At 38.6% G+C, this 288,358-nt stretch overlaps 10 protein-coding genes across 25 annotated transcripts in view; 4 read left to right on the top strand and 6 right to left on the bottom strand.

The window, feature by feature from the left end:
* Positions 1-79,431: 79,431 nt before the first annotated feature.
* Positions 79,432-115,127, bottom strand: lrch3 (leucine-rich repeats and calponin homology (CH) domain containing 3). 5 transcript variants are annotated; one of them, XM_077193943.1, is made up of 22 exons: positions 114,800-115,126; positions 101,314-101,458; positions 100,145-100,271; positions 99,948-100,053; positions 99,721-99,857; positions 98,501-98,610; positions 97,569-97,662; positions 97,321-97,441; positions 97,048-97,193; positions 96,887-96,963; positions 96,481-96,526; positions 96,265-96,402; positions 92,500-92,547; positions 92,304-92,357; positions 91,658-91,738; positions 90,978-91,049; positions 90,489-90,522; positions 90,259-90,372; positions 88,682-88,782; positions 88,330-88,467; positions 88,142-88,219; positions 80,946-82,235 (listed from the first exon to the last, which is right to left on the bottom strand). In XM_077193943.1, the coding sequence occupies exons 1-22, from the start codon at positions 115,053-115,055 to the stop codon at positions 82,077-82,079; spliced, it is 2,382 nt and encodes a 793-aa protein (XP_077050058.1). In that variant the 5' UTR covers positions 115,056-115,126; the 3' UTR covers positions 80,946-82,076. The 5 variants fall into 5 exon arrangements, 4 of the variants coding, with proteins under 4 accessions (XP_077050060.1, XP_077050058.1, XP_077050059.1 ...); XM_077193944.1 differs by lacking the exon at positions 90,978-91,049; XR_013186105.1 differs by lacking the exon at positions 80,946-82,235 and having other exon boundaries at positions 88,682-88,779; positions 90,255-90,372; positions 114,800-115,127.
* A 1,074-nt stretch (positions 115,128-116,201) lies between these two features.
* Positions 116,202-117,952, bottom strand: serp1 (stress-associated endoplasmic reticulum protein 1). Its single transcript, XM_077193942.1, has 3 exons — positions 117,713-117,952; positions 117,396-117,471; positions 116,202-116,742 (listed from the first exon to the last, which is right to left on the bottom strand). Exons 1-3 carry the CDS (start codon positions 117,794-117,796, stop codon positions 116,702-116,704), a joined length of 201 nt encoding a protein of 66 aa, XP_077050057.1. The 5' UTR covers positions 117,797-117,952; the 3' UTR covers positions 116,202-116,701.
* A 956-nt stretch (positions 117,953-118,908) lies between these two features.
* eif2a (eukaryotic translation initiation factor 2A) lies at positions 118,909-128,986 on the top strand. Its single transcript, XM_077193941.1, has 14 exons — positions 118,909-118,993; positions 119,755-119,824; positions 119,909-119,980; positions 120,588-120,706; positions 120,833-120,932; positions 121,027-121,109; positions 121,800-121,873; positions 121,965-122,109; positions 122,212-122,328; positions 125,805-126,379; positions 127,640-127,753; positions 127,829-127,942; positions 128,387-128,452; positions 128,669-128,986. The coding sequence occupies exons 1-14, from the start codon at positions 118,966-118,968 to the stop codon at positions 128,732-128,734; spliced, it is 1,743 nt and encodes a 580-aa protein (XP_077050056.1). The 5' UTR covers positions 118,909-118,965; the 3' UTR covers positions 128,735-128,986.
* A 32-nt stretch (positions 128,987-129,018) lies between these two features.
* Positions 129,019-134,347, top strand: dcun1d5 (DCN1, defective in cullin neddylation 1, domain containing 5 (S. cerevisiae)). 4 transcript variants are annotated; one of them, XM_077193936.1, is made up of 11 exons: positions 129,019-129,139; positions 129,855-129,914; positions 130,045-130,079; positions 130,191-130,293; positions 130,371-130,453; positions 131,074-131,144; positions 131,268-131,359; positions 131,460-131,568; positions 132,479-132,583; positions 132,773-132,875; positions 133,508-134,347. In XM_077193936.1, the coding sequence occupies exons 3-11, from the start codon at positions 130,061-130,063 to the stop codon at positions 133,564-133,566; spliced, it is 744 nt and encodes a 247-aa protein (XP_077050051.1). In that variant the 5' UTR covers positions 129,019-129,139; positions 129,855-129,914; positions 130,045-130,060; the 3' UTR covers positions 133,567-134,347. The 4 variants fall into 4 exon arrangements, with proteins under 4 accessions (XP_077050051.1, XP_077050050.1, XP_077050054.1 ...); XM_077193935.1 differs by having other exon boundaries at positions 130,362-130,453; XM_077193939.1 differs by having other exon boundaries at positions 130,045-130,087.
* On the bottom strand, positions 134,151-252,923 carry LOC143696984 (uncharacterized). Of its 2 annotated transcripts, none has more exons than XM_077193933.1 (3): positions 136,589-137,333; positions 136,075-136,299; positions 134,151-135,496 (listed from the first exon to the last, which is right to left on the bottom strand). In XM_077193933.1, exons 2-3 carry the CDS (start codon positions 136,295-136,297, stop codon positions 134,586-134,588), a joined length of 1,134 nt encoding a protein of 377 aa, XP_077050048.1. In that variant the 5' UTR covers positions 136,298-136,299; positions 136,589-137,333; the 3' UTR covers positions 134,151-134,585. The 2 variants fall into 2 exon arrangements, with proteins under 2 accessions (XP_077050048.1, XP_077050049.1); XM_077193934.1 differs by lacking the exon at positions 136,589-137,333 and adding an exon at positions 252,914-252,923 and having other exon boundaries at positions 134,377-135,496.
* On the top strand, positions 137,897-167,178 carry capn5a (calpain 5a). The gene is made up of 13 exons (XM_077193926.1): positions 137,897-138,114; positions 140,716-140,888; positions 148,804-148,935; positions 155,681-155,889; positions 156,054-156,246; positions 156,725-156,918; positions 159,136-159,213; positions 160,485-160,680; positions 160,757-160,879; positions 162,312-162,508; positions 162,590-162,711; positions 163,796-163,932; positions 166,675-167,178. Exons 2-13 carry the CDS (start codon positions 140,724-140,726, stop codon positions 166,855-166,857), a joined length of 1,929 nt encoding a protein of 642 aa, XP_077050041.1. The 5' UTR covers positions 137,897-138,114; positions 140,716-140,723; the 3' UTR covers positions 166,858-167,178.
* On the bottom strand, positions 153,903-154,670 carry ompa (olfactory marker protein a). Its single transcript, XM_077193940.1, has one exon. It carries the CDS (start codon positions 154,530-154,532, stop codon positions 154,050-154,052), a length of 483 nt encoding a protein of 160 aa, XP_077050055.1. The 5' UTR covers positions 154,533-154,670; the 3' UTR covers positions 153,903-154,049.
* myo7aa (myosin VIIAa) lies at positions 180,496-236,003 on the top strand. 2 transcript variants are annotated; one of them, XM_077193924.1, is made up of 48 exons: positions 180,926-181,030; positions 181,747-181,860; positions 182,019-182,171; positions 184,471-184,655; positions 185,630-185,751; positions 185,858-186,000; positions 186,687-186,800; positions 186,916-187,069; positions 187,186-187,262; positions 187,572-187,691; positions 187,773-187,915; positions 188,698-188,908; positions 188,991-189,126; positions 189,318-189,424; positions 190,118-190,174; positions 191,140-191,277; positions 192,035-192,193; positions 192,714-192,806; positions 193,368-193,462; positions 194,049-194,133; positions 194,220-194,438; positions 194,526-194,843; positions 196,255-196,458; positions 208,871-209,047; positions 209,165-209,254; positions 210,240-210,367; positions 210,810-210,936; positions 214,274-214,393; positions 214,556-214,729; positions 215,677-215,904; positions 216,123-216,293; positions 221,995-222,112; positions 222,207-222,333; positions 222,411-222,580; positions 223,540-223,730; positions 223,888-224,012; positions 224,304-224,461; positions 225,336-225,489; positions 226,057-226,212; positions 228,243-228,348; positions 229,367-229,480; positions 229,670-229,757; positions 230,391-230,497; positions 230,604-230,789; positions 231,422-231,538; positions 231,694-231,777; positions 234,233-234,352; positions 234,479-236,003. In XM_077193924.1, exons 1-48 carry the CDS (start codon positions 180,926-180,928, stop codon positions 234,569-234,571), a joined length of 6,681 nt encoding a protein of 2,226 aa, XP_077050039.1. In that variant the 3' UTR covers positions 234,572-236,003. The 2 variants fall into 2 exon arrangements, with proteins under 2 accessions (XP_077050040.1, XP_077050039.1); XM_077193925.1 differs by lacking the exon at positions 190,118-190,174 and having other exon boundaries at positions 180,496-181,030; positions 216,126-216,293.
* Positions 236,111-270,184, bottom strand: gdpd4a (glycerophosphodiester phosphodiesterase domain containing 4a). 5 transcript variants are annotated; one of them, XM_077193932.1, is made up of 17 exons: positions 269,990-270,184; positions 256,729-256,805; positions 255,438-255,682; positions 253,567-253,670; positions 252,526-252,619; positions 252,375-252,434; positions 251,972-252,070; positions 251,764-251,857; positions 248,701-248,846; positions 248,246-248,328; positions 244,983-245,133; positions 242,271-242,495; positions 241,916-242,073; positions 239,161-239,308; positions 238,988-239,070; positions 237,951-238,030; positions 236,111-237,130 (listed from the first exon to the last, which is right to left on the bottom strand). In XM_077193932.1, exons 3-17 carry the CDS (start codon positions 255,618-255,620, stop codon positions 237,024-237,026), a joined length of 1,815 nt encoding a protein of 604 aa, XP_077050047.1. In that variant the 5' UTR covers positions 255,621-255,682; positions 256,729-256,805; positions 269,990-270,184; the 3' UTR covers positions 236,111-237,023. The 5 variants fall into 5 exon arrangements, with proteins under 5 accessions (XP_077050047.1, XP_077050044.1, XP_077050046.1 ...); XM_077193929.1 differs by having other exon boundaries at positions 236,111-237,301; positions 269,990-270,132; XM_077193931.1 differs by lacking the exon at positions 256,729-256,805 and having other exon boundaries at positions 269,990-270,152.
* A 5,467-nt stretch (positions 270,185-275,651) lies between these two features.
* The window catches only part of pak1 (p21 protein (Cdc42/Rac)-activated kinase 1), a 52,351-nt gene continuing 39,644 nt past the window's right edge, over positions 275,652-288,358 (bottom strand). For all 3 annotated transcript variants that reach the window (XM_077193922.1, XM_077193921.1, XM_077193923.1), the window contains exons 8-15: positions 284,073-284,136; positions 283,937-283,985; positions 283,149-283,261; positions 282,446-282,563; positions 281,303-281,402; positions 280,737-280,933; positions 278,222-278,359; positions 275,652-276,716 (exon numbers count right to left, since the gene is read on the bottom strand). In XM_077193922.1, coding sequence (XP_077050037.1) covers positions 276,630-276,716; positions 278,222-278,359; positions 280,737-280,933; positions 281,303-281,402; positions 282,446-282,563; positions 283,149-283,261; positions 283,937-283,985; positions 284,073-284,136 — 866 coding nt within the window. In that variant the 3' untranslated portion in view covers positions 275,652-276,629. The remainder of the gene's footprint in view (positions 276,717-278,221; positions 278,360-280,736; positions 280,934-281,302; positions 281,403-282,445; positions 282,564-283,148; positions 283,262-283,936; positions 283,986-284,072; positions 284,137-288,358) is intronic.

Here is a 288,358-nt window from a genome sequence, read left to right as displayed (position 1 = left end):
TGCCTGAAGGGGGCAGAACACACCAAATAGACTCTGAGAGCCTTCACAGGGCATAGAAGATTTGAGTCTCTTTCGTCTTCCGACAAAGGAAGAGCTGACAGCGAAATGACCTGCGCTCTGAACGGAATAGTGAGCACTTTAGGAGCATACCCATGCCTTGGCTTAAGGATGACTCTGGAGTCGTTGGGCCCGAATTTAAGGCAGGAAGCACTCACTGAGAGTGCTTGCAAATCACCCACTCGCGTGACTGATGCCAGTGCTAGCAAGAGAGCAGTTTTGAGTGAAAGAGGCTTCAGGTCAGCAGACTGAAGCGGCTCGAAAGGGGCCCCTTTCATGGCCTCCAGGACCGTGGAAAGGTCCCAAAAAGGTACAGAGGAGGTTCGAGGCAGCGCATGACTAGGTTGTTTCTTTCCAGCTGCTATGGCCGCCACATATACTTTGGTTCCGTGCTGTGCACCAGCTGGAGAACACTGACCGTTTTAGAGTATAAAGACGCCTGGTTGAAGGCGCTCTTGCTTCAGTAATAGTATTTAGCACCCTACCCTACCCGTTGATGGGCCATACATGGAGGGCCCACAAGTCGGGACCGGGATGCCAGATCGTCCCTTTCGCCTGTGTGAGGAGGTCTCTCCCCCAGCGGTATCAGCCATGGGGCTGATTCCAGCAGCTGTGTCAACTCGGAGAACCATGGCTGGTTCCTCCAGAGAGGGGCTATCAAGAGCACTGCACACTTGCTCTCCCTGATCCGTTCGATGACCTAGCCTCGTGACCAGCGGGAATGCATACAGTGGGTGGCGTTGCCAGTTCTGTCTGCCCTGTCTTTGGAGAAAAAGGCTTGGCAACGAGCGTTGTCTTCTGAGGCAAAGATGTCGACCTCTGCCTCGCCAAAGATGCTCCATATCAGCTGAACCGTTTGCGGATGAAGAGGCCATTCCCTCGGAGGAATATTGTCTCTAGATAGCATATCTGCACCCTGGTTTCAGAATGCCTGGCACGTGCGCTGCTCTCAGTGAGCGCAGGTTGAGCTGAGCCCATAGCAAGTGGTGTTTGGCCAGGTGTGAAGGTTGCTCGACCTGAGCCTGCCTTGGCGATTAATATAGGAAACCACTGACATGCTGTCCAACCGGACCAAGACATGGTGACCTTTTATGAATGGGAGGAAAGCTTTTAGTGATAGAGCGACCGCTCTCATTTTTAGACAGTTTATGTGCTCTCCGGGCTCGACCAAAGGCCGGAGATGGGCCTGCCCTTGTATAGGCCCCCCATACTCTGTTGGAAGCATCCCTTCGAGATCACTTTCCTCACGAATCACGCCCATACTCTCGCCGGACTGATACCAGTCGGCTGCTTTCCAAGGAGCCAGGGCTCTGACACAGCTTTGGTTCACTTTGATGCATAAGTGGCCAGATCGCCACGTGTGAATCTGAACACAGGGTTTCAACCAGCGCTGGAGGTGACGCATATACAGTAGACCCAGCTGGAGTACTGATGATGCTGAGGCCATGAGACCTAACATCCTCTGAAATCTCTTGAGAGGCGCGCAAGTGCCCACTCTGAACGATGCCGCTAGATGCTGGATGGTGAGCGCACGCTCTGACGTCAGCTGCGCTCTCATCTGTATAGAATTTATGACTGTTCCCAGAAAAGATGCTCTCTGGCTGGGAGATAGTACGCTTTTTGGAGCATTGATCCTGAGACCTAGGCATTCTAGATGGCTGAGGAGCCAGGATCTGTGATTTAATAAGCCGGATGGAAAACTGACACTGTAGGAACAGTGCTTATGTGCAGGGGTGCATAATTCATATTGGACACACAACCTACATTTATTACACTTCCAGTACGCGCCAGAGGGAAAGCTGATACTGTGGGGACAGTGCTTATGTGCAGGGGTGCGTACTTTATAGTGGGCACACAACCTACATTTATTAGGTTGCTCTTTTCGTGCTTTATTTTGGTCGCCGCAAAAACAGCATTTGTTTGCAGGTGTGCATGTTTCAAAACAGACTCATTAACTGCAATATTGACATTCCCAGCTGCCTGAACTAAATAGGGGACTGGGAGACGTGTAAAAGGCTTTTTGGAGGTTGGTCTGAACTCAAACACTCTCTTTTCCTTCCTGTCACCGTGGCTAGGAAGGTTTCCGAGCCTCTGGGTCCAACACAATCTTGTCGCAGAGCCAGGTCTGTGGTGCTGCGCAGGTCTCTGAAAGCTTCTGGTTCAGGTCCAGACTCATCCATCGAGCAGAGAAGTTTGGCCTGAAAAACCTGGAGGACAGCAATGGTGTGAAGGGTGCGAAGCAGCTTGGCCAGCGGAGGTGTAGGCTCTGCCAGCGAGAGCTGAAGTGCGCGGCAAGGTTTAGACGGGTGAGTCGCTTTAGCTTTCCAACCCACACACCTTTTCGCTGCACACGTTTGGCCGCCCACCGCTTCTTCGAGGGGAGGAATTACTTCTTTCTTCACAGAGCCGTCGATGGTCGAGAGCGTTGAGGAGTTGGATGTGATGAGCTGAATGTGGCACTTTCCACGAATTTGTTAGCTCGTCGTGTACTTCTTGAAAGAAGGGAGCTGGTCTCTGCTGAGGGGCCTGCCGGCGCCCCTGCAGGAACCAATAGTCTAGCCTGCTGCGCGTGGGGTCCTCGGGCTAAGACCACTCGAGCCCGAGGTCTTCAGCGGCCTTAGTCAACACACGGAGAAGCTCTGCGTCAAGACTGGTTCTCACGTCGTTCGCGCTGGTTTGTGTTGAGGGTGTGGGATCGGAGCCCGCCCACTCCTCACATTCGGATGCAGCGAGAGAAACGCTGTCATCCTTCTCGTCTGATCCCCCAAAAGAGACGAGACCGGCTGCTCGCTGAGAGGGGGACCGGAGAGGGGGTGGAGGCACGTGGGGACTGGGCCGGCGTGTGCTCACTCGTATTCATCCACTCTGGCATCCTCTCTGCGCAACGCTTTTTCTTGCGCGGCTCGAGCAAAGGAAAAGGGGGAGCGGGTGGCGCGGGGTAGTCGTCGGCGAAGGTGGCCAATTGAGCAAGCACTAGCTTTAAAAGGATATAGCATGCCGGATGGCACAGCAGAACTGCGGGCTGAAGGCAGTGTCTAGGTGAAAACCAGGAATCCGGCGTCCTCAGAGCTGCTTAGCAGGTGGCTTGTTCCGCTGAAGGCTTTTCGACGGCGGCGAAGAAGGCTTCTCAATCCAGAGGTTTAAGTCTGAGATTCTATGGCGAAAATGGGGCCTTATATAGCTATAAGCCACGCCTAAATTGGCGGGCTTGGACCTCTCTGGTGTGAAGTGACCTGATTGGTTCGCGCATCCTGTCCGACTCGCCAGGTTCGTGCAGTTGCCGCAGCACAGCCAATGAGCGCGCAAGACGCTCAGCTATGTCTGCTGTGCAGCTGCACTGCGTTTTAAAAATTTGGCTTCAATATTCTCGAGAAAAGGAGTTTTTCTCATAGCGTAAGCTAATTTAAGTAATATGAGAGAACTCTCGAAAGGGAACACTCATAAGCCACGTGTTCACACAAAACAGGACAACATGAAAGCACACAGCTAGTGGAAAACACAAGCTGTGTGCTACACAGCACAAGACAAAACATGACATGAAAGCATGCGGCCAATGTAAACATTAACCACAAGCTACACAAAACACAACACACGTGGAGCGTACGGCCCGAGCAAACTTGAAACCGCATGCTCACACGACACGACGCGCGAGAACAAGCGTATGCTCCTCCTGTGTGCTCACAACAGAGGACAAACACGCGGAGCATGAATGTCCGAATCCCGACACAGAACCGAAACCAAACTAGATAGATGTGCCGGGATCCAAACACCACGCCCCCCACATGTAACAAGGCATACATAGACAAGAGAGTACGCGGGTCGAGAACGCTCAAAGCCGCGCGCCCACTCAAAGACATGACAAAACAGGAGTGTCAGAGCTCTGTCACAAAACCAAGAAATAAACTAGACAGAAGTGACAGAACTCTGACACTGATCAAATTGGTAATGTGTCACATTAGAAACAATAGTGTTCATGCACATGCAGTGAATATCAACTTCAACGCCAAACTTTGATTTATCTTAGACTTAGGAATAAGGCACATAAGTCAATTTCTTTTTTCACCAAACCTTTTTGTTGTTTTTTGGAGCTCGACTGCACATGGTTACTGTATCACTCTCAGAAAAAAAGGTTCAGTGGAGTTCTATATAAATCCATGGGTTCTTTACTCAATTTTAAAGAACCTTAATGCCAAAAAGGTTCTATATTTAAGGATAAATGTCTTAACGATTACATAATACTGTAATAATGTATAATGGGTTATTTAAATTTTTCTAATTAAAAAGTAAATTTATGTGTATGGATGACCAAACCTGCAGAAATTTAAAATAAATACATCTATAAATAAATTATTAAAAAAATTATCCCAGGTTGGGAACCCCTAAAAGATTCTTTATACGAAGCGCCTGAAAGGAACCCTTTAAGGTTCTATGTAGAAGAGTGTAAGAGTGTAGTGTAAAAAGTCTGCTAATTGTCCATTTTATGTTTCATAGAAGAAAAAGAACAGCATAAGGGAGTGTAAATTATGACCATTTTCATTTCTTGGTGAACAAATCAGTAACTCTCTTTGGCTCAGCTACAAACCTCGGACAGGTAAGTCCACTAATGATATATTTGTGTTGCTTTACTATTTACGGTTACCTAGCTTGGTACACGTAGCCACAAGCGAAGCGTGGCAGTTGCTGGTGTTTGGATGTACAAATGAACACAAAGCTCTGCTTGAAGTGGGAAAAGAAAGGTGCCGGTACTCTCGTGCATTGGCAAATTATGACATTTGAGATTTCTACAGTGAAAAACAACACTTATAACAAAACTTGTTGTTATTTATTAACAACATAAATGTAGCCTATTAAAACAAGTCGTGCGTGTGTGAATGTGCGTGCGAAAACGGAACTCCTCCAAGTCTGCAAGTCCAAAAATTCATTTAGATTATTACATTTTATTTAATTAAATGCATTTATGGTGAGATTATTATATTTCATGTCAATCTGTGTTTTGACCACGAACCATGAGCTGTCACTTTAATTCACCGCGTGCAGCACACCAAAAATACACTCGGAACGATCTCTGAACTGCTGTATCCGCACAGCACCAGGAGTGCATTGACGGACCGCATGCGCGTGCTGTGTGAAAGCTCGAACCTGTTAACATGGGTGCGGAAAAAATACGCACTGCATACGCACTGCAAATGAAGTATATCAACGGGCGTGACACTGGCGCTTTTTCTGTCAGTGGTCGAGTACCGGCTACATGCGAGAAGTAGCGGTATGCAAGAAAAAGTGCAGGTACGCTTAAGAGTAAAATGTAGAAGTGCCGGTACTGCGTACCGGTGAGTACCGCCCCACTTCGAGCACTGACACAAAGGTATTTTTTTAGTTCTTTCATTCGAGCCTCAAAGAACCAATGGGTTATGTGAATTTCTGATGTGTAATTGTTCAAGTTCAGACAGATAATCGTTCTCTCAAAATCGTTTATGAATCAGTAAATCAAGCCAGTGACTAAAAATATCAACTTCACATCTTTTCTCTTAGTAGGATGAAAATAATCATATTTAAACTGTGATTAAAATATATACAGAAAGCAATCAAAAGTAAACCCTTTCCAATCGCCCAAGCTGTCAATCGTACAGTGTGAGTTTATCTGGATACTTGACAAAACTCGTTATGAAATCAGTGACGCTGTTACACTGCACAATGAAGCTCTTACTGTATTTACATCATGTTTGCATTGGTGAAAGCATTAGTGAGAGTGCAGAAACTGCGTTGTAATGATAAGATCTTCATTCACACGATCAACAGTGTGTTATCTGCTCAATCATCACTGCAACATTTTATGTGATGGGAATAGGTCTAAATACTTTAAAAACTTCTCATGATTCGTTAATCCCGATAGCTGTAATAGTAAAAACGTATAATAGCTGTAATAGTAAAAGTTTGCGAGAGAGTTCCACATGTAATGCTATTAATTTCATATGCACGCATGTCAGCCAATCACAGCAGTGGGCGTTTACACTGAAGTCTCACAGCAGACACGCCCCTTCAAACAGAGCATTCAAGTCAGAGGCTAAAATCAGGCTAGGAAAAATGCCTTTAATTTCTAAATTATGACAATTTTTAATCTAAAAAACATACTAACATCACAAGGGCAAACCAGGAAACATTATAAAATAATAAAATAATCCATGTCATGGGACCTTTAAAACAGACTCACATTTACACTCCTTCACAGTTTTGCCTTAGAGCAGGGAGTTTACCAATGTTCCCATGACAATAAAGTTTGAATACAGCATTTAATGCAAAACCCAGGGGAGTTAACCTTTGATTGAGCAGCTGTAAACCATATCAACTATTCACAACCTGTTTTATCGGTTCCCCAAAATGATCAAGTTGGGAGAATTAATTTTTCAACCCAAAGACAGATGGCTAGAAACCCAAAGCCCCAGAACATGTCTAAATAAGTGCATGCCATATCCTCAGCTCGAGTGAGTCTTAAAGATAAAAGCTTCAGATGGCTCAGGCTGAACGAACACGCTGAAACCGAGGCCTTTAATGGACCCTTCAGACCAGAGCGTGTTCCACTGGGGTTTTTATGCTGTGGTTTTATTGGAACTATGAATATGATTTTGTTATGGTCCAAAAACAAATCACAACGTTGATTGCTTTAGATTCTGGGGCCTTCTTTAGGTTTTGCTGGACAGCTAGAGGCCCGAGGATGGCGTTTATTATCTGCTTTAAATGGCTGGAAGACTTTATTGTCTAGAAACACAGCATGCAGATCCAAACTGCCCCAAAGGATCCTCGGTTTGCGCACATACACACACATAAACATTTAATAGCCATATAAAGCTCACTGCATGCAGAGATTTTAATTTAGGTTTTTGTACAATTAGTAAAACAAATTACCACTCACTGTGTTTGATAACAGTGGGTCATCTGGACTTCACTTCAAACCATTTGCTCATTGTTTATCATCATCTTGCATCTAATGAGAAAATTACAGAACACAACTTTGATAATTATTTACTAGCTTTAAAAGCATGTGCACCTGCATATATATCAATCACAGGTACCGTATTACGACTCAAACAGCATCATTTTTACAATACAAACAAACTCATGCACTCAATTACACTCATAAGACTCAAACTCAATACTTATCCATAGTCAAGTCATCCTCATATATATAGTGCTTTTAACAATGTAGATTGTTTCAAAGCAGCTTTACAGAGATAAACATCTAATTTAAGGTAACAGAGATTGGTTTGGTTTTATAGTGGTTCTTGAAAAATGTTTTTTCCAGCTAAAGTTAGTTTTGATTGATTCACTTCCGTCTAAATGATCATTTGTTATTAAATTAGGGGCCGCTAAGACGACACCGTTCTCTCTAAACAGACTTTAAACGTGAACTTGTAAAAGACGCTGATGGCGTTCACATGCGCATTAAGAATTGATTCTATAGTTATGTGAGTTTGAATATATGTGCGCAGGTTTGTAATTCCTTACAAACCATGCCTAAACAAACTATTTGTCTTGTCTATAAATTTTGATGCAGAATTTTATTTAATCTTATCACTTTGGGTAGGTACGCGAACCGAAAAATTCCACAACGCTTTATCTGTAGAGTTGTGTAGGGATCCTCCATAGGGAGAGGCTAGTTGGCACTTCAGCACTCCATTGTCATCAGGTCCAGGCGAAAGTCCTTCGTCAGATCTGGAAACGGCCTGGATCCGGCAGGGAGCGGGAAAACCTCGGGATAAACAAAGACACTAAAATTAGTGTAGATGCCATTCTTTTTATGATGTAACGAGTACATCAGGATTTAAGGGAAGTGTTCCCAGTTCCGGCTGACCTAATCTAAGCAGCCTAATATTGAATTATAGAAGTCTATAGAGTGTTATGTGAATGCTAGGTCAAAGAGATGTGTTTTTAGTCTAGCTTTGAACTGACAGACTGTGTCTGCTTCCCGGACAATGTTAGGAAGATTGTTCCAAAGTTTTGGTGCTAAAAAGGAAAAGGATCTACTGCCAGCAGTCGATTTAGATATTCTAGGTTTTATCAACTGGCCAGAACTTTGAGATCGCAATAGACGTGAAGGACTATAATGCGTTAAGAGCTCGCTCAAGTACTGGGGAGCTAAACCATTTAGTGCTTTGTAAGTAATCAGCAATATTTTAAAATGTATACGATGTTTAATAGGGAGCCAATGCAGTGTTGACAGAACCGGGCTAATATGGTCGTACTTCCTGGTTCTGGTAAGAACTCTAGCGGCTGCGTTTTGAACTAGCTGTAGTTTGTTTATTAAGCGTGCAGGGCAACCACCCAGTAGAGCATTACAATAATCTAGCCTTGATGTCATGAACGCATGAACTAGTTGTTCCGCATTTGTCAATGAAAGAATATGACGTAATTTAGATATATTTTTAAGATGGAAAAATCCGGTTTTACAGACACTAGACACGTGACTTTCAAATGAAAGATTGGTATCAAAGAGCACACCCAGGTTCCTAACTGATGACCAAGACTTAACAGAGCAGCCATCAAGTGTTTTACGGTATTCTAGGTTATTACGTGTGGAAGTTTTTTGTCCAATAATTAGAATCTCTGTTTTTTCAGAATTTAGTAGTAGGAAATTACTAGTCATCCAATTTTTGATATCAACTATGCATTCCGATAATTTTGTGAATTAGTGAGTTTCGTTAGGTTTGGAAGAAATATAGAGCTGAGTATCATCAGCATAACAGTGAAAGCTAATTCCATGTTTCCTAATGATATCTCCTAAAGGTAGCATGTACAGAGTGAACAGCAGCGGTCCTAGTACTGAGCCTTGTGGTACGCCATACTGAACGTGTGTTCGATAAGACATCTCTTCATTTACTGCTACAAACTGATAGCGGTCAGATAAATATGATTTAAACCATGCTAATGCAATTCCACTAATGCCAACATAGTTTTCTAGTCTATTTAAGAGAATGTTGTGGTCAATGGTGTCAAATGCAGCACTAAGATCAAGTAACACTAATAGAGAGATACAACCACGATCGGATGATAAGAGCAAATCATTTGTGACTCTTATGAGAGCTGTCTCAGTGCTATGGTGCGGTCTAAATCCTGACTGGAAATCCTCGCAGATACCATTTCTTTCAAGAAAGGAACACAGTTGTGAGGATACTGCCTTTTCTAGTATCTTTGACAGAAAAGGTAGATTTGAGATCGGCCTGTAATTGACTAATTCTGTAGGATCAAGTTGCGTTTTTTTAACAAGCGGTTTAATCATAGCCAGCTTAAAGGTTTTTGGTACGTATCCTAGAGACAAAGACAAATTAATGATGTTAAGAAGAGGATCTATGACTTCTGGAAGCATCTCTTTCAGTAGTTTAGTCGGTATAGGGTCTAACATACATATTGTCGATTTAGATGAATTAACGAGTTTGCAAAATTCTTCCTCTCCTATGGCAACAAAATAATCAAATTTTACCTCAGGGAGACTATAATGCACTCCCTGATGCAATGCTGTAGTAGACGGTTGCATAGTTATAATTTTGTCCCTAATATTGTCAATCTTATAAGTGAAGAAGTTCATAAAGTCATTACTGCTGTGTTTCTTGGAAACTTCTGGGCTTGAAGCTTTCTTTTTCGTTAGTGTAGCCACTTTTTCAAATAAATACCTTGGATTATGTTTATTTTCTTTAAATAGGGTTGAAAAATAAGCAGATCTAGCAGCTTTTAAAGCCTCTCTGTAAGCAATCGAGCTCTCCTTCCATGAAATCCGAAATACCTCTAGTTTTGTTTTCTTCCAGTTGCACTCCATTTTTCTGGCTGCTCTCTTAAGGGCCCGGGTGTGCTCGTTGTACCACGGCGTTGGACTATTTTCTTTAATCTTCTTTAAGCGCAACGGAGCAACTGTGTCTAAAGTGCTGGAAAGGAGAGAGTTAAAAGTTTCTGTTGCAATATAAAGTTCTTCTAAGCTATCTGGGATGCTGAGACGATGAAACTGATTAGGAAGATTATTGATAAAGCAATCTTTAGTGGCAGAAGTGATAGGTCTAACATACTTGTAACACGGAGTTGGCTTTACAGCCTTGGCTAAATGTAATTTACATGATACTAGATAATGATCTGAGATGTCGTCGCTCTGCTGCAGAATTTCGACAGCATCAACATTGATTCCATGTGATAATATTAGATCTAGAGTATGATTACGACAATGAGTAGGTCCTGACACGTGTTGTCTAATTCCAATAGAGTTAAGAATGTCTTTAAATGCCAATCCCATTGCATCTTTTCCATTATCTACATGTATATTAAAATCACCAACAATTAGGACTTTATCTGCAGTCAATACTAATTCTGATAGAAAGTCAGCAAATTCTTTGATAAAATCTTTATGGTGCCCTGGTGGCCTGTATACAGTTGCCAGCAGAATTCTCAAACTTGATTTATCGTTTACATTATATATTTTTACATTAAGCACCAACACTTCAAAAGAGGTATATTTAAAACTAGATTTTTTAGTGGTTTTGAATATATTACTATAAATTACAGCAACACCTCCCCCTTTTCCTTTTAGGTGAGGTTCATGTTTATAACAGTAATCATGGGGGGTTGACTCATTTAAAGTAATGTAATCGTCTGGTTTTAGCCAGGTTTCTGTCATACACAGCACATCTAGGTTATAATCTGAAATCATATCCATACAATATGCATATGCATTTGTGAGGCCTGCTGATTGATATTGTTATCGGATTACGACTCAAACAGCATAATTATTACATTACATTGCAAGCGCAAGAATTCACATGCACTGTTCTAGTAAACCTACAGCGACCAACAGAAAGGAAACATCTCGGTTACTGGTGTAACTCTTGTTCCCTGATGGAGGTTTGCGCATTTTTGAAAGAAAAATATCCATATTTATAACTTTATAAACTATAATCGCTGGTTTCCGGTAACGGTCGTACGTGAGTCGAGTTCTGGCTGAAGTATGAGTATCAGAAGTATAAGTAGATTAAGTGATGGCTTATGTTACTGAAAATCTGCATCAGGTTATTAAAGGACTAGATTCCAGTTTTGAGTGGAGCATAGGCCACACCATCTGCAATTTTAGAGCTCCTGCCAACACTTGGCACTAGTTCAAGTGTACTTAGACTGTAAAGGCTAAAAAGGGAATATCCATTTAGGAAAACAAAATGTTGATCGACCAACCTAAATAGGGTGAGTGTCACGGTTATGTTCATCTGTCCTGTTGTTTTTTCTGTTTTTCATTAGTCATGTGTCTTCCTTGTTCAGTTTTCCCGCTCCTCGTTAGTCTTCAGTTGTAGCACCTGCGTCTAATCTTCGTCATTTCATTCACCTGTGTCCTGTTAATGTTCCTTTGTTTGCCCTTGTATTTATCCCTCATTCTTGGTCCGTTCTTGTAGATGTATAGAGTGTTTTTGTGGTTCCTGAGTTTTTTAATTAAATCCTGTTTCCTGATCCTCCTCGTCTTCTCGTCCTTTATACCACGTAACATAACAGAAGAACGGACCCAAAACATACGATGGATCCTGTAGTTCAGCTCATCCTTTTGGCATGACGAGTCTCTTCTCGTCATGCCTGGCCAGCCTGATCTTCATGTCATGCCTGATCTTCACATCACACCTGATCAGCCCGATCTTCACGTCAAACCTGATCTTCACATCATGCCTAATCTCACGTCATGCCTGTTCAGCCTGATCTTCACGTCATGCCTGGCCAGTCTGATCTTCACGTCATGCCTGATCAGCCTGTGCTCCACGTCAGCCCTGCCGAACCAGAGCTTCTTAACATCGGTCCTGCCGAGCCTGAGCTTCTTGACACCAGTCCTGCCGAGCCTGCACTTCACATCAGTCCCACCGAACCTGCTCATCACGTCATGCCCGCCGAGCCAGAGACTGTTCTCGTCATGCACGCCGAGCCAGAGACTGTTCACATCAGTCCTGCCGAGCTTGCGCTTCACGTCAGTCCTGCCGAGCCTGCGTGTCACGTCATGCCCGCCGAGCTAGAGACTGTTCATGTCATGTCTGCCTCACCCGAACCCTCATCTCCAGCCAGGGGGGCCCCCTGAGCCAGTCCGTGAACCTGTCCCTGTCCCTAAGCCCATAGTTCTGCCCTGGGTATTACGTCTTCACCGTGGCCGCCTGAAGGGCCGCCTCCGCCACGGCCGTCCGAAGGGTCGTCTTCGCCACTACTGCCCGAAGGATCATGACCGTCTGAAGGGTCGTCTCCGAACTTGCCGCCTGCACAGTATACATGCTTAATGTGGTGGTCACAAATCATAGAATTCAAAGAGGTAATTGAATTTCCTTCAAATGTCTGTGACATTAAACCAGATGTCACCAAATTCCACCAAATTCAGGTAGCTAGATATATAAAAGAGAAAAATAGAAAGCAAAGATTGATGATTAACATGGTGTCAAAATAAATATTTGCCACTTATACGTACAGATTAAAACAAGCCTGGCACGTATCGAAATGCATTTATAGGTAAAAAGTAAGCTTGCATAGCTAGAAGCATCTACATTCATATATTAGCAAAGAGGATGTTTGAGGCCTAACATAGCACTCGAATGCTGTGAATCCACACACACACACACACACACACACACACACACACAAGGCATGGTCATACTGCCAGAGCTCTTGAGACTCAGTTCACTCTATAATGAGGCGTCAAGCTCCAGCATTACTAATGCAAAGCCCCCAGGTAATAACTGTACACTGTTCCACATCTCTTCTCTTCTTTTGCACCTCGAGAGCCAAGCAGAGATGAAACGCTGTTCTATATAATGAATGTGTGTGTATGAGCAGCAACTGGGCAATTATGTGTGTTACCTCGGTTTCTCGTGGCTTGTGTTGCGGTGAGTTTCCTGCCGTGGCGTCACACCAGCCCGTGTAATTAATCAACACTGGATCACACACACACGGTGCATGAAGACAGTAGAGATGGACCATCTGCCCTGGAGTATGTGTGTGTGTGTGTATGCGTGTTCAAATACACTTAGTGTAATGTTAGTGTGTGTTACTTTGTTACAAAACCTGTGCTGTCGACATGCAGGTGTCTACTAAGGCAGCATACTAATAGGGATAGGTATTGTGAGAAGAAAGGTAATGATTCAGGATCTGATTGCACTTAAATGATTTAGTTTTCTCAACAATTCCATTACTCAGTCTTTCATTACTAGAAGACTAATTGGTCCTACCTATGTATCATATGTATGTATGTATGTGTGTGTGTGTGTGTATATATATATATATATATATATATACATATACATATATATATATATATATATATATATATATATATATATATATATATATATATATATATATATATAAATTTGTCAGGCTGGCGGCTGATGTCAATATATATACAGGTCCTTCTCAAAAAATTAGCATATTGTGATAAAGTTCATTATTTTCCATAATGTAATGATAAAAATTAAACGTTCATATATTTTAGATTCATTGTACACCAACTGAAATATTTCAGGTCTTTTATTGTTTTAATACTGATGATTTTGGCATACAGCTCATGAAAACTGTATCCTGCATTCCTATCTCAAAAAATTTGCATATCATGAAAAGGGTCTCTAAACGAGCTATTAACCTAATCATCTGAATCAACTAATTAACTCTAAACAGCTGCAAAAGATTCCTGAGGCTTTTAAAAACTCCCAGCCTGTTTCATTACTCAAAACCGCAATCATGGGTAAGACTGCCGACCTGACTACTGTCCAGAAGGCCATCATTGACACCCTCAAGCAAGAGGGTAAGACACAAAGAAATTTCTGAACAAATAGGCTGTTCCCAGAGTGTTGTATCAAGGCACCTCAGTGGGAAGTCTGTGGAAAGGAAAAAGTGTGGCAAAAAAACGCTGCACAACGAGAAGAGGTGACCGGACCCTGAGGAAGATTGTGGAGAAGGACCGATTCCAGACCTTGGGGGACCTGCGGAAGCAGTGGACTGAGTCAGGAGTAGAAACATCCAGAGCCACCGTGCACAGGCGTGTGCAGAAAATAGGCTACAGGTGCCGCATCTCCCAGGTCAAGCCACTTTTGAACCAGAAACAGCGGCAGAAGCGCCTGATCTGGGCTACAGAGAAGCAGCACATGTCGAGGAACATGTCGAGGAACAGGAACAGTTCTTGGAACAGGAACAGGTCGAGGAATAGGAACAGGTTTGGGCCAGAGACGAGGGCTCAGGCGTGGCGGTGGCCATCTTGGCCAGAGACGAGAACTCAGACATGGCGGTAGCCGTCTTGGCCAGAGACGAGGGCTCAGGCGTGGTGGCGGCCATCTTGGCCGGAGATGAGGGCTCAGGCATGGTGGCGGCCATCTTGGCCGAAGACAAGGGCTCAGGCGTGGCGTGAAGCTCAGGCTGGACAGGCATGACGTGAAGAAGCTCAGGCTGGACAGGCATGACGTGAAGAAGCTCAGGCTTGACAGGCTTGACAGGCATGACGTGAAGAAGCTCAGGCTTGATAGGCTTGACGTGAAGAAGCTCAGGCTTGATAGACATGACGTGAAGAAGCTCTGGAAGGATGGTCTCGACGGGACGAGGGTCTGGAAGGGTGGTGGCCATGACGGAACAAGGTTCTGGATGGTCTCGATGGGAACGAAGCTCTCTAGATATCTGAAGATGGCCTCTCTCCAGTCCAGTCCTGAGATATCTGGGAGCTCTCTGGGATTTACAAAGTTCGCCCCAGTCGGGACACCGCTTTGATGATTTTATCATTCAAGGGGCAGGTGACTGCGAGATGACAGAACCCTTCTGTGTATTCAAAACAGATTGCGGCTATTTTGAGCCACCACCGCGATCTGTCCTGCAAGGTCAAAACTCATTGTTTCTTGTTATCCGATCTTCTGTCACGGGTGGTTGCAGGAAGACAGAACAAGATGAGGGTATCTTTTCAACATGAAGTTTTTTTGATGATCAAAAATAAGACAAAGAAGTGCAGTTCAGCAGACTGATGGGAGTATGTAAGAAGTAAGTATATTTTACAAAAACAAACATAATGGAAACAGAACGATGGAAAGTCTCTCAAGAGAAACGAGGACAGATAGAGAAATAGTTTTAAACTGCCTTGTGTTTGTGTAAAAGTAATTCAGGTTCCAGCTCTACACATAATAAGGGAAATAGACAGACAGACAGACTCCTGGATGAGGAAGGTGCATCAATAGCAGGAAAAATCAGGCTGGGTTTCCGATAGCTCCTCTCTGAGCCTGTGGGGAAAGAGATCAGAGTTTTTTAACGCTTTTAATCAATGTTTATACTTAGATACAGATCAATCAGTCGACCTTCAGTGTGTTTGTCAGAGGTACTATCCTTCCCTGAGCGCAGGTGGAAATAACACACTCAACTCTTTACAATCCAGGTGACATCTTATTAAGTGAAATTAACGCTGCATCACTCTGTGGTGATGTCTTTATCCCTGAGCACAAAAATGGGTTTCAAATGGTTTCCAAGCAATAAAAACCCAGCAACAAGTTTATAAAATATATTAGAATTTTAAGATTTAAAAAAAAGTTTTTTTTAAGAAAGTTAAGATTGAATTAGCCGCATTCAAAATCTGATTTATTCAATTATTATGCACTGGGACACTTCACTGTTCACTGCATTGATTCTGATTTGACTTTGTTTGGAACTATTACCAGAGCAAAAATAGATGACATAACTGCCAGCATTGCCTAAAATGTAAGATACTCTATGTTATCGTGTTTAATATCAAAGCAATATAACACTCACGACTCACGTCTGTTACAGGGATGTGCGACAGAATTTAATTGAAAATGCCTTTTAAATTAAAAAATTTGATTCCTGAATTGAAAGGCAAACAGGATACAGGATTGCAAGATGGATGGATGGATGGATGGATGGATAGATAGATACTACAATGTAGCATGGTACTGTTTAAAACATTTATCTTAATGCCTGTATTCCATTCTTAACATATAGACCATGCACAGTTTACATAGTGCATACTACAAACCGAGCATCTGCCCTAAAAAAATAGTAAACCACCAGTTAAAGGAATGCAAAGAGAGCACACTAATCTTTTTTTTTTACATGACCCAGTTTATGAAAACAGGGAGAGCGGTAGAGACAGAACTGGGTATGGATGGACACTAATTATTCAATTTCAATTCTGAGGATGGAAAAATAAGAGAATGATTCAGATCATTCCCGTTATTACAGTCCATTTCAATTTGCCTCACACAAAAGGAGCATTAGTGACACTAAAAACCAACATGAATTATGCAAATAGCAAGCAGAATATTCCAAAACACTGGCTTTCTGTTGGGCAGAGGTGGGCAAATATTAATTTGGCTCATGAAAAGTGACTCTTATGCTGCTGTGAGAGCTCTTTAAACAGTTGGTCATTAGAATGGAGTAAATATTGGCAAGAATAAATATAATTTTCCTAGCAAATCTCAAGATAAGCATTAAAACTTGGGAGTGTCATTCATAAAACAGTGTGGACTTTCTTTCATTTATATATTTACATACACACAGTTTGCAGTTATGATAGAGACCATGGTTTTTAAATTGATTGATTTTAATATGTTCTACAACTAGTCCTTGCCCTCCAAACCTGTCTGCATTTTTACATTTCCATTATTTTTATGTTTATTAAGAAGTTTCCTCATGAGGACCGTTGGCTGCTCAACACAGTGTAGCTCATTTCAGGTATTACTATCCTTGACGGAATATTTTGTCACATACCGTGTAAAATACATGCAAATTTGAATCACACACAGGTTTATTTTTTTCTAATATCTAATGAAGATATTCATATAACTTAATAAAAAATAAATTTAATACAGATTAACATGTACCCTACAACTGCATTCTTAAAATTTTAAAAAACAAATACCTCATATTGAAAATGTCCCCAGATGTGATATTTAGCTCACTTTTGGGGACAAAAAGTGCATGCACACACTCTCTCACACACACACACACACACACACACACACACACACACACACACACACACACACACACACACACACACCAAAGAGCATGTCTCTGATGAATGGACTCAGGCATCATGACTGGTGTTATGCAACATTCACAACACTGTTTTCCGAGAGAGAGGTCACACCCGTGTTGATGCTTGCGACTGCCTGCAGTGGACCTGCACATCTTCTCGAATCAATCACATGGAGCCGCAGCGCCGGGGGACAGGCTTTCCTCACCCCCGCACATGGAACCTCAACGTCCACACATCAGCGCTCATTCCCAGTTCTCTCGCTGCTCACGGACAGAGCGACACGCTACACTACACACTATCTAACTGTCGCATCATGAAAACGCTGACTTACAACATCTCAGACAAGTGTGAATTCATCATGTTGTCAGTGATTCAGTAAATCAAGGGATCTGGAAACAATAAGTTGATACTGACATTTTGGTGAACCTGATTTCACCAGGCACAGCATGTTCCTGGAACAACATTCCAATCAACCAATCAGCCTTGGGAGACAAGTTTATACAGTTTATGTCAGTTTTAGGCTTATAACAGGGTTAGGTGTTTCTCCAACTCCACGAAGGTGCTTCGTTATTTCCGTCTGATTTTGTCTAGACAAGAATGTTGTTCCAGTATCAACAAAAAATGTTGACCCAGGGACATGTCTTACTTGGCAAAATTATAGGTTACCTGACATATAGACACACAGGCTCTCATTTACAAAACAAAAGCACGACAGAAATTGGGCGTATGGTCGTTTCCACGCAAAACTTGGAATTAATCATTATGGATGTGAGCAGGGGCTATGATGGCGTCCCCTTCCCGATGTGCCCTTCAAGGGAGCAAAAATGCAGTTTGAAATTTGCCCTTCCTCTTCTTGGTCGGGTTACATTTCTCCGTGTCGTAAACTTGTGGGGCAAAGCTTCTAAACCATGAATTTTTAGGAGCGTGATTTTCAATGACGATTTTCTTGAGCCACCACATTTATCAACGTACGCTCATTCATAGGATGGAATTGGCAGCATACGAATGTTTCATGAATCACAAGTGAACTCTGTCGTAAGATGATTTTGGATCTCGTATTTTTTTATTTTATTTGGGGGTTTTTTCAATTGATTTTTTCAATTTATTTTATTTATTGGGAATTGATTGGATGGTTGTGGTTTGCTATTGGTGGATCTCCTGTGAGCGACAGGTTGTCCCGCCCTCGCACCAGTAAACACATCATCAGAGAATGTGTGTGTGCGTGTGTGTCTGTGTGTGTGTGTGTGTGTGTGTGTGTGTGTGTGTGTGTGTGTGTGTGTGTGTGTGTGTGTGTGTGTGTGTGTGTGTGTGTGTGTGTGTGTGTGTGTGTGTCACATCTGATCAGGCACAGCAGAGGAGGGTAAAGAGAGAAAATTAAAGAAGGGAATATAGGAATAAAAGAGCTATGGACAAATAAACAAATGCTGCCTTCATTCCCACAGCCCCACATACAGTAGATCACAGAATAATGTAGATCAAAATCTTTAAATGGTACCCACGGGTACATTCAACTGCATGGAACCAGTGAAAAATCGAGAAATTGTACTTCTAATCTGATTTGCTTGCCTCTTTATATAGTTGGTTTGCAATGGTTAGCTGTACGGCTCTGTGAAGTCATGTTAATTTGATTAGACACTTAGATTTAAGAAATCAACAACGCTGAGATATAAAAAATTCATAATGCTTGTGAGAATTCATTAACATTCATTAAGGACAAAGAAATTTAATTATTCTTCCTTGAACAATGACAGTGATTAAAGGTTTAAAAAAAAGCACCAGTGTGTTATTGTCAGAAGCTCAACTCAAACAGCTAGATATTATTCAAGTATATCAAAACAAACATCCCACCAGATTATGTTGGTCCTTCATCATAGAGTTGGAGATCTATGTTATAGATCTATTCCAAGGCTTTTCAGCATGTTCTTTCCATTAAGGAGACACGAACGAGTTTATGTAATCAGAAGAAAAAGACATCACATCTTTTCTGTATTAAAAAAGGACAGAAGTTAAACAGTCATTTTAGGAAATTTCACATTATATTTTAGTATTTATGAAAACAATTAAGCCATAAAATGATTATTAAGCCTTGTTTTATATGTAGCAATACATTTGAAATTGGAATGTGACAGTGGACACGTAGATTCAACAGTGCAGATTAATGCAGCGTCGGATGTGCTCCAATTTAACATGCTTATCTAAACATTACTCTCCCCCGAGTCTTTAGAAATGAGTCCTGAAGGCTGGATGAAATCTCTTTCGAACATCTGTACAGAGGCACAAAGGCTAATGCCTCAACCAGATGGCTTTTCTAACACTGCAAAAGCTTCGAAAGACAGATGTACACGTCGTAAAATGTTAATCGGGTGACTCTAAACTAGAGATATTTATACTCAATAAACATGAGGACCCATCAGATGTGTTTTACATTTTACAGATGTTTTGAAATACGGTTGGCGTTCTGAAACGCTGCTAACGTTCATTCATACATTTAGCCGATCTTCCAGCTCAAAGGTCAACTGACTTCCATTTTTTCATGCAACTTGATCAATGTCATTTTTAAAGGTGATATATCATACACAGATGACAGACGACATAGAATACTAGTGTACTATAGTATATAGGCCTACTGCTAAATAAATATTATTCATCTTTTATTTATGTATTTGCTCTGAAATAAGGTGATGTTCTCTTACGAGAGGTTCTCTCGTATTGCGTAAGTTGCTTACGCTACGGGTAAAGTCATCTTTTCTCGAGATATGAAGCCAAAAATTATCCTTAATTTTGTATTTATTGTCAACGCAGTGCAGCAGCCAGCAGACCTAGAGCAGGCTGTCTAGCGTGCTCATTTGGCTGCCCTGCGGCAACTGCAGCAGCCTACCACTGAGCCTCGCGTCACTTCGCACCCTCTAAGCGTCATAGCCCGCCAGAATGAGTGTGGCTTAGCGTATAAAAAGAGGCTCGGAGGCTGCTTCCCTGATTTTCATCTCTTCAGCGAAGCTCTCCGCATCGCTGGATCCTGAGAGAAGCCACGGCCGTTGAAACCAGCGACCAGCAAGAAGAGGAAAGCGCCTGAGGAAGCCGGTCGTCTTCGCCGCCTTCAGCCTTCCGTGCCTGCTAAGCTATCCGGCGACGAGAATCCTTTGCTCTTTTGCTTTGCTGTGCGTGTTCGCCGCCGCGAAACTCAATTTCTAAAAGAGCGTGAGGCGTTTTTGTCAAAATGCCTCGCACTTCCTGTGGCTCGTGCCGAGCCCCGCTCAGCGCCGGAGACCGCCATGTGATCTGCGCTCTCTGCCTCGGCCCCAGACCACACAGCCCTCGCTCTTTCGTCGGGAGGCTGCGTCCACTGCGAAGAGCTTCCGATGTCGACCCTGCGGGCTCGACTCGAAGTCTTCAACATCGAGGCTGTCACTCCGCCCTCTTCTGGACCGCGCAAGGAGAAGCGCCGTTCTCAAACGCTACCGGAGCCTGAGGCCACAGTGAAACGCTCGCCGGAGCCCCTCCCTAGAGCTTCGCTCTCCCCTTCTCCGCCTCTCCCGGACGCGCAGCTGCCGGCTTCGGCCCTCACTGCCGTCGTTTCAGGTGACGAGGCGGAAGGAGACGTCGCAGGTGACAGCTGTTCCATCCTGGCCTCGGACAGTGAGGAGTGGTCGGGTTCTCATCACTCCGCCTCCTCCTCGATCCAGGAATCCGTCTGGACTCGGGCTGGCGTGGACGCGGAGCTTTTGCGCCTCCTGCCTAAGGCGTCGACCAGCTTGGCCTTGAGTGGTCACCGCCTAAGGAGCCCGTGCTTAACAGACTCGACGGCTGTTTTCTACATCGCCGCCGCCAAGCGCCTGCTTACAGGTCTGCAGCCTTTCCTGCAGGAGCTCCATACAGAGCTTTCTAAATCGTGGAATGCACCATTCTCTTCAACTCTCTCCAACGTGGACGGCGCCGCCGAGAAGGGATACAATTCTATTCCCCCAGTGGAGGAGGCGGTAGCAGCGCACAGCCCTCTGCGAGATGGCGCTCAAAGTCTGCCCTCCCGTCTAAAGCCTGCAGGACCACTTCAGCCCTTGTCGGCCGTTTCAGCCGCCGGACAGGCCGCGTCCACCCTGCACTCTATGGCTGTTCTCCAGATCCTTCAGGCCGATCTCCTCCGCGAGTGGGAGGAGAAGGGCTCAGATCCAGCTGGCATCACAGATTTGAGGAGTACGACGGACCTTTCCCTTCGTGCACAAAATCCGCAGCTCAGGCTATCGGGAGATGCATGGCCTCGCTCACCGTCACAGAGAGGCACCTCTGGCTGACGCTCACCGACATGAGAGAGTCCGAGCGCGCCGCGTTTCTCAACGCGCCGCTCTCCCCCACTGGTCTCTTCAGCCCAGCGGTGAACGGGATCATTGACCGCTTCTCCGAAGTGCAAAAGACCTCGCAGGCCATGAATCTCTTTCTGCCTCGATGCTCCAGCTCAACTGCAGGCCGCTCACGTGACCAGCCTCCTGCGCAAAGCTCTGCAGAGCGTCCAGCTCAGCCTCAACCTTCGCACCGACGACAGGGCGGCCGCCCTAGATCGCGCTCATCCAGCCATCACAGGTCCTCCTATCAACAGCAAGGAGAAAAAGACAGCTGGGTCCCACCGAGGCCGGACCACCGTCAAAGCTTTTTGCCCTAGAAAAGGCTACTGCAGCGATGTATTTGGCAGCCAACGAGCCGGTGATACAACCCATTCGCCTGCACACAACCGCCGTTTTTACGGTGACCCAGAGAAATCTCAAAAAGGGTATAATGTCTGGTTATCCAGCTCAGGCCGATGGTGTCATAAGTGTAGAAAATGTGCCCACATCTCAGCGTTCACCCCTACACACAAGCACTATACACCCCGTGTCTCTCGCTCTCACAGAGCCCACTCTCATAAAGCTGGCGAATGCCGCTCGAGTGTTAGATGTAGGAAACGTGCCCGCAACTACGTGCCCATGCCTACTCTCTGCCCGCTCTGTTGCACGGCCAAAGCAGCCTCATATCGGTCAGGTTATGAATGTAAGTTATGTGCCCGCTCACGAGCGCTCACGCTTACTAACAACTACCTCGCCCCAGGCGCTGCTCGCGTATCACAAAGTTATCGCAAAACGTTCCCCATTCAAAGCAATCGGAACATCACATATGAATGTAAGCTACGTGCCCGCTCACGAGCGCTCACGCTTACTAACAAACATTTCGCCCCGGGCGCCTCTCGCGTATCACAAAGCTATCACAAAACGTTACCCATTCAAAGCAATTGGGACGTCACATATGAAACAGGCAGCTACCGCTGTCAGCCAGCCGCCGTATTTGAGCACCGAGGGCGCGCCAGCCACGCCCATACCTCAGGTTCAGTTTCCCGAGCCCACGAAGTGCGGCGATCGGAACCCGGAGGCCATTCTGCCCCTAGCTGTACATGTAAAAACATGGGAAGCGATTCCAAGGATATCAGAGTGAGAATAAGACAAGGCTATTCACTACAGTTTGCTCGTCGTCCCACTCGCTTTCGAGCACGGACCGAGACGAAAGTGAAAGTGGAAGTAGCACATCTACTCCGCGCAGAAATAGCCAAACTGTTGAGCAAAGGGGCCATAGAACCGGTACCTCCTTCTCTGAGCGAGTCAGGCTTTTACAGCCATTATTTTCTCGTACCCAAGAAGGACGGAGCTCTCAGACATATCTTAGATCTGAGATATTTGAACAAAGCTCACATGAGAAGACCGTTCAAAATGCTCATGACCAGACAAATTCTCACGCAAATTCGCCCGAGGGACTGGTTTATCTCTCTCGATCTGAAAGACGCCTACTTTCAGATTCAGATAATACTCCGTCACAGGCCATTCTTGAGATTCGCCTTCGACGGTCAGGTACATCAATACACCGTCCTCCCGTTCGGCCTGTCTTTAGCACCCCGTACATTTACGAAGTGCATGGACGCGGCACTCGCCCCCTTGAGAAATCAGGGCATGCAGATTCTGAACTATTTGGACGATTGGCTGATTCTGGCACAGTCAGAGATAGAACTCTTATCTCACAGAACTGTGCTCCTCAGTCATCTGGAAAGCCTGGGTCTCACGGTCAACTGGACCAAGAGCTCATTACTGCCCAGTCAGTCACTTTCCTTTCTGAGGATAGAACTGGACTATGTGGCTATGACGGCTCGCTTATCGACACAGCTCGCACGCCGTGTTCGACACTTGGCCGCATCTTTCCAGAAGGGCAGAAAAACATTTCAGAGGATGCTGGGCTGTATGGCATCAGCTGCAGCAGTGCTTCAGCTGGGCCTACTGCACATGCACCTACTACAATGCTGGTTGAACGCTCGGGTGCCTCACCGGGTTTGGGCGTCCGGCTTCAGACAAATCAGAGTGACTCAGAGCTGCGTTTCAGCTCTGCAAGCCCTGGTTAGCGGCTGACTGGTACCAGTGGGGGGTGACGAAGGGGGCTGTCTCATACTGGAAGGTCATTTCGACGGACGCCTCCAACTTAGGTTGGGGCGCTCTCTTCGAGGGCAGACCGGTCTTTGGCCTGTGGTCAGACCTAGAGAAATGCCTTCATACTGTCTGGAGATGATAGCGGTCGAGAACGCGCTGAAGCGCTTCCTCTCATTCATACGAGACCACCACGTTCTAGTCCGGTCGGACAACATATCTGTGGTGTCCTACGTGAACCGTGAGGGCGGTGTCAGATCCAGGAATCTCTGTGATCTGACAGAACGCCTCCTCGTATGGTCTCAGCACTTACTGTGCTCTCTGAGAGCGGCGCATGTGCCAGGCCACCTGAACGACGGCCCAGACAGACTGTCCAGGGACAACGTTCCCCCAGGGGAATGGTCCCTGCACCCCCAGACAGTACAGTTGCTATGGCGCCTTTTCGGCAAAGCGGAAGTCGACCTTTTTGCGTCAACAGACAACGCTCACTGCCCGATGTTCCTTTCAAAGAAGGAGGACGCGCTGGCCCAAATCTGGCCCAGCTGCCCGCTTTATGCCTTCCCTCCAGTCTCACTGTTGCCACAGGTAATCAAGAGAATCATGGAAACGCGCCACTCGGTACTCCTTATAGCCCTGCGATGGGAGAACCAAATCTGGTTCCCAGAGCTGACGCGGCTGACACGCACAGCCCCTTGGCCGATTCCGGTCAAGGCACTCAATCTGGCATCCCCATCCAGAGCGCTGGTCTCTGCACATATGGTTAATCAACGGATACCCGTTGTCCTGCCAGAAGGGGTTATAAACACGATCACGCAGTCTAGAGCTCCCTCTACGAGACGGCTCTACGCGTCTAAACGGTCTGTGTTCTCCAAATGGTGTGCCGACTGAAATCTGGACCCACGAACGTGTGGGATCTGGTGGTTGCTTGGCTTCCTTCAAGTCGCTGAGTCGCTGAGTCGTGACCTGAAATGTCAACGTCCTGGGCAACTTTCCTCACGCAGCAGCCTTCCTATTAATATCTCTATAACCCTCATCAGAGAGATCATACAGAACTGACAAAATCAACCTTTCTAATCTCTCCGCCATTTTTTTTCTACCCGCTTCCGACGCTTTTCCCTGTCTAGTACGACGTCCGTTGGGTGCGTATTGCGTATTACGGAGCTGATTTCAACTGCCAGTGTGAAGGCGGCGTAAGCCACACCCATTCTGGCTATGATGCGTAGAGGGCGCGAAGCACCCTCACTGGCCGTGACGTCACGTGAGGCTCAGTGGTAGGCTGCTGCAGTTGCCGCAGGGCAGCCAATGAGCACGCTAGACAGCCTGCTCTAGATCTTCTGGCTGCTGCACTGTGTTGACAATAAATACAAAATTAAGGATAATTTTTGGCTTCATATCTCGAGAAAAGATGACTTTACCCGTAGCGTAAGCAACTTACGCAATACTCGTTCCCTCTACTAGAGAGAACCGAGGCACCATTAGGTAACCGAGTAAGTTTTTCATGTTCAACAGTCATTGTTGCAAAGTAGATTAAATACATCTAATGCAAAAGGTACATTAAATAAAGTAGCCTACATTTAAATACAGTAAAAAATATAGTTTAAAAAAATTATATATATAATGAATATATTTTAAAATATTGGACTATTAATTCCTGTGATGCAAAGCTGAATTTTCAGCATTATCACTCCAGTTTTCAGTGTCACATGATCCTTCAAAAATCCTTCTAATATGCTGATTTGCTGCTCAAGAAATATTTCTTCTTATCATCAATGTTGATAACAGTTTTTCTGCTTCATATTTTTGTGTAAACAGTGAAATGTTTTTATCAGGATTCTTTAATGAATAGAGTTCAAAATAACCGCTTTTTGTAGAGAGATCTTTTGTAACTGTGTATTTTAATCTTTTTTTTATCAACTTTAAGCATCCTTGCTGAACAAAATTGTACATTTTTGGAACGGTTGTAGATATATGGTATATGTGTTGCTTAATTTTATATCTTTATATATATATTTAATAAGGTTCATTGCAAATATATAGTGAATATACAACATGTCCAGCCTTACTGAATACTGCTTACTTTTTCATGCAACTTGATCAATGTGCATTTTTAAAGGTGATATATATCATACACAACTGACAGACGACAGTAAAAGCCCACTCGGACTTCATGAGTGTAACTCGACAACAATGAAACACACTGATGTTTGAAATGTTTATTGTTGTATAAACATTTCAAACATCAGTATGTTACATTGACTACGTTTACATGCAGCCAATAACCCGTTCAAAACCGGGATATTAGCAATAACCCGGTCACGCACGGCCATGTAAACACCCGGATTTTAAAAACAGGGATATGATACCTGGGGTACCCCTTTTCTAACCCGAATTTTTGGTCATGTAAACGCGTATCGGCATATCCCCATAATGATTTGTGTTCTGCGCATATTCTATTCGCAAGGAATCTTGGTCTTTTGAGTAGAGGCACTTGAGTTGAGTTGTATGCACTTCTTGGTGCATACAAAAACCCGCATGCAGTATACCGGAAGTAAACATGGCGAGACGCAGCACAGCATACATTTGGAGCGAGGTCAGTACCAGCACCAAAGCGCAAGGCGATCGCTATCTGCCCCGAACTATTCATTATCCGCGTGCTGCTGCTGTTGTTGTTGTCTTTGGATACAGGAAGAAGAATCGGAAAGGACGCATATTGCGTTTTAAGGTTGTCCGTATGTCCAGACGCTAACCGTGCGTCGCTGTTTACATCGGGATATTGCAATTCCATGTATACAGGAGTAAGTCCAGAGACTATTTATATAGAGACATGCCACTTCCTCAATCCTCAATACAACTATATAGGGAAAACCTGTAACGCCAAAGATGGCGGTTTGACTGTTTGAAAAGGCGGCAGATTTGATATGCAGTGTATGTGTGAATTGTGTAAATATCCCTAAGTCCTCCCGGAAGTTTATGGAGTTTTCCCACATATTGATAGCGGCTCCCTGATTCCCGCAAATTAGTTCAAATCTCCCGGGAATCTAGAGCGAGCGAGCAAGAGCTTGCATACTGTGCTTCAAACAGTGTAGTGCGCGCACGACAGAGAGGGAGAGAACCCTTGCGCATGCGTAGTGAAAGTATAACCTGTGGGGAAAAGGGCATTTTAAACCTTATTTTGGGGCAAAGTCATCAAACTTTTTCAGCGATTTTTATCACATTTTACTGCTGTTTCTATACATGCAGTTTTTATGTCCCGGTGAGCAATGAAAGTGCAGTTCTGACTCTCTGCCCATTCATTTAGATAGGAGCCTGGTCTTGTTAGTCCGAACTAGCTGCCCGGAGGCGTTGCCAGGATGGCGGCCGAGTGGCATGACTTGCCTAAAAGGACTTTGGTAACTCTCTCTGCTCACAAATGTAAACGGGTTATTCCTAATGTTTCAGAAACCCGAATAGTGACCTTAACCCGACTATAACCCGAAAATTGGCTGCATGTAAACGTAGTCATTGTTGTCGAGTTGCACTCGTGAAGTACAAGTGGGCTCCCGTTAGTTATTATCTTAGAATAAATACGGTTGCTTTACATTTTTAATTACATTTTTGTGTCTAATTAAATAAGTCAACAAAAAGATCTTAAAATTACGCATTATTTCTGGTTCATTTGTTATTGTGGGGCACAGTAATCCTCGCTGTGTGCTCTAGGCTACCACACATTTTATTTAAATAGTAAATAGTACATAGTTGTTACGAGTGGCAGCACAACAGAAGTGTACGAAGACAAAGATTCAGAACTCACGGTACAGGCAGGCAAAAACGCTGGAAAACACAAGAGAAACAACCATAAAGCATTTACGAGACAGGACAAAGAACTGAAAAGAACAGGGTGTATAAATAGACATGAGATAAATAATGAGACAACACTGGAAAACTGCACTGAACTAACTCAATGAAACATAACATAACCCTGACAATAGTACAAATACTGTGCACAGTATCTATATTTTTGCTTGGATGACCTACTGCCATCCATGCATACAAAAATGGACATCCACGTTTGTAGTACACTTAAAATATGCTGCAGAAATAGCATTATGGTTGTGTGCTATTATGATACTCAGTCATATCTTAATGGCTCCACCCACTGTCATTATGACATGAGAGTCAAAACATATCAAAACAATGTAATTCTGCTGTGAATACCTTGAAGGAGCCGACGAGATGGGCCAAAGCTTTAAAGCACAGCAGGTGCTGCATGAATAAAGGAATGCATATTCATGAATATTAGCATTCATTTGCATACATTGATAGAGCTTTCGTCAAATTAAGGTCAGTTTAAAGCAGTCTGGAGGTGAAACACCTAGAGCAGTAATAATAAGAGTTTACAATTTCCACCAGTTATGCTTAAAGGTATATTTTAACATATTATTCACAGTGTTGGGGGAAACACTTGGGGGAAACTGTATCTTTCCAAACTAGCTATGCATCATTTAAAGTAGCTAAAGCAATGTAATGGTTTTTGGTGTTAAATTACTTCATCCTGTCCCAGTTTGATATGCAGACAATTATAAGTAGTTGTAGGTCAATTCACGTGAAAAGTTTAACACTGTATCGAGGATGTGGTTTGTTTGACCAATCAGCCAACAAAAAATCTGTTCTTAGAATTTTTTGCTAACATTCCCATTAAGGTATGAAAATGTTTGGTTTTTTTAAATGTTCAAAAAGGACAGTTTTTAAAAGAAAAACAGTTTTTTAAGAACGTTTTTTCTTGGTTTATGTGAACAAGAGGAACATTCCATTCTATAATTTAGAAAAATGTTATGAAAACGTTATTTCTGAATGTTTTCTGAACGTTCAAAACGTCCAGTTTTTAAATATTTTAAGAACGTTTTTTCTTGATTATGCAAGAATCCTCCAAACGTTTCCCGGGAACATTGCTTCTATTCATCCATCCATCCATCCATTCTCCACACCACTTATCCTCTCTAGGCTCGTGCAGGTTGCTAGAACCTATCCAAACATGTCTGCATGCTGCATGTCTTTAAATTGTGGGGGAAACTGGAGCACTTGAAGAAACCACTGACACAGGGAGAACATGCAAACTCCACACAGAAAGGAGTCCTGGCTCAGCTGGGACTCGAACAGAGGACCTTCTTGCTGTGAGGTTACAGTCCTACAAAATGTAGTAGTACACTAAACTGTGTAAGAGTCTCTGGGAAGTACACAGTCCAAAACATGCAATCATAAAGAGCAAAGCCAAATGAAATCTGAGAGATTTCTGTCCCTCCATTGACTACACAACTGACACTTTGATGTTTCAAAAAGTTCATAAAAAAATCGTAAAACTAATCCATTTGAATTGAGCGGTTTAGTACAAACTTTCTGAAGAGACGGGATTGCTTTATATGATGAACAGATTTAATTTAGGATTTTGTCCAAATATGAACTTTCCTCAACACACACATCAGTTTAGTAAAAGGAAGCTCAATCATGGTTGACGTGCGAGAACCAATGAGGTTCAATCTGGTGTGTTACTGCACGTTTGAGCTTCCGCAAGAACCAATGAGGTTTGTTCTCGTGTGTCAAGCAAGTACAGTTGAGCTTATTTTTATGTTTGCTGATCAATGTTTATATTTGAGGAAAAGCTTAAATTCAAATTGTTCATTATAGGCTAAAGTGATCAAGTCTCTTCAGGTCATTTCTTTATGAATTTTCTGAAATCTCTTTATAACTTTTCATTCATTGTTTAATTTAAAATGTCTTCATTTGTGTTTCGAAGATAATTGATGACGATTGTTTTGAATTAACCCTTTAATACTATTGCTAAAAAAAAGTTTTTTAGAAGCCTGCCTGTGGTTTAATGGAGCAGTGTGTATTTTCTGCACCACTAATGTCGCTAAACAAACAGCAAAAATAATTATTGTTTTCAAACAGGTTTCATGAACAGTCACGCAACAAACTCCATATCATTTGTGAGGCAGTGTTCCTGTGTCAAGATGCCCAGCTAACAGGGAATGTACCTATAAATTTAATTAAATTCCTTTAAAAGATTTTGTAAATGTTATTACAAAACGTTCTTAAAATACCGTTTATGAAGCATTCTTATATTAATTGTTAAAGCTGCAGTCCTTAACGTTTGGTGCTCTAGTGGTTTATATACAGAACTGCATGTGTCTTGAGGAAGAACATAGTAGCCGGAGCTACTTCTCTCTGTTTATGTCTATGACGAGTCACACAGCTACTGGGCTACTCCGCAGTGGTACGACCCGAACCAGTCTAAAATAGTCCCAATATAAAGACTTATTATAGGTGTACCGTAGTGATTCAGAATAATACAAAAACGCGGTTTGGAAAATGGATTCATGATGTAGTCGCTGATAATATAATTTCCGTAAATTTTGAACACAAAAAAAGTTACACACTGCAGCTTCTACAGAAACTAATTACATTTAGCTTACTCAAACACTTTACACCACTGGTTTTTGAAAGAAGCCCCTTATGCTCATCAGGACTGTGTTTATTTGATCAAATGTACAGTTAAAACAGTAATAATGTGAATTATTTGTACAATTTAATATAACCTATGTTTTAAAATGTAACTTATTTCTGTGTTGTCAAAGTGGTATTTTCAGCATCATCACTCCAGTCTTCAGTATCACATGATCCTTCAGAAATTATTCTAATATGCTGATTTGCTGCTGAAGAAATATGTATTATCAATGTTGAAAACAGTTGTGCTGCTTCATATTTTTGTAGAAACCGTGATACATTTTCTTCCAAGATTTTTTGATATAAAGAACAAAAAAACAGCGAAATAGAAATAATGTTTTTGATCACTTTTGATTTATTTAATGCATCATTGATGAATAAAAGTATTTAAAATAATTTCACTGACCCTAAAATTCTGAACAGTAGTGTATATTTTATAAGTTTACAATTACATTTACATTTATCCATTTAGCAGACACTTTTATCCAAAGCGACTTACAAATGAGAACAATAGAAGCAGTTAAACTAACAGTAGGACAACAATATGCAAGTGCTATGACCCCTCTCAGTTTAATCTTTTTAATTTGATTTAAAAAAAATATATAAATAAAAAATAGAATAGAAGAGAAAGTGTTAGTATTACTGGATCAAGTGCTGCTGAATAAGATACGTCTTCAGCAGTTTCTTGAAAGTGGCTATGGACTCAGCAGCTCTGGTTGAGTTAGGCAGATCATTCCACCAACAGGGAACAGTCATGGTAAAGGTCAGAGAAAGAGATGTTGTGCCTCTTTGAGATGGTACAACAAGACGACATTCACTTGCAGAGCTCAAGTTTCTGGATGGCACATAAGTCTGAAGTAATGAGTTGAGGTAAAAGGGAGGAGAGCCAGTGGTTGTTCTGTAGTAGAGCTTAGATTGGGCCCAAAAATTCTAGCCCGACCCGAGCCCGTGCACGTTGTGTCCGAGCCCAGCCCGGCCCGACACATTAACTGTAATTATCAGCCAGAGCCCGATTTAAACCCGAACATTTTTAATATGTGGGCCGTTATAACCAGGGGCGACGCCAGATCATGCAGGTGCTGAATGGGTACTAGACCAGGGGGGGAGCTGAGCAATGTTATATATATATATTATATAAATACTATTAATAAATGTGCAAAAATTGCCCACTTAATATTTAATATTCAATTATTTCAATTATCACAATGAAAATTTTAATTTTATTAAATTGAACAAGCACAACATTCAACATTCAATGAAATATTCTTAAAGTTTCATTATTATTAATAATGTTATTTCGACATATGTGACCAGTCACGGAAACTAGGGACACAAGTCGGTTCTGGGGCATTTTGAGTTATTCATAGATTCTGAGAGTGTAATATCCAAGCTTTCCAACGATGTGTAACATGTGGAAATCTGATAATATTTGGAGAAGTTGTGGCCATTTTAAAGTAGGCACTTAAAAAAGCTCAAAGAGGAGAAAACGAGCTAAAGATTGTGCAGTTCTCACCTGTCTCTGCTGCTGGGGGTGACAATAGGGCTCATTTACATCTCATTTAGATAAGCCATACCCCCTGTAAAGCTCCTCCATGTGCTTTACAGCTTTTTTTACACTTCGAATGAGTGCACTTCTGCCGCACTAGGCGAAAAACAATTGTGCTGCCCCTCTATTTGCAACGTACCAGCAACAACACACAAAGACCAATAATGCCATATAGCCTGCATATAACGCGAAACCAGCAACAACACATAAAGACCAATATGCCATATACATATAACGCAAAACCAGCAACAACACACAAAGACCAATATGCCATATAGCCTGCATATAACGCAAAACCAGCAACGACACACAAAGGCCAATATGCCATATACATACAGTATAACGCAAAACCAGCAACAACACACAAAGACCAATATGCCATATACATATAACGCAAAACCAACAACAACAAACAAAGACCAATAAGCCATAGGCCTACATATCTATAGCGCAAATAGTACGCAACGCTCGTGTGCCCAAAATGTCAACAATATTAAAGTTTATGTAGGAGGCAAATGCCTGCTGGCATTTTTCTTTAAGCAGTCATTTCTGCAATTTTCCAAATAATCACATTTCACCTCCTCAAATTACTGTTGCAAATCTCTTTACACCACTTTCTTATGTGCGTATACACACACAAATGAAATGTCCGCAAGCACATTATATCATCAGCAGGTTCAGCATCTTAAATAACGACTAAAGAGCAAATGAAGCTTAACTTACATTTCAGAAACACGCACGGCAGGCCTTCATCGCAGCAGCAAAGGTCTTAACTGCATCCTCTATTTCGATTCTCCGTCACATATGAAACAGCCAGCCACCGCTGTCAGCGAGCCGAGCCGCCGTATTGAAGCACTGAGGGCGAGCGCGCTGCGCCCATACCTCCGGTTCAGTTTCCCGAGCCCACGAAGTGCGGCGAAAACATTTTCGGTGTAACTGCCAGACGGTTCATCTCGTCTGCGACAATCTTTGCGGCATCCATCTTCATTGAATTTTGATATCAGAGAGAGCTGGCCAGAGCACAGCATAATAAGTAGCCATGTGGTTGACTTGGAGGGCGGGGGCAAAAGCGCCGGGTTATTCAGTATGGAAATACACACAGACAATGACACGCCACGCCCCTACTGCATGCTAGAATCTCCGAAAACAAGCCGATTTCAACCTCAAAATGTAAGCTTTTAAATATACCAATACTGCTATCTCAAACATGGAGAGGCTTCTTCGTGATTTCAGTTAACAGATTCTCCAAAAAATTGAAAATCACCAATTTTGAAAAAAAACTCTTCTTTCTCATTTTGCTCGAAAGTTGTGCTGCCGACTTGTGTCCCTGGTTTCTGTGACGGGTCACATATGTGTGCGTGTGCAACAAGCAAGATGTGCATTTGTAAATTCGGTGACAAGCGTGCCAAAAATTGATTTAATTTATGATGAGATGGCTCCAGTTCACGTGCTATGGTAACCGCGGCTCGCCGGCGCCTCCATGTCATGATTATATTGTCTGCTATATTTGATTCTTATTTATTAAATCCAGGCAATTGGTTGATGAAAAATGTATTAAAATTAAGATACAATTTATAGAAAACGAAATTCACTTTAAAGAAAGGCTTTCTACAAAACAGAACATAATGAAGTGGTCATGCCTGAACCATTCAATGTCTCCCGATTATATTGCGCTTCATCCTATCTATCTCTGTTCCCTTTCAGTCGATAACGTCGGACGTAGTCGACGCGACTGAAATGGGATCACGCTAGGGAGCCTATCATCTTCGAGTACTATTGAACGAGCCAATGTAATTGGCGTGCGTGATTCGCATCACACACTCCGCCCCCGCGGCGCGGGTATAAATACGGAAGTGGATGCACGCACTAGTTGCCTTTCGCTTCGGAGCCGATCGTTTGATGTCTCTGAGAGTGCTGTTGTCTACAACGAGCGAGTGTGTCGGTGTTCTTCAGGAAGACTCTCCCAGTGCTGGTGTTCTACAGCGCGAGTGCAGCGGTGATCGCGAGCTTTGAGCTCTCAACTGCTGTTTTAACAGCAACAAATTTCTAAATGTTTGTGTGTGTTGATGACTGGTTAGAGGGCGGAAAAGTGAGTGCTTCACTGTTTCAGTTCTCTGTTCAGTGTTGCCGCGGTCATTTCCCTGTGTGCTCCGGCACTGGTGACGGTCCTATTTTCTGAAAGAGCAACACGGGTGCGTTTGCGTCTTTTTCAAGATGTCATTCCGCCCGTGCGTTTCTGGGTGCGGTCGTTCCCTGTCTCTCTCTGATGGTCACAACTGTTGTGTCACGTGTTTGGCTTACAGCACGCTGAGACAGCTTTTGTGGACAGCTCATGTTTTCACTGAATGGGAACATGACTGTCGCAGTGTTGAGGGCGAGACTCGCCTTCGTTCGCGGAGAGCGAGTCCCCATTACCATGCCCCACCCTCGGGTGCTGTGTGGGATGGGTGACCGGAGGATAGTGTTGGATGTCCCGCCCGGTAACCATTCCCTGTGGGCTCCTCACTCCTCCCTTCCACTGCAACCACTGGAGCCTCCGGTGTTTTCTGCTGGTCCATCTGTAATGGGTGGGCCAGCGGTTTCACTCGGGGCTCCCCTGGAGGACAGGACGCCGATTGCAGCATCAGAGGGTGAGCTGACTTCTGGAGATGATGACTCGGCTGCATTGTCTCCCTCCGGGAGTTCAATGTTGCCCGAGCCGGATCCAGAATTATCAGCTATGCTGAAACGGGCCGCCGAGGCTGCCGGGCTCGAGTGGAACCTCCACCGTGTCCCGTTCAGTCTCGGTTGGAATCTGGAGTTTGGTATCTTGGGGCGGGCCGCGCTGGTTCTCAGCTCGCCGCCCCAGTGCCTTTCTTTCCCGAAATGCATGGAGAGCTTATCAGGTGGTGAACAGCATCTTTCTCTGCCAGAAACTGCCTGAATAGCTTTTCCCCCTCATTACCCTTGATGGAGGAACGGTGAAGGGTTGCGAGGTGTCCCTCCATTGGAGCGGTCTGTCGACACAGGTGCACCTGTGTCCGGCGGCCGCTGCCTTTTGGGGGGATCCTCGTCTCCCCCCTAAGGCCTGTGAGTTTCGTCCGTTCCGACGGGCAGAGCTTACAAAGCCTGTGGGCAAGCCCCTTCCTCTTGCGTGCCATGGCGTTGCTGCAGGCTAGGGCACCCATGGCATGCACGAGGGTAATCCAGACCGTGCGCTCATAGGTGAGCACCGCACTGCATCCGACCTCACCCTCCGGGGTACGGGTGTCGTAGCGTGCGTGATCGGTCTGGCGATGTCCACCTTGGTGGTCCAGTAGCGCCTTCGTTGGCTCAGCCTGGTTGGTATGGCGGATGCGGACAAGGTTCGGTTCCTGGTCTCCCCAATTTCCCAGGTTGGGCTGGTCGGCGACGCGGTGGAGAACTGCATCAAACAGTTCTCTGCCGCTCAAGCGCAGACGGAGGTCATCCGGCACATCCTGCCCCGGTGGCCAGCTGCTGCCTCCACCCGCCGCCGGTGGCAGCTCCTCCGCCTGCTCGTCGCCGTGGGCGTTCTCCGGCCGCCGCTCCTGCTGGCCCTCCGCAGCAGCCTCCACCCAGGCCTCAGCAGGGAGCCGGCCGCAGTAGAGACGCCCAGCCCGCTCCAGGCGCTGCCAAGCCAGGTGGCAAGCGACAGCGAAAGCATTCCGGAGCGGGCCGCCCAGGAATGGATGAGATGCTCTTGGAGTGGCACGATCACTCCCTCCCCCCGGGTGAGGGCCGGGTGGAGCCTTTGTTTGTGTGTGTGTCTGTTCCGCCGCTGGCTCCCTAAAAAAAAAAAAAAAAAGCGGAGCAAGCGGTACCCACACTTCAAAGAGAGAGCAATTTCATCTGTTCCTGGGTCCCAAGAGGGCCAGTCTGGCGGGTGTGACCCTGTATAGCCTTACACCCCTCAGCTCCCCCTTGGTCGCCAGCAGGCAGCTTGGTGCGTTCGAGGACCCGGTCATCCGCCTTCTCACGCGCCCCCTGCCGCTTGTGGAGACAGGTAAGTGTTGCACAGCACACTAACACCACTCTCTCTACTTTGCTGCCCCACCTCAGGCTCGGCTACCCCGCTCAAGTCAGTGATAGTCATCACATTAGGTGTTGAGCAGACGTGCTCCTGAAAATTCAGTGATATTCATCACACCGAGTGTTGAGCAGTGCTCCTGACTTGTGCGTGCTTATCTTATCCTGCTGGCGAAGGATTTGATATAGCCGCTCCTCCAGCCGGTACGAAGGCCAGTTGTAAACTCGTTCTTCGTGCTACTAGGTGGTGGGTCGTGACCATCTTGGCCCAAGATTGGTCTGCAGCTTTGACCTGAAAGACATGTGCTTCAGATCTCTACCTCCCGCACCGCAGGCCATCCTGTGTGTTGCGTCTAAGGGTGGAGTATCAGTACAGTGTCCTTCCCCTCGAGTGCTCCAGAGCCCGTTGGGTCTTCAGGTCAACTGGAAGAGAGTAATCTCGCCCACGGGCTGAGTATCTCTTTTCTAGTTTTGGAGAGGTACTCGGTCCAACATGTCTCTCCAATGAGAATGTGTTCAGCTGGTGTTGAAGTGAGAAAGGGTCCCACTGAAAGAACTTTCAGAGGCTCCTGGGGTATATGGTAGTCGCAGCCTTTGGCTCCCTCCATATGTGACCGCTTCAGCGCTAGCTTCACGATCGAGTCCCGAGGTGACCGTGGCAGAGCAGCTCACCCTGTGTGACTATAGTTCATCCCGGTCTGCTGCCAAACCCTCTTCAACAGAGCGGCCATGTACAAAGGGCGTGTTTTAACGGGGGCCTGGGCGACCCCCGACTACACGGGCATTCGTGCCTCGAGTTGTTAGACATTGCGACCGTTGCGCAAGCTTCCCTTGCATGTCACAAACTCACCCGTCACCTCCTCCTTGGAGTCAGACGCTTCTGAGGGCGCCTTATTCCACTCCTCCTGCTTACTCAATCGTGCCGCCATCGAGCCTCACGACAGTTATAGCCAGGGCAAGTGGAGACTCCATCCCCTGGGTCCGGCTGGGTCATGACCATTCCGGGGCCGCTCAGTTGCCCCCCCGGTTTTATTTTTCCGCCAGTGTTTGGGTAAACCGAGCGGACTACCCTTGGACAAACACTGGGACTCAGCGGCCCCAGGGGCCCGCAGAAATGCGTTTAACCCCAGTGAGCCTTCTAAAAGTGACTGCGACTCATGGTCGCCTTGCGCCTGCAAGTCAGTGAAATCATCACTCTTCATGTTGAGCAGATTTGCTCCTGAAACTCAGTGAAGTTCATCGCACTCTGGTGTTGAGCAGCAATGCTCCTGTAGCTCAGTGAGTCCATCACAGGTAGCTCAGTGAATTCATCACACGCAGTGCTGAGCAGAAATGCTCCTGGTGCTCAGTGAAGTTCCTCGCACTCAAGTGTTGAGCAGAAATGCTCCTGAAGCTCAGTGAGTTTATCACACTCAGGTGTTGAGCAGTAATGCTCCTGAAGCTCAGTGAACTTGTCACACTCAAGTGCTGAGCAGAAATGCTCCTGTCGCTCAGTGAGGTTCTTCGTACTCAAGTGTTGAGCAGAAATGCTCCTGAAGCTCGGTGAGTTTATCACACTCAGGTGTTGAGCAGGAATGCTCCTGAAGCTCAGTGAACTTGTCACACCCAAGTGCTGAGCAGAAAATGCTCCTGAAGCCCAGTGATCTTCACATGTTGTGTTGAGCAATGCTCCTGTCTTTTGCGCCCGTCACTTGCACCTACGTGCCATGTCAGGAGAGGAACAGGTCTTCATAGTTGCCCCTCATTGGCCCAACTAGACCTGGTTCCCTTCAACAGCCTTCCTGACTTCCCCTGGATTCGGGGACGGGGCACGATGGCACACGCGTTCTTCCCCCGGAGATTCCGGGCGGTCTTACATCCGAACGCGGAGGTTCAGGTGGCTATCACAAGAACATGTGTTAGTTACCATCACTTCTGCGAGCACCCCCTAGAATTGGGTAGCGTGCTTACGCCTTTAGAAGTGGAACCTAGTCGTTGAGTGCGTCTTCTCCCCTGAGGAGATCCTGAAAGCTTTCGATCACTTCGGTGCTCTCTTTCCTGCAAAATGGGTTGCAGTAGGCTGTTTTCCTAAATCACCCTCAAAATGATGTTGCCTCGGTGTTTAAACGACGCTCATCGTGTTGCAGAAGTATGCAGAAGCACGTTCTGATCGTCAGGTTCCTGAGGAGCAAGGTCTTGTAAATCCTTGTGTCCCTCTTTATCCTCTTGGGCCTTGTCCCTGGTGCGACTGCACTGCAGAGACCGCCCCTGAGCCACTGCAGGTAGTGAGTTAAAAATTCTGTTATATCAGTTCTCCTGCTCGCGTGGTCTCTACTAGAGGGTAGGGACTTGCTCGCTTTCGGTCAACGTATTGTGCCTGGAGTCTGGGCCGGCTAACTCTCACAAGCTGAGATCCCGGCTCGGATTGTGCCCAAGGTTCCTACCTCTCCCGTAATAGGAGCAGGTGGTGAGCCTGCAAGCGCTGCCCTGGAGGAGGCAGATCCAGCCCTGGCTTCTCTGTCCGATTCGCTTGGACGTGTACAGAATGCAAGTCATAGACCTCAGACCAGCTCTTCAAATATCTGTGGAATTCAGCAGAGAGGGAAGGCTGTTTCCATGCAAAGTTGCACTTAGTGCTTGCCTTCATTTCGGCAAAGATCCGAGATGCAACATGTCCACTTAGGTGTTGAGCTCCTCTATGATGAGTGTAAAGTGCTCCGCCTGGGCGTTGACGATATACTTTGCTAAACAGATTCTAGAGTTGGGGGCTGGACGACACCTAGTTGAACCGCTGCTTCCCGTGGGCTCCCTTCTCATGAAGCCAGTTTCACCGTGAGCCCGGTTCAAGTGTCGGCTTGCTGCGCCATTCCCCTCCTATGGACTGGATACGTGCGCCTTTCTACTCCAGTTGAGTTCCCTTAAAATTGAACCCTGTTGAGTTCCTCCACACCCCTCTGACGTCGGACGTGCGGAACGTCTGGTGTTAGGCCTACCACTCGTAAGCAGTGTGGAACCTGTGTTAGGCTGGGTCCATATGTTGCGGTCCCTTCGGTGACCCCATATGTGTATTCTTCCACGATACGGCTCCCTGCGGTGAGCCCGTGTCTTCCCTCGGCAGAGTCTCTCTGCCGTCACTGTCCGGTGTGTCTCCCCCCGTCTTAGGCTGGAGCCACCCCAGTGACATTCCATATGTTAGACTGCCCGGTTTCCGCCCAGTTCATATGTGTATTCTCCACATTTCCTCCCTCGGGTTGGATGTGGCTTCCGCAGCGTCCCTTCCTTCCACGTACGGGGAACGCTTTCCCAGTGGTCCTGTAGGAACAGCAGTGACTTCCCTGGCCTAAGCCCTGTCCTTCCCCGCCTTAAGTTTGCGGGGGCATCAGGAGGCTTTGGTTTAGGCACTGGAAGGTGGCAGCGTTAGTGGCGTGTTCAATGGTTGATCCCATTTCAGTCGCGTCGACTACGTCCGACGTTATCGACTGAAAGGGAACGTCCTGGTTGCGTATGCAACCCACCGTTCCCTGAAGGAGGGAACGGAGGACGTAGTCCCCTTGCCACTACCGCTGGACCACCGCTGACCCCGGGTTACTCTCGGCTCCTCAGCGAAAAGCAACTAGTGCGTGCATCCACTTCCGTATTTATACCCGCGCCGCGGGGGCGGAGTGTGTGATGCGAATCACGCACGCCAATTACATTGGCTCGTTCAATAGTACTCGAAGATGATAGGCTCCCTAGCGTGATCCCATTTCAGTCGCGTCGACTACGTCCTCCGTTCCCTCCTTCAGGGAACGGTGGGTTGCATACGCAACCAGGACGTTCACTTTCATAATCAACATAGATGGAAAAAAATAATATTATAATATTTTAATAAATATGACAATAAATGCGCTTATTTAATGGCTACAACACATACTACAGACTCTCTATAAATTGCTGCACATTCATTTAATTATGAATTTTGCACAGATAACTTGAAAGGCATGTATTGCCTTTATTGCGTGCATTTATTAATTATTATCTTTATGAATAAAGTAACAAGGACAAAGCATGTAAACTGCGTTTTTTATTTATTCAGAATGGAATGGAATGCAAATGGATCCGAATGAAGAAACGTAAAAAAAAAAAAAAAACTGAACAATGACGAACACAGAAAATGAAAAATAATTAACTTTGGAGGGCCTAGCTAGGAGTAGGCTACTTTAATATAATTTAACAATGTTTTAGAACATAGAATCTTTTTTAAACAAAATCAATATTTGTAAAGCCTGTGAAACGCAGGCCTATAGTGCAAAAACTCTGCTCCAATCTGGTAGCCTCCTGCCTTTGTATGAGCCTGTAGACGAAGTGTGAGGAATTGATTAGGCCAAGGCTATATATGCTGCATGTAACCATTATATAATAGCATATTAATCATAAAGTTATAGCCTACTTACATTGTTCTACATGTTGTCATGCAAGAACAAGATTGCGTCCACAGTTGCTGGTTTCAGAGCGGTCCTCCTCTGCTCTATCGTTCGGCCAGCTGCGCTGAACACGCGCTCGCTGCTGCTGCTGCTTGCTGGAATGCAGAGGATGGATCTTGCCAGCCTGGCTAGTTTTGGGTACACCAATCCATTGACTTTCCTCCATTTCAGTAGATCCCTGTCATCATCCATGGTATGCCTCTGTGAATTGTACATGGCCACTTCATCCTCATCTGGTTCGTTATCATCGTCTTGGTTCTCCCATTCGGCAAAGTCTGAGTCTCTCCTGGGCCTGGCTGCTGGTGGTGTGAAGCCAGTACTGCTCATTGCACTGACAGTCGCTGCAGCATCTTCCTCCACAGACAAGAGTAGGGTTCGAACGTGGGCATGTACTTCAGCTATATCTACAGGAGACATCATCCTCAATTTGTTGAATTTGGGCCAGAGGAAAAGAGCAAATTTGTGCAGAATGTTCACCTTGATTTTTTGCACTATGAAATCGGAATGTCTCTGGCGCACAAAGGCTTGCTGCGGAGAGTCGGAGGGAGAGGGCTGGCAATGTCTCTTCAGTCTCTCAAGCCAGAGGCAGACCAGGTTTATGGTTGGATATTTGTCACCCTCCAACTCTCTCTGGGCATTATAGAATGGCTCCAAAAAGGTGACCAAAAAGCTCAATAAGTCAGGTGCAATATTTTCGATGCGCTCAAGCTCACCGCGGGTCTCCAGCTTCTCCCGTAGCTCTGGGTATATGTCCTGCACCGACTTGATTGTGAGGTAAACTGTGCTAAATCGTGTCTCCCCCATCTGTAGCACTGTCTTTGATAATTGCGCAACCAGGCCAGATTGTTTCAGATATCTCACGAGCCCTTTAGCAGCAGATATGGTCTCTCCTATATCCGACGCGTTTTGCGCCAGTGTGTCGGCATGCAGACCCTGACGAAGGACAGTATTAATTAGGTTATCGAGACAAGAAAGCCTCCTATTTGGTTCCAGTGCTTTGATTATGTTGCTGCCTTCATCTGTTACCCACACTATTCGGCTAAGGGAGCTAGGGTCGAGGACAAATTTGTTGACCAGCAGACAAACTATCTCGAGTCGGATATTTTTAGCATCCTCCACGGGAAACATTGCTGTGGTGAGATTTTTACCAACTAATGTATAGTCGTCGGTGATAAAATGACACGTTATTGCGATGTAACTTAGCTTTTTGTAGTCATCAGTCCACATATCCGTGCTCATCCCTACGTCTCCATTCTTCTGAGCATCTTTGAGCGTCTGTGCCAAAACTTCCCTCCTCTCATCGGCCTTTTTTAGGCAAGCATTGGAAACGGTGCTATGGTGAGGCAGGATGGACTGGGCCGATACACGACCATCTGTAGCACCAACATCGATCAATTCTTGAGCTAGCACCTGGAAGCCCTGGCCACTTACAACGTAAAATGGCCTTATGTCCCTGCAGCAAAACTCAACGCATTTCTCTGTCAGAGCTTGCCTCGCCCTCAGCGGTATGCTTGGAGAAGTAACAAAAGAGGACATTGAAGGCTGACTATCATCCTTTCTGTCATGGCAAGCCTGCTTCATGTGTCTGTTCATTGTCGAAGTCCCCGTTTTTTTGCTGTCATAGGCGAGCAGCGTGCCGCACTTGCACTCGACAAAGCCAACACATATGTTGTCACTGCCTACGGCTAGTTTGAAATGTTTCCATACCTCTGACTTTCCTTCATACTTCTGCAAAGTTAATTCTCCTGTTGTAATTTTTTTCTTGACTTCTTCAAGCTCCATATTGCACTTAAGCTAGGCCTACAGTACACAACACAATATAGCACAGCGCGCGAGTGGAGGAGACGCTGCGCGTGACACGTGAGGTGCTTGATCAAGGGCCCGGCCCGACCCGACCCGACCCGAGCATAGTGGCGTGAAATATCGGGCTAGGGCTCGGGCAGAGAATCTAAGCTCTATTCTGTAGGCAAATGTCAGACACTTGAATTTAACGCGAGCGGCAACTGGCAACCAGTGCAATTTTGTGAGGAGAGGAGTGCCTTGTGCTCTCTTCGGCTCGTTAAAGACCACTCTGGCTGCAGCATTCTGGATCAGTTGCAGAGGTTTGACAGAGCAAGCTGGAAGACCAGCCAGGAGAGCATTTCAATAGTCCAGTCTGGATAGAACAAGCACTTGGACAAGGAGTTGTGTAGCATGCACTGTTAGGAAGGCCCTGATCCTCCTTATGTTGTACAAGGCAAATTGTGGCGAACTGGACGGCCGAGGGACGTGAGAGAACGGCGCGAGGCCGGTAGTGCGATTGCTAATGAGCAACACCTGTGAAGCACACCGGTCTCGCATCTCTCACGGAGGAGCGGAAGCATAAGGGAGGAGCGACAACGTTGATGATAGAGAGAGGAACAGGCCTGTATTTTAGTTGAGTTTTGTTTTTTGTATTTGTGTTTTATTTTAGCCAGCAGTCGTCCGCGAGGGGCTGCTGGCGGTATTTTAGTTTGGTTTGTTTTATTTTAATAAAGTTTATTTGATTGTTCGCCGGTTCCCGCTTCCTTCTTCCCTGAACATTGCTACACTGGTGCCGAAACCCGGGAAGAGGGAGGAACGCGGTGCCATCGAGCATGGTGCACGAGTCGCCGCCGCTCGCCGTGGGCCGGAGCCTGCTGCCATCCGCCGAACGAGGGGAGGAGCAGGGAGCGGGGGGACTCGCGGCCATGGACGCTCGAGGCAGTGCGCTGGAGTGAGTTGCCGGTGGGACGGGTCGAGCTCGCTGCCGGCCGCCTGGGTATTGGAGGGGCGGCTGCCATCCTGGAGGGAGAGGAGGAGTCGCCGCCGCTCGCCGTGGGCCGGAGCCTGCTGCCGTCCACCAGCAAAGGGGAGGAGCAGGGAGCGGGGGACTCCTACCGTCTGCCCTAGAGCCCAAGGAGCCGTCGCCGTCCACCGGGCGGCGGAGGAGCGTCGAGCCGTCCACCGAGGGCTACCCAGCGTCACCACCAGGCACCGCCGAGGAGATCGCCCAGCTGGTGGGGGACCAGATGGCAGCGCATTGTGCGAACCGGACCAATTTTATTTTTTCCTCTCTCCCCTCTCTCGATCTGTCGCTCCTCATTCTTCCGTCTCTGTTTCCCTCGGCTTGTCGGTCCATACCCCCCAGGGATCGCCGGTCTGTGAGGGGCGATGGGGGTATGTGGCGAACAGGACGGCCGAGGGACGTGACGGAACGGCGCGAGGCCTCCATAAAGGAGGAGCAACGACGTTGATAATAGAGAGAGGAACAGGCCTGTATTTTAGTTGAGTTTTGTTTTTTGTATTTGTGTTTTATTTTAGCCAGCAGTCGTCCGCGAGGGGCTGCTGGCCGTTATGTTTATTTTAGGTAAGCCAGCAGTCGACCACGAGGGGCTGCTGGCGGTATTTTAGTTTGGTTTGTTTTGTTTTAATAAAGTTTATTTGATTGTTCGCCGGTTCCCGCCTCCTTCTTCCCTGAACATTGCTACACAAATGTACACAACCGGGCAGTTCTAGCAATGTGGTCTGTGAAGTTCAATTGATCATCAATTACAAACCCAAGGTTCCTGGCTGACCTTGATGGAGTTATGGATGATGAGCCTAGTTGAGTGGAGAAGTTGTGGTGTAGTGTTGGGTTGGCCGGGACCACAAGTAGCTCTGTCTTCGCAAGGTTTAGTAGAAGGTGGTGGTCCTTCATCCAGCCAGAAATGTCTGTCAGGCAGGCTGAGATACGAGCAGCTACCGTCAGATCTTCAGGTTGGAACGAGAGGTAGAGTTGTGTGTCATCAGCGTAGCAGTGATAGGAAAAGCAATGTTTCTGAATCACAGATCCTAGTGATGTCATGTAGATGGAGAAGAGGAGTGGTCCAAGCACTGAGCCCTGAGGCACCCCAGTAGCTAGATGTTGGGTCTTAGATGCCACACCCCTCCACGACACCCTAAAGGACCTACCTGAGGTAAGACTTGAACCATTGGAGTGCGGTTCCTGAGATGCCCTTCATCTTTAGGATTGACAGGAAGATCTGGTGGTTAACTGTGTCAAAAGCAGCATACAGATCCAACAGGATGAGGATTTGGAAGCTGCTCTTGCCAGTCTCAGAGATTCAATTACTGAGAGCAGGGCAGTCTCAGTTGAGTGTCCGCTTTTGAAACCAGACTGATTGTCGTCCAAGAGGTTGTTTTGTGTAAGGAAGAGATCTGATTGAAAACAACTCGTTCAAGTGTTTTTGCAACGAATTTTCCAGATTTGCTGGATTTAGAGTGGGTTTATTAAGCAGTGGGGTTACCTGAGCCTGCTTAAAAGCTGTGGGAAAGGTACCAGTGTGAGGATAGGTGTTTATGATGTGCTTGAGTGTGGGTACAACTGAGGAAGAAATGGTTTGAAGTAGATCAGTGGGAATAGGATCAAACGGACAGGTGGTAGGGCGATTGGAAAGGAGGAGTTTGGAGACTTCTGCCTCTGAAAGTAGAGAGAAATAGGGTAGAATGTGTGCGTTTGCTGGTAAAAAGTGTGTGTCAGTTTGTGGATTGGTAAATTGGCCGCTGATGGTGGTTGCTTTATCTATGAAGAATGTGGCAAAATCGTCAGCTGTTAGGGTTGATTGAGGAGGAGGAGGGTTGAGAAGAGAGGATAAGGTTTTGAAAAGCATGCAAGAGTCAGAAGAATTGTTATTTTTGTTGTGATAGTAAGTCATTTTAGCAGTAGAGATATTAGCAGAGAAGGAAAAGAGGAGGGATTGACAAAGACCAAGGTCTGTAGGATCTTTAGATTTGCGCCACTTCCTCTCTGCTCCCCTGAGTTTAGAACGATATGCGCGGAGAACATCAGATAACCAGGGGGCAGAGGGTGTGTCGCGCGGGCTGGCCTGGAGGACAGGGGGCAGAAGTTGTCCAAGCAGGATGTTAAAGTGGAGAAAAGAGTATCAATTGCACTGTTAGTATCTAGTGTTGAGAGCTGATCAGGTAGAGGAAGTGTGGATGAGACCAAAGAGGATAGGCGAGAAGGTGAAAGTGAGCGTAGGTTCCACCGAAAGGTGACCTGTAGAGGAGTGTGTGTTGTGTTCTGAGGCAGGTTGAGGTTGAGAGTGAGGAGGAAGTGATCTGAGGTGTGCAGTGGAGTGACCAGTGTATTGTCAGTGGAGCAGTAGCGCGTGTAAATAAGGTCCAATTGGTTACCTGTTTTGTGAGTAGCCACAGTAGATACTCGTTTGAGGTCAAATGAGGCAAGCAGAGTGTGGAAATCAGCAGCCTGAGGTTTTTCTAGGTGGATGTTGAAGTCTCCAAGAATTATGAGAGGAGTACCATCTTCAGGCAAGGATGAGAGTAGCACATCAAGTTCCTCCAAGAAACTGCCAAGTTGACCTGGGGGACGATATACAACTACAAAATGGATTTTAATAAGACTAGTGATGGTATTTGAATGTGATTCAAATGAGCTGTTGTCACACAGAGGTGGTAAAGGATCAAATTTCAAGTCATTTGAGATGAGCACACCAGTACCTCCACCCCTTCCGGTCAGGCGAGGGGTGTGTGAGAAATAAGTGTGTTATATAGAAGTTTATTTTGTGATAATGATCTTCTGTACATTACCCTGCAAAGCCACTTAAATGAATAAATACACCATCACGAAATGTTAATGTCTAGCCATCTATCAATGGTTTTATACTCACCATATACATTAAAATGATCACTGAAGTCCTCCAAGGCCTTTTTTTACGTTTGAGCCACAATTGAGCCTCACCAGTAACTTTTACCAGAGAGGAACTATTGAACATCAGGCAATACTCTATAGGAACTTTTTCTCCGGTTTTCGCTAACCCAGAGTACTTTGCTGAAATACTGATCAGAGGTGTAGCGGCTCTACATGGAATCTGCCGGAGACGCAGGCGGGGGAAACGACCAGGAGCGCTAGTGAAATTAAGAAAGCGGGGACTACGTACCTCGCTTCCAGCCATTCACCTGGCAAACGTCCGGTCTTTGACCAACAAAATGGATGAGCTTCTCCTCAACCAAACCAACCGGGATATCTACAGCTCCGCCGCCCTGTGTTTTACTGAAACATGGTTGTGTGAACGCATTCCAGATAGCGCGCTTCAGCTGCCTGGTTTCCGACTCATCCGGGCGGACCGCAACACTATGCTTTCGGGGAAAATAAAAGGCGGAGGAATCGGCTTCTATCTAAACAAAGGTTGGTGCACTGATTTTACTGTGTTGAAAAAGATGTGCAACCCCTACCTAGAAACTCTCATCATAAACTGCAAGCCTTTCTATTCTCCGCGTGAGTTCTCTTCGTTTGTTTTGGTCGGTGTTTATATACCACCACAAGCCTGCGTAGCAGACGCAATACAACAGCTTGCCGATCAGATAACAGACGCAGAGAAACAGCACCCAGACTCTCTCGTGATTATTGTCGGTGATTTTAACAGTGCTAAACTCAATAAAGAACTCCCTAAATATAGGCAACATATCAAGATTCCAACCAGGGACAAAAGCACTCTGGACCACTGTTATACAGTCTTAAAGGATGCCTATCACGCAGTCTCCCGGGCAACTCTGGGACAATCCGATCATTGTCTGCTTCATCTCATCCCAACTTACAGGCAAAAACTTAAAACCTCTAAACCTGTGGCAAGCTCTGTTAAAAAATGGACAAGAGAATCAAAGCTGGAGCTACAGGCTTGCTTTGACTGCACCAACTGGAGTGTCTTTGAAGCTGCAGCTACAGACCTCAACGACCTCACTGATATTGTAACATCTTATATCAGCTTTTGTGAGGACATCTGTGTAAAAACCAAGACATTTTGCACATATAACAACAGCAAACCTTGGTTTAACCCTAATCTTAGGAAGTTGTGCCAGGCTAAAGAGGAAGCCTACAGTAGTGGGGACCAGGATCTACAGTATATAGGCAGGCCAGGAACAATCTAACGAAGGAGATTATTGTAGCCAAGACTACCTACAGTGAGAGACTAAAAAATAGCCTCTCAGTCAACGATCCTGCATCAGTTTGGAAGGGACTGAAACAGATCACAGATTACAAGAGCCCATCTCCTCATCCTGCAGGAAATCTCAGACTGGCTAATGATCTGAACGACTTCTACTGTAGGTTTGAAAGGCACCCATTATCATACCCCTCACGCACAAAAGATTATTCCCCAACACTCTACCCCCTCCCCTCACCTGTGTTGATAATCTGTGAGAATGAGGTGCGCCGACTGTTCCAGAAGCAAAAGCTCAAAAAGGCCCCCGGCCCTGATGGCGTTTCCCCATCCTGCCTGCGTGCCTGTGCGGACCAGCTGGCACCGATTTTCACGCGGATTTTCAACCGTTCTATGGAGTTGGGTTTGGTGCCCTCCTGTTTTAAGCGGTCCACCATCATTCCTATCCCCAAAAAACCCTTTATCACAGGACTAAATGACTACAGGCCTGTCGCCTTGACCTCTGTGGTCATGAAATCTTTTGAGAGACTGGTGTTGTGTCATCTGAAGGACATTACAGACCCCCAGCTAGACCCCCTGCAGTTTGCCTATAGGACAAACAGGTCTGCAGATGATGCTGTTAACATCGGACTGCAATACATACTGCACCACCTCGACTCCCCACGGACGTATGCTAGGATCCTGTTTGTTGACTTCTCCTCAGCGTTCAACACCATCATACCTGAACTCTTACATCAGAAGCTCACCCAGTTCTCAGTGCCTGCCTCCACCTGCCAGCTGATCACCAGTTTCTTGAGTGAAAGGCAGCAGCATGTCAGATTGGGGAGCATTTCATCCAAAACCCGGTCCATCAGCACCGGTGCTCCTCAGGGGTGTGTCCTCTCCCCACTGCTCTTTTCCCTCTATACCAATGACTGCATTTCAAAGCACCCGTCTGTGAAACTCTTGAAGTTTGCTGATGACACAACTATCATTGGTTTGATCCGGGAAGGAGATGAGTCTGCTTACAGACAGGAGGTGTAGCAGCTTGTCCAATGGTGCAGTCAAAATCACTTGGAGTTAAATCCAAAGAAGACTGTGGAGATGACAGTGGATTTTAGGAGAGGGTCCCCCCCACTACATCCACTCATCATCCAGAATGACACAGTGTCCTCTGTGGACTCCTTTAGGTTCCTGGGCTCTACCATCTCACGGGACCTAAAGTGGTCCACCCACATTGATTGTGTCCTTAAAAAAGGCGCAGCAAAGGTTGTACTTCCTAAGACAGCTAAGGAAGTTTAACCTGTCAAAGGACCTACTGATCACATTCTATTCAGCCATCATTCAGTCTGTCATCTGCACCTCCATCACTGTCTGGTTTGGGTCAGCCACCAACGGGACAGGGCCAGACTGCAACGGACAATAAGGGCTGCGGAGAGGATCATTGGAGCTGACCTTCCCTCCATCTAGGACCTTCACCTGTCCAGGTTCAGGAAAAGGGTAGCAAAAATCTCTGCAGACCCCTCTCATCCTGGTCATCCTGGTCTTTTTGCCCTCCTCCCCTCTGGTAGACGATACAAGGCACTGTATGCTAAAACCAGCCGACACAAAGTCAGCTTCTATCTCCAAGCAGTTACTCTGTTAAATACTCAGAAACTGCCCCTACCTTTATACTGGACATAGTCAACCAATATTATTCTGTTTATTCTAGTTATCTACCTCATGCCTTTATTTTCTCCTGCACTTGTAATTGCCACGGTATTGCCAGACTAAGTATTGTTATACTAAATATATAACAATATTCTGTTTTAACATACATTTCTTTACTCTGTGTTTGTATGTCATGTGAGTGTTGTAGCCTGTTGCAGTTAATGAGTGATGTAATTTGAGAGCCTTGTTGTTACCAAGTCAAATTCCTAGTTTGTTTCTGCAAACATGGCAAATAAAGCTGATAACTGATACCTATCTGTATATACCAGTTAGTTAATTGCTTTATTTAATTTTTTAACATTTATGAAAAGATATACAGATGAAAAAGAAAGTCTATTGGTCATTATACCACTCAATGCTGGTACTAACCAATCAGAATCCAGAGAGCAGTGTAATAAATGTAACTAATGTAGACTGTGATTGGCCTCTATGAGTGTATGATTTGCAGAATGAGCTGTGGTGTGGACTGTATTCTTCAGATACAGACAGAGTGATGTCTTCAGCATATCTGTGGCCCTGAGGGAAGCTTTGATCTGTTCTTCACTTCTTTCATCCCCTCCGGTTGAGCTGCCGAAAGGGAAAGAGGGGGAGGTGCAGAGATCAACGGGCTAAGAGAGGGAGTGGAAGACATGCGGAGGAGGAAAACAAGAGGAGGTCACAGAAAAAAGGATTAGTGTTGTACCTTCTGATGCATTCAGAGAGACAGAAAGTCCATTGAGAATCGAGTACCTGTATTTAAAGCATGCTCATCTCAACTGGTGGGACTCGAGCTAAAAGTGAACCTCTGTTCTGATAACAGATATAAACATGCTAATAATGCAAACAATAAAATGCAAATAACTATAATCTAGCAGAGTTAGAGAAATAAATATACTTACCTTTTTTAAACTGTCTTGTTTTTTTGTTTTGTTTTTCTGATGATGTCCAAGGATGGATGTCAAGTCAAACAAATTTTGGGACAAATTCAGCTGTCATCACTTGCTTAAAGTCAACATAGATTTCAGCATGGAACAATGTAACGACTAATGCAGTAAGTAAAGTACAATAAAAAATGTAGTTTGAAAAAATCAAGGCGTGCTTTACATATTATTTTTTATAACTAAAAGAACATTTGTTTATAATCTTTAAATATACATTAAAAAGTTTTGTGAAAAAAAACTTTTTAAGGATGCATTAAACTGATCAAAAGTGATTTATAATGTTACAAAATATTTCTATTTCATATCTACTTTCTATTCATCAAACAATCCTGAAAAAAAACAATCAAACTTATTAATTCTCGTGTGCATTATTAGAGCGTTACATTTTTAGCACAAATTCATCCGTCACTTGGTTGGTTGGATGCTAACATGAACAGGTTGTGTGACAAATCCTCAAAAACCATTAACAAAACCAATTAATTTGATGATGTTGGTTATTTTTATAATTATTTTTTTTACAATTTATTTAAATTAATTAAATTATAATTAGCCTACTTGTCTATAAATGACAACAACTCTAATCTAATCAAACGCTGACTTATTGACCCATTTACCGTTTAATAAATATATTTGGGCCAAATGTATCAAATATCGATAAAGGTTTATCAAATGTGCTAGGTCAAAATACAGTAGCCTAACTGTGTAAGTTCATATGTAAAATCTAAGTTCTGGAGCGAAACATTTGCACATATGCTTTTCTTTATATTAAGTCTGTGAAAAAAAAGGTTATTTGTGGACGACATTAAGCTGTAAAAGTTTCTGTCTGTTTACGAGTGCACAGTTAATTTGTGAGCTCTGTAAATGAAAGTGTAGAAACACTTGACATGTGCCACTGCGCACTGCAGTTTTCCTCAGACGGGCGATTTATTATTGCAGTGTGGCCGCAGAGGGCAGTCGGGCTAGTTAATGCTCTTCACAAATGTCAGTGCATAAATCTTCTGTACTCTAATGATATTCACGGAGTTTGCTATGTTGTCATTGCCACTTTGATGCTGAGACGCCACATATGTGTTACCGAACTTGCTGTTGCTAAGTTACCAGCACATCAGCAATAACACATAGTGTGAATGCGCTAACACTGGTTTCCTTATGCAGCGCTCTATATAGCAAACACAAACAAAACATATGGATCTGTGTGGTGATACTGATGATGCTGAACAAGGGAGCCGGAAACCCAACGGTCTGAGGTTCAAACTTTTATTGCTTCATTGATTATATACATGAAGTGTGCCACCAGGTGTACATATACTGTAAAAAAAAAAAAAAAAAAAATATATATATATATATATATATATATTATATTATATATATAATCATATATATTTTTACAGTGTACATGCTGTCTTTTTTCAAATAAAATGAAACTTTTAAATCATTAATTCAATATTTAATTCACTGGACTATTTCTATATATTTTTAAATAACTATGAAAGATTTTCTAATTAAATTTCCAGCAAAAATAACTATATAATAATATATGCATTGCACTCAAAAAAAAATATTTAGGCCTCAATTTAAGAATGTAAAATATATCTGAATTGCCTTCCATCTACTTGGATTATACTGATTTAACAAACACACTTAATTGACTTAATGTGATGCATATGAATGAAGCAGGTAAGATTTCTGCACTCAAAAAAATTATTAACTCTGATTTTATTTAAATAATTTTGAATACATTTTAAAATGCATTTTTTCAAATTGCTTAGAATTAGCATAAAATATGGGTAAAAAATGGCTAGCCGTGGCACAAGTAATATATTTAAATGGCATGAAATATAAGAGATTATACATTATATGTTTATTAAAAATATAAAAATAAAAGATTTATTGATGATAAATATATAAAGTTGGTTATTGTGTGTTTAAAACACATTCAGTTCATTAGAACTATTACATAAATCCTACCCGTTTGACAAATATGCATCATAATAAGTTTACTAGTTTTTTGTTAAAACTGTAATATTTTTTGAGTGAACTTTGATTTAAAATTCATCATATCGTAATATAAAATGTTGGTCATAATGCAAATGATAAGTGGCCAACGCACCTTATTAATGTAAAATATATATTTCTGTTTATATTTATAAGTTGAGCCGTCCTGCTTTACGCCTTCTGTCTACAGTCTCAACAGCCAAAACATATGTGATGGCTGTATAAAAAATAAAAAAAAACATTTATTTGTTCTTTTCTAGCTTTTTTTCTTCAAGTCTGATGAAAGAGCGAGAAACAAAGAGAGTCAAATATGTGCAGACATCTTTGCAAAAAAACTCTTTCAGTAAGTGACAGGACTATGACAAACACATAAACACATCTCCAGCTTCACTTCATCACTGAGAGTGTTTTCAGACTGGAGACATTATGGCTTTGTTCCAAAACCTATATTGGGCTCCCTACAGACAGCATTTTAAGACATCTTGAGCATAAATACTCATAAACATGCTGTCTTCTAAGATTACTTCTTCTAAGCAAGATAATTGTTGATTAAAAAATTAATTACAATGCATTCAAATCTAAAAATGATAAATAATAATAATTAATGATTTTGTGGTTAATCAATAGTGATTTGAATGTCTGAAGGATCATGTGACATTGACGACTGCTGAAAATTCAGCTTTGCATAACATGAATAAATTACATTTTAAAATATATCACACTAGAAAACAGTTTTTTTAAATTGTAATAATATTTCACAATATTACTGGTTTATTTGATCAAATAAATGCAACCTTGGTGATATCTTTAAAAAAATAATCTTAAGCTTTTGAACAGGGGTGTATATAAAACAAAACAGTAAAAAAGAACAATATTACTTGCATATATTTTTAATAAAACATTGTCATTTTTTTTACAGATAATTATAGCTAATTAATGATACTGATTTGTTAACATAGCAGCATGCTAATGCCGGTTACTGTATCTCTATTAATGTGACAAATAGAGTTGCCGTCTATGTAGTAGGGGTTGAACGACTTTTTTAAGTCAACATTTATGTGAATAAAGTTGAGTCGATGTCGACTAGTCGCTGATGACGTCCGTACTACACGCTGTTTAAAACGTGCATCCTCCCGATCAATTTCGACCGTCCAGATAGTATAATCAAACGTGTCTTACGGAGTGCTCTCGGAGTATGCATTTATTCGTCATTTTAACTGTTTGGAAACAGTGCTTAAAACTGGACTTCAAAGATTTCTTATCCTTTTGTGCCCTCTATAGGCCATGACCAGCGACTAGTCGACATCAAGCTTATTGCAGACAGATAATATTGCACGACAGAGCATTAAAGTCGACTAGTCTGTGCAACCCCTATGTAGGCTGCTCCAAATCACTTATGAGGGTCCATTAGAGTTAGGATGCTGCCCTAGAAGGTCCCTGCCTATGTAGACCAAGGTGGGTTTGGAAAAAAGCTTGCAAAATCTAAATCTGTAAGAATCCTGAACAAAAAGGTTTTATTTCCCATTACATAGTGATTAAAGCATTCTAAAGCCTTATAACTACAAAAATGTAACTTATATGTATGTATATCAATAAACAGTTCATAAACAGAACAAAACATATAGTAGCATACCTAGCTTAAAGAATGTAGCCTATAGCCTACGTAGAATATTTGCTCAAACCATTGTAGTCCATGTTAAAAATAAATAAATAAAATGTTTTTGCCTTAACAATCTGCTACAAGCACCAGGAGATTTTTAACGATTGCTTAGTTTATATTCCTGCCGCATTGTTCCAACAACTCTGAGCTGAAATCCAGCTCCACATAAATGCACCATATAGGCCTTACGTTCTGACTGGTTGTTTGTCCCTGTTTTCATGTTGCATTCGCAGTCTTTCCCCTCGCACATACAACCTCGTCCCTAGTTGACCATTAGCTAGTGGTGCATGCAATGACGAGGCTTACATATCTCCTGCAACTGAACCCGCAGGATCTTCAGCTCAAATTCACACGCTTACCATGTGAAGCCCAATGCTGATTTGCTTTTTGACTATTTGCAAACCAAAAGCTTCAATATCAGGCACAATAAGACATGCTTTTGAATGCAAATGTAAACTCAGTCAGGACTAATTAAGTGAAAAGTATTATATAGTATTTCCTAATCAAAACATAATTTGGCTTGCATAAAATGTCTGTTCATTTTGTTTGGTTTCTGTGGTACAAGGCGTAAACTAAAGACTACTGGCTATTTAATAAAAAACAAGCTCTTCGATATGTCCTGGACCAAGTTTAAATAACGTCAACACAGGAAAGTCAGACTGCACTTGTCAAGCCGTTTTATTGGGACTGTTTGGTCTCTGGATCTTGTGGGACATCTGCTCCTGTGAGACTTTCACCGTCTCTCTGTGTTTCACACAGCTGTTCTGTCTAAATAATGCTGTAAGGAAACTATCGGACCTCACACACACACACACACACACACACACACACACACACACACACACACACACACACACACACACACACACACACACACACACACACACACACACACCATCTTAATTTGGCATATGATCAGCATAGCTCAAGAAACTAATTCCAGACAGTTTTTGTAATTGTAGTTGTACAATAAATGGAAGGATTTGGGTTATGTTTGATGAGGCTCAGAGTGTCATTGACTGAGTCCCTCGGACTGTAGCAGCCGTCACGCTATTGTACTTCCAAGCATTCTTGAACAACACCAGTCGTTGGATGTACCAGCAGAAGAGTATATAAATAAAATATATAAAATGATAATCGAGAGGAGAATTTCTTCCGCAGAAATCACCTAAAGACAACAAATCATCCCCAATCCCTCTGAAAACACATTCAGATTCACCAGCCATATTTGCGTCGCACGCCTCGAACCCGTCTTCAAACTCCCGCTAATGACGTATGGTCTCTCTAACTGTCCAATGACAGTGCGTGTTACATTTACAAGTGGGAGACAGGCGAATGGTGATTGGTTGCTCCCACATGTGTACTGTCCAATGGCATTTTTTAACTCGATTGACAAATGGATAAAGAAAAGCATTTGGCAAACCGACAAAGAAAAGCATTTGGCAAATAGATAGAGAAATAGTTTGCCAAATGCTTTAAAAAAAGCGATTTAACATGTGCCTTTAAAATAATTTATTAAAGTACTTTTTATTGTTTTATTAATCTACGTTTAAAAACATGAATTAAATAAACAATCTTAAATGTGTCTATTTATTTATACATTTTAAATGTTTTTATTTATGTATTGTTTTATGGTTTTATTGCAATAAATTTAAAAACACGAATTAAATAAAGAACTTTAAAAATGTCTATTAATTTGTCCATTTAAAAGTGATTTATTTATATACATTTTTATGTTTGAATTATTAAATTGATATATTGAATCTTCATTTTATTTTTAAGTGGCACTCCTGGTCCTCCATAGTCCCGTTCTCCTGTGATGTAATTCACTAAAGCCTTAGAGAGTCTAATTTTCAAAACATTTGTCATTGAGCCTGCCTTCATTTGCATACTTCATAATTAGTGATAAAGCTCTGCATTGCATTTGGGAAAATAAGAGGCTGGTAGCATGTTGCATCTGGTCTTAAGGGGATGGTTCATTTGATAAGCAAAAACAGAGATGAATGAAGTACAGCCCCCCAAATAGTTTATCAATCAACAAATCTGAAAAAGGCCCTTCAGGTGCAGATAGAGAACACGCCCATCCGAAGGGCTCTTATGAAGCGCAATCGCGACCTCTACTGGAAACGCGGTATATTACACAAACAACACGTGTTTGGATCCTACAATATTTCACTGTGATTTTAGAGGTTCAATGTGCGTTTTGACGGTAAAATTCTGATTTGAATGAGAATAGGCTATCATATAGATTGAATAATCAGTAAATTAGTGAAAGCATTGTTAAGTGGACAGTCGTTTAATTAAATTTGCGTTCGCTAACTGCTCACTAAGGTAGGCGAGTTGTATAGGCATAATAATAATAATGTGTCACAAGTTTGGGCCCAAATGTCACAAATGCAAATCATTTAGTCAGCCTCATGTTGTTCCAAACCTGTGATTTTCTGTCGTTTTTGGGACACAAAAGGAGGCTATTTTAGGTTATTTTATCCTGAATGTGAACGAGGACAGTTTTGTGTAGCTCATCTCATCTGCTGTATTCGGAAGGCAAACAGTCTACATTAACTTTGTGTAATCCTAATAATAAAAAATACTATCCCTATATAAATAAAAAGTAAAATAAATAGCTGCTTCTGCAGCTCTCATGCATTCAAATGACGCATTTAGACGTAACTAAAAGTTGTAGGCCTATGACACATTAGGCCTTTATCATTTTTGGGTGAAATATTACTTTATGAAAATGCTTATTATTAAAAAGAATGTTTTATGCATATGGCTTGAGTTACATTACAGACAGGTGCGTCCCAATTCGCGTAGCCTACTTGTCGTTTTAAAAATGATATTCAACATAATACAATGCTCACTATTTTACAGAAACACAAAATTAGATCAATTATCCTCAAACCGGCTGACCAAATCTCACAAAATTTACCATTCATCAAAAGTGGTGAGATGAGATTTTGTGCCATCTATAAAGAAAAAAATAAAGGTGAGGGGGTCATCTTGCCCCAGGGGGCATTACCACATTACCCTACACTTGACTACAATGTTAAGTACATATTGCGTGTGTGTGTGTGTGTGTGTGTGTGTGTGTGTGTGTGTGTGTGTGTGTGTGTGTGTGTGTGTGTAACCCTACATCATAGGATCAAAATATCCCCATAAAGATGGCAATCCTTGTCAGGAATTTTTTTTTTTCTTTTTTTTTTTTGTGGAAAACGGCTTATAAATCAGACTAAGTGATGTTTTTTGAAAATGCAGAAAGTTATCTGTGATAGGGTTAGTGTAGGGGGGTAGAATACACAGTTTGTACAGTATAAAAATCATTATGTCTATGGAAAGTCCCCATAAAACATGAAAAAAAAAAACATTGCTTGGTCTGTTGAAATGAGAGGCCTGTTTGATCAAGTTGAAACCTTGTCATCCCAGTCTCATCAGCCGGACTGAAAGAAGTTTCAGTGCACTTAGGACGCTGAAAACATGTCTCAGAGCAATGGTCACAAGTGATACTTGACAGTATTGCTGTGTGTCCTGTCCAATAGGACAAACTTGTCAGTATTGATGCAAAACATATGCCAACAGTTCATTTCTGTTAAAGGGATAGTTCACTTATTTAAAAATACAAATTCTGTCATCATTTGCTCACTATCAAGTTGTTTCAAACCAGATTCTTTCTTCTGCTGAACACAAAAGAAGATATTTTGAAGAATGTCGATAACCAAACAGTTGATGATAGCCATTGACTTCCATAGTATTTTTTTTTCCTACAATGGAAGTCAATGGCTACAATCAACTGTTTGGTTATCGACATTCTTCAAAATATCTTCTTTTGTGTTCAGCAGAGAAAAAAACTGGTTTGAAACAACTTGAGAGTGAGTAGCCTAAATGATTTTCGTTTTTGGATGAACTAATGAAAGATGCAGACGTGTTTGGCTTCTTCAAAAAGCAAGGAACAAGACAGTATTGCACTATTGCATTGCACTATGAACGGAGTAAAGTCTCTGTTAAACTGCCTCCTTTTCTATATTAGTTACCTGTAACATTACAGAATAAACAAGTTAACGTATTTGTTAAGGTCAATATAGACTAAAAACCTTAATACATTATCCTATTAATTTCCTGATTCCTCCGCTTCTATGGATGTCCCCAGTCCCCACCAATCTCAAAATCAAACCTACGCCCTTAAAGAGAAGTATAAACATATACCATTTCGATGATAACATGCCTCTGAAGTTTGACTTTTTGCACCATTACAATACTTATAGGCAACTAGTCATCATATCTTCCTCTCCATGAAACATGTTAATGCTCAGTAGTACACACAAATGGTTCTTTAATGTATTTGCATTTTACTAAAATGGAAATTGGAGTGAAATTCATTTTCTATGGGCATATATGTGGCTGAAACAGGTAGTGCATCCCAAATTTTTCAACATTAACATTTTAATATAACGTTATAGTCCTATGGCCTTTAGAAAAATGTTTTTTGAGGAGCTGGGGTAGTGCGCTATAGGCCCCCGGGGCGCGGCCTAAGCTTTTGTCCTTAATGGCATTTTTTCCCTTGCATTACTTTTACTTTTATACTTTAAGTAGTTTTAAAACCAGTACTTTTACACTTTTGAGTTGATCCTTCAACTTCTACAGAAGTCTTTTTAAACCCTAGTATCTATACTTCTACTTGAGTAACGAATGTGAATACTTTTGACACCTCTGGCATATATAGTGTATAGGCTGGGTGCATTGGGTTCAGGGTGTCATTTTGGACACTACTTAAGATTGGCAGTGATTGCTCTTGTTCTCTGTGGATGCAGCTGTTCTTATATGACAGTTAACTGGTTGCTGCAGTGCTGTACATGTTTTTATGATGCTTTCTGCTCACCAGCTGCTGAGAAACTCCACTAGAAACAGCACAGCGCTGAGACCATTTAATGATGCATGTTACGTTCCTGTATTGCGTGTGTGTGTTCTCTTGTGTTTCTCTTCCCGCTCTCTCTCGGTTACTTTCGCTTTTGCAGGTACCCGTGATTGGCTAAGTCCCCTGTCAATCATTGTTAGCGATGACGTCACCTTTTCTCGCTGTCGCCAATGGGAACAGGCCACCTGGGGAATAAGCGTGCACGCCAGACGTTTCCACAGAAGCTCTGGGCTCGCTGAGACTCAGACCACGCAGCTTTCTGTCATGACTTTGTATACCCTGTTAACCCTTTCACACGTACGATCACACCGGTGTGATCAGTCTTGGCTGGTCCCTGGAGCGTACGATCACGCCGGTGTGATTAGAACGGTCAGTGCATCACGTGACCAACTGCTAAATTCAAACGTGCTTTCGCGCGTTTGCTGGCGCTGAGCAAGAGAAGGACGCACTCAGTGCTGTCATACATCACAACTATTGAGTTTTTTCAACCACATAATGTTTATTTTAGGCTTCAGATATTTAAATACACACAAGTACTAGCAAAACATTGATTTTGAGTTGTAAAATACACACTGATGTCTATGGAAGCGGCAAAAATAATCCTTTACATTACAATAAGACGACACGTTTTATTCACATCAGATACATTGTGTAAGTAGCTTTACATTTGACCCTATTCTTCTCCCAGTTCACCGGCCACTTACTATCATGTATTTCATGAGAAGTGGAGGAATTGACGTGTTGTAAATCCAACAGATCCGATTCTCTGAACTGTGAAACAAACTAACATGGCGCCGCCCATTGCGCATACAGCTCAACTAACGCGATCGTTATAAAGGTGTTTAAACAACAAAACACATCCACTTGCACATATTTGACAATCGGAATATCAGTGTTTCATGCTATAGCAAATACATTTGGGAATATTTTTTTTTTTTTAAAAGGGAAAATGACATAAAAGCAGATCATCATTCATTCAGCGCTGTGTTGTGGTTGCGCTGTGTCACGTGACAAGCAATGACGCGTCACCGTGGAAACATTAAAGTGACAAGTTCTAAATAACGGTCGCTTTGAAAAACTCACGCTGGGGGGTCAGTTAGAATATTTTAAACTTACGTGTGAAAGGGTTAAGGCTGTGGTTCTCGTCCACTCTGTGTGATGCTGAGTTTATGTATGAGTGAACTCTTCCTGTGTTCGTTCCTCTGGTTTTATGTAACTTGCTCTACAGCAGACCGCTGAAAGTTACTAGTGCGGAGAGAGAGATAGACAGGTAGCATGTCACGTGACATACACTGCAACACGCAGGGGTTTCGCTTTTGTCTAAACACTTTAGGTTAGGGGCGAGCAGGGGCGTGTCTAGAAGGGGGGCACGGGGTGGCACTGGCCCCCCCTGAAATATGATTGGCCCCCCCCTGGTGCCCCCCCAACATCATTGGGCTAGATTTACTGTCAACCTGACAATACCCAACGCCATTGGATCAGAGCGCTGTCAATCACTGCTTGATTTGCGATTTGCAAAGCGGAATCACAGGTCCGCGTTTTTCAAACAGTAGGAGAGAGAGAGAAACACCTCGACACGTCACTGTTTATGGTATATACACACTCAATTACAGTATATATTTTGAAATATCGCACCATATGTTGGTCTGATTACTTTCATGTGTGACTGATCAAGCCAGTAACGTTAGATTAGCTAACGTAATTTCGGCAGATGACTTGTCAGTGTTATTCCGCGGTAGCGCGTCTATATAAATATAAAATAGATACATGGGTCATTCCTGGTATGCGGTGACTTTCCTGTCCCAATGATTTATTTACTCATATTTTCTCTAAAATGAGTCACATATTTATAATAAATGGCTTAAATTGTAGATTTAAGTATTCTTTACCATTTAATCAGAGATAATAGACATTAAAAATACTATTTTGTATTTTACACAATTTTAATTGATGTATGCATTCAATTATATCATGTCCTCAGTGCACAGGAATCAACTTCTGCAAGAAATATAAACCATGAAATGGCAAAAACCTCAATTTTTTTTTAAATTATGTTATAGACTAGGCTAAATTGCCTCTAATCATACATATAAATCATGTGGAAATATAGGTCTTTTTCTTAAAATTTTCATCAATTACTGCGTACCTGAAGTCATCTTCCACCCTGTTATGTACTTTTTTGCCTTTCAAATCCAACTGCAATTTCCTTGAGACCATTTTCAAGAAGTGAAATTTCTTTTCTTTTACCTGCTGGAATTCAACTGTACAAACTGGGGTAAGCTTCAGCTCTCACTCCTAACTTTTTTTTAGTTTTTGAAATGTTATCCTGCTTGTCCCACCCTTAAAGTTCCACCCTGTTAGGCTATGTTTTGGAGAATGTTTGTCCTATCAAAAAAATGTAAAAACAAATCTGACATAGTTATAAAAGTTCTGTTCATCTGTAGAAGGTTAGCTAGCTAAAAATGTTGATCACTCAAGAGCTATGGCTAACTTAGCTCAAAATTTCCCACCCTGTTAGATCTATAAACCTAACAGTGTGGAATGTTAAACATATTCGATTCATCAAAAATAGTTTTGCTTGTTTCAAGAAGAAGAAAAAATCTAAGATGGCATAAGCGACATATACTATCCAAGAAAAGCTCATTATTGTTTTACATTTACATTATTAACATATTGTGATATACGTATATGTCCCTAAAAGGGTGGAATATTTTTATGGACAGTGTCTGAACAATCTACCAATAATTATTATTATAGAGTCCCTGAGCTTGACCTATATGTCAAACCTATATGTTAAACATGTCACTATTTTGATAGAATGCTAAAAACATGAAAATCATGCCCTTTTTTCTCCAACATTTATGAAGCCAAAATGTCACCACATACCAGGAATGACCCACATATTACTTTATCTTTTGTTTTAAAGACTAAAGGCACTATAATATTTTTACAAAAAAGCAGAGCCGTGGTAAACATTAAAATGTGAGAACTTTACATGCAACTCTGTGTAATTTATACTGAATGGGTTTTTGTTTATTTTTACACCGCAACAGGACATCCAAGGTTTCTTTAAGAAGAAACCATGTCAGAGACAGATTTCATGCAGAGAACGTTCGCCAACACACACACACACACACACACACACACACACACACACACACACACACACACACACACACACACACACACACACACACACACACACACACACCTACATTCAGTGTTTGTGTTGAGAATAAACCATGTTAAATTACTAAATAATGCCTAGGTGATGTTTTTTATTTATTAGAACAAAACTGTGTGGTCCAATCCATGTATAATACAAAATGATTTTCAGGCTCTTGTTCAGTGCCACATTTAATACCATCTATATTAGGTCACTGAGCATTGCAAATATTTTTTTTAAATCGTGCTTAATATTTTCTAAACAAGTATTTATTTCCATTTGAATTTTCTGATTTCCCATGGGCCCCCCCTGACTGGATCTTGGTCCCCCCTGTGCCCCCCCATTTATAAAATCCTGGAATCGCCCCTGGGGGCGAGTGCCACTCCCTGTATTTCTGTTTTCTGTTAGTTAGGTAGGGCGTCTTGGACGCTGAAGATTATTGTTTTCTTCTTTATTTTCTTAGTTAGGAGTAGAGGTTATTTAACAGCTAGACTTCGTTTGGTTTTGTTAATTTCTTTTCTTTGGCGCCGTCCACGTCTATCTTTTTCTCTTTTCATTAACTTAATCCATCTTACAAAAATTCTGTATCTCATGTCCATTTTTATATATATTAATCTATAATCGTATAGATTAATTCACTTTATTTTCGCCATTTACCTTGTTTGCTGAATAAAGGTTTTGGCTTTTTGCACAGTAAGCTTGATTGTTGGGTCTTTTGTACAAACCATGGCTTATATACGTCCCTCTTTAATGTCGCATTTAAATGTTGGACTCCCGAACCCCTAGGCTAATTCGGGGGTCGTAACAATGCATCACACACGAGAGAGAGAGAGAGAGAGAGAGAGAAAGAGAGAGAGAGAGAGAGAGAGAGAGAGAGAGAGAGACGTTTGAATCTCTTTATTTATACAAAAAAAAATTAATATATATATATACTTTTTTTAAGAATATTTTTTCTTTTTCTTTTCTTTTTTTACACAATCAAACAGAAAACATCTCACATTATCACATCAAATTACAAGACACTAAAAAATAATAAAACAAATACAATTAAATTACATACATATATTGCTACACCACATATTAAAAACTACCTTCCACTATTTTATTAAAAATTCAGGATTGGATTTTCCTCATGATCTATAGTACGCAAAGACTTCACTTAAACCCCATGTTTCCTTAAAGCTAACCAGATTTTTTGTCAATTTAAAATAAACAAACTCTGCTCTGATCCTTGACGTCACAAAAACTCTTAACATCATCTCTGGATCTACCAAAGCTTCTTCTTTTATCATTTTTTTTCTTGTTACCCATATTGCCATTTTAGTTTCTGCTATTAACAAATTAATTATACCAATTCTTCTCTTTTCAGAAGCCTTATACTTCGGTCCATAAATAAAGCCATAGTCATTAAAATCTTCACCTAGTTTTACAATCCAGTTTTCTAATGTCTGGAACAAACCTCTCAGTCTAGAGCAATATAAAAACAGATGATCAATTGATGATTCTGAATCACAAAAAGGACATTTCTTTTCTACAGCGGGATCAATGTGAGCCACGTGTCTGTTTGTAGCTGCCCAATGTATAATTCTCCATTGTAGGTCTGCAGTTCGTTTTTCAATGGGAGATTTAAGTCCTTTATCCTTGTGCATCCAGCTCTTGCCATTGTTCTCTGAAGACTATTTGAAAACAGCACTCTTGCTTGAAGTAGTGGATTATTAAAAAGAGGTTCCTCTTTTATCCAGAATTCAGAATCCGACCAGCTCCTTTTCACTCGAAAATTTGAAGTCCACGTTTTCAGCATTGTTTTATAAAAACCAGAAGTGTCTTTTAAGTCCATTTCTGTTAGATTACTTAAAAACAAGTGTAGATCATAATTAAAAACATCGACTTTGTGTAACAGGGCTTTAGCGGTATCAGTCCAGCATCTGTTTGAATACAGCAACTTCTGCGCTGCTTGCAGCCTGAAGGTTTGAATTCTGCTCTTAATGTCTATTAGTCCTTGTCCACCTTCATTCACTGGTAGGAAAAGGATAGCGGCTTTAGTCCAATGTTGTCCAGTCCAAAAAAAATCCACTAATCTTTTTTGCAATTCCTGAATGATGTCATCTGGCGGGTCCAAGACATTCATTTTGTGCCACAGTGCCGAAGCAGCTAGATTATTGATCACCAAAACTCTTCCCCTATATGATAGCTGTGGTAGCACCCATGACCACTTAGACAACCGGCTAAACATCTTCTCCACCATCCCTTCCCAATTCCTCATCTTGAAAGTTTCTGTCCCAAAATAAACCCCTAAACATTTAAACCCTTCTTTACTCCACTTAACACCACCTGGGAGTACTGGTGGATTTTTATTTGGTCCACAATAAAACCCTTCACACTTTTCCCAGTTGACTCTAGCTGATGATGCATTTTCATAAATTGTCAGTGTTTCTATTAAATTAGACACATCTTTCTCATTCTTAATAAAAATTGTGACATCAGCATAAGCAACCAACTTAATAGGCCTTTCAACTGAAATCCCTTGTAGTGTTTTCCTTAACTTGCAAAGTAGGGGTTCAATGGCCAATGAATACAACATCCCTGATAGCGGGCATCCTTGTCTAATTCCTCTCGACACTGGAACAGGACGACTCAGCCCACCGCCCACTTTCAACATAACAGACGCATCATTGTACAACATTTTGATCCATGAAGTGAAACTCCGACCAACCCCAAAAGCTTCAAGCGTTTTAAATAAATAAAGATGGCTAACTCTGTCGAATGCTTTTTCTTGGTCGATTGCGAGAATGCCAACATTTTCACCGTTCAAATGTGCAACGTCTATTATGTCTCGAACCAGAAACAGATTGTCCATTATTGTTCTATTAGGGATACAATATGTTTGATATTCATTAACCATGTATTCTAAAAAAGGTTTCAATCTATTTGAAAGACACTTTGCCAAAATGTTATAATCTGTACATAAAACCGCCACAGGTCTCCAATTTTTCAGCAAACCAAGATCACCTTTTTTAGGTAATAGGGATAAAACCGCTCTTTTGCAACTAGTAGGCAACTCAAGTTGTTGATAACAATAATTAAACACTTTGTAGTGAACTTTTTCCTTGTAGAAAAGTTAGAAGCTCAGACCAGGAGACGGAGGAAGTTTTCCAAGCAGAAGTTCTTTTATTGCTTGTCGGTAGCTGCAGTCATTCCAACATCGTCTAACTTCTTGAGTCAAACATTTAATATATATACATTATAAGAGGGAAGGGTTACATTGTGATGGTGGAAACTCGTATACCAGTTTAGTAACCTGTATTAAAAGAGAGAGGGAAAAACTTATTCAAACCCTGAGACTCCAGAACAGGAGTGACAGGACTCTCTCTTGCTAAGACAAAAGCTTAGCGAGAGTCTCCAAGAGTTTCATTAACATGTTTCATTTAACTTACAATAGAAAGCAAACCCGTCTGACAGCTGTATATAGAGACACAGAATAAGACAGGAGTTTCGTGCTCCACAGCTGAATGCTAAATTCAAGTTACAGAACTTTCTCAGTTTATATATGAAACGAAATTAAACATTTGACAAAGTTGTATTCCTTCAATTCCCCCTTTGGGAGTTCTAAATAACTCCCACACTATATACAAATTTAAACAATTAAAAATTCATTCTTGCAACTTGTGATAGTTACAGGCACATAAGGCATGTTCTGTGTTTGTTTTTCTGTAATTGCATGTTGACACAGAAACAAAACATGCAATTAGCGTCCGTGAGTCTTTTCTGGTTGGAACTGATGTGTAGTAGTAGGACAATCTTGATCATGTCGATGGATGACTGAAGGTTTCGTAGTCTCTGCGTTGTGTATTTTTTTCTTTTTCTTTTCTTTATCCTTTTGTTATAGTTGTCTCGGAAGTGGGTCAAGTTGTTTCTTGAGGTTTTCTTGTGGCTTCATACGCAGGTGAGGAGGTTGGTGCATATGGGTCCCAGACAGTCATCAATGGTATCTGCACAGAGCAAGAAAGAAAAACAAAAGACAGTAGAGCAGTATTTGTTCAAACACTAGGTTTGTGAACTTTTTCTGAGTCTGCTAGACAGTGGAGCAGTATTTGTTCAAACACTAGGGTTGTAAACTTTTCTGAGTCTGCTATTGTTGTTCCCTCTTTCCCTATTTCTTAAACCTTTTGACACCTAAGGAACAGTGAGGTAAGGATGGACTAGGATAGGGCCTATGAGGGAAGTCTTCACCCCAGGGTTAACCTCCGAAGCCTGTTGCGTTCGGTTCTTCCCGGGGCTCCTCACTGGTTCCGTGTCCTAACCTATCCCTGTTGGTGGGGGAACAACCTTACAGTGTGTACAATGAGTCCAGGTTTTCCTTCCCTGACACAATACTGCAGCGGCTGTAATCAACATCACTTGATGTGGCCCATGCCACTTTGGTTCTAATGGCTTATTTCTGAATGACTTTATCATGACCCATTGACCTGGGATGATTGTGTGTCCACCTTCTGGTAGAGTCTGCCAAAATGACTCAACTCTCCCTCTGGCACTCTGTACCGCCTTTGTTAGGTTTTCACAGTAAGCAATCAGGGCATCTGATGCAATGTGTACATCAGCATTTCTAAGATCAATCACACCTGGCATCTGCATGGGGCGTCCAGTAATAATCTCATGAGGGCTCAGTCCTACTGTTCTGTTAGGTGATGCTCTCATACTACACAGTACTGCTGGCAGTTCTTCGACCCATGGTACCCCTTCCTGATGCATTTTGCTTAGTCTGGTTTTGATTGTTCTGTTCGATCGTTCAACCTGTCCTGATGCTTGTGGCCTGTATGGGCATTGAAGGTTCCACTTAATCTGCGACATTCTAGACACTTCCTTGACTATCTGTCCTGTGAAGTGGGTACCTTGATCTGAGTCAATGCAATCTGGTAATCCCCATCTGGGAATGAAATCAGTGACAAGACATTTAGCAGTATGTGCAGCTGTAGCACGCCCTGTTGGATAAGCTTCTACCCATCTTGAGAACTTATCTATTACTACCAAAACATCAGTTTTTCCCTTACAACGAGGCAATGATATGTAATCAACTTGCAGGTGACGAAATGGTCCTGGTGGGGCTGGGGTATGTGCTGCTGGAGTAGTGGCTGCTGGTATATCATTATTCTTCTGACATGTAACACACCTCTTGGCTGTTTCTGTGGCTACATTTCTGAATTTTGGATTCCACCACTGATTTGAGAACCTGTGATTCATCGTTGCTGGACCACTGTGAGCTAAACTGTGTATTTGTTGAGCCAAATATGGCAGCAGTGATTCGGGAGCGACATACTTTCCCCCTTTGGTCCAGCAACCAGATGAATCCACTGTGGCTCCTTTGTCTAACCATGTCCATGCTTCATACAGAGGAACGTCTTTGTACAGATCAATTATTGATTCAGGAGGCATAATTGTCTTCTGTGCTGCACTACCTGAACACACTTGTACAGTTGCATAGAAACAAGCCTGTTTAGCTGCCATATCAGCAAGAGCATTACCTTTAGCTTTCGTAGTATTAGTTGTGAGATGTGCTTTCACTTTGATCACTGCTAATTTCTTTGGAAGTTTCATGGAAAACATTAGATCTTTCACTAATTCAGCATGCTTAATGGGGGATCCAGCAGAAGTTAGAAACTGTCTGGTTTGCCAAATGACACCAAAATCATGAATTACCCCAAAAGCATATCTGGAATCTGTGTAGATATTAGCAACTGATCCTGAAGCTAGCGTGCATGCTCTTGTTAGGGCTACTAGTTCTGCAGCTTGAGCTGAAAAATGATCTGGAAGACGTCCTGAAGCTAACACTTTTGTAGTGGACGTTACTGCATAACCTGCTCGTCTGTTACCTTCAATTACTTGAGCAGAACCGTCAACAAACAACTCAAATTCTGAATTCTCTATGGCAGTTTCTTTTACTACACTCGTAGGTGTATATGTAAGTGTAACACAATCGTGAGTCATTTCTCCTTCATCCTCTAACAAAACTTCAGTCATAGCAGACATCATACATGAGGATGGGTTCGTGACAGGTGCACGCTGTAAGACAATATTCGGGGCTGTGAGAGTTGCTAACCAATTTCCCCAGTGAGAGGAAGTGACAGAAGAGACTTTTACTTGATTCATTAATGCGGACACTGCGTGCGGACATCTTACGTTTACAGACTGTCCTAACACAATTCCTGATGAAACCTGAAGCGCTAGATGCACTGCCTGTACTGCTCTGAGGCATGGGCCCATACCTTGAGCTACTATGTCAAGTTTACCAGAATAGTAATGAATTGGGCGTAAACTGCCCCCATGATCTTGCATTAGACATGCAGTCATGAAGCTTAAATGTTCATGGACATAAAGCACAAATGGTCTATCAGTTTGGCCAATTCCTAATGCTGGTGCTTGACATAGTGCTCTCTTCAAATCATTGAACGCTTTGAGGTGACATTCTTCCATACAAACAGTATCAGAATCTTTACCATGGCCTTTCAACAAGTCATAGAGCGGCTGTGCAATTGAGGCATAGTCTTCAATCCAAGGTCTACAGTAACCTGCTGTTCCTAAAAATGATCGGAGTGTTTTAATGGTAGTAGGCGGGGGTATGGCTTTGACTGAAGCCGCTCGATCCTGTGTAATGGATCTATTTCCTGCACCAATTGTTTGACCCAGAAATGTGACTTGCTTTTTAGCAATTTGAGCTTTGTGAAAGCTGCATTTGTGTCCTTTCTTATGCAAATAGTCCAACAATGATGCCAATTCAGTTTGATGTACCTCGTGATCTGTTGAGGCAATCAAAATATCATCGACATATTGGATCATAGTGGACTGTTTTACCGGACATTCTGGGTCACACAAATAACGTCTGACAGCCTGATGGTATATGGTTGGGGAGTTTTGAAATCCCTGTGGCAAACGTGTCCACTGGTATTGCTCATAGTCAACTGTGAAAGCTAACCATGGCTGGCTGTCAGAGTGCAACGGTACAGAAAAGAATCCATTAGACTTATCAATTACTGAAAAGATCTTACTCTCTAATGGTATGCCATTACAAATTGTGGAAGGATCTGCCACTAGAGGGGTGATTTTATTAATATTTTTATTGGCTACTCTGTAGTCTATTGTAAGTCTACATGTCCCATTGGATTTCTTGATGGGCCATATGGGCGAGTTACAGGGACTATTGGTTTTAACTAGCACTCCCTGCATCAGCAACTTTTCTACAATAGGTTTGATCCCCTGTATAGCTTCCTTATTGATCGGATATTGTTTGGTGACCGGAGGTGGAGTCCCCGTCAATTTTATTGGTTCTACACCTGTCAACAAACCACAATCATCCTTCTCTTTAGCCCAAATTGGATGATTCTGTAAGAAAGCATACTCTGGAGGGATTACATTATTGGTAGAAACTTGTGCTGAGGAAATTTGAATGCTAGCAGATTCTGAGGACATGTCTAAAGTTAGATGTACCTGTCTCAGGAGATCCATGCCTAAAATTGCACCTGTGTTTAATGGAGCACATAGCAGTTTTGTAGTCAGAGTTTTAGGGCCAAATTGTACCTCTATGGGCGGGGTTTCATACAAAACAGAATCTTCACCTACTACACCAGTTAAAGAAAGTTTGGTTTTCTTGTACGGTATGTCTAAACCTTTAGCCAATTTTGTAGGAATTATTGTAATCTCTGCACCTGTATCAAGCAAAAAATCAATTTCTTTCTCTTGTATGCTACCTTTCACAAAAAATCTTTTGTCATTATGATGGATTACAGGTGAAAGGTAGCTACTCACAGCCCCAACAATTCGTTTTTTTCCTGGTCTTTTTGTGCTCTTAGAAGAGCCTGAACTAGCTGTCCTAAAATTTCAGTGGACACTTGCGGAACTATTTCAGGGTTGTATGCAGGCTGAGAAGGAGCAGAGTTATGCATAGCATTTCTTTTTGTATCTTGCAACTTCTTCCTACACTCTTTCTCCCAATGTCCTAATTTTCCACAGTAGTGGCATTTGCCTTCTTTTTTAGACCACCAGTTTTCTGGTGGCGTTATGCTAAATGTAGCTGCTGCTGCTACTCTCACTTTGGCTTTAACATCAGCATCTCTTTCCCATGCTGCCAAACTGTCTAAGTTACTTCTGAGAGTTCTGTTAGACCAAGCTATATCTAGGAATGGCAAAGCTCTTCTGTATTCAGCAACAAGACCATCTGACCAGATACGAATCAGTGGTCCTTTGTCATCAAGCACACTTTCAGAGTCATCCACTATTCCACTGTACGTTACAGCTGACTGACAAAACCTCTCAGTATTTTCGCACACATTTTCATCTTTCTTTTGTACACAGCTAGTAATTCTAGACCAATCTATTTTGGGCCCTAAGATATTCTTTAGGATTTTCAAAACACCTTCTCTCATATCACTTCTACTGGCATGTTGTAGTTCAGAAGTCACGGCAGATTCAAAACTGTCGAATTCAGTTTCAGTTAAAATTTGTGACATTAACTGTGTGACCTCTGTTAACGACATGTCATATAGACGCATTTTGCTGATTAATGTTCTTCTAAATTCAGAAAACTGTTTACGTGCTGAAGGTAGGCTCTGGGACAGTCGCTCTATGTCTTTAGGTCCAAGTGCTTTTGCAACAGTTTGGATTTGGACAATAGAAGAGTTGGGAGGAACACTTTCAGTTCCCCTCAATTCCCTGCGATCTCTTTCTAGCACCACACACATTTACTGAATTTACAGGCACATCAGTTACTGGGCAGAGAGCCGGATCTGTTTCAAAGAACGCTCGTAAGTCAGGGTAAATGTTATCCGGCTGACTAACTTCTTCTACATCATTTTTTTCTATAGGTTTGTTGCGGTTCAATTTCTTAGTCAAAGAAGAAATTCTAGCACGTAGCTCTTAGTTCTCTTTTTCTAGTTCTGAGTTATGCTGAGACTGTTGTGTAGCTACTGCTAAACCAAATTCTCTGTGACAACAGATAATTGCTTCCACATTGTTCTTGCGAACACTTGCTCCTAGAACCTTTTTACACTCTTCTACAGACCAAATCTTATCTGGATGAATCTCATATTTCTGTGTTAGTTCTTGTCTAACTTTTTCAGTGACTATTAGATCCATCTGTTCTCCTAACAGTGTTTTAAATTTGCTATCTGACCACAAAGGAGTAGCAAGACCACCTTTTTCCGTTGTTGGAACCAGCCGAGCATTTTTTCTAACCATTTTGTGATGTTTCTTTATCACACAATCAAAAACACTAAAACTTCTCTGATCAACAGAGGGTACACTTGTTAACACAAATCAACTATTGTTAAACTTCCTTGTTACCAACACATCACAAGCTATTAGCATGTTACGCTAATCTTCCCTAAAAGAAAAATGCAAAGGATCTTTCACCTTCTTAACTTTTAGAGGATAAAACAAACAAAAACACTAAATCTTCTCTGCTCAAAAGAGGCTACACTCGATAACACAGTTAACCTTCCTTGCCCAGAGAAAAGGGTAACACACAAAATATTAACACGCTACGCTAATCTTCTCTAAAAGGAAATGTAAAGGATCTTTCACCTTCCTAACTTTTAGAGGATAAACACATCCCTGTTTGAACAGAGGTTCACCAATATTAACACGTAATGTTAACCTTCCCTAACTTTAGAGGATACCTTCTCTAGCAACGTAGAGGCTATACTTTCATCTTTAAAATAAACTTTTAAAGGGTAACTTTGTTAGCCAGACACTGCAGCTGTCTGATAACTGTTCTCTGACGGCGCAGAGGATTGTACTGGTCTTCAGTGGTTCTTTGAATAGAGTGAAACTCACCAAATCGTTGTTTATACGGAAAGGATTCCGTCTGGAACTCAGTCAAAAAAAGTTTGTTCTTTGTTGAGTTTTGAAGTTTCAGGATTCAGTTCTGGAACTCAGTCTTTGTTGAGTGGATATTTCAGTTCTGGAACTCAGTCTTTGTTGAGTGGAGATTTCAGTTCTGGAACTCAGTCTTTGTTGAGTGGAGATTTCAGTTCTGGATTCAGGTAAGATTCTCTCTGGAATGCAGCCAGATCTTTGAGCTTGAATTCCAATCTGGATTCAGGTGAAGTTAATTCTATCCGGGTCACGGCACCATCCGTTGTGAACTTTTTCCTTGTAGAAAAGTTAGAAGCTCAGACCAGGAGACGGAGGAAGTTTTCCAAGCAGAAGTTCTTTTATTTCTTGTTGGTAGCTGCAGTCATTCCAACATCGTCTAACTTCTTGAGTCAAACATTGTAATATATATACATTATAAGAGGGAGGGGTTACATTGTGATGGTGGAAACTCGTATACCAGTTTAGTAACCTGTATTAAAAGAGAGAGGGAAAAACTTATTCAAACCCTGAGACTCCAGAACAGGAGTGACAGGACTCTCTCTTGCTAAGACAAAAGCTTAGCGAGAGTCTCCAAGAGTTTCATTAACATGTTTCATTTAACTTACAATAGAAAGCAAACCCGTCTGACAGCTGTATATAGAGACACAGAATAAGACAGGAGTTTCGTGCTCCACAGCTGAATGCTAAATTCAAGTTACAGAACTTTCTCAGTTTATATATGAAACTAATTAAACATTTGACAAAGTTGTATTCCTTCAACTTCATAAAAATCGTCTTTCAGTAGGTTCCAGAAGTGTTTATAAAACTCAGCCGGAAGTCCATCTAGACCAGGTGTTTTTCCAGTCGAGAGTTTTTTAACAGCTTCAGACAGTTCTTTTAACTGAAGGCCAGAGTCCAGTTGTTTACTTTGTTCATCAGAAAGCTTCAATAAGTCTTTATGCAACTCTTCAATGCATCCGATGTCACATTGTCCTTCTCCGAATAAGTCCGTATAAAAACCCAACGCAATTTTTCTCATTTCATTTGGATCTGAAATCACATTTCCATGCACATCTTTCAAATGCAGCATCATTTTTTTCCCTCTTTCTTTCTTCTCTAGATTAAAAAAGAAGGAACTTGGTGCATCCATTTCTTTCAAGAATGCAAAGCGACCTCTAATTAAAGCCCCTTTAGCTTTCTCATGGAATAATGTGGCTAAAGCTTTTTTTTTCTTCCAGCTTTTCAACGATCACAACATCTCCAACAATTAACTCGCTTTCAATCTGTTTTATCTCTTTTTCTAGTTCAAAAACAGTTTTTTTGATCATAGCATTTGTGTTATATATATAATTTTGACAAAACATTCTAATTTGTGCTTTTCCTATATCCCACCACTGAACAATATCATCATAATTACTTTTTAGTTTTTTCCACTCCATCCAAAAAACATTAAACTTTTCACAAAAAAGTACATCTTGTAACAATTTCACATTAAAATGCCAATAATAGCTATGACTTTGTGACTTCCTTATATTTATTTCAATTATACATAAATGATGATCTGAGAACCCATTCGGACAAATTGTTGATTTTAAAATTCTATTACTTTTACTTTTATTAACATAAAATCGGTCTAATCTGGCAGAACTAATAAGATCATGAGAAACCTTTACCCACGTATACTGCTTAACTGTAGGGTGTTGCTGTCTCCATACATCAACTAAATTACAATTACTAATAACATCATATAAAAATTTTGCAGAAGAGGGATGAGGTTCTTCTCCATTTCTATCTAAAGTAAAGTTTTCTGTACAGTTCCAATCACCCCCTAAGACCAACCATACATTTTCATCACAATTTTGCTTTAAAAACTCATTTAACTTTTTTAATATTTGTATCCTCTCTGCTCCAGTATTTGGTGCAAAGACATTAATAAATACAAAGACAAAACCGTTTATACTTGCTTGAACAGCCAAAATTCTTCCTCTTTCTATTTCATTAACCAACACATTGGTTATATTAATCGTCTTTGAAAATAAAATAGGAACTCCTCCACTAACATTTGTGCTGTGACTCATATACAAATCACTTATCCACTCCATTTCCCATTCCACTTCATTTTTCACATCACTATGCGTCTCTTGTACAAATGTAACATCAATATTCTTATTTTGTATGTATTCATTTAAACATGCTCTTTTCCTGCTATCTCTACCCCCATTGATATTAATGGATCCTATTCTAAGGCTCTCCATGAAAAAAGAGGACAGAAAAAGGAAAAAAAGAGATAAGACAAAAAATGACAGATAGTTCACCACTTCTGCTTCCTTCATAAGTAAACTATAAAGAGTTTTCAAGAACTTTTTCTTTTCTCAGATTCGTTACCATTTTTTTCAATCTGAATCTTTTTTTTCTACTTAACTCTTAATAACCGACAGTCTTTTGTATGTTTATCACTGAAGCCAAAAACTTCTTCACATCAGGAAAAAATTCCTTTACTTCTGCTTTTTTCCCAAAGGTTTCATCAAGGAAATCATTAATCTCTTTTACCGTATATAACTGATCCTCATCATAATTGGAGGGAATATCTGACATTTCAGAGAGACAATCATCATCAGCCATCTCTTCAGTCACATCAGTGCTTTCAGAGAGCTGAGACAGAGGTATATTATCGAAACGATTCTCAACAGTGTCTACATCTATATCATACGAACTTTCAAGATGAAATTTTTTGGCATCACTTGTCCCTGCCTCTTCAAAATTCCTCTTTTTTTTTCCTCCATCACAATTTTTATTTTCCCTGATTCCTTTTCACCCACTTCTTTTTGGCCTATATCTTCAGTTGATTCATTTTGTTCATGAGTACCTGATTCACTCTGTTCTTTGTCGATTTCATTATCTGTGTCTGTTTTTTTACTTTTATCCGCAATTTCTGCTTCACCATCGACCGCCTGTTCAATTACATCTGTTTTGTTGATATCGTCTTCAGCTTGTGTTTTATGCGGGCATCAGTGGCGCCTCCAGAAATTTTTCATAGGGGTGGCCAGATGGGGCCACTTAAAATCTTGGGGTGGCACACCAAAACTATAAACCATAATTTCAGAATTTTATTCTACTGTTGTAGCAAACCGGCCTGTAGAAAACTATCAGAAAAACTTAAGGAAACTCCTACTGATATACTTTGGTTTATTGTGTTATATTTAATGTTACTAATGATATTGGTAGGGCCCTACTAATATATATTATATTATATATAATGATATATATTATACAGATATGATATATATATATAAGGGCCCTCGCCCCGCGGCATATTTCAAGATACTTACATAACTGTGATGAATTTAATCCTTTTTAAGTTATTATTTTGCAGTGTAAGATTACAGTTAACACCTTTAAATATTACATAAATGTATTATGAATTTTTAATCAACTTAATGAGTGTATAAATCAGCAGCAAAAAGTAATTCTTGAAAAAATGTGCACAGTAATTTTATAAAATCTAAATATGTTAATAGAAACAAATTACTATTAGTTCTCTTATAAAATTCAATCAGGCAATCATACATTTCACAATTTTATATTTATATATTAATGTCAAGAATTCAGAAGTGCATATATACCCTACACTACAAAGAAATAATATACAATTAAATTATGCTTATTTTAAATGTATTGAGCAGGCTAGGTATAACAAAATATATTGGCTTTTAATAATATTTCAGTGCGCAAACCCATGATAACATGAAAAACAGCACGCACACAGCGTGTATGCGCATCGCGGGATTCGCGGGTGCAAAATGATGTGCTCAAAGCAACATGGAGTCACCGTGTGCAGCGCTGCGCTGTATCAATAAATATTGATACAGCTTAAGGGTTTTAAACGACTCACTACCAGTGTTGGGAAAGTTCAATTTCTACATGAACTAGTTAAAGTTCAGTTCACAAATTTTAAAACGAACTAGTTCAGTTCAGTTCATACTTTAAAATTTTTAACTAGTTCATTCATAGTTCTTTTTTTCCATATGTTGCTGCGAGCTATTATTTTTCAAAATGATTGCCACAACCCATGAATTAGAGATAGCAATTATTTTATCGGTGGGCAAAGTTTGAACAGAAATGTAAGATTTTTCCCATCCTCACCGACCTTGTCATAAAACCCGTTTAAATGATCAAACGATCCTCCTGCTGCATTTTGTGTCGATGACGCATGCGGCCTTGCGACGCTGGCGGCTGGTGTTGCCAGATTGGGTGTTTTTTCCGCTACATATTAAGGCCTGTTTACGGTGTGTTTTATCCGGGGTTTCGCCTGGAAGGCTCTATAGAAATCTGGCACCCTAATGAATGAAGTTAAACTGTGCGCGCGCTGTTCATAGACGCCAGAATGAACGAGTTCACAGTAACGTTCATCAGGCAGTAATACAGTATGTGCAGTTCACGTTCACCCAAAATATGAACGAGTTCATGAACTATCGTTCAATGAACGCGTTCAGGCACAACACTGCTCACTACCGTGTGCCGTTTAAAAACAGCAACAAACTCCAACAAAATAAAGTAATTGTATGCAAATCTACAGCCTTTTATCTACAGATCATGCATTATAATGTGAATATATCATATTGGAGAGAGTTTTACCGTGCATCCAAGAGGCGCGCGCGCTGTTTGAATATGAATGGAGAATGATTGACAGCCGCAAAGGAGGGAAAACGAGTTTCCGTATACTTTAATGATGTAAATAGACTGCTGTCCCTCACATTAAGCTATGGAATGACTTCAGATGACTTTGTCAACCAAACTGACGTGAAAAAAGCGGGAGGCGCCGAAAAGCGCGCTGTTTGCATCCCTGCTTGTCAAAACGTGGCAAAGACACATCAAAAAGCTGCTGTAGCAGTATACTGTAACCATTTGGCACTTAAAGAGCACGTCACGACACATAATACCCCGTCTTCTTTTACTAAAGAATATTTTTGACTTATTTATGAAATGCATAACCGATGCTACTAAAATTTATACTGGCCATTGGGGTGGCCAGTGGGGTGGCCAGGAGTCGGCCAGGTGGCGCCATTGGCGGGCATTCCATTTTTTTTTTCCCGACATTACCACACTTGAAGTATTTCAAATGATTGGTATTTGCATAGATCATATATGATTTATCTTCATGTTTGACCCTAAACGAGATTTCAAGCGCCGGCGATTCTAAAACCACAAACAGCTGCCGCCTAAAAGACAGCACGTGCTTTAAGGCTTCCTTTTTACACCCGAGTGGAATTAGTGTAATTCCACTTACTATTTTCCCGAACCTCTGCAGTTCGTTTTCAATGCATGAATTCGGTATATAAGGTGGACAATTAGAAATGTTTACTCTTGTCGACTGCGATACTAAGGGTGAAACAACAACCCTATACGCCGCTCACGATGAGTTTACTCTTTATAATACTAAATATAAATACTAATAATGTGTACAAAAGGAAAACGAGAATAGTAAAGAAACACAAACTACCCCCAGAAACGCTCCTCTCACCCGTGAGACGCTCACATTTCCCAAACTCCCAGCATGCACGAGAGAGAGAGAGAGAGAGAGAGAGAGAGAGAGAGAGAGAGAGAGAGAGAGAGAGAGAGAGAGAGAGAGAGAGATATTGGCTTTTTACTTTGTCAAAGGGCTTCTACACCATTTACTCACATAGACATTCCACCTAACATATTCTGTAGTGTTCACAGGAGGAGGAAAGTTATACATAGTTATATATATATATATATATATATATATATATACACATAGTTATATATATATATATATATATATATATATATATATATATATATATATAAACAAACTATTATATATATACTAAACTATTTTAGGCAACAGTCAACTGTTATCATATCAAATTTCAACTTGGGGCACGTTTTTTGTGTTTTTGTTATTTAATGCAACTTTCATTTCTGTTGACCAAAGCAATTGTTTTATGTTTGTAAAAAAAATCTATATCATAATTTTTTACATTTTAAATTAATATTTCAAACTACTTTATTATTCTAATAAATTAGTGTAACCCCCCAGCAGCACAGTGTTTGTATGGCAGGCAGAGTCCTGCTATGTCTTTTTAAGTGTCTTTGAAGCAGGCTGAGCATTTCAGGGGACTGTTCTCCACTAACTCTCAGTTTCTCCGCTTCTACAGACTTACTGAAGTTTTCAGAACTGACGAATATCATGCTGGTTTTGGTGACTGGATTAAAACAGACTGCAGATGCGTTAAAGGCCAAACCACACCTGCTCACTAAAAACATCTCATGCATTTCAGGATGGACTTATTCAAATGTAAAGCAAACTTGAACAGTCAAGTTTAATTAATTTACATTTCATGTCTTACATATATGTCCTCTTCGTTCAGATAAAACCAGAACAGGCCTGTTATTTTATTCTGAGGTGTGAAGTTAAAAAAGACTATATAAATATAATCCCTGTAAACAAGTTTATACAGTTATGTACACAAATGTAAATCAACCTTTAACTGATATAATGTGTGCTGGTGTGGATCTTAGATATTGTGTTGTAATTTCTTAACTTTTGGATGTAAAGGATAAGCATTGAAGTCCGTTAACAATGAATTGATAAATGATTGTTTTGTTTTAAGTTCTTAGTAAAAATACCAGGAAAAAGCTTAGTAAAGTGCAAAACTAATTTAAAAAATAATTTCAGGAAAATGTAATTATTGTGGTAAGAATTATTGCCACCACTGGTAATTATGATCAACGATGGCTGTAAAAATAAATCTGCATTGTTTATCCTTTTGATCTTTAATAAAAATTTAAAAAAGCAGCACACTAACCTTCCATTAAATAAAATAATTGTGTTCACAATTATTATTATTTTCACAATTATTATTTATTTGTGTTCACAAATAAATGTTTTCGTCCAAAACACGTGCCACAATTATTGGCACCCCTAGAATTATTTTCGAGTAAAATTTTTCAAAAATATATTTCCATTAATATTTACCTTTTTTAACACCAGGGTGATAGGAACATGAAATTGTCTAGCTATGACTTCTGGTTTCACAGGAGTTTAAATATGAGGAAACACAAAGGTCAGATTCCCTTACTCATCCATCACAATGAGTTCTACAGTAAAGAATATAGTTCTGGAGAGATTCTGTTTGGAGGAATGGTCTCTGGTCTCTCGTCAGTTGTTTTTCAAACTCAGAGCTGTTATCTTGGAAAAAGGAGGTTGCCCAAAGTATTTAATAAAAGGGTGCCAATAATTATGGCCAACGTATTTTGTAGAAAAGCATGTATTTCATAATGTGATTTAACCCCCACTTTCAATTCTTTTACTTCAATGAAAGGTTAGATTTTTGTGATTTGAATGAAAGATCAAAATGATAAACAATGCAGATTTATTTTTACACCCATCTTCGAACATATTTACCAGTTGTGCCAAAAATTCTGACCATGACTGTATATATATAATATTACATGGAGAAAAAAAGCTATTATAATCCATAAAATACTATTCAGGACAAAAATATTCCCCATTAAAAATCCTGACTATGCATTCGCATACCAACAAAGGTTGACTGAAAGTCAAAAGGGTGAAACGTGACCTCAATTCTCTGTAAAGAAATGGATCTCAGTATTAAATAACATTTCACTTTTGCTCTTAAATGCTTAGAAAAGTAGGATGAACCATTATCTCTGGAATATTGAGTCATCCAGCTCCCGAGGATTAAAACATTGAATGTCAAAATCACAAACCAGTATTACAAAAACAAAATTACCATTACTTTCTAAAATCTCAATATGGATTGATGATAACAAAAAGACTTGTAAAATAATAACGCTGATATGACCAAAAAAAACAAACAAAAAAAAACAGATAAAAACTCAGAATAAAGAGTCCAAATTCCTAACAGAAGTACAGAAGCTTGTCAAGAACAATACATCATTTTTATATCCCTGCTGAAACCAGTCTAAGCCTAGGCTGGTTTTAGCTGTTTGTTTTTTGTCAGCAGGGATGTTTAAATTTCTTTTTGCCATGATCAATTCTAGGATTTTTCAAATAAAACTAGTTGGGACATGAAATATTGATTTGTGTTTATTGCATAAGAAGACATCTTGGAGTGATACGGGAGACATAAAACTAGCAAACATTTGCCTGAAATCCTTTGCCTGCATGGGACAGCGCTCAAGTGTACAGAGTAATGTGTCATTACACAAATATACCTGACCGCAGAATATCATAATCAATGACAAAAACCTGTAAAATGAGACACTATGGCATCCAAACCCGATCCCCATCGCAAGATAAACAAAACCACTGCAGAAATGGGACAATTTTTATTTATGCATTTCACGAATCCAAATGTTCAGACCAGAATTTAATTGCATCTTTTTTTCCAACATAAAAACATTACAGCAAATGTTTTGCAGGGAAATGTGTTCAAAAACATAACCGCTGTGAAAATAAAAAGCTAAAAAGGGCAAATGTTTCGGTTGTCTGAAAGCGCACAGTAGGTCCTCGTGTTTCGGGTGGACAGTGGTACATACTTGTAAACGTATGGAATGTATTTATTTACTGTACAGACACGCAGGGACAAACCCTGCAGAAGAAACAACATGATTTGTGCTGGAGAAACACCCTAGTCAAAAGAATTTATTTTATAGAGAAAATAAAACATACTAAAAATATCTACACAAATCTTTTTTTGTAATATATTTTTCCCCCACCTTTAACTTCCCTTTTAAAAACTCAACGTCTCTAAAAAAAGCAAGTTAAAACAGTAACTTACATGATTCTTCTACACTCCTCCTCTCAGTATTTTCTTGTTTCATTTTGTTTTTATCAGTCGCATTAAAGATTACGAGGAAGCTTTGAAAATGCTGCATTATTACATTCAAAATCAATGTTAATAGCACAGCATGTTCATGACCATATGGGTGAATCTCATGAAAACCTGTCCGGTCACATTTCACCGTAAAATCAAAAAAAATAAAAAATAATAATGTGCATAACGAAAAGGTAGCCTATTTTAAGATGTTTTTGTATTGTGACATACTTTTCATAATAAATAAGCATATTTTTGCCCCAAAATGTCATTACTAAAAACAAAAAAATATATGTAGTATATATATATATATATATATACACCCACACACATTTTAAAGAAATTTAATTAATAATTTCCTTTTCAATGAAAATTCGCAGTGAAGATGTGCATAAATATTAACTTTTTTTCTTTCGATTTTGGGGTGAAACGACCTGGCCATGTTCTTGACTGTGTTCGTGAGGTTCACCCTCGTACACCTGGCCCAGTTTGAAGCGTGGAAAAAAAGCACTGCTGGGAGCTCAGGACTCACTCCAGTAACTCTGGCACGATGCAGCAGATCCGTGTGGGAAGTAACAGCGTGTGGAACTGCCTCTTAAAAGACAACAGCCTAAACGAGTGAACAACATCTCTGCTTTTCAGACTCAAGGAGCACATGCATCCAGCTCTGGGCCACGGATGAAATGTGTGTTGTGTTGGCAGACAATCATAAGCAAAGCCATGCGATGGCAATGTAACAATCTGAATAAAAATTAATTGAAAAATTGAAGGAAAAAAAAAAACAGCTTATATACGGCCGTTCTATTTCAGTCTAACTCCCAACACCCAGAATCCCACGCATGCAAGACCTGTTTACATAAAGAAACACAACAGCAATATAAATCAGCCCTCGTCAGTCTATCAGCTCGGTGCGACCAAGGCTATAAAAATAGAATAAGTGTTTCAATCATTTACTGTTTCAAACGTCTTTACATATATTTGTTTTGTAAAAAAAATTGTGCCCATCATGCTAAACATTGCTGTAGCACTTTAATATACCTCTCAGTTTTACAAGGTCAAATACAGTCTGTGAGCTCTTAAAGTTTTAATCGTTTTTTTTCTCCTGTGTTTGTAGTATTAAAAGTAGCATGAAAAGTGTCATTACAACAAAACCCTGTGGCTACACACTAAAACTCCTGACAGAAACATTCAGCAGATCACATCTCAGTTTCCCTTATGTGTTAATCTAAGACAATTGCTAATTAGTGTTTTTCAGTCATATACATGCTGGTTTGGATCGTTTTCAAAGGCTCATGGTTGAATCTCACACAAACATGCCACACTTCACCCAAAATATATATTTTCTTTTGCCTAAATGAAGTTTATTTCTTTCTTCTTAACATTTTATTTATTTGCATTGTGACATTATTTTCAGAATAATTAAGCTAACTTCCTACCTACATTCTCATTACATTGATGCGCTTGGAATTTTTTTTTTTAAATGTTAATGATCATAATTCAATATTCTCATTACTGTAATACAGTAAAACTATGACTATACAATGATTTATATTTAAATTCATATAAGTTAAATGTATAAATACTTTACAGTTTAAATAATATTTAATCATCATGTTTTTTGTGCTGCCGTAACTTGCTTCATTTGTCATGAAAATAATGTCACAAAAAAAAAGTATAGTATCTTGTTTATATAATTTCAGGGTGAAATGTGACCCAGACAAGTTAGGTGAGATTTAACCATCAGCCACTGCAACGTGAGCTTGGGTAGTTTTGGCCAACTCTCATTCCCATATCACTTGAGAGTCAATAATAATAATAATAGTAATACAAATACAACACCACCCATAATAGTTAAAGATATTAAAGTGTAAAACTAACTGTTAAAACGAAAGAAATATTGCTTCAAAGAAGTCTCTGGACATGCTTCTCTGTCCCGTCAGTCGTCTCTTCTCCCCCTCTGCTGTCTCAAGACTGGTTTGGGGTTTGAAAAGCGGTGTGTTCACAAAGAAGGTAGTGTGTGTGAGTGTGTTACCATTACAGAACCGTTCAAGGGTCTCTCTAGAGCAGAAAGGAGTCTTAAAGATCTCTGGGGCTGATGGGAGGAGATTCCTTGCAATTGGCCCGTTCACAACTCGGTCCTACAGAGCGAGAGGAGACGCAGTGCTGGGACTGGTTGGGGTCGTGCTGGGGGAGGGCGTGTGCTTTGGAGGAGCCAGATCGAGGAGGGCACGAACCGTCCCGGCCACTTGAGCCAAACCTCTCTCTTCCAGGATGTGCAGGGGGAGACACAGCTGGCTCTGCGGCGTAAACACACACACACACAGCAGGGGCGAACAAAAAAGGGACAAAAATGGTGCGTCAATGGAGAAACAAAATTATAAAAATCAACATAACTTAAAATAAATGATTACAATGGATAAACTCAAATAAAGCAGACAACGTACAACTAAGGAAGGACTTAAATCAAAATGACCTTTGGAAACTGTAAAGAAAGATGAAGAGAGATGGAAAAATCATTCAAAACCTGCTAGACAGAAACCGGTCTGTCACAAACCAGGAACTAACCGGCGAGAGTATTAGTACTAGTATTGGTTGTTATTGCACAAGCTTTGGGTTAGTGAACTGAACCAACTCCTAAACCTAAAAATCAAATCATGACACTGTATGCGCTAAAAACATCAACCATATATCAAATTGAGGTTCCATCTACACTACAGGCCAAAAGTTTGGAAAAATTCAGATCAGTCTCTTATGCTCACCAAGACTACTGATCAAAAATACAGCAAAACCGTAATATTGTGAAATATTATTACAATTTAAAATAACCGTTTTCTATGTGAATATATTTTAGATGCAAAGCTGAATTTTCCTCATTACGCCAGTCCTCAGTGTCACATGCTCCTTCATAAATCATTCTAATATGCTGACTTGATGCTCAATAATTATTAATTGTTGTTGGTACTCAGCGTTGAATGATGGTTCTTTAGCGGCTTAATATTGTTGTGGAAAACGTGATACTTTTCCAAGTCCAAGTTTCAAATAAATTCTGTTCTTTTGAATTTGAAATCTTTTGTAACATTATAAATCTCTTTACTGTCACTTGACCAATTTAGCGCATCCTTGTTGACTATTAATATTATTTATTTTTGTGTTAATTATTATTTATTTATTTTTATCTTACTGACCCCAAAACTTGAGCGGTAGTGTATCACCGTGTCCAGAATAATATTAAGCAGCATTGTTTGAATTGATAATAAGAACTGTGACTGAAGACTGGAGTAATGATGCTGAAAATTCAGCTTTGCATCACAGGAATAAATCACAATTGAAAATCTATTCAAATAGAAAACAGCCATTTTAAACTGTAATGATATTTCACTGTTTTTACTGTCTTTTAAATCAAATAAATGCAGCCTTGGTGAGCATAAAAGTCTTTAAAATCCAGTGTATCAGCAATCAGACTTATTTTCACCAACTAGACAATCCAGAACATGCCAGCCAAGCATTTACCACTGCAGCACCACACTTCCCAACATAAAGCTGCGACTGACACAAACACACAACTAAACTACTGATAAAACACACATCTACACTGGATATTTGAGTTTAGACTTTATTGTAGAAAAACAGAGGACAAGTCAGACTGTAGGAAAATCAGGCAATATGGCACACAAATCTGACAGACGCAAATGCTTACACACTCTATGTGACCGGTGTTGTATTTCCTATGCGTGTTAGGATTACATTACACTATATTAATTAACAACAACAGGTATACCGGTTGACAAGGACTGTTATTCCAGTGAGTAAACTGTGTTCTGGTGCAAGACTGACAAGATGCTCGATAACTGTAGCGTTAAGAGCGGATAGCGAGATGTTTTCAAGCCATTTAAAGGGTTAGTTCAGCCAAAAATTACAATTCTGACATTATTTACACACCCCAAGTCGTTTCAAATGTATGATTTACTTTTTTTTCACGAAAGGAGATGTTAAACAGCTAGTTGTGGCTGCATTTTTCCACATAATTTGAGGCAATTCATTGAAACGCAATTAATTTTTGTGAAAATCATTCATAAAGCCCTTCTGAACTGACTTTCAGATTCATGAAAGTGTTTGTTTTCATATGAAAAGATTATACTTTTATTTATTTTTTATTTTTACAAACTGAATACACTGCAATTTGATAACACTATTTGCAATTTGATAACACTATTTGCCATTTATTAATATTACAATAATAATACAATATTACAATTGTAATATTATTACCAAAAATTTGTTTTAACCAATTCACGTGTAAAAATAAATTTGATTGATAAACAAAAATTGAAACCTGCAGCAGTCCATTTTCCTTTTTTTACATTCCAATGATTCTGTGCACCAGAAGCATTTGTCTGCCAGAACGTTTAATTTTACAGGCATACGGCCAAATCATTCCTTTTGCATTTATGTTTATGTATATTGGAACCAAACCTAAAAAGGTAGTCCAGAAGTTCCTATAGCGTTACAGTATACGCAATTCACTTATTTGTCATTTTTGGGGCGGGATTATGCTAATTGTGAATGAGCAGCCTAGTTACAAATGATTGGAATTTATTAACATACGCATGATTAACTATCAAATCTGAAGTCTACAAAGCGTTTGTAAATCCAGAGGAGAGTTTTTGGAAAAATCCATTTTACACACAAATGACTCAATTTATTTATATATTATTGAAAGGTATATGAATGAAAATAAATTAGCTCAGGGACTGCCAGGCATCTCATATCAGTAGTTCATATGACATGCACTATATTACTTAAAGTGATAGTTTACTTAAAAATCTAAATTAAGTCATTTACTCACCCTGGTGTTGTTCTAATATCGTATGCCCTCCTTTCTTTTTCAGACCAGAAAAGGAGAGTTTAAAAGAAAAAAGTCCTGTATCAAGCTTTGAAAAAAGACGCAAAGAGTGATCCTATTCAACATGTGTCGTATATTCCAAGTATTCCCGGAGTATACGATAGTGTTTGGTTTGAATTATCTATCGAAAATCCTGACCTTGGCATTTGGTCTTCTTTGTACGACTGCATGTTCATGGGACTATTAGCGCCATAGTTCACACACACTCGCCCAGGAGAAATACGTATTATATTTTGTGCCGCATTTTGATTAATTTCTTACTTTTTTTAGTTTTTTAAAAACTTTTTGGAATATATGACATGGGAACATTCTGTGATAATTTTGCGTCTTTTTTTAAAAAGCTTGATGGTTGTCGCTATGCACTATCATTAAAAGGACATTTTTGACATCCCTTTTGTGGTCTGAAAAAGGAAGAAAGGCATATGGCATTAGTACAACACCAGGGTGATTAAATAATGACTTAATTTTCATTTTTAAGTGAACTATCTTTTTTAATATGCAATTAAGGTAGGATGTTCTATGGTGCCCTTGCTTTGTCTTCTCCCGTACCTATCCACTTTTGTATGGAAAAGAGCAGCTCGGACAGTATGCAAAATTTCTCCTTCTGTGCTTCATGACAGAAAGCAACTCATACAGGTTTGGAACGATATAACTGAGTAAATGTTATTTTTGGAGAACTATTGTGTTAACTGTGAGATGGAAGACATTAACATACACACAGTAAGGCACAAAGGGATAAAACGTTGAGTTTAAGGTTTGGCATCCTCCACACGGTCTTATTCATTCACGAAAACCCTCACAGAAACACAAAGCCACACAAAATACTCATCCACTTTAGCAGACTTTGGGAAAATGTGCAGCAGAACTAACATACAAAGGGCTCGTTCGCAGTCAGCTTGTTCTGTTGTCTTGTTTAAGGCTGTTTGGGGGAATTCACCCATTTTTGTGCTTTTTGATGAAGCTTTGAATTTTGCTATGGAAATGTGCTCTCTACACACACACACACACACACACACAGACATATAAACACTCTCAGTTGACTCTTTGCTAAGCCCAGCCTTAGAACGTCACTGACCACACCTTAGCAACTATTGCCATTTATCAACCATGAAATGAAGCGTTCGTCTTTTCAGTTAACTGTGATAATGTACACTAGTGTCCACAAATTTGGTGTCAGTAAGATTTTTCAAAAAAAAGGATGCATTAAATTGATCAAAAGTGAAAGTAAAGACATTTATAATCAGTGTTGGTGGGGGGGTGTAACATATTACAGAAAACGAGTTACGTAATCAGATTTCTTTTTTCAAGTAACTAGTAAAATAAAACTTGTAAATTTTAACAAAACATAAGTAACGCAAGTTCATTTGTTTTCTAATTTATTCACTGACATCTCTCCTTGTCCCATTATTGAGAAAAATCGAAAGTAAGTGCAAATGCGTTGTGTGCGCTGTGTAAGATGATGGTTATTGTAGTTCTAGACTAAATGTGAGCATGCATTTACTCATCTCACTTGCAGAATAACAGATTCCGTATTCCTCAAAATAAATAAAAACAGTGAAATGCATCTCAGAATATTACACAAACCTGCAGTAATTAAATGTGTTAAATAACTACTAAATATACTTTATGTATTTAATGTCACTTTAACCAATGTCTTTGCTGCTGACCTTTAATGATTCAATTAAACCATAAGAATAAGCAAAAAATAATGTGGTTAAACATCACATTTGTGTTTCTTTTTCTTTTTTTTTAATGCTGAAGTATAGTGTTGAACTTTCTTCTTCTGCAATCCAGAATAGCAGCAAAGCTGAAAGGTTTGTTTGAGCTGTGCCCTCTACTGTACAGGTGTGAATGTGCATTTCCTTCAGTCTGAGGCTTATTCGCTTTTGGTTTATATTTGCCAAAAAATAGAACTTTTGTACAAGCAAGGTGAACAACCTTGTACAGCAAAAGTAACGTAACATTACTTTCAATAAAATGTAACTAAACAACGTAATTAGTTATTCTTTTAGGAAGTAACGCAATATTGCAACATTACTTTTAAAAGTAATTTCCCCAACACTGTTTATAATGTTAAGAAAAGATTTATTTTCCAAAAAATGCTGTTCTTTTGAGCTTCTTTCTATTCATCAAAGAATCCTGAAAAAAAGTATTACAATTTGCACAAAAATATTGACACCACAATCTGACTCTGAATCCATAAATCAACATTGATAATTATAAGAAATGTTTCTTGAGCAGCAAATCAGCATATTAGAATGATTTCTGAAGGATCATGTGACACCGAAGACTGGAGTAATGATGCTGAAAATTCAGCTTTGCATCACAGGAATAAATTAGATTCTAAAATGTATTCACATAGAAAATAGTTCTTTAAAATTGTAATACTGTTAATATTGTAACAATATTACTGTATATTTGATCAAATAAATGCAGCCTTGGTGAGCATTAGGGACTTCTTTCAAATACATTTTAAAAATCTTACCAACCTCAATCTTTTGAACGGTAATTTAATTTATTTAAAGAAAACTGCACATTCAATTATTTCCAGTCCATGTAATAGGCTACCATTCAATCCATTTGTACCATCTTATGAGCACGCTTTACTGCAATTCGCATGAATGTTATTTTAAAGCTTGCCTGAGCGAGCAATATTACACAAAGGGGTCAGACAGAGCTTAGCAAAGTATCAATGATGTGCACTACAACACTATAAACATGTGCATAAACACTGGCTATTGTGTAAATCTGCTCATTTTTTGCGCACAAAAAAACAATTGACTGTTTTAGTGCAGTGATCAATAAGGAAGTGTGATTTAACAGCTTGGCACCAGGTGGCAGTAGAGAACACATAGCAGCGACATGATTGACAGGTAGAAAAGGGCGAATCCAGCCAGCTGGGTAGAAGGGGCGGAGCGAAGGGGAGGCGGTGCCAGGGAGAGCAAGGCCTCAACCAGCCTGAACACACAAACAACCTCCCCTTTCAGCACGTCGCCCGCTGAACACAAACTATCCTGCCCGCAGGGAGGAAAATGAACATGAGTGTTCAAATAAAACACAATGAGAGGTTTATGGGATGTGAGATGGTTTGAAATAGGAAGGGAATTGGGGGAAAGAGAGAAAGAGTTAGTGGTATTAGCTCTTAAACTTTTAGAGCATTAGAGGAAACAGCAAAAGATGTTAAAAGCCCAGTTAGTTTTGAAACGTCATGTGTTTAAATTACTTAATTTGATTTTTAAAGATTAAAAAAAAAATTCCATGAAAAAGGAAATAGCTTGAAGTGTAGGAGACCAAGTCTACCTGAGGAACTCCAATTCTGCGGCACGCCTCTAGGAAGTTCTCCACATTTCGTCGACACTTGGCCATTGTCAGTTTGGGCTGGAAAGAAAAAGAAAATATGAAACTATGAATTCCTATGTGCAAACACAAACGTACACAAAAACATATAAATGAAGTTATGAGCAAAATAAACCCCAAAAGTCCCTCACCACTGCCGGTGAGGGTACATGGATGCTCGGTATGGATCGGGGACGCACGTGGTTGGCCAGATGGCACAACACGACCCCGTCAGTCAAAGCTGCCCCAAGATCAGTGGGTAAAGACACCTTGAGTCGACACTCAATATTCTACACGAAGGATGAAAAATTAGACTTACAGCAGGACAACAGTATTATTTGTTTTGTAATATTTTGATTTGAATTATATAACAGGACAGCATAATACAATATAAATGAGTTTATATATATATATATTTCACACAAATGCATACATATATGAAACAATAGCTAAATAAATAAAGGATAAGAGTAGGGTACTACTAAGGCAGCTTGCTTGACACACCCTTCTCAGCTGCTCTATCAGTAGTGCCTCCTCTCCCGTTGGGGCTGGACTCTGTGTGGGAGTGGCTTCCACTGGCTCCGCCTTCTGTGCGCCTGATTCTCCTGCAAAATGGTCACACATGCCCTTAGAAATACGTCACTGCGTAATTACATGAGCAAGTTCTAATTAGGAAACGTGTCATTTGATTGACTTGTAAAAGAGCACAACAGTGACTGCCTACTTCAGTCAAATTGTTATATTTAAATACCATTATAGTATTTATTAATATTTTAAAATAGCTTTTATTTTCAGTTTTAATTTTTCATTTTAGTATTAGTAATTTCGTTATGTTTCTCTCATTTAAAAATAAATCTATTTAGCTATAATTTACATTTCTTTCAGTTTAAGTCATTTTAGTACTTCAACTTAATTAATTTTCAGTTAGTTGCCAATACAACATGTCTAATTTTTATTTTAAAGTTGGTCATCTAATATTTATATTTTATTTCTGCTTTCTTAAATTAACGACTACACTGCCACCTTTTCAGATATTTTTTTTTACTGTATTTCTCATTTTTTTCTCCATAAAAAATTCAGAAAATCCTTTACTTCCTTTAGTTCAAGACAAACCATCCAGCTCTGAGATGAATTATATCACCACGTGACATGTGATTCAAAGCACTTTTTTTTATGAAAATAAACATTAAGGTACAACACTTTGCACTTAAATTCTTGTTAGGAAATTCTTGTTAGGAGTGTTAGGAAACAATGATACCGAATGATTAAACATTAATATACAAAACTACAAGTAATTGATAAAAAACAAATTTTGTTCAGAGGTTTATTACAAAATATTCAAATATTTAGGCTGACACTGATTAGTGCACTTCATTTACACTAGGGGCTTTTGCACCGGAGGAACCTTTTCATAGTACCTAGAACTGCTAGAACAATTAACCTACTTTTTGGCATGTTTGCACCGCAGGAACTGGGAACGATTTCATTTCTAGGAACGCCTTTTGGGGGAACTAAATTAACTTTCTTTTTGAAAGAAAGTAATACTTTTTATTCAGCAAGGAAGCATTAAATTGATCATAAGTGACAGAAAAGACATTTATAATGTTATAAAAAAACATATTTCAAATAAATGCTGTTCTTTTGAACTTTTTATTCATCAAATGATCCTGAAATAAAAATGTATCAAGGTTTCCACAATATTAGGCAGTACAACAGTTTTTTTTTTACATATTATTATTAAAATAATAAATGTTTTTTTAGCAGCAAATCAGCATATTAGAATGATTTCTAAAGAATCGTTTGACACTGAAGACTGGAGTAATGATGCTGAAAATTCAGCTTTGATCAGAGGAATAACATTTTAAAATATATCAAAATAGAAAACAGTTATTTTATATTGTAATAATATTTCACAATATATTTTGATCAAATAAATGCTGCCTTGGTGAGCAATAGAGACTTTTAAAAAAACAAATCTAACCGACCCCAAACTTTCGAACGTTACTGTATACGAATCATGATTAATCATGACATCACAAATTTCCCACAAAGAAGCAATGAGCTACATAAGGTAAACAAACCTTTTTTTTTCTCCTCTCGCTGACTCAGGCGGAACAGGTAACTCTCAGGTCGCTGGTGGAGGCCGCGGGAGGGGGACGGGGCAGCAGGGCTGGGGTAAGTGGGTGACTGGAGGGCTGCAAGACAAGCAAAACATTGTCAGAAAGAGATGTGGGGAAAAGAATTAAATAAAAAACAACAGCAGTAAGGAAAGAGAGAATGAGAGGAGTCCATGATTTAAACGAATACATACCAGTGGGTGACAGTGAGGCATAATCTTCACCTTGCTACCGAAGACAGGAGTTCAATTGGAGAGAAAAGAAGAAGTGAAAAAGGAATTGAAATATCAGCTAATGAACACTGTATCTGTGGCATACGCTTTAAAGTGAACTCTAGGTGTGAATTTCAAAAAGAAATAAGTAACCAATATCTCTAGGCAGTTTTTATAAGATTCGCCCACAGGTTACCTCACTTTATATTACGTTTTTAATGTGAGAACTTCCAAACCCTAAATAAATATGTACATGAATCAGCTGAAATCCTAAACAAGCAGGACATGACAGGTTTCCAGCATAATTTCCTTAATGAAACTTGTCATATTCATTCTGCTTGGATATGACAGGGTGTTAGATCTGAGTGCAACCACAATATCTTTGTGTAGCGAATTTTTGAGAGTAAAATTTTCAAGAAGCCATATTTGCATCTAGAGGCCGATCATCTCCAGGCTCTTGCGGTTCAGTACCTGCGGCGTACAGGAGGGGGCGACGGATAAAGCGGGAGACACACACCCATCCAGCGGCACAGCAGAGAGAGACTAGCCAGCCACAAAGAAATGAGGAGAGGATAGAAATGAAACGAAAGGAGGAGAGATAAAGGACGAACGTAGGAAGTAAATAGAAGGTTTGAGAAAGTGTAGGTGTTTTGGAAGCGTCAGATTTCATTGTTTATTACTGAAAATACTGCAGGAAACATATCATGAAGAGGAAATATTACAGCAGTAATGCATTAAATAAGGTTTAATTTATTCTAAGAATGCTGAATGTTTTCTTGAAGGAGTCAGCTTTATAAAAATATAATAAATAAATATGAACACATTAATATAAATTAATATTAAAGTTTAATACATGTTTTGAGAGTACTCAGCCACAATAAGTTTATTTGCATCTACAGAAAAAAAAATAATGAAGGCAGATCGTCTGCAGGCTCCAAACAAATATTATTTATTATATAGTTTATTTAGATTGTTATATTATTTATGTACTAATGAAACTTTGAGAAGTTTTGCAACATGCAACAGTTTAATACAAACATTTCAGGGTTCATTTATTTTCCTAACCCTAATTATAACCAATACTAACAAAATCAATTTATGCTAAGTCCCCATTTTGACAGCAGAAAAACGTGTCTGTGTGTCTCCTTCACCTGTTTGTGAGGGTCTGGCCTCTTCTTTATAGTGTTGGTATCTGTGTCTATCTCAAATATCAGTAGAGGTTCAAACTCACTCTGACACAGACAGAACCAACATATGAGAGAGAGAGAGAGAGAGAGAGAGAGAGAGAGAGAGAGAGAGAGAGAGAGAGAGAGAGAGAGAGAGAGAGAGAGAGAGAGAGAGAGAGAGAGAGAGAGAGAGAGAGAGAGAGAGAGAGAGAGAGAGAGAGAGAGAGAAGTAGAGAAAGAGACAAAGTGAAGGGACAGACAGGGAAGTAAAAAGAAGCAGGGCAAGCGTATTAAAAATGCACACTAGGAAAAGCATCTAATATTAAAGGTGCATTCAGCAAGTAAACAGTAATAACTATCAAATACAAGATATAATGTGATTACAGTATATATATATGAATAATGTGATTATTTTTTATGAGTAAAACCTACTAATTACTGAGTGCACCTTCAAAACATGTTAGCAGTTCAAACTGATCAGAAAAGCAGTTTTAAATGGAAATAACCTTAAATCGTGTTAATACATTATGCTAAGTTCTAAAGACTAATACTGACATTTGTTAAGGGAAGAGAACACACAGTGAGAAAGAAGATGGAGGATGGCGCATGATCCGAGCTGATTGGCTCTTACCATGAAGAGGGCGGAGTCATCGGTGTGAGTGGACCGTCGGGAGGGGTACAGACTCTGGGGTGGGACAGTAATGCATATGACTACAGACTCTCTCTCTCTCTCTCTCTCTCTCTCTCTCTCTCTCTCACACACACACACACACACTGATGGATGGATAGGGAGGAAGTGAATGTGCAAATCTGAGGATGAGACTCACCTCACTGTCTGTTGGACTGAGCTTCGTAGGGCTCGGAGTTGATTTATGCTGAAAGTACAAAGACAGAAAAGTGTCTTCCCATCATGGTGGCATGGTGCACAATTTGGGAGTTTTCGACTGGGATTTGGATGCTACAGATCACATTTCAACATTCAGAGCATCTCCATGAATCTCAATGTTTCTTTTTCAAGTCCAACATTATTTGATATTATTGCTGCAACTTTTATTATACTATTATTAAATTGTGTTGACTATGGGCAAAATTTTAGCAGCCTAAATCAAGACTGAATAGCAATTGATAGCTCCAGGGATGACGTATTTTTGTACAAAAAGTTTTGTTTTAGGCTAATAAAATTTTGCTAATAGTATTTTGCTAGGCCAAAACTTAGAAACGAGTTCCATCGGCCTAATGTTGATGGGTTTTTTAATGCCTAAAATAAGGTCTGTGGTTGTCTCTATGACGTTTGGATGTGTTGTTTGGTGTTCTCGGTTTTTACTTTCACTTTCGCAGGTGACGTGCTGATTGGTCCCCGCTGTTTTTAATTATCTGAGAAGGGAAGTTGAGCGTGCTGATATCAAATGGTGATTTGTGACTGCTTTGCCACCGGAAGCCCAGGAAACTATAAAAAGGGACACCTCCACGCAGAAATAGAGACTTGCCTTCATATAGACTTGAGCTGTGCACTCTGTGTTTGTTTTGTCAGTGTGTTTCTGTAACCATGTAAACCAACATTATCTTGCCGACCCTATTTTGGTTCTTTCATTCTTGAGTTGTTGAAAGCATTATCATTGTGCTTGTGCTGGATGGAGGAAAAGGGATAGGTAAGTAATGTCATGTGACATATTTCTGTTTAAATACACCAGGTTAGGGACATGTGCCACCTGCTGTATTTTTGGCTTGGTAGTTAGTGTATGGTAGATATGACATCTTGGACGTTGCAGATTTTTCGTTCTACCTTTTTTTTTTAGTAGACAGGTTAAGTTAAAACGGGTTAGAAAGATTTTGTTGTTTTCTTTGCTTTGACACTGTCCAGTTCCCTTTGTCCTCCCCAGACTTAGTGTATTGAATTATTGCCTGTGTGTATATAGATATTTTCGTTTTAAATATTTTCTTTTAAATAATTCTTTTCTTTAATCTTCTCCACATTTTGTTGATCATAGCACTCAGAAATAAAGTTTCACCTGCCCTGCCGTTCCCGCTTGCCTTTTCCCCTCTCCCAGTGTTTTAATAATAGAAACTGCCAAACAGTGATTTAATGTTGCCCTTCCCACTCCCTACGAAAAGTCGTAAGTTCCAGTGGTCAACACAAGCTCAAGATATTTTCACGTTTTACTCAGGGTATCTGCACACTTTTTAAAGCCAAATTTAAGGCTTTTTAAGACCTGAAGAAATCAAAATTAATACCTTACATTAGGGGTGCGCAATATTGACAAAGATATGTCTCAATATTTTCAAAGTTTTGTTGATAATTAGATGATATATATATATATTGTGTTTGTGTACTGGTACCATGGCTGGTTTAGGGCTGTTGCTGACAGCTGACTCACGAAGATATTCATATTTTTCATATTCTATGCAGTGGTCAGTTCACAGCAGTGAAAGAAATTAACATTTTTTATTAAAGGGCAATATTTGCAACCTTAAATTGAGTTCCAGGGGCATTTTCACCCAGATATGGACTTTTTTTTTACTTAGAGGTATGCATCACCTTTTATGTCAAATTCTAACATTCAAATTAAATTATATTAGAATAATAGCACAATACCACTGTTACCAGTTAAATGAAATCATTAAATCAAAATCCATCTTTGCAGTGCAGAGGAGACACAGAAGCAGCATCAGAACTGGCATTAATATATTTACACTCCATTTACAATTGCATAAATAAAGCTATGATATATTCAATTCTTAATTCAATATTTAAATATGAACTGATTTCTAATTGTAACATTTTAATTACAGGGTACTTTAAATGTGAAACTAAACCCGCCAGTAGGCGGCGGCAAGTCTCAGGGAGTCATTCATTCAACCGATTTGTTCAAACGGCTGATTCATTCAGGAAGTGCGTGATTGTTCATTGAATCGTTAAAATTATTCGTTCAAAACGCGGATTTCAGTCAAGAAATCATCGCTGTCTTTTGCATTGAGACTCTGCTACGGTTTCATTTTGAAATTCTCGTCAGCGAAATAAAGGGAAAACAAACAATATTGACAATATTGTTTATAAAATGTAACAAATGTTAATTAAACTGTTATATAAAATAAATATCATATTTGCTATTGTGCACGGGAAAACAGCCCTCTTGCTGATGTAATATTGTTTGTTTTCCCTTTATTTCGCTGACGAGAATTTTATAAAACTTTATACGTCTATTAGGGAACATGCCTATAACTGCACTGACACACCACGCAGTGAAAGCAAGCATGAGAGACAAATGCGACGTCAGCTCACAGTGCGCCCTCGTACATAGTTAACGTTAAAGTAAAACAATGATTACAATATCATAATAGACAATACACATCGCACACCACTACGCACATAAAGGATAAACTTACAATTGAACTGAAATTAACCAGCTTTCTTCTCCTCTCCTGCTGTTTCGCGTGCAGGAGACAGATGTAGGCTAATGCTGGCGCGAATGTGACGCGAAATGTCACGTGAACGAGCAAATCCACAAAGAACGAATAATAAATACAAAAGTACGCGAATTAGATTGTTTTAATTTGGAAAACATTTAGATATGTCTAAGTCAAATTGCCATCGAAAATGTAAGACCTTTCATAAGTAAAAATAAGACTTTAAGACTTTTTAAGGCCTTACATTTTTAAAATCTAATTTAAGATTTTTTAAGGACCCGCGGACACCCTGATTACTCTACAGCGTAAAATACATCAGTAAAACATTTTTTTTAAAGCTCGTCTTGAAACGCGGTTGCTAACATGTGGCTAAACGGGACTACAGAGGTTGTCTGGGACATTAAACATCACGCTGAACTGCTTTCACAGCCTCATTGTGTTTATAATAGTGCTTTTGCAAACTATTTAAACTCAAACTTTCAGGGAAAATGTTTTTAAATGAAGACTGAAAGTTGTCAGAAACAGAAGATTTCCATCCACTGACAGTACACACAACTACCTTTGTCACTTCAAAAAGTTCAGAAAGAGATTGTTAAACTAATCCATAAGGATTGAGCGGTTTAGTCCAAATTTTCGGAAGAGACTGAATCGCTTCATATGTTGAACAGATTGAATTTAGGCTTTTCTTAACATATAAACATTGATCAGCGAACATAAACAGAAGCTCAACTGTACTTGCTTGACGTGTGACAACAAACCTCATTGGTTCTTGTGGAAGCTCAAACGTGCTACGTAACACACGAGAATGAACCTCATTGGTTCTCTCAAGTCAAGCATGCTTTAGCTTCTGTTTACCATATCTGATATGTGCAGTGATCAATGTTTATATGTGAAAAAAAGCCTAAATAAAATCTGTTCATCATATAAAGTGATCGTGTCTCTACAGAAAATTTGGACTAAACCGCTCAATTCATATGGATTAGTTTTAAAATCTCTTTATGAACCTTTAGAAGCGTCAAAGTGGTCTATCAAAGCGTAGCTGTCAATGGAGGGACAGAAATCTCAGATTTCATTAAAATATCTTCTTTTTTGTTTTGAAGATGAGCGAAAGTCTTACGGGTTTGGAATAACGTGAGGGTGAATAAATTATGACAGAATTTTTGGATTGCGTGTGAGTGTACGAGTACCTTAGCGTGATTCATAATGGCATCTCTTTGCACTGATCTTTTCTGTCTCTCTTCCTCGTACCGCTGTGCCGCCAGCTGAGCTTCTCGTCTCACTTTCTCCACACCTCCACCAGAACCTGACGCCACACCAGCAGACCGCTGATAGACAGAACCAGAGTAAAACCACTATGTTTTGATTTACTGTATCATGAGGCATGTATATAAAGGGACTCTTACCTGGTTATGAGCGTATGAAGACGTGACCGCTGTATCTGAACCACCGCTAAAGAGAGAACAACTACTGTTAGTGAAAACACAGATGACTATTCTTTTTATTTTAGTTTTTATATTTATGTTCTTTTTGACCCTTTTATGTTACTTTCCTTTTTTCTTAAAAACTATAACTGTTTTTTTGCCTAACATTTTATGTTATTTGTATTATATGATTACATGTACACGACTAATTCAATATTATAATTTATTTTATAGTATTATATATATAAAATTGTATACATGTAATAATTTAATACAAATAACAAATAAATATATATATATTATATATATATATATATATATATATATATATATTATATATATATATATATATATATATATTGTTATGACAGTGTAATTTGGTCAGTACCGGTTATTTAAGGAGTTTTGACGTCTTGGGTCATCAGTTCTTAAGTCTCTGGATGGGCTGGTCTTCACAGGTGAACCCTAGAAACAAATTAAAACCATTATAAACCCTGTGGCTAACAACAAAATCAGAATCAAAATCAGCCATTAAATACTAATACGCACCTCTCTGGTGATTCGTCTTTCAATGTAGGCCATAAACTGAGAGCTGAGGCTGACTGGCTCCGGCCTTCTACGACTCCGCCCATCCTCCTCCTCATCATCCCCTGTACAGCTGTCAATGAAGTCTATCTGTTCAAGCTCTGCGTCCACTACAGAAAGAGACAATAAAGTGCTTAAAATACACTCAACCATAGCAAAAATAATTGTAATACACAGCTTCTCGTGGCTTATCATTAGAGTTTAGAATCCATTTCATAAATGTAAATGTCATCTCACTTGTGCCATTGGTCACGTGAGACCCCGTCCGGTGATCCTCACGTTCTCTTTCTCGTCTCTGTCTTTGCTCTTTGGTGATTTCTGCCACTCTCAAAGGCAAGTCTGACAACTCGTCTGAAGGCTTTAAGAAGGGATAGATGGGAGGAAAAGGCTAAACAAATTGAACTAAATGATAAAAATAAAATGAACAATACATAATGGAGTTGCATAGATTGGATTCTTGATTGAGTGACCTGAAAAGCACTTGCCTCATTTCCTGACCACCTCTTGTCTCCGCTGTCCACACTGTTAAACCCAGAGTCCAGAGCTCCGTATGGGCGACCAGAATACAAATCCTCTACACTGAGAGGAGACAGACCAGAGAGAACAACATCATATCATCATATTGCTTCATGAGGAACAAAGAAATAGTCTAGTAAATGTCTGAAATAACTTTAATAAGCAATTCATTTCTAACACACATAGAAAAATGTGTGTGTTTTTTAACCACGTTTCTTACTGGCCCAAATGAAAGAAGCCCACTCACTAATCTATGTGAACTTCGTTTTCTAGGCTTGAAATAAAAGCCTTGAGTCCTTCAGTCCAAATCTGTTTGGTTTTGTTTCATTATTTAATTTCCACCAAGCAAAAAATAATCTGATAGTTGTGGGTGGTTTCTTAATGGCCCAAATCAAAGCAGCCTATTATCAAGTCTCTGTGTGATCTGGTGTCTAGATATAGCTTGGGTCCCTCCTTTAGTGTAAGTCTATGGGATTTTTTTTCTCCATCCTTTTATTTTATATTATTTTATTTGACTTTGATTGCAACAGAGCAAACAATTGTCTGAAAAAAAAAACTCTAACGACCTCTTTTCAACAAAATTAGCTATCGTATGAACATGGTTCTGCCACTTGAGAAGTTTGATGTCCCCATCACTTCATCTACCGTCATCCGGTGTTGCTGCAATCCCTCCTCTCTTCATACCTTCATTGCAATCATTCCAATCTTTCATTCAGTCTGTCTCTTTTCCTCCCCCTCCCTTCTTATCTGCAAAATCACCGTGCTCTGTGTGTCCTCTGAGAGATACAGCCGATAAACAGTGGCTCAAATTGGATGTGGGTGCGAGTGAAAGCCAGGGAGCACATCAACGTTTTTTTCACATTGCGCCCACAAAACCCAGTGAAATGAAGTACGTTCTCACCAGGATCCAAAGGGCAGTGGTCTTCTGTCGTAGTCTGGAAGGTCTGAGGCTGCTTTAAATGCCTCCATGTTCAGATATTTAAATATATGGATCTTTCCCTTTATACAGATCTGTAGGAAGACGCAGAAACACATCAGTAAACATGGTCATCAGGATGTGGAAGTCTATATTTTGTTTTGTACAATTGGTGTTAGGGGTTGGCTATTTATGACCAAAATATTATTTTACGTTAATCAATATATTTTTGTTATTAAAAATAAGAACAAAGAAGCAAATTACAAACAATAGGACAAATACAATAACAAAAATATGAATAAATTAAAATGTAAATGTTTAACAGAAATGGAATAATCAGATATAAAAATAAATTACTTCATAGTCTTCACTGTATGAATTAAATATAAGTTGATACTTATTAAAGCTACAAAAGTTATTAATTCAAAAGTAAAGTTATTTCTTTCTTCTGTTTGATTAACTGTAACGACACAGAGAGCATATTAGGCTGCTGTCACTTTAAGACCGAATGCACGGATCCTTTATACTGATACACATCCGGTTTACACCCAACTGTTTACTTTCACTTGAGATATAATCAACTGCGTTTGATGGGTATCCACATGATGTGTTTTTTGACATTATTGTGTGTATTCGGCCATTGAGCACAATAAGCCATGACAGAAAACTGAATTCGTCATCACATCCTGAGAGACGCGGCATTCCGTGTGCACGATTACGCTGTGTGTCATTCCGCATAAGCACCGCATAGTTCTTTTTTACAGCTTAACTCTTTTTAACATCATGCTCGTCCCGCACTTTATTGGCTCATTCATGCTTTTCATCACTCAAAAGTGTCAATATTGCTGTGCTACGCGTATATTTACATACCGCTATATACACGATATAGCAAAATCTGTAACAAAACACATTTTATACCATCACTACGATATGTATCGTCATACCGCCCAGCCCTAATCGAGGAGTTTCAGGGAGTTCAGAAACATTGCTTAGTGATATAGAAAGTAACTAGTGACCTTATGCTTTGTAACTATGCAGATCTTTTTCATGCTCAAACAGCAACATTATACACTAAAGAAAGTTGTAAGTTGGCTCAAACGGCTTTGAAACGGCATTAATCTTAATAAATCGTAAAAATCATAAAGTGACCTACTTCTAAGTAAAACAGAACGTTTCATGTGGATCAAAACAGGGACATGTGTTACCTGTGCAGGTGGGCTCTGCAGAGGATTGTTGTCCAGAATGATGCTCTGAAGGTGTCTGAGGTTTCGGTAGCATACAGGGATTGTCGTTACCTTGTTACAGGAAAAATCGAGCCGGACCAATGGCAGCTCAGCCAACTCTGCAACCCAAATCAACACAGAAATGACACAACACATCTGCTAGAAAACATCACTCATTTCATACAGGTGCAGGTGCCTGCGTTTCTGACCAGGAGGCAGGCGAACCAGGTGGTTTCTGCGGATGTTGAGGTCACGAAGAACTTCCAACTGACCGATCTGTGGAGGAAGTGTCTGGATCTCATTACAGCTGACGTCCTTGAAGAGAGAGAGAGAGAGTAATGTGCATGAGTGAGAAAAAAAATGTGAAGATAAACTACAGAGTTTAAGAGAGAACTGTTCCACACACCAGTTCAGTGAGCTGTCTGAGTTTGCCCAGATCCTCCGGCAGTGATACCAGCTTGTTATTGCAGGCGATCAGAACTTTGAGCGGTAGTCGGCACAAATGAGCGGGGAGAGTGGACAACTGGTTCCGACTGCAGAGAGAAAATGAGAATCATGGGAATTAAAACCTGAAGGGCCCAAAAACTAGATATAAGAAAATGTCAGTGAAACCAACTTGTGGTTGCTAAAGAGTTCTAATTAAAACTAAAACCATTAAAACTGTTTTTTTTAAATAAAAATATGTAAATAAAGCTTAATTTGCATAAAATATAAGAGACAATTCACCCGAAAATGAAATTCTCTCATCATTAACTCACTCTCATTCCATACCTGATGTATATGACTTACTTTCTTCAGATAAACACATTCATGATGGCATGAGAGTGAGTAAATGATGAGAGAATTTTCATTTTTGGGTGAACTAACCCTTTTAAACTTAGTAAACTAGAAATGTTGCATGGCAACAAACCAAAATAAAATAAGTTAAAATATTAAACTAAAATAAAGCTAAATAGAAATATGAAAAAAAATAAAAAAATGACAAAAGCACAACAAAATTACTAATACGTTAAAATTAAAACTGTCTGGAAATATACAAATCAAAGCTGATTTAAAATATGAACACATACTATAACAGTATATAAATAATGGTTTCTTACTGGTCTAAGTCAAAAGAGCCCACATATCTAGGTTTCTATATTGACTTCAATGCAAGTTTGTGGGATTTTTGTTTTTTCCCCATCTTTCAGGCGAATTTCATGAGTCAGATTGCTTAAAGTAATAACACCTCACACACTTCCAAAAAGCCAAACAATATGAAGTGTAATTACATCTGAAACAAAAGCAGTGCATGACTAGCTGAAATAGAACTTGGGTTGGAGATTGTTCAAATACCTAACCTTAAGTGTAAGCAATAGTAATAGTGATGCTTGCTTTAGTAAACGTCATGAATGTCACAAACAAATCAAATTAAAGAGATACAAACAAAAGTTGTGTGAGTCTTGTGTGTCTTTGCATTTTTAGCTTGTGGTAACACACTGCTAGCATTTAGCTGTTGTATCAAACATTTAAAATTGTTCAATATCAATGTTTTACTAAATTGAATATGTTATGAATGTGATGTATGGATTTGACCTGATATTTAGGTAGGTGAGGGACTGTAGGTTGATCAGACTCTCTGGTAGTGAACGAAGGCAATTCTGGTACAGGTTCAAATTCTCCAGCGACACAAACATGCACACCTCCACCGGCAGCTCCGTCAACCGGTTCCGTGACAGATCTGAGGGGAGATGGTGGATAGATAGCAGAGAGAAAGAGAAATGGACAAAAAGACAATAAGAAACGGATGTCTGGCAGGAGACGAGCTGCACACCTGTCTTTGGTTTCGCTCATGTAAAAGCGTGTTTGACGAGCTCTTGGACCATTGTGCTGGAAACTGAAAACCATCTAAAACCTCTGCTCTACTCTCCTGCAGGTTAATGAAAATACACTATTATATTTTTTTTATTACCACTATTAATCTGAAATGGCCAATATTGGAAGTAAGACATATTAAGGTTTATTAACACAAGCCACAATGGCCAACCGCAACATCTGAAACGAAAAGTAGCCTACATTTCCACCTATTTGTGTAATACTTCATACAATACATCAAATATAAAAAAAACAATGCTGACCATCATGGAAATTTCTATCGCACCCTTATTGGTATAATTTATATCTCAAAAGGATGCGCTTGTGCATTCTCTGACATTAAATTTATTTATTTCATTAATATTGAGTATCAATTGATGTCAAACAAAACGCTGTGTGTTAATTTCTCTAAGCTAAGTGCGTCCCGCAGCTTTTCCACACAGATTTTGAGAGTTGGCCAGCTAAACAAAATAAGCCAAAGAAGGAGACTAATGGCTAGTCCGGGAGATGAGAGGTACATTCATATTTATGAAATAAACACTTATAATAGCCTAGCCTATATTTTTACATTCGTAGTTAGCCATAAGTGAATTTGTCTACACCAAAATAAATGTTCAAGGACCCCTTAATAATAACAACAGTGATTAAGGCCAAAATTAATGTGGGTGGGGGGTAATGAACACCAATTTTTTATTTTTTTTTCCCCAAATGGTCTCCACTCTATGCATTTTGTAATAATACAGCAACATTTTATAATTGACCGTATTTGCCAGAAAATAAGTCGCATGCACCTGAGTGTAAGTGTATAAGTCACACCGGATCATGTTGAGAGAAACGCGCGCGCGCGCGCGTCACACCTTTGTAAAAAACACATTTTATTATCAGCCTATTCAGAAATAGTGTAAAATACTGATAAATAAAATACAACATTAACATTATAAACACTATTAACATGTAGACTATGCGTATTTTACTTCCCCTTACTGTATCACAAATTCTTAAATGAATGGTAGCCTATTCAGTAAACAACAAGAATGAAAAATAAGTATCATGTATAGCTTAATAAAAAATATAAATAAGCCTAGCCTACAAAACTAGCCTATTGTGCTCTTTATTACAAACAACATTTAGCCTATTTTAAACGCCAAGCCCAAACGAATTTATTTGATTTGAAACTGAACCGTGTGTTCGCGCATCTCTCATTCAGTCCAAAGTTTCCATATGTGCAATGTAACATTTGGATGGTAACTATTAATGTAAAGCAGGCTTCGTACTTCAGTCGAGTCCCAATATACAGCCTATAGGCTAAATCATCATCTTCACAGCAAGGGAAATGAGTTTGGAATAACAGCAAGAAGGTGATGACTGACTGACGCAGCCCTTATATTGTACAACAGACAAATTCAATTGAGCAGAATAACTTATATGTTTGGTTGACTGTTTTATTTTGATAATGAACAGGCTGCGATATGAAGTAACACCAGAACTGATGCCATGTTGTGCGAGCGCGCGATGCGGTGCCATGACTTCGATTTGTTCCTCAGCAGGGGAAATAACTTAATAGTCATAAAGATAATATGACATCATTCAATATTTTTATTTCTGTAGATTCAAAATGACTACAACATATCATGCCTTTGAAAAATAAATAAAACAACATAATGCGCTGCGTCTTGGTCTCCTTGAACATCTTTCTGGCGCACACCAAAAAAAAAAAAAAAAACCTAGCAAATAGCCTTCTTGGCACGTCTACTTTTGAAAGTCAACAATTAGATTATTTGACGTTAAATGCAATATACAGGCCTAAGTCACTTTGGAATAAATCCCAGCATGTTTCATGATAAAAAAACATGACTTTTGTAGTCTGGAAAATACGGTATAGCAAATTATTTCACGGCCACCCTGGCACTTGAGAACTGCTGGTCTACACAGAAGAAAGCACTATCTAGGCTCTTCCCCGGTACGGGTTGCGTCGGGCCATTCGTTAGTCTAGTTGTTTGATGAGAAAAATATTAAATGTAGTTGCAATAAACTCGTTAAGAATCCATACAACTGCAGCATCGGAAGACTATTATTAGAATATTAGAAATCATATAGGCTATTCAAGCTGTTTTCTCATTTTTCTACTCTTAATATTAAATCAAAAAACGACTGATAGAATGATACACGGATTCTCTTGAACCACCAGCACGTTTGCGGCAGAAAACTGCAGTGTAGCTCTGTAATCGGCCAAAATGCTCCGTTCGACTTTTCTGAGATCCTCTACTCTTCCCTGCGGATGACCTGTGACTTACTTTCTATACGATCTGAACTTTCCGCGTTTTGAATTTTAGAAAACTGAATTAGAAGTTCCGAATTTCTTCTTCATCTTGAAAACTTGAGTCTGTATTTTTTAAAACCAGATTTTGCAGTCTAAGAATTCAGAACAAAAAAACAGCTGTTTGAAAATACATGTCTATAAAATTCAGCCATAAAAACATTTAAATTTATTAAATATTAAATCGTTTTAAGATATCAAATTCAGAACTATTTCAAATTCCACATATAATTCAAATTTGTTAGATTACACTTGTCAATAATTCTAATTTACACAATTCAAATTCAAATCATTTTGTCGTAGTATAAGCTCCATACCACTAAATATAAATAAAGTATCACTTTAATATATTTTCATAGCCTCAATGCAATCATCCGAACTGCATCTGAAATCTGAATTAGATATAGTACCAGCACTACTGGTACATATAGTCCTTAGTTGTTGCCAGCCGCAAATCTTTTGACAGTCATTTCTCATTTAGGGGTAAACTAAATGTTTTATGCATTAATATTTAGGATCTTTTTTTTTTTAGAACCAATCCAGAGATCATCAGAAATACGAAATACAAGTAACTCTATATTTGCATGCACAAACACACAGACTCACACTTTAAACCCAGAGGACAAACACTCACAAACACTTATAAGTAGGACCCCATGACCACCAAAAATAGCTGCCAGACAAAAAGCGAGATAAGTGTCCATTTTTCTGTTCTGGCGCACATGGAAGAGACCAGTATCCTTACTGGTGCTCAAACACTCGTTTCAACCTCAGACGGCCTAATAATAGCAAAGCATAGAGAGAGACGTCAGACAGGAGATTCTAACATTAAGGAAATTTTAGACAACACATGGCAGCTGTGAGCGTTTGTGGGTGTTTTTGAATTTTAGTTATGGTTTTTGTTAGAGTTTCAGATCTGGTTTGGTTTAATCCTTTCATAGAGAAATAGAGAATGTTTTTAATGCAGAGGTAATGTAGATGAGAGAAAAGGTAGATGAATTGAACTAATTTAATAATTGATTATCTTTACAACGGAACTGAATCAACACTGAACTGACTTCAGCTGAACGATGACACTATTTTCTTTTAGAGCTGCTGTGCAGCCTACATGAACTAGCCTATGTTTGCATCATTGAATCCTTTTCCTGTTATCACTGTAAAGCTGCTTTGAAACAATTTGTATTGTATAAAGTGCTATATAAATAAAAGTAACTTGACGATGCAAATTAAAATATTTACAATGTATTCAACATTAAACTGATAATATAAGATTAACCAATAACATATCTACACGATTCCAAGGTGATTATTGTACAAAGACACAGTAATGCCTTCCATTTCAATAGTATCGCTGATTTAAACCACAATAAAAATATGAAAAAATACCTTGATTTTCCTGTATTTTCTGCATCTACTTATCTATTCAAATTTTTGAGTGATGAAATGGATTGATGAATCCAGTTTTTGAATCAGTTAATTGAAACTGACAGTTCACGGCAATCATTTGATTTGAACTTGTAGCAATGCCTGTGATCTGTAAAAAAACATTCTGAATCTGAAGTATTTTCTGAATCTACCATGTTGAAGGGAAAAAAAACTTTTAAAAGAAAAATGTTCACTCAAAAATTGTGTCATAGTTAAACAGAAGAAAGAAACGTTTGGAACAACTTGTGGGTGAGTGATGCCAAAAATTTAAATTTTTGGGTGAACTATCCCTTTATGAAGTCATTTTAGAACAAGTGCATAAAAATCAACGTGTATATTAAAATATTGTCAAAAGTACAAATACATTGAGACAGGTTTCCAAATCATATATCGTGTCTGTGAGCTCTGTTCTGGCAGGACAGTGTTTTTGTTACACATAATCAGTGGAATCAGGGCTCTGTATTCACGGTCAATGTGTCGATCTGTGGCCTGTAGATGTTTGTCAGTGTCCTGGAGGTGTGTGGATGTATTGATGGCTTTTCAATCCACACTGGATCTATATTTGTAACTGTGCAGCTGTGCAGAGATCCGGGATGGGGAAGACAGGAAGTGCTGCTGACTGTAATGTCTGCTTCCTACACAGAGTGCTACCTAAAACCAGCATGCTCTCACACACACACCCACACACACGCCACTTTTCCACCGTCGGGGCGAACGGTTTTCAATGCGTAACCGCTCCATTCCATGCCGTTCCGGGCCAGCTGGTACGGTTACTGTTTCCACTGTGGGGCTGATAACGGCTGCTCTTTGGAATGTTATTCAAACGCATCAGTCGTTGCCTTGGTTACACAACGGTTTACTGATGTAAATAGCAACCACATTTTAGAGAATGATCAGATATTGCTTTGAAGTCACTCAAATAGCGCGCTTAACCAGCTACAGAGAAACTGTTAGCCAGGCAACAGACATTCCTGATAGCGCAAGTATATCTCGGAGACGTCTATTTGATGTTTGCACATTAGGGGTGTCACGATTCTCCAAATCCTCGATTCGATTACATTTTCGATTCTCGATTTTTACTTTTTTTTTTTAAGCACAGGTTGCTGTTGCTCCTAAAAAGCTGACATCAGTTAATCGCAATCTCACACATCTCTATTATTATCAGTGAAGCTGGCTGCACAATGAATCTTTCATAATATATAGCCTACACTTTGTTAGTTATAATTAGAGGATTTGCCAGCTTACAGAATTCAGCACTGAACAAAAAGTCCGTTTTGAGCGGTGAGGAGAGTCTATCTGAAATGCTTCTGATTGGCCATTGTGTTCAGGAAATCAACACATATGTCTGTGATTGGCTAAATCGCTCAACGCTGCAAACATGTTATAAATAGAAACTCTGGCCTGTAAATCATTTATATTTTGTTTTAGTTGTTCTTGTTCCTTTTCTGCAACAGATAAATAAAAATGTATTATTTTTTATTTTTTATTCATAGATATTTCTAGTTTGCGGGAGTCCCGCAAATCGTTTTATTCTCCCGCACACACAGAGTGAGTGCATTACAGCTCGCGCTCGGCCATCAAATCTAGTCCCGCGCTGCACTCTATTGCGTTGGGAGTGCACGTCTATAGATCAAGAGCCCGGCCCGAGGATAGTGACGGGAAATATCGGCCCGGGTCGGGCCAAGTTCGGGCTCGGGCATAGAATCTAAGTTAGAGGACTCACAGCCTTTCAACACGTGCGGGGGTTTTTTTCCGCGCCGTGATGAGTTGTTCATGAACGATCCGTTCATTGCCTCTGTCACGCGACAAATGAACAAAAGACTGAGAAGGTCAAGTAATTATTAATGTTCACTGTAAATTATTTTTGACTGCATTATAATGATTTCTTAATTCAGAATATGATCAAGATTGCGTAGGTGGATGAGTTAGGGGAATTTGCCTGTTAAAAGTATAACATTTAAAGCCCCTGAAATGACTAGAAAAAAGATTAGTTAATTTTGATGAACGAGATTGAACAATAGAGTCAGTAAAACGTTCCGAACTTTCCATAACGGGTGCGGCATGGGGGCGTGGCAGCATCGACAATTCCATTTTTTATTCCGATTTTTGATTTAAAATCTAAATCGTGACACCCTTATTGCACATAAATCTGCAAGATGTCATTTTTTTAAGTGTTTGCTAATCTGCAATACGTCTCTAGGACGTTTCTTGATAGATGTCATATAGACATCACATTAAGATGTCGTCTTTAAGATGTTTAAGATTTAGAACGTACGTAAAACTGATTTTTCTAAGATGTTTATCAGATGTTTTTACACAGCAGATGATTTCCAGATTAAAAGATCTTTAGCAGCCATTTTAAAAATGTAGCCCTGCTATCTGGGAAGTGACCAATCCTGAGTGACGACTTCACTTCACAGATTCTACCAGCACGATTCGGGACGTTTAGTTAACATGCTGAGAATTCTGGGCCGAGAACGGTTTGTAATCGTGCCGTGTTATACCAGGCTCAAGTGGAAATGTTCATTTACAATTCTAAAAACAGTCGGCCCAACGGTGGAAAAGCAGCTATACACAGGCATTATCCGCAGTTTGGATCCATTATGAAGAACTCAAAACATACAAGTACTTATACAATAAAGTGGGCAGATTTTTCAGATGAGCACAAGCATCTAAAATATGAGGGTGAAGAACATGTCCAGGTCATCTTTCACAGAAAATAAGTTTTATATTTTGAACAAAAACCAAAAAATCGTATTTTTAGGAGCAAGAGTTTTGAGAATCACCCTTGGTTTTTAGACACTAATTCAATCCTTACAAATGCACTGTAGCAAACACCCACTAAACAAGCAAAGTCGGATCAGATTATATCAGGCCTAGACAGGAACCAAAACACTCGTCCTTAAGACTTTAAGAATTAATTATCTGTTTATACATGATGCTGATGCTCTAATTGTGAAAACATTACGCAACAACAGGGCTGAGATGAGCGAATGTGCATCTACTCGTTTTTTCGTTTATATTTCCTCTATGAGTGTAACTGGACAGCATTTCAGACTGACTCATGGCCTCAGTCAAATACAGACAGTAATATCCAGTTCACTTCACTTCCTCAATGCTTGTACACAACAGTCATCATCAGTTCGGGCCTCGAGGCAAGACAACAGCAGACAAACTCACTGGCTGCAGTGTTCAATCCAGCATCTCCCTCAAAGGATTCCTGCGCCATTCCTTCTATATCAAATATCTCTTTTCAGTAAAACACACTGCAAAATAACTCACCAAATACAAGCAATATACTCCTAGTCTAAAATAAATATCTAACATATCTAAGGAAAAAGAAAACACTTCTCAGCTTTTTTGACAACAATATAGAAGAACCACTTTTGACTAACAGCTATTGATGCCAAGATGATTCAAAACATTCAATACAAGAAGTAAAATGCATTGTAAATTTAGTTAAAAACAATCAAGGTATGTTTTAGGGAAGTGCACGAGTACTATAGTAGCCTATGTGACTGCGACGATCTATCATGAAATGTTGACCCGTTACAGTGAGGTCAGCGTTAGGACAGCACCAGCATTTTTCATTTTGACTAATCCTTTTTATAAAAATGACAACTGACAACAAATCTTGTTTTTTCCATCTCTGTGATGTGTTTGAGAACAGATAACAGGAGTCACTCAGTGTGTTTAAGTAGCCGCCATATTGCAAGCAAGAGGTTGGCTGCAGTGAACTTCACATGCCTGCTTATATAAGGCCAAAAGCTTCTGTTCAAAAACAAAGCGTGGCGTGGGAAAGTGTGTAATTGCAATGTCTCCAACATTTTCAATGCTACAATCGCAAATCTGACATGACCACAGTCCACAGCACATTGGGAGAGCTAGCGTTTTACTAATCACTGCGAGTCGCGCTGTGTGTGTGTGTGTGTGTGTGTGTGTGTGTGTGTGTGTGTGTGTGTGTGTGTGTGTGTGTGTGTGTGTGTGTGTGTGCACTTGGATGGGTAAAATGCAGAGCACAGATTCCGAGTACGGGACACTATACTTGGCTACACGTCACGTCAAGTCGTGACTCATTTAAACAGACAATGCAAAACTATTTCTAATCGCTTATAAACTCTAAAATGAAATGGGGCACAAACATGTTCTTGACAGGATTAGTGAGATTCACTCACTTAAAAAGTTTATTCATCCAATTAAACATGTTTGTTTGTCAATTAAACGCAAACAGGTTAAAAGAGGTTAAAGTTTTTAACATTTATCTTTGACTTAGAAAAAAAATCTAAAACTTTCACTTCATTAGTTAATTAACTAAATAGCCAAAATAACCAAATAGGTCCTAAAGGAGTTGAAACTAGGGATGGGTATTTTTCAAAAATATTGTATTCGGATATTTGGGCTCATAAAAATGGAATATTTGTTTATTTAAATGACGTTTAACGAGAAACATCTTATTTTTCTTTCCTCATTCGACTGGTGTTTGGAATTCATGTGATTTCTATTGTGGTGGTGATATTATGATAACTCAGTTTCATTCATTAATTTGATCAAAAGTAATTTCATTTTGTAAGATCATTTAGATCTAGGTATGTAACGATTCACTCGCAACCGGTTGAGAATCGATAAAAATGTGTGACGATTCAAGTCGGTTGAAATGTTAAACGAATCGCGATACACGTTTTAAGCAGGGGCGTTTACTGTAGCCTACTGTGAAGTTGCAGCAAGCACACACTGGCGCGAAGCTAGCGAGTGTTTTCACTTCATTCATGGAACTTGAGCTTGTGTGAGCCAAGCTCAACTTCCACAGGAATGAACTGAAAACGCTCAGTTTGCTCCGCTCGCCAGTGTGTGCCATAGACTGGTGTGCACGCGCCGTCAAACACATGGCGACGGCAAGTGTAGATATTGACTCATTCAAATCGGAGCTGTGGCGGCATTTTAACTTTCCGTAGACTAATAATAATCACCACCGTGAGAGGCACAAGTCACCTCCGTTTTTATGTAAAAGGCATTAATACGACAAGTTCGAGAGCCACGGAGATCACAAGGTGCATCAGTGTTTCCGTGGCAACCAGGTGTTGTATTTATTTTACTATCTCTTTCTCTAAATGTGTACATGGATATATATTTTTTTATATACATAATTTATTGATGGTTATGGCATATTTTTCTAAATGTGTGTTGTTGTTTTTTACTCTTGCTAGTGTAATGATACAAATAATAACAAAATTAAAACCCCTCTAAATGTGGTACTAATTTTACATAGTCTTTTACTTAGTGTGCGAAGGTACCAGTGTCCACCCTCTTGACCAGACAGACAGAAAGACTGAGTTGAAACAACCTTGAAGGGATTTTTTTTTAAATTTCAATGTAGTTTTTTTATTTGACAAATATATTTTTAAATGAAAAAGAAATGTGCAGCATTTTGTCTGGGAAATAATAAAAGGGACACTTTTTCATTTATAATTTCTTAAATGAATCACTTGTTAAAAAAATTGTGAGAAAATCGTATCGTGAAACCAGTATCGTGAATCGTAGCGCATCGTGAGTTGAGTGAATCGTTACATACCTATTTAGATCATTTTCATCCAAGTAATTCCAAACTTCGCAAGGCAGACGACGACATTGTGATCAAATACAATAAACTTGTTAAACATGCTTGTTAACTGTGAGCCAGTGCTTGGGATTTATCATGGATTCACATCATTTACGGCCAGCAAAGCAAAGTATACAATTCGAAAAGCCTAGTATTTTTATTTTTCTAATAATATTAACAACAGATTGAATATTCAAATATTCATGCACACCCCTAGTTGAAACCGTAAAATAATCATAATTAAAATATGCTTTAAAAACATTGGAGTCTGGCAAGGGGAATAAAGGGGGATTCTCATCAGTTAACAACTCTTGTGAGCGCTGATTAAACACAGAACCGTCATACAACTTACAATCAAACCTCCATCCATCTGCCAAGGCTGCAAGACCAAAATATTTATTGATCATCTTGAAGTAAACTTAATCAATTAAACAGACAAAACAACAACAGCATATATACAACACACAACACAGATGTATAAATGAATGGGAGTATGAAGTTAATGAATCAGTCTGCAGGGACAATAGTGCTGCGTGTCATTGAATTGACAGGGGTCCAGAAGGCCTTGTATCGCTCTGAGAGGGAGGACACCTGTTCTGAGCCTTCTAAGCTGAGGGAAAACAACGCTCCTTAGCAGGAGACCAATACATTTGGCACAGTTCACAGGACAACACAGCCAAAGCAATCAGACGAGGAAATATCGGAGGTCAAATAATATCACAGAAAGTCAGCAGACAGTCAGAGACTTACAAACACTCTTAACAATAGCTGTTTCGCTATGAATTATTCAATACAATCAGCCAACAGATCATCATTTTATTCATTCCCGCAGGTTTAGCGCTTATGAGGCGGGAAATTCCCACAAACATTTATTGAATTAGCTTGTGGGTTGAATGAGCAAATTAATCCACACAGATTATCAAATCAGTAATTAATTTGAAAAAGTTTCCGAGACACATAATTTCACAAACAGCTAAAGTGATTCAGCAATACAAAAAGGTCTTCTCCCTCTCTCTTTCAAAATGCGCACATGGCTTCACATCACCACATATTTTGTACAAGTGAGCTGCACGCTGCAATTTCCCTCGAATTTCGTTACAGAATTGTCACTTTCCCAATCGGGCTATTGTCGCATCATTACTAAAGTTTATATGCATAATGTTAGTAGTACTCGCACTCTGTCTGAGAGATGGTTTTTGTGCGCTCATACCCGGAGAGCACACATATAGCCGCGTCTCAAACAGCTTGTGAGTACCAAACCGAGTGCTTTTATGTGGCTTAATGCACTTAAACGGTCTGAAACACACAAAATGATGTCAAAATGCCCGCCTTGTCGAGTATTAACATAAACACAGTATTAGCCTAATCTGTACTTAATTTATACAATGAAGCATTCAATCTATATAGTTTTCCTGTACCTGAATAGACCTTATGCTTGTAATTTGTTTATTTCTTGTTTACTTTGTAAATTTAATTCAAGCTTGAAATCAAGCTACCTTGTGCTTGTACTCATGCAAATTGCCCCGTTGTAAAAACACAAATACATAGAGCATACATTTAGGTGAGATAAATGTCATTTATCAAATTAAAAAATATATTTTCCAAAAATAAATACAGAACCTGGACTATAAGAGCTGTCACTTTTTCCTGTAAGTTTTACAAGATGATTTTACAGTGTAGTTAAACAAATATTTTTTTTATTAATATTGACATAATTGATAAACCTCTCAGTCAGAATCAAAACCCAATGTTAAACTGCTATTATCATCGGAAAATGACCTTGCTAAAAAAAGAACCATAAACTATCTGGCAAAATAAAAGCTTTGGCGCTCACAATCTGTCATTTTCAAACCATAACAAACTCAAAGCAAAGCAGTCGAATTATTTTGGGGGTTCCAGAACCAAAAGCTTTCTATTCTTCATTTTTTTTCTGTTCATTCCTACAGTCTACATTTTTGTGAACGAAAATCAGAGATATCTGTGTGGATGAGAACTAGGATGAGAACGAAACCAGAGATATCTGTGTGGATCCCAGCATGCACTGCACAGACGATCAATATTGACACAGACACTAGATACCATGTGTGCTTAGGATCAGAGCTGTAGTCTTGACCAATTCCTATTTTCAGGCCGTTCAACAATACGAGGATGCTAACCAGGGTAACACTTACTATGGCACTTTAGCGAAGTCATTTCATTTCATCACTAGACGGTTTGTTGATTATGAGCAGTAATTAAAGTGAAATTAATGCTTACAACATTAAGCATGACAGATGCTATTGTGGATTGTGTCAAAATTTCTACACAATGCAGTTAGCTCCTTTACGCACAGTCAAACTCTACAATAAATGCACAAATAATTTGTCCACAATCTACTATTGGCAATGGCAATTTGAGATGCTATACATCATGCAGTAAACCATAATAAAATAAATAAAAAATAAATCCCCAGTGCAAAACACTGAAAAGTATAGCCTAAAGAGGTAACCTAACCTTATACATCTGCATGTAACTAACTAACTAACCATCAACCAGGTAGACATTTAAGCATTGACTTCTAGCACTTCTAGTATAGAGAAGCGGTCCTCGATTCTCTATACTATGATGCGACTCGATCAAAGAGGTTCTATGATTCTCTCACATCGATGAGTGTAACAACTCTTATACAGGACATGCTACTTTACTCATTGTGCTTCAGGAAATAAAGGGGGGGGGGGGGGGGGAAATCACATGTCTGAACACATCTAGAAACTCCTAAACCAAGATACCTGCACCTGTAGTATGTGTCAGGTAAGCAAGCTGTTTTTACCGTAGTTTAGTTTGATAACAGCAAGTCTTGTTTTCGTGTGCAGAAGAGGCAGGCATGGGTAGAACTATTATTTAAAAAAAAAAATAGTACTAGTGCCAATATTGTCCTTCTCGGCCATCGTACACATAATTTCATAACCAATAGATTGTTCAGAATAATCATTGAAGTGACAGATTGCAGCTCATTAGTAATATGATAAGGCACATGATTTTTTAAGTCACTACTACAGTGACAATAATCATAAAATGATCGTAAAATGATAGACACTAAATTCCAAACAATGTTTTAGACATTCATCCATTTTCCACAGTATAAATGGAGTCTGCACATGAAAATACATAACGGCCATTTACGTTTTAGGATAGGGGTCACCTGGGACATGGCATCTAAAAGACTGTAAAGGCCCAGATCCACATGATCATCAACATCCTGTCAATTTTATTATCATCAAACACCTTGAATGGATCTAAAATGATCAAACAACTTAAGTTCAAAGCGTTGTCTATATAAAGGTAAGTATGATTGGATCATCCCACAAAACAATGACCAAACCTGTTAATCACGTCTTATTAAAAAACCTAAATGATGATTAAAACCCAATTCCCATAATGATCAAGCCTTAACCAACTTAATCTATTGATCAAACACCTCAATCTGATTCAAACATCTTAACCTGTCAAACTCCTATAAACCTGCTGAACAAGCCCCGTGTTTGGGTCTCATATAACACTAACGTTGCATGGAGCTCAATTTGACAGATGTTCCCTGAATGTCTAGTGTCCCATCGGATCATAATAGTTTTAACACAACCATGATCTTAAAGTTCGAAGTAATCCTAAGTTTAGACAAACCTCAGCTCTTAAGATGAAACGTTAACATTTATTGGTCAAAAATGACTGATCATGAGTTCAGATGGGCTACCAGCCCAACACACACCCGTGTGTTTACACCAGTCAAACCCTGTGTAAATAGTGTAAAACCCGACCAATACGCCTTTAACTAGCTTTTAGGTCTGTTAACGGTTGAAGGGGAGCAGAATAGAAGTAAATAGGCTCGGTACCGGCCCGGGTGGTGTCGGTGAGGTCGTGTCCGGAGGCGCTCCTCGGGAACTCCTTCAGTTTCCTGCCGCTGAGGTTAAGAGCTCCAGTGGCCGCCGCCTCGTCCAGCGCCCGATCCAGCGAGCGGTTCCAGGACGAGGGTCCGGGAGCATTGGATAATCCGTGATGGGTTGTTCCCGCAGAAGCAACTGCGGCGGGATGGCCGACGGTAAAAGAGGGCACGGCGCTTTCCGCGGAGAGCAACACCGAAGCCGCCATTACACAGCTAACACTCCCGCTGGATCCTCACGGGCCCCACACACGAGCGCGGACAGTGGCAGTGCGCATGCGCGGACGCACAGAGGACAGAGATGGGTCTGAAACCAACCAGACAGACCCAACGGAGCACGAGCGAGGACACTAGTGTATGCGTGGATTGAAGGCGAAGGCTCAGCATCAGAAAGTCCAACGAGTCTCGCTGTATGGAATTATCCCAAACGTCTCCTTTATTTTATCATGTTCTAATTTTAATTAGTCTGAATACATAAATGCATGCATTAAAGGGTAGTTGACATGTATCATGAACATGACTTTTCTTAATAATCAAACAAATAAAGATTCTCTTATTTTATTTTATGAGTTCTAATAAAGTGTTCCTTATGTAAGAAAATGGCATGGTAAATAAATGTCAATGCATGATCTGAGATACAAACTTATTCAAGTTTGTTTATATATATAGTCAAGAAAAATATTTTTAGATTTGTGGTTCTTTGATCAATAAAGTCTTGCGAGTGTGAGACATATAAAAGTTTTTAAATCAAATAAAAAATGTATTGACCTATAATAATATACATAAATATGCAAACGGCCCCCTACTGGTCAATTATAAAACTGAGAATGGAATTGTCTACTCAGAAAACCCTCTATTAACCCTTCTAATAAATCATTAAAAATCACAATCTGTATATAATTTTAATAAAAAGCCATTATCATAAACAACTATTCCCACATTTACATTTGTGTAATGATACGCGTTTGTATATGTGTTTTATATCATTCTATGGGCCCCTTTATTGATCCACCGAAAATAATCTAGTTTTTTTTTATCCATCTGATTGGTTATAAGATAAATTGTGTTTTAAGGAGTTAGTCTCACTAAATAAATTTAAGAGTATTTTAAATGATTTGGTTACGGATTTACATGATTGAAATGGTTTTAACCAATTGTATAATTATTTTTGTAAATGTAAATAATTTATTTATTTTCCTTTTTAATTTTTTTTTTCATGTTTAACTATGTGTGCTGTCTGTCCTGGCCAGGAACCTCGTGTAAAAGAGATTTTAAATCTCAAGAGTTTTTTCCTGGTTAAATATAGGTTACAAATACATTTTTACAAATTATTTTAAAGACAAAAAAAAAAGACATTTTAGGTTTAAAAGTATTTTTATTTTATTTTTCATGTTCTCTACACACAACTGAATATGTGGACCTTAATTTCCTTGAGCAAATGGTCGAAGAACACACATTCAGCTCTAAATGTAGAGGAAAATCCAATAAAGGTGCATAGTACCAAATAATGTTAATCAATATGAACTGGTCCAAAAACCTAGAACACAGAAAATACATTGCAGCATTTCTTTTAAACAATCATGTGTTGTTGTTGTTTTTTCCACAGAAAAAGTTGAAAGTAATTTCTAGTCTTGGGTTTATTGCCTCGGTTATGGATCCAGCAGCAATATTGATAGAAGTCCCACATTGGAATGTTTCAGAAGATAACGTCCTTCCAGCTTTTGAGTAAGGCACAAGAGACTGTGGTGTTGTGATGAAAAAGCTTGAGACATATAAAGATTAAATAACAAAGGGGGAATGATCAAGTTATCTTCAGGCAAGCCAGGAGAAGAGGACAAACTGATGGCCATTCATTTCACATTCCCATCCTGATGCTCTGAATGATCTGGAATATTGCTGTAGTGAGAAGACAGAGAAATAACATTAGAACAAAAACATTTGATCTTCAGAAAATGTAAAGTATCAAAGAATTCGTATGATCTGCTCATGTCATATTTATTAGTCTTTGCCATTTCACCGGAAGAGAACATAAAATATAAGAAACAACAATGAAAGCATATCACATGTTGAATAATGAAAGAAAAGAAATTGTATGGGATCTTTGAAAAAAGTGCACATTGGTTAGAGTACATTAACATTGAATTGCTCATGCATGTGAAAACCCCCTTTTGAACTTCAAGTTTAAAGAAATTAAAACGAAATGTCTCAGTACAGACATTTCCCTTAATTATTTATCTAATATAACATCACTAGCTAAAGTGTAGACTAAACGATTTCTGAATCGTGTCATGTACAAAGAAAACAAGAAATTAAAATTTTGCCTGTGGATCAGGTTAGAAACCTGTCTGCAGTATGAATGCACTTTGTCCTTTTAAACAGAGTTACGATAAAGTAAAGTAAATAAAATAAAGTTCATGTTTGGCATGCTGATGTATTGCTTTCTATTTGATTTTAAAAAGTCATCAGTAACTAAATTCAAAGAATGATCATTTTAATGCATTAGACATCACATTCAATGTAAGTGGATGTTTTTCAGATTGTAAACTCACCTGATCCACATACTACAAAGACGAACAAGGCAAGAAGCCACGGTCCCACCACTCCCTTCTCTTCTTGAATGCCTCTCTGTTGAGAAAATATTAACATTTGTATATTTAGATACATAGCCTACATTAGCTACATCTAAAGAACGCCAATATGATCAACTGGACAAATTAAAGCTCCTCTAACTTACATGACCAAACCAATGTCCAGTACAATACACGAAGTAAACCTTTACTGCAGAGCAAACAGCAGTAAGACCTATTTTAGATACATTCAAATAATTACTATAGTAAAAGTCTGAGTGGTAAAAGCTGAAAATTACCGTGGATTTGGCCACATTGCCTCTTAGAGTGATGTTCTTGCTGTGTTTCTCATTCGCCATGCGAATCCTCTGTTTGGCCACCATCTTTTACTGCTAATTTGATGTTTTTTAAAGAAAGAAAGAAAGAAGAAGCGTCCGACAGACCGACAGAGATCCGAGAGGCTGTTGACGTGTGATCTTTAGTCTACGTGTGCATAAGAGGAACTCACTCCACCCACGAGACGTGGACGCTTCGAAAGAGAATAAATGAGTAGAATGGCAAACCGGATAAAAAGGCAATATAATGTGCGGCGATTAACTAGCTGATTAATCTAAACGATATTTTTTTTCTATTTTAGTTATTTTCAGTGTATTTTTTTTTTCTTGCCAATGGGTATTAAAGTTCATCACTTTTATTATTCATAATTATTTTTTTCCGGAGCGCTTAAAACACAGAATTGTTGTCACGTGGTAAATGTTACTTTAATCAGCACTGGCGATGTTAGACCAATCACTGTTAGTTAAAAAATATTTTTCTGGCATTTAGTAAAGGTTGCTTGAGTAAATATTCAGTTGTGTGTGTTAAGTGGCACCAGTGCATAGAATATTTATTTTTAGGGTAAAAAAGGTCATAAAAACAGATTTACAAATTGTTATGCGGCAAATGGAAAATTGAGTGAATGGCCTCCGATCGCCCCCTAGGGGATTGTTGTGTGCTTAACAGAAAACAGTTTTTAACATGCCTTCATGTTCATCTTAAAACGCACACATTCTCTTTTCAAAATACCCATTGAGGAAAAACGTCATTATTTTGACGCCGCAATTATTCAGTGCATTAGTCAGTCATGGAAACATATCTGTTCCAAATTCCTGAGAAAAAAAAAATGCTGTGATCAGAAAGCATTCATCAAAATTCATTGTGCGGCATTTTTTTCTACGAAGTTGGTCAAAACTTATCCAAAACGAAATTATTATTATTATTATTATTATTATTATTATTATTTACTAAGCTATATGCGGCTTATTTGAAAAGACAATACACAATCAATATCACGCATTAAAATAGTCTATACCACTGTACTGAGATTTGTTAGGGATAAAAACATAAATATTTCAAATAAATCGGAAAGAACCGACATTACTTATAAAACCTTTACTTTATGAATTTGGTTTGGACATTTTACACGTCAAACTCTGACCGAAAAGCTCTATACTGTAGTGACGTCAGTGCTGAACTGCTATGACGTGGCACGTTGTCGTACTTCCGTTTCAAAATGGCGCCCCCCACACCTCATTTAGCAGGTGAGTTGTTGCTCTAAAATGTGTTTTCATACTCATTTCAGTTGCGTAAAGATAAATAATCAACGTGAGAAGGCAAGCATGTTATGAAATAACTGCATGTCTTTTCTTCTTAAGTTTTGCAGACATATAAAGGCATGAACTCATTCCTGTCATGTGCGCAATTTTTTTGTAACGTTATTTCAGCGTAATGAGAGAAATGACCTAACGTTACCACGTATCAGCATATCACATATGAAAATATTAAACAAATATATATTATATTTAGCTGATGATCAGCTGATAATTGCTTTGTAGTGCATGTCATCATAACTTTAGAATAAATCTTTTTTTAAGCGGGCCCGAGATAGGCAACATGAACATACTGTAACTTAGGTCAAGGTTTGTTGATGATGTTTTTTAAATCCCTTACTTGAGAATTTTTTTTTGAACTATTAGTTTAAATAATTTTCAAGCTGCATCCACCAAACTCATAAAATCCATCAGCTTGTTCTGATTTAATAGACTTATTTTCTCCCCATGGTTGACCATCAAACATCCCCCAAAGTCCCATTGACTTACATATATTGAAAAGTCTATTTATCCACCAGTCCATCTGTCTGTACAGTGCAAAATTCCGATTTATTTTCAAAGTGACCCAAATATTAAATCTACACAAGATTTATAAACTTATACTTTAAGGCTGCACTTTGTTTTTGTCAAGCCAGCATACAATTTTTGTTTTCCTTTTCTGATTTTAATATAGTCTTTTCCATTTTAAACAGTCAGAGGATCAGATGGAACGTTGCTGTTGTGTGGACCTCCGAGCTGTCAGGAAAGCTCTGCTTTTCAGAGGTCAGTTTATTGCATTTGCTGCACTTAGAAAGATTTTACCATAAAACTTTGTCTGCTTTATTAACAGTAAATGTTTCGTTTCAGAGATGACCAGCAAGGCAAACACATGACATTCAGCAATGATGGGTCCCTGTTTGGCTGGTGCAATGGCTCACAGTACGTACACTGTAATACCTAACAAATATCCTAACTAACCCATTTTAGTTGACTTAACTTATTGTACAACAGTTTGTTGAACTTATTTGTAAAAATCTAGTATTATGCCTTTGTTACTCAGAAAACCCTACTTAAGATAAATTGATTTGTAGGAGTACCATTTTGTCAAGTGAAAGATGAGTTCAAATATTGTTTCAACAATTTCCCCCATTTCTGCAGTTATCTATATCTTTAGTTTCATTCACTAATTTTCCAAAGTATGTTGTTAAATTGTCAATGCAACTGAAATTGTTGAGAGAATATCACAGAAGATGACTTAATAAATTGGTGTTGTTTCCCTAAAATAATTTCGATTTGATTTATTTAGTAAAACGCATTTAAATCTCTAAGATGGCTGAACTAATTTCAACTTGTCAAATTGAGTTACCAATACTCACATTTTCTGGTTACCTATCGAAACATGCAAGTTCTCTCTGCCAAGTTCTATTAAGCTTTATCGACTCAAAAATCTCGTACGTTCCTTGCTAATTTTAAGACAATCAGTTTCCACAGGTTTTCCAATAGAATGGATTGACATTTGAGTAAATGTCCTGTGTGTGTTTGGCAGGGTCCGTGTGATCAAAGTTTCCACTGGAGATTTGGTGAAGTCTTTTGATTTACCCAAAACATCTGTGTTGGAATTTTCACCTTTGAATAAAGTTCTGGCCACCTGGCAGCATTATACCAGTAAGCACTTTCAAATATGATGATATATCCATATATAATGTTTTATGACATTCTAGCTTTATAATAACTATAAGAAATAAAATGTAATCAAGCAAGCAGGACAAAAAAACAGCTTTTATTTCTCAGAAACGCAGGATAACCCTCAGGGAGAGGCAAACCTGCAGCTTTGGGACTTGCAAACAGGTGCCTGCATTAAAGCGTTCTATCAGAAGAAGATTACAGGATGGTGAGAAACTATTGCTGTTAATAACAGTTTATTTGTTTTGTATTTTCTTTCTGTAACTGTTAAACATGTTTGTTTGTTGTCTGTATTTTCACAGGTGTCCGAGCTGGGCAGATGATGAAAGTATTACCGCTAGAAATGTCAATAATGAACTTCACTTCTATGAGAACAACAACTTCGGTAACACTGTGTCTGTTTAATTAATACTTTGTGCATGTTATATTCCAATTGCCTGTGAAAACATTGATAAATAACATGGACATGGCTTTTTAAAGTTTTAATGTATATGAATGTATAAAGGAAAGTGTCTATTTCTTAGATTTCTCCTTATTTGTAGTAGTTAGCTGTTAGATGGGTTCCCTTAAATGGGATAGTTCACACAAAAATGAAAATTCTGTCATCATTTACTCACCCTCAAGTGTTCCAAGCCTGTATGAATTTTCTTTCTTCTGCTGAACACAAAAGAAGATATTTTGAGGAATGTCAGTCACCAAAATATCTGATTTTTTTCCAATGAGTCCCATAAACTGTTTGGTAACCAACATTCTTCAAAATATATTATTTTGTGTTCAGCAGAAGAAAGAAACTCCTACAGGTTTGATACAACTTGTGGGTGAGTAAATGATGATAGAAATTCAATTTTGGGGTTAACTATCCCTATTGAGATTCCTGCATTATGACAAATTAAATGTAAAGAAAGAAAATAACTTTTTTTATATTCCATGAAAATATTCCATGTATCCTGCATGTGTAATACATATAAAAGAATGACTAAAATTAATTATTTACTTTTAGATTTAAGTAAATATAAAATATCATGGATTTAAATACCCATTGAGCTTGCAATTTATATTGTGTTTTGTTGTGTAGAAACTATTGCCAACAAGCTTCACCTCCAGAAGGTGTCTGAGTTTGCTTTGTCTCCTGGATCACAGCCGAGCAAGGTATCAGAACCCTTATAAACATTTTCTCTTACTGCTGCATGTGCTATTTTACTCATACAAATGCGTATTAATCCCTCACTCATTAATTAAGGTTGTCGTCTATGTTCCTGGAAGCAAAGGAGGTCCGTCTTTTGTACGGCTGTATCAGTATCCCAATTTCGGAGGTCCAACATCTGCCCTGGCAAACAAAAGCTTTTTCAAAGCCGATAGAGTGAGCATGCTGTGGAACAAAAAAGGTAGATCGTTTTTGGTTTAACAAATAAGTGGTTTCTCAGCATTGATAAACACTCATAAAAATTTGTCATATATGTATTAATGTTTTTTGGTTTTTCCTAAAGCAACTGCGGTTTTAGTGACCGCCAGCACAGAGGTTGATAAAACAGGAGCCTCTTACTATGGAGAACAGACTTTACATTATGTCGCCATCAATGGAGAAAGTGCAGTGATTCAGCTACGTAAGTACGAAAAATTAATTCATCAATGATTAATTAATTACAGTGCATTCATTAGAAATCAATTTCTGCCTTTAACAATTAAATTGATTGAAATCACATAATAGTTGCACTGACTGGCTAAAAATTGGGTGAATAATATTTATACTACTGTATTTAATGTATGTGTGTGTTAAAATTCTGACCTGATTGTATATCTAAGAATGAATTTTAAGAAATGTCATATTTCACCGCAAAATCAAAAGAATTACACTACTGTTTAAAAGTTTTGGTCAGTAAGATGTTTTTTATTCTAATGTCACAGAATATTTTAATTTTGAATAATTGCTTTTCCTTTTAAATTTCTATTCATTAAAGAATTGTTTCTTGAGAAAAATCAGTATATTAAAATGATTTCTGAAAGATCAATCTGAGACTGAATACCAGTGTTGGGGAAGTTACTTTTAAAAGTAATGCTTTACAATATTGCGTTACTCCCTAAAAAAGTAACTAATTGCTTTGCTTGGTTACTTTTTATGGAAAGTAATGCATGAATGAATATGCAAATTAGCCCTGCCTCCACTCACTCGCTCCAGCTTTGAGTACCTGATCCACTCGGTCAACTTCACTGTAGTAAATGCTGCATAAATGCAAGTGGAAATTCTGGTTTAATTCAGGCACATATGTTTGAACCAGAAACTGATTCAGAAGAAGTGGAAGAGCGAATTATACAGGCTCGTCTACAAGTCGATGTATCATAATGGTAATGCTCGTTTTATGTATCGCTCTCTACTATGTCGGACAAATAAAAGTAATTGATAGGATTAGCCTTTGGCTTGACTACGTTAGCAAACAGCTAATAACGTGTTGCTAATGTTACATAGACCACGTTTACCATCTCAGTCTGCCTTCTAAAAATCAGTATCCTTAGAAACAATTTGAACAACTTAAAATGTTGGTGGAGAAAGGCATATAGTTAATATACATCATATACCAGTGGCGTACCTCTTAATATGCTTTTAATAGCGCACAGACTCTTTATAATATTTTGAAATTGCTGTTTTATTTTGCACCGGCAGTTATAGGGTTAATGCGGTGAGTTTGGAAAAGGCCGGTTAGAGAGAACCGAGCGAGTAAGTTAGGAGTGCGTTCATGTTGTTTTGCGTTCCGATTAAAAAGTTCAGAAACGGAGCTTCCCTTGTCTGTCGTTCTTCAGACGTTACAAAAGTATGAATGCTAAAAAAAAAGTTTCAATCGTAAATTTACAAGAATATTTAATAATATAATATTCAGCACGGAAAAAAGGGGACAAAAATAAGCATACTCATCAAAACTACTGATTATTTTTACACAAAATCCATCCTTATTTCTTCCCTCAACAAGACTTCGAGTTTACCCTGTTGTACAGGTTATCTGTGCATTTCAGTTTCAACAATGAGTCTTTTCTACCAAGGCTAATGCTGAAAGTCGAGTCTGTCCCATCGTATTACTGGCATAATTTTAAATTTGCTTTAGTGCTGAGAATGTCTGCTCGACAGAAGCAGTGGGACACAGGGACAGTCACCGCAAAACATAACGATGTGTAGGCTACAGCTCCCCCATGCTCTTACACAGATTTTTGAAGGAAAATCAGTCATCATGGTATACATACAATACAGTCAGTTCTGTTTTTACCCGGACAGGTAGAATAGAGTTCTGTGACTGTGTTAAGCTGCATGAGGCTGAATAAGGGATTTCTTTTGGTAGGTTTGAAACTGCTGGGGGTCGAGAAGGGAGAGAAACATTAATTTGTGGGTTGAAAAACTATTAAATCTACAGGGAGATATTTTAGTTTCTGCAGTTCGCTACAGATACGGTTAGCTAGCTCTGACTTCTAGTAGGCCTACTAGTAGGCTACGCGCTCTGACCATCCAATCAAAGGACGTGAAAATGCCGACGTTATTGTACGCCTGCTAGATGGCCCCGTTGCAGTCTAATCGAAATCTGATTGGCGGATTAAATCTGAGTGATTATCTGATTGTTAAAGCAACAGTTTCATTGCCATTCATTTTAAGCTAGAGGCGCCCGCACTATCGATTCTTAAATATGATTGGATAAAAGCTCTAACATAAACGCACACTACTGGAAGCAGCGCAACCAAGAGAAAAGCTATGGAATTAAGAGAATTTACTATTGGGAATAATTTAATGGAAAAAAGATATTAAAGCACTAGTTAGTGATTCTCATTCTGTTTAGGCCAGCAGAGAAGGCCTTGCTGGTCCTGTCGGCCCACCACTGTCATATACATAATTCACCACTATATTGCTAAATGTACCAGATTTTTCATATCAACAGATAATGATACCAGTATAACCTGGCTTCTCTTGAGACTTCCTTGCTTCACGGCATAGTAATGATGAAATGCTAAAGCCCGCCCGCATGTTGACGCGATTGGCTTCAACAATTTGTGACGTATAGAACAAGGGTGATTTCAAACCGTGCTTTTGAGACAGTTTTGGTTCACTGCAGTTTTAAGGAGAAAATATTCCGCAATGGTGTAGACATATGAATTTACACATGGTTTGTCTTAAAGCATATTAAAAGCACCACATAGACATATACACAACATTAAAAACTTGATTTTCACCACAGGGGGTCTTTAAACGTCAGCAGCAAAGACATTGGTTAATAAAGTTAGATTAAATACATAAAGTATATTTGTGTGTAATATTCTAATATAGTATGTAATATTCTGAGTTTGCATTTCACTGTTTTCATTCTTTTTGAGTAATACACAGAACACCTCTGCACCTTTACTCCCGAATTCTATCAACATGGGGACAGGAGAGCTTTCTGTCAATAAATGCGGGGAAAAAAGTTACTTATTTGAAAAGTAACTTCTTATATTTTATTTAATGCATTACTTTACTAGTTACTTAGGGAAAGTATTCTGATTACTTCTAATGCGTTATGTATGCCCGCACAGACTGGAGTAATGATGCTGAAAATTCAGCTTTGCATCTCAGGAATGAATTACATTGTAAAAAATAATTCACTCACAATATTACTTGTAAAAAATAATTCACTCACAATATTACTTGTAAAAAATAATTCACTCACAATATTACTGTTTTTACTGTATTCTATAATAAATGCAGCCTTGGTGAGCATAAGAGACTTTAAAAAAACATTCAAAAACTTACCAACCACAAGCTTTTGAACAGTAGTTTATGATTTGCAGGAAATGAAATATTTTTTGTGGGTCCATTTAGATGTTTTTGCATTATTGTTTTTCATTAATGTAATTAAAATAAAATAATTTATATTAGTTATATGTAAAAGTAGAGTATTTATACATAACGGTTGTATTTGTTACACTGCTTTTAATTTGTGCTGGGTTTAATAATAAAATGACTCTATTAACAATTTTGTTGTATATATTTTTGTTGTGTGTGTGTAAAATCATTAATAAAGTATATTGTAAAATATATAAAATATTTCTTTTTTGTTGTCTTGCACAGCAAAGAGAGGTCCCATATATGATGTATCCTGGAACCCCAACTCTTCTGAGTTTTGCGTGGTTTATGGTTTTATGCCTGCCAAGGCAACTGTCTTTAACAGCAAGTGTGAGTCAGTGTTCGACTTTGGCACGGGCCCCCGCAACGCAGCTTTCTACAGCCCCCAGGGTCACATCCTCGTCCTCGCTGGGTTCGGGAACCTGAGAGGGCAGATGGAAGTTTGGGACGTGAAGAAATACAAGCAGGTGTCGAAACCCCAGGCTGAAGACACCACACATTTCTTCTGGTGTCCTGACGGAGAACACGTCGTGACGGCGACCTGCTCCCCCAGGCTCAGGGTCAGCAATGGCTATAAGATCTGGCATTACACCGGGACTGTGTTGTACAAGCATGAAACGCCATCAAATAAAGAGCTCTGGGAAGTGTTATGGCAACCCTTCCCAACTGGAACCTTCCCAGAGAAGCCAGTGAAATACCAGGCGTTGCCAAGCGAGCTTGGCAGCACTGAAGCCAAACCAGCCCAGGCGTATCGGCCACCCGCGCTCCGCAACAAACCCCAGACAGCCAGCTCTAAACTAGTAAGTTTGTGTCGTACACAGCCCTGCAGCCCTGAAAAATATCCTGCTGTATTTGCAAAAAAAGAAAAAAATTATAATAATAATTTGATGATGCTGAGTTTTTTCAATGAGAATGCAGATAGAATGCAGAACTTGTATACACTACTTTTCAAAAAACAAGTCTCTTCTGTTCACCAAGGCTGAATTTAATTGTATCAAAAATAGAAATTACAATTTAAAATAACTTTTTCTATTTAAATATATTTTTAAATGTATATTATCCCTGTGATGCAAAGCTGATTTTTCAGCATCATTACTCCAGTCTTCAGAGTCACTTGATCCTTCCATGGTTGTTGAAACCATGATACACTACCACTCAAAAGTTTAGGGTACATAAGATTTTAAAATAAATACATTTTGTAATTAAAATATAATTGATAATTGTCAATAATAATTGATAATTGAGCAGCAAATCAGCATATTAGAATGATTTCTGAAAGATCATGTGACACTGAAGACTGGAGTAATGATGCTGAAAATTCAACTTTGCATCGCAGGAGTAAATTACATTTGAAAATGTATTCAAATAGAAAACAGTTCTTTTAAATTGTAATAATGTTTCAAAATACCATGGATTTTATTTTATTTTTGATCAAATAAATGCAGTCTTGGTGAGCAGAAGAGACTTCTTTCAAAATTATTAAAAATCTTTTGAACTGTAGTGTATTTATCAGCGTTAATGCTCATATCAAAATAACATCATTAGCAGTCAAATGTCAAAACTTTTGACAAAATGAAGTATTCAAAATCTATCATTTAACTTTCAATTTGCAAAGGAGTGGAAAAAATGTGTTCAAGTACTCAATTTAATTTCAAAGAACTTTGCATAAACAAATAAATAAATAAATGCGCTTCTTTCACAAAATCTGTCATTTTCTGTCGCTGTTTGGATGTAGTATACTACCCACAGATGTAGTAGCATTTTCTTCTGTCACTCGCCATAATTCTAACCTTGAAATCATGATTAGGCAAAAATTGATGTCATACATGTTTTTCTGGTGATTAAGAGATAATACAAGACCCTACAAATGGTTGTCGAAATGCACTTCATATTTTGTTGAGAAAGTATGAAATGCCTGACTAAAACAGGCACTATTTTTTGGAATCAGCACCCCAAAACTAGTAAGAAAAAAGTATAAGTATTCATTCAGCAAATGTGATGCAGGGCAGCATTATGAATGTCCCGTGACCAGAATAATGACAATAATATTTCTATCCAAGCATGAAGAGGAGCTGCCGCAGAACATGAAACCTAGTGCTGCAGGAGAGAAGCAAATCTCTAAAGCTGCTTTGAAAAACCAGAAAAGGCGAGAAGCAAAGAAAGCAGCTAAGCAGGTACACGTTTTTTTAATGTTCAACCAACTATCCAGAGGAATATTTAACTCAAAGTGATGCTTTATATTGATTCAGGAAATCAAGCCTGATGAAGCTCCGCCTCCAGTGGCAGACTCCACCCCTGCCACTCATGTGACTTCTAGCTTTGGAGACCCTGAAACTGACAAAAAGATCAAGAATTTAAAAAAGGTAAATGTTTGGAATATTTTTACAATCAAATAAGATAAGTATATACACACAGATGCAGTCTTCTTGAACGGAAAGAAACTAAATTCTGCCATTTATTCTTGACTTGGAATAGAGCACAAATGGTTTTACTTTTAGGTTTCATTTGAACCTGTTTTATTTACTCGTATGTAATCGGTAGAAAATTTACTTATTACCTTTATTTTGGGTAAACTGTCACTTTTCGTAAAGGAGTAAACCCTGTAAAGGTCTTATTTTAAAAAAAAGAAACAATCTTTGTATTCTGTATGAATGCACCAAAAATTACATGTTTCTGGGTATGATGCAGTATACCTGGTATAGTATAATTATAAATAAAATATGCATATGTATCCATTAATGTTTTATTTGCATATCAGAGTCAGACTTGATGTTTTTAGTTTCATAATGTGATTGTTTATCTGTTAGAAACTCAAAGCCATTGATGAACTGAAGGACCAGCAGGCTGCCGGCAAAGTAATGCAAAAAAATCAGGTACTATAGCTTTGTAATTTCATCAGCACATCTTAATAAATATTTGAAATTATTTTCATTTGTATCATTGTTTCTGATTTGATTACATCCATTGCATTGCTTCATGAGATCAGTAGTTTTCAAGAATTAACTTATCTAGGAACATAAGAATTTTGTAATGCTTAATCGCAAGACCGTTAATAATAATTTATTATAATTTATTTTATTTTATTACAGCTTGAGAAGATGCAGAAGGAGTCCCAGCTGTTGAAAGAGCTTGAAGATCTTGAATTAGGATTGTAAACTCACTTTACCAGTTTTTCACATTGGTCATCAATTTTCAAACATTGCTTTGTCATACTGCTATGAATATGTATAGAAGATGATTCTTTTTTCACGAATTACTCATGAACAACAAATAAAAGACTGTTTTTCTTCTTTGAACATGGCTAAAATAATAAGAACTAAATTCTCAAAAGCAATATTGCCATGCAATGTGACGTACAGGACGGGAGGGCATCCATGAAATACTAAATAAAAATGTTGAAATTCAAACTTCGTGACTTTTATTATGTTGGCTGGGGAGCCGGAAGTGTTCATTCCTAGTTCAGTGTGAAACTGAAGCAGTCGCAGATTTCAGCACAAACGCAGATGAAATTGTTATCAAATAAACTGAAGAGGACGAACTAAAACCAGCCGATAATTCAGGTTTGATGAGTGCACTCTTCATTACACTGAGTGTTGTACATGTGGAGTATTTTATTGTGTTTATTTGTGATATTTAAATGAGCCGGTGAGGTGATGTTCATATAGCACACGCGTGTGTTTGTGTTTCTTTTTACTCATGCCATCAGTTGTTTTACGCTCTTTTACTTTTAACCTCTATATAACTATATTTGTATTGATTTCACACGTTTCGATGAGTTTCGGGCTTGTGGCATTAAGCAGTTCAGCCATTTCAACAGCCACAAAGACGATGCGTCAGTTTTTATTGTTTTATCTGATAGTTTTTCAGTTGTTTATTTTTGAAATTATGCTTTTCATTAAACTTGATCGTTATAAATCAAACGTTCTGTTCAGTGTCAGGGGAATTTGGTTCGGTATTCGATTAATTTCTAGATCTAGTTGCATGAATGTGATGGTAATACGCAGCCATTTTAATTTTAATTTAAAATAATGAAAAATACATTACTTTATGTATTAAGTACGAAGTTTAAACTCAAATGTTGCTCTAGACATTTGTTTATTCTGTCAAATGGATATTCTGCTTTACACATTAACATCAGGATTTGCCTCGTATTTTAAAATGATTATGTGAAATCATTATTCATGTTGTTTTTGATGGAGGTCACATGCAGGATATGATATTTTAAGATATGTTGCATGTAAAGCTGGTAAACCTCATTATATTCATTTTGTAAAGGTCAGAAAAGTGAGACGTTAAGAAAAGAGATATTTGTGGCACATCTTTCCCCTGTAACTTGTAAGTCCTATATCTTGACAGCACATATTTGAATTTGAGCATGAATTAAGATTTACATCTAGTTGGTTGTATAAGTCATGCATTTGAGTATAAGTATGAATGTGTCGTTTTGTTTTTCCTCTTGTTTTAGAGTCTGGTACACTTGAATGGACACTGTGCCCACAGGTAGAGAGGTATAGCTGGTTTCTGCTTTTATTGGCCCTGAAATATTGAATTGGACAGGAAGGAATGCAACTGTCGGTTTAAATTTGTTCTGTTTGATTGTGATTTGTTTAGTGAGAACAAACCAACTTACCCGAAGCTCCATTATGCCCGTGAAAAAGAAAAGAAAGTCATCCGGCTCAGAAGATCCCAGCATCAGAAAGTGCAAAATCACAAGGTAAAAATATGTCTGTCTTTCTCTCTGCATCTTTCACTCTATAGATATTCACTGTATCATCCCCTCAGTTATTGTAGGACACAAACTCCAGGACGGATGGTAAGCCCAGAGGATCAGTTTTCGAACAAGAAATGTCTCGCCTGGTTTTACGAATATGCAGGTATGTGAATCAATGCTTTCCTTAAAGTCACCATGAAATCAAACGGGACTGTTTTTATGGAATAATGCAAACAAATATACATAATCATCTATGCACATACTAATAATTTTTTTTAATTCATCTGCCTCATAATCTTTAATCAAAATAACTTCCCCTCTCTTACAACTACATCGCAGCAATAGCAAACCATAACGATCCAACCATCAAATCATGTCCAATTCCAGATGTACAAAATCCTTCCCCGCATTTTTTTCTTGTTTTAAGAAGCCGTATACTCGGATATGCGTCATACTTCATGTGGACTTTAAACGCATGCAGCCAATTAACATGAAACAGCCCTAAAACTGAAAACAGTATTTATCAATAAAATATATCAGTGTATGATGGAGTAAAATATGTCTATATGACATTTAAAGGGCAGGGACTGAAAAATAAGATGGCTTGAGGTGGAGCAAATTATGAAATATTGCTGAAAGATTTTGATTACTTTTTTAGTTTAAATTATGTGCAATCATTAGCCATAAGACCATAAACATGTATTAAGAAAGTCAAATGGGGACCATTTTGATTTTTTTTTTTTTTTTGGTAAATGTATTTGAAATGATTATTGTTGTGTCTAGGGTCAGATGACATCGTCGGACCAGAAAGCATGGAGAAGTTCTGTGAGGACATCGGAGTTGAGCCAGAAAATGTTAGCAAAATTCGTTCATATATTTCATTCTAATTCCTGAAGTTAGATTTTAGGGACAGTCTTATGTCCAAAATATGAGAAATCATTAGAAATAATGTGCACTGTGTTTTTGTGACCCTTCAGATTGTAATGTTAGTTTTAGCCTGGAAACTTGAAGCAACAAATATGGGATTTTTCACAAAAGAAGAGTGGCTTAAAGGAATGACATCACTACAGTAAGAATGACCTTCACGTCACATGCCTTGCTTGGATATATCATGAGAAATCAAAAGTATTTTATGATTTTAGCATTAAACTTCACTTCTCTCTTTACAGTTGTGACTGCACAGAGAGATTACAAGGCAGACTGGATTATTTACGCTCTCAACTGAATGACCCAGTTATATTCAAGAGCATTTACAGATATGCCTTCGACTTTGCCAGGGTGAGAGGCTTTTTTAGTAGGATGTGAGAGAAAAAAAAGCACTTCCATTTTAAGATAAATGAATCATTTTAAGATAAATATTGCGTGCATCTTTTTCTATTTTGCAGTGAATTTGTTTCTGCTTAAGGCTGGAATACACTGCACGACCTTTGCTCTTTTTTTTGCCCCGTTTGCAGTCTTGATGAGTCTTTGGGCTGTTGATCGATTTCTCCAAAAACTGCGTAGTGTATGATGAGCACAGACTCCTATTTTTTAGCTTCAGATTATGATTCCATCCAGTCAGATGATATCAAAACATGTTTGCTATCTTGAGCCGATTTAAGAACACATATCGTATAGTGTATGGCGCGCTCCTGCTGAAACCGAAGCTGTCCTCTATCAATACAAATACATTAACTATACTAAAGTAAATAAACAGAACACATAACAAATTATCCAACATTTTTGACTCACCAGCACATATAAAACAACTGACTGCGCCACTCACCTCTAACTCCCGTTGCAATCTGTAAAAAAGAATAATTAGTACGAGTCCATCTATACTGACCGTGTCTACCCACCCAAGACCGCATCTAAATGCGCTTGACTCGTTTTTTTCCCGTTTGCGACTCAACACAGAGTCGCTACAACAACTACTGCGGTCATCTCCTGCACATCCATGTTTGTTTCATACAAGCAAGGAGGTGCGTGTTTCTGTCTGAGGTTGTTGTTTTTGGAAGTCTGGTACTGTATGATCCTCACTCGTTTATTGTACGATGCCCAGTTTTTCCTCTGTAACCATTTACAAAGTCATCAAGTGTATAATGCCTAGTGTTTTAAAATCTGTTCAGGTTTTAAAAATCGTGTAGTGTGTTCCACTTCCAGCCTTTGCTGATGTTCTTTCAACATATTCATCTGATTTTGTCTTTAGGATAAAGATCAACGCAGTCTTGATATGGACACTGCAAAATCCATGTTGGCGCTGATCCTTGGAAGAACGTGGCCTCTGTTCCCAGTGTTCCACCAATTTCTGGAGGTTTGTCATCTCTTCTCCAAACCAGACTGTCAAATCGGCTGTCAAGCCCCAAAGAGGATGAAAAAACACCATTTAAAGCCAAACTGAACCAATTGGGGGTTTGCTTTGGTGGACTATGCATTTAAAAACTCTGAATTTAGAAGTATTTGTTCTTTAATAACGTGACTAACTGAAGTATCTTTCCTCTAGCAATCAAAGTATAAAGTAATGAACAAGGACCAATGGTACAACGTCTTAGAGTTCAGCCGTACAGTTAACACAGACTTGAGCAACTATGATGAAGATGGAGCCTGTAAGTTTATGATTGTCTTGTTGAGCTGCACGATTAATCGTTCAAAGATTGCGATCTCGATTCAAACACAGACGCGATCTTATTCCTACATGACAACGTTTCAGCTATGTCTATTAAACCTTTGACAAAATCACACCGGAAAATTCAAATCTGCTCTGCCGCCAGAGAGAGTTACATTCATTTATATTATCGCAGAAGTACTGGGATAAAAGTTCATAGTTCATATATAGACACTGATGTCTATGGTAGCGAAAGTAACTAGATGCTTCAAATAAAGATCAGTTACACCAGTAGTTGGCGACAAGTGACTGTTTAAAAAATGTATTTGTCATTGAATCATTCAATAGATTAATTCAAAAACACTGATTCATCCAGTAATGAAACGATTTTTTTTTATTTTTTATAATTCATCAAATTAATAATTAATTAATTTTTAAAAATTAAATACACTGCAGCAATTAAAATTTTGTCAGAACTTCTGGTAAATTACATGTTATTTTGTTTAGTTGTCTTAAAAAAGCAAAAATAATTCTCAATTTATCCAGAATCGTGCAGCTCTGATGTCTTGTCATCCGTCCATTCATCTTTTCCAGTGAAATTGCTAATGATCTCTGTCTCTGTGCTGATTTCAGGGCCAGTGATGCTGGATGAGTTTGTGGAGTGGCATAAAGCCAGAAATATTGCATTATAGCACAACCAGACGCTGAATTAAAGCACATCAGATATGTTTTTTCGGTGTGCCCCTGGCTGTCCCCGATGCAGGCAAACCTCTCGAGGAGTGTCCCATGCTCAATACGGATCATCACTACCCAGAGACTCTTACAGTGTTACTTAAAAAGGAAAATGGCTCGGAGGAATCACAAGACAAATAAAAGGGGAAATATTTTTCTTATGTATTGATTTGTTTCAACAGTTATATTGCCAGTGTTGTATGATTTGTCTGAGAGGGAGCAGTCTCTGTAATTTTTGTCCCTTTCTTCTTTTTTTTTCCCTTAAAGTTTTACTTTGTTTATAGTGTCTTGAAAAGGTAATAAAAAAAAGCAGTTGTAAATTAATTTTTCTTCTGGACATAAGTGGCATACAGCACTGCTAGAGCATTAAAGCATTATTCAACAATCTAAATGAAGCATGAATAAAAAAAATTACTTTTACACACATTACTAAAAAGTTTGGGATCAGTAAGATTTTCTAAAAAATATTTTTAAAGTAAATCTCTTACGCTCATTTAGACTGCATTTATTTGATCCGAAGTACAGTAAAAACAGTAATACTGTGGAATATTATTACAATTTAAAATTGTATTTATTTTAAAATGCAATTTATTCCTGTGATGCAAAGCTGAATTTTCAGCATCATTACTCCAGTCTTCAGTGTCACATGATCCTTCAGAAATCATTCTAATATGCTGATTTGCTGCTCAAGAAACATTTCTTATTATTACAAAGAAAAAATTAAACGGTTGTGCTACTTTATATTTTTGTGGATTTTTTCTTCAGGAATCTTTGATGAATAGATAGTTCAAAAGAGTAGCATTTATTTTAAATTGAAATCTTCTGAAACATAAATGTCTCAAACATTTAACTTGCAATTTAAAGATAAACAAAAAATTGACACTTGACAAGGACTTTGACAATGACACTTAAGTCAGTTGTCCAATCAGACCCAGTTATCTGCCAATGCTGATCTCAAAATGAACCTTTTAAAAACTTTTTACAATGTCTCTTGACTTGTTTGTGAGACACTGTCTCCTGTAGCTGAAACACTGTTTTCGTGGGAAGGAACATCTGGTTGAGTCGACTGGCTCTCAGCTGGTTTGAAGTCTGCCTGTTTCATGATGGCGTTGAGTCTTGTCAGTGATTGCGTTCTCAATTTTGGCCTGACCTCGACTTCACCCTCCATTCCAGACTCTTTGATGTGGCTGTATTGATTCCCTTCTTCGTCATAGTTGTACACTTTAATGACGCGGCTCTTCTTCTTTGGATGTGGACTAACCACTGATCTGAACTCTTGGTTTTGTTCTTCACCTTCACAGCTTTGAGTTTGGTTTGTATCGTCCTCCCCGCCATCTGCATTTTCTACAGCGTCTACATCAGTAGTGTTACTGAGTTCGTGATCAACCAAACCAATGTCCACAGTGGCTTCTCCAGTGCCGTGGTTTTTATGAAAGGACACTGTCTCAGGTTCTCTGGTGGTCTGTACGTTGCTTTGTCCATCGATATGATTGTGTTTTTCTTTTCTATAAGGTATACAAGCCCTTGTTGTTTGTAGACACTTTATTATGTAGGTTCTACTGAACGCACCAAGTGTGAAGGCCACTAAAAAGCTCACAATTACTGATGATGCCACAGCCGCCGCGAAATGGCTTTCTGACAGCGTGTCGGTGTAAACCTCTCTGGTCTTCCTCAGTTTCTTGATGTTGGGATTTAAGCCCACTACACTAATTCTGTAAGGCACAATTGTTTTGCTTATCTTGTCCAAATGGATACAGAAATAGAGTCCGTCATGGCTGGATGTGGCCCTTGAAATCCTCAAAGTGCCATTGCATGTTTCCACTGGGTCTTTGTTTTGGTGGTTGCAACCGTCAAATAATCCAAAAGGTGTCTGCCACCACTGTGCCAGCACTGCAAAGGGAAGAATAAAACATCAAAAGACTTTTTATAGCTTGAAACACTTAAAAATGGAACTTGAACTTTTTTCAATAAATGATCAGTGAAAGAAGGCACTTAACCTTCACAAGATATTCATCCACAACTACAACTTAAAAAAACAAACAAAACACGTTTTTTTGCTTGACATTAAATGTTAACTGAAAAAAAGTTGATAATTTTCATTTAGTTTCATAATTTCATTCACTTTATGTTCACTTGAATATAACAAAAAAACAAAAACTGAAATAAAATTGATAGGCTGAGAACTAGACAAATTTAAACTAGTAAAAAAATTATTAAAACTTCAACTAGAATTAAAATGTAACATTAAAATAATAATTTTAAAAAATAATTGAGAGTTTAATATATCAATGTTACTAAAATAACAATGGGTTACACTAAATTATATATACTAAAAGAACTTATCCTGATGGTGTTTTAAATTCATATATACTATATATATATATATATATATAGAGAGAGAGAGAGAGAGAGAGAGAGAGAGAGAGAGAGAGAGAGAGAGAGAGAGAAAGAAATGTTGTGCTGCTCACCTTCATTTCCTTCATCTCTGCACTGAAGCACCAGCGTTTCTCCTGAATGAATGTGAACTGAGTTTTCAGCTCTGACCTGCAGATGGTCTGTTTGACTCAGAGTCTCTGGCAACTGTTGAGAGCTTCTCTCATAAATGTCACTGTGTTCTGTTCTGCTGCTAATAATACATGGAGAGTTACAAAGGAGGATCAAACTCAACAAAGAGCTGATTCTGAACTCCATCTCTAGAAAAAAAAGAGATGCACATTAACTTCAATGTAAACTTTACTGCTATACCAATATTATGGCAATAATTTGGTATAAAACTGCTCTTTGACCCAAGTCAAATTATATATCTACAGCAGCCCCAACAAGTATGACTGTGATTTGTCTTCACAAAACACACAAACTCTGAAGTTAAGAAAATCAGAAAATGTTTTACTGTTATCATCTGAAAAATTAATTTAAAAACAAAACAGATATATGACACATATATTTGTAAGTATCATTCAGATCAGCCAGTCAAATACTCACAGAATGAGTCTTGTAGTTCTCAATAAGAGTAAAGTACAGTCCTCACATGACAGCCCTTATATTTCATCTCGTGCTCCATGTTTAAAGATTAACATTTTTCTCTTCAGTAATAGACATGATATCATGCGGATGAGAATGGTTAAAGTTGTTTATGGTTGAACAAATCTGAGTTTCAGGTAATTGGTAACATTCTTTATCTTTTCCACCGTGACAAATTTATGCAGAGTAGCAAATAAGAAATTGACCAGTTGTATCCATTAAATGCAATACAACGGCAGAAAAAATCCATAGCAGAAAAAAGGCCATATTTTTGATGAATTGCTGATGAATTTCTCTCTGTGGTGCGTCGCTTTCCAAAAATGGATGACAGATTTGTTCTGATGAGTCATGGACAGCAGGGAAAACTGCTGAATGCAAATCATGAAACGTATGACTGTTATAACAGAAAAAATAAAGAATTTTAAAAAGGAGTATTTTGTTGTTGATGTCAGAGGCTGTGTGTCTAGCCTAATTTAGCTATAGTATTTCTGCACAGACTGATCCACTCGATGCCTGTAATGCTGTGCAAGATTTGAGTCCCGAAGCAAACCCACTGATGTAGATTCTTTCTTTCTTTCTTTCTTTCTTTCTTTCTTTCTTTCTTTCTTTCTTTCTTTCTTTCTTTCTTTCTTTCTTTCAATCTAAATACATTTGCTAAGTGAATTTAATCAACTTTATTGTCAGGGTTCATTTACTGCTCTTGTATGGATGTGGCAGATCACATTTCGTACACAATTACTCATCGAATAATGAGTATTGGCCCATAGTGACTTGCGCTGTGAAAAGTAACAGATATCACGTGACAACAACACTTACTTCAGTGGCGGTCTCTAATAAAAAAATTCTAGCAATAATTATGCAACCAAATAAATGTATAGAAACTTTCAGCCTGCAAAACCTATTTTAACTGAATTTCACAGCAATGCAATCGCAATTCCACCTGCTTGTTTGTTTTGTTGTACAGCAATCCTCATGAAACGTCACAGGGTTTGGCCACAAGGTGGCAGCAGTAAATGTAAAAAAAAATCACCATGGCTTGCGAAACTGTTTTGTTTTGTGTTTCTCTTTAATTTGTCGTCTTGCTATGCTTAGCTGGCTATAGAAAACTGGATATAGAATTAATGTGAAACTCGAAACAGCGAGTAAAAGGTAGTCCTCTTTCAGAAAAGTTTGATTGTGTGGCTTGGTAACCCCTTTTCATCCTGTTTCCCTTCTGATAAATGCGGATGAGTTGCAGAAACACCCGCGATGAAGGCCCCTCCCTCACTCAGACCATAGAGAACATGAAAGACACGAGGAAATAGACACAGTAGCCTACAGAAAAACACAGTCCAGTGGGTTACAGTCTCTGGAGGTTTGAGGAGAAAACTGTCTCTGAACTGTAAATGTCTCTCATCTGCATATGAATTAGTAAATTAAAAGAAACATCTGTTCATTACTCATCTGAATATCCTCAACCAGCTGGGGAAAACACGCAGGTTTTGCAGGTAATGGTTCTTGCAACATTACTGGCTCATGTTTACTGAAATTTTCTTTTCAAATTTTTTCTTGTGGCTACACTCAACATCTCTCTTCTTGCTGTGTTTTCTCTTCTTTTAGTGCTTTTGTTGTGACATGTTTTGAGTTCGTTTGCATGTGTGTGGAATGTTGAAAATGTACACCGAAACTAGCTGTAAATGAACTTGCTATATTCATATGACAGGGTTCTATGTTCATAACGATATAAAAAAATTTTTTCGTGATTTCCTGGTTCGAAAAACTCATGAATGGAATTTTGTGAGTGCAGTCTCTATACAATATTTATCATTATTATTATTTTATTCAGTAATCCCTAACATTTGCCAAAAATATGGGAACCTTGATTTAGTCCATGCAGCATCGTACTGAATTTTCTCTTCTGAAAATGCTACATTCCAAACTTTTTTTTTTTACATAAAAACATTGTCCCTCTAACAATAACAGTTGTTTATGCATTTTCAGTCAGTTCCCAAAAAGTTGAAGTTACAATGGGCCCAAACAGTATTTGAATACTTAAATGTCTGTCATTGAACTACATCAACTGATCCAAAGTGAAGAAATAAGAAAGGCGAAGTTGATAAAAGTCAACCTTGTTTGATAAAAGTCTGATAAAGTCTGATAAATAATTGTCAGAGAAATTATATATATATATTTTTAAATGGAACAGTTATTGAAGCTTTAGTCAAAATATAAAATAAAAAGTAAAAAAAAGTTTGCATAGACCTATGTGTTTTTATCGTATTTGACAAAGGCTTTTATGACTTATATCGTATGATATTGTAAGAATGTGATATAGTAAGAATAACCTCAATTTTGTTCAGAGGCCCAAAAGGAGCAGAAATATGCAATTTGGGCAAAAAGATGAAATTCTGATAATATGTAATGTAAGTCAATGAGATCTTTGATGTGAATGAATGAATGCATATATTTTGATATGAGAATGCATATAAATATCAGTTGTAAACTTGTCACTCTATATCTTCCAATAATATGTCTTAAATGATATGTAAATGCTTAGTTTAATCTGTAGTTTTTTTTGTGTGGGGGCAAAACATTTAATGCGATGAAATATGATTGAGAGATAGACAAATAAACGTTCCTCAGAAACCTGATTTTCACGGTTGAACATGATTTAACAGTAAATGTTCATCTTGAAATATTAAGAAAAAAGATCCTGTAGCAAGATAACATAATTTGATATATTTTTTTTAATGCATTGAAACATTTTAAGTGTCCAGATACTTTCTGAGGCCTTTCAAACAGCCCAAATAAATGTGTCACCAGTTGAAGACGCACCCTTTGTTAAAACACACCATCACTGACTCATTCTCGTGATCCTGATAGTCGAGAATGAAGAGCCATGTGTTGTGAGGGATTAATATTGTGTTTGTCAGAAACCAGGATCTTTTGTGCTGTCTATTGGATGGTGTGGTTCCATTCTGGATGGGTGTATGGTGTCTTAAACAGATTAATCTGAGATTCGTATCGATGTTTCCTCTCTCACAGTCGTGTGTAATACTTTTACGGTGATGTGAGTGAGTGTTTGCACATCCTGCAGGATGACCACTGAGTGATAAAAAGCAGAACCATACAGTAAAAGGCTGTTCTGGTTTGACAGTTTGACACTGACTCATGTTTCACTGATCATGTGACTGATCATCATTCTGCATATTATTTTCTTGAGGCAAGAAAGACAATACAGGCCAAACCCAGAGGCCTGGGATTTCTCTTCCATAACATGTCTTCTTTCAGACTAGACTAGTGGAAAGATAACATCCAAAATAAAAATTTAAGTATTACACTTTATCTATTTGCCTCTGTAGATTTCAATTAACCCATATATTTAAAGGCTTCACATTTGAGACCGAAATCTCCACTATAGCAGCTTAACATAAACCAAACTTTACAGGTGTATTTCTATTTATACTCTGAAGGTTTTTACAGAAAAAACATGAACTAAAAACGTTTTTAGTATTCTTTTCTAAATGTATTTTCTGATTTGTATACAAATCCCCTCTGTAAAAAACCTTTAACTCTAATATGTCATCAAAATGAAACCAGAATTTTGAACCTGGCTTTATCCAGTTCAGATTTCGGTGCTGGACATTTATGCAATTGAGTATTTAATTCGATTAGCTCACTTGCATATTTAAACATAACAAATCAGAAAACTTGTAATATAAAACAATCAACTGGGGAAAGTATGGAAATATATATGATTGTCTTTTACACAAAATGATATGTTTGGGAGAATGTCCAAGCTTCCGGGATTTAATTTTTGTGTTCTTTACCAGAAATTTGCGCTGTATACTGAGCGTCAAACTGTGTTGAATGTTATTCACGCCAGAGAAACCCATCCAGAACAGTGTTTCTACATTCGCCTTTTTGTGCTGTTCTATAAATGACACTCATAACTCAGTTCTTGTTCTGAATTACTACCCTAGTATTTCCTCTGAAAACACAGACTCACACCGGAACAGATCAGGCAAATGTAGAAGATATTGCAGTAAAGTAATCCCAGCGCCGTCAGAACATTCCTGCATTCTGATCTTGTGTCTGTGTCGTTCCAGATTGCAGGATGTTCTCGTCAGTGAAGCCGTTTGAAGGGCAGCAGTTTTCAGCCCTGAGGAAACAGTGCCGGCAGAACAGGACTCTGTTTGAAGACCCACTCTTCCTCCCGGTGGACCAGTCGCTCTTCTATCGTGAAAACCGCATTGGGAAAGTCACATGGAAGAGACCAAAGGTATATAGAACAATTTCAGATGCAAATTCTTTTTGAATTGACACACTGACACCTTGTTACCTGTTTTTAAATGCCTAAGCCATGATTGAATAAAGGCTTTTTATATTTTTTCTTAAATTCTCAAGTGCCTTGTCTTGATATGTTTTTATGAATTGAACTATCCCTACACCCAAAGAGCACCGGGACACGGATTCTACACCCCGTGCAGCACTTTTTGCATTTGTTGTTTTATGATTTAGATGCAAATAATGTGAGTCACGTGTTGCATAATGTGAATTTGTTGTTGCATTTGTGTTTATTTTTTATTCCAGCTTAATTTCTTCAGAAAATAATGGTCTATTTTCCCAATTTCATTGTTAAAAGCAGTGGATAGCATAAATGAACACACCAATGCTAAAGTTGACTTAAAAGAGGAATAAAAAATCATCTTTTGGAAATTGATCTTAATGCCTTAATTTAAAAAATGAGGAAAAATCCAACCTTTAAGGACACCAATTTTCTTTGTGAATGAATAATGTATCGTAAATAAATAAATGTTCTTCCTTAAAATACAGGTTACGTAAGTCAGGACACCCATATGTTAAATTCCCATAGAGCCAGGCAGATTTTTATTTTTAAAGGCCAGTTATTTCATGGATCCAGGATACTATGCATCCTGATAAAGTTCCCTTGGTCTTTGGAATTAAAATATCCCCACATCATCACACACCCTTCACCATACCTAGAGATTGGCATGGTTTTATTTCAGTTAGGCTAATAGCTGGTATGATTTGCATTGAGAGATGATCTTATGGAAAGTGCCCCATGCCAAATCTCTAGGTATGGTGAAGGGAATGTGATGATGTGGGGATATTTTAATTCCAAAGGCCAAGGGAACTTTATCAGGATGCAAATTATCCTGGATCCATGAAACAACTGGCCTTTAAAAATAAAAATCTGCCTGCCTCTATGGGAATTTAACATAGGGGTGTCCTGACTTATGCACCCTGTATTTTAAGGAAGAACATTTATTAATTTACGATACATTATTCATTCACAAAGAATATTGGTGTCCTTAAAGGTTCGATTTTTCCTTATTTTTTAAATAAAGGCATTTAGATCAATTTCCAAAATATGATTTTTTTTTATTCTTCTTTTTAGTCAACTTTAGCATGGGTGTGTTCACTTATGCTAGGCACTGTAAATCAAATTATTTTAGAAACCGATTTATTCCATAGATCTGAATTATTGATTTGTTTTCCCTATTTTATTAAGAAATCTACATATTAATAAATTTGAAATATTGGTCTATTTTCCTTATTTTATTATTTATCTCATGAATATAATTTAACACTTAAAGGGGACCTATTGTGCTTTTCTACTTTTTTAACTTTAGTTAGTGTGTAATGTTTCTGTTTGAGCATAAAAAGATCTGCAAGGTAACAAAGCTCAAAATCCATTCCAAAAGGAGATATTTTATTTAACATAATCCCCTTTTCAAGAACTACAACGCGATTTTTCCGGATCGTTTCCGTAAGTCACAATGGTACTCATTTAAATAATCTTCGCCCACTGAATACGCAAAAAAGGGACAAAGCCTGGTTGAGCTGCGCTAGAGAAGACAGTGTTGTCGCTATGTCAAGAGATGTGGTTTTGTCCACAACATTTCCAAAACTTATTTGTTTGACCTTCCTAAGGCTGAAAAACTTAGAGTGGTTAAAATTTATTTAAAACACTGATCCTGAACATTAAAATTAAAACGTGTATCTGTGCGCTGCACGTTTTATGGAGAACAGCTAATTTTCTGATACCATTCTGAAACATCCTGTGAAATCCGTGCTTGCAAAGTCTGTGCATGAAATCCGTTCTGCACTGTCCTCTAGTTTGTTAACATTGTCAGGATCTGAATCGGGCTCGAATTGGTTTAAATTGACGCCATCCTTATTCATATTTACACTAGAGAAGAACTCGCAGTTATGGAGGGGCAGGACATTTCCAGAGCAACTGCCTACCACAACACACTGGGGCAGCTAACCAATCACAGCACATTTCGTATTTCAAAAGGAAGGGCTTTATCGGAATTGGCGTGTTCTAGACGGACTGTGGAGAGAGGAGCTGTAATAATGAAAAATGTTAAAAATAAAAAATAATTTGAACAGTCAAGCTTGAAAACATATTCTCGCACACCCCAAAAACAAAATCAACCTTTGTAAAAGGGCATAATAGGACCCCTTTAAAGTCCAGTATTTGAACATACCCCTTGCTTTAAGTATTACAAAAGGAATAGTTAGCAAACAACACTAATTACGAAGGAATTTATCAAGTACTTGATAATTAGTGGCCTTAAGTAACTATTAGTAAACTTTAATCAGTTGAAGGTGGATGTTATGGCTGCTTAGATTAAACTCGTCTCCTAAATAACCTGAATGTTGTCATTATTCATATCTGAGCTCTGTGCTTATGGAAGGTGTGGCTCTTCTGGCCGTAGATCTTGTGTAACTGGACACCACGTGTAACCTACGCATTTAAACTGATGCCAGATAAATGTGTTTGTAGTTAAAACAATAACCTCTACATACAGTCCCATGCTTGACTCGGTTGTGAATGCTTGACAATATTATATTTAGCCAAAGATTATAATAGATATTGTTTAGAAATTTGCCTGAGTAAAGGTTTGTGTACAGGAATATTTTCCTGTAGCTGTCACGTTGTGATAAATCAATCTGTTTTTTCAGTATATAAATAAATGTGAACCAGGATGTAGATAAACAATGCCAGAAATGGGTGGCTTAAAACGGTTGATTTTCATGTGCAATATTTAGTACACTACCATTCAAGTTTGGGGCAGGAAGATTTTTAAAAGAAGTCTCTTCTGCTCACCAAGTGTGCATTTATTTGATCAAAAATTCAGTAATATTGTGAAATATTCTAACAATTTAAAATGACTGTTTTTATTTGAATAGATTTTGAAATGTCATTTATTCCTTTGATGAAAAGCTGAGTTTTCAGCATCAATACTCCAGTCCTCCACACGATCCTTCAGAAATCATTCTAATATTCTGATTTGCTGTTCAAAAAAATCTTTTCTGATTATTATCAGTGTAGAAACTGCTTCATATTTCTGGTGAAACGGCAAGACATATTTTTCTGGATTCTTTGAAGTATAAAAAGTTCAGAATCCTTTTTTAATGTAACTTTTGTAACTTTCTAAATTAATTTACTGTCACTTTTGGTCAATTTAATGCATCCTTGCTGAAGGATTAAATTAGCTTTAAAGGGCTCCTATTATGCTATTTTAAAGTTTCCTAATGTTGTTGTGGAGTCTCTTACAACATGTTCACGTGCATCAAAGGTTAAAAAAAACAGTTTAATTTCCTCATAATATACATTTGCACATCATCACATTTTCAATGATTCTCAAACGACTCGTCAAATTAATCAATCCCTCTAAATCCCTCCTTTCCGCGAACTACTCTGTTCTGATTGGGCAGACAGCTCAGTTTATTGTGATTGGTTTACCGTGTGCAGCGCGTCGAAAACAAAAACGCCCATTGCCATAACAACCTCAGCTCTGCATGTCCTGAGGCATCCTACACTGTAAACTAAACACAGTAATGAACAATGACGTTGATTTGACCATATTAATGTGAGCGCGAGTCTGATGATGAAACATTGGAAGAATTAGTTATTCAACCTGAACCTCCATAGCAAGGATGACTTGAGCAGGATGTTTCTCAGTGATGCGCTACTCAGTTTGAGGCTCATTATAAGATGTTACAACTGTAATTCCTCACCATCACCATTAACAAGTGCATGTCCATAAAAAAAATGATTATTTTACTTGTATTAATTTATTTACAGAGTATTTTTCTAATATATTGCGGTGAACACGTGGAAACTGTATCAATAACAGTGCATGTATGCAATATATACATTAGCCGAGCTCTAGCGTGAATGATCTGATATAACATAAACGTTGGTAAAGCGAATATTTCCTCAAAGTAGTGAGAACGACAGACAATCTGCATTAAAGGAGAACTCCGGGCAATTTTGATGTTAATCTTGATCGTTAGACCTTTGTGAGTACTGACTATAGAAAAAAAAACGAACCGGATTGGTGCTTGCTACTCGGAGCTGCGACCGCGAATGCCCAGAGCTCCCACCCAGCTAAAACAGCAGCTATGGGGGCATGGACATAAAGAGCGTTTTTGAGCCTCTTAACAGACACAAAATGCAATTAAAATGTCTGTCCAACATGAACAGGGACCCTACCTGTAAACAAGATACGTTTAGCAACTTAGCCATTGTTTCAACTCACCTAAATAGTCTTTTAGACGGCAAGCTGTAGTCTCGCGCTGCAGTCCCGTGCTGTAGCCGGAAAAGGTAAACAATGTCCAGGTGGGAGGAGCGTTGATCATGTGCGACGAGTTAAGATCAGAGTTGCTTACAAGTGAAGAAGAAATGGTTCGTGTTTGTGCCTTTCCGAATTGTGGCAACAGAATGCGAAAATATAAGAGCTTACATTTTCATTGTCTTCCTTTTCATGACCTCGAGATTCTGAAGTTGTGGATAGTTGTACTTCAACTTGATGTGCAAACTCCCGTAGAAGTACTACGCACTAAAGATTACCGCATTTGCAGCGAATACAATTACAATACAATTACAATTCAAGTCGAAGAAGCTAGTGAAATAATTCAAGCTTTGTAAATAAGACTACAAAAACATTCATGCACATCTCTCCTCATGCCGTGTGTGCCCAAATGCAAGGATAAATAAATGTTACATTACCTCCACAGTGGTTGCACCCGTCTTCGTACATGGAATGGCATTTTTCTTCAAACGGCCCCGCAATGTTGTGTAGTCATCCTTGTCAAAGTGTTCGCTGCAAATGCGGTAATCTCGCAGAATCTCGAGGTCATGAAAAGGAAGACGATGAAAATTTAAGCTCTTATATTTTCGCATTCTGTTGCCACAATTCGGAAAGGCACAAACACGAACCATTTCTTCTTCACTTGTAAGCAACTCTGATCTTAACTCGTCGCACATGATCAACGCTCCTCCCACCTGGACATTGTTTACCTTTTCCGGCTACAGCACGGGACTGCAGCGCGAGACTACAGCTTGCCGTCTAAAAGACTATTTAGGTGAGTTGAAACAATGGCTAAGTTGCTAAACGTATCTTGTTCACATGTAGGGTCCCTGTTCATGTTGGACAGACATTTTAATTGCATTTTGTGTCTGTTAAGAGGCTCAAAAACGCTCTTTATGTCCATGCCCCCATAGCTGCCGTTTTAGCTGGGTGGGAGCTCTGGGCATTCACGGTCGCAGCTCCGAGTAGCAAGCACCAATCCGGTTCGTTTTTTTTTCTAAAGTCAGTACTCACAAAGGTCTAACGATCAAGATTAACTTAAAAATTGCCCGGAGTTCTCCTTTAATAGACAGAGTTTTAGGTAATAGTGGCACACAGCTGATTAGCAAAAGTATTTCAGTAAGACAGTGATAACATGAGTTAGCCAGTTAGCAGGAAACCTACACAATATAAAACTCAAAACTAAGTATTTTGAACACCATCTTTCAAGAGCAAGCGGTTTGTGAATCCTGCATTAAACTTTGAGTAGCAGTCGTCAGTAAAATAAAGGGAGCGCAGAAAAAGTTTAGGGTTATACTGCTGTGGTATCGTGGTAGAGATGGATTTTAACCACTGATTCTTCACAAGCTCGCCCTTGAGCAGTGTAAAAAAAACTTGCTTTACCATCACATTATAGAGCAAAGCGTCGTCTTCTCGACATGATGCTATCCAGTATCCACAGGAATCAGCTGCCGGTTCGAGGTTCAAGTTTTCCCTGGTGTCTGCGCTTGAAAATACGTGGGCGGGCAAAATACTAATGTTTCGTCTTGACGTCACAACAAAACGGCTTATGACTCGTTTTAAAAACGATTCATTTAATTGACTCAGTCGACGCTTACTTTTGAAAGACAATAACTTAATATACGGTGCACTTTCAGATTTAAAACTTTTTCAAACAGATTCAAAAATCCATAATAGGGGCCCTTTAACCAACAATTCAAGCAAACGCCTATAGATAGGCTTTAAGATAAATCTTGTTTAATTTCTTGACATGTACTATATGAAATGTTGTTTCTCTTTTTTTTCTTCCCCTCCATGCTGTTTTCAGTGTCTATACAGCAGCAATTAGCTAAAGCTCATCACACAAAAACAAGCCTAAAAGATTTTTATCGATTAAAACCGAACCCAATCCCTTAAAAGCTGTGGGAAAAGTCCTTTTGGGATTCCATTAACTAGTTAAATATGCATGAGGTTTTAAGTAATCCACTGAAGGGGTTGTCATTGTTAGACAAGCTTAAAGGTTATTTTAGCAAGTGGGCGGCTAATGTAACCTTGTTTACTTACTGATTTTGATCTGTAGATTTGGCTCTGGTTCATATGTGATTTTTTTTTTTCTACTAGTTTTATCATCCTCAGGTGAAACTGGTGCTTCTAATGACTTGGTAAAGACTGTCCTCAGCAAACCGCATGATTTGAGGAATCATTCATTTCAGAAACACAAATGTTACACCTCAAAGTTTAATGCTAAGAGTGAGCTGTAGCAAATACCACTAAACAGTCGGTCACACACACAGAGCAGTGTGTTTGCGTTCAGGGAGCATTGTTTCAGGACACTCCTATTTCACCATCCATCATGAATTACGGTGTTCTGTTCAGGCATGTGAGTGCAATGCAGTTGAACAAGTGCAATACAATCATGCGTCCATTGAAGACCTCCTGTGTCATGAACTAGACCGTTTATACTGTTTGTCGAAGCAGCCGGTGGCGAATACAGACATTCACTCATGAATGTCACATGAAGCAGCTCTTCCTTACTGCAGCTGTTGTTTTCTCTAGCATCTGAAATAATACCATCTGTTCTGTTAAGTCGGGAAGGGAGAAAGAATGCTTCGGGGGAATATTTCATTGAATTTGATGTATGTTTTCTGCAATGATTTATGATTATTTATGTTTAAAATGCATTTATTAAAGCTTCAGGTTTGTTGCTTATAGAGCTACACAAAAGGGGCAAAAAATTATATTGTGTTTCAAATATAAATATGACTATATTATAATTATGCTATTTGTTATAATGATTATTGTGTAGGCATATATTAGGCACATAATATTAAAAACCAATACAAAATATTACCATTGTAATAAAACTAGTTTACTGTCAAATAAAATAAATAGTAATTTTGTACTTTAAAAATGTATTGTTTTATTTGTTTTTACAGAAATACAATACTAATATTATATCTTAAATTCATAATTTCCAGACATTAAACCATCATATCACTTTTTTTGGTGGAAATCGTGGGGAACTCTTAAAGAGATAGTTCACCCAAAGATGGAAATTCTGTCAGTAACTAAACAGTTGATGGGCACCATTTACTTTCATAGTATTTTTTTTCCATACTATGGAAGTCAATGGGGCACATCGACTGTTTGGTTACCAACATTCTTCAAAATATGTATTTTTTTGAGGGTGAGTAAATGATGACCAAATTTTAATTTTTGGGTGAACTATCCCTTTAAAGTCTCTCCTTTGTTGACATCAACACCTTTAGATAAATGTAGCTTCCGCTTGCTTTTTGCATTTCAGGAAGAAAAAAAACTTAGCCTTAAACTAATCTTATAAGTGAGTGTAGTTAGTTAGTCTTAGGATGAACGTAATGCCATTTCAGCAGTATTCAAAGTTGTTGTGCCTCAATGACACTAAACAGGTCAACCAAGAACAGAAAAACATGTCTGGTTTAATTACAGGTGCTCGGTTTTCTTATTTAATAAAAACACACAATGCCCTGCGGTCCTTCTGTAACTGGACTCTGTTGTATGTGTGAATATGGAGCACGGAATCATGGGAATCTCTTTGTCTCTCTATAACAGGAGCTCTGTGAAGACCCACACTTGTTTGTGAATGGAATTAGTGCCCATGACCTGCACCAGGGCCAGCTGGGAAACTGCTGGTTTGTGGCAGCATGTTCCAGTCTAGCCTCCAGAGAAGCTCTGTGGCAGAAGGTGAGTTCATGTCAACATTGTTCCCATACTAAAAACATGCTTGAATACCATAGTCACCAATCTCTTTTAACTTGACATGGTGCCTTAAAATGAGTTGTGAGATATTGAAAAATTGTTCGAAAAAAATCAGAGTCAGCAACGCCAATGTCATGGGTTTGATTCCTGGAGAATACATGAATTGATAGAATGTATATCTTGAAAACAATGTAAGTCGCTTCGGATAAAAGCGCCTGTTAAATGCGTATAAATTCAAACTATAGCACAGACAGAATGCAAGAACCCTTGCAGAATGTTTATTTATTTGAATTTCTTGTTTTGATGACCGTAATCGCTAATACCAATTAACCACGTTTATTTGAACTAAAATAACTCAAGTAACTAAGGTGAGGTACAGTATACTTTATTGTACCATAGAAATTTTAGTTTCAGGCTTAAAGCCATGCACACATGACAAAGATAATCAAATCTTGTTGATTTTTAGTATCCTTGCTATTCTGAATGGTTATTTGTAACTATACGCTTAAAACGAAAGGTTTCAGAAGAGGGGGTTCGCAGAGATGCCATTGAAAAAACATTTTTGGTTCCTCAAAAACACCTTTCAGGGAACGGTTCTTAAAAGAACCAAGTGTGAGGAAAGTTATAGTAATTTATATAAAGGACCTTTTGTGGAATGGAAAAGGTCCATGGATGTAAAAGGTTCTTCATGGAATCATCTTTATTCTTAAGTGTATGGTATTTTGTCTAGATTGATGGTTACTGTGGTAAGTTTTTAAGGATTTGAACAACTGCTCTGTAACTTAATCGGCGAAATCAGCGGTTCATCTCAACACCCACCTCCTTATCATTAGTTTGGTTAATGAATAGGTTAAATGTCCATGAAAGTTAATATTGTAAGAATGAGTACACCGATAAGCAAGATATACTAGACAGAAAATGTGGGAAACATCATAGGAGTTATAGAGTCTATGCCAGTGCTCGAAGTGGGCCAATTTTCTGACTGCCCACAAATTCCCTTATGGATTAACCATCAATATTGACAAAACTAAATTCATGACAACGGATGGTTCACTAGTCGCTGTCTATTGGCATCCAAATCGAACTGGTTGGTAAATTCAAGTACCTTGGCTTCCTGATGCAGGAAAAGGCAGTTGCGTCAACGGCAGAAGTCAACGGCAGAATTGGTCTAGATTATTGTCGAATGGTGCTTATGGAGGAAGCATAATGTCATGGTCATATTGTTCGGACGCTTATCATACGAGTATTATATGGATCTGAAACATGGACACTGCTAAAAGCAGATTTAGTATTCCAAATGCGTTGTCTGCGATGAATACTAGGTGTCTAGTATTGTGACCGGCTTTGAAATGACACCATCAGACTGAGGTGTGGGAGTCAGCCAACAGTCGAAGAAGAAATCCAAAAGCGCAAGGTGTAGTGGTTCGGTCACATATGCCGAATGAACGAACAACGTCTACCATATTGATGACTATGGCGGACCTTAAAAACAAACGACTCCGCCTCCCTGATGGCAAATATAAAGCCCTTAAACGCCAAGACTTGAAAACCATTGTACCAAATTTGTGAGTCAGCGGCACCTACTGCAGCATATTAGCTCCGGGATAAATCCCGTCCAAGTGTTAGCCTTTTTTTGTTGTTGCAATATTAACAAAAATATCAGACATGGCGTGAATGCAACGTTAGAATGGCACAGTTTTTTGAACGTTTGTCTGTCTAACAAGTAATAAATGTCATGTTTGTTTGCGAAAAAACCCTCAAACTCTGCTTAAGGTTTCTTGTTACTGTTTTATTTACAGTGTTCCGGTGACTCTATAATGTAAGCTCATCATTTCTCACATAATGTGATCTTTCCTCATTACGCGGTGTCTGCAGGTATACTGTAATCCTTACAAACTGAGCCATGGGATGTGCTTACTGAGCAAATGATGCATTATTAGGACGAGTCTTGCTTAGATTGAATGAGATCGCATTGATGGCTTGTGACTAATTGGAGACTTGGGGTTATCACCTTGGCTTGCTCTATTTTCATTTGTGTCCACATACGATGCACTGTCGTGGACAAACATCAGATCCCACGAGATGACTTGTTTGTTTCGATGCTTTACAGTTTTCCAGATCCAAATGCTTGGAAAAAGTTTTTTGAAAGCACTTCAGTTTACTCATGAGCTTATAGTCGCACGTCATCCGTTTGTGTCGCTCCACGCAATTCTTATTAAAGAGCCTCGCGGGACGTCCTGCCTGTCGCTGTCACACTGCAGCTCTTGCAGTAATGCACCTTACACGGATACAGTACGCTGAGCACTAGAATCCCTCCTTGTTGTGCGTTCTGTCTCTGCTAGACAAGTTGTTTCCTCCTGAGGTCTAATTACTGTCCACTAACTCTTCCTGCGGTTTCCCTGAAGAGCCCCATCAGACACACACTCATAGATCTCATCTGGCCACACACTCATACCTAGTGAACTGCCTACCTAGGCAGTATGTAAAGGTGCTAGAGTTAGGTACGCGGCACCTTATGTTGCCATTTAAGATCTCCTTTTGACCATATTCTAAGGCAGCATCACAACTGTGCTTAATAGAGAAAACAATCCCAGAACCCATTGCTAATTAAATTAATAGAATTGTCGACTTTTTACTTGATACTTTTTCAGTTCCACTGTTATTTTAGTATTATTTATATACTATTATTATCGGTTTCTTAAAATTTTGAATTGGCCTATATTTGTTATTTTTTTTAGTTTTCATTTTCTTTTAATTTTAGTCATTTTTAATGCGCTTTTGTTTTTGTTTTTAAATTGTTTTAAATATTACTACTTTGGTTCAATTTATTTTTATTTCCACTGTAGTTTTATTTAATATTTATTTCCAGTTAGTATTGTTATGCTTCAACTTATGCTTATTCTGGTTAGTTGCCAAGGCAGCGTTTCAAGTTTTCAGATTTATTTCATAAACAAACATGTTTATAATAGTTTTATTTAACAATAATAAACCTGTTTAGTACTGCATGAAATATCAATAAAACTGTCCTATCAAAATGGTTTTTGCTGTCTATTTTTATTCTTCTTGAGTGTTGCATAGTTATCTTGCCAGCTGCCAGACTGGTTGCCCACTGAAGCTATTAGGGCTGAGCCTGGTTAGTTCCTGGATGGGAGACTCCTGGGAAAACTAGGTTGCTGCTTGAAGAGGTGTTAGTGAGGCCAGAAGGTGCTCACCCTGTGGTCTGTGTGGGTCCTAACGCCCCAGTATAGTGACGGGGACACTAAACTGTCAAAAAGCACCATTCTTCGGATGAGACGTTAAACCGAGGTCCTAACTTTCCCAGGATTTCCCAGGATTTTTTGTGAAATTAGAGTAGGGCCAAATTTCCCCATTGTCCTCTGTCCATCATCATGGCCTCCTAATCATCCCCATATATATTCATTGGCTTCATCACTCTGTGTCCTCTCCACCAATAAGCTGGTGTGTGGTGTGGTGCTATATGGCTGCCGTTGCATCATCCGGGTGGATGCTGCAGATTTGTGGTGGTTGAGATTTCCCCTTCCATATGTAAAGCTCGTTGAGTGCAGATAAAAGCGCTATATAAATGTAATGATTTATTATTATTATTATTATTGTTATAATTGTTAGTAAAATGCTAACTTGGGGATAGTTCACCCATAAAATGTTTTAATTCTGTCATTTACTCACCCTCAAGTTGTTCCAAACCTGTACTACTTTATTCTGCTAAACATAAAAAAAGAAGATATTTTGAAGAATGTTGGTAACCAAACAGTTGATGAGCCTCATTGACTTCCATAGTATGGGAAAAAAACTATTGAAGTCAGTAGGGCCCATCAACAGTTTAACGCTCTATTGGAATCAATTGGGATTTGAGGTCACACTTTATTTTAAGGTGAAATAGTTGTACTTACAAATAATTGAGTAATATTAACTACATGCACTTATAGACGTAAGGTTCAGGTTAGGGTTTGGTTTAGGGTTAGGGTTAGGGTTAGTTACTTGTAATTATGTATAATTTCATGGTTGTTACCATAAGTAAGTACATGTAGAAACGGGTGGCTATGTCACCTTAAAATAAAGTGTGAGTCACGTTAGGTAGGCTTTTTTTGTGGCTTCCTTTTAAGATTTTTGCCAAGTCACATGTACTCTTCACAGTGCAGGTGCACAATGCACTGAAATGATATATATATATGAAAAATACTTTTTTTTTTTTTTTTTTTTAAACCATTATTTGGAACACAGCTATAATGTTCACGCCTGGGGAAAAAGTTTTCAAAGATTATGAGAAATTTACGTTGACATACATTAACATTACTTCTTTGACAAGCACATTTAAATGATTACCATTTATTGACTGCCTAGTTGCCTTGTTTCATAGCACACAGAGAACATTTTGGTGGTTGTATGTGTGAGAACCGTTATTTTGCTCGATTATTTCCTTGAACCAGCTCGCAAATTGAACTGAACTAGTTAGATTCATATACAACGCACTATCCTTTCAGATGTCAAAAAATGTCAACGGAAACACTTGATGACGTAAAGGACTGAAGAATTGGCTTGTTGAACCGGTTCATTGAAACAAACTGTTAAAAAGAACCCGTTCATGGAAATGAGTCAGACTTTCTAGAACTAATGTGTGGCATTTGCCTTAAGGCTGCGCACATTGATTGAATGCCGATATTGTGATCCAGTTGTGTGGTGGTTAGTGATGGACACTGGCCGAGTCAGTCTCAGTTGACCTTTCAGTCAGATGCCTTCACCATATCAACAAAACATTCACATACAGAAACAGAATGATTGACAACACAATTTATTTCACTGTAGATTCGCTCTACAAGCATCATACTGTCATTGGATTACATGTGCACCTGACAAAATCATCCAGCAATAGCTTTATGCATACAAAAAATCTTCCTACATTTTTCTGGACGGCAGGTTAATGAAACCATCAAGAAGTTCAGGAAACTACAGAGGACAAGAGCTAAGGAAACTGAAGGTTTTTTAACACAAAGGGCTTTCGTTGATTGGTAAAAGAAAAAGGTTTTGACTGACCATCACATAGAGCATCTAACCTGTCTGCGGTTTTAGGATTCGATCTGTCACTTGTTTTTGTTGAAGGTCAAAGAGCAAGAGATTTTCTCTTTCGTCGCTCCCTCCTTATAGGCGAATAGGAAATACATCACTTTCCGCACCTTCGCCAGCTCGGCTATCCTCTCTCCGAACTCCTGGATGTCCGCCTCCAGGCATTTGATGGGCAGATCGTCAGGATCTCCGGCGTTCCTCCAGAACTGGCCGATGGGCTCCAGCAGCTGCCTGGTCATCAGGTTGGTCAGGTCGGGCGTCCAGAGCTGGCAGATGCCGGTGACTGTGAAACGGCCCGTTCCTTGCAGGGTCACGTTCCAGTGGGAGAAGGTCAGCTCCTGCTCGCTGAAGTCCAGCCGGTAGACAGACTCGTACGGCAAGAGAAGCCTCTCGCCGTCCTGCCTCTTCTGACCCCTCTGCTGCAGCGACTGCACCCTCAAACGCATCACCTCCGTCAGCTGCAGGTCCTCGGTGAAGGTCAGCTCCATTTCCGAACCCATGACCCGATAGTCTTCAAGTTGAGGAAGGAGCCGTCTGCTCGTGGCTCGTGTCTGTGTGCGACTGAATAAACTCTCTCCTCTTTCAACCTTCACTTTCCATCCCCACCCGCTTCTGTGGCCCCCACGGGCAAAAAGCCTCATTTAGTTGGGGACTTTATTGATTCTGCCTCACATGCTCTGAGCCTCTGGATGAGTTTTGGGAGCAGGAGGAGGAGCAAACCAACCGGAGACTTGCTGTTAGAGTTTGACGTATTGCAGCACTAGGCAACAGATGCTTGCTGCTGTTCCAAAAACTTTAAGGATTTTTTTTTTTTTCAGGAGTTTTTTTTTTTGTGTGTGTGTGTATGTGGATAGTTTAAATATACATTGGATTAGCAGCATTTATTTATGTACAATTAACCCAACATTGTCATTAACATAATGCATCTGAACATTTTACTTTATTTTTATTATTATTTTTATATATTTATATTTATTTTTAGCAAAAATTCAAATATATAAGTTTTGTATTCCAATATATTTTTTTAATCAGCACAAATGCTGTATAACAAGTACTATGATTTAGAAATTCTTCACGTACTGTATAATATTTGTATTGTTGTTCTAGAATGAGTTGTATTTAGTATTACGGTATTCTGAATTGCGGGGAGAAAAATATGCCTAAAATGTATTCAAATTCAAACATTCTTAAGTGTCCTTAAAATTTGTGTTATTGATAACTAAAAGTAAAACTATTACATTTTGTTTTCTGTAATTGAAATAAGGCTAAATTAAATGGATGAAAAAAGAAAAATGAAAAGTACTAAAAACAACTAAACTGAAAATTAAATTCCAAATATAAATGAACGCTAAAATAATAATGCTTATTATATTATAATAGTAAAATAACAGTGCTTAAAATAGGGTTAATTTTTTTGCAAAAAAATTATTCAAGCCAAAAAAAAAAACAATCTTATTTTATTTCTTTGATTTTGGAGTGAATTATGACCTGGGCACGTTCTTTCATTTGATCCACCCATAAGCTCCTGTAATTCCATGCATTTTAATGTTTTTTATTCACCATATTTTTTTCTGATCTACATCAGGTCTGTCAGTGTAAGGTTAAGTTGACTCCACTTATAAAAAAAACTGTGGTTTGCTGTTTATAGGTTATTCCTGATTGGAAGGACCAGGAATGGGAGAAGGAGAAACCAGAGAGCTATGCTGGGATTTTTCATTTTCGGTTTTGGCGTTTTGGGGAATGGGTGGACATCGTCATCGATGACCGACTGCCAACCGCAAACGGGAAGCTCATCTACTGCCACTCCAATGACAGTAATGAGTTCTGGAGTGCTCTGGTGGAGAAAGCCTATGCCAAGTAAGTACCACGACCAGTATAAACGGAAAGAAAAATGCCTTATTGAATGAAGCTGGCAGATACTTGGAGGGATATATCAGATATAGGTTGTTGATAATAATAAGACATGTTTCAATGATGTCCTTCACTAAACTGGTTCGTTTATCTGATCCCTCATTTATCAGGATATGTGGATGTTATGAGGCTTTGGATGGTGGCAACACAGGTGATGCTCTGGTGGATTTCACTGGCGGTGTATCCGAGCCCATGGATCTGCTGGAAGGGAAGTTTAACCAGGAGGAAGAGGCCCGTCATCAGCTGTTTGAGCGGGTTCTGAAGGTCCACAACAGAGGAGGCCTGATCAGCTGCTCCATTAAAGTGAGTTTGATGTCAAGTCGCATGCATTTGTGTTTCATACAATAAGAAATGTGATAAACGCAGACATAAGCGTCTTAATTGCACTAGTCATATTGGAATATGCATGTTTCGTAACTATACCTTTCAATACAGTGTGTATTTTATTGTTTATTCTGTTGTAATGTCCTGCCTCATAGACGTCCATTATACGTGCATTACTGTAAACACAATTTCTATTTATTTATTTTTTATTATTTTTATTTTCGTCAAAATGGGTAATCAACAATATGCCACAGGTGCTGTACATAGAGTTTAACTTTCATTTAAAGCTTTTTTTAATTAGTATGCAATGGCCAATTAAAGTTCAACTCATTGACTCAAACTGAATTTCCTCATAAAACAAATGCATTTGTGTTTAATGCAATAAGAAATATGATGAACTCAAGTTTCATGTCGTCCAGTCTCATGGGTCATTTTGTTTGGATACTCTTTTCTGTAGGCGACTACTCAGGCGGACATGGAGGCCCGTTTAGACTGCGGCCTGGTCAAAGGTCACGCGTATGCTGTAACTGACGTGCGTAAGGTACGCCTGGGCACCGGCCTGCTGGCCTTCTTCAAATCAGAGAAGCTCTCCATGATCCGTATGAGGAACCCGTGGGGTCAGAGAGAGTGGAATGGAGCTTGGAGCGACAGGTTTGTGAACATCTGGTTTATCGTTAAAGCAGACGGTACACATTTAAGCATGTCTGCATGATGTTCCAGCATAAATTTGCACAACTACAGGAGACTAAATTCATTGCAGTGTTTTCTGCTTTTGAACTGTCAGCGTTGTTTGTGCAATAGGAAAGTGAACTTGGCCTTATTTTAAGCTGGAATTTTCCCTGGCCTTCCTTTATGTAAATAGTTTGATTTACGACTAAAAACACTTCAAATGATCATCTAAACAAATTTCCCATTTGGTAGAAAGCATTCGCCTAATACTAACATTTCCTAAACAATTAGGACGAGAAATGATTTAAATCTAATCCTTTTTCATTTATGAAGCATGCTTTATGCATAAACGTTATTGTGCACAATGCATAATGCACATGCAACCATGTAAAAAAAAGAAAAGAAAAAGATGCAATGGAAAAAACAGGAAATGTGCTGACACAGAGACTCTTCAAACCAATGATTGTGAGTGTTTTAAATGCTGTGTGTTTTTGTGCTCATGCTGCCTCCTTCTGGAGGACAAACTGAACATCAGGTGTCGTATTCAGTATTGTAAAGGTGCACTAAATCATTTTTTGTTCATGCTAATACAGCAATCCTTTGAGTTTATTCTGATCGTGTTCACATTGCAAGATTTTGGGAGTGAAAACCAGATTTAAATGTGAGAGAGAATGACATAAATCAGGGGTCTTCTACCAAAAACCACTTGTTGGATAGCCAGAAAATTCTGGGCCCTTATACATTAAATGCCATATTAATGTATTTACATACTTTTTTATCATGCTTGCATTGCCAATCCATTAAAATATTATATTAAGTAATACTATATATTATATAATTTTATAATAATATTATATATGATATAAAGTTGTACTAATTAATTTTTTTATGTGAGAGGGACAATCAATCATACATTCTGATGACATACCTTTGAAGGAAACCTAATTTTTACATTTGTAATACAGTATTTTACACAGGGTGTCCGCGGGGTCTTTAAAAGTATTAAAAGTTGATAAATCAATTTAGAGAAAATTAAGGCCCTTAAAAAGTATTTAAAAGTCTTAAATGCCACTTTCCAAGGTATTAAATTTTGTATTATCTTTTCGTTATGTATATTTGTCCATAAAGCATAAAGTTTGCCTGAATTTAAACATTGCGTCGGCGAATAGTGGGGTTCTGTGTAGTTTATATGGAATCCTGCTAGATATGACGTCATCTGTTACCGCGCTTCATGAGTCATGACTTACTGCTGCGTGATAGCGCATATGTCCCGTACGCACGGTTGTTAAACAACATCGTTGACTAATAGGGAAATTAAATATACGCAACAAGCTTAAGTTTCATCTTAAGGTTTTCTTTCAGTTGAAAACATTAAACAATATGTGTAAACAAAAAATTTAAAGAAGCATTTAAGATCAATCAGTACGAAAGGGGGAAAAACGCTAATAAAACAGACCGTTCCACTTATCGTACAGAACGAAGGTATACACTCGAGTCAACATAATATTTATCTTGTTTATATTTTTACAATATGAAAACAATAATATTCACATGCTCGAGTAGAAAACGCGCTGCCGCTGACAGACGTTGCTGTTTAGTTGTGCTATCTAACAATCAGTATATAAATGTAAGGTGTCGCCGATGTAATGGTTAAAACTTGATGTGGCGATGAGGTCTTAAATGTATGGAAGGGGTCTTGAAAAAGGTCTTAAAAGTTATTAAATTTAATTCCATGATTTCTGTATATACCCGGTTACAAAGCCCTGCAAATTACATGCAGACAATTTTGTTGCCACGAATTAAGAATTTGTTTCCATTACTTATTAATTTGTTTCCTCGTTTCAGTAAATCATGGCCACGTTGTACTAATTTGTTTCCTCGTAACTAAAACAAGGGAACAAATTAATTAAACAAGGTAATGAATTATTAATTCGTGCCCATGATATATATATATATTTTTGCCTGTATGTCATGTGCAGGGATTTTTCTTTAATGCATATTTAAAAAAATTTCACCAAATTAATCTGGTTTAACAAATGCAAAAGCAAACATTTTCAGTTACCAGAGCCATTTGTGAAACGCGTTGTTAGCAGGCATATTTGTCAATTTTATTATTTTTATTACAGTGGAAATTTAATTACCACACTATAATGTTTTTTTTCTTTCTGAATCCATTTCTGTTTGTCTCTGAATCTGTAGCTCAGAGGAGTGGAAGAGAGTCAGTAAGGGTGAGCGAGAGCGGTTGGGTGTGACCGTGGAGGATGATGGCGAGTTCTGGTGAGATTGATATCATGACAGGTTTTGCTGTGTTTCAGGACTTTGTGCATTAAAATTGTGAAGGACAATCCTTCACATCTGATCTGTTAAAGGAATATTCTGATCAAATCCAAATTAAAGGGATAGTTCACTCAAAAATGAAAATTCTGTCAGTATTTACTCCCCCTCATGTTGTTCCAACCCCGTAAGACCTTCGTTTATCTTCGGAACACGAATTAAGATATTTTTGATGAAATCTGAGAGCTGGATCACTCCTCCATACTAGTCCATAGGCTTCTTCAGGGATTGAAACTTTCCAGCGCCTAAAAGTTATTAAAGACATCGTTAAAATAGTCCAAGTGACTACAGTGGCTCAATCTTAAGTTTATCAAGCGACGAGAATACTTTATGTGCGCAAAAACAAACAAAAATAACGACTTTATTTCAACTATTCATTTCCTTCTCTATGGGCCTCTACTCAGTTAACGTAGTGTGATAGCGTAGAGCTAGGTCACACGTAGGCTCACTATTGGCCGACGCTGGTCATGTGTGTGATGCGTGTGACGTACAACAACAGAAGCTTACGCTATTTTACAAGTGAACTGACTCGAGGCCCACAGAGAAGGAAATGAATAGTTCAGGGAACAAGTGTCAATCCCTGAAGAAGCCTATGGACTAGTATGGAGGAGTGATCCAGCTCTCAGATTTCATCAAAAATATCTTAATTCGTGTTCCGAAGATAAACGAAGGTCTTACGGGGTTGGAACAACATGAGGGTGAGTAAATACTGACAGAATTTTCATTTTTGGGTGAACTAACCCTTTAAGCTCCATCTGTGACATGGTGTCGATTACCACAGAAAATCATTTAGCATCTTTCAGCTTGTCATCAGCTTAGCATCTTTCAGCAATGTGATGCTAGCCAATGGATAACATAAAAAACGGATGCTGTGTTCATTGCCGTTACTTTTTTTTTTTTTTTTTACGCGTTAAACTGAAAAAAATAATTGCATGTGTTAACACGTTAATTTTGCCTAAATTAAATTCATTTTATTTCCAAAATAGATAAGTTGATCTTTTCTGTGGTAATCGACCGCATGCTGTACTGCATATTGTTTAACTTTCATTTAAAGCTGAATTTGATGTATGTAAAGTATGCAATCAAGCCTTTTATTTTAGAATCATCTCGTGGACTCAAACTGAAACTCCTCAAAACTCTTCAGTATTGTCATTGTCTTGTTATTGATGATCTTTCTTTATCGTACTGATGTGTCTTAATCTTTCCTCTCTCAGGATGGATTTTGATGATTTCTGTAAGTGTTTCACAGACCTGATTCTGTGCCGCTTGATTAATACGTCGTGCTTGAGCATCCACAAGACCTGGGATGAGGAAGTGATCCGAGGCTCCTGGTGTAGCCACGACGACCCTTTAAGGAACCGATCTGGAGGCTGCGTTAACCACAGAGCCACGTTCCTCCAGAACCCACAGGTGCGACACTCATTCATAAGTGCGTGTTTGTGTTGTAGATGTGTCGTGTACTGAAGAGCGTCCCTGTGTTTTTCAGTACGTGTTTGACGTGACGAAGCCAGAGGATGAAGTTTTGATCTGCCTACAGCAGCAGGACAAGAGAACTCGATCCAAAGAAGGGAAAGGAGAGAATGTGGCCATCGGCTTTGATATCCAAAAAGTATGTCAAGTGTCCTTTATTCGTATAGCACTTTAAATACACATTATTTCAAAGCAGCTTTTCATAACAGTCATAAACAGGAAAAGAGCAGAATTAATGGCAAATTCAAAATCTGTCATAAAGCAACTCTAAAAAGACATTAGTGTCATCATTCAGGTTGAGTCAGTGCAATGTTGAATCTAATCAGTTCAATAACATTGTAAAGTTCATCAATTATGAAACGAGTTCAATTTAGCTATAAGCAGCTCTACAGAAGACTGTCATTATTCAAATCAAGTCTGTTCAATGGGTATTTTATGCACATTTTGGGATATTGCATAAAAAAATTCTGGATAGAAACACCAATATGCGCATACATTTTTTAAATGTGCATACAAAATGAATGTAATTGAAACACAATTACTGAATAAATCCCTCGATGCGCAAATTACTCAAAGGACTCAACAGAGGATGTGATTGGATAACTAGACTAATTAGCGGACCAATCGCACAGCATCTCAAATGTTGGTTTGGTCGTTCTGAAATGCATGAGTCAAAGTCTGTCATCAAAATGATTTGGTGTAATGACACCCCAGAAGCCTCTCACATGATTGCATTCCCAAAAACCAGACATCCAAACGCAAGATAACATGACAGAGTTTATAGCATTTCATCTGCGTGCTCTGAGACGCAAATAATTAATGATGTGCACACAGTGTACACAGCAACTTAAAAAAAATTGGTGGTGATTATGGGTAGGCCTACTATGATATTAGACTACATAGCCTATAATAAAAGATAATGAATTTCAAACCTGAACCAAACATATTTTTATTCAAAGATCAACAGTCTGTCATTAATCTTTAGTCTGCATGAGCTTATCAATGCATATCTAAATTCGCGCCTACGGTATCTTTGTAGAACTTAAAAAATAAACAAAATAGATGCTGCAGCCAATGAGCAGCCGGCGGGGGCTGGCTGCAGGACGGCTCCACGGACAGTTTTTAATATTTTATCAGACAATAACTATTCAAGATTTTGCTCTAGTAGAATTTTCGGGACAATTAGGGCCGGATTCGGGACAACAGCTAAGATTTCGGGACGTCTGGTCACCCTAGTTTTATGCAATATTCTAAATTTGCACATATGTTGAATTGGCAACTTTGGATGGAAACAAGGTTCAATTCATTCAATAACAGTATTGATGCTGCAAAATTAGTGTCATCATTCAGCTCAATTCAGTTTTCAAGTTTTGTTCTCACCCAAAAGTGTCAGTGCAGTTAAATCGATAATTTTACTGAATTCGAAGTGTCTTTAACAACTTTAACTAAGCAAGCCGAAAGGTGACATTGGCAAGGAACCTAAACTCCATCAGGTGACAGAAATTGTGAAAAAACGTTGTGAAAAAACGTACATATGCACACCTATTTGAGCGAGATGTGTTCTTTAATAGGTGGAGCTCAACCGGACGTACCGCATGCACAGTATTCAGAAGTCGGTGGGCAGCTCCATCTACATCAACTCCCGCTGCGTCTTTCTGCGCAAGGACCTGAAGGAGGGCCGCTATGTCATCATTCCCACGACCTTTGATCCCAACCTGCAGGGAGACTTCCTGTTGCGTATCTTCACGGATGTACCTTCCAACTCCAAGTAATGCGTAATATTTTGGACATAATTTTCTTTTTGCATTATGGATAGTGAATGTATCGATGAAGATCGTGTGGTTTTAAGGGAGCTGACCGTTGACGAGCCGCCCCAGACGTGTTGGACGGGGTGTTGTGGGTATCCAAAGCTGGTCACACAGGTGCACGTCCACAGAGCAGACGGACTCAAGGCTCAGGACTCGGATGGATGTAAGTCATGTCATGTTCTCTCTGGGTTTTTTTTTTATACAATACACCTTATAGAAATGCTCTGGATAACAGTTCTGATCAAATATGATAGTTCTGAACACATTCAAAATTTCAGCCAATTTTTGCCTTCTGCCTATTCAAATCAGGCATGTTCACGATACATGAAGAACGTCCAAGTTGTTTAAAATTGGAAAAAAAGGTCTTAGTTCAAAATGCATGTGCCATGTTTTTAAGAGTGCGTTATTTTTATTTTATTTATTATTATTCATATTTGTTATCATATGCACTTGACATTTTTACAGATTTAATAAAAAAAGCATTTTTCAAGCATGTTTGCTTCGAAGCACTTTTGTTATAACTACCAAGTAAAATAATCAAATATTTTTCTGATAACTGAAATGCATGTCACTGTATACTAGCATTCAAAGGTCTGTAAGATGTTTTAATGTTTTTTAAAGAAGTCTCTAATGCTCATCAAGCCTGCATTTATTTGATAAAAATACAGTAAAACTGTAATATTGTGAAATATTATTACAATTTTAAATAACTGTTTTCTATGTAATTTATATTTTCAATTGTAATTTATTTATGTGATGCAAAGCTGAATTTCCAGCATCATTACTCCAGTCTTCATATTTTTTGTGGTAACTGTGATATATTTTTTCAGAATTCTTTGATTAAATAGAAAGTTCAAAAGAACAGTTTTTTCTTTCAAAAAACATTTGATTGGAAGTGTACATGCTTTAATCTATCAAATTTATATTATTAGAAATACTTTTCTTGTATTTATGCGATTTTAATTTAACAAATCTTGAGATGCCATGAAATATTAAATTATCTGATATTTTAAGAAACTTTGAGACAGTCGTAAGACTCTACAGCTGTGTTCTCTGTGATGTCTTTTCCTGTTTCAGGATTTGCATGTCACATGACAACTTAATGCCAAACTACTTTTACTATATTTCTTTGAAAAATGTTTAGCTTTTTAATAAGACAGTTACCAACATGTGTATAGTTGAAAATATAAATAAATTGACCCAGTAGTTTAATGTTTTTGAATGGCTGAGTTTTCCTGTTGTTTCAGCGTCTGATCCGTACGTCATCATCAGCTGTGAGGGAGAGAAGGTTCGTTCTACGGTGCACAAAGACACACAGAGCCCAGACTTTGACGTGAAGGCTGTTTTCTACAGGAAGAAGCCGAAAGAGCCGATCTGCATTCAGGTGACTGTCTTTTAGCTGTTTCCATCCACAAAATTGGAATCTTGCATAAAACATTTGCAAATAAAGCACCGTTTCCATCCCATCGGTTTAAGAGAACAAAACTTCCTGGGAAATCGGAGCAAAATTTCTAATAAAAATGGAAGTCGCTGCAATCGGGAAAGCCACTGTGGCTTTTTTTCCCTATACATCATAAATACGCAATAAATGCTATAGGGCATTTTATTAATTAGTAATTAGGGTAGTAATTAACACAGAATATCCGAAGCTTCGGAGGGAAATAAAAAAAAAAAGATAATAAACGAGGCTCAAACATCCATTTCGTAACAGACACGCGTGTTTATTTGAGCATAAACCCAATCAATGAAATTATTATTTCGATCATTCATCGTCAATGAAACAATTAACACACTAAAGCATGTAAAGCTGTGAAATAAATATCAGTAAATAATGGTAACTTAAATAATATAATAAAGTTAAATATTTAAAAAAGCTTAAATTAATGGGCTCACGTACAACTCTTTCGTCGTGAATCCAAATGTTACCATGGCTGCGATGTAATATTTAATTGCTAACCTATTTTTTATTTTGTAAACAAAGCTTTGTGCTTCACTCGTGTCATAATATTCATGTAAAACGGTTAAACAGCATTTACATACAAAAAAATGTGTTTTGGCGGACCACCGCCGGTGCTACTCAGCCACTGCTATATAATAATAATAATAATATTAATAATAATATAATATAATAATAAACTTTAGCATATCAAAGCGCTTCACAAGAATAGAAACATGATCAAACATACAATTATACAAACAATGCATTAATGACAGAAAAAAATGAAATACCAAATAAAAACATATTATGAAATGTTCAATTAATAATAATGTGAAAGTGACACGTGATGGCCAAGTATGGTAACCCATACTTGGACTTTGACCTCTGCATTTAACCCATCCAAGTAAGTGCACACACATTAGGAGCAGTGTAGTGAGTAGTGAACGCACACACACACTGCAAACTACACACACCCGGAGCAGCGGGCAGCTTTGAGTGGCGCCCGGGGAGCGATTGGGGGGTTAGGTGCCTTGCTCAAGGACACCTCAGTCATATTCCTGCCGGTACTGGAATCGAACCAGCACCCTTTGGGTTACCAGTCCAACTCTGTTACCATTAGGTCATGACTGCCCCTTTGGCAATTATGACCAATTATGTAAAAGCAACCCTAAACAAATAAGTTTTAAGGGATGATCTAAGGGATTCAGCTTTCCTAATCTCAGCTGGCAGGGAATTCCAACGTTTCGCAGCATTCGAAGAAAAAGCCCCATCACCCATGAATTTTAAATGAGTACGCGGAACAATTAAAAGGCCAGCTTCCGAGGAGTGGAGATCATGTGCTGGAGTGTGAGGGGTTAAAAGCTCAGAGAGATAATGAGGTGCAAGTCCATGCAAAGCCTTATAGGTAAGCGTAAGAATTTTAAAATCAACACTGAATCTGACAGGGAGCCAGTGTAAAGATTCCAATACAAGATTGATGTGATCCCTTTTCCTGTTTCCCGAAACAAAACTAGTTTGTTAAGGGTAGCTTTTGAAACCCCGGCCAGCAAAGCATTGCCGTAATCAATGCGAGAAAATACAAAGATGTTAATTAACTTTCCAGCCACCGGGAGTGACAACATGGGACGCAATCTGGCTATATTTTTTTAGAGGAAAAAATGATGTCTTGACAGTGCTCTGAACACGAGGAACAAATGTTAAATTAGTATCAAATATCACCCCAAATTTTTAAATTTTGTTTGAAATTGAAGTGTAGAACCACTGCGGTGGTGCGGTTGTCAAGTTTACCGGCACAGCCCTAAATAACGAGTGAAAAAAGTCTTATACATTTTATTTCTATTATTCTATTTTCCACAATTTCAAAGCAACGCAGCTTAACCCAAAATACAAGCTCATGCACTTGTACGCTCTAGACAGAGAATACTTCAGTTGCAGGGAACACTTTAGTAGGCTAAGAAGAAGCAAATATATTTATTAAGTATAACGAGGTTGGGTTCCTTCAACTGTCCATTCTAATAAAGACGGCTAGGCTATATAAGATAATTGTAAAAAGAGTATTGTATTTCGCCAGATTTTATAGTGTAAACATTGAAGCGCCAAAAAACCAAAACGAATATTCAAATCCCAAAATTGAAAATCGAATACCAACCCACCGAGCGAATATTGGAATATTCGGGTCCAGCTTTAAAATGCTCTCATGTTCTATTGTTTACATGCCTGATGTTTGGGAATGCAGTCGTGTAAGACCGTTCTGGGAGAAAATTAAACCAAATCATTTTGATGACAGACTCCCGAGCATTTCAGAACAACCAATTCAACATTTGAGATGCTGTGCAATGCGATTGGTCCGCTGGTTAGAACAGTTATCCAATCACATCCTCTATTGAGGCAACGTTGCGCGAGTTATTTGTTTCGCATCAAGGGATTTATTCGGTAGTCATGTTTCCATCATATTTTATGCGCATGTCGTCTTATTGTATAAAAAGTTTATCTGCCTCAATGGAGCCCATACATTTTTACAATTTATGTGTATCTTGGCGTATCCCAAAATTCACATAAAAATAGATGGATGGAAACATAACTATTGTCATGATGAATGGATTTCGTCGTGTCCCACATCCCCCCCGCCCCCCGGAAATCTGCCTGTTATTCTCAACTTTTTGTTTACATTTCTGTTGTGTCTATCAGATCTACAACAAGAACTTTCTGAAGGACTCGTTCATGGGTCAGGCGACCTTGAGCGGTGACCTGTCTGACCTGCAGCAGCTTCACACCCTTCACCTGCGGGACAAAGGGAACCGGCAGAACAATGACCTCTCGGGTCACGTCTCGGTGAGCCTCAGTACCAGCGACGTCCTGACCAACATCTGACGTCACTCACGTCACGCTGTTCCTGTACTTTATGTGGTGTATTAATTATATATTTACATAGTCATTTTTTTCTTTTGGGAATGTTTCTTGGAAGCAAAATGTACTTGTTTACAAGCACTTTTTACACCTTAAAGCTGTCATTTCCTGCATTTAAGTGCTTCCTATTGTGTTTGTCTTGGAAATGTATATATCGGATATTATAGGACATGCATCTATCACTATATGAAATAGCATGCTGTATATGCATTTATCTAATACCTCTCGTCACTATTCAGGTAAAGTAGTGCAGATATGGATGTTAACATAATTTGGCCAAAAAAATCAGTAATGGAAGGTTTATTCTCTGTTTACACTAAATGATTAAATATGGAGGGCATTCCTTTTATGTATTTTTCTCCTTTAAATATTTGCCATAATCTAGTGTTGATTTTATGAACCTGTGCCAAGTTTGTCAAGCTTTTGTGAAATGATACATTTCTCCAAATTATGTAGTGTTTTATCAGGTGTTTTCATGTGTTTACCAGAATCCAGGATTCATTTGTTTAACATGGTCTTCGAAGTGAAGGTATTAGACAGACGTGTGAAAATGTCCTTGTTTTCTATAAATATTGTTTACTATATGATATGTTATCCACCCCTTGAGAGGTTATTATCTACACAGTGTAAAGACCAATTATAGCCACCAGGTGTCAGTATGTTATCAGAAAGTGAGAAGCACGTCACTCAGGTTGTGGGTTTTTTCCCTTTTTTTATTAATTGTCTTTCAAATGGTAACATGCAAAACTAATGTACTTGTGTTTTTAAAAATATATATATATATTTATTATACATTATATAAATATTTAGATTTGTTCATTTTCTACCTCTTCACACACTAATGATAGTCATAAACAAACTAAAAACTAAATACATTTTATGTCATCATAAAGCCAAATTCAAAACTTAACCTCTGTTTTTTTCCCCCCTTTGATACAAAATGTTTTTTTTTTACATCTGTGCCATTTTACAAACACTATGAATTATTTTAATTTCATGTCTTACAATTTCTTTCTGTGCAGTGCCTGTTGTTTACAGATGAATAGATGTGCCTTATCAGAACGGGTAAAATAGCCAAAGAAATCTTGATCATATTCTGTGAAAATTTTAGTTTGTTTTTTCTATATTTTGACTGTTTTTCTCACTATTTGACTAAAGGAAATAAAGTTCAATTGAATGTTCAGCTATTTGCCTGTAATTCTCTTTCTTGCACAAGTTTTGAACAGGGTTCCCATGATCATGTAAAACATGGATATATATATATATATATATATATATATATATATATATATATATATATATATATATTAGACTTTCAGCTGTTTGCAGTGAACAAATCAAACAAAAGTAATTGAAATAGCTGTGGTTTCCCCAAATTCAACTGAAAATGCAACTTTTAATGACTTCTGCTGTCTCAATTTTTCAACACCTTAATTGCAAACATCTTTAATAGTAGAACAGCCTTTTACTGTCATGACCTGCTTCAAACGAGATGTATAACCAGACACCAGCTTCTGGCAGCGTTTCTGAGGAATCTTAGCCCGTTCCTCATGAGCAATGGCCTCCAGTTCAGTAATATTCATGGGTTTGCGTGCTGCAACCACCTTCAAATCCCACCAGAGATTTTCTATGGGTTCAGGTGACTGTGACCACTGCAGAATATTCAGGACTTCTTCTGAAACCAAGCCGTGGTAGAATTTGAGGTATGTTTGGGATCATTGTCCTGTTGGAAGGTCCAATGACTCCCCAAGCTTCAGCTTGCTCACTGACATCATGCCATTTTCTCCTAATACTTCCTGATACTTCAATATTTCCTGATACTTCAATAAATCCATCTTGCCTTCCACCCTTGGCAGGTTTCCAGTGCTAGAGGATGCAAAGCAGCCCCAGAGCATCACCGAGCACTACCATGCTTAACTGGCAGTCAAACGTGACACTCAACAAACCTAAACAGTTCAGATATTTCATGTGTTCTAGCTTAAACACACCTGGTGCAACTAATGAAGCCATTGATTAGTTACATCAGGTGTGCTTGAGATAACACCTGTTTTGCAGATGTGTGCTGTTGTGAGGGATTCTATTCAGGGGGGTGAATAATTTTGAGACTGCAGAAGTCATTAAAAGTTGCATTTTCAGTTGAATTAATTGAAACCACTTGAAACATTTGTGTTGAGCTATTTCAATTACTTGTGTTTGAGTTGTTCATTGCAAACAGCTGAAAGTCTGTAATATATATATATATATATATATATATATATATATATATATATATATATATATATATATATATATATATATATAATTCATTTTAAATTAATAATAATTCATAAAAGTTAGTTCAAACCTACCTTAATTTGTACTGTATATACACTTCCATTCAAAAGTGTGGAATAATTAAGGTATTTAATGATTTCTGAAGGATCACGTGACACTGAAGACTGGAGAAATGATGCTGAAAATTCAGGAATAAATGACAGTATTGTATTTACAGTACATACAATGTATTTACAGTATTTTTATTAAATAAATGTTATATAATATAACGCCTTTTTAAGATAGTAATGAATATGGCAGAGTTGCACAAAAAATGCATGCACATCTCAGATAGCACAAAAAGGCTTAGAGGCGTCCTAGAAAATCGACTTGTCATCTCCAGGCTTCATTGCAGTAAACCTCAGATCTCAAATCAAATGGCCCGGAAAGCAGTGACCTTTTCATCAATAATACAGTTAGAGGCTACTAAAATACTGACTGTTCATTTACATTGAGAGTTTGATTGTTGGACGTGTTTTTATTTAGTGTATTGTATTTTTATTTATTTATCTCTTGCATGTTTAGAGAATGTTTTGTATTGCGTGTGTGTGTGTGTGTGTGTGTGTGTCTAACTTCTCGTAACTCGTGAGCCGCCTGCCCTGCTCCCTCCTGTCACTCATGCTGTGTCTGCCCTGACTCCTCCCTCCCCGTGAAGATCAGTGACCGTGAAGGAGAGGACTGGAGAGTGTCGTTAAACCTATGCGTTAAACCCATAGTCATCCTCATACTGTAGCTACAGCAGTGGAGGCAGGTGTCACACTCCGAAGACGACACACAGGCCTGTGCTCTTCTTCATTCAGAATCGTTCTTCATCTCGTCTGACGCACCTGTGGAAGTCTGGAAACACACAGAACAAAGTCTTTCCTGCGTTGTGGTGAGTGACCAGTGCTTGGTCCTTCATGTAAGTTTAAATCTTATTACTGAAAGCATTTACTAACCTTTCATTTCACTTTGTTTGTTTGTTTATTCATTTATTCATTACATGTATATCCCGTGTACAGTTAGTTGTTAGTGCTGCTATACCTGTTTATGGATGTATATCAGTAAATCTGTAAATAGCACGATGGAGTAATTTACATTTAATAATGTCCAGCTATGTTTTTATTTTATTTTTATTTTTGTACAAAAAAAAATTATTACCAAAGCATTCTGAAACCTACTATCACAGCCTTTACAGTATATCAGATGTGTTTCTTAGATTTATAGAGATGACTGCACGCAGTGAAATTGGAGTATTTTGTCTGATGTATGCTAAATTACAGTGTCTTCTCAATGACGAGACACAGATTCGATGGTGGTTTGCACATTTTTTCTTGCTTTTCAGCATTTCGTTTATCCTCTGGCTTGTCAGAATTTGCTCACCAGTTCATTTTTTTTTGCCAAAAAATGACAGCAACACCTAATTAATAAATTATGCATTGATATTTGAAGCCAGTACAATTTAAGGAACCTGTCATAAGAAATCCACTGTTTGCAGTGTGAATACAGGGTGTAGAGTGTCTGTGAAACCTCTAACTTGCTACATTACCAGTGAAAGATAAATCTAATGATCAGCTGTGGGTTTAAAATAGTCCTTTATTGGTATTTGGGGCGTTAAGATTTTTCCTTGGCCGCTTGAATCCGTCCTGTCATTAGTCAGAATAGGAATCAGATCGGCACCCTGGGGATTTTGGACTAAGAAGTTCTTAAATTGGCCTGATCCAAATCATGTTTAAAACATATCCTGTACACGAAACAAGAAGGCCTCCATCTCAGTAGTGTTTTTTAATGCTAATTACAGTAAAGTTTATTTTACATTGAGTTTTTAACATGTTTTTCTTTTAGATTTTTATTTATATATTCAACAGCAGTTAAATGCAGACAGCTTTTATATCTGAAGGTTACCGTTGGAAATGATTAATTGATTAGTCAATTGGATTTGGGTTGATAAATTGGTTTAGACGGCCTCATCGTGGTTTTAATGGATGCATAACACAACCCTGATGTAATCAGAGAAGAACCTTTAAGGAAGTTCAAATGCTTAGAAAGTATAGACACCCCTCCATTTTTTTCTAGTTCAAGTCTAAAATTATTTTATTTATAAAATCAAACTTATTCACTTATTATTTAATTTATTAGAATTTGAATGGTATGATATTCTTATGCTATTCTATGTTTTCATGTAAATTCCGGGTTGCATGAATATGATCATCACCATGATATTTGATATCGCCACAGTACTTTTTGTAAGGGAAATGAAAAGAAATGTGTGGTGGCTCTTCAACAGACCCAGTCCCGTATTTATTAGTGTGTTTAACCTCTCTCCCGTGCATCCAGAGTGTGCCGTCTTTATTCCCAGACGTCAGCTGGTTTAATTAGACATTAAAATATTAATGTCCATGTGAATGCAGCTCTATTCAGCAACACTTATCCTGTTCGCCCCTGCGTGTCCAGCCCAGATTAACCAGCAAGACTTACAGGAACTACACCAGAGTCTGGACCAGAGTTACATAAAACATTTTAGATAGATAGATAGGTAGATAGATAGATAGATAGATAGATAGATAGATAGATAGATAGATAGATAGATAGATAGATAGATAGATAGATAGATAGATAGATAGTCTTGGTATAGATGGCATGAAGAGATCATGTTTATCAGGAGGTCATAGGTCAGCTGTTGTCAAAGAGAAGTTAAATAGAAGAAATGTGAGGCAGGTCATCCACGGCTGAATAATTTAGCATGAGAATGTTTACAGCTGCTATTGTCTTGTTTGTTTTACCTTTTTTTCTTTTTTCTACACTTTAATTTACTGCTCTTGCTTTTGATACGGTTATTTTTTGTTTCTGTTCACCTGGTTCTTAAAGCAATAAGTAAAAAAAAAACAAGGTAAATAAAAGTCAAATAATCGTTGTACAAATCGAGTAAACAAATGAAATGAAGCAATGGTGTAAAATGAAATGAAGCAATGGTGTAAAATGAAATGAAGCAATGGTGTAAAATTAATTTTAAAGAGAGTTTTAATGAGTTTCTCAGGTCAAGTGACAGATAATCTGAATCGAATGCTCTGTGCTTCACTTTGTGTTTGTTGGTACAGTATTATGATGATGCACTTCAAAAGAAAGTTTGCAGATGTGTATTTCATGATTATGTTAACAGTCTATAATAAGCACACTGTATGAGTGTTTTGGGTAGCACTAATCTTGATGTGTGGCTCTTTCTCAGGGTCTCGTGTGGTGTCGTCTGATGTCCAGGAGGAAACACCAACAGCACAGTCATGGTCATTCTACAGCAGGTACACAAACACTTCTGTGGAAGTCTCTGGACCGAAAATGTGACATGAGACATGAAGTAATTTAACGCCGTGTCTCATGACAGTTTGCAGACTCTGCTCAAGCTGTGTGCGTTCATGTGTTTTCAAAGAGGCGTAGCTTTAGAGAGCGCTTTAAAAAGAGGGTGGGATCTCATGCTTTCCAAGCTTGCTTTAGCTAGTGCCATGCTGGCAGTGGTGTCAAGTATTTGAGTAAATGTAATTAGTTACTGTACTTAAGTATCTTTTTGGCTATTTGTAGCTTTACTGAATATCATAGATATAAGCAACTTTTACTTTCTACTCTCTTACATTTTTGAATAAGTACTCTTTATTCCAATATATTTGTGATGAGTAATGCAACTGCTGAATTCGGAACCACATACTAACATACTACTCTTACTATCTTTGCCAAATAAAGATATGGGGAAAATAGTAAGATTAATATGGTAGTATGCGGTTCCGAATTCAGCAAATTACTCCTTACGTTTTGCATGGCACCATAACCTTTTCTGCAGTTTTATTTCTGCTACAAAACAAGCAATATCGCCATCTCCAGGGCATTGAAGGTACTATATCATATTTACTCGCTTACTCACCTAAACTAGTCAACAAGGCTATTTTACACAAATGCGAGTGCATTAGCAGGTAGTTTTTGAATCGCAGGTATTTCATAAATGAGATGAGGACATAGCTGGAGCCGTTGAGGAGGCCGAAACCAAGTAGGCTTTGAATATTTCATTTTACTTAACATTATTTGATTTATCCATTATATTGAAGAGACCTTGAAGAGATTTTGGTTAACTTGTGTCTGTTTTGAACACTTGAGCTTAACTGAACCGGACTGTTTGTAGACGTTTAAGAGACTGTTGTGTCGTCCCTTGATATATTGGAGTTTTGAAGTGTTTCGGTTTTATTTTGATTTTAGAAAATAAGCTACCTCACAAATCAGCCGTTTCTTGTTTTTCACTGGTGTGTCTCTTTGGTTTTTGAGGACTAGTGCGTCTCTGAGCCTACATTCAGTATGAGTAAAAATACTTAAGTTCATAAAACCAGATACTCTAAGACGTCTACTCAAGTAATATTGGAATTGGTGGTTTGTAACTTGTAATGCTGTAACACTGTAACGTATCTGGGTTTCACTTTATTTTGATGGTCCCTTTAACACATTCGGTTGACTATAAGTAAAGTTGCACCTACATGTCAACTAACTTAAACATTAGAGTATTAGTAGACTGGCAGGGTTAGGGTTAGAATGTACTTGTAAAGTTACTTATATTCAGTAGAATATCTCTTGGAGGACCATCAAAATAAAGAGTTAGCAGATATTAAACAGACAGTTTACTAATACTCCAATGACTGCTAGTTGACATATCGTTGCAAAGTTACTTATAGTCAACAGAAGGTTCAAAAGGGACCATCAAAATAAAGTGTTACCGCTTTTACTCAAGTGAGGTTTTCAGGTACTCTTTACACCTCTGCTTGCTGCCTGTGAATGTGTTTTGTTCTTTGGTGCCTGTAGAGGTCAGTTGGGAACATCACTGGTTTGACATTGAGACACATGTAAACACGCGGTCCAGAAATAAAGCTGCTTCCGTGGAGCGGAGAACGTAAATGCTGTTAACTAATTATCTTTAATCTGATCAGGGTCTCAGTACCACATACGCTACCCCTGCCCTCAGTAATGTATTGTTCTTTCAGCGTGTTGTGTATTTAGCTTTCTGCTGTTTGTCTCGTTTATTTCTTGATTAGTGCTGCTCGGATTAAAGAAGTTGTTTGCATGTCTGGATTCTTGAGTTAAGACTGTTGTTTTCCACAATGTTCTAAAGACCATCTAATTTTGTGATAAATGACAGATTATGTTCTCAGTTCAACGCCTGAATCTCATTACCAGTGCTCATTACCAGCAGAAAGCTGTACAAAACAGTGATGTAGGCAAGTCTGGGGCTAGTTGTCACACTTTTTACTGCAATGAATTCTTCTCAGAGTTGGCTTGTTTGTGAAGGTCAGGTTCTGTATAAACACAAATAAGGACCACTGATAAGGACCAGTACTAAAACAAAGAAAAAGAAACATTCACCCCATAGCAGGGCATTTTGTACGTTGTCACCATATGCTGTTTATTAAAGCTAAAAAATATATATATATATATATATATATAATGTATTATTGACTAATTAATTGCTTTTCCGCTAAATTGAAACAGTAAAAACGATTCATTAAACATGAAAAAATGAAAAAGGTAAATACATTTCTGTCATGACAACTCTCGGATTGTTTATGGATATGACAATGTTAATATGTTTGGTGTTGGCAGAATAGATCTCACTTTCTTTGTACTGCACGATTTTCAAAGTAGTCGGGTCACTGTTCTTTACACACTGCGTGATTATCTGGGGTAGCATTCAGTCGCTGCTGTGTTCACAACTTCACACTGCACGATGGATGGGCGACAGGAGGTTTCACGCTGCGTGACTTTACAAAAGAAAGAATCGCCAACGACTTCTGTCTGGTCCGCAACCTACGTTTCACAACCAAACACGCGAGAAGTGATCAGGAAATAACGCAAGATCACGTGTGCGTGAGACCAAATTGTTATTAAAAATGATAGCTTGCAAGAAGATTTGCGGCTAAAATGAGAGAAAAAAACAGATTATGCAGGAGGAAATGGTTGGGGAGACGAGGGGAGCAAAGATTGTGTGTTCTGCAAAGAGAGTTGGGGGTAAGTAAATCATTTTGCAATGTGCTGCTGTTGCTGCTGGTCAAGCAAATGTTTGTGCTTTGTTTCTGTTTGATATAATTGTAAATATATCTATTAATACTAATATTGGGGTCTATAACTCCTCCCAGAACATCCCGCTGCCCTGTATCTTGCTCTCTCATTGGCTGTAGAGCATCGCAGACGTAGTTTTCAGTCAGAACAGAACACATTCACACAGCAGCATTTTGAATTGCCGACAGGTCCAGATATTTAGCATGCCAAATATCTCACGAGCGTCAACGACTTCTCTCAGATCGCGTCTTTGATAATTCACACTGCGTGATTTGGCTATGATTTCGGGCATTTGTCGGCAATCTCCCAAAACCTGTCGGCGAGCGAAAAACTCGCCATAAGACATGCCTTGTCTTTGGTATATGTTATAATATAGCATACATGAATTACCCGTAGCAGATCTATACAGGTGGAGCTGGGGAAGGTGGAGGGTTTCTGCAAGCACGCTGAAACTGCTATAGCAAAGCTGACCAAGTATTTGAAGGTTGATCAGCAAGCTCATTGGTTACTGATACAGCAGGAACCAATCAGTTGTGCCCTATAGAGAATGGTGTGATTGCAAGCAGATTGAGTGAAGGACCTATCAGCCTGTGCCATCTAGAGTTTCATGAAAGAACTTTGTATAAATTGATGTTTTCACTAATCGTCAATTGTTGTGGCTAGCAGAAATTACAAAATATAAAACAAATGTGACAACTTGCCCTATCTGACATTTGTGAAAAGATTATAAAATTAGTAAATAGTGACTCTTCACTTATTATATGTCAGTGTTTTTTGTTTTTTTATCACAGCTTATACAAAAATGTTAATGGATATTTTGACTATTCAATTTTACTTATAGACCTTGTAGATATGTGTGACAACTAGCCCCAGTCTTACAATTTTTAATTATTTACAAGTCTCATAATTACTTACAATATGTTTGTGCAAATACGGAGAGTTAAATGTTTGGTTTGCGCTATACACAATACTTTGACATCTACAGATCTCTGTCTCTGTACTACAACTGTAGTAACAAGGGTTATTGTTGCAGGGTTATTGTCGGTTCTTTTAGAAACATGCTGGTCCATTGGCTCTATATGTCTGTAGGATCTGCCAGTGCAGTGGAAACCTCATGAACACAGAACACAGAACTCATCTCATCTGCCTTTCTGTGTCTCTAATCACTGCTGACAGGACCTCATTTTTAGGACAAGAAAGTGGTCATTCATGGGCTGACAAATTCACAGGGGTACGAGGGAATCTCTCCCCTCTGTCTGTCACAGTGGAACGGATGGTTGCAGTGATATGTCACCTTAAAGAACACAGACTGAAACGCAGGGTTAGTGGTCAGCGGGTGCCGTAACAGGACACTAGTTTGGAATGGGGTTGCAATGGAGATGAAGGGGGCTAAAGCACAGGAAAGGGACGTGAGAACACACAGACTGAGTTACAAGTATCTCACATTAATACAGGTAAGGCTGGGGATTAAAGGCGGTAATGGTTTAGTTGCAAATATGACTTTTAATAGCATAAACAAGAGATGCCACATATTTATTATTTTTATAAAAGTGGGATTGACTGTCAGTGAGAAATCATAAAAGGTGAATCTCATGGAGAGCATTACCAATTTATCCCACAATTTCAGGGGAATAAAATAATAAATTATATTTTGAAGACTTCTTATATCATAATATAATGACAGTTACTCTAAATAAAAACTTTATTCATCCGTAGTACTGCCTTTATATTGTTTATTTTAAAAATCATGTAATTTAAACAATATAATCTAATGAGCATTATCACTAAAATTAAGGAGGAAAAAACTCAAAGGCATATTTTTCACCTAAATTCTCAATGAAAATAATGTCAAAATGCACAAAATATTTGTTTTGTTTTTCAACTGATATTTTTCTTTCGATTTTGGGCTTGTGTTCTTGACAATCTTTGTGACTGTATGATTCACCCTACATGAATTTCATGGAGCAACACCATATTTTTACCATATGATATTTTAGTATTATTTATATATTATTATAGTGTTCATTCATATTTTACATATTTTATAGTTTTTATTTATATATATTAGTTTTCATTTTGTTGGTTTTCATTTCATGGTTTCATATAATTATTTTCTTTTTTTTCTTTAGAAAAAAATCTATTTAGCTTTAATTTATTTTTATTTCAGTTTGAGTAACTTTAGTATTTCAATTTTATTTCATAAAATATATTTAATTCTTCTAAGTTTGTTTTTTATTTATGTTATTTTCTTATTTCAGCTTTATTTAAAGTAAAAATGTAAATGAATCAAAACCATGTTTAATAGTTTTAGTTAACAATAACAACACTGATTTTTACAATCTTTTTCTGGCTCTTAATTAATTAGCATTGATTATTGAATGCATTCCAATCTGAGGTAGGCCTACGAACATTCCAGTCTTTTAAAGGTGCCCTAAGCGATGTTGGGTGACGTCACTTCTTGTTGACGTTCGAAGTATTGTCAAACAAAACGGAGGCTAGCTAGACCCTCCCTCCTCCTCATCCGTGCACTAACCCCCCAAGCGCCACCGCCAAATCCTTCTTGTCGGTTATTGGCTGGAACAGTTTGTTATGTTTCATGGTGCGGGTTAGCCCAGTTTGTTTTTGTTGCCGTTTTTGGAGCCTGGGGTGTCTGCAGAGACCGCGTTTTTTTACAGTGTGTTCAGGGGACAGGCAGCTAGCGGATAGTGAGGAGATTTTTGCTGTATGTGACAAAAAAATGTTTTGGCCTTAAAAACGTGTGAGATCGCTTAGAGCACCTTTGAGTGCCCATCCAATGACATCAATATGTGCTTTACATCTACACTGGTTTACAGTAACAGCTTATGAGGAGAGCGTTTTATGGTTTAAATGCAAAGGTAGTTTAATTGTTTAGGCATGTCTTATGAATATTAAGCTGTAATGTCACAGTTAGGCAATGACACTGTGCACTGAGGCGGAACATTTAGCAGCATTTTAATGGTGGTTGCAGTGAAACACCAGCTGTCCTTTAGAACATAAATTATCCTTGTTTGTTTGACCTTTGCCTAATTTTATCATCTAAATGCTAATTAATACCAATCAGACCAAATTTTAAACTGAATGCCAAGACCCAGATGATTTACTGTCATTTTTCGTGTTTGCCAAGTCAAGCATTTATTCCTGCTCTTGTTCTGGGGTTAGCGGTTTAAAGTTCTTTTTTTCTCAAAAGTTAACCAAAGACTTATGGGACATGCTAACAAGTTTGGCATTGCCTGACAATGCTTAGGAAATATGAAAATCTAGACTTTATAATGCGTTGAATGAATATACTCAATTCTAAATGTTTTTAACTCCTCACAAATTCAAAATGCTTTCCTTTTTGCAAAGCATTATGCATGCAAAAATAAAACGTATGACCAGTTGTTGCCAAGAGGGGGCGATCTTACGTGTAGATATGAGCTCACAATGAACTCGATGGGTTTTTGGTTAACATTAAGAAACTGATGCTCCTAGGCTTTGTTTATTGTTTGTGCTCTCGTTCACTAATGTATTTCAGATTAGGTTTCAGAGTGTTTTACGACACACATCCTTTACACCTATTGTAGTAACTGTAGTACCGCCGCATTATTGTTTGTCGGGATAATGCATGATCTTCTAACTAACACAAACGTCATTCGTCTTGTTACTGAACGTCGTGCTGATCGTTTGCACTTGCTGAATAATTTACCTGCGCTGCTGCAGTCTCACACCCGTACGGCTATAAATGTTCACTATCATGTTTTCATCTCATTTGAACTGGATCATAACCCAATAGTTCAGTAGAAGAAGTAGCAGGGATATTTCATTAGAGGTCCAGTTTCTAAATGTTCCAATGACCGAGCTTTGTTTCAGGAGTTGGTATGTTGTGCACCTCATATAGTGCAATATTTTTTCAATACCTTAAATGTCATAAATAATAAATTCCAGTCAAAATAATCTATAAAAACTTGCTTTGTCCATTAGAAAATCACAAATGATTAAAAAAGACCTTTATAGTAAAAGTTTGAAAATCTTGTTGCATTAGGCCTATGTGAACTCGATTGGACAAACAGAAATCATTCAGCCAATTCATTATTTTCGGTGAATGTAAGCATTCAAAGGTCTGTGGTCGGTAAGCTTTTTGATGTTTTTAAAATAAGTCTATATTCACGAAGACTGCATTTATTTGAGCAGAAATACAGTATAATTCTGAAATATATTGATATCATAATTTAAATGTATAATTGTAATCTTAAAATGTAGGCACATGATCCTTCAGAAATCATTCCGGTAACACTTTGCAATAAGGTTCATTAGTTAACATTAGTTAAAACTACCTTATGGTAACATGAACTAAGAATGAACTATATTTCTTTAGCATTTATTAATTTTAGTTAATGCAAATTTCAACATTTACTAATACGTCATTAAAACAAAAGGTTGTATTTGTTAACATCTGTGAACAAAAAATGAACAGCTGTGTTTTTATTAACTAACATTAACAAATATTAATAAATACGGTAACAAATGCATTGGTCATCGTTAGTTTTAAGTACATCAACGAATTTTAACTAATGAACCTTATTGTAGTGTTACCATCATTATAGGCTGGTTTGCTGCTCAAGAGGCATTTCTTATGTTGAAAACAGTTGTGCTGCTGTGTAAATGAACAATACAAACTCATTATGACAATTTAATAGAAATGATTTGCAGTCAAGATTGGAACCCATGTTGGTTTGGTGACATTTGATCTATATCTTACACCATTTTCTATACGAGCTGTATTGTCAGTATACTACTATATGTTCACAAAGTATTTTCTCTATTATTTTTTAGTTTCTGTTTCTGCACTCAGACTTTCAAAGTCTTGCTTTTCAATGAATACTTAAGCATGCCGCATTTCTTTCCTAGAGTGCTCTTGTTTTAGCCTCTGATAGTCTGTTAGGAGGTTTGATAATAAAAGACGGAGAGGAGGAGTGAGCTAACAAAGCAGTTGTTGTCTTGGCATGAATTATTCAGCCTTGTGTCGTTGCTAGGATTGTATCAGCGATGCTGGCTGGCAATGCTGCCTTCTCAGACGTGACAGCTGCGGCCAAACGGTGTTGGGTTCTCCCTCTACCTGTATTGATTTGCCTTTGGGGATATTTAGTTAATTAAAAAGCTCCATGTTAACTGGGGATCCACCTCCACTCCCAATGCAATGACCAAACCTTTCCTCAATTGAAAAACAGGGACAGACACCATTCACACCATATACACAAGCAAGAGTGGAGACAGTGAGACAGAAAAAATGACTTAAAGAACAAGAACGTGAATTGAGCAATAAATACAGAGAGGAACGATCCACACAGGATCTGCTTTGGGCCTCAGATTTGGTTTCCTTTGTGCAAATGATGCCCTAGAAGAGCCTGAGATGTTTGTGTGTTTCAGGACGTAGTGCAGACAACTTGGACTCCTGTTTTTGTCTCTGCAATTATTTTTGTCCTGTTGTCGGACCGGAAAGGAAACGTTTTTGTGTGTGTGATATCCTGGGTCTCTGGACGGCTGGTTTTAATGCACACACACCTGCTGAGGGAGTGAGGGTGTGGAGGTGTGTGCGGTATATCAAGACGTTCTCGGTCTGGAGTTTTAGAGTGGATTAGAGTTTGATCTCGTGAGGATGTACAAGCGTCGGGATTACGTCGAACTCTACGAGAAGGATCAGGCAAAGTGGGCCTTAGTACAAAATGTCAACACTGTGTTCAAACACAGCACTCTATTACCGGTATGTGTGGAGAGTTGCCAGTTACGTGCAAATGCTTACCAATCATTTAATGGTCTTGTTGGAATTATATTTTGGTGGATTTACATTTGAATTCAGTTTGATTTTGATCTAACCCTAATTAGTAAAGTGTGTTCAGTGTGTGCATGATTTGTTAAAAAATGCGTCTTGTTGAATTATACTTAAGTCCCTCTATTTCAAGTTGCTTTGGATAAAAGCATCTAATGAATACATACATAAATGTTGTTGAGGAGAGGTGTGCTGGTTCTGTACTAAGTGATCAGACTTGCAGCTTTGCAGCACTTTTTGAGTTACATCAAGCACTGATGATGTCACAGCGGCTCAGTCTTCGGTTTTTGAATGAAGTGATGATGTCAGACTAATGTCACTTACAAATAAAAAACTCTGATGCAGGGTTATTAACTGAAACTAAAATCATAAAATAAACATAAACTGTAAAATATAAAAAACTTAAACTTATTTTGCCATAGCAACATTTCTCCTTTTAATTTAGTTTAACTTAAAGTACTAAAATAGCTAAAGCTGAAATAAAAAATAATAAGAAATATTTAGACACATTAAAAAACTACTAGAAATTACAAACACAACAAAATTACTAAAATGTTAACTAAATAAAATAAAAATGTATTCAAAATATTAATTAAAACTATAGGATCTCAATCAAATCTAAAATGTTACTTCTCTGAAATGTGTTTCAGGGCGACTATGTCTGGCTGGACCTGAAGACAGGCCGGGAATTTGAGGTCCCGATCGGAGCCGTTGTGAAGCTCTGTGATTCTGGTCAGATCCAAGTCTTGGATGATGAAGGAAATGTAAGTTATTGATCATTGCTGATCTGTTGGGCTGAAAAGCGGCTCTTCTTCTGGATGATCTATATGATTTGTTGCATTACATATGTTTAATTTCATATAAAAACTAGACATGTGACTTTGGAACTAATAATGGATCTATGGATCTGCATTCTTTTCAGGAACACTGGATCTCTCCCCAAAATGCCACGAACATCAAGCCGATGCACCCCACCTCCATCCACGGGGTGGAGGACATGATTCGACTGGGGGATCTGAATGAGGCGGGGATCCTCCGAAACCTTCTCATCCGCTACAGAGAACATCTCATCTATGTAAGTCCTGCTGTCCATTCAAAGTATTGAAGGTCTATGTTTTGTTGTGTAAGCATACAACTAATGCAAAACTCCACATCAGATGTGGAGGTGCAGTTTTGTGATTAATGGAAAGTATGTATTGAATAGGTTCCTATTTCGAAAGTTTTAGATTAAATGACCTGAATAAAATCAAATGAATTAAAGGGGAAAAAAACTATGCAGGTCCTCTAATTTAATCAATTACTCGTGTGTATATATATACACTATATATTGGGACACCCCTCCAAATAATTGAATTCAGGTGTTCCAATCACTTCCATGGCCACAGTTGTATAAAATCAAGCACCTAGACATGCATACAGCTTCTACAAACATTTGTGAAAGAATAGGTTGCTCTCAGGAGCTCAGTGAATTCAAGCGTGGTACCGTGATAGATTGCCACCTGTGCAATAAGTCCATTCGTGAAATTTCCTCACTACTAAATATTCCACAGTCAACTGTTATTATATCAACTTTGTATTATAACAAAGTGGAAGCAATTGGGAACAACAACAACTCAGCCACAACGTGGTAGGCGGGGTCAGTGCATGCTGAGGCGCACAGTGCGTAGAAGTCGCCAACTTTCTGCAGAGTCATTAGCTACAGACCTCCAAACTTCGTGTGGCCTTCAGATTCGCTCAAGAACAGCTAGAAGACCTTCATGGAATGGGTTTCCATGGCCGAGCAGCTGCATCCAAGCCTTACATCACCAAGTGCAATGCAAGCGTTGGATGCAGTGGTGTAAAGCACGCCACCACTGGACTCTAGAGCAGTGGACACGTGTTCTCTGGAGTGAGAATCACGCGTCACTGTCTGGCAATCCGATGGACGAGTCTGGGTTCGGCGGTTACCAGGAGAACGGTACTTGCCTGACTGCATTGTGCCAGGTGTAAAGTTTGGCGGAGGGGGGATTATGGTGTGGGGTTGTTTTTCAGGGGTTGGACTTGGCCCCTTAGTTCCAGTGAAAGAAACTCTTAATGCTTCAGCATACCAGGACATTTTGGACAATTTCATGCTCCCAACTTCGTGAGAACAGTTTGGGGATTGCCCCTTCCAGAATAGTTAAAGCTGTTATAGCTGTAAAGGGAGGGCCAACTCCATATTTAAACCCTATGGATTAAGAATGGGAGGTCATTAAAGTTCATCTGCATGTAAAGGCAGACGCCCCAAAAATTTTGGCGGTATAGTGTGTATATATATATACTTATTAAATTACAGCAGAACAATAGTCTGGTTTTCTGGATTTAGAGGGGTTTTGGACACATGCAGGCTGGTCAACCAGATAAACCAGCAGAACACCATCTTGCGACCCCAGTGAGCCAGTGAGACTAATCTATATGTATTCTATATATATATATATATATATATATATATATATATATATATATATATACTGTATATAAAATAATTGATAATGGGATATTTCATTTATTCATTGTGAAAGATTTGCTGCCCTATTCTATGAGTTAAATTAATAAAATAATTATCCAGGTCCACTAATTTGATTAGTTACTCAATACCAATGAATAAATACATTTCAAATATATTATAGACAACTATTGTCAAGAAAGGAATAATAATTGGAATAAATTATGTGGTATTTCTGTTTCATTATGATCATCGCAAAGACAAAAACATTTTGTAGCCCTGTTCCATTAATTAAATCCATAAGAGCCTTTATCTACCCTGTTTTTAATAACTCCCCTTTAATAACTGCCCTCAGTTATTTGCTTTGGTTATATTCTCTTCTCTTCTCTTTCTCTATATGAAGACTAACTGTGGTGGTCGGGTGAGTACGCAGACATCATTTTCACACGCATGGCTGCTCGCTGTTCATTGCCTCACTCTGAGTGAGTGTGTTTTCATTACGATTCTCCATTTCAACATGGCTCTGAGGTCTGCGGTAACAGGACACTGATACATCCCACTGTAACAGCACCCTCCGAAAAGCAAGACGCCCGTGCACTCTCCTCTCATTGTCATATTCACTCGCTCTGCCTCGTAACCAATATGACTGTCTGTCTTGTGCCGTGACATGACTGTTGATATCTGCATGTCCTCTACATGCACTAACCTGTCAATATTGCATAAAAGTCAAGAAAAACAAGTGGTTTATTTTTACCTTAAATAATTATTCTGCAGTGTTGTACTGTTAAGAATTACATTCCTAAGAGGATATTTTATTAATTTTTACGTCGTTTGGTCCATTAAAGAACAAAGAAGCAAACATTTCCACTCAAGTTCGTCTGCTTCAGCTCTATTTCTGTATCCTTCGTAGACGTATACCGGGTCCATCTTAGTGGCTGTAAACCCGTATCAGCTGCTGCCCATCTATACGGCAGACCAGATTCGCCTCTACACCAATAAGAAGATCGGAGAGATGCCTCCACACATCTTTGCCATCGCTGACAACTGTTACTTCAACATGCAACGCAACAACAAAGACCAGTGTTGTATCATAAGGTGCGGAAACCTGTAAGACTCTGTTATCAACGCTTGGTGTGAGTGCTTCCATTAAAGCTTGATGGGAAGACTTATGTCTGTCTATCTATTATTTAGGAACTGGATATTTTCAGGTTAACCCAAACCCTTTTCTTAAGCCTAAATCTATTACCCTAAGCCTTATCTCATCCCTGATCTCAAGGCCAATCCTGATCCCGACCCACTCATTACCCTGGTCATTTTAAACCTAACTTTGATCTCCCTTCTACCAGTTTTAAAGTACAGGACAATATTTTTGATGACGTTGACAGTGCTACTCTTATGGAAGCATGTTTCCGCCACAGAGTAGAACATTTTAAAAGATAATTGCGACTTTTTATCTCATAATTGTTACTTTACATCTCGCAATTCTGAGAAATAAAGTCAGAATTGCGAGATATAAAGTCAGAATTGCATGATATAAAGTCGCAATTGCGTGTTTTATTTTTTATTCTGTGCTTCCAAAACAAGCTTCCCTATACTCTAGTCCCAAATTTGGGACTTATCTCAAATATCTACTTCTACTCTTAACCTTGGTAGCAGAAGGTGCATATCAGTTTCCCAGAACAAGGTTTACCTACTAGACTAGAGTCTAGACACAACCCAACCATAAAGGGGATAGTTCACCCAAAAATGAAAATTCTGTCATCATTTAATCACCCTCAAAATGTTTCAAACCTGTATGAATTTCTTTCTTCTGCTGAACACAAAAGAAGATATTTTGAAGAATGTCGGTAATCAAACAGTTGATGGACCCCATTGACTTCCATAGCATTTTTCCCCTTTCTATGCAAGTCAAATGTTCTTCACACTAAAACATTGTTCTGTTGAGAACTGTTAAGTGTTGACTGAAAGATTCTTTGGGGAACTATAAATGTTTAGATGTCATCGCTGCAAAAACCCTGTTTGGAACATTTATTTTTATTTATGTTCATCTGTGTATATTTTCCCATCAGTGGTGAGTCTGGAGCAGGAAAAACAGAAAGTACCAAGTTGATTCTACAGTTTTTGGCTGCTATCAGCGGGCAGCACTCCTGGATTGAGCAGCAGGTGCTGGAGGCGAATCCCATCTTAGAAGGTAAGAGAACCGGGACCATCTGGAGGGGTTTGAGCTCTAAGAAACCAAATCTCTGTCAGAAACAAGCAAATTACATTCTGGTTTGTTTAATGACTTTACCCAACAGCCTTTGGGAATGCTAAAACCATCCGTAATGACAACTCCAGCCGCTTTGGGAAGTACATCGACATCCACTTCAACAAAAGAGGAGCTATAGAGGGAGCAAAGATTGAACAGTACCTTCTGGAGAAATCCAGAGTGTGTCGACAGGTATGAACAAGTTTGAATCCGAATTCAAAAATTTTATTAAAAATACAGTAAAAACTGTTATATTGTGAAATATTATAGCAAAATTAAATAACTGTTTTCTATTAGAATATATTTTTGAAGTGGAATTTATTCCTATGATGGCAAAGCCGAATTTTCAGCACCAGAAATCATTATAATGCTAATTTGCTGCTTAAGAAATATATCTTATTATTATCAATGTTGAAAACAGTAATGCAGCTTCATATTTTTGTGGAAACCATGATATATTTTTTCTCAGCATTATCTGATGAATTTAAAGTTCAAAAGAGCAGTGTTTATTTGAAATAGAAATTACAAACGTAGAAAATAGAAAAACAATATAAATGCCAATTGAGCGTCATTGATAAATAAGACTTTTGAACAGTAGTGTATGACATTTCAAAACATTGCATTTTGGTTTCAGAAAGGTTATGTTGGAGTACACATTTCTAGAAAAACATAGCCAAAATAGTATATATCATTCATTGATCCTTATGCAACTTCCTAGGGTCATAGGTCATACTTACCTGGTAGGTTTTCTCAAAACATCATTATAACTATAATTATAAACATTTTATTTTTACGATTAAAATAAAAGCAGTCCAAATGGCAACATTTGTGAAACTTTTTAAGTTCTATAATTAGCATATTTTCCCTCCCTCTTTCAGGCCCGTGATGAGAGAAACTACCACATTTTCTACTGTATGTTGAAGGGAATGACTCCAGACCAGAAGAAGAAACTAGGCTTGGGTAAAGCCGCAGACTACACCTACCTTACCACTGTGAGTGATGATCTTCAATGTTCTTTAATGCTTTAATGTTCTTGCTGTGCAGAATACATGTTGACAGTGTACTTCAGATATACAGATGATATAACCTTGACCTGTCATAACTCAGGGAAGCTGCACTGTTTGTGACGGTCGTGATGATCAGAAGGAATACTCAAACATCCGTTCGGCCATGAAGGTCCTCATGTTCACTGAAAAGGAGAACTGGGAGATTTCCAAGCTGCTAGCCGCTATTCTGCACATGGGCAACCTGAACTACGAGGGTGAGTTTGCTTGGACAAATGTGTCTAATAAACTCATTTTGGCCATCCCTTTTTCTGTTCAAATTGCCTGAAATTTTGTATTTAACAACTTATGGTGTTGTAAACTTCCTCCTCAGCTCGCACGTATGATAATTTGGATGCCTGTGAGGTTGTGCGTTGCTCAAATCTCACCACTGCTGCTTTTTTATTAGAGGTATGACGCTAAATCATAAAGTCATAACATGGCTGCTGTTATGGTGATTCAGATCAATCAGTCTTTGAGTTATCTGACATTTGACTGTTCTTCTTTATATGTATTAGCATGCTAGTACACGAATGTGCAAGATCAGGTGTTTGTGTGCCCTCTAGTGACTAAAATGGAAAGATAAAATTACTGTGATGGATTTAATTTCTACAGGGTGCAAAAAGTACAGAGAAAATCTATCTTCACACAAATTCAACTTTTTTCACAAAAAATTGTATGCATAAGCTGAAATTCCTGTATTATTGTATGTTTTCATAGGTGGACACGAAGGACCTAATGAATTGCTTGACCAGCCGGACCATAATAACCCGTGGAGAGACGGTGTCCACTCCTCTCAGTATTGAGCAGGCGCTGGATGTGCGAGATGCCTTTGTTAAGGTAAAACCATCTCACTCTTTCATCTACATACGTAATCCTGTTTGGTAACAGCATTTAACCAGCTGTTTGTCTGTCTCATAGGGTATATATGGACGCTTGTTTGTGTGGATTGTTGAGAAAATCAATGCAGCCATTTATAAACCTCCATCCTTTGAGCTCAAAGTGGTGCGGAGATCCATCGGCCTGCTCGACATATTCGGCTTTGAGAACTTCACAGTTAACAGGTAGAAAATATCACACACACACTTACATACAGCGCAAATCCTGCAAACACCTCATTGTAGTGTCCCTGTTACACATTAAAAAATATATATTTTCAAATTGAGTACTTGTTCACTTACTTATACACTAATCCTAATCATGCATATGATGGTTTATGACTACTTTTAGTCAAATTGTAATCAAAATGTACCTTAATGCACTTTCCTGGTCTAATTGTGTACAATTCATCAGTGCATATTATTTAAAACAGAAAAAAATTGCCTCCGTAAATTCTCATTGAAATTTAAATATTTCTGAAGCTCCACCTCTAAAGCAACTTTTCCCTTTCATAGAATGTTGCCTTGACTTGACTTATTAGCTTTGATATGTATATTTAATTAATATATTAAATATTGTTAAATAGGCCCGGTTTCACAGACAGAGCTTAGATTAAGCCCGAATTAGGCCTTAGTTCAAATAGGGCATTTAAGTAGCTTTTATAAACATGCCTAGGAAAAAACATTACTGGTGTGCAATTTGAGACAAAACAATGGCATTGACATATTTTAAGATATTTTAGTGCAAATTGCTTTCAGTTAAAACAGCTCAAACATGCATTTTAGTCTGGGACTAGCTAAAGCCTTGTCTGTGAAACACACATTAATAATGTTCAATAAATGTAATAATATCACACCCTGCTAAAATGTTTAGACATCTCCTGATATTGTACAGTATGTTCTTAATGCATGTACAGTATTTGAGTAGTGTGATTGGTGGCCCTCATGCAGCTGTATCTCTCCTCCAGCTTTGAGCAGTTGTGTATCAACTTTGCCAATGAAAACCTGCAGCAATTCTTCGTCCGTCATGTTTTCAAGCTGGAGCAGGAAGAATATAACCTTGAGAACATTAACTGGCAGCACATTGAGTTCACTGACAACCAGGACGCCTTGGACATGATCGCCATAAAGCCCATGAATATCATCTCTCTCATTGACGAGGAGAGCAAGTTTCCCAAGGTGAGAGAGATTGCTGACTTGTACTGTACATTCACATACTGTATCCTGTGCTCATGCTGAACGTTTCTTTTTCACATCTCAGGGTACAGACACCACCATGCTCAACAAACTCAACTCTCAACACAAACTCAACACCAACTACATTCCTCCTAAAAACACTTATGAAACACAGTTTGGCATCCAGCACTTTGCTGGTGTGGTCTTCTATGAGACCAAAGGTAGGTATTCTACTCTCTTGCATAATTGTTTTTCACCTTGTGGAATATAAAACAATGCAATCTTCAGTATACTGTATATACTTGAGCCATCAAAAAACTCCTAGAAACCACCCAGAGCATCCATGCACCGATGTAGTTAACAATAGTTATGTGCATGAAAATAAATGTACTGTATTTATGTGTCTGTGCAGGTTTTCTGGAGAAGAATCGAGACACCCTGCATGGTGACATCATTCAGCTTGTGCACTCCTCCAAAAACAAATTCATCAAGCAGATCTTTCAGGCGGATGTTGCTATGGTAACGTCTACATCTCATTTTAGTCTTTATCATAGTCTTATATTCTTTACTATACACACTAGATTATTTCAACACTCCCTCGGAAGTGATGATACCACGAAACAGTGATGGTATTAGATGGTAATACCATTATCATTTGATTTTGTATGATTACTATAATTATATATCATCTGTGGTACTTCAAAAATATGCTGTTACTATAGTGCTCTTTGAGCGTCTTTGAATGTTAAAAATAAATTAGGGATGCACCGATACCACTTTTTCCAGAACGAGTCCGATACCTATACTGTCATTTTTGGTACTCGCCGATACCGTATAACCGATAACTGTATTTCCACTGCATTTGTAATTTTTAAATGTATTGGAAGTGAAACCAAAACAATATAAATCATATTAGTTGTCTAACTTATTTGGCTAAGTTATTTTCATGCTTAATTAAGCCTGCTAAAATGCATTGTATGAGCTTCTGTTACTTTCACCATATCATCATATTCATCTTTCATTTAATAGTACAGCACATATTTAGAGCTGCTCCACAGTTCTCAGTGCGGAGAATTGGGTCAGTGGTACAAATGTTTAGACACAAGTCAAATATCAATTATTTCATTTTTTTTTTTTAATATTACGGTCGGATGGACTAGATCCCATACATGCTTCCCTCTTTCTTTCTCTGTTTGTTAAATGTGGTGGCAGTTTTTGTGTGGTTATGTGTCTGCTGACAGTCTTGGCAAAGCAGATTCACTCCATAAGGTAAAATCGTGGTATACGACTAGTAGTTTACACTAACTAACACATAGTTTATGCTGTTAACAGTAGCTACACTGCACATGCTTCCAGTGTTTTTGCTAATAATATGACATGTGAATGAGATTTACCAGCGCTTGCCATTAAATTGGTTACAAATTAAATGAAGTAAAAATCATTTTAAAATGATCAATGTTGAAAACAGTTGTGCTGCTTCATATTTTTCTGGAAACTGTGATAAGAACAATCTTTTTTAACATTATAAATGTATTTACTGTTACTTTTGATGAATACATTTTTGATCAAGTACACAGACTTGAAGAACTCGACTCATTCTTTACAGTATGAATGTGTGTAGTATGAATGAAATTCGGACGTACTACATCCTCCATGTTGTCATTGTCATGTGACCTACAGCATCAGTTGCGTCGCTTCACTTTCATTCATAAAACCCCTCCTGGGATAGTAAAGTGTCCATAAGTGTCCGTATGCACACTTTATAATTTCGCTGGAAGTAGTAGGTCATCTGGGTACTTTTGGCCTACTGTTTTATGAATACTATGAATTCGGACATACTACTTGGCTCACATACTGTTTTTCGCCTACTATATAGTAGGGAAGTGGGCATATTTGGATGCAGCATCAGTCTTTTCTTAGCAACTGCATGAGAATTATCAGAACACTTTTTTATAACCACATAGCAACTTCCTAGCAAACACCCAAAACAACCTAGCATCTTGGGAGCAGATTGGCACAGACAAACACCACTAGAAGTGTTTAGCTATATGAGCCTAAAATGTCATTCACTTTTTTTATGACACAACCCATTTTGAGCTTAAAGCCTTTCCACCTTTTTTTGTTCTCCTAAGTAGAAGTATGACCTGCATCTGTCTAGAAAATACAGTATATCTGTCCAACACAGTTCCTGAGGTGAGACCGTTTCCCGTGTGTGTGTGTTTCCTGATGCACAGGGGGCGGAGACCAGAAAACGTTCCCCGACTCTGAGCAGTCAATTCAAGCGCTCTCTGGAGCTGTTGATGCGCACGTTGAGTGTGTGTCAGCCGTTCTTCGTCCGCTGCATCAAACCCAATGAGTTCAAGAAACCCATGGTGAGTTAAACCAGTAAAACTCTAGAGCTAGAATGCTAAATCATAACTAGTTACACTTTACAATATGGTTTCATTTGTTACCATTAGTTAATGCAATAGATAACATGAACCATCAATACAGAATTTGCTAACGTTTGATTTTGTTAGTTAATAAAAACAGTTCAATTGTTCATTGTTTGTTCATCTGAGTCGACAGTTCATTAACGTATGTTAACTGATAAAACTTTTGATTTTAAAAATGTATCAGGGAATGTAGAAATGAACATTGACTAAGAATAATAAATGCTGTAGAAGTATTGTTCATTGTTAGTTCATGTTAGCTAATATAATGTAGGAATGTTAACAAATGAAACCTTACTGTAATGTGTTAACCCATAACTTAACTGATGATATTGGAGAATAAAAAATACTGATGTCAACAAAAATATATTGGAATGTTTTTCAATTTCTAAAGGGACTCTTTTATTGAATGTTATTTAAGGATAATATCTTCTTTATATTTATTTATTGCTCATTGATTTGCTTGTGTCTTATTTTACACTGTTTGGTAATACATTATAATAAGTTTAAACATAGCAAAATTTGTGGTATATTAAGTGTCTTGTATTTCCAATTTCAAGAATGTACATTTAATGATGTCTAGTAATAGTTAAAAATGTTTGTTAATATTATTAATTATGCTAGTTATTTTTAAAGTTGCCGCCAAATGTTTTATTTGAAGAGATTTTTAAGAAATAATCTCTCCATCTTTCTCCAGCTCTTTGATCTTGAGCTGTGTGTGAGGCAGCTCCGGTATTCTGGGATGATGGAAACCATCCGGATTCGCCGGGCCGGATACCCCATCCGCTACACTTTCGTCGAGTTTGTGGACAGATACCGTGTTTTGATGCCCGGAGTGAAACCTGCTTACAAACAGGTGAGTTAATAGTGTCTCTAGAATAGGGAAATGCAGTGTGCTTCAACTAGTCTTTGTGTAATACATGTTTTTGACCTTAATATCATTTTATTTCGTTCTAATAAAGGCCTTGTGTTGGTTAATGGAAAGTGAGCATAAATTTTTTAAATTTTACTGTTCACAAACAAAAAGGTCTTTCATTTTTTAATCTTGTAAAAATGAAAAAGTAAAAACATAAAATTGTACACTTTCTTTTAAGTTTAAGTCCTACTATTAATTAAATGTATTAATAATGAATGTGCCAATTTTTTCAACACTGCAGTGTGACGCCTGTATATATATATATATATATATATATATATGTATGTATGTATGTATGTATACATATATATATATATGTATACACACACACAAACACTACTGTGTCTAAATTCTAAAATATAAATATATAAATTTATCTTGGTGTTCACCAAAACAGTTCGTCATCTACCCTCATATTATAATGCTTTCTTGACCATTTTTGTTCATTTATTTCCTTTAGGAGGACCTAAGAGGAACCTGTCAGCGTATCGCTGAAGCCATATTGGGCCGTGATGATGATTGGCAGATGGGAAAAACAAAGATATTCCTGAAGGTATTTAAAGCAGAACTAATATCTTATTATAGAAGTACCAACTACTTATAACAATGAGACACCATTTGTGAAATGCTCTTCACTATCAATAACAGAAGGCAATATTTAAATAAAAAATATGAATCTTTACTTAGGTTATGGAAAAATAAGCTCATTGTTGTTGCTGTTAAAAAAACATGTCGGGGATTTTATGCAGTCGTGTCAAACTTAGACAGTATTGACCTCAATATTTGTGTGTGTGTTTTCTGCTGCCGGAAACGCTGCCCTCAGCCAGAGGTCAAAGATCAGGAACTAGCTTGTCCATTACTAAACTGCCAGGATGAGTTTTCCAGGGATTAGGTTTTATCACACCTTCCAGTTCTCTAAAACAGGAAATCCCACTCAGCAGGAAGGAAGAGAGGGCAGTGTCAATACACGTTGACAGGAAGTAACGACACCAGCAGGATCAGCACAGATACAGATCAATATTAAATGATCTGGTGATCATTGCAACATCACTGGAGCGTGTTTAAGTTTATATTTAGTTAGTGTGTCCTTTAAATACTTCTCTACCTTTGTCAGGACCACCATGACATGCTGCTGGAAATCGAGAGAGACAAGGCCATAACTGATAAGGTCATTCTCATTCAGAAAGTTGTCAGAGGATTCAAGGACAGGTACGAATGACTGCTGATGTTTAGTTTGTGTTGCAAGAACTCTAGGGGAATATGCTAAAAATGAATTACACCCACTGTTTATTTGCATTTGTGGTCTGTGTTGTTTGATAATCTTATGTAAATCAGATAACGTCACAAACACACCACAGAAACATCATTTGAGGAATTCCTGCGGCCTTGATTGCTATAAAATATATAACTTTAAATAAAAACACTTATACTTATGCATTGTGTTGGTCATCTAGCAGTTTCATCATTGGTAGAATATACATTTGTGTAAAATATTTCAATACAAGCATTTCATTGAAAAAATAAAAATAATTTATGCAAAATGGCAAACCTTTAAAAAAAATGCAACCCAAAGAAACAGTTTAAATGTAGCCAATCTTTCAAAGACTTTCAGTCAATGGTTTTGACCCTCCAAAACTTTTTCGGCCAAAACCCAAACTTTTTTTTTCTGGACAAATAATTTTTTTGATTGCATCACTAGTTTAATCAGCATTGCAGGTGGTTTGCGATTTAGACATGTTTTTGTGCTGAAATGTGCTTCAAACACAATAAAAAAGCATTGTCATCTTTCCCACAGATCCAACTTCTTAAAGTTGAAGAAGTCTGCAATGTTGATCCAGAAAACATGGAGGGGTTATAACTGCCGGAAGAACTACTCAGCGGTTGGTCTCAAACATTCTCATATAACTGTACAACTATGTGCTATTGTTGCCCTCCAGTATCTTAACGCTCATTTCCTGTCTGGTAGATGCGCGGTGGTTTCTCACGTCTGCAGGCACTGTATCGATCTCGCAAACTCTACCAGACGTACCATGTTACACGACAGAGAATTATCCTTTTTGAGGGCCGCTGCAGAGGATACCTGGTGCGCCGGGCGTTTCGACACCGTCTTTGGGCCGTCATCACCATCCAGGCGTATACGAGAGGAATGATCGCCCGCCGACTCTACAAAAGACTCAAAGGAGAGGTGAGTACGACCGGATTTATTTGTAGATAACGATATATGGTGTTATGATATATAAAACGCATCACTCTGTTTTTCCATCCATCTCAGTACCGGCGGCGTTTGGAAGCGGAGAAGATGCGATTGGCTGAGGAGCAGAAGTTTAGGAACCAGATGAGTGCCAGGAAGGCCAAAGAAGAAGCCGAAAAGAAGCATCAGGAAAGATTGGCACTGCTGGCGCGAGAGGATGCCGAGCGCGAGAAGAAGGACCGAGAGGAGGCGCGGAGGAAAAAGGAAATGTTGGACCAGATGGAGAAAGCACGACATGAGCCGGTCAACGACTCTGATATGGTGGACAAGATGTTTGGCTTTTTGGGAACCACAAACTCGTTCCCTGGTCAGGAGGGTCAAGCGCCTGCTGGGTTTGAGGTGAGGATGTGGATCTGTCGCTTTTACAATGTAAACTCGGCGTGTTTGACTTCATGCTGCACTGCATCTACTTGAAGCAATGCATAGCAGTTAGTCATTTTGTTCCCCATCACAGTACCTCGAGAGCGATTCGAGAGCAGTTGGCTGGCACATTCTTCGCACACTGCAAAAGATGAATTTCTTAATCAGTATTTTTGTCTTGTTTTTCAGTACAAATATCTAAACATTCTTAAACCAAGATACATTTACTTGAGAAGCAAATAAGATAAGATTGAAATAATTAATATTGTTAATTAATCGTTTTCTGGAAAATGTATCACAATTAAGCAAGTTTTTGCTTAAAACAAGAATAATTTTTTTATTTTTTTCTCCTCTTTGACAGATATTTTTCTTAAAACTTTCCACTCGTGCTCATAAATCCATATTTTTATAATTTTGTAATATTAATGTGGTAACACTTTACAATAAGGTTTCATTAGTTAACTAGATTAGTTAACATGAACTAATAATGAACTACACTTTAAGAGCATTTATTAATCTTTGTTAATGTTATTTTCAACATTTACTAATACATTATTAAAATCAAAAGTTGTATTTGTTAACATTAGTTAATGCACCGTGAGCTAACATGAACAACTGTTTTTTTATTAACTATCATAACAAAGATTGAAAAACAGTAACAAATGTATTGCTGATGGTTAGTTCATGTTAGTTAATACATTTACTAATGTTAAATGAAACCTTATTGTAAAGTTAATGTTATTTTATGTTGATCATTTTGATCAAAATAAATGTGATAAGAATTATAGACTCCACTTTATTGGTATTTAAATAGCATATAGGCTAGTTCAACTTTATTCTGTAACACTTTACAATAAGGTTCATTAGCTTCAATAAGGTTCAGTTAACTACATTAGTTAGCATGTGCTAATAATGAACTGCAATTATACAGCATTTATAAATCTTTGTTCATGTTCATTTAAACATTTACTAATACTTTATTAAAATTTTGTTAATTAGTTAATGCACTGTGAACTAACATGAACAAACAATAAACAGCTGTATTTTTTTATTAACTAACGTTATCAAAGATTAACAAATACAGTAACAAATGTATTGCTTATGGTTAGTTCATGTTAGTTAATACATTAACTATATTAAAGTGTTACCCTTTATTCTTGTATATGCAGGTGCTGTACTAAGCACTACATAAAGTATTAAATGAATAGTGTTTACCACTCTCCCCGACTGCTAGCAGCAAATCTCTCCGATTGGTTAAATCCAGCCGCAGCCCATCACACCTTTTGTTTCCAGAGACACAAGCTGAACTAATTAACCAGCTGATTAACTGATCCCTCACCTCATTAATGAGTTGATTAACTAAGCTCCGTTATAATTGTGTTTTCCCCAGGACCTGGAGCGAACGCACAGGGAGCTTGAGGAAGAAGACTTGGATGAAGCTCTTCCTCTCCCAGAGGATGACGTGGAAGACTTGTCGGAGTACAAATTTGCCAAGTACTCTGCCACATATTTCCAGGGCACGACCACTCACACTTACGTGCGCCGCCCGCTTAAACAGCCGTTACTGTTTCACGAGGACGAAGGAGATCAGCTGGTATGTGACCTTTGACTTATGACACTCAAACGCACTTTAGATGTTAGATAGGATTGGTCTATCTGTCTGTCTGTCTATCTATTCAATATTTGTATAAATATACTATACATGTATATAAATACTATATATAAACACTTTATAGCTTTTTTTAAAACAAATGTAAATGTATATTTTATATAAATATACATATTTTTTTTAAATATAAATGTATATAAAAGTGAAAATATGTATATATATATATATATACCGGTGTATATATATATTTTGTATATATATCCCTCTACTGCACGCATTATTATGCAATCATGTAAAAAAATTTTACAGTGTTTTTTTATATATAAAATAGACTCAAATTAACATTTCTTTTTTTTTTTTTTTTTTTTTTTTTTTTTTTTTTTTTGGGGGGGGTACTTTTGGGTGCGTTGCCATATGGCAACATTGTGCGACAATGGAACAGCCTGATGCGTTTTCTCCCAAAATGACATGAAATTCATAGATGATTACAGACCTGTCTTTTAGAAATGAAATTGTTTTTATTATTTAAAATGTTTTCAAGAGCTTTGTGTACAAAATATGAAACTAATTTTCAAAGTATTATTTCAACAACATTTACAAAACATCTGACGCAAACTCATAAGAACTGTTCAAGTGAAACTACTCAATGTGAAACGATTATTTCAACAACATTTACAAAACATCTGACGCAAACTCATAAGAACTGTTCAAGTGAAACTACTCAATGTGAAACGATTATTTCAACAACATTTACAAAACATCTGACGCAAACTCATAAGAACTGTTCAAGTGAAACTACTCGATGTGAAAAGCCTTAAAGCAGTTGTTCTCTCTGTTAAAGGTGGGGTATGTGATTTTCTTTTTTGACCATTTTTTCAAAATCACTTGAAATCCTATTCCTAACCCACTTACAGCCACTGAGTTAGAAGCACTGACATGAAAATTAAAAAATGTAATCATCTGTGGAACGGGCAGGACTCGAAAAACTCGAAAAAACTCGAAAAACAGACAATCATTTCCAAGACCACCTAGAATCATTGGACAGTAAGTGCGTCAATCAAACGGTCGTACCATACCCCCCTCCCCCATGCCCCTCTTCGAGTGGGTGGAGTCAGGGCCAGCGTTGGAGGAAAGAAGGTAGGACCTTTTGAGTTGTGTATTTTCAAAATCTGCCGGCCGTTTTGCAAATCACATACCCCACCTTTTAAGCAGAGGTGCACCTTGCACTTAGAGCAAACCCCTCTGACGATGCCCTTGCAGCCAGGATTCTTGCACCTTCCTTTTGGTGCACCCATCTCTGGCCAGTGATCAAAGCGGTCAAGACGGATATATATTTTACTTTTATACTTTACTTTTACTTTACTTTATAAATATATAAAAATATATATAAATATATGAGTAGAATACAACCATCCAACTATATCAGTGCATCCATACATTGTCATTCATACAAAGCTACTCTGCATTAGAATGTGCGGTAATGGAACAATATTTTGCCCAATGTTGCTATATGGCAACACACCTATTTTATTAAATAAAAAGGTAATATAAGTATCAAAACAATGTGACAATGATTGAAATAAGATTAGAACTTACCCCAGATGCTTGATGTATTTTTTTATTCCGAAGAAATATGAAAAAAATGAGGAAAATCTTCACATATACACAAGCACTTTTTCAGCAGCTGGAGTCATCAAAAGTGTGTGAAAAGAATGACGTTGCAAGGGTGTGTGTAATGTCGTGATGTCATCAAAGCATATCATTGGTTACCACCAGGTTCTACCATGAATTTAAGATTAATCAGAGCTCATATTTATTTTCAAATTTCAAGAAATGTCCAAAGAAAGGGTATGTTGCCATATGGCAACACCGTGCAGTAGAGGGATATATATATATATATATAGACGTATATATGTGACAAATATATATACGTATATATTCAATATTATTTAGAAATTGAAAATGACTACACATTAAAAAACTATATAATACTGACTACACATATTAAAAGCTATAATATGTATATATATATATATATATATATATATATATATATATATATATATATATATATGAAAAGCTATGTATAAAAACGATAACAATTCATAATGTCTCATTTGATAACATTACTTTATGCATTAACTAACATGAACTAACAATGAGCAATACATTTGTTACATTATTTATTAATCTTTGTTAATGTTATAAAAAATACTGTCGTTCATTTTTTGTTTATGTTAGGTTTTTTTTGTAATGTATTAGTAAATGTTGAAATTAATATTAACTAAGATTGAAAAATGCTGTAGAATGAGTCATTCTTCATTCATGAGTTCATTCTTAGTTCATGTTATCTAATGTTAACTAATGGAACCTTTAATGAATATTGTCAAAATAAAATATAAATAGCAAAATAATGAATACTTAAATATATATTTGTACTGTAGTATATATTAAATTACATACCAATTATATATAAATATATATAAATATATTTTTTAAATATATATACAAAATTTTTACATAAATACATTTTTAATAAATATAAATGTTATATATAGATTTTTTTTTTTTTTTAGATTTAGATTTATTTTCAATCATTATACAGATATACATACATGCATAACAACCAAAAAAGGTGTAGGCTGAAGCCTATGCTTATTATGCCTACCTTTTGTACATAATTACTTAATTAGCGGCACTTTTCTCTCTGGATTTAACTTTCAAAATAAACATAAATTTACATAAGAACATTTCCAAGATGTTCATACATGATTACAAGGGTACACATCTCAGACACTATTTCAATAGTTAACATAGACAAATTAATTATATTGAGTTTTATAATTATTTATCACCTTGTTTTTAAACATTTTTTTAAAATTACAGGGTGAATTACACAATTTTAATTCCTTGTCACAATTATTCCATAGGTTTACTCCTTTAACAGATATGCATCTATTTTTTTTATTAGTTCTTGCTCTTACTTTTTTAAACATATACATTCCTCTTAGTTCATACTGACTTTCTCTTATTTCGAACAGCCTCTGAACACAATTTGGAAGTAAATTCTTATAAGCTTTATACATGATCTGTGTAGTATAAAGGTCAACTAAATCAACTAATTTTAAAGCTTGTAAATTAATAAATAATCTATTTGTTGGTTCATAATAGTCTGCCCGTTTTACAATCCTTATTGCTTTCTTTTGTAACATATATATTGAATTTATATTAGTTTTATATGTATTACCCCACACCTCCACACAATAAGTAATGTATGGAACTATGAGTGAACAATACAATATATATAATGATTTTTCATTCAAAATATGTTTTATTCTATTTAATATTGCAATGGATTTAGACATTTTTGTTTTTACATTATTTATATGTGATTTCCAGCATAATTTATGATCTATTATTACCCCCAAAAACTTATATTCATATACTCTTTCTATTTCCTCATTACTAATCTTAATTTTAACTTTGCTATTACTTTGTCGATTGCTAAATATTATAAACTTTGTTTTACTCAAATTTAATGAAAGTCGATTATCATCAAACCATCTTTTTAAGACCATCAATTCTTTTTCAACCATATTCAGAAGCTGTTCCAATTTTTTTCCGCAACAGTATAAATTTGTCATCAGCAAACAATACCATTTTAAATATTTTAGACACTTTACAAATATCCTCTATATACAATACAAACAATTTGGGACCTAACACCGAACCTTGTGGAACACCACAAGTAACTTTCATTAGATCAGATTTAATATTATTTATTTGTACAAATTGATATATATCCTCAAGGTAACTTCTTAACCAAGAGAAGGCTTTTCCTCTTATGCCATATCTCTCCAATTTCCTCATTAATAAACTGTGATCAATAGTGTCAAAAGCTTTTTTTAAATCTAAGAACACTCCCACAGTATATTCATTATTATCCATAGAAGTGGAAATCTCCTCTACCAGTTCCATCACTGCCATTGAGGTCGACCTATTTGCTCTAATGCCATACTTATGTTCACTCAATAATTTATGTTTATCTATAAAATTGTCAAGCCTGCGCACAAATAATTTCTCTAAAATTTTTGACAACTGGGAAAGCAGAGAAATTGGTCTATAATTGGAAAAAAGATGTCTATCTCCACTTTTAAAAATAGGAATAACTTTTGCTATTTTCATATTACTTGGAAATATACCTGTTAAAAAGGACTGATTAAAAATATATGTTAATGGTTTTACTATATATTCTATAATATTTTTTAATAATGACATGTCAATATCATTACAATCAGTAGAATTTTTATTCTTACAATTATTAACAATGTCTAGTATTTCCATCTCATCAGTACCCCAATAAATATTGAATGTTTATTGCTAGAAATATTTACTTAATCTACCCTGTCCCCAGTTTGCTGTTCCACAATCTCATTTGCTAATTTATATCCAATATTTACATAATACTTTACATAATATTAAATTTATTGACAATGTCATTCACTTTATTTATAATTAATGCATCATCATTTACAAAATAATTTGGGTAATCTATTTTTCCGGTATTCTTTTTAATTATACTGTTGAGTACTTTCCATGTTGCTTGAGTATTACTTTTATACCTGTCCAATAATTTATGGTAATAATCTTTTTTACTAAATCTTATAATACTTATTAATTTATTTTTATATATCTTATATCTATTTTCAGCTTATTTTGTTCTAGTTTTTATAAATTTCCTATATAAAACATTTTTCTTTTTAAATGCCTTCTCTATTCCCTTAGTGATCCATGGTTTGTCATCATTTTTGCGCTTCTTCACAATTTTGTTAGACGAACAATGTTTTTCATATTGCTCAATTAGTATGGTCAAAAAAGCATCATAGGCTCTATTCGGATCTTTATTTACATAAACCTCACTCCAGTTTTGTTATTGTAAGTCCTCCCCAAGGGCAGTAATGGCTTCTGGTGTTCTATGTCTGATCATTTTATAGTTATTTATCCTATTTTCATTTGTTTTTTAAAATAATTTTTGAAAGATCGCAAAAGCTGGGAGATGATCTGTCATATCATTTATAAATAACCCACCTACTATTTTTGTTTCAATTTCATTTGAATATATATTATCTATCAATGTAGCAGTATCAGTAGTTATTCTACTTGGTTTTGTAATCACAGGAAACAGACCTTTACTATACATTGTATCAATAAAATCTGTTGTCCTCTTATGTCCATTTGGATTAGGCAAATCAATGTTAAAATCTCCACATACAATTTGTATCTTGTTCTCATTCCATTTGTCAAGCATACCAACTATCTGATTTGTAAATGTTTCGATACATGTTCCTGGTATTCTATACACACAACTAATAATTATATTTTTAGATCTTTCAATGTCAATTTCTATGGTTAAGCATTCCAAGATATTTTCTATAGTCATTGACATACTTTTAATCAAATTGCATCTTAACGTTGTATCAACATATATAGCAACACCTCCTCCAGTGTCCAAGTCTCTGACACAGCAATCACATTAAATTTGTTAAACTGCCACAAGTAATCCTTAATTTGTGCAAAGTTTCTATAGAGACTTCTACTATTAAAGTGTATTATTGATAATGCCCCTTCCATATCCACATTTATTTTAAATTGTTCTTCCGTGTAATACTCACAACAATTGTTATTTACATTATTGAAAAAATGGTTTTCCGGGTCAATATCATTTTCAATATCATACATTTTATAGTCTGTGTGATTGAAAGTTTTAAAATTCAAATTTTCATACTCACAGTATTGAATTTGTAAGCGGTCAAGCACACAGTCCTTATGTATATTAACAAACTCCCCATCGTCAATATCTCTATATGGGAACAAAAAAAAATCCTTTTCAATGTCCACCATTATTTTGTGATGTATGAGTCCATACGATATTCCTCTACATTGTCCTCACTTGTAACATTTATCCTCACTTGTTTATCATGGATATTCATCCACATACAGTAGTCCTCACTTATCGTACTGGTCCAATTCTTTAAGTTCTCTTATTGTGAGTACTTTGGCTTCTTCAGGTGTTCCATTTAGTCGTATCATCACTTTGCAATTCCGTGTCCATGTAGCTTGTATCTTGTTCTGTTTCCTCAGAATGTGTGCGCATCTAGCAATATCAGCATTCTTCTTGGTAAGATGTTCATTCAGATACACCACTGTACCCTTCAACTTCTTAGCTTGCCTCAGTAACTCGGTTTTGTGTTTCCGATTCACAAACCGAACAATTATGACAGGCTTTGCTCCGCTGTTCCTTCGGGGAAGGGTATGGGAGACAACAACATTACCACTCTGAATATTCATATTCTTACTTTCAAAGAACTTTATTACTTGTTTTTCCAGCGTTTGAAGTTCCTCTGGCAGGGCGTCTTCACTAACTTTGTCTCTATCCACAGTACTGGCATACATTCGGTGTGTTGTTTCCAGTCCATTTATAATTAAATCCTCCATTTTTGTATATTGTTCCAGATCATCGATCCTTCTCTCCAATCCTTCAATTTTCTTATTCTTCTCGTTTACAAGGTTCTTCAGTTGTTTAACTTCATCCATCAGATCAAGTAGCATAGCTTGTTGTTTAGCGACTGCGCTCAACTCATCCGACATGAAGTTTAAAGATTTTCGAATCTCCTCCAACTCTTCCTCAACTGCATTGCTGATTTTCTTCGGTGGCATTTTGATTACTTTTTGTCTCGTTTTCAGATAATTTAACAATATCACTTTAGTTCAGTTTAATTATCTCTTTGTTCTTTCTGAAGTACCAGCATGTCACAGGGTGCCACCATCTTGGATTTTTGCATTCAAAACACAACTCACAGGTCCTATATACACAATATACTGTATACCACAATATATACAGGTCCTTCTCAAAAAATTAGCATATTGTGATAAAGTTCATTATTTTCCATAATGTACTGATAAAAATTAAACTTCTTCAGAAAAAATAAAAAAATACTTCAGGTCTTTTATTGTTTTAATACTGATGATTTTGGCATACAGCTCATGAAAACGTCTCGGTTACATATGTAACCCTCGTTCCCTGAGTAGGGAACGGAGACGTTACGTCGGATGACGACGAATGGGGTTTCGCTTAGAACACCTATCGACTTTGAGTATTACAAAACGAGCCAATGGCAAAGAAATGCCATGGGTCTGCGGAATTTGCATAGCGTAACTCCGCCCCACCTCGTGGGTATAAAAGGAGGAAGCCGGCAACATGCAGATATGTTTCTTCGCTGAGGAGCCAAGACTGAGCTCAGGTGATCCCCGCGGTACAGCGGAAAGTGGCAGGCAGACGTAACGTCTCCGTTCCCTACTCAGGGAACGAGGGTTACATACGTAACCGAGACGTTCCCTTTCGTTGTCACTCCGAGTTACGTCGGATGACGACGAATGGGGTTACCAGTCAAATCACGCCATCTTCTCGGCTGTCTTCCAGTGCCCTGCGTAAATCTGAGATCCTTGTCGTGAGACTGGGACGGACGAAGGACTCATATTTAGCACAGGAATACCAAGGTACACTGGGGGGCATATCCCATAGCTTAGAGGAAATATGCAATTATTGCCAACCCAGAGGGGGGGACTTAGAAAATACACATATGACCCAGAGGGATGCATATGGAGAACACTGGGGTGTCCGGCCGCAGGTGGAATATTTCAACCCCAGGGGTGGCAAGGTGGCTTGCCAAGGGAAAGACACATGCTCAGAGAGGCTTACAGTGGAAATACACATGTGGGGGTCGCTCAGAGGAGGGACCATGCACACGGGAGGCACCTAGCCGACGCGCAGGCAATAGACACTGGCGCCGATGTCAGGAGTGCTGGAGGAACTCAGGGCTTTCGGAGAAGCTCACCTGAGGAGAATATCGCACGTATCCAGTCCGTGGAGTGCAATGGCGAGCAAGCGAAGACACCTGAGCAGATCCAGTACTAGCTGGTTGAAGCGAGTACATGAGAGGACACTGTCTCCACTCGGAGATTGTAGAATCTGGCAAATGTGTTAGGTGTCGCCCAGCCTGCAGCTCTGCAGATGTCTGTTAGCGAGGCGCCATGCGCTAGAGCCCAAGAGGACGCCACACTCCGGGTGGAGTGGGCAGTCACAACAAGGGGGCACGGTCGACCTTGCTGCTGGTATGCCAAAGCAATGGCGTCCACTATCCAGTGAGACAACCTTTGCTTGGAGAGAGCCTTTCCCTTCAGCTTCCCACCATAACAGACAAAGAGCTGGTCTGAGGTCCTAAAACACTGCGTTCTGTCTACATAGGCGCGGAGAGCGCGTACTGGACAGAGCAGTGCCAAGGCTGGGTCTGCCTCCTCCAGGGGCAGCGCTTGCATGTTCACCACCTGGTCCCGGAAGGGAGTGGTAGGAACCTTGGGCACATATCCAGGCCAGGGTCTCAGGATCACGTGAGAGTAAGCCGGCCCGAATTCCAGGCACGCTTCGTCAACAGAGAATGTATGCAGGTCCCCTACCCTCTTGATGGAGGCCAGTGCAACCACGAGCGCTGTCTTCATATACAGGAATTTAAGCTCGACTGATTGCAGGGGCTCAAAAGGAGCACTCTTCAGGGCAGTTAGAACCACTGTGAGGTCCCAAGAGGGAACGAGAGGAGGGCGAGGCGGATTTAGTCTCCTCGCTCCTCTCAGGAACCCGATGGCCAGGTCCTGCTTCCCCACCGACTTACCTTCGATGAGGTCATGGTGTGCGGCAATGGCGGCAACATAGACCTTCAGGGTGGAGGGAGACAGCCTTCGCTCCAACCCCTGTTGAAGGAAGGAAAGCACAACGCTGATCGAGCATCTCCGGGGGTCTTCTCAGTGAGAAAAGCACCAGCTGACGAAGAGGTTCCACTTCAACGCATTGACGTGTCTCGTGGACGACGCCCTAGCGGAAGTGATGGTAGCCACCACCGCTGGTGGTAGGGTACTCAAACCTGCCTCGTCCCATCCAGGAACCACACGTGGAGGTTCCAGAGATCGGGACGAGGGTGCCATAGGGTGCCCCGTCCCTGAGAAAGAAGGTTCTTCCTCAGAGGGATCGGCCAGGGAGGTGCTGTCGCGAGGAGTACTAGTTCGGAGAACCAGGTACGGGCGGGCCAGTACGGCGCGACCAGAATGACCTGCTCCTCGTCCTCCCTGACCTTGGGTAAGGTCTGCGCAAGAAGGCTCACTGGGGGAAACGCTTACTGCGGCCCTGCGGCCAGCTGTGCGCCAGAGCATCCGTGCCAAGCGTGCCCTCGGGCACTGGGCGCAATGGGTCGAGTTGTGAGAGGCAAACAGATCTATCTGTGCGTCCCCGAAGTGGTCCCAAATCAGCTGTACTGACTGGGGATGGAGTCGCCATTCTCCAGGGAGGGCCTGAAGCCGTGAGAGCTCGTCGGCTGCACAGTTCAGCGCTCCGGGAATGAAAATGGCTCGAAGCGACCTCAGATGCTTCTGACTCCATAGGGGGAGGTGGGGAGCGAGTTGTGACATACGGCGGGAGCGTAGACCACCCTGATGGTGATGTACGCTACAGTGGCGGTATTGTCTGAACGGACTAGTACGTGTTGACCCCTGAGCAACGCTCGGAAGCGGTGCAGGGCAAGGCGTACTGCCAACAAGTCGAGGCAATTGACATGCCATAGCCGCTGGGGTCCTGTCCAGGAGCCCGCGGCAGCATGTCCATTGCACATGGCGCCCCAGCCCGTGGTGGAGGCATCTGTTGAGACAACAACATGCCGGGAAGCTCGTTCCAGGGGGACACCCGCCCTGAGAAAACTGAGGTTCGACCACGGGGTGAAGAACTGATGGCAGGTCGGAGTAACTGGTACTCGGAGCGTGCCGTGTTGCCATGCCCACTTCGGGACTCGGTCGCGAAGCCAAAGCTGAAGCGGTCTCATATGAAGCAATCCGAGCGGCGTGACCGCGGCTGCAGATGCCATATGCCCCAGAAGCCTCTGAAAGACTTTCAGTGGAACCGCACTCCTGCCCTCGAATTGTCTCAGGCAAGTCAGCAGTGACTCGCGGGAATCAGCAGTTCACTAGCGGGCACCGTCATTGAAGAGGGGGGCTGGGGTCGCGGACACATAGTCGGTGCCTTGTTCCAGACCGTAACCCTCAGGTCACCCTGGCCACCAGCCGAAGATCGGGGGGGTGGAGGAGGGGACTCTCACTCTTGCGAGTTCACCGAGTCTCGACCTATATGTGACGCGATGATCACGTTCCCAGCGAGAACATGAGTCACCCACGAGCGCTGTTCAAGCATGATCCAAGCCCAAACACACTAGACAGCGCTCGTGCCCATCAGAGTCCGATACCAGTCCGCTGCAACCAGAAATGCACGGGCGAGCCGTCTTTAAAAAGACGTGCCGCGTGCGAGCTCTTTTATGAGAGGAGAAAAAAAAACTCCGCGATGTTGAAGCGCACAGGGAGACCCACACACACACTGGCAGATAACTGCACAGATCAGCAGGTACTGTGAGCTCGCTGCAGATCGCCGTCACACCAACACCGGAGAGAGAAGCTCGTCTCGTAGAGCGAAGTCAGAGATGATTGTGGAGTGAAGAAATACTCTTGGCTCCGAAGCGAAAACATATATGCATGTTGTCGGCTTCGTCCTTTTATACCCACGAGGTGGGGCGGAGTTACGCTATGCAAATTCCGCAGACCCATGGCATTTCTTTGCCATTGGCTCATTTTGTAATACTCGAAGTCGATAGGTGTTCTAAGCGAAACCTCATTCATCGTCATCCGACGTAACTCGGAGTGACAACAAAAGGGAACCCAAAATTCCTATCTCAAAAAATTAGCACATCTTGAAAAGGGTCTCTAAACGAGCTATTAACCTAATCATCTGAATAAACTAATTAACTCTAAACACCTGCAAAAGATTCCTGAGGCTTTTAAAAACTCCCAGCCTGTTTCATTACTCAAAACCGCAATCATGGGTAAGACTGCCGACCTGACTGCTGTTCAGAAGGCCATCATTGACACCCTCAAGCAAGAGGGTAAGACACAGAAAGAAATTTCTGAACAAATAGGCTGTTCCCAGAGTGCTGTATCAAGGCACCTCAGTGGGAAGTCTGTGGGAAGGAAAAAGTGTGGCAAAAAACGCTGCACAACGAGAAGAGGTGACCGGACCCTGAGGAAGATTGTGGTGAAGGACCGATTCCAGACCTTGGGGGACATGCGGAAGCAGTGGACTGAGTCTGGAGTAGAAACATCCAGAGCCACCGTGAACAGGCGTGTGCAGGAAATGGGCTACAGGTGCCACATTCCCCAGGTCAAGCCACTTTTGAACCAGAAACAGTGGCAGAAGCGCCTGACCTGGGCTACAGAGAAGCAGCACTGGACTGTTGCTCAGTGGTCCAAAGTACTTTTTCGGATGAAAGCAAATTTTGCATGTCATTCGGAAATCAAGGTGCCAGAGTCTGGAGGAAGACTGGGGAGAAGGAAATGCCATGTGTTTTATCAAGGGCAGGGTCAATGCGGCTAGCTATCAGGAGATTTTGGAGCACTTCATGCTTCCATCTGCTGAAAAGCTTTATGGAGATGAAGATTTCATTTTTCAGCACGACCTGGCACCTGCTCACAGTGCCAAAACCACTGGTAAATGGTTTACTGTCCATGGTATTACTGTGCTCAATTGGCCTGCCAACTCTCCTGACCTGAACCCCATAGAGAATCTGTGGGATATTGTGAAGAGAAAGTTGAGAGACGCAAGACCCAACACACTGGATGAGCTTAAGGCCGCTTTCGAAGCATCCTGGGCCTCCATAACACCTCAGCAGTGCCACAGGCTGATTGCCTCCATGCCACGCCGCATTGAAGCAGTCATTTCTGCAAAAGGATTCCCGACCAAGTATTGAGTGCATAACTGAACATAATTATTTGAAGATTGACTTTTTTTGTATTAAAAAGACTTATTTTATTGGTCAGATGAAATATGCAAATTTTTTGAGATAGGAATTTTGGGTTTTCATGAGCTGTATGCCAAAATCATCAGTATTAAAACAATAAAAGACCTGAAATATTTCAGTTGGTGTGCAATGAATCTAAAATATATGAAAGTTTAATTTTTATCATTACATTATGGAAAATAATGAACTTTATCACAATATGCTATTTTTTTGAGAAGGACCTGTATATATACACAGTGTATATATATATATATATATATATATATATATATATATATATATATATACAGTATTAGAACGTATATGTTGTCTAAATATTGAATATTTTTACTAATTTGTGAAAGACTTGTATGACTTGAATGACTTGATATATGAATGACTTGATATGATATGATATGATATGAATGAGATTTAATTGTTCATATATAAATGTTTGTGTACTCCTCGTCCTCCAGGCTGCTCTGGCCGTGTGGATTACGATTCTCCGGTTCATGGGTGACCTTCCAGAACCCAAATACCACACGGCCATCAGCGACGGCAGTGAGAAGATTCCTGTCATGACCAAGATCTACGAGACGCTTGGCAAGAAAACCTATAAGAGAGAGCTGCAGGCTCTGCAGGGAGAAGGAGAGGTACTGGAGACAAAGAAACAGTGAAGGAGAAGGTCACTTATACATTAGGATAAATGAGGCAACATTAACGCACATTTTCATGATTTATAAGTCACTTTGTGCATCCATCTCTTACAGAACACTCACATTGACAATCACAAAAAGAGCAGTGTGCGTCACAAGCTGGTGTCGCTCACCCTGAAGAAGAAGTCGAAGATTACAGAGGAGGTGAGTGATGCTGTTACCATGGTGATTTTATCATGGTACACTTCATTATTCCTTTCTTTCCACAAGCTCTCTTTTAGTTTTTGAACTTGGTGACCCTCTTAAGACATTGATTTCACAGGTATGAGCCACTGCTATGCAGATATTCATTCCCCTGTCAGCAAAGGAGGTTATTAGGTGTCATGAACTTTCCTTCCACCAACAAGATGTGAAAGAATCAATAGGCTATTAATTGCACAAAAAATAACAATTAACTGGATGTAACCACAACCACCAAAAGTTTGTCACTGGATAAAAAACCTTAGATCTGTTTTTAAATGGACACATGACATTTTTATAGAAAGGTAGATACCTGTTATTATGTATCTTGATGCATTGAAAATGAACTGATCTGTATGGAATTTCTTTATGCAATTCCCCTGCTGAACCTTTTATTTAAGTCTCCTACTTCTCTTATTCATTTTCAGTGTTTAATGGTGACAATATCATGTCTGGCCTAATGTTCCCCTTCTTACTCGCTAGACGTTTAACAGCCAAAGACCATCTCATCATGTTTTTTGTTTTCTTCTATTTTTTTTGCTCCATCATGCATGCTAGGCCACTGCTATTGTCAATGAATGTTTAGCTCATTGTTAGTAATTTGTATAAAATTAAAGTTTAAAAAGAATAACCAATCAGCTTCCTCAGAAACAAAACATCTTGGCTTTAAAGAAGACAATTTAGTAACTTTGACATCTACTGTACTATAGCTATTAAACTTCTTTTAAACTGACTGAGTGTACAGTTGCTATATAAATGCTTCATTCATTCATTCATTCATTCATTCAAATAAATGTCCATCTTTGTTGTGGCTATTTTGGTGGATTGCATTTAAAAAAATTTTTTTTAAAACAAATCTTTTTTATATTTCCAGTGCTTTATCTGATGTATTTTGTTCATTTCAAACCTGATCCTGATTTAAAGTATTTTCCCCTTTTTTTCTCTCTAGGTGACGAAGCGTCTGAATGATGGTGAATACACAGTCCATGGAAACAGCATGCTGGAGGACCGGCCCACATCCAATCTGGAGAAGCTACACTTCATCATCGGCAACGGCATCCTTCGCCCAGGCTTGAGGTCAGACAATGGATATGAAAAAATATAATATAGATTTAATCACCCACAAAAAAAAGAAATGTATATGTACACACACACGCACATATTAATATATATATTTATATATATTAGTGTGTGTGTGTGTGTGTGTTTGTGGTTCAGGTATTCTTTGACCTTAAAAGGACATTTATGGTCCCCGTGAGGAAAACGCTGGCTTATAAATCATACTATATGTTGTTTTTGGAAAATGTAAAAATGCAGAAAGTTAAGTGTGATTGGTAGGTTTAGGGGTAGGGTTAGTGTAAGGGGATGGAATATACAGTTTGTACAGCATAAAATTTATTGTCTATGGAAAGTCCTCATAAAACATGTAAACCAAGTGTGTGTGTGTGTGTGTGTGTGTGTGTGTGTGTAACAACAACCCAAACAACCCTAAACAAGCTCTTCCTGCTGTTTCTTCCAGAGATGAGATCTACTGTCAGATCTGTAAACAGCTGACCCAGAATCCCTCTAAAAGCAGTCACGCCCGCGGCTGGATCCTCATGTCTCTGTGTGTCGGCTGCTTCGCTCCATCCGAGAAGTTTGTGAAGGTGAGAAATGCTGCTTATTTATGAACTCTTTTCTTTTGTCACTCAAACTTCTCGTTTCCTCTTCTTACATGTAGCTTTATCTGTGATCAGTGCATCTGTAATATTTCAACCACAGACAAATACTTTAATTATTTCTGGTAAATATTTAGGTACTTACTAATATATGGGTACATTTATTTGACCATCAGAGACTCAATAATTGATATTGAAGTATTTTCTTTTTTGTTCCCCCTTGCAATAGTGAGAAAAAATTCGCATTGTGAGTTTTCAAGGTTAAAAAATGTCACTGCTGTCAAAATGTATTATAGAAGTACATGTGCTTTGACTTTGCCAATATGTTCCTTGCCAATATGTTTGCCGAAACCAAGATATTTTAATGTGAAAACAGCTTCTGACACTCTCTAAATTTTCATTAAGCTACATTTAAAAGAATTTGAAATGTACATCTGTAATCCACTGTTTTGCGCTGTGTATATCTCCTTTAACCTTAAAGGGTAAGTTCAGCATTTTACAAGTAAAGCCCTGTTTTAAGATCGTTTCCGATGAAATCGAACGGTTAAGATTAAAATTTGGATACATGCTGCTGTCCCGAGAATTTTAGGTTTTTGTGTTTTTAGGTTTTGTGGTACAATATCTGTGTTTTGGTGTTGTCCGCCACCAGAGTTTTCACTTGTCGTAACAAATCTCAAACATTATTTATCACCAATTAATTAAAAAAATATGCAAATGAATTAAATGATACCTGAATTAATAAACTACATGCACAGATTAAGCATATATATGCATTTTGTACTTTATTTTGCTTAATTTCTACCTGTCCCATGGTTTAGCTGTCATTACCAACACGCTCTGCATAAAGGCACTTTTTAACAGTTTTTTCATCAAAGGTTTATTTGGTAGCCATGGTAACCTAATAGCATAGTGGAGCACATGGATTTCAAGCTGCAAGACTGATGCCTTGATGTCCAGAAAAGTAATAAATCTACTCTTTATTCTTTTTGTTGGGCATGTACACTTATTATGCGTAATTACCATATGTGTTGTATTTCTGTATTTTTAAACATTTTTGGATTATTTTTATCAATTTATTAGTTAAAAAAGTGTACATTACATGTAGAAACCTAGCTACACTTCCTTAGTCATCATCTTTGCTAGCAAGGCTAGTTTTTTGACTAAATTGTCAGTCCCAGCACAGTCATTACCAGCACATTACAGCTTGTGCTGGTAATGACAGGTTGTGGTGGTGATGACGGCAGATACACACAGTTCCTGTTTGGCCTTCCATAATCAGTAGGGCTGGGTATCGTAACAAAATTTTCTATACCGATACCGATACCTTGACTTCGATACCGGTTCGGTTCCTGAACGATACTTTTTTCGATACCAATTTTACCTAAAAAAAAAAACTTTTTTTTTCAGTTTGTTGACTTTTTTACACTCATATTTTGAGTCTGTAAAAAAGCACCAATGCTAAAGTTTTCTATGTTTCCTAATCATTTAACAACATGTATTCTTTACTTCAATGAGCTCATTGTTTCTGCCTTAACTTAATGCATTGTTTAACAATGAAACTGAATGAAAATTAATTGAAATGCATTACACACAGTCACCCCTGATAACAGATCACTCTAAATTGTAATTTATACACATGCATTGTCTGTAAAGCTCCTTTGAAACGATAGGCTATGTATTGTGAAAAATGCTATACAAATAAATGTGAATTGAGTTAAATATAGGCTACTGGGGTGCGGGATATATGCCTCACGCTCAGCACACATGAAGCTTGCGCAAAGCACTGGCAAAAGTAGCCTAATGATTATGGATGTGTCGGGAAACGATAGCTAGGAGATATTTTAATTGTTTATTAATGAACAAGTGTTTACTAAACGTGTTGGCTGCAAAGATGATTATTGCGAATTTGCGATGCTGACTCGTCATCCCCGCAGTAGTGAACGCGCGCCCGCCTATATGGATTAGGTAATCAAACTATTTATTTCTAATTGTTTCGTTTAAAAGTAGACATATTTTGAACATATATAGAACTATTTCTCATGTCTGTGAGTCAAGTATCCCCAGCTGAGTTTCGGTTCATTTGTGACGCGCTCCAGTTCTTGTAGTCGAAGGCTGATAAACTTTCTACTCTCGAGTGTATTCTGTGCGCCTTTAAGTGCCTTATCAGATTTACCGTGTTACCGGTCTTGGCAGCATTTATCTTGTCGAAAATATTGCATCGTGTGCTTATGGCATGGAGTCGGGTACATAGGTACACTTTTGATCATTTCCACATATTTTCTGTCTATCTGGGTTGGACGCTTACACACACACACACACACACTACAGTCACACGTGCGACGAATCACGTCTCTGGGCAGCCGCGTAAACTAGTGTTTTTCCGCCACAGCCAATCATGCTGCATGTTTATTGTTTAACTGACGTTGACGAGATTAACCACTTAGGTACCGAAACTTGGTACCGAAAAACAAGACATGTTTCGATACTCGGTAGTATCGAGGCAATTCGGTCGGTACCTAAAAAGAGGAGGTCTCGGTACCCAGCCCTAATAATCAGATTAAACTATGTTTTGATGTTTAAACCAATTAATAGCTGGTGTTTTTTTTTGGTCTGAAGTTAGGCTCTTAAATTACAATAGGTTATGATCAGTGATTTGTCATCACCGCAACAAACTGTCATTACCAGAACTGCAATGTCATCACCATCACCATTACCATACATATTTTTGCCAATAAATTATGTATAAATTACAAAAACATCCTACAATTATATATTTCTGACAGAGTTGGACAGTCTAAATTATCACTGTATTAAAAAAGTTTTGATATATGGCATTCACTTAAAATAAGCTTATATTCCAAGCCAGGGTAGATTGATGAATCAGAAATGACAACAATCCAATTAAGTTCAAGATAAAATAGATTCCATGTGAAACCACAAAATGTTTTAAAAGCACTGAGTTTTATTTTGTTACATACATTCGATGATGTGATGGTAATGACACATTTACTTGACATAGTTAAAAAAATGGCAAAAAATCATAAATTCCCTTATCTAATGGTCTCAACCAAACTCATATCATTGTACCTGACTTAAGGACTGATAATTTGATGTATACCAATTAGTCAAATTTGGGATTTTAATTTTCAAAATTGCAGCAACCCAATTTGGCCCTTAATCTGAGAAATGCCCTATTATGTTGTGCGCACAATTTACTTAAAACAAGGAAACGAATTAGTACATCGCTCTAGTGAGTTACCGGTGGTAACAGTTCTGACTGATAATGATTATTGAAAGTTCAGCATGTCTGTCTGTCTTCCTGTAGTACCTGAGGAACTTCATCAGTGAGGGTCCTCCGGGTTACGCTCCCTATTGTGAGGAGAGATTGAGGAGAACGTTTGTGAACGGAACGAGAACACAACCACCATCCTGGCTAGAGCTTCAGGTATCAATAACTGATTTTACTGTTGATATCTGCTTTATTAATAACCAGTATAGTTCTGCTGCTTTTTTCCATGCAACAAAAGTTGACAAGTGACTATGTCAAACTCCAGGCACAATAAAAGCAGTCCATAATGATGTCGACTTTTTCACAATTGTATCCAAGGCCACAAAATCAAAAAAGCCGATAATGCTACCTGTGACGTTTATGGACGGAACCACAAAAACACTTTTGACGGACTCTGCGACCACAGCCATGGAGCTCTGCAACGCACTGTCCGATAAGATCAGCCTTCAGGATCGATTCGGCTTCTCGCTGTACATTGCTCTGTTTGATAAGGTACACGCACTCACTACCAAGATCATCTTGGTTCAGTTATTGTGTTCTGTTGTTCATTTAACCCTATGAAACCTACTGTATCATATTCGATATGCCAATTTCTAAGGCTTCTAAATGATCAACATGACTAAATCTTGTGGAAAACCTGCTGCACACAATCTACTTCATGCCTTCAATCGTCTGATTGATAGTTTTTGTACTTTTATTAGCAAGTAAAAGGCCTTTTAGTGTAAATCAAAAAACATCCACCTTAAGGTTCACGTGTCTTTACTGAAACATAAGAATAACTTTTATACTGCTAATAGTATTTCAGGATGAAAACTTACGGGACTGAAGCAACTTAGGTTTACTTGATTATCCATACATCTTTTTATTTATTTTTTATGTTGTTAAATGTGAGAATCAAATATAATACATCAGGAACCTTTATTTGTTCATCCCTTAATCATCATTGCATTGCATTATGTTTTAAAAGTACAGAGATTTGATCATAAAACTAAATATTTTAAATATTTATATTTAAATATAACATTTAAATATTTTACTTAAAATATTATTGGCAGAAACAGAATGACAGCTGATATTTATATGCATTTTTTGCGAGTACTTGCTATACTTTTATAAAGATCTCACTGATTTATATTATAAGCTATCAGAATATAACTTTTTGGCCATATAAATATAAGCATCTGCACTTAATTGCTTGTTTTGTTTGTGTTTAATACAATTCAGGTGTTTTTCTCCTCCTTATCCTTACTATATTGTACTATATGAGCCATAAAAGTCTGTTTTATTTTCTTATAGATTTTTTTTAAATATTTTGTTTATAGTTTCAATAAACATATATATATATATATATATATATATATATATATATTCTGAATGTTACTTTATATGTCAAGCTTTACAGGGTTAAGAAAGCTTTTTTTGGCCTCTGTTTGTGTCAGGTCTCCTCTCTGGGCAGCGGTAATGATTACGTGATGGACGCTGTTTCCCAGTGTGAGCAGTACGCTAAAGAGCAGGGCGCTCAGGAGCGCAACGCCCCCTGGAGGTTGTTCTTCAGGAAGGAGATATTCACACCCTGGCACGACCCAGCGGAGGACGCCGTTGCTACAAACCTTGTCTACCAGCAGATTGTGCGTGGCGTCAAGTTTGGCGAATACCGCTGTGATCGGGTATGAACCTCAGACACAGACAACAAGCCAATAAATTGAGTTCTCATTCACACTATATTTCTAAGGAGGGAATATTCTCTTTCTCTGCATCTGTCTCTTTTACTTTTTCTTTGTGTTTTTCTACTCTTATGTTTCTCCTTTTCCTCTTTTGATGATCTTTATTTGTCTTCGCACATCTATTTTCTTGCACTCTTTCTGTATGTTGTATCTTCCGGGAGGAGGAGGATCTAGCGGAGCTGGCGTCGCAACAGTACTACGTGGACTACGGCTCTGAGATTCTTGTGGAACGCCTGTTAAGTCTTATTCCATCCTACATCCCAGACAGAGAGATCAGCTCGGCCAAAACCGTGGAAAGATGGGCTCAGTTCATAATGGCTGCACACAAAAAGGTGGCAAAAGTTTATCTCAACAGTCATAAAGGGATAGTTCACCCAAAAATGTATATTATGTCATCATTTACTCACCCTCAAGTTGTTCCAAACCTGTATGAATTTCTGTCTTCCGCTGAACACAAAAGAAGATATTTTGAAGAATGTCGGTAACCAAACAGTTGATGGACCTCATTGAGTTCCATAGTATTTTTTCCCCATATTTTTGGTTACCGATATTCTTCAAAATGTCTTCTTTTGTGTCCAGAAGAAGAAACAAACTCATGCAGGTTTGGAACAACTTTAGGGTGAGTAAATGATGACAGAATTTTCATTTCACTATCCTTCTAAGGCCCATTCACACCACACCACCAGTCCACACCACAACTATAACAATGACGGAACAGAGAAACAATTCACTTTAACAATATTTTTTTCCAGCTGATGAATGATAAAACATTGGCATCCAATCAGAATCCATCCTGCTTTAAAGAGCTTTAGCATTTATAGTTATCATTATTGGTGTGAACAGGCCTTAGATTATATTCTATAATATTTTGGGGATCATTAAGATTTTCTATATTTGTGTAACTTATTTTAAGAAAATTGATTACATTTGAGAAAAAAAATCTAATTCTCTGAATAAAATAACGCATATGTGAAAAATGATAAAATCTTTGAAATTTTCTTTTTGAAATTTGGGGATAAAATGTGTCTTAGACATGTTTTTGTTAGACTAGCAATTTTTTGTCTTAACTTTTGGCAGTTCGGTCAAACGATTCAAGAAAAATCCTTTCAGTGTTATCCTTTCCAGTGTTATAAAACACTGCTGCTGATATTACTGTCGGTTCATTCGTCACAATGGAAATGGAAAGTCATTTCAGCACATTGCATTGTGGGATACAGTATCTCACAGTGTACTTCGGTTGAATTCTGCACATTTTTGCAGATGTACTGTAGTAAGTATTCAATGCAAATAGAAAATAAAAGTAGTTCTTTCCTTCAAAAGTAGTAGGTAGTATGCCATTCTGAACTCAGTCATTGTGATGTATTTGAATGGTCACGCTACAATCAAAGAAGTTTTTAGGGGAAACACCTTACAATAAGGTTCCATTTGTTAACATTAGTTAACTATATTAGTTTACGAGAACTAACAATGAAAAATACATTTCAACATTTACTAATACATTATTCAAATCTACATTTATGTCTGTTAATATTATTTAATGATCCTCACCTAACATGAAGATGACTCAATGGTGGACAACATGGTTAACGACTTTGGAATGGAAACGGATATGAGTATGGAGAGTACTTCACAAAAGACTAGTTCAGGTTCTGCAATTAGCAAAGCCATTGAACTCCAAGCTTGTGTCTGTGGCTGGAGCAAGGCAACAACAGTCAGGGGTTTAAAGATTCATCAAGGGAAAATGAAATGCTTGAGGGAGAAGGGACAAGGGGCTCGCATTGATCAGTACTTCTTACGAAGTCAGTCAAGTCAGTCGAATGAAATCCAGCGACGGGAAGCAAACCACAGTTCGGGGATATCAGCACCCCTGTCATAGAGGAGAGGAGGGTTTGCACAGTTAGTGATGAACACATTGATTCTTGTGAACCCGGTCAGACTAACCAGCATAAGAGAGAAAAGAACCTCAACGGGCATAGGCCTGAAGTTAGATGGCCAAGAGCTTGTGAGAAAACTGCATGGGACACGGTAAACACAGATCTATGCTTTGCATTGGAAAGATTAACTGGTACAGTTGAAAAGAAGCTGGATAAATTTGGGGACATCATTTACGCATATGGAAGTGAGAGGTTTGGTGTGGAAAAATGGAAGGAAAAAGTACAAACTACTCCTGGATTGTCTAGACAGCAGCAGAAAATTGAAGGGTTAGTTAGAGAAAGGAGACAGCTGAGGAAGCAATGGAAAAGAGCGGAACAAAGGAGGGACTCAATCTCTTACAAAGGGCCATAAAAGATAAGCTTGCAACATTACGCAGAGCTGAGCGCCTACGGAAACGCTACAAAAAGAAGGAGCGTGCGAGGGCTAATTTCTATAAAGATCCATTCAAATTCTTAAAGTTATTCACCAGTGAGAAGAATGGCAATTTAAAATCATCTAGGGTTGAGCTAGAGAGATATTTGGAGGAAACGCATACATATGCAAAAAGGCATGAGCCTATGTCAATTCCGTCAGACATCCCACCTGTCAATCCACCAGAATACCAAATGGAGGTCTGTGCACCTAAGTGGAAAGAGATAGAGCAGGTTGTGAGAAAGGCAAGGGCTTCATCATCTCCAGGGCCTAATGGCGTTCCGTACAGAGTGTACAAGAGTGCTTCAGGAGCTCTACGAATTCTGTGGAAATTGATAAAAGTGGCTTGGGAAAAGCAGGTTGTACCTAGAGTATGGCGCCGAGCAGGGGGAGTCTTTATACCCAAAGAAAAAGATGCTATAAGCATCAGTCAGTTTCGCCCTATTTCACTATTAAACGTCGAAGGCAAGATTTTCTTCAGCATTATTGCTCAGAGACTGTCAACCTACCTATTAAAGAATGGCTTCATTGACACTTCAGTTCAAAAAGCGGGCATTCCAGGGTTATCAGGATGCTTAGAACACATCAGTGTTATCTGGCAACGAATTCAATCAGCTAAAAAGGAGAGGAAGGAGCTCCACGTGACATTCCTGGATTTGGCTAATGCATATGGTTCAGTGCCACATGAGCTTCTTTGGGCATCATTTGATTTTTTCAGGGTACCGATGTCGATAACAAATTTAGTGAAAGCCTATTTTGGAGATTTGCAATTTAGTTTCTCAACTCCAGAATTCAGCACTACATGGCAATGCTTAGAGGTTGGTATAATGGCAGGATGCACCATTTCTCCACTGGCTTTTACCATGGCAATGGAAGTAATCATTAGGGCATCAAAATGGGTAGTAGGAGGAGAGCACTTGGCTTCTGGGATGCGACTACCACCAATCAGAGCATACATGGATGACATGACAACCATGACTACAATAGTAGCCTGCACTAATCGGTTATTGGGGAAGTTAACAGATAATATTGAATGGGCACGAATGCAATTTAAGCCCTCTAAATCAAGGAGCATCTCAATAATTAAAGGCAAGGTAGTAGATAAAACATTCTTCATTAATGGCGAGGCAATACCAACAGTTTCTCAGAAGCCAGTGAAGAGTCTAGGGAGATGGTACGATGGGGATCTAAAGGACACAGTTCGAGTGGGAGAAGTTAGACGACAAGCAGTGGAAGGGTTGAAGAGCATAAACAGCTGTGCTCTACCAGGCAAACTGAAACTCTGGTGCTTTCAGTTTAGTCTACTGCCAAGGTTGCTGTGGCCACTGACTGTGTACGAGGTTTCTTTGACAACAGTAGATAAGCTGGAAGCGTTAATAAGTTCATACATCAGGAAATGGTTGGGAGTTCCAAGCTGCCTCAGCAGAGTGGGACTTTATAGTAAAGGAGTATTGCAGCTGCCAGTCTCTGCTTTAACCGAGGAGTTTAAGTGTGCCAAGGTCAGACTGGAAATGACTTTAGCAGAGTCACGTGACAAATATGTAAGGGAGGCAGCCCCTGTGGTAAAAACTGGTAGAAAGTGGTCAGCAAAGAAATCTGTAGTAGAGGCAAAGGCTGGCCTTCAAATTGGGGATATCGTGGGACAGGTACAGCATGGAAGAGGGGGTTTTGGGCTGAGTTTAGCTCCTCCTAAATGGCACAAGGAAGGCCCAGCTCAAAAGAGGAAGCTGGTAGTCAACAAGGTGCGAAAGCAGGAGGAGAGGATGAGATGTATAAAGGCTATTTCCCAGGTCAAGCAGGGAGAGTGGATGAGATGGGAGAGTGTGGAACAACGCAAAATGGGCTGGCAAGACCTTTGGTCTATGGAAGAGATTAGGATAATTTTTCTTATTAGGTCAACATGTTCTCCCATCACCGCAGAACTAAACCTCTGGGTAGGAGAGGATCCCTCTTGTCCTTTGTGTTCATCACCTGCCACATTAAGGCACATTTTGACAGGATGTAAGGTGGCTCTTAGCCAGGGTCGGTTTACTTGGCGCCATGACCAAGTATTGCAATGTTTGGCTTTAGCATTAGAAGGCAAGCGTAGTATGACCAACAAGTTGCCGCCTGTTCTAGCAAAACATTACACGCAGAAGACAATATTCCTCCGCCCAGGCGAGCAACCACCAAGAAAAGGTGCTAACACCAATTCTCGCCCAGGACAACTGGAAGCTGCTAGGGACTGGAAGATGCTGGCTGATCTTGATTAACGGCCTATTTTTCCACCTGAGATTGCCACCACTAACCTACGACCAGATATTTTTTTGTGGTCTGGATCAGCACGCATTGTTCAACTGATAGAGTTAACAGTGCCATGGGAGGATGCGGTAGATGAGGCATATGAGAGGAAGAAACTGCGGTATGCTCATCTGGCCACTAAAGCAGAACAGCGAGGATGGAGAGTCCAGGTTTATCCAGTGGAAGTAGGTTGTCGAGGTTTTGTGGCACACTCTACAACCCGGTTCCTCAGAGACGTCGGATTCAGTAGCCAAGAGTTGCGTCGCACAGTAAAAAACTTATCTGAAGCAGCAGAAAGGAGCAGCAACTGGCTGTGGTTGAGACAGAAAGATTCTAGCTGGCTGTGTACAGGCCGCCATGCTACGGTTTCGTAGATTTCTTGAAAACTTGAAGAGTCTGTAGGTTTATTTGTATAGGTTGTATAGTATTTACAGTCATTACGTTCCTCTGTATATTGCATGAATGACGGGTGGTTGGGCAGATATTGTGTTTTGCGGTAGGTGGTATGCCATACGGAACCGTTGCCACCGAAACTGCATATTAACGCACCAGTGGGGCTCGACAGCCTTAGTCAAACGGGTTGGCGCGTACTGTTGGGTTGCGGAGAGATTGTGAGATTGTGGTTAGGTCTCAGCAGCAACTGTTGGTTTATTTGTATAGGTTGTATAGTATTTACAGTCATTACGTTCCTGTGTATATTGCATGAATGACGGGTGGTTGGGCAGATATTGTGTTTTGTGGTAGGTGGAACCGGTGGAACGGAACCGTTGCCACTGAAACTGCATATTAAAGCACCAGTGGGGCTCGACAGCCTTAGTCAAACGGGTTGGCGCGTATGGTTGGGTTGCGGAGAGATTGTGAGATGGAAGAGGCAAGAGGGAAGTAGAGGTCCGTAAGCTGGGCTGAGTTGAGTTAGGGGCAGGGGGGGGGTTACTCTGGGACGCCAGAGTCACTGTCGAGCCCTCTTGAGGTGTCGTGGGCTAGTCGACGAAACACTGAGGACGGAAGGTGCCCACTTGAAGACCCTAGAGATGTTCCCTACTCCGCTCAATCCAGAGGGTTGTTATGGGGGGAACGCACTGTGGTTGCAGCCGTTGTGTGTGCTGACGCGCAATACACTGCAGCTATTAACACCAGACAGAAGGAGATTCATGTCACCAGATGGAAAGAAGCGTAAATGGATGGAGAAGCATAGGTTATTGTAAAGCTACGTCTTAGTTGGTGATTATCTTGGCGAAAGCCGAGTACAAATCAGCATGAAGTTTTAACACCTACTCTCGTGTAATGGAAATCAACTAACAATGAATTTCAAAGATTAATAAAAACTGTAACAAATGTATTGCACTTTGTTAGTTAGTTTGTAAAATGTTAGCGTTGTTAGAAACACATTGTTTTGTGTGTGTGTAGGGAATCTACACTCAGAAGAGGGTGGACCCTCAGAAAGTGAAGGAGGAAGTTGTGGATTTTGCTCGTTATAAGTGGCCTTTGTTATTCTCAAGATTCTACGAGGCCTTTAAATTCTCAGGTATTTCTTGCACAATTTATGTCACATTAATAAGGTTCTTGTGTTTTGTTCTGCATGTTTACAGATGGGTTTGATATATTGAATCTGTTTGAAGGTCCAAGCCTACCCAAGAATGACGTGATAGTGGCTGTAAACTGGACAGGCGTTTACTTTGTGGACGAGCAAGAGCAGGTTCTTTTGGAGCTTTCTTTCCCAGAGATCACCGGTGTGTCCAGCAGCAGGTACGGGTTTCACTGAGTCTTGTTGGCAGGTTTGACATGATTTGAGCTTTGAAGATAAAAGCCTCTGTGTTTGCTAGAGGGGGGAAGCTTCAGGCCCAGAGCTTCACGTTAGCCACCATCAAAGCAGAGGAGTACACGTTCACCTCTAATAATGCAGAGGACATCCGGGACCTGGTGGTCACCTTCCTAGAGGGTCTCAGGAAGAGATCCAAGTTTGTTGTGGCCTTACAGGACAACCCCAGTCCAGGTTAAAGAAGCACAAACACATCATATCAATGGACTTTTACACTTTTTTTCCTCTCATTTAAACGAATAAATCTTTAAAATACATGTCCAGATTAAATTTCAGCCAAAAATCAATAGTAAAATGAAGAAATTATATTTTGCATGAAGAAAATAAAGCCTATTTTAGGGTCCAGAAAGAAAAAAATATATATAATTATATTTTCATTATATCTAATTGAATATTTCATCCCAAAATCAAAAGATTTTGCATTAAAAATAAAACCTATTTTAAGGCCCGTCCCAAATCAAAAGAAAATAATATGACATTTTTATATATGAACATAAAACCTAAGGCCCATATAAAAATCTTTTTTTCCAAGCCTATTTAGGACCTAGATCCTATTTTAGTCCAAAATCAAAAGAAAATGGTAACAATTTACAATAAGGTTTCTTTTGTTAACATTAGTTAACTAGAACTAACGATTGACAATACTTCTACAACATTTATTAATATCAGTTAATGTTAATTTCAAGATTACTGCATTTTTAAATTAAATTAATAAATGTTGTAAAAAATATATTGCTCACTGTTAGTTCATATTAGTTAATACATTGACTAATATTGACAAATGAGACGTTATTGTAAGATGTTACCAAGAAAATATGATTTTTTTTTATTCATAAAGAAAATAAAGCCTATTTTAAGAGCATTAAGATTTTTTATGTTCGTGTATTTTTTTTTCATGACAATTAAGCACATTTAATGAGGAAAAATATCTCGTTCTCTATATTAAATTATAATAATATTTTGTAATAAATTATAAAATAATAAATAAAACTGTCTGGTCACAATACATAAAATTGTATTTTTATTTTGTTTTTTATTTATTTTACTTTATTTGATTTGATATCTGACTGACATTTCTTTAGCATGACTTACAGTCGTTCTCTTCATTCATGCAACTCGTTCATCCTGATCAGCTGGCGATGATTCGACATTCCTGAGCTTTCTAAAAGGCGACCTGATTCTGCTGGACCAGGACACGGGGGAGCAGGTCATGATGTCAGGCTGGGCCCACGGGATCAACGACAGAACCAAACAGAAAGGAGATTTCCCTGCTGACTGTGTTTATGTGCTGCCCACAGTCGTTAGACCTGCACCTGAAATCGTGGTACTGATTTTTTCAATATTATGTTCAGAGGTCGTTGCATATTTATCATTTCAGTCTTGTATGATTCATGTCTCTACTTAAACCTTCTCCCTTTCTCTGTCCCTGTCTTGTGTTCTCTCTCTCTCTCTTGTGCACTCTCTGTGACTTTACGGCTCAGGCTTTGGTTACCATGACACCAGACCAACGTCAGGAGTCAATCCGGATTTCCCATGTCCCTATAACAGAGTCGGAGGAGAGGATAAAGCCGTACACTCTGGAGGAATTCTCATATGACTACTTCAGGTGAACAGACCACTTCTGTCCCTGTTTTAAATAATAAAATACATAGTTATGCTGCAATCAGGACTCTTACTAAAAGTCTTTAGTTTTGATTTGATTTTAAAGGCAATGCAAAATTGTCCCCCTTTACTTTCTTAATACATGTTCTTGGTCTTATTGTGCATTATGCATCTTTCCAGGTTTTTCTAAAGAAAATACAATTTAATTTAACAAAGAAATCAAAGAATATACACAATTAAATGCAAATGGGTATACATGACCCTCATTGACCCTGGACCCTCTCCACTCATCCAGGCCTCCTCCCAAACACACTCTCAGTAGAGTGATGATCACCAAGAACCGCGGGAAGGACAAACTGTGGAGCTGTACTCGAGAACCCATCAAACAGGCCCTTCTGAAGAAGTGTGTGGGCCATGAGGAGCTTTCCCAGGAGGCCTGCATGGCTTTCATTGATATCCTTCAGAAAACAACACAGATGTATGAAAAATATAAATCATATCTTTTTTTTGCATATTTTGGGCTGACCTGGGTCTTGAAATAGACTTTATTTTCTGTATTCAAAATACACACACAGACACAGCCTGTGTGTGTTTTTAATACAGAAAATAAAGCCTATTTCAATAGGCTTGAATTTTTATTTTTATTTTTTTCCTGAAATATGACCTGGGCCCTAAAATAGGTTTTATTTTCTGTATGCAAAATATAATTTCTTTTTGTTTCTTTTAATTTTGCCCTGAAACATGACCTATGCCCAAAAATAGGAGTTATTTTAAATATTAAAAATGTTCTTTTGCTAGAGAGTAATGTGATTTAATTTGGTTTTATTCTTAAAGTCCCCCTGTGGTGAAAATCAAGTTTTTAATGTTGTTTATATGTCCATGTTGTGTTTTTAATAAGCTTTAAGAAAAACCATGTTCAAATTCAGAAATCAACACCATTGCTGAGTATTTTCTCTTTAAAACTGCAGTGAACCAGAGACAGTCTCAAAAACGCAGTTTGAAATCGCTGGTGTTTCTGACGTCACAAACTATATTGTAACCAATCAGGCCAACGTGTGATCGTCTGAGCTGGTGTGAGTGAGTGGAGGCGGGGCTAATTTGCATATTCATAGAACTGCATATACTAAATTAGGGAAGCGTGTAGAGTTACATTCAAGCTATTTTAAGACATGAAAAAATTTTTTTTTAAATATGTCATTTTGGTGATGTGATTAAAGATGAGTTTTAAGGGATAACATTATTGATTACATGGGGACTTTAACACTAGAAGTTCTTGGGTATTATCTTCTTTCTGAACGTTAATCATCCTTGACCTGCTCTCCTGCACCAATAATGAAGTATATGGGCGATTATCCATCCAAGCGGACACGCTCTGTGAATGAGCTCACGGATCAGATCTTCGAGAGTGCGCTAAAGGCAGAGCCTCTTAAAGACGAGATCTTCTGCCAGATACTCAAACAAATGACTGACAACCACGTCAAGTATGTCTCTCCTTTACAAATATAGCCAGACGCTGTGATTTCTTCCAATGAGCTCTACCGTTTTAAAAGAAGTCAGGCTGCATTTATTTGATCAAAAATGCTGTAATATTGTGAAATAGTATTGCAATTTGAATTAAGTGTTTTCTATTTTAATACATTTTATAATGTAATTTATTATTGTGATGTAAAGCTGAATTTTCAGCATCATTACTCCAGTTTTCAGTGTCACATGATCCTTCAGAAATCATTCTAATATGCTGATTTGCTGCTCAAGAAACATTTCTTCTTCTTATTTTTATTATCAATGTTGAAAACAGTTGTGCTGCTTCAGATATTTTTTTAAAACTGTGATACTTTTTAGTATTCTTAGATTAATAGAAAGTTCAAAAGAATTTGAAATATAAATCTTTTGTAATATTATAAAAGTCTTTACTGTCACTTTTGATCAATTTAATGCATCCTTGCAGAATGAAGGTTTTAATTTCTTAATGACCTCAAACTTTAGCACAGTATTGTATGTTCTGCTCGCTGTCATTCATATCTGCAATGTTATGTCTGTTTGTGTAGGTACAGTGAGGAGAAGGGATGGGAGTTGCTTTGGCTGTGTGCTGGTCTCTTTCCTCCCAGTAACGTCCTCTTACCACATGTCCAGAGGTTTCTACAGTCGAAGAAACATCACCCGTTGGCTCCTGACTGCATGCAGAGACTGCAGAAAGCTTTACGGTGACAACACTCCCTCACCTCACGTACAATTGCATGTACATGCACAAGCAGGCCTGCATATATTGTATCTAGAGCCTATTTATATTGCAAAGATAGTCGTATCTGAATTAGCATATACTGTATACCACACAAAAAGAGCCTTTACAAAAGGAGCATTTAGGCCATGTCAGAAGCATTTAGTTTGTTGAACTGGATTAGATGGGGCACTTCTAGGACTGCTTATTTAAGTGAAAGTGAAAGTGAAAGTGACACTTGATGGCGTCTTTGTGGCGTCAAAGTGACTTTGACCACTGCATTTAACCCATCCAAGTAAGTGCAAACACACTTTAGGAGCAGAGTAGTGAGTAGTGAACGCACACACACACTGCAAACGTGGATACACACACCCGGAGCAGCGGGCAGACTTGAGTGGCGCCCGGGGAGCGATTGGGGGTTAGGTGCCTTGCTCAAGGAAACCTCTGTCATATTCCTGCCGGTACTGGAATCGAACCAGCAACCTTTGGGTCACCAGTCCAACTCTGTTACCATTTACAGTTTACAGTTTAGAATGGTTACAGCTGTTTTCTTCCTTCATATAACTTATTTATCCTGATCAGCTGGTGATATTTCAATGCTTTTGGAGAAGCAAAGACAACATAAACTCTTAAACATATGGTGCATTCAAGTCACGTCAGAAAGATCGCATTTACGACCAAATTCGACAAAGCCATAATTATATGTTAATTATGGAAACTCTTTGAGCCCCAAAGTAGGATGTGTGAGTGAAAAAACATGGCAGAACCAATGGATGCAACTTCTGTGGTTGACGGTAAATTTGTTGAAATACTGTATATATAAAAAAAATGTTTTGCCCATTTAGAATAAATCTACCTAAACTAAGTTACCTAAACAAAATACAGTAGTATTGCACAATTAAGATAAAATGCATAACGATTCAATTTTGCAGTGGCTTCATAAATAATTAAAATCATTAAAAAATACATTTCTGTAGCTCAAACAGTAGAGCAACGCCAGGGCCATGTGTTCGATTCCCAGGGAATCCATCAACTATATTCAAGGTATACATTTTATCAAAGTCGCTTCGGTTAAAATCATTTGCAAAAAAGTAAATGCATAAATGTAAAAAAAAAAGGGAAAAAAGGCCTGGTGTGCATTTTTGTGTTCTTCACTTTGTAGTTTATTTTTGTTTGTAATTAAGAATTAATTGTAATTGTTTGTTTGTAATCCTGTACAGCAGTGTTGGGTGTAATGCATTACTAAGTTATTAATTACTGTCATTTAATTATTCCCTTGAAAAAGTACAGTAAGGGATTACTCTTAATTTTTCTGTTTTTAATTAGTTACTTCTGATGTAAATGCATTAAATACTGTATAGACTAGAACAATTCTATATAAAACAATAGAGGATTTAACATCAAAATATAAGGTCTAATGTTAAAATGTATGTTTACCTTCTCCCTTTAAAAACTTTGGTAAGTTCAAGAATAATTCATGCAATTTTATAATTTTATTTGAAAGAATTAAAAGAGCCGTTTCATGTCAATCTTTGTATTGTTCAACTGGTCGAGATTAATACGGGATTTACAAAGTAATAAGTAATCCAATACTTTGTAGAGATAGTTATTTGTACAGTAATCTTATTAGTTGTAATTGAAGATGTAAATAGCCGCTTGTAATGAATCACTTTTTCACTAACCAAAGTGACTTGAACACACCTGCTGTCGTATTTACGAATTAACAACTTGAACGCCAATACTCGTAAAATGACTCTTCCTGAAGCTTACTCATTATTCCCGCAGGCTCCTTCACTTACGATTATGTTCTTTCTGCAGTGTGCAATTAAGCAGTTTTGTCTTGATATTGTGTCCTTTTTATCTCTTTCACACTGTTTTTCTTTTCTGTGAGCTCCATTCTGAGGTTTATTTTTGATGCTTTCTAGTTCTGATGAATATGAGACATCTGGGAGGAGTATGAGGAGTTTTATAGTGTGAATGACTCATCGTGGACGCCATATGTTTGTTTGTGTGCAGGAACGGATCCCGAAAATATCCCCCTCATCTGGTGGAGGTGGAGGCTATTCAGCACAAGACCACACAGATCTTTCATAAAGTGTACTTCCCTGATGACACAGATGAGGTGAGATAGGCTTTCATATGCTTATGACTCATCAAACATATTGGGATCTTGCTGTTTTGACAGTGATTCAGAGGTGGCGATGATATTCTGAGAATTGTTTATGAATGCTAAAGTCAGAAATGACAGCTTCACATTTCTGCTTTTAACGCTGTAAAGCCTGACATGAAGTAAAAATCATATTAATTTAAAAGGTTTTTCTTTAAATGGATACATCAGGCTTTTATGGCTCATATAGAATCATATTGTGAGAATTTGGTGAAAAAAGACAGCTCAATTTTATTCATAGGCCCAAACTGAGCAAAAATATGCAATTTGGTGCAGTTGCCGATATTTTTGACGAAAAAGTAAGATTATCGCTCAATGTAAATCAACAAGATTTTTATAACAGTATAGCGACTACTTATATAAAATGCATATAAATATCAGTTGTCGCTCCACATCTGCCAATAATATGTCTTAGATAATATATATACGCTTAGTTTTATGATCAACAGAGAAACAATGCAATGCAATATTGATGATTGAGGGATGAACAAATAAACATTGATTAAAAGCCTGATGGATCATATTTAACACTCGCAGAAAAATCATGTTATATGCGAGTGTTAAAAATGATCCATCAGGTTTTTAATCAGTTTATTTGTTTATTTCTAGCAATATAAAAGCTGTATACTGTAGTTAAATATAAAAGCAATTTTTTTCATTTACTTTCACAGCATACAAGCGCGTGTGGACCTTAAGGTGGACGTTTTTAGAATTACACTAAAAGACTTTTTACTTGCTAATAAAAGTATTAACTATCAATCAAACGACAGAAGGCATGTAGTAGATTGTGTAGAACAGGCTTTTCAGCATCATTTTGGTCATGTTGATCATTTGATCATCACTATGATACATTAGGTTTTATAGGGTCAACCCCTCCTGGAATATTCCTTTAAATGCATCTGGAAGTGTTGGATGCGGTCTTTGGATGGGTAAAGAAGACAGACTATGAAAGGTTCCCGTTGTCTGTTTTCAGGCGTTTGAGGTGGAGTCCAGCACAAAGGCCAAAGACTTCTGCCTGAACATCTCCACCAGACTGCTGCTCAAATCACCTGAAGGCTTCAGTCTGTTTGTCAAGATCTCCGATAAGGTAAAAATCACACTGTGAGGAAGAACAGCATCTGTGGGATTTCACATGTTCCTTAATCTTTTGACCTTGAACTATTTTTCATGCCTGACCAACTCTAACCGTTAGCTAGGTAGGTTATGGGAATACAATAGTATACAATTCCTATCAAGATGTATATAATATTATTTGATCTGGTTTTATGCATTATAGGTGATAAGTGTACCTGAGGGTGATTTCTTCTTTGACTTTGTCCGCCATTTGACAGACTGGATCAAGAAAGCAAGACCCGCTAAAGAAGGTACAGCCGGGAATTCTTCTGCACTACTCTCTCATGTGTACTAACAAAACATTACATTTGGAATTATTTGAATGTAGATTTTTTTGTGTTTTTGAAAGAGAAAAGCTAAGGCTGCATTTATTTGATCAAAAATACAGTAAATACTGTTCTCTATTTGAATATGTTTAAATGTAATTTACTCCTGTGATGCAAAGCTGAATTTTCAGCATCATTACTCCAGTCTTCAGTGTCACATGATCCTTCAGAAATCATTCTAATATGCTGATTTGCTGCTCAAGAAAAATTTCTTATTATTATTATCAATGTTGAAATCAGTTGTGCTGCTTCATGTTTTTGTGGAAACCTTGATAAAAAAAAAATCTGGATTCTATGAAAAAAAAAAAGCATTTATTTGCAACATTGCAAGGGTCTGAACTGTCACTTTTGATTAATTTTACACATCCTTGCTGAATAAAAGTATTATTTTGTTGGGAAAAAAAATTTCTGACCCCAAACCTTTGAAGTGCCATGGTTTTACAATCGCTGTATCCTCTGCCAAAGTGTAGTTTTGTATTTTTAGGAAAAGGGTAGCAGAATGAAAGCATGCTCAGTAAGTAAACACTGTAACGTAATGGCTCTTCCTCTGATGTTCAGGTATAGTGCCTTCATTGACCTACCAGGTGTTTTTCATGAAGAAGCTGTGGACGACCACAGTCCCAGGCAAAGACTCCTTCGCAGACTCCATCTTTCATTATTATCAGGTGAGCTTCATAAACATCCAAATACTACATCATGAAACCATAGACACTGGGATAAAAGCCTGAATTATATATATCAGCTTATCTTTATAACACTTCCCATGTAAAGGAACTTCCTAAGTATCTGCGTGGATACCACAAATGCTCCAGAGAAGAGGTTTTCCAGCTCGGCGCTCTGATCTACCGGGTCAAATTTGAGGATGACAAATCCCACTTTCCCAGTATTCCCAAGATGCTGAAGGAGCTGATTCCTCAAGACCTGATTCGCCAGCTCTCGCCTGACGACTGGAAAAGGGTTTGTGTCACACTTTCAATGGCTGTGTGCGTCATTGAAATACACATCCTTGTAGTTGTATTGACAAAATATACAGTCAAACCAAACATTTTTTTATTAGTGGGTGCAGGACACTATAGTTAATTAATGTAATTGAGGATAGCAAAATAAAGGAAACTGACATATTATACCCAAAAATTCTTCATACAGCGGACTATCAGTAAAATTTATAAAAATTTGGGACCAAAAATTATTCAGACACTTTGACCTCATCATGTTTTGCATAAGTGATTTTTCTTTATTTGCTAATGCAACCTTTTTACACCACAGACTGAACAAAATTAAGCATTGCTTGGTAATTGATTGACCTAAATTGGTATTATCTAATTGTGTATTTAAATTTAACAGCTGACAGCTATTCAACCTAATTCATTTGTGAGACAGTCTAAAAGAACGATGGCCAAAACCAGTGAAATATCAACATATTTGATAACTTTGATAAATTTGTCTTCTTGCCATATTTTATTACCATTTGTGATTAATCTGTGATAATGTGAGAAATGTTGAAGGTGTCTGAATACATTTTGGTTTGACTGTACATCATTTTTATGAACCAATTGACTTGTCCTCATCTGTTTTTTCTCTTGTTGCAGTCGATTGTGGCGTTCTTCAACAGACAAGCTGGGAAATCAAGGGAGGAAGCCAAGCTGCTGTTTCTGAAGCTCATTTTCAAATGGCCCACGTTTGGTTCTGCCTTTTTTGAAGTGAAGGTAACAGAGCTATATGAACTTGTAGTTTGGAAAGCTGGCATTTTCCTACTAGCTATAAGCTTTTGGAGCTCAGTGTTCAGCATGTGCTCCAGATCTGTCTTCTTTTTTTCTTTGGATGGACCAATCAGTCTCTTTTGATATTTTTATATTTGCAGCAAACCACCGAGCCACACTTCCCTGAGATCCTGCTGATAGCCATCAACAAATATGGAGTCAGCCTAATCAACCCCAAGAACAAGGTGTGTTTTCTTTCTCTTTTTGCTGTTTTGACTGTTTTGACTATGTAAGTAAATGTTTTTATAGTCTGAAACGTGCTGTGACTTGTATTCCAACGCAACTTATAAAATTCAATTAATGTCAAGCACACAAAATATGACCAGAGTGCAAACATTTGGATTGGGGCAGTTTATTTGTATCGCGTATTTCCACATGCCGATAGTTTCAGTTCCGCATTGAAATTCACTTAGGCTTGATATTTTCGTTTATAATGAATTGCACTACAATTTATAATTGTCTTGTACTTACATTTTTCATTCTTGTTCGGTTGTGAATACTTGGTAAAATGTGTACTATTGTGTTAACATTTTATTGACTAAAAATGCATTAGAACACGTTCATCTCGAAGACGAGTTTGTTCAGAATTAGCTACATATAGCAGGTCGGCTGACTCGATTTCCTTCTCATGCATTCCCGGAGCGTCACAGTGCATTTCCTTGTTGAAGCCTAGCGTCTATTGACTTCAATGGGGCTGCTTTCAACAGTTTTTTTCAGTGCTTCGAAACTAAACGGTTATTGGATAAATGCTGTGACGGACGCTCAGCATCTCTGGGGAGAATGGAGGAGTGGGCGGGGAGGGTTATTATTGGAGGGTCTGTCGAAAGACTGCATCTCCTTTTGATTGACAGCGATTTTGCACTATAAAAAGTCGCTGACGCTGAAGCTATTCGAACTCAGTCCCATCGCGGATTTTGCAAGTGTACTCAAAAGACAAACTGCTGTAACCCATTTCTTGGTATTTGCTTGGTGAAATTGGTTACCAATTTTCATCATACATTTCACACATTTATACACCACATTCCTTGTTTCAGTTTAACCTAATTCCCACATTTCCTCCGTCGAGTTTAATATCTTTTTTTAGATCGTTTGTTTATTCATTCATTTATACATACAGCTTCCCCTCTTTGAAAGACCAGCAGCTGCCATATACAGTATATATATATACAGTATATATAAAATAGTATCTCGATGATACTAAAATAATGATGATATATTATGCGATTAATCGACTTGACAGCACAAATATATCAGTATAATATATGTGTCTATAAAATTGATATATCATATATATGTTTGTGTGGGTATTTACAGAAAAAAAGCCAGAAACAGAAATGATGAATGAAGACCCGGAGTCAGAATTATAATAAATTAAATTAAAGTTTTACTGAAGATAGTTTGCAGTTTCATCTGCAAAAGTCAGACTCACTTCAAGACTCACACAGGAGTTCGTAGGCCGCCCCGCTTGCAGTTACAAAGATCACAGCAGTTATACCATACACCAAGGTCTCAAGCATATACTGTAGACTGAAGCATATCTCCATGGATTATGCAGCTGACACTCAGACCCTGAAGTTAGGCACGCCGTGACCTTCCAGGTCGCAGATTTGGGTTGCTGGACGCCAGCCTGTCCAGAACAACAACTCAGTATTTTTGGTTACAGGTTAAGGAACCACTGGCATTATTGGAGATCGACTAACACACACACACACTGACACACAGCTTTTCCAAGGTTGGATTTGGCCAGGCTCTAACTATAAACAGGAGAGTCCTCTCAAAACATCAAGATAATGCGTTCTTTCTCTCGTTGAAGACATTTCTCAAACAAAAAACGAGTCCATATTTAATTTCTGGAAGCTGGGGTAAATGAGCAAGCACTGTTACTGCATTCAGATATCAAATACAGACATTATCGAAAATGTTCTTTTCATGTATTCTTTAATCACACTGGTAACTTCTGTAACTAAGTAAAATCTCATAAGCCTAGAGAAGTCATTCAACTCATGTGATGTATAAAATGAATTAATACCTTGATTATAATCACTCATTACACATACCTTTAAGTAGCAGTGGATTCCAAAATCCATCCACTTCAATATGTACAGTAGTCAACATTTGAAGTGGATCAAAACCTTTCATCAAAATACATGGATTTTGAACAATACCCGTTCTTGTCTTAGGACAACTTATATATACACAGACATATATATATATATATAAATTTAATTATGTTGAGTGTTTTGTCTTTTTTATTATTCATTGTCTTTTTAATATGTGTATATATTTTTTTTATATTTTTTAGTTATTGTAGTATAAAGTTAAACTAAATGAGAAATGTTGCTTCGGCAACTAGCTAAAATAAAACAACTAGAATACATTGCAAACAAAATAAGTGTAGTTTTATTTTAGTATTATTTATATAGTATTGTATGCTTTTATTTTATATTTTCCTATTTTAGTTTTACAAAATGTATGTGCGTTTGTCATTTTTATTCGTTTTTTTATATAATTTTAGGTAACGTTTATTTTTTTATTTTATTTCAAGCAACAATTTTGAATGGTGTGTTTCCAGTGTTTTTGCTCTCTGTACTGATCCCAGTGTGCAGTGATGTTTGCGTTTCCTCTTTCCTTGATCCGCAGGATATTTTAACCACATATCCCTTCACGAAGATTTCCAACTGGAGCAGCGGGAACACGTACTTCCACATCACTATCGGGAACCTGGTTCAGGGCAGCAAACTTCTGTGTGAGACGTCACTAGTGAGAGAAACTCTACTTGCTCTACAATGGAAAATAGCAGCACAGTTGCATCATACTTTTTTAATGAGGTTCATGAATGATTTAATAAAGAAAATTTGATTTACAAAAATGTTTTCTTCATAACAGGGCTACAAAATGGATGACCTGTTGACGTCCTACATTAGCCAGATGTTGACCACCATGAGCAAGCAGCGAAACTCCCGCGGCCACAGCAAGTGAACGTTTGATTGGCGTGAGGCGGTGGAGCTGGTGCGTCTGCTGCGCCCTATTGGTCGGCCCTGTAGCTGGGGGCGGGCCTTCGCGTCCCAGCTGTGGCGAATGAGCCGCACCCCCTCTGCCAGCTCTCAGGGCTCCGTGTACCCCGATGAAGACTCTACATCCGCCTCCAGTGAGGATGACTACCTCTGAGCAAAGCTGAAGGGACTTTGCCTCCTCGGAAATGGCGTGACGAACCTGATTTATGTCTCTTTTGTTGGATGGTTTGCTCCAGAATATGTATTCTATGACTTAATGCACAATTTAGGTACCATTTAATACGTTTTGTGAAATCCAGCCGAGTCAAACATGCATCGCAAAGCGTTCATCAACATTTTGGAAGTTTTCGCTGTATTCCTCACAATCACTGCAGTGAACAAACAGTATTTGGGTTCTTTAGGTGGTAAACAACACTGTTAATGCACAAGAAAAATACTTGCCTGAGTTTCTGGGGGTTTTGACAGAATTCGAGAATTCTGTGATTTCAATTTAAGTTTTTAAAATGTTATTAAACTGCATGCCTTACTACTTTTTTTTTTCTTTTTTTTTAATATTGGTAACTTTTTACAAGCTTGAAAAATTGTTACATGTTCAACATTCATGCAGCTATGACTTGTGTACGTGTACATTAGGAAGGAAAAAAGGAAAGGTAAAATACATGGCCTTATTTAAATATTGCATCCCTAGAAACAAGCCGAGAAATGTTTCAGATCGTATTTCACCCATTTCAAGCAAAGTAATTATATTTTGCATACAGGAAAATGAAATGTTTTTTGAAAGCTAGTTGTAGAAGTCTATTGGTTGCACTGTCTTTACTGTATGATTTAAAAAAAAAAAAAAAACTATTACTTTCTAAAGTGCATTATAGTGTATAAAAATGTCCAGAAGCACTGGGCTTAATTGAGGTGAAAAAAAATTTAGTAGGCATTATATACCGTATACCATAAAAAATATAAAAAAAACAATCTTCATGCTTTTGAAAACAAGATTCAATGTCAAATTTAATTTTGTCTTTCTTTGAAATGATATTGGGTTGAAATGTGACCAAGACATGTTTCCACGAGATTCGCCCAGTAGCTGATAAATAGATACGCTAGAATGACGCTGCAGTTTTCCATTTTTGAAACTGTTGATGCTTGTGTATATTGGAAGAGTAGCTTTGATCTGTTAGACTTTTTATTCAGTTATTTATGGCCTTTATTTGCACCAATATGTCCTTCAGCACAATTATTTAACTGACTCACTGTAACACCAGAAACTAACCTGAACTACAGAACACGTCTGTTTTTTATGTTTTTGTGTGGTAAAGTTCTGACTACTGTTATTTTGCCACTCTTTTATGTAACGCACCAGTTTAGTTATAAATAAAATTTTATAAGAAACATTCCTGAAAAAAGTGCACTGTTTATAACAAACTAAACATGGGTTCAACATTTCTGTGATGTGATGCTGATATTCTCACATATAGATCAAACCTTTTGTAAAGATACGTATTGAGGCATATTTTGAGTCTGCTAAAAATATTTTTATTTAGGCTATTAGTGCTGATGATAGAGTAACAAAAAGAGACAACAAAAAGAAATCTGATAATATCAGATCAGAATATCATTTAAGGTCAGTTTACAATCATATTTACAGTCTTAAGTTACATCGAAAGATTAAGTAAATAGAAATCACGCTAGGCATTGCGTTTTATACAGGCAGGAATGTTGCAGCATCCCATGAAAAGAGCAAGAAAACATGTATACAATCCAGCGCTCAGTGTTTTAACATGCTGCATGTCTGCGGTACGATGAGGAGCTCACGCATGATCACTTCCAAAATAAAGACATCTCCAAGTTCATCAGTAGCCTTGTGTTATCAGAGGCTGATGAAATCGAGCACTTCTATATAACTCAAGAAGTAGCAATTCCTAGATCTTTCGAATTCAGATTGTCTGTTTGGCTTTTTATCGTCTTCCTGATTGTAAATGTTTGTCAAATTGATCACACCATGCAGTGGATCTGACATCTTAAATATTTCCAAAACACTATTTTACCATGCGTCATTCTGCAGTAATCAGGCTTGCGTTGAAAAATAGGCAAATTCTGTCTTTGATAAGAACGAACTTCACAGAAGCAAAAGAAGCTGGATATTCGATTCATCTTATGCCACCAATTCAGAAAATAATTGGTCAAATACATTTGATATTTTTAACAAAATATCACTACCATATGTTTTCTATGAATTACCTCTCAGAGTACCATGTAAACACCATGGTACATGAATTTCAAGGTACTGCCAAAGTATAAACCCCAGAATATATACTGTATATATATATTGCACGATGATGCTGATATAGCGATGATGCTGACGGCGCTGGAGCTCAAGGTGGTCTTGACAGAGATCTGAGATCACAGATCTCTCCGTTGTCTTTTCAGATGGGCGGTTCCTCAGAAATGGTGGGCAGATTGGGAGTGAGGGGCGACCTCTGAGCCTCTCCACGGACACTGATGCTGGAGATGGACCAGACGTCGCTCAGCTCTGCCGCACAGGAGAGGGAGAGAGACGATAACGGCTCAGTAATGAGAGTGATGGAGGGTCAGATGGGTACAGGGAGGCCATGCACAGGGGGAACATGCACAGGGTCCAGGGAGAGTGACGGCCCGTCAAAGAACAGCGGGTTCCAGCGGATGCCTTGGACCTCAGACCGTTCTACAGCACAGAGAGTCACATTCAAACAGCGCCACAGGACACACAACTAGGGTTTCTGGGACGATTGCTGGAATTTTTCTGCTTCACCTTTGCTTAGAAATGGTTTACTTTTTAAATCAGGGATTTCCAAATATTTTGTATAAATATATACACATTATATATACACACAGGATATATATTTTATATGTAATGTGTATCATGTACTATTTACATAATACATATTGCATGTCAACCATAACACACACACACAAATGAGTACACAAGAACATTCTGGCTGTGTTCAGAATGGAAAACGTAGTATACACTGTGTACTGCTTTTTTAAAGCACCATGTAGCAAGGGTACAATATGCAACAATAATATAAATCATTTATCAGAAATAAATGTACTTATTTTGCATTTCAATTTTTGTCATTAGATAAAATAACTGGCAAGGAGGATGCGTTAAAATCATGTTTGGCTTAGGTTGACCAAAGATACAGTATCACACACGCACACAGTGTGTTCTGTTGTATATTGCAGATTTGGCAACAGTTGTATGATCGTCTGCCATTCTGAAAATAGCCCCCAATCTGTACAGCACACGCAGGACGACGACGTGCCAAAACCATGGCCAATGAGAGACTTTGAGACAAAAATGAACAACTTACCAGTCCTGAACTTGCTGTACGGTCCATTCTCATTCACCGGTCTACTACCGGACCAGAAGGGTAAACCTCGCTCACGCCACCTGGAGGAGGAACACCACACGCTCAATTTATCACATCACAGCAAACACAACGTTGGCATGGTTGCTTTTTTAAGCCTTCAATTTGAATTTTGAGGAAGAACATTGGAAAAGACATGGAATAACATGCTTTTAATAAAATGATGGGAAGAAATCTCTTCTTAATCTAACAAATAAACAGTGGCCTGAAAATAGAATACCAAAGGTGTTGGTATAAAATGGTACTTTTTCCAGAGGTTTGTTAAATTTTTAAAATGCTTTTTAAGGCTATAATGTTGTTACCCATAATCTATGTTTTGGGACATACTGTAATTGATGCAATTCTAATCTTGCATACTCTTTGCGAGATATTAATCAGATATTATGCAAATTTGATCTGGAAGATTTTTAACCGGTTGACAGCCCTATTTGAAAACAGATCTGAACTTAAATGGCTGTAATTCATGAATGTATTGGAATACAGACTTAAGTTGGTCTCTTTTTAAAGACACTACAGATTATTGCAGAAGTAAAAAAAAATGTTTTTAAAAAGTGTAAAACCGTTCTAGACGCTTAATGTTGCTCTAAAGCAAATGCACAGAACTAAACATTTTATATTTTATCCAAAATATATATTTTACAAAATAATTTGTACTCTAAGATTGCTAGAAAATCAAAGCCGCACGTCTAACCAAGTTGTGTTCCAAATTTGAAGTTGATATCACAAAAATTGAGCATCATCTATTCATCATCTATTGTGTTACCTTGGAAACAGTACTTTGAGTGTTTAAGCTTTCGAATGCAGCCTAATTTAAAATGATTGCTAAAATATGTGATTGGGAAAAAAGCACAAAAAAAAGTGTGCCAATTGTCCCAATACTGGGACATTGACAGTTCCCAGATTACAAATACTTGAACGTGTAATGCACGTATGTGATTAGGTTTGAAACTCAACACCAGGTTAGTGGAAGCAGAACTCACCAGTGGAATATGAAAACAACAGTGATGAAGAAAGCAGAGACAATATCTGTCAGGATCCACATCAGACTGTATTCGTCTGGAGTCTGCGCCAGGATTTGTGAGGAAAAGAATCGTCATGGTCCTTCGAATCATAGAGTTGAATATTTGTGATCTCAATGCAAGGCTCAACTCACCATGAGGAACAGGGGGCGCTGCAGTTTCTTAAGGATGTGCAGGGCGTTGGTAGTGACCGAATGAACGCCGGCGCACCATGCCAGTGAATATAACCATGGCTGACTGATCACGTACAGGTTAGTGCTGATGTTCACAGAGGCGTACTTTCTGAAATCAGAATCACATTTAGCGGACTGCGTTTCAGTTTCAGACTTTAATTGTAAAGCTTTTCTCTGCAATGCACCAGAAGATTACATTAGAAGACGAAAAGCAAGAAAAATATCTAATGTGAGTGTGTTCATTTGTGCCATCAAGGTAAAATGTGTTTTCCTTTTAGTGTCAACTTTAAAAAAAAATAGTATGCAGAAATGTAGAGAAGCTGAGAGAATCGACAATCATCAGGGATGCATTGTTTATATCTCAGAGGAAAGATGTGCATCTTTGTTTTAAGTAGAATTATTTGAATTACAATAGTATTTAACAATATTTCTTATTGTGTATGTGTGTGTGTGTGTTATATATATATATACACACATATATATACACACACACATATATACACATATATATATATATATATATATATATACACACACACACACTAACCTAAAGGATTATTAGGAGCACCTGTTCAATTTCTCATTAATGCAATTATCTAATCAACCAATCACATGGCAGTTGCTTCAATGCAGTTAGGGGTGTGGTCCTGGTCAAGACAATCTCCTGAACTCCAAACTGAATCTCAGAATGGGAAAGAAAGGTGATTTAAGCGATTTTGATCGTGGCATGGTTGTTGGTGCCAGACGAGCCGGTCTGAGTATTTCACAATCTGCTCAGTTACTGGGATTTTCACGCACATCCATTTCTAGCGTTTACAAAGAATGGTGTGAAAAGGGAAAAACATCCAGTATGCGGCAGTCTTGTGGTTGAAAATGCCTTGTTGATGCTATAGGTCAGAGGAGAATGGGCCGACTGATTCAAGCTGATAGAAGAGCAACTTTGACTGAAATAACCACTCGTTACAACCGAGGTATGCAGCAAAGCATTTGTGAAGCCACAACACGCACAACCTTGAGGCGGATGGGCTACAACAGCAGAAGACCCCACCGGGTACCACTCATCTCCACTACAAATAGGAAAAAGAGGCTGCGATTTGCAAGAGCACACCAAAATTTGAAAGTTGAAGACTGGAAAAATGTTGCCTGGTCTGATGAGTCTCGATTTCTGTTGAGACATTCAGATGGTAGAGTCAGAATTTGGCGTAAACAAAATGAGAACATGGATCCATCATGCCTTTTTACCGCTGTGCAGGCTGGTGGTGCTGGTGTAATGGTGTGGGAGATGTTTTCTTAGAACACTTTAGGCCCCTTAGTGCCAATTGGGCATCGTTTAAATGCCACGGCATTGTTGAGCATTGTTTCTGACCATGTCCATCCCTTTATGGCCACCATGTACCCATCCTCTGATGGCTACTTCCAGCAGGATAATGCACCATGTCACAAAGCTTGAATCATTTCAAATTGGTTTCTTGAACATGACAATGAGTTCACAGTACAAAAATGGCCCCCACAGTCACCAGATCTCAACCCAATAGAGCATCTTTGGGATGTGGTGGAAAGGGAGCTTCGTGCCCTGGATGTGCATCCCACAAATCTCCATCAACTGCAAGATGCTATCCTATCAATATGGGCCAACATTTCTAAAGAATGCTTTCAGCACCTTGTTGAATCAATGCCACGTAGAATTAAGGCAGTTCCGAAGGCGAAAGGGGGTCAAACACAGTATTAGTATGGTGTTCCTAATAATCCTTTAGGTGAGTGTGTATATATATATACACATATATATATATACACACACACATACACACACACACACACACACACACACACACACACACACACACACACACACACACACACACACATACACACACACACACACACACACACACACACACACACACACACACACACACTAGGTGGCTGTTGAATGCTTGAATCTTTATTGGTGTGCAATTATTATCAGGGAAACGCACGGCTAAAGTAGTTCCAGGCAGGTCTTGACGGCATTATAGTTATATATCACCTCACCAAAAGATTTCAGTTATTTAAAAGGTTTTATTTTACAGCATACAAAACCCACAACGACACTAACAGAGCAAATAAATATAGTAAACAATAGGATAAAAACAACAAATTATTTCCATGTTTTTGCCACAAAATTGCGTTTTATTATGCACGGACAGCACATACGCTCTCTCCACTCAAACACACACACATACAGTACGAACACAGAAACATGTTGACAGCGCTGCTCTGACGATTTTATCAGTAAAATAGTTAACAACTTAAAAGCTACAAGACATTTCTCACTAGCGATGTAATACCGGCGCTGTTCATGGAGCAGACACAGAACACTTACAGTTTCACTATTAGTAGAAACGCTGATGTCAAACACTGTTGAAGACGCACACACTCGGGTAATTCACATACTCATGATCAATCTCTCTCTCTCTATAACTGCATTAGTCTGATATCAGTGGCTCAAGCCTTTGTCACTAGCTCTAAAATGACGTTTTGGAATGAGCAACAGAGGTTTGGGACTAGTTGAATAAGAACTTAGTCAACCCAAGAGCGTTTTAAGGACAAAACCTGACTAATGTCTTGAAATACATCCTCTGAACAATGTGAGATGTAGTAGCCGTAGTATAAGTGTAATAATTGACTCCGGGCCATTGAATTATTGAAAAATAATGCAGGCGACAACCTGACATACCTGATCTGATCCTGTGACATGTAGCTGTAATGGAGGTTGAGTCGGACTATATGTTCCTCCTGCAGCTCCTCGATAGACGCATGATCTCCAGACGTCTGCTGCAACTCTGGATCCAGCTCCTGTACAACACTCCTCTGATCGGCCGGCAGCCACAGCACCTACCAGAAAACAGGCCAAAAAAACACACCACAATACATTAGGCACAGTTTCAGCTCAATTTTTCCCTTTTTTTTAATAGAATAATTTAAAAATGGAAACACGAAATGCCATGAGGCGGTCACATGACATGACATTATAATGCCATTGTTTAAGGTTAGAAGAAAAAGTCAGCATCCAACTAGGGTTCATGAACTACCTGACTGGAGTTAATGAAGGACTCGTTGTGTATGACCTCCAGGATGCGAGTGATCCACGTGTCCCTGTACGGGTGGCCTCGGGGTGGACGTCTGAGGTCAAAGATCACCAGTCTCTCATGCTGAGCGGCCACATTCAGGAACTCTTTCAGTGTTGGTACAGTCTGGTTCTGGACCTGAACCCTCTCATTTAAATCAAGAGAGGAGGCTGTACTGAAAGGATCCCTCTGAGAGGAGATAGAGATAGAGAAGACTGGTTAACTTGAGTTTTTACCCCTCACAGTCTTGCCAAATGAATAAGGCATACAGTCTGACAACAGTTTATAGATCAATTATAAGATCCAACATCTCAGGAGCTCAAAGATGGTGAATTATACACCTTTACACTACAATCCACAAGCATATTACTTGATCAAAGTCATGAATACCTCCCTCTATTGAGCTTTAAACTGGGTGAGGTTCAGCATTGGCAGCAGTTATACGTCTTTTAGGGCTGGAACCGTGACGCAAGGCACCTACTGACAAAGCCTATTTCCAGCTAGAATCCTTTAATCCCCATTGATTCCACACAGGGATTTAAGAGGGATTCTGAGTTTAATTAAGGGTCCCAGAACCGAAGCATACATGGATGTGCACTGCATTATCATTTTTGTAATAGTATGATGGGGTTTTATAATCCATGAGTGGTTTCTATTTGTTTTTAATCTGTTTTGACCACAACATCCTAAAAGAACCCAAGTGATTTCTCTAAAAATATGAATTCATACGGTGTGCTCTTAGATAAAATGGATTTTAGTATCCATAATAATCCTGAAATAATAATGTGTCTGGAAAAAACATAATATAATATCCAGCTTGGAAAACAAATATAATCAATCGTCACCTCTCTAAAATGAAAAATGAATAAATAAATAAAACACAACACAGCAAAAGAAAACAAAAGCTTTGGAATAGCATACTGCTTTTACTCTTTCTGCAGTATACATTTATTTTCTGCATATTATGCAAATTTTCTGTTTGCATTGAATGAATGCTGGATCCACAATGCATTGCAAATATTCGCAGTGATTTTTAATTATTTTTTATTTTAGTTGACTCATTACTTGATCATATTGTCCAAAGTTAAAACATTTTTTATTAAATATAGTATAATATTTATATATTTACATATATTACATTATTATTTTAAAGTAATTTATATTCTTGATATTTTTTACTAAACATAATAAAATGCAAAATAGCTGTAGTTATATATTCCAAGAAGGTAACTGGATGGCACTTGAAGGGGTGAATCTACCAGGGTGCCAACCACAGATATGGGAACTGCCAGCCTAAGAAAAAGCCTTGCCACCCCAGATTATTTGTCCCAGTATCAAATAGAAATGCAAGCAGTTTCCCCGTTTTATAGTGTATGGTGTACTTAACTTCATTACCAGATGACTCTTATGAACCGGATCTTTTTGGTGAGTCAAAAGCATACAGCACAACCAGTTTAGCCCAAATGGGCTGTTTTCCTGTTGTTCGTGATTCATAAAATTAGAGGGGATTGCGGTTTAAATTTCCACAAACCTTCTCCTCGTTTATTTTGACCTTTGTCGAGTACAGTGATTTTTACAGATTCTCCAACGCCCGCTGCACTTTCATCATCCAAGAAAATAAATTGAAACCAATAGCCATGCAGATCTCAATCACAGACACTAATAGCAGAAGTAGCTAAGAATCTAATCTTCGCTAAACAGATTGAAACTTTTGAAAGACAAACTTTATGTTGCCTTGACAAAGTCTTATCTTGAAATAGATGGGGGTTTTTTGCCCACAAATTTGATGCACTAAAACAAGTGATTCATATATCATCCAAGTAGGCCACATAATATTGATAAAACAACTTCTCCATGTAGTAATGATAGACCTGCTCATACAAGCTCATCGTTTAGAAAGTGTTGAAATGTTTAATAGACAGTGTCTTGGTGCCCTGGATATTGATATTTTGTTATTAGGGGTCAAATCACCCAAGGTAAATTGGCTCTTACGAACCGGTTCTTTTTCAACTGAGAGATTCAGTCATCTGAACAGAGAGATTAAAGTGATAGTTCACCCATAATGAAAATTCTGTCAGGGATGGACTTTGTCCATCTTAATATTCAATGATATTATTGAACTGAACTGAGCTGGATGATGACTTTTTTTTTTCCAGAACTGCTTTATAGATGAAATGAACTAATTTAATAATTGATGATCTTTACAACGGAACTGAATCAACACTGAACTGATTTCAGCTAAACAACAGCCGATGTGCATCATTTTCCTGTTATCACTGTACAGCTGCTTTGAAACAATCTGAATTATATAAAGTGCCATATAGATAAAGGTGACTTGACTGCAGTAAAAACCACATCATAAGATACATTTCAATTGAATCGCTAATCATTCACATGGGCCATTTGTGCTTGGACCACGACGATTGCCGCTTGCGTCCATATTTTGTTTTTAATTATAGTATAGATGTAGTATATGTGTCACAGTATAGATGTCTGAATGCTTGCTTGCTTGCTTGGGTTTTACACAGTCCTCATGCCACCCCCTTGCCACCTTATAAATGATAGTGTAGACCTTATAAATAGATGCTAGTATAGCATAATGCACATAGCCTAGCCATCAATATATTCATATGACTGCTGGTTCATGAGCAGGAACAGAAGGTGCTGGATCATTACCCGAAGAAACCAGGATCCAGCGCTGAGCATCTCCAGCTCTGCCCAGGTGAACATGGCCGCCGGGTCATCCGTCCGGTTGGGAAACACTTCGTGCACGTTGGTTGTCCTCCTCAGAGTGCTGTCATGCATCAGAAACGGGACGCCATCATAACTGCAAAGAGGAATATTGTGTGAATTTTAACATGCTCAAATGGGATGGCAGCTGTTTTTGTATTCTGTGAAATCCACTTATTCAAAGTATTGTGTTATTTTAGTATTATTTATACCATTACAGTATTCATTTTGTCATGTCTGTTTGTGGTTTTGTTCATGTTTTCTTGTCTTTTATTTTGAATTTCTCTTAGTCATGCGTTTCCCTTGCTCCTCATGTGATCATGTCACGTGCTTCCCTTGCTTCATGTGTGATGTTTTCATTGGTTGTTCTAGTCATGAGGTTCTCTGTTCGGTTTTGTCATTGGTTCATTGTTCATTGCTTTTAGGTGTGTCTTGTTAGGTCCTTAGTTTTTAGGCTCGTTCGACTTCATACAGCAGACCGATCCGAGGCTGACTTGAAGCAGTGCATGCCAGTTAGAAATCTTGTCCGAGTTGAGACAGCGTCGACGCCATGTGACTGTGACGTATGCCATTAAAGTAGTCCGAGAGCGATTCGAGAGCAGCTGGAGGACTCAGCCAGCGCAGCTTCTCAAAGAGCGGCTGGACGAGCTCTGATGACGACACAGCTGTTCCAGGATTGGCCGGATTCACCGCATGACAACGATCACGTCGGTTTGGTGCTTGTTCGAACACCTTCAGTTCCACGAATGCTCACAAATCTGTTTTTTTAAGACAGTAAAAGCATGTAGTTTTCATGTAGTTGCGATGTGATATTGTGTCATGCTTATCAAAATAAAACCGATAAAAAACACTACATTGATATTTAAATAGTAGGCTTATGTTGAACTTTACTCTTGTACAAACGGACGCTGTATTTAGCAGTACATAAAGTATTAAATTGAAACGTATCTGAAACATCTGTGTATTTAACAAATATTGCATTTATTTCACTACGGGAAGCAGAAAGTGTCAGACTTCACGTCTCCGTTTCCAAATCATCAAACCTGCGTAATATAAGCTGCAAACAGACAACGCGCTCCCTCATCGTCATCCATGCTTCCTAGGGAGCTTCCTGCCGCTCATGCAGTAAAGATGAGAGTGCTAACAGGATTAGTGTTCAGCTAATCACCTTAACCTGAGAGCAGTGACTCATCCAGGAGCGGGTAGCATCAGATCTCCATTTATACGCCTTTTGGCTAGAGCAGACCTTTGTCTAAAGAAAATGACCTTGTGAATGAACGGCCCATTGATGGTTTGTTGATGTATTTGAAGCAATAGATCACAGAAATGTCATAGGGCCGCAGAATGAATTTCAAAGGAGGTTGCAGGGTATTTTATGTACCATCAACATGAGCTCTGCTGTCTGCATAGGCAGCGCCATAACCTTAAATGAAACCTCAATGTTGACTGATCTGAAAAACTTTTCATAGATAGCAAAGCAAATAATGCTGCTCACTTGAAGTGGACAAGGGACTTGACTTACAATGGATTCTTAGTTTTTTGCTAAGATAACAATGTAACAATTTACAAATGCGAAATTAATGCATTAACTGACAATGAGCAATATATTTGTTACATGATTTATTAATCTTTATTAACAAATGTTAATCTTTGTTATCATTTGTTATCCAACTATTGTAAGTTAATTTTAGAGCGTTGAATAATAAATGCTTTATTTTAATAAGTATTTTTAGTTAAACTTTATTTTAAGGTGCCCTTGTTACAGTGTAATTATAGAAGTTTGTGTGTGTGTATATATATATATACACACACACAAACATATATGTGTGTATATATATATATATATATACACACACATTACAGCCTAAATAGCAAGACCATTACATCTAGCATTCAAGTCAAGTCCCATTTATTTTTATAGCGCTTTTTACAATATAGATTATTTCAAGGCAGATTTACAGCTTTACAGTTTTGTTGCGTTTATAATTTTGTTCAGTATATATAGCCACTCTGGATAAAGCAGTGATGTCATCGTCCAAATGTCATTCATGCACAAACTATTCATTGAGCGCTAGCAAAAGTGTTTGTTTTGCAGTTGATGGCAGCAATCTTCCACTAAACTATGACACGTTTCATGTTTTCACTATGAAAGAAACTGCGAAATGTCTTCTTTAATGTTAATTTTTACATAAAACGTTGCTACTTTTAATAAACCTGTAGCCTATATAAATATCATTAATAATTTTGGCAAATAAATCAAAAAAATGCCATATTTCCCCTTCAAAACTGCAAAACTGTAGAGTAAAACATTAATTAATAAAAGTGATAGTGAATGCATCTAAAAAAAACTCACGTGATTGTTACAAATCACACTGTCTGTGGCCTCTGGTGAACTCAGAACAACTGTTAGCATAAAGTTTAAGGTAAAAATAACTGCCATTAAATTATATATCTTACTACTATGCAATTAGATAAACTGTTAATTCATTACATTATCTCTGTCTTTATCCCCTTTTATCCTCTTCTCTTCCGTTTGGCACTGTATCTATTGCAGACTATTATGCTCATTTAAAATGTAATGTAAATTTGGCCATCTGTCACAATCAGGTAACTTTTACCATGTCTAGACCTGGCTCGAGCTGCCAGGCCCGTTTCTACGGGGAGCTTGAGTGTGTTAAGTGCCCTCAAACGAAAGTAATGCTGTCTACATTGGATGCAGTGAGGGGCGACGCTACACAACAAATTACCAACAGTAAACTGATCGCGCGCGCTCTGTTTCTGACGCACTCCAAGCACTCGCTGGGAGGGGGAAGATTGATGCGCCGGACCGGAGTCGGGGGACTTAGTTAAGTTTTTGTGGAGTTGTTTTGCTTTATTTTGTAGTATTTTGAATTGATGTTTTTAAAATAGTATTAGTAAAAAAAAAAAAATCTTGTTCACTCATTTTGGCGCCCCTATTGAGTGTTGCCCCTAGCATTTGCCTATTCCGCCTATGCCACGGGCCGGCCCTGATTCAAGGTACACATTATATTAGATCATGCATTCCCTTGGAATCAAACCAGCATTGCAAGCACCACGATCTAGAACCACTTGAATGCCTAGGAATGATAATACTGCTATGTTAGAAGCCATAAAAGAAACATGTCTTAAAACTTGCTTTTAAATGCTTTTATACAAATACAGTAAGTAGGTATGATAAAGATGCTCACCTGATTGTGACGTCCGTCTCCAGCCCCTCTCCTCCTACTTCTACAGCCTTCTCAAAGGACATCTGGGTATTTTCTGGTGCAAGCTGTTTGAAAAGAATCAACAACGTCAAACCTTTCGACAACCATTTTGAGTCTTAACCACTGTAATCGAATCCATTAATGGTCAAACATAAAAATAACATTTGTACAATCTGAAATGCACTTTCTGTAAAGCTCCTTTGAAACAATATGTATTGTGAAAAGCGCTACACAATTAAATTTGAATTGAATAAAAAACTTTTTTATTCCAGTTAGAATCACAATTAAAATCTAAGTCGAGTTTAATTGTGAAAGAGAAGTCAAACAAACATTGATTTTAAATGGCATGCTGACTGAAACCCACATAAAATCCACATGTGCTCTTTCAGTATAACACAACAGGGATCTTAAAATATCATGAGGTAAAAATACCACACCATGGGTGCTCCTCTATGCCCGATGAGGGTGGGTGCTGGCCCCAGTGTGCCCTCCTCTTTGATGCAGGGGGAATACATGCCCAACGGCACCAGATACAGGGCCAAGAGAACCGCCAGGTACAAGCTGAGGACAGCCACCTGCCTCACTGAAACACACAATACACCCCTCAATGAACATATGCAAAAACTTAATGAATGAAAGACAAATCCAACTGTTACAAAAACATATGGCAACTTTTGCAATATATGATGAACCGAATTATAGTTATTAGGGGCTTAATCAAGGATCTTTATATACTTCATCTTCAGGTGGAAGACTATGGCAGCCCGTAGAACTGTTTAGGGATGGATAGGGGGGGGGGGGTTATTCATCTTTAAAAAAAACATTTTTGTCTGATTCCTTAGGACCTCTTGATGGATGAATCTTGATTAAATTAATTAAATTAACAGCTACACACACTCCATCAATTAGGGTTAGAAGAACTGTTGCCAAACATATAACATGCTAGAAACATAATCACAGCAATAATGATCATTCATTCATAGAGCAGCAACTTTTAAGCTTTAAATTTATAAAAAAAAAGAATAATAATTATATATATATATATAAAATGGTTGTATTTAACCAGCAGAACAAAATTGTCCTAAGACAGAAACGGGTATGGTTCAAAATTCATGTAAAACTTTGATGAAAGGTTTTGATCCACTTCAAATGTTGACTACTGTACATACACATACTGAAGCTGGTTAAATACAACCATCATTTGCAAAAGTTTCAAGGTTTCTGATCTAGGCAAATTGCCATCAACATATTCCCCATCATAGCCAAATCCACCCTCTTCATTGCCAAATACATTAAAAAAAAAACATCATACCGGCCAATACAATCATTTAGCAGCCTGAATAAACTTCAGAATTACAGAAAGATAATAGCGCACTGACAGGGTCCACTTAGTTACTGCAGCACCCGTTAGGTCGCCTGTAATGAGAGTTTATGTCACCTCTACACTGGTACGGCTCATCTCAAGAAGAGAGAGACGTTGTCTTTGTAAGAGAGGGATGATGGGTCAAAGAGACATCTCTGGGTGGAGGCGAGCGTCACACAGCTGGTGTGAGTTTAGCCTCTGTCCTGCATTTGTCTTTCTGACTTGTTCGTCATGCTTTCAGTAAAGCGCAGAGAGAGAGAGAGAGAGAGAGAGAGAGAGAGAGAGAGAGAGAGAGAGAGAGAGAGAGAGAGAGAGAGAGAGAGAGAGAGAGAGAGAGAGAGAGAGAGAGAGAGAGAGAGAGAGAGAGAGAGAGAGAGAGAGAGAGAGACAGGCAGACATGACTCAGCCGAACGCAGCCAGATGCAGAGAGTGAGGAGAGAGAGCAGGAGAAAAGCCAAAGGGAAAGAAGAAAAGGAGGGCCGGAGGGGGCAATGCTTTTCGAGGACAAGCTCTTGGTTTTTATGAGTCTAACAGCACAATGAAAAGAAGGAACAGATGCAGCAGCTGTGTTAACAACAGATCATAAATGGAAACCAACAAAACGACACCATTTCCATTGACTTGAGAGCAGGATGTAACTGACTATGGTACTATGGTATAACCTGCCCATAACCAACACGGACATAATGGTTTTTGTTTACAAATAATTTTACTGGGATATCATGGATAAAATGTCCCTTCTACCCCGTGTTGTTATCTAAAATTAAACCATTTCAAATAACAGAAATAATTTTAATAGTATTTTAAAACGAACATTATAAATGTTGCCTTGGTAACTAACTAAAATAAAATATAAGTTTGTAAAAACAGGACCCAATGTACTGTTAATATGGATGAATTTTCCCCAAAAAATGTAGGTTTTATACCTGTATTTTGAATAACACATTGAATTGTGTTTCAGGGTTAAACGAAATGTCGGTAAACTGAACAAATAATGTCCTTTCTAATGTCCTCTCATTTTAGTAAATCGTCGCCAATATTTACTAATTCCTTCCCTTGTTTTAAGTGAAACTTGCGCATGTCATGATATAATAATTTAATTTCCTCATTTGACTAAATTGTGAGCACGATATACTAATTTGTTCCCTTGATTTAGTAAGTCGTGGACACGTATCAATTCGTTCTTATTTAACTCAAAAAAGGAACACATTATTATATTGTGCGTACGATTTAGAAAAACAAGGTTACTAATTAGTAAAACATGCTGACGTATTAGTAAGTAGTGGGAACGATTTGTTAATTTCTTTAAAGAGTTAGTTTACCAAAAACTCTGACATTATTCACTCACCCTCATGTCGTTCCTAAATCCAATCAGTTCATAATATGAAGCAATCGAATCTATTTAGAAAATATATGGATGGGAAAATGAAAGTGGCTTGAGTTGATGTGTAGCACAACAAAAAAGAGGAAAGAGGTGTCTGTCAAATAAATGCTTGCTTGAGCAATGCTGTGCAACACTGGGCGATTATAATGGGAGCAATCTAGTTTTGTTGCATCAATTTAGACAGAACAAGCTGCTTTTTTTATTTTTATTACAATCACCATCTATCTGTCTACCTATTACCATTTCAATCACATCCAACTTTTGGTGATTCTATGGCCATCTCCTGCCATTCGCAAGATACTATCCATGAATTTTCTTGACAATGATTTCTCCAGGTTGTGTTGCTAGGTCTTTCAAAGTCAATCTTCCCCAACCCTCCCGATTACATGGCTTGGTACTCACACACACACGGATTCACACCTACAGAAAATTTAGCATCTATACTACATGTTTTTTGGATTGTGGGGGAAACCGGAGCACACGGAGAAACCCATGCAGACACAGGGAGAACATGCAAACTCCACACAGAAAGGAGTCCTGGGACCTTCTTGCTGTGAGACGACAGTACTACCCACTGAGCAATTCTTTCAAATCCACTGATGTTAGTGGTATCTGGTTCGAGACTAGCAGTTGTAGAGTCCATTTTTCAGCCCAGAATCAACAACTAGAAGATGTGTTGGTTGAAATAGGATATGACCAGAATCACAATGCATTTTCATTTGTTGCCAACAAGCACCAAACAGGATCACGTACCTCTCTTGTTCATGCGAAAGAAGTGTAAGGCTATTGGCCAGGACAGAAGTGTCATTAGTGAAACTCCGCCCAGGTGCAGAAAGGGTGCTGTGATCTGCACACAAAAAAGGAAATACATAAATGCACACTGCATGAACTGCACTTGATGTAAATTGGAAAGCTAATTCGACTGTTTGTCCCAATTGCTGTGTCGAGTGAAGAGAGCCACCTGAAATGAAAGGAGCAGTGTCGTCCATTCTTTGCTCCATAAGTCAGAGAGCACAGCTGTGGCACTGATAGAGAAAGCTAGAGTCACCAGGATACCAATCTGTGAAAAGTCAAAAAATACAATAACAAAACTGAATGGCATTTTGGCTAATGTTGGAGCCAAAAACCACTACAAAAACAACATTTGTGTTTGGAGAGAATAAAATAAAACTTTCAACTAATTACAGCAGCCCCCAAAATTGCACTTAAAATTATTTCAAATTATTTCACTGTAGGTTCAACGCAATCTGAATCACATGAAGCTGTTTCTCTGGTAACGCAGATATGGAATGAATACAAATGTGCAAGATGGGGTGTCATTCACAGTAAGGGTGAATGATGAAAAGACTGTTTTCTTTGATCACCTTGTGGCTCCAGTGGAGGTAAAGCCTCTGTCCTTCAGAGAGAAGGCACACCGCTAGGACCTGCAAACATCAAGACCACAACATTTATTATTATTATTATGAGGACAAGCGGAGGCTGAAACGCTTTGTTGTTGTTGTTCAGTGTTCTCACCAGCAGGAGGGCGATGTAGGTGAAGAGTGCGGCAGCGACCACCAACAACACCACTGACCACGGGAACCAGAATCCCAGGTTCCCGAAGTTAAACCTGCAGAAATAAAGATCAGATTTTTTTTTTAAATAATAGATTTTAAGGGTTTTTTTTGTTTGAGAATACCTAAATAAATCAATCAATTAATCCATCCCTCTGCATCATTCTCATGGATTGGTGCCAATTGTAATTGAAAATATCAGGATTGTTTCTTTTAACCATATCATCTGAAACCCGAATAAGTATAATCATAATGGTAGGAACTGTTAGCAATAAGCTTTATGCCGAACGCCACATGAACAAACAGGAAAACAGGTCTCATTGCATCTGCTTGTCTGAGAAAGTGTTAACAGAATGAGTACAACATGAATCGATGGCGATATCTATAGACTTTTAAGGTAATCAGCTGACCTAGCAAGTTATTTTTATTGTGGCCATTTTATTCAATTTTAATATCTGAATGTTCGTGAAAAGAAGAAAAATAAAAAACTTTTAGTATGTGAATGCATGAACTGATTAAATGTCTTGAATGCATTGCAAGTTTCTTTATTTAAAAGCGCCTGCCAAATATGTGTGTGTATATACGGTATATTACATAAATAAATTAAGTAAATTACATGAATAAATTACATCATTTACACTTGTATATTTTTTTTAATAATATTGTGTGTATATATATATATTTATATATATATATATATACACACACACACACACATACATCTATACTGTATATATAACATTCAAATATAATGGAAATGAATAGAGGCATGCAAATTCCTAATATATTGATGAAAATAAAAAAAATTTAAATAAAATGTGCCGTGTGTTTCTTATTAAAAAAAAGAGTTTCTATGCCTTCCATAATGTAAATTAAAATCAAGCAAGAAATGTTATTATTTCATAAGTAAGTCATATGAACACCGAAATGGCATGGTTTTCTTTGAACGACCCATCTAACTGTGTGAGTCCATCTGTCTGTCTGTCCATCCCCATACACTCACCAGTCAAAGTCATTGTAGTCATTCTGTGCCTCACTCCAGAAGTAGAGGAATATCAGGGTCAGGAAAAACGTTACGATGAGGACAGCAAAACTACCACACTCCAACTGCAAAACAGAGCCATCATGAGCCGTGATGACACCCACACCGCACCACAGTTACTCAACAGTGTGAAAACTCAAGAGGAGGCTCAAATTAAAGCACCACATGAGGCTAACACAGACTTTGAAATTCAAATAGTTGCTTTCGAGCTGTACAGGACAGCCCGACTCAGTGTGCAGCAATAATACAGTGAGTCATCCGGCTGGTTTTAAATGACTCATTTTAAATGAATGATGCTTTCTGAGTCATACTGCAACTTATCTGCACTGAAAACAGCTCGATTTAGAAAGCGGCCCACTAGCTGAACAAGAGCTGCACTCGCTGTGTTCAAGAAAACTAATCAGCACATACAGGAAAAGTGCACTCATAAGTGCTTTCTATTTAGAAGCATGAGTGGCTTCAGCAGACATTCTGGTTAAGGGGAAACTATTCACAGATCTTCACGAAACAAGCCCCTTGAGAGAGAACAATATGTTAGAGAATGGAAACACTGATATATGTGGTGTACTCAATACCAGCATGCACTGGGTTTATTCATCTTAATGTCTGAGCATATAATGGTACTATATCAACATCAAATTAACATTACATTTGTATTTACTGAAGAAAGTTTCAGCGCTTTTAAGGTGCCAAAGGAATAGAGAGTCAAGGTCATGGGTTTGATTCCTAGGGAATGCTTGAACCGATTAAATTTAAGCTTAGAATACAATGCAAGTTGCTTTAGATAAAAGCAACTACCAAAATTCATAAATGTAAAACGTAAATGTAATTGGACTATGTGGTGATTTTGGACACATGATTACATGAAACGGGTTTAAAGTGAGTGCTGGGACAGATGAGAAAACTACAGTGAATGCATGACATTTTACTTTCAATAAAAGGAAATTCATATGTAATTAAGATGAAAATCAATTCTTGATATTTAATTCGAATTATTTTTTTAATAAACTCTATGCTCTTTCAAAAGCAATATATGAAGCAGTCATTTTAGTGTATTATATATTAATTATTACCATTATGTTTAATTTATTTTTCTTTCATCTTTAGTTATTTATTTCCAGTTAGTAATTTTAGTGATAAAAAACTAAGTTTTTCATCTAATATTTATTCTTTATTTCAGCTTCATTTCAATTACCAAAAAAGTTTTTAATAGTTCTAGTTAATGATAATAGCCCTAATGGGAAATATCTGAAATAGTGCTCTTTAAGAATCTCTCAATCAATGACACGGGCTAACAGTGTGATAATCTAATAAGAATAAAATACATACATAATAAAAATACAATATTTGAAAATAAATATTATATTTTTGCCTGTGTCTGCCTTTTACTGAACTCACTAGATTGCTAGAATTATTTTATAATCTGACCTAAATAATGAATCTTATAAAGCAGAATTATGTTCTCTATGATGCCTAATCATGCCATCTAGGTAGAAAGCACACAATGGCCCGGTTTAACAGAGAGGGTTTAAGATTAAGCCAGGATTAGGCCTCAGTTCAATTAGGACATTTAAGTGGCTTCTATTAAAGTGCCTTAGAAAAAAAACATTACTGCTGTGCATCTTGAGACAAAACAATGGCACTGACATATAACATATCAGAGCAAGTTGCATTCATTTAAAACAGCTCAAACATGCATTTTAGTCTGGGACTATAGGCTTAAGCCTTCTCTGAGAAACCGGCGGTGTGTTTTGGAAAAAAAAAGCTGCATGTAAACCATCATAAGGAGGAATTTAAAAGCAGAATGAGGGACTTCAAGCATCTTTTCTCACCCGACTACAGCAGCATTCCCCCGGCTGGGCTTTGGCACGCTGGTAGCGTCTCCACTGGCAGCCGTACAGGCCGGCCAGACACGAGACAAACGGCTGGTGCTCATAGCGCTGCAGCAGCTGCCGCCGCACCACCTTTAGCTTCCCCAGCTTCAGTCTGGACAGGCTCACCGGAGAGCGGCCCATAGATCAGCCGCTCCCCTGCATGGAGCGGCCCGGAGCAGACGGATGGAGGCAAAGAAAGAAATCTGCAAGAGACAAAGAGAGAGATCGTGAAGATTTGTCTCACTGTTCTCCAATTATATTGAATTCTATGGAGTGACATATCAAGCCACAGCGAGAGAAAACCGATCAGTCTTAATAATTCCATTGACAATTCCTCCAATCCAGGTCACCTCTACTGTTTCCTGACAGAATGAGGCCTGTTTACAAAGGACCCTTCAAAAACCTTTAACAAACAGCACTCGTGACTACAATCAAATACACTACAATCTCTAGGGCCTCCCATGGGCCCCTGCCCTGCCAGAACCCTCACAACTTCTCCACATAACCACACAGATCACAGATGGAGGTTTACACATGAAATCACCAATTCTTCTTTTTTATGGAATAGGCTACTGCACTCTATTATAAATGATTCATCCGTGTACATCATTATTATTATTTTTTCCCATTCATGTAACCTCGGAATCTTGCATCAAAATATCTTCCCCTCTCTCTTGCGGCAACATCATTTTTTATCTGATGATGTGCTTACTGGTGTGAGGGCGGGACAACCCGTCACTCACGGGAGATCCACCAATAGCAAATCAAAACCATCCAAACAATTCTAATCAATTAAATCAAATTTAAAAAAAAAACTCAGGGTTTACTAATGTACAATAATGTTCAAAAGGGTTTTTTAAAGAAATGTAGGGTTTTCAAAAGAAAATTTGACTTATTCAGCAATTGCATTTGATTAGCAAATTACCAAAACATCTGTTACAAAAGATTTCCATTTCATATAAAGGCTGTTCTTTTGATTTATCAAAATATCAAGCAACACAACTATTTTCAACATTTATATTAATAAGAAATGTTTCTTGAGAAGCAAAATATTAGAATGATTTCTGAAGGATCATGTGACACTGAAGACTGGCGTAATGATGCTGAAAATTCAGCTTTTCATCACAGGAATTCATTACATTTGAAAACATATTCAAATAGAAAAGAGTTATTTTAAATTTCACCATATTACGTTCTTCACTGTATTTTTGCATGCAGCCTTGGTGAGTAGAAGAGATGTATATCTTACCAACCCAAAACAGACTGGGCGGCCCGATACAGGATCTGAGAATGGGAATTCAGTGGGGAATAATGTCTGACCCGCCTCTGATCTCCAGACGGACACATCAGGAGAAAATGACCGGTTAGTAGATATTAAGTCAGCGGATTATAGTAAAAACAGAAGAGATGTGATCCAGAACGAGTAAATCGAGACAAAACAGATACTGATAAACTCTAGCAAAAAAGCGGCAAAAGCAGAGACATTATGGTAGGCTGTATTACTTAATCTGTTTTAGTTCTTGAGTCAGAACAGCAATTAGAACAAACATAGTTGTCATTTAACACTCTTCATTGCACCTTTAAGCACACAGTGAAGTCATTTGTTCCCTTCAGGACTGAGACTAATGAAGAACGAGGTCACAGAAGCAGACTGTGATAGAAGCAGGGATGTCAGTGGTCAGAGTACAGCGTGTCATGGCCTTCAGGGTTTAACCATCAGGGAAGCGAGAGACGTGCTTGAGGTCTTTGGCTGGTGTTGTAGTAGTTTGATGATGTCGAGGTCGGCTCTAATGAGAATACCTGCGCTTAAACCCCGCCCTGACTGGCTGTTGTCATGGTGATGAGTGCCCTTGAGTGAAAGTGTCCCATCAGGATGTGTATCCACTGGAGGGAAGCGTTACATTAGCTTCTTTATTGCTTCACACAACATCCTTAATGCAACTATGAATCTTTTACCTGTTCAAAACCTGGCAGCACTGATCTATAAAACGGAAACCAGACATTTATTTCCAGTTTTACAGCAAAAAAAGTCATTTCTTAGCACTTTTTTGTCTTGTTTTGCAGTAAAAATATCTATAACAAAAAAATTATATCCATAAAACATGAAAAATTTAGTTAAGCAATTTTAACAGAACATCTCTTTTGTGATGTTTATGCCAGAAAGAAAAAAACACACACACACACACACACACACACACACACACACACACACACACACACACACACACACACACACACACACACATTCCTTCTCAATATAATTACTATATATATATATATATATATATATATATATAGGCTATTACTTCAGAAAAATTTGTAAAGACTTTTTGCGTCACATCTTATTATATAACACAATGTCAAAGATAAAAGATTCATAGTCATTCACTTTTATGGACACAAGGCATAATTTCCTGAATGGTAAAATATGATGTTGTAACTAAGATATCCACAATGCAGATGAGATAACAGATGTCAGATGAAATTAAGTTTTGCATGATGGGTCACACAATCATAAACTAAGAAAACACTGAAGAAGCCAAAGATGTCACACGCTGACAAAAATCTAATATATCAAGTATATAAAGCAACATCATAAATACACTGTTGTTTGATTGGCAGATTGTGAATACTCACTGATGTAGCCATTATATCAAACAGTAGCTTGTGAATGGCAGCCCTTTATAAGCACTATTACAGGCTATTGCAAGAATAAATAAATGACTCAGGTTTTTAAAAATATTCTAAGAATATTTTATATACTTTGTCAGTTTTATTATATTTTCTAATTTTATTTAACGTTATCTAAAAATAAATGAAGAAAATACAATATTAATACAGTAATATTGTGAAATATCACAATTGAACTTACTTTTTTTAGTAAACGTTTTTTGTTTTCTGTTGTAAGATTTTAAAATGACATTTTTTTTATGTCAAATCTAAATTTTCAGCATCTTTACTCCAGTCTACAGTGTCACATCCTTCAGAAATCATTCAAACATGCTGATTTGCTGCCCAATATATATTTCTTATTATTATATATGTTGAAAACAGTTGTGCTGCTTCATATTTTTGTGAAAACCATTCAAACAATGATACATTTTTCAATTACAAATAGAAGTTATAATAGAATAGAGTTATAAAGTTATAATACCAAAACATTGGTAACATTATAAATATCTTGGCTGTTTTTTTTATCAATATAGCCTAAACAGTAATCATTTCTAATATTAATATTATTAATATGTATTATTAACACTTTAATAAAAACAAAATATTATACATCAATGTAACATAATATTATATATTGTATTATATTTTATATATTGGAATGATTTCTGAAGGATCATGTGACACTGAAGACTGGAGTAATGGCTGATGAAAATTCAGCTTTGCATCACAGAAATAAATTATATTATAAAGTATAAACAAAAAGAAAACCATTAATTTACACTGTAATAATATTTCAAGATATTAACCTTTTTTTCTGTATTTTTGATCAAATAAATGCAGGCTTGATGAGCAAAGAGACTTCTTTCAAAACATTACAAATGGTAAAGTTTCCAAACTTTTGACCGGTACTGTATGTATCGTATAACTTCATTAAATATATATTTTAAATATAATTTTAATGTAATATGCTTTTATGCATTATAAACTAAAACCCTCGACACAAAGGAGACACTGATAGCAAGTTTGTTACCTGAACTTATTCTTGGGCGCAGCCTTATTGCGATTTTCTAGTAATGACGACGAAGACTTACAGATTGTCATTAAGTTAAACAATGTTTAGATCAGCAGCTTCTGTCTTCTCATTAGCTAATGGAAGATCATGCCATCTTAACTGCGACCCAGAATACACAGCGCTACGGTCATTTCTGAATATCCGTCCCACATAAAGCCAATTTCCTAATTATAGTGAGATTTAGATGCTACTAAAATATCTGAAACCATAAAAAAGGGTCCTAAACTAAAAAAAACTAAAAAAAAACTTCCCTTTGAAAGTGTTAATTTGACAATGAAATGTAAAGTAAATATTACAACATCTTTGTCATGCCCTTTGTCCGAGATATATGCAATTATGGCACAGTAAACCTCAGCAGTAAAACATTTTCCTCGCCTATCTAGCATGCAAAGTAACTTTAGCTGAAATTGCACAGTAAAACCGCCATATAAAAATGAAGCCCATTGCTGACATCACAACTTTAAACAGTCCTCAGGCCAACAGTCAAATGACTGAAACAGATCTCAGTCCCATCTCCACCATAAACACATATGATCAAGAGTCTGAAGGCATTTGGATTGTAATTGAAATGGTACTGGTTGTCTGTGCATGATGCCACAAGTCTTTAATATGGAATGACTGAAGGAGATTGAGTTATGCGACTAATTAATCAGAGTAAAAGTATTCTCACGCGCCGTCTCAACACGGTTAAACAGCAGAGAGAGGCTTCATGCTCGCCGAGGCACAACGCTTTGTTTAGACATAAATAAACAATGCACAGAAATAAAGAGTGCCATAGTTGCAGCAGGACTATTGTTCATCCTTGCCCTGAATCACTCCATGCACTCTGAGTCTCTCCCTCCAAGTTCAATTCAATAAAAGGCTTTATTGGCAAGACTAGGCTAATAGAGAAAAAAGCATTTTTCTAATATTACTGTATGATTTATCTAATGTAGCCTAGTTTTGTTTATTTCATCCAAAGCAGTCCACATTGCATTCAATGTATATATTTTATCAGCTCATGCATTCTTTGGGAATCAAACCCATGACTCTGGTGTTGCTAGTCCTATGCTGTTTTATACACTGTCCAAAAAATAAAAATGTTGCTGCCTTATATTTTTGAGTACAATCAACTTGAATGTTGAACTTAAATTACATTAAACTGACTTAAAAAAATTGTTGAATTTGGTATTACTTATAAAAAAGTAGAAAATTGCCTAACTTGAGCAATGTAAAAACATGTTGTCATAACATTTTGATCATATGATTTGTTTAAGTCTATCTATGTGGTGAACTTGCCAGGGTGTTTTTTAGTACCTTACTATTCTAGATGATTCTATGGATTTGCTAGTTAGTTGCTAGGGTTTTTTGAGTTAGGTGGCTACTTACTGGCCCAGCAAGTCGCAAGATTTGAGATGTTATTCATGCCAGTGGTGATGCGGATTCAGTTACAGTTACATGATACTGAGGGTTAGAGGTGTATTCAAATCACTAACCCTCAATATGAGCAATAGTCATGCTTGACTTAGCATATGGCACTAATAAAAAAAATAGAAAGAAAGAAAGAAAGAAAGAAAGAAAGAAAGAAAGAAAGAAAGAAAGAAAGAAAGAAAGAAAGAAAGAAATCCTTTTAACACTTTGACCTGATCTCTCTCACACACCAGCACTTAACTATATCTATATAAAGAAGGAAATGACCTGTTTGGCCAGACTCAGACAATCCTCTTAACAGCCGTATGTCAAACCTCTGGCTCCAAACCATTCTGAATTAAAACAACACAAACATGGATTTATCCCATTTTGTCTCCTCAAACAGTAAGTGATCTATTCTTCAAAAATATAAAAACTATAGTAGGGTGGTATCAAATAATAAAACTGTGGTATTTGGATATTACACATACTGAATAATTAGCATGTTCATATAGTAGCCTACATCATGGTAACTTTAGAAAAACCATACAACTTCTACCAGGCGTATAGCATGTCCAAAAAACCCCAGACTAAACTGAACACACACAGACATAAGTTACACATTTGTTTTCTCTGCATTTCCAGAAGCGCCTGAACACTGTTACTGCTCTATTCAGTGACACTGTCATTCATTTTCTTTGACAATTAAACACCTGATGGTGACTGACACACAACATCAAGAGTTCGAACAGTTCGGCTACAGGCTCATCGATGACGCCGCGTCGCCAAAGTAACTGATCATTTCTGAAAGACATGTAGTTTCACTCACCAATCTTTCAATAGTTATTCCGGTTATTAGTGATCATCGGCCGTAGTATGGAAAGATGATATCAGCTCCGAATCGATCAGAGGACCGTTGAAGCGTCCGTGTGTGTGTAAACAGCAGCTGCTGGACACCTGTTACTCACATACAGCAACACACTCACAATAAACTCCGCCCACAGACACAGACTCTCTCTCTCTCTCTCTCTCTCTCTCTCTCTCTCTCTCTCTCTCTCTCTCTCTCTCTCTCTACTTTGCATGTTTTTTTGTTTATCTAAGAGGGTTTATATTTCACACCAAAATGAATCAACACTGAACTGACTTCAGCTGAAACACTCTGTATTGTATTAAACGCTAATATAGGTGACTTGACTTGACAAACTGCAGCAAAACTATGTTGTTTTTGTCACTAAATCCGTTAAAAATGTGACTGTTTGTCTGTGAAGTTTTATATACAGAGCATATTTAGTTGTCAATATTTCATAGGTTTATTTTTTAGGAAGCAGTCATAATGGATTCAAATTACAAATGACAGCTGACCTCAAAAAGTCAACATTTTTGTTAAAAAACACCTTCATTATATAGTGACTCTTGTCTTACTGTATGCAATGATATGATTACACTGTAATTTTAGTTTACCAAAAATAACCCTACTTTACATGTTTGAAACAAAACGACGACAAACAAAACCACAGCTATAAACCAAGCATTTATGCAACTGGACTTTTGAATGAAAATATCATAATTATGAGACCTTGTGATAGCTTCCATATATGTGACAACTAGCCCGGTCTGCCTTATATATAACATTAAATATAAATAAACATGTATTCAGTGCCCCATTCACCTTGTCATAGACTTATTGATTGTGCAGAATGACTGAAGCGTTTCAGTGGTGATCAGAGCAACAGATGGTGACTGTGTAAATTACATCTCACAGTACTGATCATATGCCTCTTGTGTGTGTGTGTGTGTGTGTGTGTGTGTGTGTGTGTGTGTGTGTGTGTGTGTGTGTGGGTGGTAGCCTGATCTCCCTGAGACAGGAAACTCAATCTATGACACTTTTAGGGTATAAAAATACAAAAGTCTTCAAACTATACTGCTTGTAAACTTGTACACTGCAGTCTTTGAGTAACATTCTGGCTCAGTTGTATATGGGTCATGCTGGTACTTTTAAGCAGGACATTAGCAATCCATTTTCCAGTGGGTCAATCGTGGAGAAAGCTAATAATATTTTCTGGAATAACAGGCTCAGTAGTGAGAGGATGAATAAATATTGTTCCAGTGATATGATTTAAACCCTGTGTGAATCCTTGGCTCTGAGAAACTCCTCAGCTCAGTCTCAAATCCAGTGGCTTGAATTTGTAATGCGTTTATGACAAAACTCAGCTGTGACGCAGGAAGTTTTATTTCTCTCCAATCTGTATGTAAGACTCCACTGTGCTAACCGGGAGGTTCCTCATCTGCCTGTTCCCATCATTTGATGACATATCTGACAGATTTACCCCTGATGATCTCAATGGCTTTGAATACAGACCTGAGTTTCCATTTAATAAAGTATCCATATTGCTTCATGGCCATAAATCCGTGAAGGTTTTTTTTTTTTTTTGTTTGTTTTTTTTTTGTTTTTTTTTTAAAGCAAGGCAGTAGATAAGGGATAGTTTATACGTGATAAAAAATAATAAAAATAAATATATCTATATATCTATATCTATATATATATATATATATATATATATATATATACATATATATATACATAAAATTATAATTCACAAACCAATCATAGAAACTACACAACCAAAAAATTATACAAGTATAAGAAAAAAAAAAAAAATAAGAAAAAAGTAATCTTCCGAAAAACAGGAGATAATTTATAATGAAACCACAATTTCTTTAAGCAACAAAGAAGTTTTAGCAGCTTTCTTATTAGCTGATAAACAAAGAGAGTCATAAAATAATTTTAAATCAACACAAAAAAGTCTAAAATTGGGCTTAGAATCAGTTACCTTACACTTGTGAAGATGAAACTCGCCACATAAAGTAAGCAGTTTTAATCTGTCATCCATCTCCTTTGACCCGGAGTCCCAAATCAAAAACAACACATTTGTAACTTCAAAAGTAAAGAGTTTGTAATAAGCAGAAAAAATAAGCCAAGCTACCTTCCTCCAAAACTCCCTTGAATAATCACATTCAAAAAACAAATGTGGTATTGTTTCAAGATTAGAGTAACAGAATGTACAGTGTGAAGAGATGTCCAACTTAAATTTAGAAAGAAGAGAGTTACAGGGATAGTAATTATGCAGAATTTTAAAGTGAAGCTCTTTCCACTTGTTAGGTAACAGAAACTTATTAATGCCAGTCCATATATTAATAATAGAAAGAGAAGGATAATTTAATTTCCATTTGAAAAAAGCTTTGGGATGACAGCTGATCTTCCTAATAAGAGATCTTCTAATCCAGAAATTGTTACATTTGACATTGGAAAGCTCCAAACCTCCAATAGACAACTGGGGCATTTCACAAACGGATACTCTGTAGCTACAGTATGACCTAACCAAGTGCAAAAGTTTAGGTGAAATAGAATTAATAACCCAGTTATAAACTTTAGGTGTGGAATCCACTCCAAAAAGGTTGATAAATTCATTGTAGGAATAAAAGCTGCCATCCTCCTTTAATAAATCCAAAACAAAAATAACACCTTTGTCAACCCAATCCTTAATAAAGATAGATTTTTTTCCACGCAGCACATTCTGATTGTTCCATAAAATACTCCTATGAGGGGAAAAATTGTGGCAAAAGGCAAGCTTACAGGCCTCCAAGGCTTGCTTATGAAAATTAGCAAGCTTGAACGGAAGTTTGTTGCATTTAAAATCGCAGGATAATAAAAAATGTAACCCCCCACATTTTTCAAAGATAAATTTAGGTATGTGAAACCATAACAGATTAGAATCAGCATTTAGGCAGCGTTTAATCCAACCGATCTTAAAAACCTGATTGAGAGTACTAAAGTCCAAAGCATTCACACCTCCCTCCAAAGTATTTCTTATCAGAGTCATCCTTTTAACACACTCAGTTTTATTTTTCCACAAGAATTTAAATAATACAGAGTCGATAGATGAGCAAGTCTTCGGGTTGACATATAAGGACAAGGCTGGGTAAACAATCCTAGAAATACCTTCAGCTTTAGAAATCAAGACACGACCATAGATAGTTAAATTTCTTTGTAGCCAGCAATTGAAGATATTCTTTAATTTTTTTGTCCGTTGTGAAAAATTATCTAAATAAATCCGTGATGTATTGACGGGACGGTGTGGAATAAATGGTGAAATATAGCTTGATTCAGTGCAATGGGATAACATGAAGTCAGGCAATAATAAATTCGCACTTTATACTATATTTCAGATTTCAGAATGAAACGACAATGACTATACATTATTTTTTCACTGAAACTGCTTGTTTTGTCACCATAGCGAACAGATACAGTACGCATGCAGCTCAATGTGTATGGCAGAATACAATAGTCCGCGCATGACAGCTACAGAAATGGCAATTGATCTAGATTGTGGGGTAGGAGCTCACTTAATTGCATGGTAACATAGTGGCGAAGGCATGGAGCTATAAAGCTCTGCGGTCCCACACAGCGCTGCCTGGAAACAGGAGAGATGCATAAATCAGTCCTGCCGTATCACCACAGTGCCCTTGAGCCCAACACTTAACCCTGTGTGGCTCCGCTGGGGCGGCCCCTGCTATTAATGCAGTACAAGACACACGTGACAGAGACCATCTGTGAAATGTCAAGCAACTGCACACATTACATCATTCAGGTGTTGCCCTGCAGGTCAATGTATGGACTGAACATGAGGGGAAACACCTCACTGCAGCCGAATTAATCAGAGACATGCTTGTGCAGTTGTGAGCATCTTTTTAGACACACACACACACACACACACACACACACACACACACACACACACACACACACACACACACACACACACACACACACATATATATATATATATATTTCAAACTAGAGAGAGAGAGACAGCCACCCGACCCACGGGTTCAGGCCGCCCAGCTACTCCCCAAAATGACCGTCCATGATGACGTTGAGGCATATTTACAAATGTCAGAGAATACTGCTACAACGGAGGGGTGGGACCCGGATGACTGGGCTCACGCACTCGCCCCTCTTCTCACTGGCGAAGCCCAGCGTGCCTTCTTCAGCCTCCCTTCACTGATAGCAGAAAGGTATGAGGATGTAAAGAGGGAAATTTTGGCTAGAGTGGGGCTATATCCAGTGTGCGCGGCCCAATGCTTCTATGACTGGTCGTATCAGTCATGCATGGAGACACATGACAGGTGCCCGCTCGGCGCGTCACTATCTCCGCAGCTTCGGCGTCCTGGCCCATAGAAGTTGGGCTTGTTAAGGATTTGCCCGTAACTATGTTGCTGGGCCGAGACTGGCCAGGCTTCGAAGCCCTGCTCAACGACGCCACACGACCTGTCAAACCCAGTGGGGGTCGCCGTGGGCGGCGCCCAGCGAAGAGGTCACGCGGCCGCCCCGTTCTCTTGGCCTCCGACAGTGGGAGAGATGGTGAGTCCCCTTCCCATTCCACTAATCTCTTCTATGATGTTTACCAACAGGTTTCGGGAGGCGGCTCCATCCTTGCCCCCACTTTGTTGTGGAGAATGGCCTGCTCTATTGTGTCGCCCAGCGGAGGGTGGATGAAAAAAAACTGCTTGTGCTCAAAGACGGAGACGATCCTGCAATTGGCGCGCTCCCATCTGTTGGCAGGACACCTCGGCGCAGCAAATACCACCCAGCGCATTTGAAACCGGTTCCACTGGCCCGGCCTGGAGGCCGAAGTGAAGCGTTTCTGTCAAGCCTGTCCAGTCTGCCAGAAGACGTCACGCAAATCATCACTCCACACCACTCATACCGCTGCCCATCATAGAGATGCCCTTTGAACGCATCGGGATGGATCTGGTAGGGCCGTTGTTAAAGTCGGCCCGGGGACACGAACACATCCTCGTCGTGGTCGACTACGCCACTCGCTACCCCGAAGCAATCCCTCTCCGGAAAGCCACCGCGAAGAATATCGCCCACGAGCTCTTTCTGCTGTTTAGCCGAGTTGGTATACCGGTGGAGATCTTGACTAATCAAGGAACACTGTTTATGTCCCGGCTAATGGCCGATCTCTGCCGCCTACTCCGGGTAAAGCAACTGCGGACGACTGTGTACCATCCTCAAACGGACGGACTCGCAGAACTTTTCAACCAGACCCTCAAGCAAATGCTGCGACTGGTACCAGCCAAAGATAAACCGGACTGGGACCAGATGTTGCCTACGTTCTATTCGGTATACGGGAGGTTCCCCAAGCATCCACAGGCTTTACGCCCTTTGAGCTCCTCTTCGGATGACAACCTCGAGGGCTGCTCGACGTTGCGAATGAGGCGTGGGAACACCAGCAGCCCACCCCACACCGGTCCCTTATCGAGCATGTTGCCGAGATGAGACAACGGGTCGACCGCGTCATGCCCCTAGTCTGAGAACATCTGGCAAAGGCCCAGCAGGCTCAACAGCGCCACTATAACCGAACAGCTGAGCCTCAAGAATTCCAAACGGGCGACCAGGTTATGGTGTTAGTCCCCACCGCGGCCTGTAAGTTCCTGGCCACTTGGCAGGGGCCATATACAGTGGTAGAGAAAGTGGGTCATGTAACGTACCGAGTACGGCAACCTGGGAGACGGAGCCCTGAGCTCCGTGGTTTCTATACCACGTAAACCTGCTGAAGAGCTGGGTGGGGACCAGAGAACAGACCATAGCCCTTGCCACCGTCGAGCCCGTTCTGGTGGATACCAACCCCGGTCTGTCGGGGGAACAAAAGGCTGAGCTGCAACACCTGATTGGTCAGTTTTCGGATGTGTTCTCTACAGTCCCCGGGCAAACCAGTCTGGTTCAACACGACATTATAACACTGCCACAGGTCATCGTGAAGCAACGGCCCTACCGTATTCCAGAGGCTTGACGGCAGGCTATCGAGGAGGAAATTCAGTAAATGTTGAAGTTGGGCATGATTGAACAATCACGCAGCCCGTGGTTCAGCCGATCGTCCTGGTCCCGAAGCCAGATTGCACCCTCTGCTTCTGCAATGATTTTCGCCGCCTCATTGAAGTCTCGGAATCTGACGGATACCCAATGCCCCGGGTGGATGAACTCCTAGATCGTCTGGGAAGGGCCCGGTACATTTCCACTTTGGACCTGACGAAGGGTTATTGGCAGGTACCCCTCTCCGAAAGTGCCAAACAGAAAACCGCCTTTTCGACTCCAACTGGCCACTGGCAATATCGGACCCTTCCCTTCGGCCTTCACGGGGCACCGGCCACGTTCCAGAGGCTTATGGACATCATCCTTCGGCCGCACCAGCAGTACGCAGCAGCGTACATTGATGATGTAGTCATCAATTCGGAGCGTTGGGACGACCACATAGACCGTCTGCGGAGGGTGCTTACAGATCTTTGAAGGGCTGGACTCACTGCCAACCCTCGCAAGTGTCACCTGGCCCTCTTTGAGGCAAAATGCCTGGGCTTCCAGGTTGGACGTGGCCTCATTAAGTCACAGGAGAAAAAGGTGGAGGCCGTCCGCGCCGCCCAAAGACCCGGAACGAAGACCCGGTACGAGCTTTCTTGGGCTTAGCGGGATATTATTGCTGCTTCATCCCCAAGTTCTCCTCATTAGCCGCCCCCCTGACAGACCTAACAAGAAAGGGGCAGCCTGAGCGGATCGCCTGGGGTCCAGAGGCAGAAGAAGCATTTCAGCAAATCAAGTGTGACCTGACGGGGGAACCAGTCCAGCACGTCCCCGATTTCGGCCGCCCCTTTCTGTTACAGACAGATGCGTCCGAGACAGGGTTAGGAGCCGTCCTGTCCCAAGTCACGGAGGGTGAGGAACATCCTGTGTTGTTTATAAGCAGGAACCTGACGAAAGCCGAGAGGAACTATGCTACGGTTGAGAAAGAGGCTCTGGCCATAACGTGGGCAGTCCTGGAGCTGCGTTACTACCTGCTCGGCCGTAAGTTCACCCTCCTCACGGACCACGCGCCCCTTCAATGGATGGCCAGGGCCAAGGACACCAACGCCAGAGTGACGTGGTGGTTCCTTGCGCTCCAGGACTTCTGCTACATCATCCGCCACCGAGCCGGAGCCTCCAACGCCAACGCAGACGGACTCTCGCGAGTCGGGTCAGCCTTCACAGGTCTATCAGTGGTAACTCCCCACCCACCCCCAGTTTCCCCCTGGGGAAAGACGCGAAACACCTGTGCCCGCTCATCATGGCTTGATCGGCCACACCTGTCACCAATTTCCCCCACGGCCATATATGCAGCATGAGGCTGAAAAACAAGGAGACTGGCGTCTTGAATGCTGAGAACTAACGTGTCGCCTTTTGTTCTTTCCAGAAACCAGCGTGTGACCGAGCTAGACCTGATACGAGCACAGCACCGACTCAGCAAGCCACTCTTCACTCTTCACCTACCACTTGTTAATAAAAACACCCTCCGGGGTAATTAATTTGAGCTCTCCTTGTCGCGTGATACTTCCGCCCCGTCACAGTATGTATGTATGGATGGATGTATGGATGTATGTATGTATGTATGGATGGATGGATGGATGGATGGATGGATGGATGGATGGATGGATGGATAGATAGAGATAAATTAATACATTTGTGTTGCTCCAAGAAAATGTTTCTATCTAGAAAAAATGATGCATAGACACATATAAACCAATCAAACAGCACACAGTGAACATCCTTCATGTGAGTGTTGAGTGTGAGAGATGAACAGCGTTGCACGTCACTGTGAGCTCAAAGGCTCAATTCCTTCTCCCCTAAGAGTGGAGAAACCTTGAGAAGTAATAAGCAGAGTGAACAGGCGTATTCCTCCTTTATGAAAACCCTCCTACGCTCATCAGCTGCTGACATGACGGATGGAACTCAACTCACAGAGTAAAGCTGGATAAAAGAAAGATGCCCTTCATCTGACTCATACTGTACCCTCAGAAAAACCAAGCTTGGATGCATGAGAAACTGCTGAGCATTGAATATTAAACCATTCATCTCATATTTATTTATAAACTTGCATAATCAACAATGATAAATTACAAATTCTTAACTTAAAATCATTGAATAATTCATAACAATAATGTATAATTCATAACAATAATGTGGTCACACTTTTTTTACATTGTTCATACAGGATGCTGTTATTAATTACAATGGCAATAACAATACCTCATACGCAAACACATTAAATAAACAATAAAGTGTGACCATCATTGCAAATTAAAATATTGCATAGTAACCCTGATAAACAAATGACTGCAAACTAATAAACACCTATAATTAAAAAACATATAATTAATTTAAGCAACATTTTGTGGAGCTATTCCTAATGGACACTAACGTAAAGCACCAGCAAACATTGCACCTGCGACATTTCTATACAGTTTTATCTCTCAGTTTTAGAGTAGAATGGTATGAAAGGCTCACCCGATGTTGCAGTGTGTCTCTGCTGCAGTGAGCGCATCTGTGCATGTGTTCAGCATCAGCACCACAACACGCTGAAGACACACGCAGACGTGTGGAGCTGAAGGGTTCACATTACCGCAGTGTCTCGACTGCCTGACTGCAGTGCTGCTGATGCAGGGACTCCACCGAGCTCAAGGGAATCCATCACACTTATGTAATTCAGCTCTCATAGTGCACAGTGCTTTGGCAAGAAAAAAAAAAGATTTTGATTGTAATTACCTCTGCATTCTGACAGGCATTTATATAGTCAAATCAAAAATTATTCAGACAACAGATATCATTTTTGATATTTTTTTTACTAGTGGGTGCAGGACACTATAGTTAATTAATGTAATTGAGGATAGCAAAATAAAGTAAACTGTGACATATTATATCCAAAAATTTCTTCATACAGCGGTCTACCAGTAAAAATTATAAAAATTTGGGACAGAAAATTATTCAGACACTTTGACCTGACCTCGTTTTGCATAAGTGATTTTACTTTATTTGCTAATGCAATCTTTTTACACCACAGACTGAACAAAATTAAGCATTGCTTGGTAATTGATTGACCTAAATTAGTATTAATTGTGTATTTAAATTTAACAGCTGACAGCTATTCAACCTAATTCATTCGTGAGACAGTCTAAACGATGGCCAAAACCAGTGAAATATCAACATATTTGATAACTCTGAGTTATTGTCATATTTTATAAGCATTTTCTAAACTATTGCGAATAAACTGTGATCATGTGAGAAATGTTAAAGGTGTCTGAATAAATTTTGGTTTGACTGTATGTGTTAGTGTGTGATGCACTATATAATACATATTTACTTATAATACATATTCCAAATGCATTATACCCAGTCCTAAATAATTCTAATATAAGTCATTTATAATGCATATAATTGTTTCATCCTGTTCACACTGATCCATTTGTACCTTGAGTTTCTCAGTGTTAACACTGGTTATAAATGGGAAGACTTTTTATTGACTGTTAGAAACAAATAATTATTTTCTCATAAAAAGAGCTACTGTATGAGATCAACTCCCAAAATCCCAGATGTTTCGTGTTTTGAAAGGCTACTTAGATGCTCTTGTTGTTTAATGCAGAAAGCAAGCATGAATTACCATTGGTTAGTTTAATCCATTAAATTCAACGGTGTGTTTGCCTTTCTCTTCTTCATTATTTATTTCTAGGAATATATACAGTACATGCAGTATATTTCCATCCAGTACTTTAAATGCTTACACAACCTAAATGTTTACAGTATCTCTGCACTGGAAATTGTGTGGGTTTACGAGAAATCTGTGTGTTCTGTAAATATACAATGTATAAGCAATAATACAGTGATTCTAGCCTCATTTGAGCTAAAAAGGCTCTATGGTGCCATTTCAGTTTTTCAAGTATAGCCTAGGTAACAGCTGCCAAACTAAATGCATATTGAACACCACTCACATTTTATTGGATTTTGAATTAATTTGAACTTTGACTCAACTGCTGGACCTTTATCATTTCACTTTTTCTATACAGATGTTACATCCTCACTCACCCCGACGAATGAAGCTTTATGCAACAAAGTGAGAAGCACGTTCATGTAATCAACCAATCAGCACAAGAGAAAGCAGGCATAAATATAGTCTTCACTCACCTCTGTCCCATGACAGTTTCACAGCATCCCTCCACTTCCCCACCACCTCACTCTTGGCTGGTTTTCTATCCCAAAAAATCTGTGTGTGGGGGACCCTCCTCCAGACAGCGTGCCAAATAAACATAAATTACTATATCTGATTTCATGTATGTGTGAACTAGTGAATAGATGGATATAATAATTTTAGTTATTATGTCACCTCTTGTTTGGCAGAAACATTTGATGCAATGCGATTACTTGCAAAGAGTTCCAACAACGTACACACAAAAAAATGTTTTACGGCTTCTATATTATTGGGTATTAGGGGGTGTTACAGTCACTCCTTTACATAAACGCACGAGAGGAGGGGCACTGCTGTGTTTCTACTTGACAGATAATAAAAAAACCTTGCTAAACCTCATTCCCTCTAGACGATCTGCAGTGGTGCAGAGGAACACGGGTACACCCGATTCACACTGGACACTCAAGCAGAACAGAAGCAATGCAGACACATAGCCTACTATAAGCCTATATACATATTAAATGCTGTATATACACTCACTGGACACTTTATTGGGTACACCTTGCTAGTACTGGATTGGACCTCCTTTTGCCTTAATTCTTCTATACAACACTGTGCTGGAAGTTCCTCTGAGATTTTGGTCCATATTGACATGATGGCATCACGCAGTTGCTGCAGATTTGTCGGCTCCACATTCATGATGCGAATCTCCCGTTCCAGCAAATCCCAAAGGTGCTGTATTGGATTGAGATCTAGTGACTGTGTAGGACATTTGAGTATAGTCACTGTCATGTTCAAGAAACCAGTTTGAGATGATTTGAGCTTTGTGACATGGAGTGTTTTTCTGCTGGAAGTAACCATCAGAAGATGAGTGGTAGAACAATACTCAGGTAGGCTGAGGTGTTTAAATGCTCAGTTGGTACCAAGGGGCTCAAAGTGTGCCAAAAAAAATATCATCCACACCATTACACCACAAGCAGCCTGAACTGTAGATATTGGCAGGATGGATTCATGCTTTCATGTTGTTTATGCCAAATTCTGACTCTACCATCATCAGACCAGGCACCATTTTCCCAATCTTCTATTGTCCAATTTTGGCAAGCGTGTGTGAATTTTAGCCTCAGTTTCGGTCACCGGTGTGTTCTTCTGTTGCTGTAGTCCGTCTGCTTCAAGGTTGGACCTGTTGTGCGTTCGGAGATGCTCTTCTGCAAACCTTGGTTGTATCGAGTGGTTATTTGAGTTACTGTTGTCTTTCTATCAGCTGAACCAGTCTGGCCATTCTCCTCTGACCTCTGTCATCAACAAAGCATTTTCACCCACAAAACTGCCACTTGCTGAATATTTTCTCTTTTTCAGACCATTCTCTGTAAACCCTAGAGATGGTTGTGTGTGAAAATCCCAGCAGATCATCAGTTTCTGAAATACTCAGACCAACCCGTCTGGCATCAACAACCATGCCCTGTTCAAAATCACTTAAATCACCTTTCTTCCCCATTCTGGTGAGTGCCTGTAGTTTATAAAACTAATATTAAAGTTAGGAAATAATTCGAGTTTTAATCGTTTAAACAGGCGTTTGAGGTTTGGGAAAAAAACTCAAGGCAATTAGGTGTTTTTGTGTATTTTATTTAGGCTATTTTTTCACAGTGCTGAAAGTCATACATGGCCACTGTGAAACACAGAACACCTTACTTTTACAGTTATTTTGACCATGCCCTGTGGCTTTAATTCACGTTTGTGTGAATAGCCCAACTGCACTGAAAAAAAAATGTATTTTTGTTTGTGTGTGTATAATTTTCACTCAGAAATTGTCTTGTAAATTTAACAAATCATTACAAAGAATCAGCCAGTTAAACTTAATAAATCGGAATTTTTCAACTAGAAAGACTAAAATAGTTTTTTCTTGTAAAGCACACTCCAATAATATTTATTTTCAACTTAGAAAAATGTTGTTGTTTTTTACAGTGAGTCCCAAGAGCTCTTACCATGGAGCAAATGGACTGTAAAATGCCTTATAGATCATCTGTAAAGTAACCCCAAAAAAGTAAGCAGTAATGCCAAACAACACTGAAAAAAAAGTCCTTTTGAATTTTACTTGATTTTAATGTGTACATCGGTCCCACATGATCAGAATGCGTTCAGACACAATTTTCCTCTTTTTTCAATTAATGATTGTGAAACATAAATTAATTGTGTTGTTATATGCTTCATTTGTGTAATTTCAAAGACCTGTTATGTCCATTTTTTTCAGTGAAGCAACCAATCTCCTGTGTTGCACAAGCAAGAATGAGCCATTCAGTCTGGTCCAGTCCACATCCCAAAATCCATTTCACAGACCCAAGAAAGCAGCTTATACGTCCAAGAGCATTAAATAAGATTGTTTATAAAAATAGACAAATCTTTCATTGGTTGTGGGGGAGGTCAGAGATTAGCGTATGGTGCGTTTTGTAATGTTGTTGTTTTTCAGATCAGGATTATTGAATGCCATTTCATTGCAACAATTCACAAAAACTCCCTCTCAGAGAGGCTATAAAAAGATAATTCTCCTATAAAGAGCTTTTCTCTAGTGATCACGCTTCAAAAGTGTAATTCTAGACAGAGATGATGATTTTGTTAAGACTTACCGCCTCAAATACAACTAAAATGCATATATTGAAAGGATTGGTCAGAAAAAAAAGAAAAGAAAAACTTTTGATATTTCAAACTTGCAACCATGTTGTCAGGCTTTAAAAAAAGTAGTTCAGGTTGATCATGTCATGTCTTTTTGGAGTTTCACAGTGTAAATCACCATTGTTGCATAGAAAAAAAAAAGAGCAGCTCAGACTTGACAGAAGAAAATATAGGTTTGAAACAGCATGAGAGTTAAGACGATTCATGAGTGAACGATTCCTTTCACAGTCCAGCTATTCTCACAAAAAGCCAACAGTACACAGAACATTTTGTTCAAACACTGTGCAATTCACATATGGTTTTGCAGTGTTTTACAACAGTTAGTGCGGTTTCTGGGGTTCTTTCCAGCTAATCATCTCAGAAGCGTAACGGAAGTGCAGTAATCCTGAGAGTGCACTGAAATGAAAATTAAAACCTTAAAACCTGTTTGACCCTATGTTTTATGGGTTACGCATCTTTGTGAATAATAAGCAGAGTACAGAAACATACTTTAAGCCATTCAGTTAAGTAAACTGACTGTTTTCAGAGTAGGAAACTAATGCATTGCTTACTTTGTAGTACAGTATGCACTGTACTGTGAACATATAATAAAAATAAAAAGAATAAATAAGGTTAGACTTTATTTTAGGGTATTCATGTTACAGTATAAGTATACATTTAAGTACTGAGTAATAATAAACTATACGTGTACTTACTTTTTAGGGTTTGGGTTAGGATTTTGGTTTGTTTTAGGGTTAGTTGCATGTAATTATGTATAATTTAGAGTTATTACTACAGTAACTACATGTAACATGTAACAGGACACTGTAAAATTAAGTGTTACCAATAATCATCCTCATTATGTACACAGTACAGATCAGTTATCATCTTATAACCAGTTATCAATGGTTGTTTATTTTTGAAAATAAATGTACAAAAGTTTTAACCTATTTTTATATATTTTAAAGAAAATCCTCATTATGTCCAGACTAACATCCAATTATAATCTGTCTACAATCTCATCCAATTATAATGATAATAAATATTTATTTAAAAAAGTGATTTACTTATTTATATTTGAATAAAAGTTTGTGTGAAAATGCTTACATTTTTAATTAATAGTGCATTTTTAATACATGTTTTACGCTTATATTTTAACTTTTTGGAATTTATATACTAAATGAATCTTTTTGATGAAAAGATTTTAAAGTTATGAACATGACTTGCAGTCAAGAGCATTGCATTATGGGATACAGCACATGCAGTGTGCCATTGTGAACACAACCGCAATTAAAACAACAACAACAACAACAACAACAACAAAAAATCACCTGGACACTGTGATTAATTCTGAAGTTTATTCGTCCCATTTCATTAAGAATTTTGATTCATCAAAAGGCCTTATAAACAGTTTATGGCTCGCAGAGATACTGATTGCTTACAGGAAAGATTTTCTTCATAAACAAATCCCATCAGTCCATTGAAATGGCAACAGATTGCATCTTCGTGGTTGTGCCATCTTCGTACTATTCGTTTAAGGCCAAAGGGTACATGAACGAAATCAGAAATCAGAAAACTTCAATTTCATTAATGTTTGTGGCAACACAAACCATCTTAATGCACAGAATGCAGTGAGGTTTTGTTTAATTTCCGACATGTGGAGGGTTAATGGGACAGAACGGACCTCAGGTGGTCGTTTCAAAACTGCATCTGAAATGCAGTCTCTTCATGCACAGGCATCCTTCATAGTACCTTAAATCAATAGTCTGTTACAGATCAAGTTTCAATATCAAAAAACGTGTATCTGTCGATGAGATCGCGGTACAATCGTGCAACGCATCAAGTCGCGATCTCAGCTAATCTATGAGCCGACAAACGCACATACGCACTCTCACACATACACAAACACTTTAAAAAAAAAAACTTAAAATGAACAAACAAATAACCGACATGAAAACATGAATCATGTTCCCATGATTTGACAGGCATTAAACACAAAATCAAACAAAAGAGCAATAGAAAAACTGACAGTGAGACCCAGCGAATGTCAGCCGGTGAAACGCGGGGGCAAATCCCCCATAATGCTTTGGGCCTGATACACCATGAAACTTTATTTTTCAGTGATGTCATCATTCAGAGCCTTTTCGGTGACCACAGCAGTGACTGCAGACACCCTTCGGACCCCATCACAGCAGCACTAGAGGACGAGGGACGGATGAACTCTCGGCATGAGAGCTCCTGACCAGGGCGAGAGAGAGAGAGAGAGACAGGGCTGACGGGATGGGGCGGAGGAGAGGTGGGGCGGGGGTCGTCCCGGGGGGGCTAGCGGTTGTTCTTGGCCGCCTCTTTAGCCGCTATGATCAGTGGAGTGAGGCTGGACAGAGGCTTGGCCACTTTCAGGAACTGGTGCTGCAGGGAGAAGACAGAGACGTCTCTTATTATGCTCATCAAGGCTGCATTTATTGGATCAAAAATATAGTAATATATGAAATATTATTACAATTTTAAATAACTGCTTTCTTGAGTATATTTTAAAATATAATTATTCCTGTGATGCAAAGCTGAATTTTCAGCATCATTACTCCAGTCTTCAGTGTCACATGATCTTTCAGAAATCATTCTAATAGGCTGATTTTCTGCTCAAGAAACATTTCTTATATTTATCAATGTTGAAGACAGTTGTGCTGCTTCATATTTTTGTGGAAACCGTGCATTTCTAGTTTTGAGAAAGCTCAAATAAAGAAATCTGTAACATTATAAATGTCTTTACTGTCACTTTTGATCAATTTAATGCATCTTTGATGAATTAAAGTATTAATGTATTTCCTTAAAACAACAACAACAAAACATCTTACTGTCCCCAAACTTTTGAACGGTAATGCATATTGACAAACATGTTAAGGGTTTTATTATGTATTAATTGTGAAAACTGAATATTTATTAAGTTTCTTTTATTGTCCATACATCACACGTATTTCAAAAAGTGTTTAAACTTTTTAAACCGGTGGCAACTAGAGAGTAAACTGTGGATTTCAGTTCTTATTGTAAAAAATCCTTTCTATTTTCTGGACCCACTCACTCTAATGACTGAGATTTCCAGCAGCTTCTTCATCCGGCTTATTTAATGCACAATTGAGTCATATACTGTAATGTGTTACACAACATCACTACTGGTGCTCTCATACTTTCAGATTCTGGGGCTTTTCTAGAAAGTTCTGGCATCACTTTTATTCCAACCAACAGACGTGATTTTTCTAAACCAGGTGTGAGTGTGGGAGTGACAAGAGCAGGAGGGAGAGATGCGTTTATGGAGACAAGACTGTTATTGCTACACATTTTGCTAGCAAAAGTTATAGCTAGCAAACTTATTGCTACACATTAAACGGGTCATAAATGCTCTCTAGCTAGGCAGCTCACTAGGTTTTGAAACACACGTGTAATGTATGAAGGACAACAAATGAAACAAGAAAAAAATCAAAAGATCATTTAATTAAATAAATGTTTTATCAGTTAGTCAGTAACTAAATTCAATTAATAAAATAAATAACAAACTAAATAACTTTCTAAATTGACAAATATAATAATAATAATAATAATATATAATAGCCAAACAAATTATTTGAAATGTCATTTGCATTTCTCAATCCATTTGCTCATCTATTTATTTGTTAGGATTGCAAAGTGATTTATTTCTTAACTAATTAACTGATACAGCTGTATTTTAAGCCACTAACCACTGATCTATAAAGGTCAAGCATTAAACATTTATTCTGGAAGGTAACTTTGTTTTTGTAACATTGATAATCCATAGATAACTCTAACACACACACGCACACGCACACACACACACACACACACACACACACACACACACACACACACACACACACACACACACACACACACACACACACCTGTAAGAGCTCCTTGGCCGAGTCTCTCTTCTCCACGTCCATTTCCAGACAGCGGTTTAAGAAGTCCCGAAACACGGAGGAGAGTTTCTCTGGGTTCTGCAGTTCTGGAGTTCCATTGGTGGCGATGAGGTACAGAGCCTGGACAACAGCAGGGGTTAAAGGTCACACAAAAATCATGAACATTATCTACAGCACCAGTTGCTTTCATTTAAAAGGCTATTTGAAATGTTCTTGTCTAAATTAAAACTTAAGGAATAACCATCCAGAGAATGTTCTGAAGAATGAAGAATCTACAAAAAGTCCAATATTGGCCCAAAATACTTGCCTCAAGTTAAGAACTACTTCTCACTAGTCACTACGACTTCATTTTTGTTTGCCACAAACATTTTTTGCAACGTCATTGAAGATAAAAGCGTTTAGAGCTGACGGAAGTCGATATTAACTTGCTTTCTGTCCAAATGAAATAATTTTCCATCATTCTTTCTGACGGTGTTGACATCTCTGATGTCACTGGTGCACATAATAATAATAATAATAATAATAATAATAATAATAATACTAATAATTTGTTACATTTATGTAGCGCTTTTCTGGGTACTCAAAGCGCTTTACATGGAAGGAGGAATCTCCTCAACCACCACCAATGTGCAGCATCCACCTGGATGATGCGACGGCAGCCATATTGCGCCAGAACGCCCACCACACACCAGCTTACTAGTGGAGAGGAGACAGTGGTGAAGCCAATCAGTCAATATGGGGATGATTAGGAGGCCATGATGATGGACAGAGGACAAGGGGCAAATTTGGCCAGGATGCCGCGGTTAAACCCCTACTCTTTTTCGAAGGACATCCTGGGTCAGAAAGCCTAAAAAAATATATCAAACAACCCCTACATCACCACATGTTGTTTGGGAGGGTTTCAAGAAAAATCCTCCTCGCTCCTCTAAAAATAAACTCCAGCATATTCAGTTGTCAGACATGACTGGAACTTCAAAAGTGACCAGATTCTATGGTCAGATGAAACAAAAAAAGGCCTTTTTGTCAGCAAACCCACCAGATGTGTTGTGGGCCTATTTTTTTGCTGGAGGTCCTGGACATCTTGTTCAGATACATGGTATTATGGAAAAAATCAAAACCGGACTGCCTCTGCTAGAAATCTTATAATGGGCTGTGGTTGGATCTTCCAACACGACAATGATCCAAGATCAAGATCAACACAAAAATGGGTAACTGAGCACAAAATGAAGCTTCTGCCATGACCGTCCCAGTCCCCTAAACTGAACCCTATAGAAAATGAGTGGGCTGAACTGAAGAGAAGCACCAACATGAACTTGTGAATATGAAGGATCTGGAGAGATTCTGTTTGGCGGAATGGTCTCTGATCTCTTGTCAGTTGTTCTCCAAACTCAGAGCTAGAGGTCTGCACTCCCGCGGGAGACAAATTTTTAAAGGTCATTGCGGGAGCGGGCGGGATGATGAGGAGCACTTGCGGGTGCGGGCGGGAGGGATGATACGCATAAAGTAAAATATATAAATGATTAAAGTAGCGTACATAATTTGTAGTTGTGAGGGAGATTCTGATTGGCAGCAATAAAAACGTTTTAAGCAGCCTAAACTTGTGAATGTTGTCGGGTAGGGCAGGGCCTAATCTCACGCACACTTGTTTAGAGACAATTCCATTCCCGCTGCTCCGAGTTCGAATTCGAAAGCTAGTTCAAGTTCAAAATAGACAGCATGGACGAGGAACAGAGCGCCTCTAGTGCTTCAGATAAAGTACTGTTGTGAATATTATGCTGTTCGTAATATGGGACCAATAAATATGTTACCAAGTATTGGTAAGGAATTTTGTGTGCACGCATTTTTTTCCCCAAGACCTTTCGTCAGACAGAAAGTGCGGGCGGGAGCGGGACATTATATCACAGATGCGGGCGGGAGCGGTACTAAAAATGACAAATCTTTGCGGGAGCGGGCGGGAGCGGGACTGAACACTGCGGGAGCGGGCGGGAGCGGGTCTGAAAATTGTGTCCCGCGCAGACCTCTACTCAGAGCTGTTATCTTGGCAAAAGGAGATTGCAAAAAGTATTTAATAAAAGGGTGGCAATAATTATGGCCAGCGTGTTTTGGAGAAAAGCATTTATTTCATAATGTGATTTACCCCCCACTTTCAATTCTTTTACTTCAAAGAAAGGTTCGATTTTTGTGAGTTTTTTGAATGATAGATCAAAAGGATAAAGAATGCAGAATTTTTTTTTACTGCCATTTTTGATCATATTTACCAGGGGTGCAATTAATTCTGACCACGACTGTATATATCAAAGTACCATGGTATTACCATCTGATGTCATCCCTATGGTATGATTTTGTAGTGTCTATTATTTTGTCTTGGGTGTTCCAGCAGAACTGTCTAATTTGAATATTGCTACTATCACAGGAAAACGTTGCAAAAACTTCTGAAGTGACTTCAGTGATAAGGTGCACATATTACTGAGTTAGGTTTAGATGTCTTTAATCTTACCCTCAGAGGGTTTTCGTTGAGGTATGGCGGTTCGCCCTCTATCATCTCTATAGCCATGATGCCCAGGGACCAGATGTCCACTTTGGGTCCGTAGGCCTTACGGGTCACCACCTCTGGTGCCATCCAGTAGGGCGTCCCCACCATGGTGCTTCGTTTGCTCTGTTCAGGAGTGATCTGAGCGCAGAAGCCGAAATCAGCTGAGAGACACAGACGGACAGATGTTTAGACCGGCTGGTGTGATACAGTCAATTCATGTGATTTCAAAAATACAGCAGGAATTGTGAAGCATGGTCATAAAATGGATTCTTGCTCCCTCTACTGGTCAAAAGTTGCACAGATGAAAACATCACATTCAAGCTGCCTTTAAATCATAATCAAAGCCAACGATGAAAAAAGTAATAATTATCAGTAAGACCTTATTTAAACAGCACTCAAGGCCAAGATTTAGGTGCATATGTCACTAATATGCATACAATTTACAATCCAGAACAGCCTTATATGTTTTGGATAGAAAAACTGAAACACAGATTAGAAGAAAAAATGTTGTAGATGAGTTGTGCACTCACTGAGTTTGACAGACCCGTCCATGCCCAAGAGAATGTTGTCACTCTTGATGTCTCTGTGAATAACCTGATTCGAGTGAAGAAACTCCAGGGCTTGTAGACACTGCATGGACAAGAACAACCCAGTTAGCACATTAAAACATGACAGGGTTCATGTGACCTAAAAAGAGTTTCAAAAACTAGTGTGCTGCCTTGCTAGACAGCATGCACTGCAAACAAGCTCTGTGCAGTGTTATTTTAGTATTATTTATATAGTATTATAGTTTTTAGTAATATTTTGAATTTGCTTTCATTTTATATTTATAGTTTGTTTAATTTTAGTCTACGTTTTAGTAATTAGTTTGACGGGATTTTAATCAGTATTTCATTTTTATTTCAGTTTTACAAATTTTACCCCCGGTTTCACAGACAAGGCTTAAGTCTAGCTCCAGAATAAAATGCATGTTTGAGCCATTTAACTGAGAGCAACTTGCACTGGAATATCTTCAAATATGTCAGTGTCATTGTTTTGTCTCAAAATGCACACTAGTAATGTGTTTTTTTTCCTAAGGCACTTTTTTAAAAGCCACTTAAATGCCCTAATCTAACTAAGGCCTAATCCTGCCTTAATCTAAGCCTTGTCTGTGAAACCAGGCCTAAGAAATATTGCATTGGCAACTAAATGAAATAATTTAAGCTTAAGTTTTTCATCTAATATTTCTATTAGTGCTGTTGATTGGCGATTAAACGCATCTAACATAAACGTTTTTGTTTATATAATATATGAATATATGTGTGTATAAATATTATTACATTTATATACAGTATATATGTGTGTGTGTGTGTGTGTGTGTGTGTGTATACAGTATACATATAGAGACACAAACTTGAATAATTCGGGTGCACTGTCTATGTTTATGATAAACAAATATTTTGTTGTCAGCTTAGCTAACATCAAACTCTATTGGAATTAACTGATTCTCTGTGCATTTTTTTCTAAGGAACACTATTTGTGAGTTGCTGCCTATGTATTGTGTTCAGATCAGTCATTCATGAGGTTCCATTTCACTTAGGATTCTGCCGTGGTAGATATCTAGACAGCAAGGCAGCTTTTTTTGTTTTGGAGAGGACAAATACTCATGGTAAGTTGAATAATTACACACTCACTTCCCGACAGACAGCGGCGATCTGCGCTTCATCCATACAGGTTTCCGTCACCACGTCTGTCAGGGAACCTCCAGCCAGATACTCCATCACCACCCAGAGCTCATCCCCCACCAGGTAACTATGGCAACAAGACAGCATCGTCAACAGACGCCACATCGCTGAGTGATGCAAGCGACATCGCCGTGACAACAGAATTATTGGACGTGTCTGCTTTTATTAGTGCAGACAATTAAGCAATTCACCATGGACACAGTGAGAAGCTTTGGATTTTTTTGAGATAAGACTTGTTTTTAAAGAAAACGCATTTTAAATTATTTAGTTCTTTTTTTTGTTTGTCTTTAGCATAATCTGAAAAAAAATTGCGCAGGTACTAAAAGCAGAAAGAAAAATAAATAAAAAAATTAAGAAAATATAACTTAAAAACAAAAGAAAAATACAACAAAAAATAAAAAGACAAAAAAATTAACAAAAAATAAGATAACTTGAAATAATAAAAGACAAAAGAAAATAAAAGACAAAAAGACAAAAGAAATAAACTTAAAATAAAAAAAACAGTTAAAAAATAAAATAAAGTAAACATAATTCTTATATTATATATAATTTGCTTCTGACAAAATTTTGCTTCTAAAGTACAAGAAATATATAAAAAAGCATATTTTAACAGGAAAACCAGATAAAATAGTGTTTAGGAAAATGATTGTACCTGTCCAGGTAATTGACGATGTTGGGGTTCTTGTTTTCCCTCATGACTAAGATCTCGTTGATGATCAGCTCTTTCTTGGGCTGCTGCTGTAGGTTCATCTGTTTGATGGCCACCTGAAAGGGCAAACATCAGAATAAAAGCTTTTAGGGACACTTGAAGATTAACCCGAGAGTCTTTGGCTCCATTATGCCCGTCTCTGAGCGTCTCACCATTAACATGAGTGAGAGTTAGCTTTGAGATGAGCTCTTTTTGTGTGTAGGTAAGATTACAGCGCTCGCTCAGCTCAGAGGAATGTCATCAGATCAATAACACATGCCGTATTCCCCTGATTCACTGTTATCGATGAGACGAAAATGTCGAAGTCTCTGTCGGAATCGCATTAATGATGACGATAGGTGCCCTCTATTAACCGTAAGAGCATGTGGACACTGAAAAGCATGTCGATATCTCAAACTCCATGATTGGAGTTCTCCAAATGGACACAAAATCATTAACCCTATAAGCAATAATAATAGTGATGCTTGCCTTATTAGTGGTGTTTGGTAAGTAGTGACCTAGTGAGTCGTTGTACGTCACCATCCATTTTAAGCATTGTGTTTGTTGGAATAACATCATTTAAAGTATGCAGTATGTCATGCATGTGGTGAATGTTGTTTTAACCTAAATCAGGATAATATCATAGTGCAGATGAGCAAACAGTCTTCTTGAAAAAAATACGCACGTCTTGATGATGTATGTGTGGCATCAGTGGAGAAACGCATTACTGGCTGGCACCTCAAAAGTCTCACCTCTTGTCCCGTGGCGATGTCTATGGCCGTGTAGACTGTTCCAGACGCCCTGATGAGGGAAGGAAGTGAAGATTTGGACGAATGTTTGAATTGTGTTTGTGGGATTTGGCATAAATGATAAGATCATAAAACTCACCCCTGGCCTATCTTCTCAAATCGCGTGTACTTCTTCTTCGGGTCACCCACGCTGACTATACTTCCTGTGGAGTGAAGTTCACATGTTATTTTCAGAGATATAACAATAAAAAATAAAAAAAACACTACAAAAAAAAAAAATAAGAGAGACACACAAGTGAGGAAAAACAGCCTTTTAAAAGTCAGAAAGAATGAAAATGTAGCACTTCAGGGTGTGTGACAGAGCTGCACAACTAATCAAATTGATAATCAAAATTGTGATATGAATTTATTTTGTGCAATTATATAACTGGAGATTAGAGGGCGGCGCTGAGAGAATTTGAAATATCAGTCAAAGGTTAACTGGAGGGCCTTACAATCATAACATAAAATAAAATACAAATAATTTATGATGTTTATATTTTCAATTTATTTTATTTCAGTAAGAAATATAAACTTATTTAAAAAAATATTCTGTTTAATAATCTATTTGAATATTCTATTCTAATAAAACAAATATATTTTACACCATTTTGCTTCTTATGTAAATGCTTCCTTTTCTTTAAGAGTTACATTTATAAAAATATAAAATTCGATATTTTACAGGGAAACAAAACCGAAAAGTATATGTTTATTTTATTTAAATCAAAGTACCTGTGTTCCAAACAATGTGTGCGAAATGTTAACCAATATATTAGCTCTGCTCAACTTTATGACGTTGCCATGGTCTCCGTTTAGCTGGAAATCACCAACAGCCATCACTTTATGGTTATTTTTTACAAATGCTTTGTTCTAATAGTCTTTTATTATGCCTTTTGATAAATATTAGTCAAAAGCGTAATATAATGTTTGCCAAATCAGGCAGCCCTAGTTTTTGAGGATCAGCCGAATCGTTCCCCTCAAATTGGTCCCGTATAAGAAGAGTCTGAACTGAGATCAGATTCAGTCAGACACATGCTCAGGAGCGAGAAGCATACGATCGTTTCCAGTCAAACTAGCAGAAGAATGAGAGAGAGTGGGGGGATGAAAAGGCCTCTAAACCTTTGGGAAAAGACAGATTTACAGGCAGTGAGGTAACAGAGGCTTGGAAAAGACAGAAAGGGAGAAGACCGAGGGCTGATCAGAGTTTTACGACGTCTCTGAGTCTTAAATTCAGGCCACATAAGGGAAAGACAGGAACATCTTCAGTTCGACGTGTAACCCGGCAACCGTTGATGAATGGATGTTTTAGATGAAGAACGACAAATCTTTGGCCAAGAGGGGCCTGAGGTGACAGAGTGGGGCAGGAAAGACACACTGGATGGCTGCAGCAGCATCCCGTTCTTACCAGTAGAGGGCGATCTGAGCACGTCTGTAGCATGGGGTTTTTAATAAGATACAGGTTCTTAGAAAGTCATGCATCTCTTGGGCCGCTCATAAAAAAAAATTACTGGGAATAATTTCAGCCAAAATGACATGCTAAATAATAATAATGCATATAAAGCATAGTAAAAATAATACAACTTAGATTCACAAAAAACATGCAAGAAATAAAAGCATGTTGCAAAAACAAATACGCCACACATACTTTATATGCCATATAATGTGTAGTCAGCTGGTTATTAACGTAAAAAATAAACCTTGACAGGGTGACAGCACCTTGACAGCAATAATGACTTGCTGACGGCACATTATCCTACTTATTACAGGCCTACTTACTACATAAATTGATAATTGGACATGAAATATGGATTTGTATGTAAATTATTATACTATTATACTAATAGAAAGAGACCCAAAGAGAGACATGGAACTAGCATAGCTATGTGAAAACCCAGCTGTCAGGAAAAAAAAAAAAAAAAACTGGAATACTTTATATATTATTTATTTTTTGTTAATTTGTGTGTATGTGTGTATGTATGTATGCATGCATGTCTAAAATATTTATATAAAATAATATTTTAATTAAAAATAAATATTTAATATCTACATAATAATTAGTGTTAATTTTGTATGTATAATGTGTGTGTTTATATATATATATATACAGGTCCTTCTCAAAAAATTTGCATATTGTGATAAAGTTAATTATTTTCCATAATGTAATGATAAAAATTAAACTTTCATATATTTTAGATTCATTGCACACCAACTGAAATATTTCAGGTCTTTTATTGTTTTAATACTGATGATTTTGGCATACAGCTCATGAAAACCCAAAATTCCTATCTCAAAAAATTAGCATATCATGAAAAGGTTCTCTAAACGAGCTATTAACCTAATCATCTGAATCAACTATCCATCCATCCATCCATCTTCCTCCGCTTATCCGGGGCCGGGTCGCGGGGGCAGCAGTCTGAGCAGAGAAGCCCAGACTTCCCTCTCCCTGGACACTTCCTCCAGCTCTTCCGGGGGGACACCGAGGCGTTCCCAGGCCAACCGGGAGACATAGTCTCTCCAACGTGTCCTAGGTCTTCCCCGGGGTCTCCTCCCAGTGGGACGTGCCCGGAACACCTCCCCGGGAAGGCGTCCAGGAGGCATCCGGAACAGATGCCCGAGCCACCTCAGCTGACCCCTCTCGATGTGAAGGAGCAGCGGCTCTACTCTGAGCTCCTCCCGAGTGACCGAGCTTCTCACCCTATCTCTAAGGGATCGGCCAGCCACCCTGCGGAGAAAGCTCATTTCGGCCGCCTGTATCCGGGATCTTGTCCTTTCGGTCATGACCCAAAGCTCATGACCATAGGTGAGAGTAGGAACGTAGATTGACCGGTAAATCGAGAGCTTTGCCTTACGGCTCAGCTCCTTCTTCACCACAACAGACCGGTACATCGACCGCATTACTGCAGAAGCTGCACCGATCCGTCTGTCAATCTCCCGTTCCATCCTTCCCTCACTCGTGAACAAAACCCCAAGATACTTAAACTCCTCCACTTGAGGAAGGATCTCTCCACCAACCTGAAGTGAGCAAGCCACCCTTTTCCGACTGAGGACCATGGCCTCGGATTTGGAGGTGCTGATTTTCATTCCAGCCGCTTCAGACTCGGCTGCAAACCGTCCCAGTGCATGCTGAAGGTCCTGGTGTGAAGGGGCCAACACGACAACATCATCCGCAAAAAGCAGAGACAAAATCGTGTGGTCCCCAAACCTGACACCCTCCGGCCCCTGGCTGCGCCTAGAAATTCTGTCCATAAAAACTATGAACAGAACCGGCGACAAAGGGCAGCCCTGCCGGAGTCCAACATGCACCGGGAAGAAGTCTGACTTACTACCGGCAATGCGAACCAAGCTCCTGCTTCGGTCATATAGGGACCGGACAGCCCTTAGCAAAGGACCCCGGACCCCATACTCCCGGAGCACCCTCCACAGGCCGCCGCGAGGGACACAGTCGAATGCCTTCTCCAAATCCACAAAGCACATGTGGACTGGTTGGGCAAACTCCCATGAACCCTCCAGCACCCTGTAGAGAGTATAGAGCTGGTCCAGTGTTCCACGGCCTGGACGAAAACCGCACTGTTCCTCCTGAATCCGAGGTTCCACTATCGGCCGTATTCTCCTCTCCAGTACCCTGGCATAGACTTTCCCAGGGAGGCTGAGAAGTGTGATCCCCCTGTAGTTGGAACACACCCTCCGGTCCCCCTTCTTAAAAAGAGGGACCACCACCCCGGTCTGCCATCCCAGAGGCACTGTCCCCGACCGCTACGCGATGCTGCAGAGGCGTGTCAGCCAAGACAGCCCCACAACATCCAGAGACTTGAGGTACTCAGGGCGGATCTCATCCACCCCCGGTGCCTTGCCACCGAGGAGTTTCTTGACTACCTCGGTGACCTCAGCTAGGGTGATGGACGAGTCCACCTCTGAGCCCTCAGCCTCTGCTTCCTCAATAGAAGACGTGACGGCGGGATTGAGGAGATCCTCGAAGTATTCCTTCCACCGTCCGACGACATCCCCAGTTGAGGTCAACAGCTGCCCACCTCCACTGTAAACAGCGTTGGTAGGGCATTGTTTCCCTCTCCTGAGGCGCCGGACAGTTTGCCAGAATCTCTTCGAGGCCAGCCGATAGTCCTTCTCCATGGCCTCACCGAACTCCTCCCAGGCCCGAGTTTTTGCCTCCACAACCACCCGGGCTGCAGTCCGCTTGGCCTGCCGGTACCTGTCAGCTGCCTCAGGAGTCCCACAAGCCAACCAGGCCCGATAGGACTCCTTCTTTAGCTTGACGGCATCCTTTACTTCCGGTGTCCACCACCGGGTTCGGGGATTGCCGCCTCGACAGGCACCGGAGACCTTACGGCCACAGCTCCGAGCAGCCGCTTCGACAATGGAGGTGGAGAA

Source organism: Siphateles boraxobius, unplaced genomic scaffold (assembly GCF_051911475.1).
Source record: "Siphateles boraxobius isolate OS27281-9 unplaced genomic scaffold, OSU_SipBor_1 31, whole genome shotgun sequence".
NCBI classification, from domain to species: Eukaryota; Metazoa; Chordata; class Actinopteri; order Cypriniformes; family Leuciscidae; genus Siphateles; species Siphateles boraxobius.
This window is presented reverse-complemented; position numbering and strand designations above follow the sequence as displayed.

What these genes read in the sequence shown, in the direction of transcription:
- myo7aa (XM_077193924.1), top strand. Translation starts at nt 180,926, where the DNA reads ATGTACAAGCGTCGGGATTACGTCGAACTCTACGAGAAGGATCAGGCA. An exon ending in GGGCAACCTGAACTACGAGG is followed by an intron (nt 187,070 to 187,185) that starts GTGAGTTTGCTT and finishes CTTCCTCCTCAG; the next exon opens with CTCGCACGTATGATAATTTG. An exon ending in CTGCTGCTTTTTTATTAGAG is followed by an intron (nt 187,263 to 187,571) that starts GTATGACGCTAA and finishes ATGTTTTCATAG; the next exon opens with GTGGACACGAAGGACCTAAT.
- capn5a (XM_077193926.1), top strand. Translation starts at nt 140,724, where the DNA reads ATGTTCTCGTCAGTGAAGCCGTTTGAAGGGCAGCAGTTTTCAGCCCTG. An exon ending in TCGGCTTTGATATCCAAAAA is followed by an intron (nt 160,880 to 162,311) that starts GTATGTCAAGTG and finishes GTTCTTTAATAG; the next exon opens with GTGGAGCTCAACCGGACGTA. An exon ending in AAGAGCCGATCTGCATTCAG is followed by an intron (nt 163,933 to 166,674) that starts GTGACTGTCTTT and finishes TGTGTCTATCAG; the next exon opens with ATCTACAACAAGAACTTTCT.
- LOC143696984 (XM_077193934.1), bottom strand. Translation starts at nt 136,297, where the DNA reads ATGGAGTTCAGAATCAGCTCTTTGTTGAGTTTGATCCTCCTTTGTAAC. An exon ending in CAGAGATGAAGGAAATGAAG is followed by an intron (nt 135,497 to 136,074) that starts GTGAGCAGCACA and finishes TTCCCTTTGCAG; the next exon opens with TGCTGGCACAGTGGTGGCAG.
- eif2a (XM_077193941.1), top strand. Translation starts at nt 118,966, where the DNA reads ATGGCGCCCCCCACACCTCATTTAGCAG. An exon ending in CATGCTGTGGAACAAAAAAG is followed by an intron (nt 122,110 to 122,211) that starts GTAGATCGTTTT and finishes TTTTTCCTAAAG; the next exon opens with CAACTGCGGTTTTAGTGACC. An exon ending in AGATCAAGAATTTAAAAAAG is followed by an intron (nt 127,943 to 128,386) that starts GTAAATGTTTGG and finishes TTTATCTGTTAG; the next exon opens with AAACTCAAAGCCATTGATGA.
- dcun1d5 (XM_077193935.1), top strand. An exon ending in ATGCCTTCGACTTTGCCAGG is followed by an intron (nt 131,569 to 132,478) that starts GTGAGAGGCTTT and finishes TTTTGTCTTTAG; the next exon opens with GATAAAGATCAACGCAGTCT. An exon ending in CTATGATGAAGATGGAGCCT is followed by an intron (nt 132,876 to 133,507) that starts GTAAGTTTATGA and finishes TGCTGATTTCAG; the next exon opens with GGCCAGTGATGCTGGATGAG.
- ompa (XM_077193940.1), bottom strand. Translation starts at nt 154,532, where the DNA reads ATGGGTTCGGAAATGGAGCTGACCTTCACCGAGGACCTGCAGCTGACG.
- serp1 (XM_077193942.1), bottom strand. Translation starts at nt 117,796, where the DNA reads ATGGTGGCCAAACAGAGGATTCGCATGGCGAATGAGAAACACAGCAAG. An exon ending in GCAATGTGGCCAAATCCACG is followed by an intron (nt 117,472 to 117,712) that starts GTAATTTTCAGC and finishes TTTTCTCAACAG; the next exon opens with AGAGGCATTCAAGAAGAGAA. An exon ending in CTTTGTAGTATGTGGATCAG is followed by an intron (nt 116,743 to 117,395) that starts GTGAGTTTACAA and finishes TTCTCACTACAG; the next exon opens with CAATATTCCAGATCATTCAG.
- gdpd4a (XM_077193929.1), bottom strand. Translation starts at nt 255,620, where the DNA reads ATGGGCCGCTCTCCGGTGAGCCTGTCCAGACTGAAGCTGGGGAAGCTA. An exon ending in GGGAATGCTGCTGTAGTCGG is followed by an intron (nt 253,671 to 255,437) that starts GTGAGAAAAGAT and finishes TCTGTTTTGCAG; the next exon opens with TTGGAGTGTGGTAGTTTTGC. An exon ending in GTTGTTTTCATATTCCACTG is followed by an intron (nt 238,031 to 238,987) that starts GTGAGTTCTGCT and finishes TTCCTCCTCCAG; the next exon opens with GTGGCGTGAGCGAGGTTTAC.
- lrch3 (XM_077193943.1), bottom strand. Translation starts at nt 115,055, where the DNA reads ATGGCGGCTTCGGTGTTGCTCTCCGCGGAAAGCGCCGTGCCCTCTTTT. An exon ending in CCATTATGAATCACGCTAAG is followed by an intron (nt 92,548 to 96,264) that starts GTACTCGTACAC and finishes TTGTACTTTCAG; the next exon opens with CATAAATCAACTCCGAGCCC. An exon ending in GCAGAATTGGAGTTCCTCAG is followed by an intron (nt 82,236 to 88,141) that starts GTAGACTTGGTC and finishes TTTACGCCGCAG; the next exon opens with AGCCAGCTGTGTCTCCCCCT.